The sequence below is a fragment of the Agelaius tricolor genome, unplaced genomic scaffold, assembly GCF_023055355.1.
Source record: "Agelaius tricolor isolate 1412-34295 unplaced genomic scaffold, bAgeTri1.0.p SCAF_33, whole genome shotgun sequence".
In the NCBI taxonomy this organism is placed as follows: Eukaryota; Metazoa; Chordata; class Aves; order Passeriformes; family Icteridae; genus Agelaius; species Agelaius tricolor.
The window spans coordinates 907407-1131716 of NW_027269293.1; the positions used below are offsets into that span (position 1 = coordinate 907407).

The following is a 224310-nucleotide window of genomic DNA, read 5'->3' on the forward strand; positions in this document are numbered from 1 at the left end:
CCGAGGTGCCGCTGGAGCCGAGCTCTCCCCCAGCCCCTCCTCGGAGAATTTTGGCTGGAGGATGCTGGGCTGAGCTACTCCCACCGCCCGGGCCCTCCCCCTGGCCCGGCTGAGGCTGCACCTTTTCTGCTCTGCCCAGGAGGGAGCCTTGCAGTCCTTCTGTCCTGCCCAGACCTCCGCTAAACAAAGGAGCTCTGGGCACATCCCCAGCCCCAGGACCCAAAGGTATTTCTTCACCACTTTCCGGAGCTGCGCAAGCTGATTTCTTTTCTCTCTTTATCGGTTCCTTTCTCTCTTTGATTGTGTCTCGCACATTTTTTATTATTTTTATTTTTTAATTGATTTCATTTCACACTCACAGCCTTGCCTCGGAAACGTTTTCCTGCTTCCTTCCCAAGCGGTTTAAAATCTGATTTTTAGGGCTCGATTCTCTCAGTGTCTTGCTCACAAGTGGGGTTTGCTGGAATTTCTCAGCGCTGCAAAGAACTTTTGGAGGCTTTTATTCCATTGAAGCTGCGACTCTCTGGCGGCTGTAAATGACTTTTCCATGCCTGTGTGAGCTCTCCGGGAATGTCCCGTGTATCGATCATTTGTCAGGCTCCTCATCCCCCCGCGGGGAAATGGATGCAGCTGGAATTCCTTCGCTTTAAATCGCTGGAGTGCGAAACTTTTCGTGCCTTTTTCTTTAATTATTTTATTTTTAAAAATTTTTTAAAAATTTTTTTAAATTTTTTTTTCTACTTTTTCCTCCGTGTGCCCCTTTCCTCGGGAGCTGCGGGACAGGGAAGGAACACTCTGCCTTTTGTGTGGCTGGAGATAAGCGGGGAGCCAGGCTCGGGGAGGGCATTTCTTTGTCTCCTTTCCCCTTCCCACCCTCCTCACTCCCTGCGTTTGAAACCTTAGAGCCTGAAAAATTCCTGCCCTCCAGAGCTGAGACATTCCCAGCTGGGACGCTGGGAGCAGCGAGGGAAATGGAACTTTGAATTATTTTTAATTATTTTCTCATAATTTTTAGGGTTTGGTGGGGGTTTTTTTGGGTGTTTTTTTTTTTTTTTTTTTTTTTTTCTGGTGGGGTTTTTTTGTTGGTTTGTTGGTTTGTTTTTTTTTTTTGTTTTTTTTTGGTTCAGACACATTTTCTGTCCTGTCTGGGCTGATTTTCGAGGCTGGGCTGGCCCGGGAAAGCTGCAGTGGGAGAGCAGGGGGGACAGTCAGGGGTGGCTCGGGGGCCTCTCCTTCCCCACCCGGGGCCTCTCGCAGCTCAGATTGTTCCAGGAGGATTCCTCATTCCTGCGGCACCAAATTCTGGGGGTGCTGAGGTGAGAGCTGCCCCCCGAGCCAGGAGGAGGAGGAAGGATGAGGAAGGATGAGGAAGGATGAGGAAGGATGAGGAAGGAGGAGGAAGGACGAGGAAGGATGAGGAAGGATGAGGAAGGATGGGCTCACCACGGGCAGAGCTGGGGGGTTTGGGAGCCGTGGCCCTGGGGATGGGCTGGGATCCCCTTTAGAGCCTTTCCCTTGGGATTCCTCATCTCCTGCCCCCTGATCCCAGCCTTGCCACCCCTGCCTTCTCCTCAGACCCCCGAAATCACCCACCCCATCCCAGGGGCCACCCCTGGGCGGGTCAGTGCCATGCCAGGGGCTGTCCCCATGCCAGTGTCCCCTCAGTCATGGATGAGCTGGGCTCAGCAGAGCTGTGGGATGATGGCTCACGGGCAGGAGCTGCTCTTCCTTGACGTTCTCCTCTTGCCTTGGAGGACTTTGGCTGCTCTTTGTTTCTCCATCAGGAGAAATCGGCGCCAGGCAGAACCACAGCTCCTGGGCATCTCCTGCCCTCCAGCTCCTGGGGAAAGGAAGATTTGGGAGGGCAGGGGTGGGGCTGGCAGTGGGGACACTGGGTGGGCCTGCCTGACCTCAAGAACAAGAAACTCCCTCCAAAGTCTCTCTCCCCCTCTTCTCCTTCCAGAAAGGGAACTCCAGGACGGGTCCTTGGCACCGGGGCGCTGCTGCCAAAATCCATCCTCCTCCTCCTCCTCCTCCTCCTCCTCCTCCTGCGAGGGCAGCAGGGAGCCTGCAGCTGGACAGAGCTCTCGGGGGACCGCTGGAAGTGGGGCCAGCATGGGGGATTGGTGGCTGGCCAGGCTCCTGCTGGGCTGCTCGGCCGTGCTGGCCGCGGCACAGTACGAGGGGGACTTGCAGACAGACAGATTCACAGCCTACGAGGAGAGGCCCCCGAGCAGAGTGAGGAGAAGGGGCCAGGACTCGCTGCGAGGGTGAGTTGCAGTTGGTGGCTCTTTGGCAAAGCGGGTTTTGGGTGGTTGGCAGAGCTGGGCTGGCAGGGTCGCCGTCCCCTGAGCTCGGGAAGGAGGAGCTGGGTCTGGGAGGATCCCATGGGAGCAGTGCTGGGCACTGGGCTCCTTTTGGGGTAACTGAGCTCCTTTTGGGGTAATTAAGCTCTTTTTGGGGTAACTGAGCTCCTTTTGGGGTCACTGAGCTCCTTTTGGGGTAATTGAGCTCCTTTTGGGGTCACTGAGCTCCTTTTGGGGTAACTGAGCTCTTTTTGGGGGTCACTGAGCTCCTTTTGGAGTCACTGAGCTCCTTTTGGGGTCACTGAGCTCCTTTTGGGGTCACTGAGCTCCTTTTGGGGTAACTGAGCTCTTTTTGGGGGTCACTGAGCTCCTTTTGGAGTCACTGAGCTCCTTTTGGGGTCACTGAGCTCCTTTTGGGGTCGCGGCACTTGGGGCTCACCTGCACCCACCCGGTGGCTGGGTTTGCCTTCCCTGGCAGGGTGGGCACAGAATTCCCAGGCAAACTGGGGACATCCCATCCCTGGAGTGTCCCAGGCCCGGCTGGACGGGGCTGGGAGCACCTGGGACAGGGGGAGGTGACCCTGCCATGGCAGGGCTGGCACTGGGTGGGATTTAGGGTCCCTTCCATGCTGGCCCATGCCATGCCTGGCCGTGGTGGCTGTGCCTGTCCTTCCCATGTCCCTGGGGGATGTTGTCACCTCGGGATTTGCCCCTGGGGTCCCTCTGGCTGTGCTCCAGGCCTGGGGCTGTGCTGGGAGGGTTTTGCCCCTTGGGGCAGCTCCTGCTCCCTGCCCAGTTTGGGGCCATTTCCCACCTGAGGAGGGAGCCCAGGCCCAGCAGGAGAGCCCAGGCTGAGCTCGGCTCTGCTGCTCTAAGATGGTTCCTGCTGATCTGGGGTTATTTTAAGCTCTTTGGAGCCCATCTGGCTGCAGCTCCTGGGCAGAATGCCCGTGGGCAGGAGCAGAGTGGGATCCAGTGTGGGGCTGGGCAGTGCCAGGGGCTGGGGAATGCTGGAATGCTGCTGGAATGGGGGCACTGCCCCAGAAAAGGGCTGGGTTTGGGCTGCAGCTGGAGCCTTTGGAGAGGGAGGGATCTCCTCCTGGAATTCCAGCCTGTGGGGATGGAGGAGTCTCCTGGAATTCCAACCTTTGGAGATGGAGGAATCTCCTCCTGGAATTCCAACCTGTGGGGATGGAGGAATCTCCTCCTGGAATTCCAGCCTTTGGGGATGGAGGAATCTCCTCCTGGAATTCCAACCTGTGGGGATGGAGGCATCTCCTCCTGGAATTCCAACCTGTGGGGATGGAGGCATCTCCTCCTGGAATTCCAACCTTTGGGGATGGAGGCATCTCCTCCTGGAATTCCAACCTTTGGGGATGGAGGAATCTCCTCCTGGAATTCCAACCTTTGGAGATGGAAGCATCTCCTCCTGGAATTCCAGCCTGCATGGAAGGGAATCCTTGAAACAATTCTGGGAAGTTCAGTTATGGATCAATGTTGGGAGGTTGGACTTGGTGATCTCAGAAGTTGTTTCCACGTTTAATCATTCTGGGATCTTCCCTGGCCTGGCTTTTGCTGCTTTGAGGCCTCAGGATCCTTTGCTGCTGTGGGATTTCCCTTTGGGAAAAGCAGATCAGTCCCAGTTCCAGGTTTGCTTCTCTCAGAGAGGCCAAAGGAATGAACCAAGGGGGAAATGTCAATAAAGGCTGGCTCAGCTGTTTAAATCTGGGGTTGTTCCACACCGTGGGCACGTGGGTGACCTTGACAACTGCATTTTGTGGAATTATCTCTTCCCCAAAGCCACCCAGTGAACATTTAATCCCATTTATCCCTGGTGTCCATTTAGCAGCTCATGACACCGTTGCAAATATTTGCTGTGGCTTTGCCTTCCCAGCCCCTCAGCTTTCCCTTTCAGGGAGATAAAAAACCAGCTCCAGGCTGGGCTCAGCCTTCCTTGGCTCCAGGGCTTGCAGGGAGCAATTTGGAATTCCAGAGCTGGGATTAAAGCCCAGCTGAGCTGGAGATTCCCTGGGCACCACCCTGGGCACTGCCCTGGGCCCTGGGGCTGCTCAGAGAGGGTCCAAAAATGTGGATGTTGGGTCTGGGTGGGCATTTTATCCATGTTTTCCTTCCCCAAAAGCCTGGTGAGGGACAGACACATCCAAGGACTCCAGGGACAGTCACCAACCCTGACAAGATTTGGATTTTTCCCTTCCCTTTGGGCATTTTCCCCTTCCCTGCTGGGTTAATGGTTGGGATGATCTCTGAGGTGTTTTCCAGCCCTGATTCTCCTGGGATTTATCTTGGTCTGTGCCTCCTTTTCTCCCTCCATCTCCAAATTCTGTTGTTTTCCCAAATGGGACAAGAAACCCCAAAACCCCACCAGGAGTTCAGAGAGAAAAATGGGAACCCAGGTTCCATTTTCAGGGAGTTTTTTTTTAAAACTCTGGGAGATAAAAATACCCAAACATTGGTTCAGTTTCTCTTAAATATCACCCACAAGTGGCACAAACCACTTCCTGTGGGTTTCGTAGAATCCCAGAGTGGTTTGGCTTGGAAGGACCTCAAAGATCATCCAGAATCCATCAAAACCATGGGATGGGAGGGAGGAGCTGCTCCCAGGGACTCCAGGTGCCCAACACGAGCTGTCCCTGCTGCTGTCCCTGCTCCAGGCCACTTGGAGAGGCTTTGGGAAGAAGCTGCAGCAGTTCAGGCCAGAGACTGGGTCTATTTCTGCTGGAATTATATTTATTTAGAGCTCGTTCCCATCCCAGCCTCCTTCGATAAAGGGAAAAGCATGAAATAAATGCAAAGCGGGGATTAAATGCAAAATAAACAAGCCTCTTATCCAGCCCTGCTTTCCCAAATAACAATTAATAAAGGCATGGGGAGCAATAAATCCCAGCCCAGGCCCGGCTTTAATCCGGCCTTAAACCCATTAAAGGAGAGACAATTTCAAATGAGCCTCTCCTGAAGGGCCCAGCCCTGACAAATCCCGTTCTGAGGCAGGCCTGGGATGGGATTATTGCTTTATTATTGCTTTAATGAACTCTTGGGCAGTTTCCAGGGGTTTGTGTGGAACAAAGGGGAGCAGGACTGGGCTGGCACTGCCATTTCCACTCTGCAAGGAGGGGTAAAGGCCTGGCTTTAACCACAGCTCATTAGGTCGAGCCCATTAATTACCAGCTGGGCCCTGCAAGTGAGAAGATGGGTGGGGAGAGGGGTTGGGAGAGGAGCTTGTGGCACCCCTGCCCTGAGGGCAGCACTCAGAGGGGCCAAATTAATTGTGGGGAAAAGGGAACGGGAGCAGCTTCCAGCTGGTTTCTGACAACTCCTCATTTTCCACTGAGGGGTGGACAGGGAAATGCTGGAGCTGCAGAACAGGAGCACAGGGGTTCTCCAAAATCCCCCTGAGTTTGGATTTTCCACTGGGGGATGGACAAGGAAATGCTGGAGATGCAGAACAGGAGCACAGGGGTTCTCCAAAATCCCCCTGAGTTTGGATTTTCCACTGGGGGATGGACAAGGAAATGCTGGAGATGCAGAACAGGAGCTCAGGGGTTCTCCAAAATCCCCCTGAGTTTGGATGCAAAGCAGAGGGAAATCCAAGGGCTGGGATTTGGGGCCTAGGGGACACAGAGGGGCCTGGAGCTGACTCTGGGGTGATGCTGACGGTCAGGGATGGAGCTCCAGCACCTCTGAGTGTCCTCAGAGAGGGGCACAGGGGATTCCCAGCAGGATTTTCACCCGGGTCCATCCCTGGCCCTGCAGTTCCACCAGAATTTTAGGAATGAGAAGGTTTCAAAGCCACGTGGAGGCGGCGCCTGGGGACGTGCTGGTGACCGTGGTGGTGGCACTGGCTGAGCACCTCAGAGTCTTTTCCAGCCTCAACAATTCTGTGGTTCTCTGAACCGAGGTGCTCCTAAGAGGCACCAGAAGCTGAAATTTCCCAGTTTTTACCTCAGTCCTGGGTTTCAGGCAGCCAGAGCCCCTCGCTGGTGGGGGGAGCTGGGAAAGAGCGGCGATTAAAACCCTTCAAAACCCAAATGAGCAGAAAGAGCCCCAGATTTCCCTCAGGAAAGGTGCAGCTGGAGTTCTGCCCCTGTGATCCAGGCACCTCTGGAGCACATTCCTGCTTCCAGCTCCACGTCCCAGCCTCGCTCCCCGTGCCAGGGCTGGGATACTACGAACAACACCAGGAACGACGTGAAGGCGGCACTTGGAAACCTCTGACTCGAGACTTTTGTTCCTCAGTTTTCCTCTGGGTCCTGATTTATGTTGTGAAATGGTTGATCTTGGCCTCCTGGCCGTGGCTGGGCTCTCTTGTTTTTGGCAGGGATCGTGAGGGAGAATATTGGAATGGCAAAGGAATATCTGGCGGGGGAGCCAGAGGTTGTATGGGTTTTGTCTGGAAGTTTTAAGGGCTGTATTTGAAGTTTTGATTTATTTCAGAATTTAAGGAGGGAGAGAAAAAAAAAAATAAAATGGAAGAGTTGGTAGTGCTGCATTCCAAATGAAAGTGTGAAGTAGTTCCTGGAAATCTGTTGGATTTTTAGTTCTTTTTTCAAAGGAAAAGGTTCCTTGCTGGTCTGTAGGGGTTGAATTAAATGTGCACCAAGAAGGGAGATTTTCCTACCATCACCCAGAGGAGATGTGGGAAGAACCCAATAAAGGGAAAAAATTCTCTTATGGACAAAGCAAAGGTGTTTAACAAAATTTTAATAGATCCCCCTCCCTTGCTGAAAAAACATAAAATAGAAAATGATCAGGATTATTGGGCTTGAACCCAGAGCAGCTGCAACCCAACCCCTGCACAGCCTTTGCAAGACTTTCCTTCTGTTTTCCTTCATTCCTTTGATGAAACCGAATAAGAATAATTAAAAATATTAATTCCATCTCCCAGAGGTGAGGCCCTGGAGCAGAATTCCCAGAGCAGCTGTGGCTGCTCCATCCCTGGAAGGGTCCAAGGCTGGCTTGGAGCAGCCTGGGACAGTGGGAGGTGTCCCTGCCCATGGAAGGGCTGGGTTTGGATGGGCTTTCAGGTCCTTCCAGCCCAAACCAGTCTGGGATTTTATGATCCCGTGTTTCTACATGCTGAGTTTGGAATATTTCTGCGCTGGCAGTGTCACACATCCAAATTTCTGTTGGAAGTTCTGAGCTTTGTGGCTTTTCCTTGTGGTACAGACATTTAGCACCTCTCACCTCTTAACACCAGCTCTTAGGACAAAAAAATAATTGGAATTGTTGGGACTTGAACCCATTCCTAAAAGTCCTCAGGAGCTGCTTTGGAGAAGCAGGGATGGGTTCCAGCTGGGAGGAATTTCAGAACCCCCTTTGCAGCACCTTGTCATGGTCACATTGAACAGGGGCAGGTCTGACTTTCCCAGGGGGAATTCTGGAATTCTTTCATTGCAAATTCCTCATCAAACACAGCCAGGCCTGGGGCAGTGAGCAGAGGACTCCTCAGAGTGGGGATTCTCTGAAATCAGCCCCGTCAGCATTTCCTGGCCAGCGCAGGAGCGGGGACACAAACCCGCCCGGGACCCCAAAGCTTTGTTTGGGATCTGCTCCCACGCCCTGACATAATCCCAGATCCCTCGGGGTGGGAAGGGAGCGGCTTTCCCAAAACCCACCCTGGCATTTGGCAGCAGAGATTGTCCCCCTGCCATCCCAGGGGGGCTCCAGAGCTGTCCCCAGCCATTGTCAGAGCTGATCCCGAGGGCGCAGCAAAAATCCGGGCGCGGAGCAAAACCAGAGCAAAGCCTGAATTGGAGGAAAAGTGTCCAGATTGGAGAGGTGGGATCATTGTCCCCGGAAAACCACAGGCTGAAGTCATCCACATTCATTCTGTTCAAATCCCACAATGAGAAACAGGCTGCAGGGGAGGGGGTCACAAATAATCCCAAAAAGAACCTTCCCCATCTCTTCCTGCTTTTCCATGGATAACAGACATCCCTTCTTTTGGTGCTGAAAATCCTCATTAACCTGGTTATAGGTAAATTTTCACTGCTGAAGCAAAAGGTGGCTCTGGAAGGTTGGGAAAACCTGGAGTCAATGGGAATTTATTAAAAAAGGTGAACAAGTTGGGAATTGGCTGATGGGGCTCCCATCCAGCATTTCCCAGCCCAGGGCTCTGTTCCAGTGGGTTTTTCCTCTTTTTTCCTCTTTTTTTCTTCCCTTTTTTCCCTATTTTTTCCCTCTCCTTTTCCTCTTTTTCCTCCTCTTTTTTCTTCTTTTTTTCCTCTCTCTTTCCTCTTTTTTCCTCTTTTTCCCTATGTTTCTGTTTTCTTCTCCTTTTCCTCCTTTTTCCTCCTTTTTTCTCTTTTTCCTCTTTTTATTTTTTTCCTCCTTTTCCCCCTTTTTCCTCTCTCTTTCCTCTTTTATTCATATATTTTCCTCTTTTTTCCTCTTTTTTCCCCCGTTTTCCCTCTTTTTTGCCTCTTTCCTCCCCCACTGAAATTCCCGCTGCTCCCTCCCTGTTTATCGCTAATCCCAGCGTTTGTTTAAGGGGCACAAAGGCGATGCCGAGTTTGTTTTCCCTCCGTCCTTCCTTCTTTGGGTCACATTCACCTCATTTGCATAATTCTCATTAGCTAATGAGCCCTTTCAGAGGCACAGAAGGTGAGAAGGGACTGATCCAGCCATGGAAAAACGCTCCAGGGCTTCACCAGCTCTGGGAAAAACCCCAAGGAGGCAGAGCTGAGAGGAGGGGGAAAAACCCTCTGGATTAAAAAAAAAATATTTAAAATTTAATTTTAAATTTATTTTAATTTTTTTTAAATTATGCCCTTATCCCTGGAAGTGTCCAAGGCCAGGTTGGACGGGCTTGGAGAGGCCTGGTCCCTGTCCCTGGCAGGGCTGCAATTCCACACCTTTTAAGGTCCTTCCATCCCAAACCATTCTGTAATTCCACGATTTTAAGACGTCCCTTTTATCCTGACCTTTCTGATGGAACTGAGGGATCCCAGCTCGTGTTTCCCTGCACTGAGCAAACTGCTGATAACTCTAATTTCATCCCTGATTTGCTGAAGATGGCGTTTTCTTTTTCCCCTTACGAACCAGCGTTGTCCTTCTGGAGTTTTTGCTTTGGAATCTCATTCCCTTCTCCCCCTGGGTCATTGCTGGGACATCATTGATCCCAGAGTGGATTCTCCCCATGGTTTATTTTGAAACTCTGCTAGTTTTTAGCAGATGCTCAGCAAGGTTCACTTTGGGAGGAACAATTGGCATCTTTGAGTTTCAGCCTCCATCTCCCAGCATCCCTGCATGAAATCCTGGGATGAATCCCTTTGGGAAAGAGGTGGTGTCTGCCCCCTAATTAAAAATACTCCACGTTATCCATCCCATTGAGCTCCCTTCTCTCTCAGTCCCTGGCACTGATGCCTCATTCCTCCTCCTCCACTGATTTTGACCAAAACCTCCCAAAATTACAAACAGGAGGGATTACAAATGGAGTTGGGAGGGAAATGTCCCACAGGGAGCTCTTCCCTGCTGTCCTGCAGAGCCTGGATTTACCCAAAGCCACTGAAACAGAGGGGAAAAACCCCAAACTATGTTTGATTTTCAGCCCGAACGTCTGCGGCTCGAGGTTCCACTCCTACTGCTGTCCTGGCTGGAAAACTCTGCCTGGAGGGAACCAGTGCATTGTCCGTGAGTATCCCCCTGTCCCTGCCTCCCCTGATCCAGCTGATCCAGCTGATTTCCCTGCTCCCAGCTCCTGGGAATCCCCAGCTCTGCCAATCCCAGTTAAACCTGGCTGGTCCCAACTGGTCCCAGTGACTGAACTCAGCCTTTCATCCTCTCAGGTGTCACCGTGTCCCCTGGCAGTGCCTGCTTTGGGACAGGAGGCATTCATTATTAATGGGATTAATGATTCCATTAATTGATGGGGACATTGCAAACCTGGTGCCACCAGAGGTGTTTGTTCCCCAGAGGGAATTTGCATTTTAAGGGGCCACGGGAGGGAGATTGAGATAAATCTCATTTGGATTGGGAGTTGGGAGGATGATTGAGATAAATCTCACCTGGATTGGGAGTTGGGAGGATGATTGAGATAAATCTCACCTGGATTGGGAGTTTTCCTTCCTGTCTGAGCTGGAGAAGCCATGAATTGGATGATGTCCTGCATTTCTGTGGGATAAAGATGGGATGGAATGGGATTGGATTTCATTTCATTTCATTTCCCACTGCTGCTGTGCCCACAGAGGTGCTCCAGCCCCTCCCTGGGTGATTCCTCTCCTGAGGGATGATCCCAGGGGCAGAACCAGCTCTGGGAATTCCCAATGGATGATCCCAGGGGCAGAACCAGCTCTGGGAATTGCCAAGGGATGATCCCAGGGGCAGAACCAGCTCTGGGAATTGCCCAGGGATGATCCCAGGGGCAGAACCAGCTCTGGGAATTGCCCAGGGATGATCCCAGGGGCAGAACCAGCTCTGGGAATTGCCAAGGGATGATCCCAGGGGCAGAACCAGCTCTGGGAATTCAAGGGATGATCCCAGGGGCAGAACCAGCTCTGGGAATTGCTGAGGGATGATCCCAGGGGCAGAACCAGCTCTGGGAATTCCCAAGGGATGATCCCAGGGGCAGAACCAGCTCTGGGAATTGCCAAGAGATGATCCCAGGGGCAGAACCAGCTCTGGGAATTGCCAAGAGATGATCCCAGGGGCAGAACCAGCTCTGGGAATTGCCAAGGGATGATCCCAGTGTCCTTGTGTGCCTCCAGCAATCTGCAGGAATTCCTGTGGGGATGGATTCTGCTCCCGGCCCAACATGTGCACCTGCTCCAATGGACAGCTCTCCCCCAACTGTGGCTCAGCTGGAGGTGAGGGAATTCTGCTGCTGGTCCCGGGGCCTCCCTGCTCTCCCAGAAGGGAAAGGAACCCAATCCCTGCAGCCCCATCCTGAACTGGGCAGAGCCCGCCCGATATTCCATGTGATATTCCATGTGATATTCCATGTTTCACAACCTACTCTGTGCTTTGGGGCGCTTACCCCGGGGGTTTTCCCTGCAGAAATAAATGGGATTTTGGAGCCTTTGGAGGCCTCAGCTGGAGAGAGACATCCCAAGGGTTAATTTTCCACCCGTGCCCAGCTGCAGAGATAAAGAGACCCCTCAAAGCCGCAGCCAGGGGGTGTTTGGGAGAAGGAAATTTCTGGGATCTGCTCTTCCCAAGGGCCACTCTGTGCTCCGGATCCCCGGGAAGGTGGTGCTGGAGCCACCAAACTGCGGGAGCCAGGGTCCATGTGGGAGCAATCAGGGAGGAATCCCAGGAATGCCGAGAGCCCTGCATCCATCTGGGCACGGCCCTGGCATTCCCGGGAGAGGGGGGGGCTCCTCCCATCTGCAATTCGCTGTTGGGGGCTGGATTTCTGCTCAAGAACAGACAAACTGTGCATTCCAGAGGCAAGGAAAGCCACCCTGCCTCCTCTGGAATAACAAAGAGCAGCGTTTCCCGCTTGGTTTCCTACTCCAGGGAGTAAGGATGGTTTAGGAGTGCTCTGAAGGGGTGTTTAGGTGGAGTAGGGAGTGAGTAGAGACAAAAACCCCACAGCTGATCCCTGGCAGAGCCACTGATCCCTTCCAATAATTTGTAGGACTAATCCAGTCCTGGGAAAAGTTAATGAGGATGAGCTGTCATTCCTCCTTTTCCTGTCATTCCTCCTTTTCCTACAATGTTGGCCTCTGCTACCCTGGCAAATCCTGACAAAGCATTGAAATTCCTGGTTGGAAGATGTTCTTCTGCATTCCAGATCCTCAGGGGCTTCCAGCAGAGCCAGGCTTGGAAAATGTGAGGTTGGACAGGGCTTGGGGCAGCCTGGGGCAGTGGAAGGTCCCTGCCTGTGGAATGGGATGAGCTTTAAGGGCCCCTCCAGCCCAAACCTGTCTGGGATTCCCTGCTAAATCAGGAGCTGATGGGACCTCAGGGATTTTGGGATCATGGCAGAAATGGGATCTGGAAGGGTGTTTGCCAATTGGTTGGAAATTCCTGGGTGAGGATCAGGGCTTTTCCTGTGCCCAAGCCCTGAATCCCCAAACTCCTGAGCTCCCTGGGCTGTGGGGCTTGGGATGTGCCAGGAGCAGCCCTGCCATGGGCACAGCTCTGACACCCAGCCCCTCCCCAGGGCTGCCTGGGTGAGCTCAGGGCTGTAGGGAAGAGTTTCCCAGACTGGAGCCTTTTCCCAGTTGGAGCAGCCCTGATCCAGGCAAGGCTTTGAAGCCCGGAGCTCCATTTCCTGCAGGATTAAACTCCCATCTAAATTTGGGCTGATCCCTGGCTGTGGAGCAGGAGGAAGATGAGCAGACATGGGGATGGATCCAGCCCAGCCCCAGATCCCATGTCCAGCCCTTGTGCTGAGCTCCTGGAGCTCTGAGATTGCCCAGCCCAGCCCTCCCTGCTCCCAGCATTCCCAAAAATCAGAATTCTCCCATTTGGACACTCGTGAGTCCTGCTGCTCCTGGGCAGGGGCTTGGCCCCAGCTCTTCCCAGCCTGGAATTGGTGTTGGAGGAGCCTCCATGCCATAAATCCACCCCTGGAGCTGCCAGATCCCAGCCCCTCCTCCCGCTGGCAGCCAGAGCTGTGGGGTTTTTGTGTGAAATCCCCTTTTCAGATGATTTGTGGGGTTTTTGTGTGAAATCCCCTTTTCACGTGATTTGTGGGGTTTTTGTGTGAAATCCCCTTTTCACGTGATTTGCTCCAACCTCAGGCCCTTGCAGTTGGAGTGGTCACACCTTCCAGAGGAGGAATGTGTTGTTCCAGGCATTCCAGAGAGAAAGTTGTGTTTGTAACTCGCTGCTGAGCCCCAAAAATCCCTCTTTGGGCTGCTTGAATCCCAAATTCCTTCTCCAAGCAGTGAGGAAACAGTTAAAGCCAACACTTGGTGTCCACAGCAAGGATAAAACTTCCCAATTTATTTATTGCTATTGTTTTCCTGCAGTGCCTCAGTCACATCCAGTGGGTCATAATCCTGTGGGAAAGCTCAGCTCTCACATGGAAGAATGGAGGATTCGTGCTTTTCTTTCCAAATTCCTTTAAAAAAAAAAACCTCTCCCAGTAACTGGATCTTGTCAAGGAGGCCACGTTCTGTTTGCAAAAGGAGGAGAAATATCTTAAAGTTGACCATTTTCCTCCACCAAGGAGATTCCATCCCCCCCAAACTCCTCAGAAGGCTTTGATAGGGAGGAATTTGGAAGATTAGACAGCCCAAAGTGTGGAAAGGGTTGAAAATGGAGCAATAATGGAAAACAATGATAAAAAAGGGTGGGAAAATATTGGCAAAGTATAAAACCCTGACAGAAGAGGTTGTTGTGAGACAGAGTTGTGTCAAAAACAGGGAATTATCCATGCCCTTGTTTACAGGAAGGACAAAGCTGGAAAGGTTTGGCTGGGGTGGATTCCATAAGGAAGTAAAAGGATGGAGGCCTTGGGTTTGTGGGGAACAAAGGGTGGGATGGAGCTCAGGGAAAGGCTCTGCCCCCGAGGGTCCCCTGGGAATGGGCACATTCCCAACCTGCCAGAGCTCCAGGGGCCTTTGGAAAACCCTCTGGGGTGGGATGGGGTTGTTGGGGTGTCTGGAGTCAGGAGCTGCATCCGTGACCCCGGGGAGCCCCCCCAGCCCCGGGTGGTGTCCCCTGTCCCTGAGGGAATTCTGGGGGTGACCCTGTCCCTGTCCTGTCCCCAGTGCAGAGCTGCAGCGTGCGCTGCATGAACGGGGGCAGCTGCTCCGAGGAGTCCTGCCTGTGCCAGAAGGGATTCACGGGCACCTACTGCGGGCAGCGTGAGTGCGGGAATGGGAATGGGATGGGAATGGGAACGGGATGGGAATGGGAATGGGTCCTGCCTGTGCCAGAAGGGATTCACGGGCACCTACTGCGGGCAGCGTGAGTGCGGGACTGGGATTGGGATTGGGAATGGGAATGGGGATGGAAACGGGAACGGGTCCTGCCTGTGCCAGAAGGGATTCACGGGCACCTACTGCGGGCAGCGTGAGTGTGGGACTGGGATTGGGATTGGGAATGGGAACGGGAATGGGATGGGAACGGGAACGGGTCCTGCCTGTGCCAGAAGGGATTCACGGGCACCTACTGTGGGCAGCGTGAGTGTGGGACTGGGATTGGGAATGGGAACGGAATGGGATGGGAATGGGAACGGGTCCTGCCTGTGCCAGAAGGGATTCACGGGCACCTACTGCAGGCAGCATGAGTGCAGGGATGGGAATGGGGATGGGAATGGGGATGGGATGGGATGGGATGGGATGGGAATGGGAATGGGTCCTGAGGGATTCACGGGCACCTACTGCGGGCAGCGTGAGTGCAGGACTGGGAATGGGAATGGGAATGGGAATGGGAATGGGGATGGGAACGGGAATGGGTCCTGCCTGTGCCAGAAGGGATTCACGGGCACCTACTGCGGGCAGCGTGAGTGCGGGGATGGGAATGGGGATGGGAATGGGATGGGAATGGGAATGGGTCCTGAGGGATTCACAGGCACCTACTGCGGGCAGCATGAGTGTGGGACTGGGATTGGGATTGGGAATGGGAATGGGATGGGAACGGGAATGGGAACGGGTCCTGCCTGTGCCAGAAGGGATTCACGGGCACCTACTGCGGGCAGCGTGAGTGTGGGAATGGGAATGGGAACAGGGATAGGGAAGGGTGCCCAGGACACTCCAACATCAGCACCGTGTTCTCCTTCCCTTGGAATCTCAGCCCTCTCTCATGACCAACACAGCTCTGTATCAAAATAGATATGAGACATAATTAACGGATTCATTGATTTCCCAGTGTAATGTATAATATATTAGTAGAATATAGATTTCTCAATCTATTGTAATGTATAAATAACAGCTATTGATAGTATTGTATATACTATATTACATATACATATATCTGTATGTATATAGTACATATACTATACTATATCTGTATGTAATATATAGATAATATTGAACATATTATAGAGATAATATATTATATATTATATAGATAAGATATGTTATATCTTCTAATATATGACATATTCATAATATAGAATTTAATGTATAGTATATTCATAATATATATCATCTATTATTATATAATATAATATATTATATATAATATATATTAGATAATATTATTATATATGAGATAATATATGCACAATATATTATATATAATATACACCTATGTATTATATATACAGTTACACATCTCTATAATTATATATTCTCTTACTATATTATAATGATATAATTATATTTAGTATGCTACAATTATTATTATATCATTATATAAATTATAGATTATATATATTTATATATTATATACATATTCCACCATGTAATACATTTTAAGAAGCCTTTAGTTAGCAAATAAGCACCATATCTTTGAAAGAATCTCTTCTCAATTAGCTCATTTAGAACTTCCCAAATTCCAAATCCCTGGATCCACGTGGGAATCAGTCCCACTGAGGATTTTTAAAGACAAAATCCCCAATTCTCCCCAAACTCTGCCTCAGCTCTGCCTGATCCCTCGCTGCTGAAACTTCCCCGAAAGTTCAGCCAGAGGCAGAGGCTCCAGATGGGAAATTTCATCCTGAGCAGCAAAAGCTTGGGAAAATTCTCAGGAGCAGCAGCCCGGGGCCGGGCTGGGACGTGCAGCTCTCGCTACGTGCAGCTCCCAGCTCCATCCTGCTCTGCTCCCCTGGCAGGACATCCCAGCAGGCTGGGGAATGCTGCACCCCCTGGGCCCGTCCCAATCCAATCCTGCACCCTGTGGGCCATCCCAATCTAATGCTGCATCTCTCTGGCCCAATCCTGCACCCCCTGGGCCCGTCCTAATCCAATCCTGCACCCCCTGGGCCCGTCCCAATCCAATCCTGCACCCCCTGGGCCCGTCCCAATCCAATCCTGCACCCCCTGGGCCATCCCAATCTAATGCTGCATCTCTCTGGCCCAATCCTGCACCCCCTGGGCCCGTCCCAATCTAATCCTGCACCCCCTGGGCCCATCCCAATCCAATCCTGCACCCCCTGGCCCAATCCTGCATCCCCTGGACCCATCCCAATCCAATCCTGCATCCCCTGGACCCATCCCAGCCCAATCCTGCCCCCCCTGGCCCCATCCCAGCCCAGGCTCAGAGCTGGAGCTGGGCACCGAGGGGGCTCCAGGCAGGGCAGGGTCCTTGGGGGGCCCTTCCTGCTCTGCAGATTCCATCAATCTGTGATTCCAACCAGGAAACTTCCCTTGGCTCCAGCCCTGAGTGCAGGGTTTCAGCTCAGGGTAGCAGGACTGAGTTTAAGTCAGGAATATCTTAAGTCAGGAATATCTTAAGTCAGGAATATTTGAAGTCAGTGACTGTTTTAGGTCAGGGAGCACCCAAGTGCTGCTCAGAGCTCAGTTCCTTGCTGTGGGCCCTGGGGTTAAATCCCTGCCCATCCATCCTCCCCTTCTCCCATTCCAGCTGTGCCATTCCTCACACCATTCCCTGGGTGCATTTTCCTGTTTGTATCCTCTCATCCCACTTCAATCCCAACGCTGAGATTCCAGAGGGCAGGAAATCCTCCCCAGTGCAAGAGGAGTTTATGGCTTCTGCAGAAGGGGGCTCGGGCAGCAACAGGGAACAAATTTTCCAAGGAGGAAAAAAACCCCCAAAAATCTCAGATTTCTCTGCGGATGGGAGAACACAGAGCTGATGCTCCGAACTCTGGCACCCCAACCACCGTGGAGGGGGTTTCTCCAGGAGCAGGGGTGATGGAATTCTCTGTTTTTCCCTCCCAGCTGTGTGTGAGAACGGCTGCCAGAACGGGGGCAGGTGCATCGGGCCCAACCGCTGCGCGTGCGTGTACGGATTCACCGGGCCCCAGTGCGAGAGAGGTGAGCAGGGATGGGATGGGATGGGATGGGATGGGATGGGATGGGATGGGATGGATGGAGACCAGAGGTCTCTGCAGCCAGGGCTTGGAAATCTGGGTTTATTGCAAAGGGCCAAGTGCAGGGCCCTGCTGGGAGCTGCCAGCCACGGCTCAGAGCAGTCAAGATAAGTAAAAAGAGGTGAAGAGTGGTAAAGAGGATGAGCGAGACCGAGGTTCCCATTACAATGCCATAAATCTTCTTCTGGTCATGGAACTTGGGGTTTATTGCAAAGGGCCAAGTGCAGGGCCCTGCTCAGAGCAAGCCCCAGAGAGGGAGAGAGAGGTAAGGAGAGAGAAGGCAAGAGAGTGGTAAAGAGAGAATGAGAGTAAAAGAGAGGCTCAGAGGGTGAGATTCCTGTTACAGCACAATAAATCTTCTTCTGGTCTTGGAACTTGGGGTCTATTGCAAAGGGCCAAGTGCAGGGCCCTGCTGGGAGCTGCCAGGCACAGCTCAGAGCAGAAAAGAGAGGTAAAGAGAGAGGTAAAGAGGATGAGAGAGCCAGGTTCCCATTGCAATACCATAAATCTTCTTCTGGTCATGGAACTTGGGGTCTATTGCAAAGGGCCAAGTGCAGGGCCCGTCTGGGAGCTGCCAGGTTCTGTGTCCCCTGCTCCAGGTGACCCTGGGCTGTTCTGGGCGATGTCCAAGCCCAGAACCCTGGGATTCTGTGAGCCCCATCCCTGGCAGAAAGAACTCACCCACCCCAAATCCATCCAGATTTACTTAAGGGCTTCACTTGAATTTACTTTGCCACCGCTGGTCTCCTTCTTTGTGGCATCAGGGAACTGTGGAGTGGTTTGGGTTGGAAGGGAGCTTAAAACCATCCAGGAGCACCTTCCACTATCCCAGGCTGCTCCAGCCTGGCCTTGGACTCTTCCAGGGATGAACATCCCCAATTTTCTGGACAATTCTGCTGTTCTGCAGCAGTTACAGATTCTTTAAGCCCTCTCCTTGCCTTTGCCCAGCACACAGGAATTGCTTTAGTTATGGAAAATGAGGAGGATTTCTCTCTGGAGGGCTCTACCCTGGGAGATTTCCCCCCTAAACCTGAGCTCCTGGTGGGCTCCTCCTCATTTTTTTCTCCTGAAGCACTGAGATTCCCAAATCCACCCAGACACTGGCTGGGTGTGAGCAGAGAGCTGGAAATTCCTGAAGGAAACTTCTGGAGAAGGCTGGAAAATCCAAATGTCCTGTGCATGGAGAAGAGGGGAAGAGGCAGGGGCTGAGCAAGGGGGGAGACTCTGGGGCCGTTTGTATAAAATTCTTTACATAAAGGAGCATTTTCACAAAGCCTGCAGAGATTTGGCTGAGCCAGACTTGTGTGAGAGACAAAACAAATCCTGCAGCTGTGTCCACACTGCTCCTCCCTGCCAAGACAAACAGAGCTGGGCTGGGAATGGTTCCTGGGGGTTTGCAGCCAGGTGAGTGCCTGGGCTTGGCCTTCCAGGGAAAATCTGGGAGCCAGGGAACAGCTTCTTCACCCTCCTGAGGGAAAACTCCATCCCCAGGGCTGCTGAGAGGAGGCTCTGAGCTGCAGGGTTTGTGTCCTGCGGCTCCAGGGGGTGTTGGTGGATCCTTGGGGGCCTCCAGAAGGGGATTCCAGCACCTCCTGTAGCCCCAGTCCTCATTCCCAAGGGTTTTCCTGGAGCAGGATGAATTCAGAGCAGACCCTGAAGCCCTTTGCTGGCAGGGAGAAAGGAGAAATCTCCTCCCAGGGCCAGGGGATGTCCTGGGCTCTGCCAGATGTGGAATCCTCTGTGCTGGTCACCGGAGTGATGAGTGAGGAGCATAAACGCAAAGAGAACACCAGGAATTCCACCTCAGCAGGAGGGAAAACTCCTTTTCCTGGAGGTGGCAGAGCCCTGGAGCAGCTGCCCAGGGATTCTCCCTGTCTGGAGACTCCAAACCCACCTGGTTCTGTGTCCCCTGCTCCAGGTGACCCTGGGCTGGTTCTGGGTGATGTCCAAGCCCAGAACCCTGGGATTCTGTGAGCCCCATCCCTGGCAGAAAGAACTCACCCACCCCAAATCCATCCAGATTTACTTAAGGGCTTCACTCGAATTTACTTTGCCACCGCCGTAACAAGAAGTAATTTGAATTTTAAATTGGAATAAAGCGAATTTCTGAGTGCTGAGAGCAGCTCCAGTAAGAGGCTGCTTTGTACTGGGAGCAGAACAAGCCCCCCCTCACACCTCATCCAGGAAATTCCCCCCCTCCAGAGGGAAATACCCTCGGAGCAGGCACTCACAGAACCCCAGCATCATTTCCTCCCTCTCCCCGACATCTTTGGGGACGAGTGGCTGGGGGATATTTTGTGGAACCTGAGCTCCCATTACATCAGTGAGGGAGGAAAAGCTGCAGCCCACAAGAGCTGAGGCTGTGGGGCCAGGGGCTGCTCGTGGATTTACAGCAGAGTGAGGGATTTTGATGTCATGGCTCCGATTCCGCCCTCCCTCGAGTCGGAAAAAATGACCGAGTTTGACTCATCAGGTGATGTTTGGGGCTCCTCCCGTGCTCCAGGGATGAGGTTTTGCATTTGGGGTTGTTTTTCCAGCCTAAATTAAATCTTCCCTGTGGAGCTTTTCCCTGGGGGTCCAGGAGATTTTCCCAGGAGCTTTGCCCTGGGATCCAGGAGCTTTTCGGGATTCAGGAGCTTTTCCTTGGGATCCAGGAGATGTTCCCTGGGATCCAGGAGCTTTTTCCAGAAACTTTTCCCTGGGATCCAGGAGCTTTTCCCAGGAACTTTTCCCTGGGAGCGAGGAGCTTGTCCTTGGGATCTGGGAGCTTTTCCCAGGAGCTTTTCTATAGGATCCAGGAGCTTTTCCCAGGAACTTTTCCCTGGGATCCAGGAGATTTTTCCCTGGGATCCAGGAGCTTTTCCTTGGGATCCAAGAGATTTTCCCAGGAGCTTTTCTATAGGATCCAGGAGCTTTTCCCAGGAGCTTTTCCCTGGGATCCAGGAGCTTTTCTATAGGATCCAGGAGCTTTTCCCTGGGATCCAGGAGCTTTTCCTTGGGATCCAGGAGCTTTTCCCTGGAGTTTTTCCCTGGGCTCCAGGAGCTGTGGTCTCTTCCAAGGGGCTCTGGGCACTGCCAGGTTTCCACCTGAGGGCCTGGGGAGAGTCTGGAGCTCTGGAAGTGCCACCCCAGCCCCTCCAGTGACCAACCAGGACAATTCCTGACCCCGAGGGCTCTTCCAGGAGCTCCCAAGGCCTGCTCTGACTTTTCCAGCCGTTCCTCCTGCTCTGGAACCACCAGCTCTGCGTTTCCCCGTGCTCTTCGTGCCTCCCTGAAACTCTCTCAGGTTTCACCAGGCCGAGACTTCATCAGGAAACAGTAAAAATAGGACAGGAAAGCTCAGAAAAAGTCCCCCCCTTTTACAATTTCCTTTGGATGTGTTTTTCCAGCACTTGGAATGTCTGGCCTTAGAGAGTGCCCCCGCCAGCTTTTTCTTTTCTGCAAAAGTCCAAACAGTTAAACTGGAGGAATGTGGCTGTGTTTGGGTGAAGGGAGGAAATGACGAGCTGGAGAAAGTATTCCATGAGAAAGGAGCCCCTCAGGGAGACCCTGGGGCTGCTCCCCTCCCTGCCCTGGAGGGGCTGGGACAGCTCTGGGGCTGGAGAGCCACAGCCAGGCTGGGACACACCTGGAGAACAACAGGGACAACTGGAGAACAACAGGGACAACTGGGAGACACCTGGAGAACAACAGGGACAACTGGGAGACACCTGGAGAACAAGAGGAACAATTGGAAAACACCTGGAGAAGAACAGGGACAACTGATCCAGGCTGGAAAATACCTGGAGAACAAGAGGAACAATTGGAAAACACCTGGAGAAGAACAGGGACAGCTGGGAGACACCTGGAGAACAACAGGGACAATTTGAAAATACCTGGAGAAGAACAGGGACAATTGGAAAATACCTGGAGAAGAACAGGGACAATTGATCCAGGCTGGAAAATACCTGGAGAAGAACAGGGAAAATTGGAAAACACTGAAGAACAACAGGGACAATCCATCCAGGCTGGAAAACACCTGGAGAAGTGTCTCCTCCTGATCCCAATCCCTGTCTTTCCCTGATCTCTCCCTGATCCCAATCCCTGCTCTCTCCCTGATCCCAATCCCTGTCTTTCCCTGCTCTCTCCCTGATCCCAATCCCAGTCCCCCCCAATCCCATTCCCTCCCAGTCCCTGTTGGTGGCTCTGGCTCAGTCCCAGCCGTGGCCTCCTGCCCAATCCCAGGATTTGTGCCCCATCCCATCCCTGGGGATGCTCCACAGGCCCCTTTTGTCCTGCAGGTTTCAAGGCAAAGCCTCCATTGTTCGTTGTGAGAGGGGATTGGAGCTCTGGCAGGGGAAAAAGCTCCTCTTCCTCAGCTCTGTTTGTTTGTTTTGGAGAGGAGGAATTCCAGAGGGTGGGAGGAAAGAAAAGCTCCTCATTCCCTTCCCCTTGCCTTGTGCTGGACCTACTCCCATGATGGATTTGTGTGGCTGGGATTGTCCCTTAGACAGCACAGAAAATCCTGCAGTTATCCCACTTTTCCACCTCCAGGGATCCGAATTCCCACTGGAATTGACTCAGGGACACCCTCCTGGCTCCATGGATGTTGCAGGAGTGGAGGAAACTCGTTTTTTTTTCCTTGTGAATATTCTCAGAAGTGCCTGATCAAACCCTCCCCTCTCCCAGAATCCCCCCAGATCCAGGATTTCTTGCAATCCCTTAATGGGAATTGCCATTGGAATTGCCAGGGATTCAGAGCTCCAGGGGCTCCCCAAATCCCCCCAGATCCAGGATTTCTTGCAATCCCTTAATGGGAATTGCCATTGGAATTGCCAGGGATTCAGAGCTCCGGGGCTTCCCCAAATCCCCCCAGATCCAGGATTTCTTGCAATCCCTTAATGGGATTTACCTGGAGCTGCTCCCCATCCCAAACTGGGCTCGGGTTTTGCGAGGCTGAGGGATCTGGGAAGGGGGGAACAGCAATCCCAGTTTTCCCTCAGCTTTTCCAGGGAGAAAGCCCAGCTCCTGAAGGACAGCTACCTGCAGCAGGATTCCTGGAACACAGATCCCATGCAGGGACTGGGAAAGGCTTCAGACATCTCCTAAGCGTCCCTATTTCCTTCATAAAATTTCATTGGTGCCTCATTAAAAATTTAATCATTTGCCCATTAAAATTAGCACCAGCTGGGGCTGGGAGGCAGCCAGGGCTCTCCAGACTGAGATTTCCTTGGCTCCATTCCCTCCAGAGGAGTCATCTGCATAGGAAAAGTTATTTTGGGCAATTATGGGTTTAAAAGGGGGTGTTCTCCTCACAATCCCGCATTCATTATCCCTCTCCAGGAATTCCTGCAGTGCCTGGGGGAGATGAGGTAGGAGATGAGGTGGGAGGTGCGGGTTTGGCCACTTTTCTCTCTGTTCAGAGCATCACTTTGGGGTTTTTCATTTATTACTCTGAGTTTTTGGGGGTCCCACCCTGCAGTGACATTGGCCACCGCGATGGGAACTTGTAAAATTTGGGTCAAAAAAAAAAAAGAAAGAAAGGATCATTACATGGTGCATGTTTCTGGTCAGATTCCCAAAAAAAAAAGCTTTTTTGGGAGGTGCCATCACCTTCACACTGATGTAACTTCCAAACCATTCCTTTTTTTCCCTCTCAAATCCTTCTCCTCTCAGCCTCCCCCCAGCTTCCTCAGCTTTAATTCCCAGTACAAACTGCTCCAGGACACAAATCAGAGGGAGCATTAAGCTGGAAATGAGGAATTCTTTGCTAATTGATTCTTTCCCAGACAGGAGGATTTCCTGGGTGTTTTCCATGGATTTTGGGCTGTGGTTACCTGGGGCTCCCAGTGCTCTCACCCCCCCAAAAAAAAGATTTTTATTGCTTCAAACACATCAAACCCAAACCTTTCCCTGCAGGGACACCTGGGGGTTAATCCAGGAGCAGGGATTTGGGGTCAGGGCAGTTCCTAATTACTGCTTAATTCCAGCCTGGAAATTCCCTGAGCCCCTCTCAGCCAGGCTCTGCCTGCCTGACCAGCACCTGACTGCTCAGACACTCCATGGGGAATTTTCTGGCCTGACCAGGACGTGCTCCAAGGCTCTCTTGGTTTGTTTTTTTTTTTTTTTTTCCCAGCCACAGATCAAACATTTCTGTGCCACCACCTCTGCCCAGCTGAAGGGAAAATCCCACGGAAGGATTTTGCTTCCTGCTGGATCCCTGCTGTGCCAATGTCCCTCATCGAGGGTCACGGGAGCCCAGGCAGGGGCAAACCCGCATTCCTGAGGGCAAAACCCTGCAAAAATTGGGTTAAAAATCCTTGGGGTTGAAGGGATGGGGGAGGATCCTGACTGGGAATGGGAAAGCTGCTGGTTGTTCCTGCAGTGTCTGGGGTTTAAAGCTGAAATTGCCAGGGGATGTTTGGGAGGTAAAGTGAAGGAATTAATCACGAGACAGGATCCCAGAGTGTGAGAACTCCAGAATCTGGTTTGGGATGGAAGAGAACATAAAAATCATGGAATTCCACTGCCAGCTGCTTCCACTATCCCAGGGTGCTCCAAGTTCCATCCGGCCTGGCCTTGGGCACTGCCAGGGAAGGATCTTTGTAACTAAATTGAGATTTTATTGCTTTTTCTCATCCCTGGAATTCCCAGAGCAGGTGGAATGGCAGCCCTGGAATTGCCTCTTTGCCTGGCTTTTGATTTCCAGCTCCTTTTAGGGCCACCACCACCTCCAACACCGCGCTTCAATTTGGCACCATCACAGTTTTCCCCCCAAATCTCTGTGCTGGCAAGGCAGAAACCCTGGGATTTATTTACACATTGGATTATGGGATTCACAGGGAACCCCCAGTGAGGGGAGAGAATGATTCATCTGACTCCATCTTATCAGAAAGCTAATTATAATTGCTTTATTGTACTATATTATTCTATACTGTATTACAATATTATTACATTACATCTGAACTGAACCTGCCAAGCACTCAAAACCACCCTCACTGTGGGTACACAATCTCCACATTGCATTGTGCTTTGGCACAAACACAGGCACAGCAAATGAGGTAAGAATTGGGTTTTTTCCTTTCTCTGAGGTTCAGAGAATGTGAAACCCAGAAATATTCTTGGGAAAGAAATATTCTTGGGAGGAACTGTGCCTTGCTTTTCTCTGTGAGGAGAAATGTGGGGCTATTTCCTGACAGGCCAAGGAACCAAGGCCTCGCTGTGGGTGAACAATCCCCACATTGCATTCTGCTGTGGCACAAACACAGGCACAGAAAATGATGAGAATTGTGTTTCCTTTCCCTGAGGTTCAGAGAATGTGAAACCCAGAAATATTCTTGGGAAGAATTGTGCCTTGCTTTTCTCTGTGAGGAGAAATGTGGGGCTACACACTTGGCCCTGATAGGCCAAGGAGCCAAACACAGGCCCAGCAGATGAGACAAGAATTGTATTTTTCCTTTCTCTGAGGTTCAGAGAACGTGAAACCCAGAAATATTCTTGGGAAGGAAATATTCTTGGGAAGAACCATGCCTTGCTTTTCTCTGTGAACAGCAACGTGGTGACACCAGATCTGACCCAGGATTTCTCTCATTTCCTGCCCAGATTACCGCACGGGGCCCTGCTTCAGCCAGGTGAACAACCAGATGTGCCAGGGCCAGCTGAGCGGCATCGTGTGCACCAAGACCATGTGCTGTGCCACCATCGGCCGCGCCTGGGGCCACCCCTGCGAGATGTGCCCGGCCCAGCCGCACCCCTGCCGGCGCGGCTTCATCCCCAACATCCGCACCGGGGCCTGCCAGGGTCAGACATGGCGTGGGCAGGGGGTGGGCAGGGCTGGGAAGGGCTGGGAGTGTGAGAGGGATGGGCACAGGGTGGGCAGGGATGGGCACGGGGTGGGCAGGGATGGGAAGGGCTGAGAATGTGAGAGGGATGGGTACAGGGTGGGCACAGGGTGGGGAGAGCAGAGTTCAGAACAGGAGCCTAAAAGAGCCCCAAAATGATGAGAGCAGAGCCCAGAATGGGAGCCTAAAAGAGCCCCAAAATTATGAGAGCAGAGCCCTGAATGGAAGCCTAAAAGAGCCCCAAAATGATGAGAGCAGAGTTCAGAACAGGAGCCTAAAAGAGCCCCAAAATTATGAGAGCAGAGTCCTGAATGGGAGCCTAAAAGAGCCCCAAAATGATGAGAGCAGAGCCCAGAATGGGAGCCTAAAAGAGCCCCAAAATGATGAGATAAGAGTCCTGAATGGGAGCCTAAAAGAGTCCCAAAATGATGAGAGCAGAGCCCAGAATGGGAGGACTCTAAACAGCTCCAAAATGCAGAGGGCAGAGTCTGGAACAGAAGACTGAAACAGCCCCAAAGTGCTCAGAGGAGAGTCTGGAACAGGAGATTGGAACAGCCCCAAATTGCTCAGAGGAGAGTCTGGAACAGGAGACTGAAACAGAGAAAATAGAGAATGGGGAGAGCAGAGCCCAGAACAGGAGATTGAAACAGCCCCAGAGTGCTGAGAACAGAGCCCAGAATGGGAGCCTAAAAGAGCCCCAAAATGCTGAGAGCAGAGTCTGGAACAGGAGACTGAAACAGCCTCAAAATGCAGAGGGCAGAGTCCTGAAACAGGAGCCTAAAGCAGCCCCAAAATGCTGAGAGCAGAGTCTGGAACAGGAGCCTGAAACAGCCCCAAAGCAGAGGGCGCAGAGAGCAGAGCCCCAAAGCACAGAACTCTCTGTGGCATTTTCCAAATCCCCCCTGTGTGCCAGGGAGCACCTCCATGGACCTGGAGCATCCCCTGGGATCTCCCAGCACCGTTTTATCCCAGAGATTCAGGGCACACTGTGGCTCTCAGGTGAGCTCCTCCATCCCACGGGCTGTTCCTCCCAGAGAAGCACAGGATGGGCAGATCCTTGGGGAAGCATTCCCATAGCTTGGAGTCTTTGAGTCTCCCTCTTGCTTGAGGCAGGAATTGACTCCTGTCCATCCCCTGGTGCAGTTTGGGAGGGGGAATTCCTTCTGGAATGTGATCCAGCTCCTGGGAGCACAGGGACACCCAGGGCTCCATGGCTGCTGTTCCCTCACCCTCCTCCTCCTCCTCTTCCTGCTGCAGATGTGGATGAGTGCCAGGCCATCCCTGGGCTCTGCCAAGGTGGGAATTGCATCAACACCGTGGGATCCTACGAGTGCAAGTGCCCTGCAGGGCACAAGCAGAGCGAGACCAGCCACAGGTGTGAAGGTAAGGGATGCTCCTCTTCCCAAGCATTTCACTCCTGCTCCCATTCCAGGCTGGGTCCCACTGCCCAGCCCTGCCAGAGGGGTTTTTGATCTGCTGCCCACAGGCCAAGGGCAGGAAATGAGGAATGGGCTTTGCCTGATCCCCTGATCTTGCCTCAGACCAGAAGGAAGTGGTTTGGTTTGTTCACAGAGGGTTTTTTTTTAAAGGATATTTTAATGGGAACACAGACTGATGGCGCAGGAGGGACCTCTGGAAGGCTTTAGCCAGGCTCAGCTCAGGGGGCTGCCTCCAAAACTCTGCCAGGTTCTGAGTCTGATCAAGCCTTGAAAACTCAACAACTTTTAATCTGGAGGCTCTTCATTAGGGCTGTGAAGATTTAGTCACTGTGAAATGGGACACCAGGCTGGTGCTGGGAGCTCAGGGAGAGCTCTGGCTGCCTCTGGAAGCCCCTGGAATTGGGATGGTAGGAGGTGGGACGAGCTGATCTCCCAGAGATCTCTGATCTCCCCTTCCAGCCCTGACCATTCCAGGATTCTGTGCCCTGGGTTCAGCCCCTCAGGAAATGCTTCCAAAGAGAGCCCAGAGGAGCTGCAAAGGTCAATCCCTGCTGGGGGATGGACATTCCTCCATCCCCAGGAAACATCTGTGTCTGAGCATCTTCCTGGGCAGGGCGCCAGCAGACTTTCTCTAAAATCCTGACAGGATTCCTGCAGAGCTCCACATCCAAGGACTGAAAGCAGGACAATCCAAACCAGCCCCTTCTTTGTGTCGGAGGAAGGACCAGCTCCCCGAATCCAATGATATTCCAGGAATTTGCCTGGCCAAGGTGGGAGCAGGGGCAGCAGAAAGCTGCTCCTGCCCCTCCCTGCCTCTCCCCCAGCAGCTCAGGGGAGCAGAGCACATCTGAAACCGGTTGAGCTGGAATCTCCTCCATCCCCAGATTAAACCAAATTCATTGTCTGGATCTGTCCTCCAGATGTGAGGGGCCTCCCACTCCCCCCAGAGCCTGGAAGAGCAGCCCCATGTGGGCACAAACTGCTCTCCTTCCCTGTGCTGCCCACAGAAAGGGACAACTCCAGCATTCCCAGGAGCTGCTCCATCCCTGGCATCACCACCAAGGACTGGAGGCTCCCTCTGGATCTGGGAATGACACAAACAGCAGGGATGCTCCAGAGGGACGGGGTTTGAGGGCTCCTCTCCCAGCTGTGTCACCTCCAGGTCCCCACAGGGCCACCAGAAAGGGATCTGGAGGATCCCAGGAAAGTGGAATCACCTTTGGGATTCCCTAAAAAGGATGTGGATAGGGGGATGGAGAGGGTTCCTCTCCCACTTCGTGGACACATTGAAGATCTGGGCCCCGAGTTCCCTGCACCCTTTGATCCATCAGGAATTCGGCCCAGCAGATGGAGCATCAAATTCCTGAGCTGCACATTCCTGCTGAAACTGCCAAAATCTCTGCCTTGGTCCTCCCTTGGAGCCAGGGTTTGATCAAAGCACAGCCAGAGGATGGATTTGTCATCCAGGTGTGCCCCAGTCCCAGCTGGGCAGGAGTTCCCTCGTTGACTTTCAGGTTCATTTTACAGTGGGGAAAGGAGGGAATTCTCTGCTTCCCTCTCATTTTCAGCTTCCCCATCCAAGCCTGGCATCCAGGGAATGTCAAACCCCGATTAAACCTCTCTTGGGGGGGTTCTCCACAGCTGCCCAGAGCTGGAGTTTGGTGCTGGGGGATTCCTGGTGGGAAGTCAGCGGCTGGGATTGTGCTGGAGCCGCAGCTCCGAGCCCCGCTCGCTGATTAGCGCTGTCCCCTCATTAACGCTGTCCCCTCATTAACGGGGCCATAATCGGCTGTGAGCTGCTGGGAACGGAGATAACGGCAGTGCCTCCCTTATCTCCTAACCCAAACCTTATCTCCCAACACCTGGAAGTGGGGAGGATAAAGACGCTTTTCCAAGGCAGATATTCCACGCCGATAACGGAGGCTCCGAGCTGCGTGCAGCTGGATATTCCCTGGCTGGATCCTCAGCTCCAGCAGGAAAACCAATCCTTCTGCTCTCAGGGAAACGTCCAGCCCGGATTTGGAGCTGAAGCTCCTCCAAGTCCGGGCTTGCTCCGCTCCAGGCTCATCCCTGGTGGATGGGGCACTTCCAGAGGGTGGCTCGGGTTTGTCCCATTGTCCATTGTATTCCGAGGAGCTCCGGGAGTGATGAGAGTTTCTGGCACTGCTGCCTTGCTGGGGGATCTGAGCCGTCTGGGAAACAGGGAAATGCTGGATTTAGGGAGGGGAAGGCTCAGGCTGCTCCCTAAAAACCTCTGGAGATGAGGTGGGCTTGGGAAGCACCCACATTTGTGTTTATGTTGTGCAAAAAGATGGGCAAAGGGGGCAGGAATTGCCAGGTTAGGGATGAATTAACCCATCTCATGGCTGGATTATGGTGGAAAAAAAGGGAAAAAAAGCAGGATCTGTTGAGGTTTTCAGGGAATGAGAGCCCGGGGAGAGAGGCAGGTTTGGATCCAGCTGAGTTCTCAACGCGGCGGGAGGAAAATTGTTGAGGACACAAGAAAATTCCTGGTGCAAAGTGGAGAGAGGGAACATCAAAGCTGAAGTGGGACACATCCTGCTGCTCCAGAGACCTGGAGCCATAAATCACAGGGAAGGGGAGGCTGGGGCACTTTTAAATTATCCTGGAAGCAACTGGAAAAATGACACCGAAGGGAGCAATTCCGTGGTGTGGAGTTAAGGGGGAATCACTGGCTGGACAAAGCTTTTCCTGCCATAATTCCAGGCTTTCTCTGCCAAGAATTTCACTTTTTAACAGCCCTTCCTGTGCTGCAGGACAAAGGCCAAGCCCTGCTATCAGTGAGGTAATGCCAGTGCCTCTCCAGGATGCTTCCCAAAGGAATGTGTCCTGCAACCAAAATCCATATCAGGGTGATAAGAGACTAAACAAAAATCCATGGAGAGACACCAGGAAAGGGAGTGGAAGGCTCCAGGCAAGCTGTGTGCAACAAGCTCAGCCAGGATTTGCCCATTTTTGGCCTCTCTGGGATATTCTGTCAGAGGGAACAAATCCAGGGGTTCCAGACCTCACCCCTGTTCCTCACCCCTGTAGATGTGAGGTGCTCCTCGTGCCCCCACAGGCCAGGCTTTGGCCACCAGGGCGCAGAATCCCGAATTTCCTGATGTTCCTGCACCAGAGGAGGCTCCCCAGAGTTTTCCACGGGCGGATGGAACCCCACAGCCGCTTTCTTTCCCTTGTTTGGCTCCATCCAGAGCTCGTTTCCCTGCATTTGGGCGGTTTGGAGCTTCCATTTTCCCCTCTGTGGTTCCTTTCTGGGCGGGGAGGGCAGCGAGTCCCTGGTGATCGCAGGGCACGAGCCCTGGGGGTGTTTTCTCCATCAAACCCTGGGTTTTTAGCACAAGGAAAGGTTGGGGTTCCCACAGCCCTGGGGGCACAGTGTGGGATGAGCTCTGCAGCCCCAGCTCTTCCAGAGGCTCTGCAGCCTTTTTGGCTTTTCCAGCCTTAAGGACGAGGCCAATTCCAATCCCAGCCCTGCTCCAAAATCAACGTTTGCCTTGAATCCTGCCATTGTCTGAGCAGCAGAGCTCAGGATCCCGCTTTAATTTCGAACAGAAGGTCGGAAAAGCCGGGCAGGAGCCAGGCTGGAGCTGGCAGGATTCCCTCCCGGCGCTGGGCGTTAATGAGAGCGGTGTTAATGAACCCATCCCGCCGGCTCAGCGCTGCCTGAACGGCTCCAAACCACCACGGGACGCTCACCGGGGGGAAAACCGAGACGGAAAATGGGCTGGGGAAGGGCTGCAAGGACAACAAAGCCCAGGGATCGGGTTCCTGAAGCGCAGGATGTGGAGTCCTGCAGGAACGGGCTCTGTTCCTGCTCCTCAGAGCTGGGATTTTCAAGGGGTTTCGGATAAAAGAGGAGCTGCAGATTGATGGAAGCTCCTGGGTTTCCTGTTTTCTGTAGGAATGGGATTCTCTGCTGCCTTGGGGTGAGGGGGGAATGGCAGAGGCACAGATCTGGCAGCAGCCCCAGGTCTGGGAGCCTCCCCAGTGCCACCCCGAGTTTTGGGCTGGGTTTTTTCAGCTTTGCCTTCCTAAAGCTCTTTATTTCGCAGAGGGATTTAGGAGCTGGAGCCCAGGGCAGGGCTGGGGTTGGATGGCAGGGCAAGGCTGGCTGATAAAATCTGATTTTGGCTGCAGGGGCCCAGGTGGGGGAGGCATTCCTGTGTTCTGCTCTGCTGCCCTGGGAGCTCTCAGGGCTTTTCTGAGCATCAGGGAGCCAGAGCAGCACTGGAGGGCTCAGGGGTGGCCAGGGGCAGAATTTGAGAGTCCTCAAGAGCCAAGCAGGGATTTGTGGTCCCCTCTGGCCTGGGATAGAATCAGAGAATGGAATTGGGGAATGTCCTGGGCTGGGAGGGGCCCACAGGGGTCTGCAAGCCCAACCCATCACCAAGGGCTGGACCTGCAGCCCATGGCCAAGGTCACCTGAGGGACCAGGACTCCAACCCTCCCTGGGAGCCCTTTCCAATGTCCAGTCCCTGTTTCTGGGAGGGATTTCCTCCTGCTGTCGATCCCAAACTTCCTCTGGGAGAGGCTGAGGAGAGAGGCAGAGACTCCGCAAATGGCTGAGTTTTAATGACACCCAGCATCCCCTGAGCCCCAAAACCCAACTCCCATCCTCTGTGCCCTGGATTTGGGTGGTGTTCAGGGACCAGGACTCCATCCCTCCCTGGCAGCCCTTTCCAATCTCCAATCCCTGTTTCTGGGAGGGATTTCTTCCCTGCTGTCCATCCCAAAATTCTCCTGGGAAGGGCTGTGGAGAGAAGGAGAAACTCCACGAACGGGAGAGTTTTGGAGACTCTTCATGGCCCCCAGCATCCCCTGAGCCCCCAAAACCCAACTCCCATCCTCTGTGCCCTGGATTGGGATGGGGTTTGGGGACCAGGACTCCATCCCTCCCTGGCAGCCCTTTCCAATCTCCAATCCCTGTTTCTGGGAATGATTTATTCCCTTCTGTCCATCCTAACCGTCCCCTGGGAAGGGCTGTGGAGAGAAGCAGAAACTCCACGCATGGCAGAGCTTTAATGACCCCCAGCATCCCCTGAGCCCCCAAACCCCACCTGAGCTGGCTTTGGGTGGGGAAGGGGACATTTTCCATGCTGCCCGTGGTGTTTTCTGTGCCTTGCAGACGTGGATGAGTGCGGGGCCATCCCGGGCGTGTGCGATGGAGGCGACTGCACCAACACCGTGGGCAGCTACGTGTGCTCCTGCCCCCGCGGCTTCATCAGCAGCCCCGACGGCTCCCGCTGCCTCGGTGAGGGGGGAAATGCGGGATTTGGGGCGGGATCGGGGCCGGGAATGCCCGCACAGGGCTCGGGGGTGGTGCCGGGACAGGTGGGGAATCCTCCTCCTCCTCCTCCTCCTCCAGGCTGCTCCATCCTGAGCCCGGCCGGGCTCGCTTGGTCTTTGTGCCTCTCCAGGATTTGGGGTGCTTGGGGGGAGTCTCAGTGGTGGAATGGGGTGGGAAGGGTGTGAGGAGGAGGAGGAGGAAGGTTGGGAGGAAGGTGTGGGGCTGGGAATGTGGGGGCAGTGAGGAAGGCATTGGGAGAGGGGCAGTGAGGAAGAGATTGGGATGAAGGACCGAGGCTGGGAATGTGGGGACAGTGAGGGAGGGACTGGGAGAGAGGAGCAGGGCTGGGAATGTGGGGGGATTGAGGAAGGAACTGGGAGAGGAGCAGTGAGGAAGGAATTGGGAGGAAGGAGCAGGGCTGGGAATTTGGGGGGAATGAGAGAGGGATTGGGAGAGGAGCAGTGAGGAAGAGATTGGGAGAAAGGAGCAGGGCTGGGAATTTGGGGGGAGTGAGGCAGGAATTGGGAGAAAGGAGCAGGGCTGGGAATTTGGGGGCAGTGAGGAAGGAACTGGGAGAGGGGCCATGAGGGAGGATCCCCGTGCTCTCCTCTCACAGAATGTCCCATCTGGGTATTCCCCGTTTTCAGGAGGGCCCCAGACTCTCCCCTCCCCATCCTGTGCTGGTGTTTTCCACCAGTGCTCCCAGTGCAGCTGGGCTGGCCGTGGTGTTGGGCTGTGGAAGCCCAAGGGAAAGCTTGGAGCCCTCCCTGGAGCACAGGGGGACACAGGGACAGCCCCAGCTGCACATCCCTGCTCGGCAGAGGGACAGGGAAAGGGCTCCAGGGAAAACAGTCAGGGAATTTTATCACCTCCTGCTGCTGCTTCCTGCTCCCAGCACGGCTCATCAATCCCAGCTGCTCCGGGCTGGTACTCACAGGGCTCAGCTGGCTCCATCCCCCTGGAATCAGCCCTTGGGAGAGAGCTCCTAGCCCTGAGCTGCTTCTCTGGATCCTTCTGGATCCCGGGAGGAGGGGGCACAGACAGATCCCCCATCCCTGTGGGGCTAACAGGGAACCTCCTGCACATTCCCTGGGAGCCTCCTTGCCCCCACAGCATCCGATTCCTGCCCTCCTTCCCCAATTCCTGCCCTCTTGCCCCCACAGCATCCAATTCCTGCCCTCCTTTCCCCATTCCCGCCCTCTTTCCCCCCCAGCTCCCCAGTTCTGGCCCCAAAGCCCTTCCCAGGCTGCTGTGGGAATCCCAAATCCCAATCCCCCTCAGCCCTGGCCCATTTTGGCTCCAGGTGTTCCCATCCCAAAGCCCCAAACTGGCCCCACTCCAGGGCTCTCCCCAGCCTGAGCTCTGCTGCCTCCAACCTCCAGAGCCTGCGGCGAATTGTTTGAATTTTTAACAGATCAAAACTCCTTTCCTGTAAATATTTGATGGTCCATTGGTACCAAACCCCAGTTCCTGGGAGAGAGGGGCAGCTCTGTGGTTATTCACACTCAGCAAATAAATCCCAGGGTTTTTTTGGGGTTTTTTTTTTGGTTTTTTTTTTTTTTTTCCCCTGGTCTGAAAGTCCATTTGCCTTCAGGAAGATGAGGATGAGGAGATTTGGGAAGAGGAATTCTTCCAGCACAGGCAGGGATTGGTGGTGCAGTGCAAAGTGTCAGGCACAGCTTTCTGTGGAAATGAATTCAGCAAAAAAAAAAAGAAAAAAAAAATAATCAGCTCCAAATTCTTTTCTAGCCACGGATCCTGGAGCAGAATTAAATGTTTTAGTTCCAGGAGGGGAAAAAAAATGTTGTGAAGTGTGAGTAAAAAGTAAAGCCCAAGTCTTCTTGTTTGGGAAACTGATAGATTTTAATGGGAATGGAATTTTTTTTCCTGCTGTTTCCCAGCCCTGCCATGAGCCCAGAGGGGTGTGACAGTTCTGGGATGAGTCATGGGGACATTCCCCACTTTCCTTGAAACCAAGAGCTTCGAGAAACGAAAATAAATAGAATTAGAAAGGCCAGATTTAAAAATAGTGCTGAGCTGATTGAGCTGCAGTGGACTCTGACTGCACCTGAGCTGGCTCTGGGTGCTGCAGCTCCTTTTTGGGACAGGCTGGGTTTGTTTTGGCAGAACCCACAGCTCCTGCTGGGCTGGGGCTGCCCTGGCACCCAAACCTCGCCAGTTCTGTCCCAGGGGGGGTTTGTGTGGAGAGTTTGGGGTTCCAGGTTTCCATCCCATGAAATAAAGCCAGGGAGCAGCTGGGAAAGTGGGAATGGATAAATAATGAATAATGTGGGCACTTGTAAAGCATCAGGAGAGGGGACACTGCCAGCCTGGAGGTGACAATGTAAAGGTATTGAGGGGCACCAGCACTTGCTCCGTTCCCCTCCCCTCCCAGCAAAGCAAATACCTTTTTATGGCACTGGAAGAATCTCAAAAAGCAAAGTTTTCACAGTTTTCACAGCTGGCACAGCAACACCCAGAGCTGGAGCTGACCCCCAGTGCCAGGAGCTGCTTTCAGTGCAGTAAAACCCCACCAGGAGAAAAACCCAGAGGAACATTCATGGGAGCATTAAAAAAAAAAAAACAAATACATATATATATATAAAAATTAGCCTTTCAGTGCATTCCCAGACGTGCACATGGTGTTCCTCCCTCCCTCCCTGCCACCCAGCTCTCCTGCTCTGGCCTTTTTTGAGCTCCTTTTTCGCCCTGCAGAGCTCTGGAGGGTTTGGGCTGTGCCTCTCCTGGGGCAGCAGCAGCAGCAGATTCAGCACCTCCAGTTCTGGGCTCAGCCAGGCTGGGGAGGTTTCACTGAGGGCTTTGCCTGCCTGGAGTTCCCCTTTTTTTGATGCACTTTGGTCTAAGAAAGAGGAAAAGGGGAACCTGAGGGGATCCTGGAATGGGAATCCAGGAGGGATCTCAGAGCTCCTCCAGGACATCTCCCACCGGCCCAGCTGGGTGGGATGGGCTGTGCTGGATGATCTCTGCTGCCTCTCCTGGCATCAGGACCCCTCCACGGGATGGGTGCAGGCCCTGCAGACCCCAGAGCCAGCCTGGGATTGCTCCTGTGCCTGAGGATGAGCAGGACCCCCTTCCCCTCCTGCCCCGCCGTCCCTGCTGGACCTGGTCACCCCCTGGGCTCCGTCCCCACCTCTGAGCTCTCTCTAATCCCAGCTGGAATTTCCCCTCCCCTCTCCCCTGCAGCATTTTCTGCTTTTCTGGGGTTTTGTGCAAGCTGGTGCCCTGGGACCCAAACACCCCCAGGGCTTCTCCTCCCCTTCCTGAGGATTAGGGGCTGATCCAGCTTTGCATTCAATCCCTGCTTTTCAAATCCCCTTCTCCAGGTCTGGCTTTGTGTCTGCCGGTGTTTTTGGTGGGTAAAGTTTCCTGAAAGGAGCAATTCTGCCTGAACCCAGCTCTGAGGAAGGAGCTGCTGGTTTGAACTGGGGTCACTGTGCCCTGGGGGTCCCCGAGCTGTGCTGGGAGCAGAATCCAGCCCCAGATCAAACAGCCCCGGGCCATTAATTCCAATTACACTCCCGGGAAGTGGCAGCCACACCCCGGGAGACTTTCCCCCTCATTAACCGACTTGAGAGAAAGCAAGGTGGGAGAGCAGGAGGGGAAGATTCCAGGTTTTCCTGGAGGGCTTGGTGCCAGGTGGACGGAGCCTGCGGGATGTGAGAGACCCTCAGTGCCCTGGGCCTTGGCCAGGAGCCACAAACGCCCCCAGCAGGGCCAGGGTTGGGGTCGGGGGGCCAGGCTGAGACAGGGAGAGATTCCATCGGGAATGGGCCCTCAGGAGCTGCCTGGGAGGGTGGTGGTGCCACATTGTGACCGTGTGTCTTCTTCCTTTCCCTGTCCCTGTTCCTCTCCCTGTCCTTGTCCCTGTTCCTGTCCTTCTCCCTGTCCTTTTCCCTTTCTTTCTCCCAATCCCCATCCCTGTCCCCATCCCTGTCCTTGTCCCCATCCCTGTCCCTCTCCCTTATCCCTCTCCTCATCCCTGTCCCCATCCCTGTCCCTGTTCCTCTCCTTCTCTCTGTCCTTTTCCCTTTCTTTCTCCCTGTCTCTCTCCCTTTCCCTGTCCCCATCCCTGTCCCCATCCTCATCCTTGTCCCTCTCCCCTCTCCCTGTCCCTTTCCCTCTCCCTGTCCTTGTCCCTGTCCCTCTCCTTGTTCCTGTCCTTTTCCCTTTCTCCCTGTCCCCCTCCCTGTCCCTGTCCCTTTCCTTGTCCCCATCCCTGTCCCTCTCCCCTCTCCCCATCCCTCTCCCCATCCCCATCCCTGTCCCTCTCCCCCTCCCCATTCCTCGTCCTCTCCCCACTCCATCCTCACCCCATCCCCGTGCTGTCCCTGTCCCCGTGCTGTCCCCGTGCTGTCCCCACCCTATCCCGGTCCTGTCCCCTCAGACCAGCGCCTGGGCACGTGTTTCTCGGCGCTGCTGGGCGGTCGCTGTGCCGGGGACGTTCCGGGCCAGGCCAGCAGGATGCAGTGCTGCTGCGACTCGGGGCGCTGCTGGGCCATCGGCCAGACCCCCGAGGTGTGCCCGGTGCGGGGCTCGGGTGAGTCACCCCAAAACCGGCACCCCAAAACCGGCACCCCAAAACCGGCTCCCCAAAACCAGCGCCCAAAACCCTGCACCCCAAACCCTGCACCCCAAAACCAGCACCCCAAACCCGGCTCCCCAAAACCGGCACCCCAAAACCGGCACCCCAAAAACGGCACCCCAAACCCTGCACCCCAAAACCAACACCCCAAACCCTGCACCCCCAAACCGGCACCCCAAACCCTGCACCCCAAAACCGACACCACAAAACCGGCACCCCAAACCCTGCACCCCCAAACCCTGCACCCCAAAACCCGCACCCCAAAACCAACACCCCAAACCCTGCACCCCCAAACCGGCACCCCAAACCCAGCACCCCAAACCCTGCACCCCAAAACCAGCACCCCAAAACCGCCACCCCAAAACCAGCACCCCAAACCCGGCACCCTAAAACCAACACCCCAAAACCGGCACCCCAAAAACGGCACCCCAAACCCTGCACCCCAAAACCAACACCCCAAACCCTGCACCCCAAACCGGCACCCCAAACCGGCACCCCAAAACCGGCACCCCAAAACCGGCACCGCAAAACCGGCACCCCAAACCCTGCACCCCAAAACCAGCACCCCAAACCCGGCACCCTAAAACCAACACCCCAAAACCGGCACCCCAAAAACGGCACCCCAAACCCTGCACCCCAAAACCAACACCCCAAACTCAGCACCCCAAAACCGGCACCCCAAACCGGCACCCCAAAACCGGCACCCCAAACCCGGCACCTCAAACCGGCACCCCAAAACCGGCACCCCAAACCCTGCACCCCAAACCCTGCACCTCAAAACCGGCACCCCAAAACTAACACCCCAAAACCATGCCTGTTGGAAAATGAGGCTGGAAAAGCTTTCCAGGTGCCACCAAACCCAGTCCCCAGGTGCCACCAAACCCAGTCCCCAGGTGCCACCAAACCCAGTCCCCAAGGTGCACCAGGTATTTAGGAGCACCAGCACTGGGTCCATTCCCCTCCCCTCTCAGCAAAGCAAACTGTGCATCCCCTCCTTCAGCCCCAGCTCTGAGCAGGGCAGAGCTTCTCCATGCCCATCCTTCCCTGCCTGGAGGGACCCCAAATGTCCCAAAAATCCTCTGCCAGCCCCCTTGGCCCCCATGGCACCATGGGGTCGGGGTGTTCAATCCCTCTTGGTCCTTCTGCCCCATTCCCATAATTTCCTACCCCCGTTCCCACCAGGACCCACCCTTTGCTCCCCTCAGGGGATGCAGGCACTGCAGCCAAAGCCCTCTTTTGTTTCAGACGAGTACCGCAGGCTCTGCATCGAGGGGCTCCCGGTCATGCCAGGCTTCCCCGGGAACTTCCCAGGAATTCCCGGATTCGGGCCCAACGGGGTCGGGCCGGGACTCAACGGGCCCGGGGGCATCGGCCCCAACGGGGCCAACGGGCAGGGCGGGATCCCGGGGCTGCCCGGGATGGGCCCCGGGAGCTCCAGCATCGGTAATTCCGCCTTTGTCCCGGGTTTGTCCCGGGTTTGTCCTGGCTGCCCAGCCCCAGGGCAGCCTCCCCAGGGCTGGAATGCCACTCACGGGATGTCCTGGCTGGGGAAGAGCTGGGATGTGGCGCTGATGCTGAGCCCCCACCAGGATCCAGCGAGGCTGGGTCTGGTCTGGAATCACTCCCTGGTTCCCAAATAGGCTCCCAAAAGCTCCAGATAGGAACGGAGCTTTCCCATCACCGTCACAGTGTTGTCCTCCCCACCTTGCACCTCTCTGACATCCCCCCACGGAGCTCCTGGGACATCCAAAGGGTCCCCAACCTTCCCTGTGTCCCCCCAGGAACTGCTACCCCATCCTGAATCCTGGGGACATCCCAGGGCTCCCCAACCTTCCCTGTGTCCCCCAGGAGCTGCCACCTCCTCCTGAATCCTGGGGACATCCCAGGGCTCTCCAACCCCTCCCAATGCTTCACCCAAGGGCTCCCCAACCCTCTGTGTGCCCCCCAGGAACGGCCACTCTGAACCAGACCATCGACATCTGCAAACACTTCACCAACCTGTGCCTGAACGGGCGCTGCATCCCCACCCCGTCCAGCTACCGCTGCGAGTGCAACATGGGCTACAAGCAGGACGTCCGGGGCGAGTGCATCGGTGAGAGGGGCTGTCCCAAAGCTCCCAGGGCTCCTCCAGGCCGCTCCTGCTGCTCCTGGGCTCTGCTGTGCCTCAGGGTCCCTCACGGGTGGGGCTTTCCCCCCTTGCAGATGTGGACGAGTGCTCGAGCAGCCCCTGCGTCCACGGGGACTGCGTCAACACCCCGGGCTCCTACCACTGCAAGTGCCACGAGGGCTTCCAGAGCACCCCCACCAAGCAGGCCTGCATTGGTAAGGGCTGTCTCCCCCTTTTTGGGAGGTGGCAGAGGGGTCAGCAGAGCACCTGGCACCAAGAAAGGGTGGTAGGGGTGAAATGCAGTGTGGGGTCCCCAGCAGGGCCAGGCGTGGGATGGGGTCTCTCCAGAAGTTTCCTCTGCCTTGGCTTTCCTTAAAATTTTCTGGTGGTAGTCAAGGGAGCTGCAGAGTCCTCCCCAAGAGCAGAATCCTGTTGGGAGAGCTTCATTTGACAAAAGGGGGTGTTCTGGGCCGTGTTGGTGTGGATGCAGCATTTCCAGCAAGGCTGTTCTGCCAAGAGGCTGCTGCAGGTGAGGGACTGCCAAAAAAACAGGGATGGGAAGGGACTGTTCCACCACGGGAACAACGAGCGAAGGCAGATTCCCATGGCAGTGCCCAAGCTTTGAAATGTTCATTTTCTCCCTTCCTGACAAAGCGGCTTCCAAAGGCTCCCCTTTGGAAGGGGAGAAGGTTCCGATTTCCCGAGTGGTGTTTTTGAAGATGAATTCCCATGTCTGAGGGCACTGCCTGGGTTTCTCACAGGGGATATTGAGCTGGCACCGCTCCTGTCCCTCCCTGCTGCCACTTTTTGGTGCTTTCCCCGCAGACATTGATGAGTGCATCATGAACGGGGTCATGTGCAGGAACGGGCGCTGCGTCAACACCGACGGCAGCTTCCAGTGCATCTGCAACGCCGGCTTTGAGATCACCCCCGACGGCAAGAACTGCGTGGGTGAGGCTCCCCTGGCCTCCAGCAGCTCAGGGCTGGGCTGGGACCACCTCCTCCCTGGGCTGTTAATGTGGGCTGTCCCCCGAGGAGAGGGCTGGGGAGGGGTTTCTGTGAGGGGGTTTGGGGTGCAAGGGATCAGCAGGGCTGGAGCAGGACAGCTCTGACCAGGAAAGGTGACCCTGGGCTTGCAGCTGATGCTCTTGGAGGTTCCCCTCCATCTCCCCCTCTGCTTTGAGGCCCAGCACCCACAGTTTGGCCATGGGATGGGGCACAGGGGGGTTTGGGGCACAGGAGGGTCCTGCTGCAGCTCTGGGGTGCTGTCTGTGCCCCCAGACCACGACGAGTGTGCCACCACCAACATGTGTCTCAACGGGATGTGCATCAACGAGGACGGGAGCTTCAAGTGCATCTGCAAACCCGGCTTTGTCCTGGCTCCCAACGGGCGCTACTGCGTGGGTGAGTGAGCCCCAGCTGGGCTCTTCCCAACCCCAGACCCTGCCCACATTCGTCAGGGCACCTGTGAGCTCCTCAGGGCAAGGAGAGATGAGAAATCCAAGGGTGTCTCCAGGCAGCTCCTGCTGTGCCGCCAGAAATTGTCCTTTTGTGGGAGAATGGGCAAAAGGGGAAAGGTTCTCATGTCCTGAGCCCCTGTCTGTCCTGAGACCCTGTCTGTGTGTCCTGAGCCTCTCTCAGTGTCTTTGACCCTCTGTTTTAGTGTTCTGAGCCTCTTTCAGCGTGACTTGAGCCTTGTCTGTGTCCTGATCCCCTCTCTGTGTGTCCCCAGCCTCTCTCTTCACGTTCTAACTGCTGTCCGTGTGTCCTGATGCCCTGGCCATGTGTCCTGAGCCTCTCTCTGCATGTCCTGAGCTCCAGTCCATGTGTTCTGCCCCCATTCATGTGTCCCAGCCCTCTCTCTGTGTGTCCCAGCCTTCTCCTCATATCCCAACCCTCTCTCCCTGTGTCCCAGTTTGATTTCCTCATGTCCCAGTCCCCTTTCCTCATGTCCCAGCACTCTCTCCCTGTCTCCTAGCCCTTTCCCTGTGTCCCAGCCCTCCCTCCATATCCCCCACCCCTCTCTCCCTGTGTCCCAGACCTCTCCCTGTGTCCCAGTTCGATTTCCTCACGTCCCAGTCCCCTTTCCTCACGTCCCATCCCTCTCTCTGCGTGTCCCACCCCTCTCTCCCTGTCCCCCATCCCTGTCCCTGTCTCCCACCCCTCTCCCTGCCCGATCTCACCCCTCTCCCCTCCCCACCCTGCCCAGACATCGACGAGTGCGAGACGCCGGGGATCTGCATGAACGGCTGGTGCATCAACACCGAGGGCTCGTTCCGCTGCGAGTGCCTGGGGGGCCTGGCCATCGGCGTGGACGGCCGTGTCTGCGTGGACACCCACATGCGCAGCACCTGCTACGGGGGCATCAAGAAGGGCACCTGCGCCCGCCCCTTCCCCGGCGCCGTCACCAAATCCGAGTGCTGCTGCGCCAACCCCGACCACGGCTTCGGGGAGCCCTGCCAGCCCTGCCCGGCCAAGAACTCGGGTGAGGCCACCACGCCTGGCTGGGCCATGGTGTTGGTTGGGACGTAATCCATAATCCACAATCCATAATCCACAATCCACGATCCACAATCCGCGATCCATAATCCACAATCCATAATCCGTAATCCATGATCCATGATCCACAACCCATAATCTATAATCTACAATCCACGATCCGTAATCCATGATCCATAATCTATAATCCATGATCCATAATCTACAATCCACAATCCACAATCCACGATCCATAATCCACAATCCACGATCCACGATCCATAATCTATAATCCACGATCCATAATCCACAATCCACGATCCACAATCCATAATCCACGATCCATAATCCACAATCCATAATCCACAATCCATATCCATAATTTATGGATAAATTATAAACGGGGTGGAAGTTGGAAGTGGGAGTATCGGCATTGAAATGTATAAGGTCGCAGCAGCAAGGCTGGGAGAGCTCAAGGGGAGCTTGGACAGCGCTCCCAGGCACAGGGTGGGATTGTTGGGGTGTCTGGGCAGGGCCAGGGGCTGGGCTGGATGATCCTTGGGGTCCCTCCCAACTCACCTCGTTCTGTGATTGTGTTGTATGAGCGTAAACAGGCCTAGAGCTGCCCCTGTGACAAACACAGAATTCAATCTTGGTGGATTGAGGCCCTCAGCTCAGTGAAGCTCCCTGAGGGGAGTGTCCTGCCATGCTGATGGCTCTGTTGTGCTCTGTCCCCAGCGGAATTCCAGGCTCTCTGCAGCAGCGGCATCGGGATCACGGCTGATGGCAGAGGTGGGTGCAGGATTCCAGAGGGATGTGCAGGATTCCAGAGGGATGTGCAGGATTCCAGAGGGGTATGCAGGATTCCAGAGGGATGTGCAGGATTCCTCAGGGGCGTGCAGGATTCCACAGGCACATCCCACAGCACCCTCAGCTGCTTTTCCTGTGGGAGCTGTGCCAGGAGAGGCTGGGGCTCCCATCCCTGCTGTGATGGGAATGAGCAGTGGGACCCTTCTGGTTGTTTCCCTCCTCTGCTCTCCAGCTCCTCCTTGGGGTGTCCCAGGCAGAGGGAGGTGACAAACTGTGCTGCCAAGGGGCTGCTTTGAGTTCCAAGAGGTGCCAGTGCCAGCCCTGGGCAGTGCTTGGAGCAGCCAGGCAGCCCTGCCAAGCCTTCCACAGGGAAGGAGCCAGAGGCAAAGCCCCGGTGGCTCCTTGGGCTCCCATCCAGGGCTCCTTGTCCTGGCCAGAGGCAGCCCCATGGGAATGATGAGACTCTTTCTAGCAAGGCCACACTCTGGTCATTCCACCCCTGCCTGGAGCCAGGGCTGCACTCGGAGCTCTCCAGGCTGGGTTTCCCTGGATGGAAGTGAGCTCCAAGAGTGTGGGGACAAAGGCCAGCAGTGCCTGGGCAGCCGTGGCCATCTGGCACTGTGGGGACCCTGTGGTGCCAGCACAGCCTGCCTGGGCTGGAATCTCTGCCCTGGCACCGGGGCTTGGCTCCAAAAGGGCAGAGGAGGGGATGCTGCTGCAGGGAAGGGACGGTGCCCACCTGGCTGCCACCCTTCTGGGTTACTCAGTGCTGAACCCAGGGGTAATTCAAGGGCCTGAGCTCGGTGCTGGGATAAAGAACTGGGATGTCACACAGGGACCTGAGAGCCCTGGCCATAAAACTGGGCTTATCCCAGCCCCTTATCCAGCTCTCTCCTCCTGAGCTCAGAGCCCCGGGCTGGCTCAGGACAGGGAGAAGCTGTGGCTGCCCCATCCTTGGGCTGTCCAAGGCCAGGCTGGACAGGGCTTGGTGCAGCCTGGAATGGTGGAAGTGGAACAAGATGGGCTTTAAGGTCCCTCCCAACCCAAACTACTCTGGGACTCCACGGTTCCTGCAGCGAAGAGCCAAGGGGTGAAATGTTTCTGTCTTTGCATTTGCTGTGCTCCACCTCACGTGCCTCTTTTTGCCTGTCAGACATCAACGAGTGTGCCCTGAACCCCGACATCTGCCCCAACGGGATGTGTGAGAACCTGCGGGGCAGCTACCGCTGCATCTGCAACCTGGGCTATGAGTCTGACCCCACGGGCAAGAACTGCGTGGGTGAGTCAGGGCTGGGGCTCAGGGGGGGCTCAGGGGGTGCCAGCACCTCCAGGAGCTGCTGCAGCGCCTGGTCCCCTCCAGCACCACCCAAATTCCCCCACAGAAGTTGGGCTGGGAGGAGAATGGGAAGGGTGGAAGCTGGAGAGCTCATGGGTTGGGATAAGGGTTTCAGTGGGGAAAGGAAAATGAGAAATTTGTGCCCTGCTCCCCGTGGGCTGGTGTTCAGCACCTCGAGAAGAGCAGGGGCAGCTCTGATTTCTGCTCTGGGAGCAGGGACAGGACCCAGGGAATGGCTGGAGCTGTGCCAGGGGGGTGGGATGGACAGCAGAGAAAGGTTCAGGGATTTGGGATGGAGATCAGGGAAAGGTTCAGGGATTTGGGATGGAGATCAGGGAAAGGCTCAGGGGTTTGGGATGGAGATCAGGAAAAGGTTCTGGGGTTTGGGATGGAGATCAGGGAAGGGTTCTTCCCCCTGAGGGTGCTGGGCACTGAATTCCCCAGGGAATGGTCCCTTCCCAGCCCTGCCAGAGCTCCAGGAGCCCTTGGGCCCCACTCTGGGACAGGCTGGGGTTGTTGGGGTGCCTGTGCAGGGCCAGGGGTTGGATCAGATCCCATGGGTCCCTCCCGTGACTGCGTGGGGGAAATTAACCCTTCCCAGCCCAAAGCAGCTCACGGATGCCACGTCTGTCCCCAGATGTGGACGAGTGCAGCGTCAACCGGCTGCTGTGTGACAACGGGCTGTGCAGGAACACCCCTGGCAGCTACACCTGCACCTGCCCCAAGGGCTTCGTGTTCCGCACCGAGACCGACACCTGCGAAGGTAACGGGGCCAGGCAGCCCCAGCACCTGCAGAAACCACGGCCTGAGCTCCTGCCTGGAGCTGCACATCCCTGCTTCCCTCCCCTCTGCGTGCTCTGGGCTGCAGCAGCTGCACCTTTGGGGTTCAGGGGGTTTTGCCTCATTTTTAGGGTTTTTTTTTTCTGGGGGTTTTAGTGATATTTCACACTGGGTTCAAAGCAGAATGGACACCTGACCCAAAGACATCTGAGCCTGGAAACCAGAGCAATTTCCTGCAGGGCCACAAAATTTGAGCTTGAGGCCTGACCAAAATTGCAAGGTTTGGGGAATTTGATTGAAAGGCTGTGATGTGGAGGAGGAAAAATGGTTTCCTGTGCGCAGAGGCCTCAAATATTTGCAAACTGGCACTTTGCACACAAGTGCTCCAACCACCCTCAACCCAAATAATTTTTTTTAAATCTTGTCTTTTTTGATATTGTTATTAGGGCTATTTATATTACATGTTTATATCTATAATTTATATATCTGTATGGAATATATATAATTTGTAATTTATTATTAATTCTATAATATATTATATATTACATATTATCTTATATATTATATATACACAATATAGTAAATATATAATAGATATTATATAATAGGTATTATATAATAGATTATAATATATATTGTAGATTATATTATATATTATAGGTTTTATTATATATAATAGATTATAATATATATTATATATTTAATAAATATTATATAATAGATATTATATAATATATATAACATACCATATATTATATATATTTATGATGTACTATATGAGTATATTATATAATATTTTATGTTCTTTATATTTTATGGTTTTGTATTTTATGTTTATCTTATGTAATTTCTATATTACATACTTTATATATTTATATATAATATATTTTAACACAGTTTGAATTTTATTTTTCTATTTAAAACCACGTAAAAAACAATTTAAACCCACCATTCTTCACTCTCTGTGCTCTCACCTCCTCCAGTTTGTGTCCCCCCAGGGCTGTGTCCCTGTCACTGCCCCCAGTGACCTTTGTCCCCTTGTCCCTTTGTCCCCGCAGACATCAACGAGTGCACGTCCAACCCGTGTGTGAACGGGCTGTGCAGGAACAACGCCGGCTCCTTCGCCTGCGAGTGCTCCCCGGGCAGCAAACTGGACCCCAGTGGCACCATCTGTGTGGGTGAGCAGGGCCAGCTCCTGCCAGCCTGGGTGGCACTGCCAGTGTCACCTGGACTGGCACGGGGACAGGAATCCCACAGGGCAGGGATGGATGGGATGATGAGGGGGAATTCCTGGCTGGGAGGGTGTTGGGGGCCTGGGACGGATTTCCCAGAGCAGCTGTGGGTCCCTGGCAGCGTCCAAGGCCAGGCTGGAGCACCTTGGGACCAGGGAAGGTGTCCCCATGGCAGGGGTGGCACTGGAAGGGTTTTAGGGCTCTGGGTTGTGCTTGTAGCCACATCCTAAGGGATCAGTGACTCCCAGGAGCAGTGGGGAGGGACAGCCCTGCCCAGCTGCCTCTCAGGGCTGCCAGCCCCGGGCTGGAGGCACGGGGCAGCCCCTGAGCCCCCGGTGTGTCCCTGCAGACAGCATGAAGGGCACCTGCTGGCTCAACATCCAGGACGGGCGCTGCGAGGTCAACATCAACGGGGCCACGCTGAAATCCGAGTGCTGTGCCACCCTGGGGGCAGCCTGGGGCAGCCCCTGCGAGCGCTGCGAGATTGGTGAGGCTCTGCCAGGCCCGGGCGTTCCCGAGGAAACGCTGGAGCGGGGATGGAGAGCAGGAACAGGGAGAAATCCCCACAGGGTGCTTGGGCACTGCCAGCGCTCTCAGGGGCACGGTGGGGTGCTGTGGAGGGTCAGGAGTTGGGCTGGGTGATCCTGTGGGTCCCTCCCAGCTCTGGGTATTCCATGGTTCTGTGGGAGAGCTGGAAGGGTTTCCTTGCTGACGTCCTTGTCCCTTGCAGACACCGCCTGTCCCCGGGGGTACGCCCGCATGAAGGGGGTCACCTGTGAAGGTAATGTGCTGCAGCGAGGGAAAACTGCTTTTCTTGGGAATGTGGTCACTGTTCTCCTGCCTCTCCGGGTCTTGGTGGGGGGATCTCCACTCTGTGGCCCCGTGTCTGTGTGTCTGTCTGTCTGTCCGTGTGTCTGTGCCCAGATCCTGGCTCTGTTTCTGCCCGGTTTTCATGGGTAAGTTGCCGCCTGGAGCCCGGTGGGCAGCTCTGGGCTCCTCCCAGCTCCTCCAGGAGCCCCTTGAGGCCCCGCTGGCCGCGTCCCCGTGCCACCCCTCACCATCCCTGATATTTTTGATATTGTTATTAGGACTATTTATATTACATGTTTATATCTATAATTTATATATTTAGATTTATATATTTAGATGGAATATATATATATATATATATATATATATATATATATATATATATATAAAAATATTATATATTATATATTATATATAATATATTATATATTATATATAATATATAATATATTATATATTATATATTATATTATATTTATCATATATATTATATAATATATAGTATATAATATTTTTATATATAAAATATTGTTATTTATTATTAATATATATTATATATAATTAATATATATTATATAATATACAATATACAATATATGTATTATATATTATATATTATATATATTATATATTATATATTATATATTATATATTATATATTATATATTATATATTATATATATATACACACACATATATATATATACACATACATATATACATATATACATATATATATATATATATATATCTGTGCCACCCCACAGATGTGAACGAGTGCGAGGTGTTCCCGGGCGTGTGCCCCAACGGGCGCTGCGTGAACTCGGCCGGCTCCTTCCGCTGCGAGTGCCCCGAGGGGCTGACCCTGGATGGCACTGCCAGGACCTGTGTGGGTAAGGACACCCCCTCCTCTGCCCGGATCCTGCCCTCCCGCTTGCCACCTCCCCACCAGGAATTCTTGGGAATTCAGTCATACCTGAAAGACCCCAAGAAAACCTCCCAGCCGAACCAGAGTTTCAGCTTTTATAGTTGCTTTCATAGTTTTTCAAGGTATTTACATTTACTTAACGGACACATTCACTGCCCATTAGTGATAAAAAAGAAACAAAGTTCTCAATGGGTGAACAAGGAGCCACGTCATTCTGTGAGCCAGCTAGAGTCCCTGTTTTTTAACTTTCTCTCTTCCATCCCGTTGTCATGGGGGTAGCCTTGGTGTGGTGGTGTTGGCAGGGGTCTCAGAACGAGGGAAGAGATGAGAATCTTGACTCCATGTTTCAGAAGGTTGATTTATTATTTTATTATAAATATTATATTAAAAGAAGTCCAGGCCTGCAGGAGCTCTGGTGGTGCTGGGATGGAGCTTCTCCCCATAACAGGGGCTGCTCCTCGGGTTTCCCTCTGTGGAGAAGCTTTAAGGCGATGGTGAAGGAAAGGAGTCGGTTCTGATGGAGGGTTTGGATCCAGAGCTTTATTCTGGCCAATCACTCAACACCTTCTGGAATTCCAGGACTGACAGACAGCGCTGGGAGGGGACAGAGAGGGGAAGGGAGAGGTGGCTGACCCACCTGGGAGGGAATGACCGCGGGAGGGACCGGATTTCTGAGGCAAACGCTGCCATCACAGCGCGCCGGGCAAGCCCGCGGTGGGCAGCAAACCCACGCGCGTGCTGTGTCCCCAGACGTGCGGGTGGAGCAGTGCTACATGCGCTGGGACGAGGACGAGTGCACGGAGCCGCTGCCCGGCAAGTTCCGCATGGACATGTGCTGCTGCTCCGTGGGCTCGGCCTGGGGCTCCGACTGCGAGGAGTGTCCCCGCGCCGGCTCTGCCGAGTTCAAGGCGCTGTGTCCCCGCGGGCCCGGCTTCGCCAACCGCGGCGATGTGCTCTCGGGACGGCCCTTCTACAAAGGTGAGTGCTGGAGTCACCAGTGTCACAACTGGGACCTGCCTCGGCTTGCCTGGCCCCTGCTGCTGAACCAAACAGTGGCAACTGTGGCGTTTCACCCCACAGACACTTCTGGCTGGCTGGGTGGTGTTTCACCCCAGGGACATTTTAGGCTGGCTGGGTGTGTGGTGTTTCACCCCACAAACACTTCTGGCTATCTGGGTGTGTGGTGTTTCACCCCAGAGACACTTTTGACCAACTAAAGCATTTCCTAGTCCCATTATAGGCGATAGAAAAGACACCATTGGTGCGATAGAGACTACGTACCGTAAGGGAAAGATGAAATAATAATGAAAACTAAGCTATAAACTGCAAAGATCAAGCCTTGCACCTTTTTCATCATGGTCTAGCAAGAAAAACCAAGCAAAATGAATTTAAGTTTGCCATCCCAAAACCCAAGCGAGCTACTTATGAGCAGCTATAATTGAGTGAACCTGTCTCTGTGGCAAAAGAGTGGGATGACTTGTTAGTAGATGGATGTGTGGTGTTTCATCCCAGAGGCACTTTTGGCTGGCTGGGTGCTGCAGCTGGGCACTGCAGACAAATCCAGGCCTGCAGGAGCTCTGGTGGTGCTGGGATGGAGCTTCCCCCCATAACAGGGGCTGCTCCTCAGGTTTCCCTCTGCCAGAGAAGCTTTAAGGCAACGGTGAAGGAAAGGAGTTGGTTCTGATGGAGGGTTTGGATCCAGAGCTTTATTCTGGCCCTCAGGCCTCTGAATGCAGCACCAGCTCCAACAGAACTCCCTGAGCCCGTGGCTGCTGCTCCTTTGAACCCCGGGGAGAGGGGCAGGGAAGGGGCAGGGAGCCACCAAGCAGGTACAGGAGGGGAGGGACAAAGGGACAAAGGACACCTGGATGGCCCAATGCCCCCCAGGGGTAGAGGGCATCCTTTGGATCTGCCAATCACTCAATGCCCTTCTGGAATGCCAGGACTGACAGACAGTGCTGGGAGGGGTCAGGGTGGGGAAAGGAGAGGTGACACTGACACACCTGGGAGGGAATCTGCAGGACCCAGGTTCTGAGGTAAACCCTGAAATCACACTGCAGCCGGTGAGGAAGGGCGGTCAGGGCTGGTGCTTGAGCTGAGGGGGTTCTCAGGTGGAGCTGGGGGGGTTCATGGAGAGCCCCCCGGCTGGATGTGTCTGATGCCCCCAGATGTGAACGAGTGCAAGGTGTTCTCCGGGCTCTGCACCCACGGCACCTGCAGGAACACCATCGGCAGCTTCAGGTGCATCTGCGGCAACGGCTTCGCTCTGGATGCTGAGGAGAGGAACTGCACAGGTGAGGGACCCCCCCTCCCCTCCCCGGGCTGTTGCTGCTGCCTTTGGGGGGCTCAGAGGGATGGGGGTGCCCAGAGGGGTCCCTGCCGTGGGGAGGAGCCAAGGGCAGGACCATGAGCAGGAGTGTCAGGGCCAGGGGGGACGGGGTTTGGAGCAGCCTGGGACAGTGGAAGGTGTCCCTGCCCATGGCAGGGCTGGCACTGGGGAGGATTTAAGGTCCCTCCAACCCAAACCATCCTGGAACTCCGTGATTCCACAAGGCTCCTCCTGCCTGTGGGGTGAAGGCTCAGCCCTGCCCCGGGGAGCAGCAGAACTGCAGCCTCTCCAAGGATGGGGGATTCCTTTGCCTGCTGGTCCCTGGTGAGCCTGCAGGCAGCCCAGCCCTGGCTCTGGCCCTGCTGGTGGCCTGTCCTGCCCCATTGCCTGTCCTTGTCCCCATGTTAGCGTTCAGGAACACATAATCACAGAATGATTACATGCAGATGCTTTTATTGAAGAGCTCTGGGTGTCAGGGCTGCACAGACCCAAATCTGACCCAACATGGTTTCGAGCTGAACGTGTTTTATATTCTATTATTATATAGCTTACATATTAATTATTAAACTTACACAGTTCTATTGTATACATTGATTTCACCCAAGCATGGATTTCTCGTGATCCCCCTCAAACCCCTAACGTAGTTTCTCATGATTCTTTAAACAATAATTATATCTAATCACATCTAACAATTACATCATTTATCACATACTGACAACACACGTGCAGCTTCACACGATCCAGCAAACACAAGGCCTAACATTTCCCAGGGCCTGCCTTTAACATTTTCCCTACTGAGCCTGACTTTCTTTCTAACTCCCTGACTTTCCTATGATTTTAAAATCCTCTCCTGTCACCCAGACATCGACGAGTGCCGCATCTCCCCGGACCTGTGTGGCCACGGCTCGTGCGTGAACACCCCGGGCAGCTTCGAGTGCGAGTGCTTCGAGGGCTACGAGAGCGGCTTCATGATGATGAAGAACTGCATGGGTGAGCAAGGCTGAGCCCCTGAGGGCAACCTCCTGACCCTCCTGGGACAGGGCAGGGCCCTGGGGCAGGGCAGGGCACAGCCAGAGCTGCCCAGCTCCCCAAACAGTGCACGGATCAATTCTCATTTCCATGAGGAGCTCTGGGATTCCCTGTGCCCCCTTCCACCTCTGGCACTCCCTGTGCCCCCTTCCACCCTCTCAGTTATAGGGGCTCTGGGACTCCCTGTGTCCCTTTCCACCTCTGGGACTCCCTGTGCCCCCTTCCACCCTCTCAGTTATAGGGGCTCCCTTCACCTGCCCTTTTAATCTCCCTTTATCCTCACACAGTTCCTTACAGCTCCTCCCGCCTGCCCAAGGCTTGTTTTTATTCTGTCAGAGTCTCATCTGTTTTCAATTGAATAATTTCTTGTTTGGAGCTTAAAAAAAAATCCCATCAGTGACCTCAGTACCTCAGTTTGTCTCCAACAGCTCAGCCAGACTCCTGCTGTCCTCTAATTCCTGGCATTCCATGTTCCTGTCCTCTGTCCAGCCAGACTCACTTGTCTCACTGACCTGCTCTTAATATTCTGCTTTGGCTTGGACTTTCAAACCACTTCAAGCCATGATTCAACACCATTTATTTATTTTTCATGTTTTATTCTCTGTGCTCTTTAAAATAAATCACTGTCCCTGGCAGGGGCTTTGTCTTTTCCGCACAATTTGCAGCGTGGGTTTCCACAGCTCCCACTGATCCCCCTCCTCCTCCTGCTCCATTTCTGGGACCCTGGGAATGTCACAGTCCTCACCCATGACCTGCTGCCTTCTTGCAGTAGTCTGATTTCTAATCTTTATAGAAGGGTATAAATTTCATTGTTCTTTTTTGAAATTTAATGCTCACTCTTACTTGTCCAATTCCACTTTATCCTTTTTCTTCTGGGTGACAGGGAGCTGAGTCATCTCACCCCAAAGGGGGTGGTGACGTTTTGTCATTGCCTGTGGTCAAGGATTAACTTCTTCCCACCTGTGTTCGGCCAAAGAATTTGGCTTCAGCCTCCTGAGGGAGGAATTCTTTGCAACCTGGGGCAGGGGACAGCACCAGCAGTGAAAATGCAGCCTGGGATTCACCAGGAGCAGGCTCCCACTGATCTGGGGGTGTTTGGTAGGGACCTGTCACCCCCATTTTCTGGTGTATCCCAGCCCTCTTTACCTGAAAATCTCATCAGTGTTTTTGTCAAGTCAGGGAAAATAACCTGTTCTTAATTTCAATGCTGGAGTCAGGAAAATAAACATGAGAGGAAAATGAGGGTTTTTTAAATATATCCAGCCTCAGTCCCTTTCTCTGCTGTCACTGAGGGGCTCTTGGGTTCTGCTGAGGTCGAGGCACGAGCTGAGATTTCCCAACATTCAGACTCCAACCAGGAGACCACTGGAACCAAGCCCAGCTTTCCCTGTCCTGTTACCTGTGTGATATTCCCTGTCCTGAGATCCAAGCCCAGCTTTCCCTGCCCTGTTACCTGTGTGATATTCCTTGTCCTGGGATCCAAGCCCTGCACTCCCTGCCCTGTTAACCCTGTGTTATTCCCCGTTCTGGGATGCTCCCCCAGTGGAGAAGCCTCTGGAAGGGACCAATCCCATTTTCCCGTGCAGACATCAACGAGTGCGAGCGGGACCCGCTGCTGTGCCGGGGCGGGATCTGCATGAACACCGACGGCAGCTTCGAGTGCATCTGCCCCCCTGGGCACGAGCTGACAGCAGAGGGCAACACCTGCATTGGTGAGGGGCGCAGCAGGGAAACCCCACAGGCAGAGCTCCTGCAGGGCTGGGGGTGTCTCCTTCCCATCCCGCACATCCCTGGAGGTGGCCAAGGGCTTGGAGCAGCCTGGGCTGGGGGAAGGTGTCCCTGCCCGTGTCCCTGCCCGTGTCCCTGCCCATGGATGATCCTTAAGGTCCCTCCCACCCAAATCCTTCTGTGCTTCCATGATGAGTGTGTCCAGCTCATCCCAGAGGAGCTCATTCCAAGACCAAGAGCTCATCCAGACCAAGCTCATTCCCAGCGCTTTGTTGCATTGGTGTTGTTCATTTTGCTGCTCCCTTTGACCAGTGGGAAAAAATTCAGTTTGGGCACCAGATGATGGCCTGGGCATGGCCTGAGCAGGGCTGGCTGCTCCAAGTAGTGCTCTTGTCCCCTCAGACATCAACGAGTGCTCCCTCAGTGACAACCTCTGTCGCAACGGGCGCTGCGTCAACGTCATCGGCACCTACCAGTGCTCCTGCGACTCGGGCTTCCAGGCCACCCCGGACAGGCAGGGCTGTGTGGGTGAGTGCTCCTCCAAAGGGTCCTTCCAGAGCCCTGGCATGAGCCCAGAACCCTCCCAGGCTCGTGGGCGTTGTGTTCAGAGGGTAAAGCAAATGTCCTGGATGAGTGGCAGCCAAATCTGTGCTGCTGGCACTGGGCTGTGAGGGCACTGCCAGGGGCTGGGCAGAAGGAATGAGGTGTTCTCTTGTGGCTGGGGGAGATTTGTGTCCTCTTCTCCCACCCAAACTGCTGCTTGGGCCCTCGTCTGTGCAGGGCTGGGTCCCTGTGGGTCCCTCCCGGCTCAGGGTGCTGTGGTTGTCCCCAGACATCGACGAGTGCACCATCACCAACGGGGGCTGTGACACCCACTGCTCCAACTCCGAGGGCAGCTACGAGTGCAGCTGCAGCGAAGGCTACGCCCTGATGCCAGACAAGAGGTCCTGTGCAGGTCAGTGCCCACCTTGGCTCTTGCAGGTGCTGCCCCGGGGACCTTCTGTGTCCCCCACAGCTGGCTCCAGGATGAGGGGTCTCATTTTTAAGTCCCTTCCAGAGATGGATGGTTTTTCTTTGCACTGCCACATCCAGCTGCTCACAATTTGGGATTTCCTCCTTCCCCCTGGTGCTCCAGCACTCCCTGTGTTCACCTTGGCATGGTCTCCTCTCTGCAGATATTGATGAGTGTGAGGACAACCCCGAGATCTGCGACGGGGGGCAGTGCACCAACATCCCCGGCGAGTACCGCTGCCTCTGCTTCGACGGCTTCATGGCATCCCTGGACATGAAGACCTGCATTGGTGAGGCCCTGGCTGCGCCCTGGCCGTGTCCCAGCTCTGCCTCCTGTCCCCAGAGCCACACTGGGGGGTCCTCGGGGTGTCCCATGGGTGCTTTTGTCCTGCAGATGTGAACGAGTGCGACCTCAACCCCAACATCTGCCTGCACGGCGAGTGTGAGAACACCAAGGGCTCCTTCATCTGCCACTGCCAGCTGGGCTACTTCGTCAAGAAGGGAACCACAGGGTGCACAGGTGGGAGCTCAGCACGCCTGGAGCTGGGGCTGCCAGTGAGAAAAAACAAGAAACCCCTCCCAGAGCTGCCCTGGAGAGAGCCCCAGCCCGGGGTGCTGTGTGGGGGATGCTGTGGGATGTGCTGGGCAGGCACAGAGCGCCAGGACCCACCTGTTCCCAGGTGATGGCCAAGCCAGGAGCCTGCCCTTCCTCCTGCACGTTTGCCAGGGCTGAGCTCCTCAGCTGCAGGGTCCAAGCCCAGGCAGCCTCTCCCCCAAAGCCCTGGGAGCTGCGGGAGTGGGATCAGCCCAGGCTCAGTCCTGCTGTGCTGGGGGAGCTGAGCTGGGCCAGCCCTGGTGTCCTTGCTCTGCAGACATCGACGAGTGTGAGATTGGGGCCCACAACTGTGACATGCACGCCTCCTGCATCAACGTCCCCGGCAGCTTCAAGTGCAAGTGTCGCTCAGGCTGGCTCGGGGACGGGCTCAAGTGCAACGGTGAGTGCTCAGCAGGGCAGGGCCAGCCCTCTGCAGGTGCTCTGCAGGCACCTGGGGAGGCTGGGCTGGGATGGAGGGGTTCAGCCTGCAGAAAAGGAGGCTCAGAGGGGACCTGCACAGCTCCCCAACAGGAGGGGCAGCTGGGGGGTCAGGCTCTGCTCCCAGGGGACAACAGGACAAGTGGGAATGGCCTCAGGCTGGGCCAGGGGGGGTTTAGGTGGGATACTGGGAAAATGCCTTCATGCAATGTCCAGCCCTGGCCCAGTCTCCATCCCTGAGGGATTTAAAGCCATGCAGATGTGGTGGTTGGTGACATGGTCAGTGGCTTGGCAGTGTCCTGGTGATGGCCGTAGAGGCTCTCAGGGATGTGCTGAAGCCTCCAGACAATCTCCTGGGCCATTTGTGTGCCCCTGTAGCTGCTCAGGCTCAGGGCAAAGCCACGAAAATGCCAGGCTGGACAGGGCTTGGTGGAAGGTGTCCCTGGGGGTGGAACTGGATGATCCTTAAGGTCCTTCCCACCCAAACCACTCTGTGCTTCCATAAGAGAGTCCAGCTCATCCAGGAGCCCAAGCTCATTCCAGATTAGCCAGGCCAGGCACTGACAGGCTGTTATCCATGCCCAGACCTGGATGAGTGTGCAACCGAGGAGCACAAGTGCAACCTGAACGCCAACTGTGTGAACACACCCGGCTCCTACCGCTGCGCCTGCCGCGACGGCTTCAACGGCGACGGCTTCTCCTGCTCAGGTGAGCCCGGGGCTGGCACAGCAGCAGGGCTGGGACAGACCCCAGCCCCTGTCCGGGTTTGAACAGACAGGTTCTGTCTGCTGAGGAAGGCAGCAGCCTCCCCTGAAATGGGAAATGTAAACCCCCTCCCTCCAAATTGTTGTAATTCTGAAATTAAGGGGCGCTCGGGTAAAGATGTGGGAATGGGAATGACAGTTCTGCACTAGGGAAATTAAAAATACAAATGCAATAGTACAAACAAACCACTGACAGTGTCAGAATAGGAGCTGCCCCCCTGTGTGTCAGGGAGGTGGCACAGCCCCATCCCATGCAGTGCCAGCTGTGGTTCTGCTGGAGCAGGGATCCTGCACAAGGGGGGAGTTTTCCTCTGCAGCTCCAGGGCTGCTGGGGATGGGCCTGGGCTCCCTCTGGCAATGCAGGGCAGCAGAAGCTGCTCCTCTGGGAAGGCACTGGGCAAAGGCTGCTGTGCTGTTCCCAAACCTCAGATTGGATCCAGGTAGGAATGCTTGGCTCCTCCCCTGGGCGGAGCTTCTCCCCATGGGATGATGGGATTTTATTTGTATTTAGCACTCAATGGCCCATTAACAGAAGATAATTAATAATTAATGGCCCATTAACTGAAGATATCTCCTGGAGGGAGGATTGGTTGTGGAAGAGATAAAGGAAACTGCCCAATGAACAGAAGATAACTGCCCCAGCTCTGACAGAGGTCAATAGAATACACACATTACCTTCCAATCCAGGACAGTCCCTCTGAGCCACCAGCCTTGCTGGGTTCTGCCTTGGCTGGGGTCCCCCAGAGCACAGCCTGGTCTGTGCCTTGGCTGGGGTCCCCCAGAGCACAGCCTGGTCTGTGCCACCTGCAGCAGGATCCAGCACCTCCTCACAGGTGTCAGGGGAGGCTCAGGGCCATGGCAGGAGCTGCAGCCTCCCAGCCGTGGGTGGGCACACTGCTGGGGTCCCTGGGCTGGCTGAGGGCAGCCCCCAGCCCCGTGTCCCTCCCTGCAGACGTGGATGAGTGTGCCGACAACGTGAACCTGTGTGAGAACGGGCAGTGCCTCAACGCCCCCGGCGGGTACCGCTGCGAGTGCGAGATGGGCTTCAACCCCACCGAGGACAGCAAGGCCTGCCAGGGTGAGTGCCCGGGCCCTGACCCCCTCCTGGCCCTCTCTGGCTCCTCCTGGTCCATGAGCCAGCCCCCAGCACCTGCTGGTGCCAGGCTCCTGAGGTGCCACCTCTGCCACTGGCGGCGGTTGGTCCCCAGCCTTCAGAGAGCTTGGGCTGAGCCTGGATTCCTGCAAAATGGAAAACCAGGAGAAAAGGGGTGAGGGGAGAGAGTGGGAGAGGGTGGGGGGTTCCAGCTCCCCCAGGAATTTGTCCCAAATGGCACCAGGGCCATCCCGGGGTGGGTTGGTTGGCCCAGCTCCCCCAGGAGTTTGTCCCAAATGGCACCAGGGCCATCCTGGGGTGGGTTGGTCACAGCTGGGCAGGAGGTGGGAGCAGGAGCAGCCTGTCCTGGTCCTCAGCCTGTCACAGCCTGTCCCCAGCTGTCCCTGTTTTGCAGACATTGATGAATGCACCTTCCAGAACATCTGTGTCTTTGGCACCTGCCAGAACCTGCCCGGGATGTTCCGCTGTGCCTGCGACGATGGATATGAGCTGGACAGGAGTGGGGGCAACTGCACAGGTCAGGGCTCCTGGCTCCCTGCTCTGGGCTCTGCTGGCCCCATCCATGGCAGCCTGAAACCAGCCCACAGTCCCTGTGGTGCCTTTGCTGCTGGGGTGGTCAGGGGGGACAGCTGAGTGTGGCTCTGCTCCTCCTCTGGGCAGGGAGCTGAGGGTGGCACAGGGCAAGGGGTGCTCTGGAGGGAGCACCCTGGGGTGGGGACACACCTGGGCACAGAGCTGGGGCTGGGCTGGGCTTTCCTGGCAGCGCTCACCTTCATCTTCAGTGTCCATCTGTCCGTCCTTTCAGACATCAACGAGTGTGCAGACCCTGTGAACTGCATCAACGGGCTCTGTGTCAACACCCCGGGCAGCTACCTGTGCAACTGCCCCCAGGACTTCGAGCTGAACCCCACGGGGGTGGGCTGTGTGGGTGAGTGGGACCCCCACCCAGACCCACCCTGGGGGTCCTTCTTGGTGGTCCTGTGTGGCTGGAACTGGACACAACGAGGGTGGCTGTCCCTGCCTGGCTGTCCCCCAGGGGTTTAACCCTGCAGCAGCAGCAGAACCCACGCCCTGTTGGGTGTGTCCCACCTGGGGTCACTGTCACTGCACTCTTGTTGCTGCCACGTTGCTCCAGGGCAGCTCTGGAGCTGTTTTATTCCCTGGCAGTGCCCAAGGCCAGGCTGGATGGTGCTCGGAGCAGCCTGGCACAGTGGAAGGTGTCCCTGCCCATGGCCAGGATGATCCTTCAGGTCCTTCCAGCCCAAACCATTTTGGATTCCATGATCCCACACAGCTCCCAGCCCCAGTAACCCCCAGTTTTTCCTTATCCCTGGAAGATTTCCCATTCCTTTGCAAGGTGTGGAGCAGGGTCACCTTTAAGGTCCCCTCCATCCCAAACCATTCCACAACTCCACGATTCCATCCCTCCTGCACCCCCAAACTCTCCAGGAGAGGTTTCTTTGCTCAGCAGCCCTGTGTTTGTGCAGATACCCGGGTTGGGAATTGCTTCCTGGACACGCAGGACCGAGGGGATGGGGGCATCTCCTGCAGCGCTGAGATCGGCGTGGGGGTCACCAGGGCCTCCTGCTGCTGCTCCCTGGGCCGTGCCTGGGGCAACCCCTGCGAGCTCTGCCCTCCAGCCAACACCAGTGAGTGGGGAACAGCTCGGGATGGACACGGGGAGGAAGGAGGGAAGAAGAGGGGCAGGGTTGCTCCCTGATGGATCCTCAGCCCCAGACTGGAGGTGCTGAGTTTGGGATTTGCTGCTCCCTCCGGGGCAGGGCAGAGGTGAAGTGGGGTGGGACAGGCCAGGCTGTTGTGTCTGGGGGTGCAGGTTGGGATCTTTCCTTCCCAGTGGGCTGGGGAGGGAATGTGGAATCCGCCCCTGGAAGGGAGGGCAGGCTGTGGGATGGCTCAGCAGGCGATGGGGATGGAGCTGCTCCATCCAGCCCTGGCCACAGCCCCGTGGCTGTTCCTGCTGGGCTTCTCCTGGCTCTCCCCACCCTCCTGCTTCAGGGGAGCCCCTCAGCCCCCTCAGCTCCCCCTGCCTGCCTTTCTCCACAGCTGAGTACAAGACCTTGTGCCCTGGGGGAGAAGGGTTCCGGCCCAACCCCATCACTGTCATCCTGGAGGGTGAGTTATCCCTGTTCCCACAGCCCTTCCTGAGGGATGGGGTGCTGGGGGACCCCGGGGCTGTGGGGACACTCTGTGCCATGGCACTGGGCACCCACTGACCCCCAGGTGATGGACACAAAGTGTGGCTCTCCTTGGCCAGGCAGAGCAGGGCTGGGTGTGGTGGGCTGAGCCCTCTGCAGCTGGGGGGTGGCACAGGCAGTGAAAATGTCCCACTGCTGTCCCTCCTCAGACATTGACGAGTGCCAGGAGCTGCCAGGGCTGTGCCAGGGCGGGAATTGTGTCAACACCTTCGGCAGCTTCCAGTGCGAGTGTCCCCTGGGCTACTACCTCAACGAGGACACCCGGATCTGCGAGGGTACCGGGGACAGGGGCTGGGGACAGGGGTGGCACCTGCTCCAGGGGCTGGGGACACAGGGGTGGCACCTGCTCCAGGGGCTGGGGACACAGGGGTGGCACCTGCTCCAGGGGCTGGGGACACAGGGGTGGCACCCTGTGTGTATGCCCAGGTGCTGACCGTGTGTGCCAGCTGCCCCAGGAATGGGTGGGAGCGTCCCTTCCCCTTTCCTTTCCAGATTCCCTCATCACCAACCTGTCCCCAGCCTGGTCCCTGTGCCAAACCCACCCATCCCTCGTGCCAAGCCTACCCCCACCCCACCTGTGCCCTTCTCCACCCGTGCCCAGTGCTCTGAGTCCTTCCTCCCACAGACATTGACGAGTGCTCTGCCCACATCGGGATCTGTGGCCCTGGCACCTGCTACAACACCCTGGGCAACTACACCTGCGTGTGCCCACCTGAGTACATGCAGGTCAACGGGGGAAACAACTGCATGGGTACGGCTCCGGGTCCTCTGGATTCCTGGGGAGGGCTCAAATCCATGGGGAATGGTCCAGATCTCTGGGGAGGGGGCTGGCACTGCCATCCCAGAGGGGGCTGTGCCAAGGGGATGGAGCAGAAGTGCTGGAAACAGGGGCTGGGATTGAGAGCTGGATGTGGCACTCGGAGCTCTGCTCTGGGTGATGGCTTGGGCTCCATTTGGAGGTCTCTCCTGCCATTCCTGGGGCTGGCAGTGCCACTCCCAGGGCTGTCCCAAGCCTGGCACTGCCACTGCAGACATGAGGAAGAGCGTTTGCTACCGCAACTACAACGACACCTGCGAGAACGAGCTGTCCTTCAACATGACCAAGAAGATGTGCTGCTGCTCCTACAACATTGGCAAGGCCTGGAACAAACCCTGCGAGCCCTGTCCCACCCCTGCCAGCCGTAAGTGCCCTCACAGGGTCCCTGTCCCACCCCTAAGTGCCCCCACAGGGTCCCTGTCCCACCCCTGCCCACCACAACCCTTCCCATGTGACCCCTGTCCCATCAATTTTCCCACTTTCCCGTTAAATTTGGGGCATGGGCACCAACAAGTGAATGGGGAGGAAGGAGAGTGCTCTGGGGGTGACTCCCAGCACAGTGGGGAGCCCCTGGTGCCTCTCAGAGCCCAATTCCAGCACTCTTGCCCCTCCCTGGGCACTGCCATGACCTCGGCGTTCCCTTTCCAGCTGAGTACCAGATCCTGTGTGGGAACCAAGCCCCTGGGTTCATCATTGACATCCACACAGGGAAGCCCATTGGTGAGTAAATCCTGCATCCCACGGGGCCAGGGCTGCTCCTGTCCCATGGGAGCTTCTTAGGGAATGAAAGGCTGGGGCAAGGAGAAGAGGGTTGGCAATGCCAGGGACTGAAGAGCTGGGAGATGAGTTAAGGAAGTGCAACAGAGGGAGTTGGTGGTGGGTTGTGCTGGGACCCCAGAGCCATCCCAATATTCCGGTGACCCCCTGGGCTCCCCATTTCCAGCCTGGTCCCAGAGCTGAGCTGTTACTGCAGGGACACACTCAGAGCAAGCAGGGGCCGTGTCCTGGGTGGAGCTTTCCCAAAATGCTGATGGTGTCGAGCATTCCTGGGATGCAGGGATGGGATGTTGATATTGTGGATCATTCCTGGGGTGCAGAGGGGGAGATGCTGACGCTGTGGAGGATTCCCAGGATTCAGGGATGGGATGCTGATGTTGAGGAGCATTCCCAGGATGCAGGGGTGGGATGCTGATGCTGTGGAGCATTCCTGGGATGCAGGGTTGGGAGATGCTGATGCTGTGGAGCATTCCTGGGATGCCAGGGTGGGATGCTGATGTTGCACTGATGCAGATATCGATGAGTGCAGTGAGATCCCGGCCATCTGCACCAACGGCGTCTGCATCAACCAGATCGGGAGCTTCCGCTGTGAGTGCCCCATCGGCTTCAGCTACAACAACATCCTGCTCATCTGCGAAGGTACTGCGGGAATTCCGGGGCATTCTGGCTCTTCCTGCCCCGGGGGCAGCTCATCCCCGCAGGAATTCCGGCTCCTCCCTCCCTGGGACGCTGCCACGGGGCTATGGCAGCTCCAGGGGGGGATTTTTGGGATGTCCTGCCCAGCACTGGGAGTTGCACTCCCTGATCCCCGTGCTCCTTCCCGAGCTGTCCCGCCGGGATCAGCGATCCCAGCCCCGCTCAGCCATTCCTGGGATGCCCCCTGGGATGTTCCCAGTGCCACGGCGGTGTCCCCGTGCCCTCTGTCCCCACAGACATCGACGAGTGCAGCAGTGGGGAGACGCTGTGCCAGCGGCACGCCGAGTGCGTCAACATCCCCGGCAGCTTCCGCTGCGAGTGCGCCACGGGGTACCGGCTGTCCCCGGGGGGAGCCTGCGTGGGTAAGGACACAGCTGGGCACACACCTGGGAAACACTGGGGATACACCTGGGATACACCTGGAAACATCTGGGAAACACCAGGGATACACCTGGGAAACACCTGGGAAACACCTGGGATACACCGGGGATACACCTGGGAAACATCTGGGAAACACCTGGGATACAGCGGGGATACACCTGGGAAACATCTGGGAAACACCTGGGATACAGCGGGGAAACACCTGGGATACACCTGGGAAACACCTGGGAAACACACCGGGGATACACCTGGGAAACACCTGGGATACACCGGGGATACACCTGGGAAACACCTGGGAAACACCGGGGATACACCTGGGAAACACACCGGGGATACACCTGGGAAACACCTGGGAAACACCTGGGAAACACCGGGGATACACCTGGGAAACACACCTGGGAAACACATCTGGGCCACACCTGGGACACCCCTGGGATACACCTGGGATACACTTTGTCATACCTGAGCCACTCACACATGACAAACACACCTGGGACACACCTGAGCACACACCTGAGTACACCCCCCTTTTTCGGGGATGACAGCACAGAAATCTCATTGTCTCTCAAGTCACCTGTTCCAGAACCGTGGGCGGGGCTCTGCTCTCCCCACCTGTTCCCTCCCTGCCCCTCACCTGCACCCCCTGGGCTCCGTTCCAGGTCGCAACGAGTGCCAGGAGATCCCCAACGTGTGCAGCCACGGGGACTGCGTGGACACCGAGGGCAGCTACGTCTGCATCTGCCACAACGGCTTCAAGGCCACCGGGGAGCAGACCATGTGCATGGGTCAGTGTCACACCCCCCAGTCAGTGTCACATCCCCTGGGTCAGTGTCACCCACCCCAGGTCAGTGTCACCCATCCTGGGTGAGTGTCATTCCCCTGGTCAGTGTCGCATCCCCTGGGTCAGTGTCATTCCCCTGGTCAGTGCCACCCCAGGGGGACACAAGTCCCTGACACTCCAGGGTTCTGCCAGGGACAGCTGAGTGTCCTGCCAGGCTGTCCCTGTGCCCTGCAGCCCTGCAGCTTGTCCCCAGTCAGTCTGTCCCTGTGTCCTGTAGCCTGTCCCCAGCCTGTCCCCAGGCTGTCCCTGTGCCCTGCAGCCCCCTGGCCTCTCAGGTGTGTCCCTGTCCCTGCAGACATTGACGAGTGTGACCGGCAGCCCTGCGGCAACGGCACCTGCAAGAACACCGTGGGCTCCTACAACTGCCTGTGCTTCCCTGGCTTCGAGCTCACCCACAACAACGACTGCATGGGTGAGTGCCCGAGCCCTGGGGACACCCCTTGGGCCAGCCCTGCTGGCTGTGTGTGCCACAGGTGACACCTGGCGCTCTCGCTGTGGCTCTGCAGACGTGGACGAGTGCTCGTCGCTGGTGGGGCAGGTGTGCAGGAACGGGCAGTGCATCAACAGCGTGGGCTCCTTCCAGTGCCTGTGCCAGGAGGGCTACGACCGCACCCCTGACGGCAAGAACTGTGTGGGTGAGTGCCCACCCCAGTGTCCAGGGTCCTCTGGCCTGCCTGGTGCTGCCCATGTGGTCCCCGAGCTGGTCCCAGCACTTCCATTCTCCAGAAGCACCCAAAAGTCCCCTGGAAGCAAAGTCTGCTCATTGAGATGCCCATGGAGAGCTGGACTGGTCCCTCCCTGCCTCCATCTCCCTCCAGGCCTGTCCGTCTGCGTGCAGGCAGCGGGAGGAACATCCTGGCCATGCCCCAGAGTCCTACCAGAGATGCCCTGGGATCCATCCTGGAAATATTTCCCCCGTTCCCTGTCACCTTTGGGGCAAAGCAGGGCCTGGTGCAGCCTGAGGTGCTCAGAGCAGAGCCCAGACCCCACCCCTGGCTGTTTTCCCCTCTCCAGACATCAACGAGTGTGTGAGCCTGCCCGGGACCTGCTCCCCAGGCACCTGCCAGAACCTGGAGGGCTCCTTCCGCTGCATCTGCCCCCCTGGCTACGAGGTGCAGAACGACAACTGCATTGGTAAGGCCAGCCCTGTGCCCCATCACAGCCCCTGCACACCCCAGCCTGTCCTTCCCGAGGGTCAGCACCCCCAGATTCCTGCTGGGAGCCAGCAAGCCCAGCCCTGGTGGCACAGGAGGCTCGGGGGTGTTGCTGTGCCCATTCTCCCTGCAGGAGGGCTGTGGGGTGGGGCAGGGGTGGTGTCCACCCCCCTCACCTGCTCTAACGAGCCCTGGCTGTGTCCCTGCTGCTCCCAGACATCAACGAGTGCGAGGAGGAGCCCAACATCTGCCTCTTTGGGACGTGCACCAACACCCCCGGCAGCTTCCAGTGCGTGTGTCCGCCGGGCTTCGTGCTGTCCGACAACGGCCGCCGCTGCTTCGGTCAGTGCCCAGCTCCTGGAATCCCTGCAGAGTTCCCGGGAATCTCCCTGACCTTGGCATGTCCCCATCCTCCCCCAGACACTCGCCAGAGCTTCTGCTTCACGCGCTTCGACAACGGGAAGTGCTCGGTGCCCAAGGCCTTCAACACCACCAAGGCTCGGTGCTGCTGCAGCAAAATGCCCGGGGAGGGCTGGGGAGACCCCTGCGAGCTGTGCCCACAGGAGGGCAACGGTAGGGAGGGGACAGGGACAGGGGTGTCCCCATGGGAGAGGGATGGGTGTGTCCCCATGGGAGAGGGATGGGTGTGTCCCCATGGGAGAGGAATGGGTGTGTCCCCATGGGAGAGGGATGGGTGTGTCCCCATGAAGAAATGGGTGTGTCCCCATGGGAGAGGAATGGGTGTGTCCCCATGGAGAGATGGGTGTGTCCCCATGGGAGCAGTGGTGGCTGTGTCTCCATGCTACTTCCAGAAACCTTCCAAGCCCGTTTCAGCTGCTGGGAGCAGAATCCCATCAGCACATCCACTTTCCTTTCTCTTTCCACTCCCACTTTCCTGCTCTCTTCCAGTTGCCTTCCAGGAGCTGTGTCCCTATGGCCACGGGGCCATCCCAGGCCCAGGTGACACCCGGGAAGGTGAGGCTGTGTGGAGGGACGAGCAAAAGTTTGGGCTGGAGGTTGTAGCCTGGAATTGATGAGTCCTGGGCTGCTGGAGAGCAGGGTGGGATCCTGGGGGGACACACAGGACTGGGCACCCCCAAACCCCCCAAACTCCTCACCAAGGCTTCATCCCTCAGCTCTGGAGAGGGAACACCTAAATGCTGAGGGGACAGGGCTGTTTGTGGCCGTGTGAAGCTGCAATTGTTCCATTCCCAGATGTGAACGAGTGCTCGGAGAACCTGGGGGTGTGCATCAACGGCGCCTGCATCAACACCGACGGCTCCTTCCGCTGCGAGTGCCCCTTCGGCTACAACCTGGACTACACAGGGGTCAACTGCGTGGGTGAGGCTCTGGGGGGCTCTGGGGGGGTGCCCTGCTCCCTCCTGCTCCCTCCTGCTCCATTCCCATCACTCCAGAGGGGATGGATCGCTGTGTGCATGTGCAGGGAGGGAATTGCTGCTTCCCAGCCCCTTCCCTTCCATCCCAGCTCTGCTGGGACACTTGGAGTGCTCTGCCTGCAAGAGCCCAGCCCTTCCCCATCCTCCTCCTCCTCCTCCTCACGCTGCTGTGCTCCCCAGACACGGACGAGTGCTCCATTGGCAATCCCTGTGGCAATGGCACCTGCACCAACGTTGTGGGAGGCTTCGAGTGCGCCTGCGACGAGGGCTTTGAGCCGGGGCCCATGATGACCTGTGAAGGTAATGACCTGGGGACAGCCCCTTCATTTCCCACCACCCTGGGCTCTGTGGGACCCCCTGCTCCCTGCCTGGCCCAGCCCCTTCATTTCCCACCACCCTGGGCTTCCAGGGACCCCCACTCCCTGCCTGGGCCAGCCCCCCATGGATGGTGTGGGAAGCTGGGTGAGGCTCCTCTCCACACTGGGCTCCTTCAGCTCTCTCTGGAGCTCTGGATGAGCACAGGAGCTGCCTCCCCAAGGCCCAGCAGCCCATTCCCACCAAAGCTGCTGGGACACCAGGGGTCTGTCCCTCTGCAAGGGCAGAGCACGGCAGGAGGCTTTGGTGGAGCAAAGCTCTGGCGTGGGATGGATGCCCAGGGAGGGTGGATGTGCCCTGGGGAGCTCCTCCCCCTGCTGAGGGCACCCAGGTGAGTCCTGGCCTCTCCTCCCTGCAGACATCAACGAGTGCTCCCTGAACCCCCTGCTCTGCGCTTTCCGCTGCATCAACACCTTCGGCTCCTACGAGTGCACCTGCCCCTCTGGGTACGCCCTGCGGGAGGACAGGAGGATGTGCAGAGGTAAAACCCCTTCTGCAGCCACCAGGGCACGGCCCAAACTGCCCCCAGCCCCTGCACTTGGCTAGCTGTGCACAGGGGAGGTGGGAATTCTGCGCTGGCTTTTCTCACCATCACCCACCTCGGTGCTGTGCTAGGAAGGAATTCTTCCCTGGGAGGGTGGGGAGGTTTCCCAGAGAAGCTGCCCCTGGATCCTTGGAAGTGTCCAAGGCTTGGAGCAGCCTGGGACAGTGGAAGGTGTCCCTGCCATGGCAGGGGTGGCACTGGATGAGTTTCAAAGTCCCAACTCATTCCATGACATTTTTTAACCCGTGTGCCGGCCAGCCTGGCCCGAGGCTGCAGGGATGGAAGGGAGCAGTGCAGGGGTGGCAGAGCTGGGCTGGCAGGGCTGGCAGGGGCTCTGATGGGTTTCATTGCAGATCTGGACGAGTGTGCAGAGGGGCTGCACGACTGTGAGTCCCGAGGGATGCTCTGCAAGAACCTCATCGGCACCTTCATGTGCATCTGCCCTCCTGGCATGCAGCGCAGGCCCGATGGCGAGGGCTGCACAGGTACCAGGGGCATTCCTGGGGCATTCCTGGGGCATTCTTGGGGCACAGACAGGAATCTTCCTCTCTGAGGGATCATCCACAGACCTGTGGTTCACATCCTTCTCTGCTTTCCATCCTTCTTTATTTTACATCCTTCTCTGTTTTACATCCTCGGGCTCCTCCCTGGGCTTTCCCACGTGTCACAACTTCCTGAGTGTCCCAGTAGGACACACAAAACCTTTGTCCATCCTTGGAGCCGTGGGTGACACAGCCCCGGGCCAGGTGTCCTTGCCTTTGAGTTTTACTGAGTGTTCCAAGCTACTTTTGGGATGGGGAGGAATGAACAGCCCAGAGCTGTATGACAGAGACAGCTCAAATCCAATCCAGTCCAATTCAGTCCAGTCCAATCCAGTCCAATCCAATCCTGTCCAATCCAGTCCAATTCAGGCCAGTCCAATTCAGTCCAGTCCAACCCAACCCAATCCAACCCAACCCAAGCCAACCCAGTCCAGTCCAACCCAACCCAACCCAACCCAACCCAACCCTACCCAATCCCAGCAGCAGCTGGAGCATGGCCAAGCCAGGGAAGCTGAGTTCTGGCCACCCTGCCCTGGGAGAGCTCTGGGATGGGTGGATGTTTCCCCCAGGGCAGGTGGAGGTGGATGTTTTCCCCCGGGGCAGGTGGACGTTCCTCCCATCTGCCCAAAGACACAGAAGGGACCCTCAGGGGCTCAGTGAGGGCTCTCGGGGCAGGTTTGTGCCTGGCCTCAGCAGGGCTCTGTGTGTGTGTGTGCCTCCCTGGCAGATGAGAACGAGTGCCGGAGCAAGCCCGGGATCTGCCCCAATGGGCGCTGCGTGAACACGGCCGGCAGTTACCGCTGCGACTGCAACGAGGGCTTTGAAGTCAGTGCCTCGGGCACCGAGTGCATCGGTAATGCCCTGCTGGGCTGCTGCAGCGCCCCCCCGGCAGCACAGGCAGATTCTTGGGTGTTTAGAGGGGCTCAGAGAGCGGGAAGGGACTGGGGACAGGGACACAGGGGATGGCTTCCTGCTGGCAGGTGGGATACTGGGCAGGAATTGTTCCCTGGAGGGTGGGGAGGGCCTGGCACAGGGCTGCCCCTGGAACTGTTCAAGGCCAGGCTGGATGGGACTTGGGGCACCCTGGGACAGTGGGAGGTGTCCCTGCCATGGCAAGGGTGGCACTGGGCGGGTTTAAGGTCCCTCCTACCCAAACCTCTCTGGGATTCTTTGCTCCTGAGCAGGAAAGCTGTTGGAGCATCCCCTTTATCCAAACCCCCCAGGCTCCTCAGCACCACCTGCTCCATTCCCCCTGGTGCTGGCACGGCCTCAGAGCCTGGGTTTGTGTCCCCTTTCTGTGCCCAGACACCCGCCAGGGCTTCTGCTTCACGGAGGTGCTGCAGACCATGTGCCAGATGTCCTCCACCAACCGCAACCTGGTCACCAAGTCCGAGTGCTGCTGCAACAGCGGGCGCAGCTGGGGCCCCCAGTGCGAGCTCTGCCCCCTGCCTGGCACTGCCCACTACAAGAAGATGTGTCCCCATGGCCCTGGGTACTCCACGGATGGCAGAGGTCAGTGGGGGCACTGTGGTGTTTGCTGGGTCCCCAGGACAAAGGAGGAAATGGTGAATCTGACTCCATGTTCTTGGAAGGATATTATGTTATATTATGTTATATTATATTATATTATATTATATTATATTATATTATATATTGCATTATATATTGCATTATATATTGCATTATATTGCATTACATTATATTATATCATACTACATTACATTACATTATAATATTATACTACATTATATTACATTACATTATATTGTATTACATTACATTATATTATACTAAAACTATACTAAAAAATAGAGAAACGATACAGACAGAAGGCTACAAAGAATGAGAATGAAAACCCCTGACTCCTTCCAGAGTCCCGACACAGCCTGAGCATGATTGGTGATTAAGTAAAAACAATTCACACGTTGGATAAACAATCTCCAACCACATTCCAAAGCAGCAAAACACAGGAGAAGCAAATGAGATAATTGTTGTTTTCCTTTTTCTCTGAGGCTTCTCAGCTTCCCAGGAGAAGAATCCAGGGCAAAGGGATTTTTCCAGAAAATATGACTGTGACAGGGCAGGGGTGGGCACAGGAATGATCCCCCTGAGCAGACCAGGAGCCTCTGCAGGGTTCCCTGGCTCTCTGGGAGATTCCAGCCTGGCATGGGGTGAGGGGGAGCTTCAGACCTGCCCTGCCTTAGCCTTGGATTTTTGGCTTAATTGTAAGGAATCCCTCTGGCCTTTGAGGTTTAAGGATGGCAGATCAGGTCTATTATAGAATGAGTTATTTATTAACAAAGGAGATAAAAGATCTTAATCAGAATTACTTATTACACAGTGTAAAATGAAAAGAACCGCTGGTAGATTAGAGCAGAATATAAACTGTGCAGATATCGTGGAGCTAAAGCTGGCAAAAGAAATAGGATTGATCAGGAGCCAAATGTAACTTAGCTTGGAAATAATGATAAATTAACAGAGTCCTTCACTCAGCCTTCATCCCTGCTCTGGGGACAAGCCCCACACACCTCCAGGGAATGTGCAGAAGATTTCTGCTTTGTGACAGCTCAGCCACAAATCCAGTTTATCTTCCCAGCTCCCACTTTAGCAGGGGGATGTTTATTGGCACTTGGGAGCTGCCCAAATAACCCCGAGACATTTGTGCTGTGTGAATTATCTGATAACAAACACCAGATAAGCTTTTTGTGGGGGGCCAGCTGCCCTGGCATGTGGCACTGACACCTCCTGCTGTCCCTGTCTCCCTCCACAGACATCGACGAGTGCAAGGTGCTGCCCAACCTGTGCAGGAACGGGCAGTGCATCAACAGCATCGGCTCCTTCCGCTGCCACTGCCGCCTGGGCTACACCCCGGACATCACGGGCACCGCCTGCCAGGGTGAGCCGGGCACCGGGCACGGCCCCACCGGCGCTGGGCTGCCCTCCCTGGGCATCAGCATGGACCCACCAACCCCAGGCTGCCCTCCCTGGGCACCAGCACAGCCCCACTGCCCCCAGCACGGCCCCACCAACCCGGGCACAGCCCCACTAATGCTGGGCTGCCCTCCCTGGGCACCAGGCACAGCCCCACCAATGCCAGGTGGCCCTCCCCAGGCACTGGGCATGGCCCCACCAACCCCGGGCTGCCCTCCCTGGGCACCGGGCACGGCCCCACCAGCGCTGGGCTGCCCTCCCTGGGCACCAGCACAGCGCCACCATCACCAGCATGGCCCCACCAACCCCAGGTGATAGGACCCAGATATTGGGCTTATCCCCGAGCGATGCAGGCCAATCCAGATAGCTCAGTCCCTCTGGGAGAGCTGACAGAGTGCTGAATACCCAGTCAGCTCGCAGCCGCTGGCCACCCTCAGCAAGCTCGGTGATTTTCAGCTCTTTAGTGATTCTCAGCTCTCTCAGGATTTCAGCTCCTTGCTGGCTCGCTAGGGTGCCTTTGGCTGGGGCAGAAGCAGATGGGAGAGAGGAGAAGGAGAGGTCCTGGTGGATGGTTTGTTGAGGGGTCTGTGAAGGGTTCTAGTGACGGCTCTTCTTCTGTCAGATGGGCTAAACCAGCCCCTTTTATAGGGTATAGGGGGATCCAAACTTGTCCAGTAGTCAGGGTTAGGGAAAAAGTGACCTATGGGGTTAGAGATAAGCTATGGGGCGAGACAGAAGACAGGAGCTTATTTTGCTGTCTCATCATGACTCAGCGGTTCCTACTGTTAAGTCTCAATCCTCCATGGAGCTCTCACAAGCTCTCACAAGCTCCATGGATTCTGCCACACCCGGGCTGCCCTCCCCGGTCCTTAACCCCGCCCGGGCTCCCCGGAGCTGTGGGTCTGGATCTCAGCCCTGCTCACCTCCGAGTCCTCCTTTCACTCCTTCAAAATGAGCTCAGTCTTCCCCGAGCCCAGGACTGGGATCTGAGCTGAAATTCGGGAGCTGCCAGCCCCTCCCAGGCTGCACAGCTGGTTCCAGGCAGGCTGAGCGCCCTGCTGGGATCCAGATGTTGGCATAAACATCTGGAATCACAGCACTCTCTCTGCGGGACTTGTCCCAGATTTGCTGTGCTGGCTCCAACTGAGCTGCTCCCCCAAAGCCCCCGGCTCTGCTCAGCTGCTTCCTGGACAGTGAAAATGGGGTGTTCATCCAGGAATGCCAGAATCCACGGGGATATCTCAGCCCTGAGCACAAAACCTTCTGTTCAGGGTCCCCTGAGTGGGCTGGGATGTCCGAGGGGTGGAGGGGACCCTGCCCAGCAGCACAAGCTGATGTGTTTTGTCCCTGGAGTGCAGATCTGGACGAGTGTAACCAGTCCCCAAAGCCCTGCAACTTCATCTGCAAGAACACCGAGGGCAGCTACCAGTGCTCCTGCCCCCGGGGCTACATCCTGCAGGAGGATGGCAAGATCTGCAAAGGTACAGGAGCAGGGAGCTGGGGGACAGGGGACAGGGCAGCCAGACATGGAAAAATGTCAGCAGGAAGATGTGGGGAAAGGTGCCGTGCATGAGGGTTTGACCCTTCCATGCTCCAGGTGTGGCTCATCAGGGGAAAAAAAGCTCCTGGTTCTTTCCTGGAGACTGCACAGCACATCCTGAGCTCCAGGGAGCTCAGAGGGGTGTCCCCTGCACGTGGCATTGTCACCAGCCAGGCTGGGGCTGTGCCCACCCCTCCAGTGTGGGGAGCCTGGCCTCAGGATCTGGGAGAACCTGGGATTTGTGACCTGCAGGAGAGGCAGGGGAACATCCCTGCATCTTGCAGATGTGTCTGTGTGGGGTAGGAAAATAATGGGGGAATTGGGGGAAATTAATCAGGAAAGTTTTGGGAAAATAATGGGGGAAAACGGGGGAAAAATAATTGGGAAAAATGGGGGGGGGAATGGGAAAAATAATGGGGAAAATTGGGAGAAAATAATGGGCAAAACTGGGGGAAATAATTGGGAAAACCAAGGAAAATAATGGATATGAGGTCCCCACGTCATCAGGGTATGAGATGGGGACAGGTTTGTCCTTCCCCCGGGAGAACTTCAGGGCATTTGTTCCCGGGGCTGCTGCTGTGCACCCACAGGGACCCTGAGGTGTCACAGCCTCAGGGGGACAGGCTGAGACCTTCTCCTTGTCCCTCCAGACCTGGATGAGTGCTCCACCAAGCAGCACAACTGCCAGTTCCTCTGTGTCAACGTCATCGGGGGCTTCAACTGCAAGTGCCCCCCTGGCTTCACCCAGCACCACTCGTCCTGCATTGGTGAGTGCACAATTCCTGAGTGAGTGCACAATTCCTGAGTGAGTGCACAATTCCTGCCCTGCCCGTTCCCACCGAGCAGCTCTGGCTCAGCAGAGGCTTCCCAGCCCCCAAATCCCCCAAACTGAGCCCTGTCCCTCACCCTGGCAGTGGCTGCTTTGTCCTTCTGCTGCTCAGCCTGGGCTCTGCCCCAGCATCTGAGATGGCCACAGGGCCAGGGGTGGACTTTCAGGTGGTCAGGGGTGGATTTCCAGGTGGATTTCCAGGAGGCCAGGGGTGGATTTCTAGATCACCGGGGATGAACTTTCAAATGGTCAGGGATGGATTTCCAGGTGGCCAGAGATGGATTTCCAGGTGGCCACAAAGCCCTCCTGGTGGTGTTTTGCAGACAACAACGAGTGCACAGCTCAGCCCTCCCTGTGTGGAGCCAAGGGGCAGTGCCTGAACACCCCAGGCAGCTACAACTGCGAGTGCCAGAAGGGATTTTCCCTGGACAGCTCCGGGGTCAACTGTGAAGGTGGGGCTGGGCCTCCAGGGAGCTTCCATGGGGAGGAACTCTGGGGTTCTCTGAGGAGCCTCAGTGCTGGTGGGAACTTCCAGGAGTGTTTGGACAACGCTCCCAGAGATGGGGTGGGGTTACTGGGGGGTCTGGGCAGGGCTGGGGGCTGGACTGGATGATCCCTGGGGACGGGAATGGTGCCATATTCCAGCAGGAGAGATCTCAGAGCAGAGCTGGGGGCTGGACTGATGATCCCTGGGGAAGGGAATGGTGCCATATTCCAGCAGGAGAGATCTCAGAGCAGAGCTGGGGACAGCCCAGGCCTCAGCTGGGATCAAGGACTACCCCAGCAGGGCTGTCTGGGAGCCAAGGGTGTCCCTGCAGGGCCAGAATGGGGCACAGGAGCAGCATGGAGGGTGCCAGGCAGGTCCCTGAGCCCCCACAGGGCCAGGGGACGGTGTGTGAGCTGCCTGTGTGTCCCTTGGGTGCAGATGTGGACGAGTGTGACGGGAACCACCGGTGCCAGCACGGCTGCCAGAACGTGCTGGGCGGGTACCGCTGCGGCTGCCCCCAGGGCTACGTGCAGCACTACCAGTGGAACCAGTGCGTGGGTGAGTGGGGCACCCTGGGGAGGGCTGGCACACCTGGGGAGGCCTGCCCTGCCTGGGGGAGGTGTCCCATACCTGTGGGGTGCATTCTGTGGGGCGTGTCACGTACCTGTGGGAGGGATTCCGTACCTGTGGGGTGCATCCTGTACCCATTGGATGGGTTCTGTACCTGTGGGGTGCATCCTGTACCCATTGGATGGGTTCTGTACCTGTGGGGTGTATCCTCTACCCATGGGAGTTACCCTGTACCTGTGGGGTGCATCCTGTACCCCTGGGAGTCACCCTTTACCTGGGAGATGTATCTTGTACCCATGAGGTGTATCCTGTACCCATGGGAGTTACCTGTGGGGTGTATCCTGTACCCATGGGATGTATTCTATACCTGCGGGGTGCATTCTTTACCCATGGAAGTTACCCTGTACCCATGGCATGCACCCTGTACCCATGGGATGTATCCTGTACCCATGGGATGCACCCTGTACCCATGGGAGGCACTCTTTATCTGTGGGGTGTATCCTGTACCTGTGGGCTGTATCCTGTACCTGTGGGGTGTATCCTGTACCCATGGGATGCACCCTGTACCCATGGGCTGCACCCTGTACTTGTGGGTGACACCCCACGCCTCTGTGACTCCATGACTCCCCCATTCCACCCCTCCACGGCTCCGTGCAGATGAGAACGAGTGCTCCAGCCCCTCTGCCTGTGGCTCTGCCTCCTGCTACAACACCCTGGGCAGCTTCAAGTGCGTTTGTCCCTCGGGCTTCGACTTCGACCAGGCCTTCGGGGGCTGCCAGGACGTGGACGAGTGCTCGGCCGGGGGCAGCCCCTGCAGCTACGGCTGCTCCAACACGGACGGGGGGTACCTGTGCGGCTGCCCCGGGGGGTACTTCCGAGCAGGACAGGGGTAAGGAGGGCCCGGAGGGGCTGGCCCGGCTGGGAACTGCGGGGGGATGTGGGATAAGGAGCGCTCAGCTTCTCCTCGCCGGTCCCAAGAGCCTCAATGTGCCCCCTGTTGAGTGATAGAAGTGACAAAGTTATCCTTTGTCCCCGTAAAAAGGGAAGAAGCACAGGAGTTTCTCTCCTGGATTAGGTGAAAAAGGCATCTTATAGGCCTGGGGGGCTTCATCTCAAACTTAAGGAAAGCAAATTGGACAGGAGCTGTGTGACCGTGTTCACAGGGGTCCAAGGATGAGGGAAGGGACGAGGATCTGACTCCATGGTTCAGAAGGCTTGATTTGTTATTTTATGATATATATTACATTAAAACTATACTAAAAGAATAGAAGAAAGGATTTCATCAGAAGGCTGGCTAAGACTAGAAAAAGAAGGAATGATAACAAAGGCTTGTGGCTCGTACAGAGAGTCTGAGCCAGCTGGGCTGTGATTGGCCATTGATTAGAAACAACCACATGAGGCCAATCACAGATGCACCTGTTGCATTCCACAGCAGCAGATAACCATGGTTTGCATTTTGTTCCTGAGGCCTCTCAGCTTCTCAGGAGGAAAAAAATCCTAAGGAAAGGATTTTTCATAAAAGATGTCTGTGACAGAGCCAAAAGGTCCCACCTGGGCAATTTACTAAAAAAAAAGAAGAGAACAAAGGAACTAATCACTTTTGTGAGGTGTTTTACCAGGAGCAAGGACTTCCTGCACCTGGATCAGTTTTTCTCTGTAGTGAGTTTGTTGTTTTGCCTTTTATTAAACCTTTTTGTTTCCAACACTGCCACCGAAGCCATCCTGCTGATTTTATGCCTCCAGAGGTAGCTGAGCTACCTTGGGTGAGGAATGGAGCTCCAAGAGCTTAGGAGACCTGGCTGGAGGAGGCTCCTGTAACTCACATCTCCTGCCCCATGTGCCCGATCCCAGGGCTGCCAGCAGGCGCTCTGTGCATACACCCAATGCATTAATTAATCTGTTAATTAATTAAACCACCTTGTTGCGGTGTCTCTTGGGCACGTCACACCCATGCGTGACCCTCTGGGTGTTTCCCACGCGGAGAACCGGGGAGTGCTGGCATTTCCATTGGATTCATGGATTCCCTCTGCTCTTCTGCCACCAGCCACTGCATTTCTGGCTTGGGATTTGGGAAGGGTCCCTACCTGCCTGCGCCCCAGGAGGAGGATGAGGACAACCTGCTGTCCCCCGAGACCTGCTACGAGTGCAAGATCAACGGGTACCCCAAGAGGGGCCGGCAGCGGCGCAGCGTCAACGGCACAGAGAGGCACCAGGTGAGGAAGCCAGGGCATCCTGGAGGGGCTGGAGCAAGGCAGGGGCTGGATCCCTTCAGGAATAGGGGCCTGGAGTGGATCCCGTTCCCTCAGTCTAGGCAGAGCCAGCAGCTCATCCCTATCTGCCCAGGTTTGGCATTCCCAAACCGTCCTTGTGAAACCAAGGAATCGAGCCCACATTTCCCATCCCTGGAAGTGTCCAAGGCCTGGCTGGACAGGGCTTGGAGCAACTTGGGATAGTGGGAGGTGTCCCAAGGGGCTGCGACAAGACTTTTTGAGGTCCCTTTCAACCTAAAGCATTCCATGGTGCTGTTCCTCAGAGGGAGTTCACAAACCTCTGCTGTTGGTGGGTTAATTCCGCTGTTCCCGGGCAGGATCATGCGGTGAACCTGGCCAGCATGGTTCTCCCTTTATCCGAATAAAGTCAGAAGGACTCCTCTGTCTCCTTTTTGGGCACAAACCTCTGCGGTTGGTGTGTTAATTCCGCTGTTCCTGGGCAGGATCACGCGGTGAACCTGGCCAGCATGGACGTGGAGGCGCCGCTGTCCATGGCGCTGAACCTGTCGGAGCTGGCGCACAAGGAGCACATCCTGGAGCTGCTGCCGGCGCTGGAGCCGCTGGAGAACCGCGTGCGCTACGCCATTGCCCAGGGCAACGAGGAGGGGCTGTTCCGCATCCACCACAGGGAAGGGCTCAGCTTCCTGCACCTGGGCCGCAAGAAAATCCTGCCGGGCACCTACGTGCTGGAGATCGTCAGCGTGGGCCTGCCCCGCCGGCGGGAACTGCACAAACTCGAGGCCGACAACCACCTCGACTACTTGGCGGGGGAGCTGGGCCAGGCACTGAGGATGAAGCTGCAGCTCCAGCTCTACTAAAGCCACCAGAGACCCCCACCCCAGCCCTGCCCCTCGCCACCCGCCCCGGGAACAACGGGATCCTCTCCTGCCACCGCCGCCGCCACCGCTGGGACAACGTGGGGAATGTCCCTGTGGGATCAGCCATGGGAAATGTCCCTGTGGGATCAGCACCTGCTGGGACAGCCGTGGGGAATGTCCCTGTGGGATCAGCCACCACCAGGACATCCATGGGGAATGTCCCTGTGGGATCAGCACCTGCTGGGACAGCCATGGGGAAATGTCCCTGTGGGATCAGCACCTGCTGGGACAGCCATGGGGAATGTCCCTGTGGGATCAGCCATGGGGAAATGTCCCTGTGGGATCAGCACCTGCTGGGACAGCCATGGAGGATGTCCTGCTAAGATCAGCCACCACAGGAACTGTCCTTGTAGGATCAGCCACTATGGGAACTGTCCCTGTGGGATCAACAGCCAACCATGGGGAATGTCCCTGTGGGATCAGCACCTCTGGGGGTGCCTGCAGCCCCTTCAGCCCCTGTGGGCTTCCCCTCCTGCCTCTCCCAGTCGATCCCTGCAGGGCCATTCCCTGGGTTTGTGGGAACCCTTTGCAGTTCTCCACCAGCCCTGCGCTCATTCCCGGGATAAAAGGTGCTGATTCCCAGGATAAAAGATGCTGATTCTCGAGACAAAAGGTGCTCATTCCCAGGATAAAAGATGCTCATTCCTGGGATAAAGGTGCTGATTCCCAGGATAAAAGGTGCTCATTCCCAGGATAAAAGAAGCTCATTCCCGGGATAAAGGTGCTCATTCCCAGGATAAAGGTGCTCATTCCCGTGATTAAGGTGCTGATTCCCGGGATAAAGATGCTCATTCCCGTGATTAAGGTGCTGATTCCCGGGATAAAGGTGCTCATTCCCGGGAACTGCCTCATCCCCAGGCCCGAGGTGCTCCTGGGTGCTGGTTCCTGGCCAGCGTTCTGCACTGTATCCATCCATCCACCCTCCCATATTTATGGAAAACCACCAAAGGAATGCTGGCTCGGTGCTGTCAGGAGTGCATTTTCCTGTAGCTTTACATTTTTTTGGAGGGGTGGGAATTTCTCTGGGGTGGGGGATGTGTGTGTTTACTGTATCGGGGCTCCAGGCAAACTTGAAAACTCTTCAAAGCAGCAGCTCCAGACTCTGGATTTTACAAGAGTCCCAGAGCTTGTGACAGGATGGGTGGCCTGATGTTTGGGATTGTTTTTTTTGGTTTTTTTTTTTTTTAATTATTATTTTTGGGTTTTTTTTTTTCCAACAGGTGCTTTTTTTTAAAAAAAAAAAAAAAAGAAAAACCAAAATCCAAAAAGTATTAATAATAATAATAATAATAAATTAGCAGAGCTGGGTTTGTGTGCGTGTGTTGAGCCAAAGTCTCAAAGCTCAAGGTTTCCTCTCCTCCTCTCTGGTGTGGTGTTTTGGTTTGTTTTTTGGGGTTTTTTTTTTAGTTTTTGTTTTGTTTTTTTTTTTTTAATTTGTTTTATATTGACATTTCTTGCTGGTTGGTTTTTTTGGGGGGAAGTGTTGAACCCCCAAACCTGTGCCCCTTGTCCCGCACAGAGAGGTGGCTCTTTGTGGAATTCCTTTTTTGTATCAGAAGCAACGGCAACAATAAAATTATTTTGGGTTAATTGGAGCTGTGTCTTTGTGTGGGCACGGACTGGGCCCATCCACCTCCAACCTGGAGCTTTCTTGGAGATGGAATTGGGATTCTCCAACCTGGAGAAGGCCCCGGGGAGAGCTCAGAGCCCCTTCCAGAGCCTAAAGGGGCTCCAGGAGAGGGAATGGGGACAAGGATGGACGGACAGGACACAGGGAACAGCTTCAAACTGGACCAGGGGAACTTGGGTGGGTATTGGGAAGGAATTCCTGGCTGGGAAGGGCTGGGATGGGATTCCCAGAGCAGCTGTGGATCCCTGGCAGTGCCCAGGCCAGGCTGGAGCTGCCTGGGACAGTGGGAGGTGTCCCTGCCATGGCACGGGTGGCACTGGGTGGGCTTGGCCACGGTGGGGCCGATGGAGCCCAGCCCAGACGCTCCTTCCAGGCCGATATTCCCGGTTTTTGGAAGCCCTTCCCGGCTGCCAGCGCAGACGGAGCCCGGTGCCAGCAGAGGGCGGGCGGGACTGCGGCACCCGGGGCCGGGAGGGAGCGGGGACAGCACCGGGGAGCGGGGACAGCACCGGGCAGGGAGCGGGGACAGCACCGGGAGGGAACGGGGACAGCACCGGGCAGGGAACGGGGACAGCACCGGGCAGGGAACGGGGACAGCACCGGGCAGGGGGGACAGCACCGGGCAGGAACGGGGACAGCACCGGGAGGGAACGGGGACAGCACCGGGCGGGGGCAAACAGGAGCTGGGACAGCCAGAAAATGTCCTGGAACAGCTCCGTGCGTGAGAGGGGATTTGTGCCGGACCGTGCTGGGACAGGAGGCGGCCGGGCTGGGTCCCCGTGTCCTGGTGGTCACACCTGGCAGTGACCCCTCGCCTCCTCCTCCTCCTCCTCCTCCTCCTCCTCCTGCTGCCCCCAGGATTTTTGGGGGGGTCCCGTTCCCCTCCCGGGACGCGGCACAGAGCGGAGCGGGAGCCGGCTGGGGTCGGCACGGTGCTGCTTTATTTCCAAATCCCTTTATTTCCATGGAGGGGGGCCAGGTTCTCCCTCCCCCCAGGCCCAAATCCCTTGGCGGGACCCTCCCGCTGCCCACCACGGCCCTTGGCAGCCCCTCGGCCCCTTCCAGAGCCCCGGGAGAGCCCGGGAAGGGCCGGACAGCCCGGCAGGGATGCCCCAGGAGCCTCTCCCGGGTGTTTTGGGGACCCCTGGCCCGTCCTGGTGTCCCCAGGCCAGGACTGCCCCTCGCTCAGCCCAGTGTCACCAGCTGGGCAGGGACAGGGAGAGGGGACAGGGCTGGAGCCAAGGGGGGGCTGCACGGGGGGGGTCCCCACCCTCCCCTCCCTTTTGGGGGGGCTCGGGAGTGGCACAGAGGAGGAACAAAGCCAGCACTGGGGGCCGGTGCCGAGAAACCCCTGACGGACACAGCTCAGCTACAGGACACACGGACACGCACTGGACCACGGGGGCACTGCCGGGGGGCACGGGGGGCAGCGGGGGCACGGGGGTCGAAGCTCGGGCCTGGCACCGGGCAGAGCCCAGCCCAGGGGCCCCGCAGGCCGAGGGCAGGTCCCGCCATGCCCCGTCCGCGGTGCCCGGGGGCACGAGGGGCAGCGGGGTCCCCGTCCAGCCCCCCCGTCCAACCCCCAGCGTCCCGCGGGCTGCCGAGAGAACCGAAAAGTGCTTAGAAAAGAGAGAAAGCCCTAGAAAACCTCCCCGGGGCCGGACCCCCTGCTCGCCCCCCTGCCCGGAGCATCCCTGCGGAGGGAGGGAGGGAAGGAGGGATGGGTGGGTGGGTGGGTGGGTGGAGGGGGAGCGGGGCCGGGGGCGGCACCGGAGCTCGGCCCGGGCTCCCCTCACACCAGGGCGTAGTCGAACTGGCCCCGCTCCAAGCCCTCCTTGTGGTCCGTCCAGGAGGAGGCGGGCATGCGGCTGTAGGGGTCCAGCAGGATGCGGAAGCAGCGCACCATCAGCATCACCAAGAACACCAGGAGGAAGATGACGAAGGCAAAGACAGTTTTCTGCTCGGCATCCATGCCCGCGGCGCCGGCGGGGTGCTCCACCAGGGACGGGGAGAGCAGTTCATAATCCATGGTGGATGCATCATTCATGGCAGAGGCCGGGGGCTCCAGGGCAGGGCGGGTTTGGGTGCCCCGGGGCGATCAACTTCAGCCTCTCGCGTGCCCAGGCACCTGGGAAAGCGCCTATTCCATGGGCAACCCCTCGGGATCGGCTCCTGGGCGAGCCCAGAGCTCCTGGAGGGAAAAGCAGAACCGGTGAGGGAGCAGGGATTGGGTACGGGCATGGAGAGATGGTGAGGGAGGAGGAATTGGCCACGAGGAAAGCAGAGATGGTGAGGGAGGGAGAATTGGCCACGAGGAAAGCAGAGATGGTGAGGGAGGAGGAATTGGCTACAGGAAAGCAGAGATGGTGAGGGAGGAGGAATTGAGTGTGGGGGAAGCAGGGATGGTGAGGGAGGAGGGATTGGATGTGGAAAAACAGATGGTGAAGGAGAAGGAATGGGATGTGGGGAAAGCAGAGATGGCTGGGGAGGAGGAACCAGCCACGGGATACAGCAACAGGCCCAGGAAGGTGCTCAGGAGGTTTTCAGGGAATTCTGGATTTCCTGGCAAGCTCAGGAAGCCACTGGTGAGGGCACAAGGCGCGGGTGGGCAGCCCCAGGCACTGGTGCAGAGGCTGCTCCTCTGGCCATGAATGCCCAGCAATCCCTGGAGAGGCCCAGGCTGGTGCTGAGGGACCCTTTGGAAGCCCAAATCCCAGGTGATCCCCACAAAAAGGAGCTGTGGGGACCCAGGGGCTGCTCAGGGAGGCCTGGAGCTGCCCCAGGATGGACTCAACAAGGATGGAGGGGCAGGTTCCTGCTGGGGACTCGTGTCCAGCTGCTGCTTCCCCCAGGGTTTGGAGCAGGGGGAAAGGAACAGGGGCACCCACCTGGCTGCAGCTGCGTGGGGACAGGAGCAGGGCCAGGCTGTGCCCACACAGCCCCGTCACCGAGCTGGGCTCCGGCTCTCCAGGGCTTTGGGAGGCGAGGGAGAGGGACAGAGAGAACAGGGACAGGGTTAACAACAGGGGCTCTGGCCACTGCAGGGAGCACAACAGCACATCCCGGGACTGCTCTGGAATTCCCAGCACTGGGAGAGCTCACCCAGGAGAAATTCACACCAAAATCCCCGGAATATCCACACCAAAATCCCCGGAATATCCACACCAATATCCCTGCAATATCCACACCAAAGTCCCTGCAATATCCACATCAACCTCCCAGGAATGTCCACACCAAAGTCCCTGCAATATCCACATCAACCTCCCAGGAATGTCCACACCAATATCCCTGCAATATCCACACCAATATCCCTGCAATATCCACACCAAAATCCCCGGAATATCCACATCAATATTCCTGCAATATCCACATCAATATCCATGGAATATCCACACCAGCCTCCCAGGAATATCCACACCAAAGTCCCTGCAATATCCACACCAATATCCATGGAATATCCACAACAACCTGCCAGGATTATCCACACCAAAGTCCCTGCAATATCCACACCAATATCCCTGCTATATCCACACCAAAGTCCCTGTAATATCCACATCAATATTCCTGCAATATCCACACCAACATTCCTGGGAGAACATCCATGACAACCTCCCTGGGAAAACATCCACGTCATCCTCCCTGGGAGAACATTGACACCACCCCCTCAGGAGAACATCCACACCATCCCCCCTGCAACATCCACACCATAATCTCTGGAATATCCACATCAATATCCCTGCAACATCCACACCATCATCCCTGGAACATCCACACCATAATCCCTGGAATATCCACATCAATATTCCTGCAACATCCACACCATAATCTCTGGAATATCCACATCAATATCCCTGCAACATTCACACCATCATCCCTGGAACATTCACACCGTCCCCCCTGCAACATCCACACCATAATCTCTAGAATATCCACATCAATATCCCTACAACACCCACACCATAATCTCTAGAATATCCCTGAAATATCCATACCATCCTCCCTGGAACACCCACCCCAATATCCCCTTGCAGCATCCTGGAGCCTGAATTCAGGCTCCAGGAAAAAAAAGCCCAAAATCTCCCTGAGAGAGCTCAAGAACATCCTCTGCCCTCCCTGGCAGCGATATCCAACATCCAACATCCAATATCCAATATTCAATATCCCATATCCAATATCCAACATCCAATATTCAATACCCGATATCCAATAACCAACCTCCAATATCCAACATCCAATATTCAATATCCGATATCCAACCTCCAATATCCAATATTTAATATCCAATATTCAATATCCAATGTCCAATATTCAATATCCAATATTTAATATCCAATATCCATGGGGAAGGGCAAGGCAGAGCAATCCCAAGGCCGCCACTGACCCTCTCCCCAGATGCCACATCCATAAGATTTTAAATCCCCCCAGGAATGGGGATTCCACCCCTTTCCATGGAGGAATTCCCCCAGTATCCTAAACCTAGCCTAAACCTCTCTGTGTGCTTCCCATGGATATATTTGGTTTAAAAATTCCCCTTTGTGGTGCTCAGGACAGCAATAAATCCTGGATCTGGAGATGCCAAATGGCTCAGGGCCCAAATCCAGGGAGGATCAGGCACAGTCAGGACAAAATCGAATAATTCCTGCTAATTGGTAACCCTGGTATGATTTATATATTATTAACACATTGATATTAATATATTTATTTATATTTAATATATGTATTTTATTTTATAGATATATTTATATTTTATTTAGATGTTATTAATACAAAACATATATTTCTATAATTTATATATTATTTATATTAAGTGCTATTTCTCCTGAAAATAAAGGATTTATTCCCCTTTGAGATTTGTTGCCTTTTCATCCCTTGGGGCTCCCAGAGCAGCTGTGGCTGGGAGTGTCCAAGGCCAGGCTGGAGCACCCTGGGGTGGTGGAATTGGGTGCAATTGGGTGCAATTGGACGAGCTTTGGGCCCTTCCAGCTTAACCCATCCCCGACTCTGTGCTCTGGATTTCCTGGGAATTTGGAGCAGAGCCCCATCCCTGCGCTCAGGCCCCTCCAAGGAGCTGCTGTTATTTCAGGAACAGTTGATGGAGTTTTATTAAGATTTTATTCCTGTTCCCTTAGTAACTCAAAAGACACAGGCGAGGAAATTGCTTAATAGGGACAGAGCTCACAAAGGAACAGGATCACTGTCAACAATTCCAGGAGGCTGTGCCCAGGTTTTTTCTGGGAACGAGGCACGAATTAAATGTTAATTTGGGAACAGGGAATATCTAATGAGATGCTTATTACGAACAAAGGAGGGAGTCAGCACGGAGCCAGGCAGGATCTGGGTGTGATCCAGGTGGGATGGAGGGCAGGATGCAGGTTTGGGCTGGAAGGACCTCAAAGCCCATCCAGAGCCAGCCCTGGCACCTTCCAGTGCCCCAGGCAGCTCCAAACCCCCGGCCTTGGGCACCCCCAGGGATGGAGCTCTGGGAATTCCATCCCAGCCCCTCCCCACCCTCATCCTAACAAATTCCTCCCTCATTCCGCCCCGAATCTCCCCTCTTTTCCCTTAAAACCACTTCCCCACCCTCATCTTCACCCTCATAAGTGAAGCACTGGAAAATCTCCCCGGAATGTTTTTTCCAGGATTTTTTGGTGCCTGAACTCCTCAAAGGTGGGGAAAGGCTTCAGTGGCAGGGCCATGGGGGTCCCTCCCTCCTTCCCTTCACCTCCTCAGCAGCGGGTCCTGGTGTCTGAGCCGTGTCTGAGCCGTGTCCCAGCCGTGTCTGAGCCGTGTCCCAGCCGTGTCTGAGCCGTGTACAGCAGGACAGAGGGACAGAGGCAGCTCCGTGCCCCTCTGGACACCCTGGTGCCCCCCCAGGAGCAGCTGCAATCCCTGCATTGCCTTTTTCAGTAAATGCTGCTGCTGGGACGGGGCCTGGCAGCCTCTGGAGCACATCCAGGGGCTGTGCCAGGGAATCCTGAACTTCCAGCGGGATCCAAGCCCTGGGCACGGAGCTGGCCCCGGTCAAAGCAGGGTGTGAGGCTCCTGCAGAGCACGGAGCTGTTCCCCTGCTTTGTGGGGCTGGGAAAATCCTGATTTTCCTGTCTCCCTGTGCTGTGAGTCCCAGAGCTCTGTTACCCCTGGAATCTGCTCCTGCCCCAGCTCAGGGCTGCCCCAGGGGCTGCTCCTCTGCCCTGTGCCAGGCCCAGCAGGAGTAAAAGTGTTCCCCGTGCCAGGAATCCCATCCATGGGATCCACTGGGATCCACTGGGACCCACTAGGATCCACCTCCCCTTCCCAGCTTCCCCCTTAGGGTCAGACCCTTCTTCCCACCCTGTCCGTGCCTGGGGGATGCTGAGCCCCCCCTGCACCTCCAGCCTCGCTGTCCCCAACCCTCCAGTGGATCCATCCCACCCTGGAGAAGCAGGCACAGCCAGCACCGGGCAGTGCCAGCCCTTCCCAAGGATCCAGCAGGACCCAGGGGCTCCCTCCCGGCCCCTCTCCATCCCCCAGCCCTGTGGGATGGACAAAGGGATGCAGGAGGGTCCGGACAATGCCCAGGGAGGATCCTGAGCCCCATCAGGATTCCTCGGGTGTCTGGTGTCCCCTCACATCCCAAACCTGCTCTCAGGACCTCTCCAGCTGGGGCAGTTCCCTGCTGGAGCAGCCTGTGGGTGGTGGGAGGGCTCCAGCCCCTCTCCCGAGCCGGAATCCTGCCTGGATCCAGCAGCGTGGGGCAGATGGACCCTGGATCCAGGGAGATCCCAGTGGATCAGCCCCATGGAGCGTCTGGGATGTCCCATCCCATCCAGGAGCAGCCCAGGGGAAGGCTCAGCCCAGCCCCAGCCACGCAGGGACGATTTCCCCAAATCCCAAGCTCTGAGACCCCGACCCTGCCAAGGACCCTTCTCCCAGACCAATCCAACCCCAGGAAAGGCTGTGCCCACCCCAAATCCCGGCTGCTCTGCCCTCTCCACCCACCCTGGAACATTTCCTGGCTGCCCCCCCCGGCAGAGCGGGGCTGGGGGTCCCTGTCCCCTCGGGATCGGTACCTGGCCGCTGCCCCGGGCTCCCGGCTCCATCCCCGGCCATCCCCCGGCTCCCGGGGAGCGGCGGCGCTCGCTGCCGCCCGAGCGGGTTCCTATGGCGATGCGGAATCCATTAGAATAAAAGGTGGAGCGCAGCAGTCGGAGCCGGAGAAGTTTCCTGAGGCGCCTGCCTGGGAAAGCCAGACCGTGGGAGTGCTCGGGCTCTGGGGCTGAGCTGCGCCCCCGCCCCGGCTCCGCAGCCCTGCGATCCCAAAAAATACCCCCGATCCCATGGGGGGCTCCTGCATCCCAAAAAATACCCCCTGATCCCACGGGGGGCTCCTGCATCCCAAAAAAAAAAACCCCAGGGAGCTCCTGCATCCCAAAAATTCTGCTCTGCCCCCTAAGAAGCACCTGCATCCTAAAAACCTCCCTGCTGATCCCACAGGGAGCTCCTGCATCCCCAAAAATTCTGCTCTGACCCCCTGGGAAGCTACTGCATCCTAAAAACCTCCCTGCTGACCCCTGGGAAGATCTGGCATCCCTGTGATCCCAAAAAAACCTCTCTGATGGAGTTTGGGTTCCTGGGAGGTGCCCACGGGGACTTCTCCACACTCCAGCAGCGCAGGGAACGCTCGGTACCCGGGGCACAGGGCAGCTCAGCAGGGGCAAATTAAAATTGCTTTGCTCGTATGGATGGACAATTCCTGAAGGTCTCCTTCCCACCTGCTCCTGGAAGAGCCACAGGGCCTGGTGTGGCTGTCCTGGCAGCTCCCAGAGTTCCTCTGGAAAAATCCATCCCCTGTGCCATCTCCAAATCCCAAATGTGGCCAAGGGTGCTCAGAGCCTCCCTCTCCATCCATCCATCCATCCATGGATCCATCATCCATCCATCATCATCCATCATCCATCCATCATCATCCATCATCCATCCATCCATCATCCATCATCCATCCTCCATCCATCCATCCATCATCCATCCATCCATCCATCCATCATCCATCCATCCATCCATCATCCATCCATCATCCATCCATCATCCATCCATCCATCCATCCATCCATCCATCCATCATCCATCCATCCATCCATCATCCATCCATCCATTCATCCATCCATCCATCATCCATCCATCCATCCATCCATCCATCATCCATCATCCATCCATCATCCATCCATCCATCCATCCATCATCCATCCATCATCATCCATCATCCATCATCCATCCATCCATCCATCCATCCATCCATCCATCCATCCATCATCCATCCATCATCCATCCATCCATCATCCATCCATCCATCATCCATCCATCATCCATCCATCCATCCATCATCCATCCATCATCCATCCATCCATCATCCATCCATCATCCATCCATCCATCCATCCATCATCCATCCATCCATCATCCATCCATCCATCCATCCATCCATCCATCCATCCATCATCCATCCATCCATCATCCATCCATCCATCATCCATCCATCATCCATCCATCATCCATCATCCATCCATCATCCATCCATCCATCATCCATCCATCCATCCATCCATCCATCCATCCATCCATCATCCATCCATCCATCCATCCATCCATCCATCATCCATCATCCATCCATCCATCCATCCATCCGTTATCCACGGATCCATGGATCCATCCATCATCCATCCATCCATCCATCAATCATCCATCATCAATCCATCATCCATCCATCCATCATCCATCATCCATCCATCCATCCATCATCCATCATCCATCATCCATCCATCATCCATCATCCATCCATCCATCCATCCATCCATCATCCATCCATCATCCATGGATCCATGGATCCCTCCATCCATCCAAGGCCAGGCTGGACAGGGCTTGGAGCACCCTGGGACAGGGATGGGACCAGAAGAGCTTTCAGGTCCCTCCCAGCTGAAGCCATTCTGGGATTCGTGGCTTTAATTCAACTTTAATTTCAAGACTTTTGTCCCAAAATTCCTCTGCCTCTCCTGAGGTCCTTGATAAAGAGCCCCTGGCTGTGGGAATTGCTGTGTGGAGCTTCCCACTCTGCCCTCTCTCCTTGGAAGGCTCTCAGAGCTGGAAGAGATCCCTGTGCTGAGGAATTGTTCCTCCTACAGCACAAAAAGCTGGATGGTCTCAGGGGGAGCTGGGGACAGAAGCGCCCTGAGGCACAGGGATTCAGGAATATTCAGAAATTCTGGCACTCAGGAATATTCAGAAATTCTGGCACTCAGGAATATCAGTCCCAGCCCTGCCTCAGAGCCAGGCTTGGAGCTGCAGCCTCAGGGGGATCTGGGGTTTGGGGGATGCTGAAGAAATTCCAGGTGGAGGCAGGAAGGATCAGGTTCCTGCTGGATAACGAAATGAGGCTCAGCCTTTGCCTTGTCCCACGCTCAGCCCTGCGGTCTGGGGACAGGAAAATCCCAGTGTTTCTCTAATCTGAGCTCCCTTCCCTACAAAATGCCAGAAACCTCCAGCAGGATCTGAGCCCTTTTTAGTGCTGACAAAGGGATCTGTGGAACCTGCAGTGGCTGCTCCGGGTACAGCCCTGTGGCACCGAGTGACTGTTCCTGCTTGGAGGACAATCCCACACTTGGCTGCTCCAGTTCCAGGCAAAAAAAAAAACCAAAAAAAAACATTGCCCGTGGCTGGGGGAAAACCATTTGTGCTCCCTGCAGCTTCCAGCCACGGCAGGTTGGATTTCAGCTGCCAATGGAAATGAAAGAAAATCACCTTGGGCTTATTGGGAGCCTGGGTGGCTGCAGGAGAGAAATTCCTCCATGGAAAGGGTGGGCAGGCCTTGGAACGGGCTGGATCCCCATTCCTGCAGGGGCTGAAAGCCACGGGGATGTGGCACTTGGGGACAGGGGTGGCCTTGGCAGTGCTGGGCTCGATGGCCTTGGAGGCTTTATCCAGTTCCACAATATTCAATTATATCCACCAGAACCCCTGGCCCTGGTGGGGCTCCCCTCCCACCCAAAGCCCCTTCCCGAGGGCTGAGGCCTCACTCCCAACATTTCCTGGTGACACTGAGGGATTGTCCTGTCCTGTCCTGTCCTGTCCTGTCCTCTCCAGGCTCCCCTGCTCAAGCAGAGAATTCCAAATTCCAGCTCGCTGCCCCTTCCCGAGCCAAGCCCAGCCCTGCAGAGCTCTCCTGGACAGGTGAGGGATGTTTCACACCTGAGCTGCTCCCTGCTTGCTGCAGGAGCTCTCCCTGCACAGAATCCCATCCCTGCAGCTTCCCTGAAGCACCGAGGAGAGGCCACGAGGGCAATCCTGCTCCTTTGGATGCTCCAAAGGGGAAAAGAGCAAAAGGAAACTCCTGGAGCAGGAATTTCCAGGGTCAGGCAAACGCAGGGAGGAAACCCCAATTTCCAGGGAGCCCTGAGGTGTCCCCAGGCAGGAACTGGGGGCTGCAGCCAGGGCAATCCACGGCTCTGGACAACCCCAACCAAATTCCTGCAGTTTTCCTTCAAAACCAGCCTTTCCTGGTCGAGGTTTGTGACACCAAAAATGGGAGTGACAGAGGGGTCAGGGAGCTCTGGGGACACCAGCAGGGTCCAGGTCCCTGCAGCCACCCCAGGAGAGGCTTCAGCAGCTCCAGAGCCACAGCATTCCCTGATCCCTCTTTCCTTGCCATGCACCAACCACAGAAATTCCCAGTGCCCGTCCCCTCCTCCTGCTCCGCTCCTGCCACCCCAGCCCCGCTCCAGGGCCTGGGGAGGAGCATCCCAGGCTCCCAAAATGGATTTTGATGCCAGCCCAGGTGACCCAGAGGCCACAAATTGTGTTGCCACTTGCGGTGGGACACATCAATCTGCTCCATAACTCCTCAGAGAACCTCTGGATAACCGGGAGCATCCCATGGGATTCTTTCTTCCTGAAAGAATTTGTCACATCCATAAATTGCTGGGAGATTTATTCCTGCCAGCCCTAAAACTGCACACAAAGTAATGGGATTTGTCCAAAGCCTTTAACAGGCTGTTCCCCTTGATTTAAAGGCTGTTGAAGTGTCTTTATTTTCTTAGCACATTATTAATTCACATTCTGGCTCCGAGGTGCCTCCAGAGCCGGCGATTTGGGAATCAGAGCAGGAAAGGGCAGCTGGAAGGGCTTAGGCAGCAAAAACCCAGCCCAGGGTAACTCCAGGCTGGGAATAAGCAAAGGTTATCCGTGCCTGGATTGTGCATGGAACAGGCACGCTCAGCTCCGGTGCTCTGCACAAAAAATGAAATCATTCCCTGTCCCCAGCTCTGGGAATTGCAATCCCAGTTCCAGGCTGGGGCAGTGCTCCCTGAGGCTCTGGGAATGTCAGCTCCAGCCCCTCCAGGGGCTCCCAGCTCCCCCAGGGCCCTGCCCTGACCCTGCCCCGTTCAGGGGATGTTTCCCTTGGGGTCGGGGTCTCTGAGCCCCAGGGGGAGGAAATTCGGGATTTCATCAGTGCCAAAAGTGTGGGGACACCTCCTGAACACTCCAGGATCCGTCCCTGGGGATCAAAACCTGGGGAAGGCTCCTGGAGGGTCCTAAAAGTCACTCCCATCCCATCCCAGTGCCACTCCCATCCCATCCCATCCCATCCCAGTGCCAGCTCCCGACCCCTCATCCTGACCATCCTTTCCGTGAAGGACTTTTCCCAATATCCAAATTAAACCCCCCCTGGCACAGCTCGAGGCTGTTCCCTCTTGTCCTGTTGTTGTTCCCCGGGAGCAGATCCCGATTTCCCCTGTCAGGAATTGTGGGATATTTATAAACACAGCCCCACACTCCCTCATCCAAAGGCCCAAACCCAGCTCCAAAAGCACCTGGACATTCCAAATTCCCCCCAAATCCACCCATCCAAGGCCATGTGCAGTGGGAGAGCCCGGAAGGGGATCAAACCCAGGAGTTTCCCACGGGCAGCCTGCGCCGCCTCATTTTGCGTTAATTTGCATTTTTCCTGTTCTTTATGAGCCATTGAAAGAGGATGGGGCAGCTCGAGGCCTCCCCCAGCACCAATCCAGGGATAAGTTTACAGGAATTCAGCCTGGAAAACAGGGAGGGCGTTTCTGCTGTGTGCAAACAACCCCAGAAATGCTGAGTAATTCCTGGAGCATGGGAAGCAATCATTACTTTTAATTACCAATTAAATGACTCGGTAATTTCTTGCATTCAAGCAGCAATGGAACTGCAAACAATGCCAGGCAAATCGGGTCTTTAGCATTTAATTACCGGGCTCTGCCATGAATTATTGAGCAAATGGGCAAAGACTCAGCTCCGAAGAACTCCGGCGCTGCAATTAAAGGATTTTTAATCATTCCTGGGTCGGAGGCGCTGTTCGGAGCCGCCCTCCACGTGCACCAGGACCCGGAGCAGCAGCCGAGGCTCTGCGAGGACCACGGAGCTGAATTCCCCGAAATAAACGGGGATGGGAGCGCACGAGAGTGGGGTCATCGATCCCAGCCTGGGCAGCTTCGCTCCTGCCACAGAATTCCAGACCGGGCTGGCTTGGAGGGACCTTGAAGCGCAGGCAGTGCCACCCCTGGGCACCTCCCGCTGTCCCAGGGCGCTCCCAGCCCCTAAAACCCGACTGGGAAGGCAGCAGAGGCCGAACAGAGCGAACACCCCCAAATCCACGGCGGATGCCGAGTGCTCCCCAGCCCAGCACCCCCGCACGGCCGTGAATCCGAGGGGAAATGGGCTTTGCCAGGGCCAGCACGGGCTGATTGCTGCCCTCCAGGGATTCCAGAGGCGGCCCCTCCCCGCCTGGGGAATTCTCTGGAATTGTTCAGCCCCTCCAGCCCCTCCAGCTCAGAGGGAGCAGGAGAGGGAGGCGAGGAGGGAAAGCGAAGCCTCGCTGGATTTGCTCCATGTCCTTCCCAAAAGCACGAAAAAAGTGTCCCAGCCTCTCTGCCTGGGGAGTGTTTTAACCTGGAGAGCATCCCTGCATCCCTGATTCCTTCCATCCCTCATTCCTTCCATCCCTCACCATCCTTCCATCCCTCATTCCTTCAATCCCTGCATCCCTCATTCCTTCCATCTTTCCATCCCTGCATCCCTCATTCCTTCCATCCCTCATTCCTTCCATCCCTGCATCCCTCATTCCTTCAATCCCTGCATCCCTCATTCCTTCAATCCCTGCATCCCTCATTCCTTCTGTCCCTGATTCCTTCCATCCTCCCATCCCTGTATCCCTGATTCCTTCCATCCCTGATTCCTTCCATCCCTCCTTCCTTCCTTCCATCCCTGATTCCTTCCATCCCTGCATCCCTGATTCCTTCCATCCTTCCATCCTCCCATCCCTCAATTCCCACATCCCTCCTTCCTTCCATCCCTGATTCCTCCCATCCCTCCATCCTCCTTCCATCCCTCCAGGCTTTTCAGGACATGTGGGGCCCTGCAGGACCGAGCAGGAGCCCCGAGGAGCTGAGGGACCCCCGGCAGCACCCCCAGAGCTGAGCTGCTCCTCCTCCTCCTCTCTCCCTCCTTCTCCTCCTCCTCCTCCTCCCCCGCAGTGCCAAAGCCTCTCAGTCACCGAGATGAGCTGATAAAAATGCAGATCGATGGCAGGGCCAGGGCTCAGCTCCGGGAAATCGATGCCGTTCCCATGCCGAGAACTCCCCGGGATTTTATCCAGGCTTAGGGGCTGCAGGGAGCGGGGGGATCCCGTTCCTGCCTCCCTCAGGGGAGGTCCTGATCAAATCTGGCCACAGTCCCCAGCATTTGGGGCAAAGCAGGCAGGGGAAGGATCTGGGAGCTGCTGGTGGATCACAGGGGCTGCCCTGAGCTCCTTGAGGCTCCCCAGATCCAGACTCTGCTCCAGGGATGTGCTGTGGGATGGACAGGATTAGGGAAGGCAGGGATGGCCATGGACCCAAAAAATCCCCCCAAAATATTCCCAAAATCACCAAAAATCTCTATCAAAACCAGGGGGATCCAGCAGGGTCCTGGATCCCAGCAGGGTCCGGATCCCAGCAGGGTCCTGGATCCCAGCAGGGTCCAAATCCCAGCAGGGTCCTGGATCCCAGCAGGGTCCAGATCCCATCAGGGTCCTGATCCCAGCAGGGTCCAAATCCCAGCAGGGTCCTGGATCCCAGCAGGGTCCAAATCCCATCAGGTCCCTCTGGCCCATCCCCATCTCTCCCCTCCTCCATGGCTCCCCCAGGGCCAGGGATGCCTGGCCTGGGTTGGGGTGAGTGACACCCACGGGACGGAGCAGGAGGGGAGGAGCATCCCCAGCACCCAAATCCTCTCATCCCAGTGCTGGAACCCTTCCCCTTCCCCCTTCCAGAGGGGGACAGCGCTGTCCCCCTGCAGGGGGGACCCCCATCCTGCCCAGGGGATCCCTGTGTCCCCCACCCTGCTCTGGGCTGCAGCTCCAGCCCTGTTCCAGCATCCCAGGCTGCTCCTGCCCTGCCAGGACACTCTGTGCCAGGCTGGTGCCAAGCTCTCTCCATCACTGCCTGGTCCAAGCTCTCTCTCTCCATCACTGCCTGGTCCAAGCTCTCTCTCTCCATCACTGCCTGCTTTGTCTCCCCGCCGTGCCCTGGTGGACAGAGGCGTTCCTGGAAGCACCTTGGCAGCCAGGCTGGGCTGGGATCCTGCTCCAGGACCAGCAGGGCTGTGTCTGCCCCGGGCCTGGCAGGACACCAGGCGCCCTGGGGACGAGGTTCCCTCCCTGCTGCTCTCAGGGAATGTTCCTGACGTCCCTGTCCTGCACAGCTCTGCAGAATCCGTGTGTGTTTGCTCCATCCCCTGGCAGCAGCTCTGGTTCCAGCCCCCTCCTCTCCTGGAGGAGCCTTGGGGGCATCCCTGACCTGGAGAGGAGAGGATCCCATGGATGGAGCAGCTCCAGCAGGGAGCAGGAGACAAAGCATCCCCGAGCTCTGCCCTGCCCTGAGCCCATCCCCATCCCTCTGGAACACCCCCAGCACCCTCAGGGAGTGCCCAGCTCCATCCAGGGAGTGCCCAGCTCCACCCAGGGAGTGCCCAGCTCCATCCAGGAGTTCCCTCATCCCTCAGTCCTTGGGAAGGCTCAGCAGCTGCTGGGGACTCATGGCCCAGCCCCAGCAGTGGCTCAGATCTGGATCCCAGTGTGGGATGCTCCAGGCAGGGATGAAGGAATGAAAGGAGAGCGTTACAAAACAGCCCTTGGAGCAGGGAAGGGAATTTGGAAGGGAATTTGGCCGGCACCCGCTCGCCCTCCCAGGCCTTAATCCCTTCGTTAGCACAGCCCGGCACAATTAAAGACAAACTCCCAGCCCTGCAATGCAGAGGGGCTGCGGGAGATCCCGGGAATTCAGGGAATTCAGGCACCGGAGTCTCCGGCCTGAGGAGCCCCGAGGAGCCCTGAGGAGCCCAGGCAGCTCCACGGGGCCGATCCAGGCATTTTCCAGCTGAATTCCCCCAGCCAAGAGCTCTCCCAGGCCAGAGGATCCCTCATCCCCCTGGGCTGGGCCAGCCCCAAGGGCAGCGGGAAGGTGGGGACGGCGAGGCTGGGATGGCAAAGCCACAACACGGGGACACCTCCAAGGGAGCTGTGGGATCATGGAATGGGCTCAGGGACAGCTCCCACTGCCCCAGGCTGCTCCAAGCCCCAGCCAGCCCGGCCTCCAGAGCCATTCCAGGCTGGAGGAGCATCCAGGAGCTCCTGCCCGGCCTCCAGAGCCTTTCCAGGCTGGAGGAGCATCCAGGAGCTCCTGCCCAGCCTCCAGAGCCTTTCCAGGCTGGAGGAGGATCCAGGAGCTCCTGTCTGGCCTGCAGAGCCATTCCAGGCTGGAAGAGCATCCAGGAGCTCCTGCCCGGCCTCTTTGGGAACTCCCAGGATTCTGCTCCTCTCCATGACCCCAAAGCTGTGGCTCTCCTGTGGGTTCAGGGCTCTCTGCTCCAAACCATTCCCAAGGACTGGGGAATGCCAGCAGAAGCTTCCAAAGAAACGTTTGGATTCCAAAAATCCTCCCTGAAGGAGGTTCTGCCTGGGCGGTTGGGATGTAGAGACCTGGTGGGCACCAAGGAAGGGAAAGCCACGCAAGGGCTTGGGGAGATGTGAAAATCCATGGATTCAGCTGTGCTGCCCAGTGCTGGGAGCTTCCCAGGCTGCAGCTCTGCACCTCAGGCACATCCCAGCTCCCCAGCAGCACCCTGCCCTGCCCACACCACAGAATCCTTCAGCAGGTGCCCTGGAAGGGTCTGGTGGGTCCCTCCCTCGGGATCCCGGGTGGTTTCCAGACAGATTCAACTCCAGGCACGGCTGGGATGGGAAAGGGAATGGGAACGGGCAGGTCCTGTCCCACCAGCCAGGCACGACTGGGATCAACAATTCCAGACCCACTCCAGATCCCTCTTTTGGGTCCCCAGAGCTCTTCCCCGCAGGTTCCAGCAGGGAACAGCCTCCAGCTCCCCTTTAATCCCCGTTTTCCATCCCTGCCCCCACGCCCTGGAGCTCTCCCATCCCGCCATTCCCTCTCCATCCTCGGTCATTCCTTTAATCCCGGGTTTAGCGCCCCGCCCCGGGCTGCAGCTCAGCCTGATGGCCCTGGGCTCCCTCCGGGGAGCTCCGATCCATCAATTCCACTTTGTGGGGAGCGCTCGGAGGCAGCGCAGCTCCAGCCGGGCAGCGCTTCCTTGGGATCAGCCGCTCCCAGAGCTCGGCTCGGCATTTACCGGCGGCACTCGGCGCTTGCAGGGAGCTCAGAGCCGCCAGCCCGAGGTGTCACCGCTGCTGTCACCCGCTGCTGTCACCCGCTGCTGTCACCCGCTGCTGTCACCGTGTCAGGCGCCGGGGGAGGCGCGGAGCTCACGAACCGCGGCTGCCGCTCCCAGCTCCGGCTTTTCCGGCATCCACCCACGGCCCTGCTGCTGCTCCAGCCCCAGCCCGGCCTGCCCGGGCTGCCCACGGCCCGCTCCGTCCCGCTGAGCCCCGGGAACGCTGCCCCGGCCCCGGGAGCAGCGAGCAGATGCCGCCGGCAGCGGGAGCGCCCGGCCGGGGCCAGCGGCAACAGGTGGATGGAGCCTTGGGGACAGCAGGCGCTGCTGGGTGGCCCTGGAGCTGTCCCAGGTGATGGAATCAGGGAATTGTTTACGCTGGAAAAGTCCCCCGAGGTCGCTGAGCCCGTTGCCGGCATTGCCCAGGCCAGCGCTGGTCCCCGTCCCCAAGTGCCACATCCACGGTTTGAAATGGCCACGGGGATGGGGACGCCCCCAGTGCCGCCGTGCCGGTGCTTGAGCAGCTTCTCCGTGGAGAAATTGCCCCAATCTCCACCCTAAACCCTGCGTGGCACAGCCTGAGGCCCTGTCCTCGTCCTTCCCGGGGGCATTTGCAGCCCGGGGGTTCCACCCGCGCCGCTCTCAGGGACGATCCCACCTCCTTCCCTTCCCCTCCTGGCACAGGAACCGTGGGGAGAGACCCCGAACAGATCCCAGGATCCTCCCAGGGCTGCTCAGGGAAAAAACAGAGCATCACCCAAGGACCTGGGCACTGCCAGCAGCGCTGGGGCTGCGCTGCCACAGCAACCGGGCAGATCCTGCTCCCACCGCCTCCCTCGGCCGGGAAAACCATCCCCGGCTCCTGTCCCACGCACGGCCCAGCCCGGGCACCGCCGGAGCCACCGCGAGCATCGCCCTGTCCCCAGCCGAGCCGGGAGGAGGCAGAGCCCCGGCAACGGCAGAAAGGAGGGGACGGCAGCCGGGTCCCGGGAGCCCCCAAAGCGCCTCAATGCCACAGCTGGCCCTGCTGGAGCCTCAGCTCATGTTCAACACGAGGCTCTGCACCAAAAGCTGCCCCCAGCCGGCCCAGACTTCCCCAGTTCCCCCCGCCACTCCCCGGCACTCCCGGAGAGCTCCCGCAGCTCTTCCCGAGGGGCTGGGAGTGGAACGGCCCCGGCTCCTGCGGGGCTCTGCCCCTTGTCCCGGGGTTCTGCGGGACCCCCCCGGCTCCCGCACCGACCCCCGGCTCCAGCAGGGACCCAGCGGCTCCGGTTCATCCCAAACTTTCCCGGAGCCGCCTCCCCCACCGTCTCCCAGGCCGGGGTGGGGACCTCAAATCCCCTCAGCCCTCGGGGGCTTCGGCAGCCGCCCCTTGGCTCCCCGACAGCAGAACCCCAAAATCAGCGGCTTTGCAGCAGCTGCGGGAATTCCTTGTTTTCCACTTCTTCTTCCCCGAAACGCCCATCCCAGATTTTATCGAACAGCGATATTCCTTCCAATATTCCCCTTTTTTCCCCCTCTCCCCCACCCCAGGCTGTCACAGACCCCCGACCCCCGGGGATACCGCACCTCTCGGGACCCCCCATGCCCACAGGGAGCCCACCCGGGCACCGGGAGCGGCACCGGGAGCGGCACCGGGAGCGGCACCGGGAGCGGCACCGGGAGCGGATCCCCCCGCATCCCGCACCGCCCCTGCGGAGCCGCGGCCGGGCGGTGCCCGGTGCAGCCGCGGGGCTCCGCCACCAAACTTTGCCGGTTCCCCCCGGTTCCCCCCGGTTCCTCCCCGCTCACCTGCGCTCCGGGCGGCGGGCGGGGGCCGCGCCCGCCCCGCCGCTCCCCGAGCCCATCCGGACCGGCCCCGCCGCCGCTCCACGGCGCAGCCTGCCCGGCCCGGGAGCGGAGCCGCCGCCGGCGCTTGCGGGGCCGGGGTTTGAATTCCTCCGAGCGGCCCTGATTGGGCTGCGGAACGGGGGGGGGGGGGAGCTGCGATCGGGGGGGGCGGAGTGAGGATACGGGGTGGGGAGGGATGCGTGGGGTGCGGGGATGCGGAGGGTGGGGAGGGATGCGGGGGATGCGAGGAGGGATGGAGGATGCGGGAGATGGAGGATGCGGGGGTGTGGTACCCGGCGCTGGGGGGGATGCAGCGGCTGCGAGGAGGCGGGAGGGGGTGGGAAGCGTGCGGGGCTGCGGGGGGGATGCGGAAAGGGGTGCGGGATGTGGGGCAGGGGGAGGTTGGAGGGGGATACAGGTGGAGCGGGGGGATGCAGGGATGTGGCTCCTGGGGGGACTTTAGGGGTGCAGGGATGTGGTACCTTGGAGGCATTTTAGGGATGCAGGGATGTGGTATCCTGGGGGAATTTCAGGGATGTGATACCTTGGAGGCATTTTAGGGATGTAGGGATGTGGTATCCTGGGGGGATTTCAGGGATGTGGTACCTTGGAGGCATTTTAGGGATGCAGGGATGTGGTATCCTGGGGGGATTTTAGGGATGTGGTAACCTGGGGGATTTAGGGTTGCAGGGATGTGGTATCCAGGGGAAATTTCGGGGATGTGATACCTTGAGGGGATTTTAGGGATGCGGTCCCTGGGGGATTTCAGGGATGTGGTCCATGGAGGCATTTTAGGGATGCAGGGATGTGGTTCCTGGGGGATTTCAGGGATGTGGCTCCTGGAGGATTTCAGGGATATGGTTCCTGGGGGGATTTTAGGTATGTGATACCTTGGGGGGATTTCAGGGATGTTGTTCCTGGTGGGGTTTCAGGGATGTGGTACCTTGGGGGATTTCAGGGATGTGGTACCTTGGGGGGATTTTAGGGATGTGGTTCCTGCGGGGATTTTAGGGATGTGGTTCCTGGAGGATTTCAGGGATGTTGTTCCTGGTGGGGTTTCAGGGATGTGGTACCTTGGGGGGGTTTCAGGGATGTGGTTCCTGGGGGATTTCAGGGATGTGGTACCTTGGGGGGATTTTAGGGATGTTGTTCCTGGGGGATTTTAGGGATGTGATACCTTGGGGGGGTTTCAGGGATGTGGTTCTTGGGATTTTAGGGATATGGTTCCTGAGGGGATTTTAGGTATGTGATACCTTGGGGGGATTTTAGGGATGTGGTTCCTGGGGGATTTCAGGGATGTGATACCTTGGGGGGGTTTCAGGGATGTGGTTCTTGGGATTTTAGGGATATGGTTCCTGAGGGGATTTTAGGTATGTGATACCTTGGGGGGATTTTAGGGATGTGGTTCCTGGGGGATTTCAGGGATGTGATACCTTGGGGGGGTTTCAGGGATGTGATACCTTGGGGGGGTTTCAGGGATGTGGTACCTTGGGGGGTTTCAGGGATGTGGTACCTTGGGGGGGTTTCAGGGGTGTCCCTGGGGGTGCAGGGGTTGTGCCACGTGTGGGGCAATGCCAGGAATGTGCTGGACACGCCCGGGGAGGTGCCAGCACCGGGCCCTGGGAGCAGGGACAGGGGCTGCAGTGGGTGTGGTCCTGCAGGAGGACCCTGGGGATGCAGGGAGGAGCAGAGCCATGGGAAGGCTGTGAAAATACGGGACTGGGGGGCCAAGGTGGCTGCAGGGGCATCCATGGGCATGTGGGGGTGGCAGGAAGCCTTGGAGCAGCCCCGTGCTGGGACAGGCAGGAGGCATCCAGGCCCCACGGGGTTTTTTTGGCCACGATCCCTTCCAAATGCCAGCTTGGAATTCCAGGATTGCTGCTGCTGGTGCTCATCCCATCCTGCCGAGGGTCCCTGGGATGCTCCCGTGGGACAGGACCCTGACAATGGAGCTGCTGCTCCTCCCCAGCCAGGAGCTCCCCTCAGAGCATCCCTGCAGCCGAGCCCATCCCTGCTGCTGCACCATTCCTGGCTGGATCCGGCCAGAGCAGGGGGTGACTCTGTTTTCCCTCCAGGCCTTGTCCCCAGTCCCTCCCCAGCTCTCCTGGAGCCCCTTCAGGCCCTGCAAGGGGCTCTGAGCTCTCCCTGGACCCTTCCTTTCCCCAGCTGAGCGCCCCCAGCTCTCCCAGAGCAGAGATGCCCCATCCCACATGGAATCCCTTAGGCTGGAGATGGAAGAGGCGCCCGCTGGGGTGGCACAGACCTTGGGAGCAGCTGGGAGCAAGGCTGAGCTCTGCCAGGGCTCCCACATCTGGGCATTCCACAGAAAATTCCACTCATTCCCTTAAAATTATCAGCCCTTGCTGTGGGCACAACGGAGTCACACAGACCCGAGGAGGCTGGCAGGAGGGGAGAAAAAAAAAAAAATAAAAAAAGGAAAAAAAAAAACGCCTGGAAAAGTGTTTCTGTGCACGGCTTCGGTGTCTCCATGGCTACGGGAGCTCCTGGCAGACGTTCCCGGGGAACTCAGACGTGGCGGTGCCAATGGAGACCGCGGGGCTCATCCTCGCCAGGGCAGGTCCCGCTCACATCCCCTGGATCCAAACGAACGCCAGAAGGAGACAGCGAGAGAGAGCCCGGCCCAGGCCGGGAGGGATGGAGGGAGCCGTGGGTGCAGCGCCCGGCACCTCCCGAAGGAAAAATGAGGCTGTGACACCGGGAAAAATGAGGCTGTGACACCGGGAAATGTGAGGCTGTGACACCGGGAAATGTGAGGCTGTGACACCGGGAAAACTGAGGCTGTGATCCTGGGAAAACGGAGCCTGTGTTCCTGGGAAAAATGAGGCTGTGATCCTGGGAAAGCTGAGGCTGTATCCTGGGAAAAATGAAGATGTGACACCGGGGAAAATGAGGCTGTGACACCGGGAAAACTGAGGCTGTGATCTCGGGAAAACTGAGCCTGTGATCCCAGGAAAACGGAGCCTGTATTCCCGGCAAAATGAGCCTGTGTTCCTGGGAAATCTGAGGCTGTGATCCCGGGAAAACTCAGCCGTTGTTCCCGGGAAATCTGACCCTCAATTCCCAGGGAAAGCCGAACCTCTCTCAGACCCAGGGAATGCTGAGCCTCTCTCAATTCCAGGGAATCCTGAGCCTCTCCCAATCCCATGGAATCCTGAGCCTCTCTCAATTCCCATGGAATCCTGAGCCTCTCTCAATTCCCAGGGAATGCTGAAGCTCTCTCATTTCCCAGGGAATGCTGAGCCTCTCTCAATTCCCAGGGAATCCTGAGCCTCTCTCAATTCCCATGGAATCCTGAGCCTCTCTCAGTTCCATGGAATCCTGAGCCTCTCTCATTTCCCATGGAATCCTGAGCCTCTCTCAGTCCCAGGGAAGCCCCGGGCAGGGCTCACAGACCCCGCTGCCATCAGAGCCTGCCTGGGATGTTTGGATCCCTCCTTTCCCAGAGCAAACCTCGCTGGCAGCAAGGATCCATCAAAATCACCGTGGATTTTCAGGGTATTTTAAGAAAATGGTTTCGTGAAGTTTCTGCTGCCTTTGCGTTTAAAAAGGGAGGTATTTTTGGAAGTTTCTCCTTTCCCGTTTCAAAATCTATGTAAATCCTGTCAGATAGTCCCAGTTCCCAATTAGCAGCACTGCAGCAGCCAAGGGAAAATGAATTAAAGCTGGTTTAAAAAGCACCTCAGCTGAAAACATCCCAGGGAAAGGCGAGATGGAGATCAAGGACAGGATAAAATCAATGGATCCATCCCTCAGCCCGTGCTCATCTCCCCTCCCGAGGGCTGCTTTGAAATCCAGCCCTTCCAAACCACCCTGGAACCGGGATGGCTGTTAAGGGATGGCACAGAGGGGTTGGATCCCATCCCCCTGGGTCATTCCCGGGGTTTTCCAGCCCGCAGGGACATTCCCAGAGCTCTGTGTGCCCCTTTGGTGACAGCCACCCTTGGTTGTTCAGTGCCAGCTGCCCCATCCCCTCTGGAGCAGGGATGCTGTGCCAGGATCCTGCTCCTGTTGGGTGTCCAGCTGCTCCCAGGGGATCTTTGGAAGCTTTTTCCTGCAGCCCCAGCCCAGCCCTCGGCGCTGGCGTTCGGGATTTTCCTGCTGCTGTTCCCGGCTCCTGAGCCAGGGAATCGGGACTGGCTCAGGAGGACCTGAAACGCCTCCAGTCCCACCCCCTTCCCACCTTCCCCGGCTGCTCCAGCCCCATCCAACACTTGGACACCTCCAGGGATGGGGCAGCCACGGGCAGAACCTTCCCAAGTGGAATTTCCTCCCCGTGGGGAGAAAATTAGGCTTAGAAACTCTCTAAGCCTTTGCCTTAATCCAGCTTTATTTATTTCTTTGAATTGGCAGGAAGAGTCAGAGGCAGAAGGATCCCTCAGTAACTCATCCCTCCACCCAGGCTGACAAAGCCCCCGCTCCTTCCAGCAGCTCCAGGGACAACTCACAGCTCTTGGAGCTGATCAGAGACAGGAGAAGAATCATTTTGGAATCATTCACCACAAAAAAAAAACCCAAAAAAAAAAAAAAAATCAAACCAAAACCATCTCCGAGGCTTTGGCAGAGGAGCTGAGCTCTGGAGAGGCAGCACAGGCGGCTGCTGCTCCATGGATCTGTCCCAGCTGCCTTCCCAGATGAAAAACACCTCATTCAAAAAATCCTCCCCCCTCTAATGAATTGTTCCTAAACGAGCTTGGTGCTCGGGGCTTGGCTCAGAGCTGTCATTTGGCAGGGATGCTTTGTGTGCTCAAGGCTGGAAAGAAGAGCCCCAGTGCCAGAAAGGCCCAGGGAGGACAATTTCACCTGGCAGCAGGGGCTGCATCCCTAAAAAATGCATTGGAGGGAGGAGGAGAGGAGCAAAGAGCACTGAGGGACCACTGGGGACACCCTGACCGTCCCATCCCATCAAATCCAGCACTGAAGTGGGAAAATCCTGAACAAACCCCTCAGGGCAGGGCTGGGTGTGCAAACTCCAGCACTGCAGGATCTGGGAAAAGCCCCAGATATCCCGGGGTGACAGTGAGGGATGGCCCAGGGGCAGCTGTGGGACCACAGAGCCCTGGAATGGCTGGGAATCACCTCATCCCAGCCCTTCCCTGAGGGTGGGCAGGCCCTGGGGTGCCCCTGGATCCCTGGCAGTGCCCAAGGCCAGGCTGGAGCTCGGGAGCAGCCTGGGAAGGGCTGGGGGCTGTGGGGGCTCAGAGCCCCCCACGGTGGGATGGGAACAGCCCACGGGATGCAGGAGCAGCTCTGAGTCACCATCCCAGCATCCCCATCCCCATGGCAACCCTGCAGCATCCGGGGCATGGAGCCAGGGGCAGGGCTGGCAGTGCCCTGGGTCCATGGAACCCCCCAGAACCCCCCAGCCCTGTGCACCAGGGCTGGAAACGCCTCCAAGGCCACCAGCACCAACCCAGCACTGCCAGACCACCACTGGCCCTGTCCCCAAGTGCCACCACTGGCCCCGTCCCCAAGTGCCACCACTGGCCCTGTCCCCAAGTGCCACCACTGGCCCTGTCCCCAAGGCCAGCACTGGCCCCGTCCCCAAGTGCCAGCACTGGCCCTGTCCCCAAGAGCCAGCACTGGCCCTGTCCCCAAGGCCAGCACTGGCCCTGTCCCCAAGTGCCACCACTGGCCCCGTCCCCAAGTGCCACCACTGGCCCTCTCCCCAAGGCCAGCACTGGCCCTGTCCCCAAGAGCCAGCACTGGCCCCGTCCCCAAGTGCCACATCCCCATGGAGTTTAAATCCCTCCAGGGCTGGGGACTCCAGCTGTGCCCAGGGCAGCTGTGCCAGGGCTTTACAACCCTTTCCATGAAGGAATTTTCTCAATATCCAACCCAAACCCCCCTGGCACAGCTTGAGGCTGTTCCCTCTTGTCCTGGTGTCCCCTGGCTGTCCCCTCCTGTCAGGAGCTGTGCAGGTCCCCTCTGAGCCTCCTCTGCTCCAGGCTGAGCCCCTTCCCAGCTCCCTCAGCCTCCCCTGGGGCTCCAAACCCTTCCCTGGACTTGCTCCATCCCAGCCTGGAGCATTCCCTGGGCTGGCTGGGAGCCAAATGTGACCCCCAGCCTGCCCTGGGGGTGACCCAAACAGGGAATGTGGGATCCCCAAACCCTGGGGATGCTCCAAGGCCTTGGGCAGCCTCTGCTGCTGGAGCTGTCCCATCCCAGGGAAAAGGGCTCTGGAAGCTCCCAGGGATGTTGAAAGCTGCAGACATTCACAAAAGAGGAACTGGAATTATTCTCTTTAATCACTCTGGCAGGGCAGAGCCGTCCTGCCTCACCCCCAGCACCACAGCAATCCTTGGATTTCCTCTCCAAACCTTTTCCCAAGCTCCCTTTCCATGGGCAGGGGATGCCTCAGCCCTGGCTCAGCTCCCAAACCCCTCCAGAAGCCCAAACCCCACAATTTCTGCTCCCCCTCAGCCATTCCCCCTGCTCTTCCTCCCAGCAGAAAGAAGCTCAAGGAGAGAGTCCCAAACCCCACTGAATGCTGCCACTGGAATCTGAATTTGGGGAATTTTTTTTTCCATGATTTGGGATCTTCAAGCCCCGTTTTTTAGACTGGGGTGAAATGCTGCTGCTCCAGCAGCAAACTGGGGAAGTTTCTGCTCCTGGACCTGGGCTCTGTGCAGGGATGAGGAGCAGACAAGGCCAGGGAGGTGAACAAGGAGCACAGCTTTCCTCCTGGCAACGAGACACAGGATGGGACAGAAAAATCCAGCGTTGCCAAAGCTGCCCCTGCCCTTCCCCTCCTGTCCCACAAGGGATGCAGCTGTGGCTCTCTGTGACAAGAACCAACCACATTCCCCCTTCCAAGCTGTGGATAAACAAATCTCCCCCCTGGATATTCAGATCTCAGCCCCACCCCAGCACCAACCTGAGGATCCAACACCTCCATGTGCAAAGTCCTGGTTGTATTTGGTTTGGGAAAGTGCAAGACACGGCAGGGACACGAGGCTGGGGCCTGGCCAGGAGATTGGCAGCCAGGAGCCCCTCCAAGGCCCTTCCAGGGATCTCCAAGGGTGCCAGCAGGTGGGAATGACAGCTCTGGGGGTTCCCAGCTGCCCAGGAGCCTCTGAGGCACGAGGATGAAGCAGCAGCTGCTCGTCCCAGATGTCCCCGAGCAGGAATTCCCATTCCTCAGGGATTGGGAGCTCTCCCAAATCCCCCAGCTCCCTGTGGGGTTTCCAGGCTGGAGCAGCTTCCAGAGGGTGGGAAGGGCCCAGCCCTGAGCCCAGCCCTGCTCAGAGCACCTGCTCCGTGCTGGAGGAGGAAATGTCCAGCAGCCTCCAGGCCATGTAGGGGTTCAGCTCGTCCTGGTCCCGGCACAGGGCCCACACGTAGAGCATCCTCAGCACCTTGTCCTGGAGACAGAGCTGCTCTCAGGGGCAGGCCAGGCTGCCAGCAGGAACCTGCAGGCTCCTGCCAGCCCCACAACTCAAATCCTCCCAGCTCCTGCCAGCCCCACAACTCAAACTCAGCTCAAATCCTGCCAGCTCCTGCCAGCCCCACAACTCAAACTCAGCTCAAATCCTCCCAGCCCCGCAACTCAAACTCAGCTCAAATCCCCCCAGCTCCTGCCAGCCCCACAACTCAAACTCAGCTCAAATCCTCCCAGCCCCACAACTCAAACTCAGCTCAAATCCTTCCAACCCCACAACTCAAACTCAGCTCAAATCCTCCCAGCCCCACAACTCAAACTCAGCTCAAATCCTTCCAGCCCCGCAACTCAAACTCAGCTCAAATCCCCCCAGTTCCTCCCAGCCCCACAACTCAAACTCAGCTCAAATCCCCCCAGTTCCTTCCAGCCCCACAACTCAAATCCTCCCAGCTCCTTCCAGCCCCACAACTCAAACTCAAATCCTCCCAGCTCCTTCCAGCCCCAAAATTCAAACTCAACTCACATTCTTCCAGCCCCAAAACTCCAATCCTTCCAGCTCCTTCCAGCCCCACAACTCAAACTCAAATCCTCCCAGCTCCTTCCATCCCGAAAACTCACATCCTTCCAGCACCACAACTCAACTCAAATCTTTCCAGCTCCTTCCAGCCCCAAAACTCCAATCCTTCCAGCTCCTTCCACCCTCAAAACTCAAACTCAAATCTTTCCAGCTCCTTCCAACCCCAAAATTCAAACTCCAATCCTCCCAGCTCCTTCCACCCCCAGACTCTGGGGATTTGAGGTTCCCCTCTCCCCAAACCTCCCTGTGTTCAATATTCCAGCAGCCCCACCCAAGCCCAGGCTCCTGATTAAAGCCGAGCTTTGGGCTCCACTGGAGAATTTCAATTCCTCTCCCTGATTTATAGCAGCCCTGGAGGGATCTGACAGCAAACAGACTTTGATATCCTGTTCAATAATTATCCCATCAATATTTATCTCCCAGGAATGCAGGAGTTTAATGCAGGGAATCACTGGATCAGCTGTTTCTGCCCTGCTTGTGAATCAGCCCACATGGGCCCCAGCATTCAAATGAATCCCATTTCTCCAGCCTGGACCAAAGGCCAGGGTTGCAAAAGCCAATATTTGTTAAATGCCTATATTAATTACAAGGAAAATGAGCTGCCTGGAGAGAGAAATATAATAATAGTAATGGTAAATATAATATAATATAAATCATATAAGATACTATATTTATATATATTTATCAATAATAATAAAATTATTCTATTATATACAATAGAATAGAATAGAAATTCTAGATACTAGAGAATAATTATATATGGTATTTATTATATATTACCATATATTACATTATTATTATTATTATTATTATTATTATTATTATTATTATTATTATTATTATTATTATTATTATTATTATTATTATTATTATTATTATTATCATCCCTGACCCCAAACATATCTCAAACTCCAAACAAATCCCAAACCCCCAAACCTGTCCCAGACCCCAAACCTGTCCCAGACCCCAAACCTGTCCCCACTCACCGGGTCCCCTTCCACCACCTCTCCCAGGTGGTTCTTGATCACCATCACCACCTGGGCCTGGAAGGTGATGATCAGCACAGGCCCCTGCTCCATCATCTTCCCCATGGCCAGCTGTAGGGACAGAACCCCATGGACATCAGCCCAGAACCCCATGGACATCAGTCCATGGACATCACCCCATAACCCAATGAACACCACCCCAGAACCCCATGGACATCACCCCACAACTCCAAGGACATCACCTCACAATCCCACAGAGATCACCCCAAAACCCCATGGACATCACCTCACAAGCCCATGGACATTACCCCACAATCCCACAGAGATCATCCCATAACCCCATGGACATCACCCCACAGCCCCACAGACATCTGCCCACAGCCCCATGGACATCACCCCATAACCCCATGGACATCACCCCATGGACATCACCCCATAACCCCATGGACATCAGCCCACAACCCCATGGACATCACCCCACAATCCCACAGAGATCACCCCAAAACCCAGTGGACATCACCCCACAAGCCCATAGACATCACCCCATAACCCCATGGACATGACCCCACAACCCCACAGAGATCATCCCATAACCCAATGGACATCACCCCATGGACATCACCTCACAATCCCACAGAGATCACCCCACAACCCCATGGACATCACCCCATGCACATCACCCCATAACCCAATGGACACCACCCCACAACCCCACAGAGATCACCCCATAACCCCATGGACATCACCCCAAAACCCCACGGACATCATCCCATAACCCCATGGACATCACCCCATGGACATCACCCCACAACCCCACAGAGATCACCCCACAAGCCCATGGACATCATCCCATGGACATCACCCCACAACCCCATGGACATCACCCCATAACCCAATGGACACCACCCCATCACCCCATGGAGATCACCCCATCACCCCATAACCCATGACCCCACTCCTGCAGGCCCAGGGAGCAGCTCCCACACCCCCAGCTCCCCCTGGCTGCTCAATCAATTCCAGGATTCTGGGGTGATGGAAAAGCTGCTTCCGAAAAAAAAAAACAACCCCAAGTAAAACCTTGGGAACCCAAAGCTTTCCCCAAACTGTTGTGGATTTTTTCATTATTTTCCCAAGCCCATAAATCTGGGAAATGGGAACGAGCTCTGCTCCGTTAGCTCCAATCAGAAAGCAAAATCAAAGACACCCTGCTCTCCAAAAAAACGGAATTTTCTGAAGGAAATGTTTGGAACCAGAACATCCTGAGCTGGAAGGGACCCACAAGGATCAAACAGAGCCTTTTCTGCTGCTTTTAAATCCGTTTTTGCCAGGAAGTTGTTCTGAACCAGACAAAAACTGTACCAGAAACGCTTCAAGGTGGGAACCTTTTTGTTTGCCAGGATTTTTCCCCCCTCTATTCCCAGGCTGTTCCATTAAATATTTAAACACTTTATTCACTGGAATGTGAGAGGAGTGAAAATTCAGCTTTTTTTCCTTTTACATTCTCTTTCTGCCCATTCTCTTTGCATCCCTATTTCTGTGGGAATGCAGGATGCCATGGAATGCTCTGCTGCTCTTCAGCTCAGGGATTCCTGCCTGTGCTGCCCCAAAAGGAGCCACAGGGACTGAGGACAGCAGGATTTTCCTCTTTTGAAATGTTCCCAAACTTTCTGTTTCATCCCTAATAAAGGAAGCAGCGCCAGGACAGGGCTGGGCTGTGTCACAAAGGAATAAATTTATTTTTAGGGTGATTTTCCTGTTCCCTGAGGGAATCTCAACAGCTCTGCCACGTTCCCATGCCTGAGCCCAGGGAATGAGATCCCTGGAGCTGCCCCATCCCAATCCACCCAAATAAAAACCAAATTTCCACCCAAACCCAAGCCTAACTCAATTTCCAAGATATTTTAGATATCTTGGATACCTGGGATTTTCCCTTCCAGCACTGGGATTTCCCTTTCAGCACTGGGATTTCCCTTTCAGCAATAGGATTTTCCCTTCCAGCACTGGGATTTCTCTTCCACACTGGGATTTCCTTTCCAGCACTGGGATTTCCCTTCCAGCACTGGGATTTCCCTTCCAGCACTGGGATTTCTCTTCCACACTGGGATTTTCCCTTCCAGCACTGGGATTTCTCTTCCAGCACTGGGATTTTCCCTTCCAGCAATGGGATTTTCCCTTTCAGCAATGGGATTTTCCCTTCCAGCAATGGGATTTCTCTTCCACACTGGGATTTCCCTTCCAGCACTGGGATTTTCCCTTCCAGCACTGGGATTTCTCTTCCACACTGGGATTTCCCTTCCAGCAATGGGATTTTCCCTTCCAGCACTGGGATTTTCCCTTCCAGCACTGGGATTTCCCTTCCACACTGGGATTTCCCTTCCAGCACTGGGATTTCTCTTCCACACTGGGATTTTCCCTTTCATCAATGGGATTTCTCTTCCAGCACTGGGATTTCCCCTCTGGGAGCAGAAATCCCAAACCCCAGAGTTCAATCCCAGTATTCAGAGCAAAGAAGGTTGGACTGGATGATCCTGCAGGATTTTTTTTCCCAATCCTCCTGATCCTAAAAAGCCCCTCCTGAGCCCAGGACTTGGATTTTTCCCCCATAGGAAGAGCTGGGCAGGGAACTCACGTCGATGTTGTCGATGTCCAGGATCCTGGAGTGAAACTGGAGCCCCAGGGCCTTGGCCTGCTGGATGGGATGGGCCAGCTGGCTGTAGGTCTGAGGGATGAACAAACTTGGGTTGGGAATTGTTTGGGATTGTTCCGTCACCATCAAAGAAAACAAAAAATAAAGGGAATTTTCGCTTGGAGAGGAAAAAAAAAAAAACCCCACGAGAAAAAGTCACTTTTTTTTTTTGTAAATGTGCTGAAGGAAAGGGTTAAAGAACTGCAGGAAATGCTTTGGGATTCAGAAAAATCCCACTGAAAAATCCCAGTTTTACTGGGCAGGATGTGAGGACCTGAGAGCAGCTGAGGGACTCACAGCTGGAGTGAAGAGCAGGAACAGGGAAAAGCAGGGAAAAACTGGGAAATAATGGAAAAGCAGGGGGGAAACACAGGGGGAAAAAACAGGGGGAAAGCACGGAAAAACTGGGAAAATAAAGGAAAAGCAGGGGGGAAAAACAGGGGGGAAAGCAGGGAAAAACTGGGGAAAAACAGGGAAAAACTGGGGGAAAACAGGGAAAAACTGGGAAAATAAAGGAAAAGCAGGGGGGAAAAACAGGGAAAATAAAGGAAAAGCAGGGGGAAAAGCAGGGGAAAACTGGGAAAAACTGGGAAAAACAGGGGAAAAGCAGGAGGAAAACAGGGGGAAAAGCAGGGGGAAAAGCAGGGAAAAACTGGGAAAACTGGGAAAAGCAGGGGAAAAACTGGGGAAAAACTGGGGAAAAACTGAGAAAAACTGGGAAAAACTGGGAAAAACTGAGAAAAACTGGGAAAAGCAGGGAAAATGAAGGAGTTCAGTGACCAGTTCAGGAGCTCAGCACCCGTGGGATCCATTAAGAGGTTTTATCCCCCAGGTTCTCAGGGATCAGATTCCCATTTCCTCCCCTGGTTTATGTGACTGATTGCTCTGGACTTTGGAGCTTCATCTCCAATTCCAGCTGCCTTGGGAATGTTTGATTTTGGCTTCACAAAGTGCAGTGAAGCTGCTGCTTCCCTCCAGAGCAATCCAAGGTGTCATTCCCAAGGTTGCTGGAAGCAGGGAAGGTTCTTTGCTTTCAAACTGGATTATTGTTACATAGGAAAAAAATAAAAATAAAAAAAAGCTGATCAGGATTTATTAAATTGAAAAACTTGGCTCTCCCAGCCCTCTGGTGGTGGGTGGGGAACAGCACTTGGAGAAATTCAGCTCTTGAATTATCTTGGATTGAGAAGAGCAGAATTATTTTGGATTTTACAGCACGATAATTCTGGAGGGATGAGGACCCAAATAAAAGCCCAGCAACACTGTCAGGAATTCCAGGAACTCCCTGAATTCCAAGCCCTCCAAAGAATCCCATTTTCAAGGGAGAATCCCAGGTTTTGGGGAGGTTTTTGGGAGATTCACTCACGGCCTCATAGCACCAGTCCTTGAGGATGTCGAGCTCCCCCGAGATCAGAGCCTGAGGAGAAAACCAGAACATTTTAAAGAAAGAAACATTTTAAAGCTCCTCCTATATCAAAGGAAATCAAACAGAACATTTTAAAGCTCCTCCTATATCAAAGTGGGACCAATCAGCCCTTCCAGCCTTAAATCCCACACTTTGTGGGACTCTGGGGGGAAATTGGAGCTGCAAAAGGGGAAGAGCAAAAAGGATTTCTATAAAAACGCAGGAGCTGAGGCCAAGGGACATAAACCTTGGGATAATTAAACTCTCTTAAAGCTTCCAGCTGAACCTTCCCATTAAATCTTCCTGTTCAAGCTGCCAGGGAGCCAGCAGAGCTCCCAGTGCTCACAAATCCTGGGATCAAACAGGAGCAGAGCTGCAGTTTCCCACACTGCAGAATTCTGGGCACAGAAGGAACAGAACAATCCCCACGTTTGGCTGCTCAAGCCCCAGTTTTCCAGTCTCTCCTGAATCTCTCTGAACAATTCCTGCTCAATTCCAAATCCCAAATTCCCTCTGTCTTTCCTGCTGCAGTGACAGGGACCCACATCCATGTAGAGTCACATCCCCCATCACTGTGAGTCCCTAAAAACCTCAAATTCCAGACATTTCCATGACCACTGAACTGCTGGTCACAACCTGCTGCTCTTCCCAAACCCCAATCAGAACCCAGGAGCACATCCCAAATTCCTTCCCTTCTCCCTCTGCTATCACCATCTGCTCACCCACTTCCCTCTGATCCCACCTCATTTGCTGTTTTTCAGGCCAGAAAAATAATTATTTAAAATTTTTTAAATTTATATATCTATATTAAAATATACCTAAATTATATCTATCTGTAACTATATTACAAATTATAAATTATATATAAATTATATATATCTGTAACTATAACTCAATTACATATATTAAATATATAATATAGATTATTATGCATAATCAATAATATATCATAATATATAACAATATAAAATATAAATTATTAGATATAATTTTATATAATATATTGTTATATATTATGATATATTATTGTTCTATAATATATTATATTATTTATAAAATATTATATTATCAATAGATAAATACATTAATATATTCATATAATTTATAATTTTATAATGTTATATTTATGCTTATTTAATTTATTGAATTATATTTATTATATTTATATTAATTATATTTATAAATTTATAATATAAATAATACAAATTATATTTATATTAATTATATTTATAAATTATATTTATATTAATTTAATAAATTATAATTAATTATATAAATTATATAATTTATAATTTTATAATATGTTATATTTATGCATATTTAATTTAAAGGTTTATAATATATTATAATATATATTTATTTTATACATATATATCTATTTAATTTTTTATATATTTATATATTTATTATCCTATGGTTTCAACCTAAAAGCGGGATCTGATTCCTTTCCCAAGGTCTGTGCAAAGACCTTTCCTGTGCAAAGCTGGAGAAGCAAATCCTGAGCCAACTTTTGATTTTAGCAATGCAAAAGTAAAGAAAAAAACCCATTTTCCATGGGGTAATGAAGGGGGAAATGAAGGGAGCAGCGGCTGCTGGGCACCTCCAGGACGTTGGGGATGATGTCCCGCTCACACTGCTTCAGGAAACGATCCTTGTCAAAGGAGGGATCCACCCTCAGGATCTCTGTCAGCACCTCGGACATCTCGGTCTTGGAGAACAATCCCCCTGCAAAAACAGCCCAGTGGGTGCTGGCACTGCCACCAGCACCTGGACACAGGGACAGACAGAGGGAGGAAAAGGCACCTGGACACAGGGACATGGCTCTGGGGACACACAGAGGGAGGAAAAGGCACCTGGACACAGGGACACGGCTCTGGGGACACACAGAGGGAGGAAAAGGCATCTGGACACAGGGACACGGCTCTGGGGACAGACAGAGGGAGGAAAAGGCACCTGGACACAGGGACATGGCTCTGGGGACAGACAGAGGGAGGAAAAGGCACCTGGACACACGGACACGGCTCTGGGGACAGACAGAGGGAGGAAAAGGCACCTGGACACAGGGACACGGCTCTGGGGACAGACAGAGGGAGGAAAAGGCACCCTGGGAATGACTCCAGCCTTGAAGCTGAAGCTGAGGTTGATCCCAAGGTTTGTCCTCCCATCCCTCTCCCAGACAGTGACCCTGGGTGTCCCTGTCCCTGTCCCCATGAGCAGTCCCAGGGGGGTGTCCCTGTCCCAGTCCCCATGAACAGACCCAGAGGTGTCCCTGTCCCTGTCCCCATGAGCAGCTCAGGGAGGTGTCCCTGTCCCTGTACCCATGAGCAGCTCAGGGGTGTCCCTGGGGTGTCCCTGTACCCATGAACAGCTTAGGGGGGTGTCCCTGTCCCTGTACCCATAATCAGTCCCAGGGGGATGTCCCTGTCCCTGTCCCCATGAGCAGCTCAGGGCTGTCCCAGGGGTGTCCCTGTCCCCATGAGCAGCCCCAGGGGGGTGTCCCTGTCCCTGTACCCTATGAGCAGCTCAGGGGTGTCACTATGAGCAGCTCCAGGGCTGTCCCAGGGGTGTCCCTGTCCCTGTCCCTGTACCTATGAGGTCGGTGACGCGGTCGGTGACGGCGCGCGACGCTCGGATGAAGGCGTTGTCGCTCTCGTCGTACTTCATCTTCATCTCAAAGAACCCTGCAGGGAACAGAGAGCTCAGAGCCCTCCCAGCAGGGCCCAGCCTCTCCTCCATGCCTCTGTTCAGCACCAGGCACCACCTGGGAGTTTGGTTTGCTCCCCATTTTATTCCCCATTTTTCTCTCCATTTTGTTCCCCATTTTTCTCCCCATTTTCCTGCAATGTTCTGATCTCTCAGCAACTCCTCCTCTGCTAGCACTCAGATTTAGCCCCTCTGGGAATGGTATTTCTCCAATGCAATGAGCAGATTCAGGATCAGTCTCACTTTGAGTAGTGCTGTTTCCATCCCTGGAGGTGGCACTGGGGACCCTGGGGGTGACAAGGTGGGGATCAGGGACAGGTTGGACTCAAAAGGTCCTGGAGGGCTTTTCCAACCTAAATGCTGGAATTGTTTTCAGGACATTTGCACTAGAAACAGCCTCAGATGCTATCAAAGCTTTACATGACAGAAAGATCACAGGATTTTTTTTTGTTTCTTTTAAAGCTTTTCACCAATTTGGAAGTTGTGTGAAACTCCCTCAATTTTTCAGGGTTTTCCTTGGTTTAGGCTCCAAGCCCACAGAGAAAAGTGGGAATTTGGGATTTGCTGGGGCTGGAGGCCCAGATGGGAGCAGGGCTGGGAAGGGAACGTGCTCAACTCACTGTTGAAAACCACGTTGTTGTCCTTGAAATCTTTCCACTGCTGGTACCACTTGGAGTCTTTATGCAGCACCATGCCCATGGCTTCCCTAGAGAGGGCAGAAAACAGGGATAAAATGTGGATATTTGGGAAAAATTAACTTGTAACAAATACAGACAACACCCTGAGGAATATCCCTGCAGCAGTTGGCATCACTGAGGCTGAGACAGCACAGAAATGATGAGCTCAATTACAAGATAAATGATGGCTCCATCAATTATAAAATAAATTGCAGCCCCATAAATGATAGCCCCATAAATGATCCATCAGATAAATGAAACACCAGACAAATAAAAGCCTGGATAAATAAAACATTAGATAAACAAAACTCCAGATAAATAAAGCAGCAGACAAATAAAACTCAGCTCAGAGGAGCAAAGCAGCCCAAAAAAAAAAGAGCTCAGCCTCAGTCCTGCCAGCATCACCCAGCTGCAAGTTAAAACTGAACACAAAGCAATGCTCAGCTCAGGATTTCACCTCAGAACATCAAATTTCACCTTTAGAATTTGAAATTTCCAGTTTTGCCCCAGGAAGATCCGGGATCACCCACTCCTGCTGGGAACGTGCTGGAGACCCAGCTGCCCCCACCCCACAGCTCCTGGATTTTAATCCCTGACCTGTTTTTTTTTGGTTTTTTTTACCTTTTCCATCAAATCACACACAGGAACATCCCCCCCAGAGGATTCCCCACGTACTCATTGGCTTCAAACACTCTCTGCTCCTTGCTCCTCTCTCCGGAATATTCCGTGCGCTTCCGCAGCCGCTCCGGGCGCCTGTAGGGACCCGTCTGTCCCAGAACACTCTCATCTATTTCCTTCTTAACAGTTTCCACTCCCTGCAAGGAAAACAGCCCCATTTCAGCTCCCAGAAGCTGAAAATCCCCATCCTGTGATGCTCTGGGAGAGGCAAAAGGCGCTGGGTGGGGCAGGGACGGGGCAGCCACAGCTTGGCAATAAAACATTGGATATTTTCTGTGCTTCCTGCAAAAAGAGGGATTTGAGGAAGTCAAAATCCCTCTGGAGAGGGACATTTTCCAGCCCTGCACTCAGGGAGCTCAGCCCTGCCAGCAGAGGTAGGTGTGATTTCAGACCTGCAGGATTTCAGATTTCACCCCAAACCTCCCCAAAAAGGCCCTCCCGAGGTTCTGGGTGCCCCGGGAGCTCAGGGAGCAGCAGGACCTGGGAGATGGCTTTGAAGGCTGCAGTCCTGCCCAGCTTCTCCCCTCCCCTGGTCACAGACTCTGCAGATTGTTTGGCTGTTTTGGCAGCTTCCTCCACCCCCTCCTTGATCTTCCTGCCCAGGTCACTCTTGCTGACCTCGTCCAAACTCTGCAAAGGAAAATGGAAAAGGGAGAGGTCATTGCAGCTCCAGGCTCAGCCCCTGCCCCTCTCCAGCTTCTCCTGGAGCTCCTTTAGGCTCTGGGCTCTTCCTGGAGCCTTCTGCTCTCCAGGTGAGCACCCCCAGCTCTCCCCAGAGGGGCTCCAGCCCTGGGAGCAGCTCCAGGGCCTCCTCTGGATTCTCTCCATCCTTATTTTGGCTCCCAAGGTGCAGGTGGGGTCTCCCTCTTCTCCATGCCCCCAAATCCCAGAGGAATCCCTGGCTGGGTCTCCTCTGACCACACCCAATCCATTATTTTATGAATGCCTCTGGTTTTAAAAGCTCCAGAAGCAGCAGCACCTGCCCCCAGCAATGGCAATTCCAGCCCTCCAAAAACCCAACTTCAGCAGAGCTGCCCTGAAGAAAAATCCTTTCACCTCTTTAACCGTCCCTGTTATTTCTTCAAGTTTCTTTTTAATCACTTCTGAGGTCTTCACTGTTTCAGATTCAATGGTTTTCTGGGGGAAGAGAACATTAATCAAGAGACAGAAACTCCTCAAACCCAGCTTGGATGGAGCACAATCCATTAAGGCTGGAATTGAGGGCAGAAAAAGCAACATTTCAGGAGTTCACGGCCTGAGTCAGCAGCAGCTTTGCAAATGATGATGTTCAGAGCTCTCTGAACAATGCAAAAGAAACATCTGATGCTCAATTTAATGCCTCATTATTTGATCTGCTCAGAAATGCAGCCAAGCGTCTCTGCTGGAAAGACTTTCCAGGAGAATCACAAACCCCAAAACATTCCAACAAATAAACACTGGGAGGCACCCATTTAGCACTGAGTGCTCCCAGCCAAGCAGAACTCCTCCTGAACAGTTCAGCTCTGGATTTAATGTTCACCCAGAGCAGTAAAAGCTCAATAAACCAGGGAATAACCCAGGGAACAAAGCAGGGAAACCCCAACCACTCACATATTTCCTCCTGGCTTCCCGCAGAGCATCCGACTCCTCCAGCTTTTTTGCTTCATCTCGGAATTTTTTGATGCTTTCCTTCATCTCTTTGTTTTTGGCTAACTCCTGTTTGATGTTCTCCACAAAACCTGAGATGAATCCCTTCCTTCCTCCCGAGGAGGAGCATCTGGACTGGAGAAAACCATTCCATGTTGGAGAATCCCAAGGAATTCCAGCACACAGGACCCAAAAAAATCACAAGTTTTGGGCTTGAGGATCACTGGATCACTTTTAGAACGTGTGGAAAACATGGAGCTGCTTGGAAAAGCAGCAGCTGATCCTTCAAAGAGTACGTGTCCAGTGGATTTCATGGAATCTCAGGATAGTTGGGGTTGAAAGGACTTTAAATCCCACCCAGCTCCACGCCCTGCCATGGGCAGGGACACCTCCCACAACCCCAGGGTGCTCCAAGCCCTGTCCAACCTCAGCTGCCCCAAAAATTCCTTGAGCTCCATTTAAAAAAGTGGAGATTCCCAGCCTGGAAGTGGCCCCAAAAATTCCTTGAGTTCCATTTAAAACGTGGAAATTCCCAGCCTGGAACTGGCACTTCCCAGAGCCACATCCCCACCCAGCTCAGGACTCTGCTGGGAACACAGCCCAGGATGGAAATGGAATAAATTCAGGTGGGACCAACCTGAGGGGTGCCCAGGGCAGGGCTGCAGATCCTGAACAGGGCACTCCTGGGGAAGGCAGGGATGGGATAACGCCGGGAGAGCAGCCAGGGGCCGCTGAGGAGACATTTCTGCAAGGAAAACAGCACAGCAGGAGCTCAGGGGAGCACCCAGGAGCTCCCAGCACCCGGATCTGGGACAGCAGCCATGCACGAATCCACCTGGAGCTGAGACGTGAGAAGCACGAGGGGTTTTTTCTGGGAAAACTCCTCCCAACCCAGCCTTTCCCAGCTCTGGAGGGTCCCAGAACAAGCCCAGGACGGTTCTGCTGCCCTTGCCGAGGTCAAACCCGCAGATTCTGCTCTGGCAGGGGTCAGGGCTGAGCTCAGGGCAGAATCAGGGAAATCCACATGAAAACCTGAGCTCGCTCACGAGCAGCACCGGGGCAGGAGCCACGGACCGGGGGAGCGGCCGAGCCAAGGCACGAACGGAGCAGAGATCCCGGGGCTCCGGGCACACGGGGCTCATCCCAGCCCCTCCTGCTCAGGGAGCTCCGGGGGCAAAGCTGCCCCCATGGAGCCCCGGGAGAGCCCCGGGAGCGGCCCCGGGAGCGGCCCCGGGAGCCCGGAATGGTTGGGCTGGAGGAGCCTCGACCCCTCCAAACCCCGGGGTCACGGCCCCGCTGGAGGCTCCATCCCGCCGGGCCGGGCGGCAGCACCGTGCGCGGAACCGGGGCCCCTCCGGCCCGGGTGTCCCCACCGGGAGCGGCCGGCACCGGGGCCCTGCGGGCGGGGAGGCATCGGCGGCTCCGGGCCGGTCCCGCCGCGCCGCTCGCTGTCCCCGCCGGGCCGAGCAGGCCCCGGGGGCCCCGTCCCGCCCGCTCCCGGCCGGTGCCCCCGCGCTCACCCGGCACCCTCCGGCCGCCGCCATCGCCCCGCGCGCCCCGTGACCTCCGCGCGCCGCCGCCGCGCCGTGACGTCACTGCCGCGCGCCGCCCGCGACACGTGGCCGTGAACGGCGGGAGCGGGCGGGAGCCCCGGGGCTGTGAACGGCCCCACCGGGGCTGGCCCGGACCCGGCCCGGCCCCACCATGGCAGCTCCGGCCCCACCGGGGCTGTCCCCGACCCTCCCCGGCCCCACCGGGGCTCTCCCGGACCCGGCCCGGTCCCACCGGGGCCGACCCCGATCCTCCCCGGCCCCATTCGAGGCTGTCCCCGACTCTCCCCTGCCCTACCGGGACCCCCTCCATGCCCCACACCTGATCCATTTGTGTTTAAAGCGTTTCCTGCAGCAATAGGGGAATTCTACCCCCCCCTCGCACCTGCAGCAGGTGTTTGCCCCTTACCTGCCTCTGCCCCAAGAAAGAAGAACGAGGTTTTTAACCCCGTTTTCAGTTCAAACCTTTCCACTGGCACCAACACGACCCAGGGGAGATTATTTTTAAACCAACATTGCCACTAGAGAAAAACCTTGACCTGGGGGTGCCCATGGATTAGGTGGGACAGAGGAGAGGGAAGATCCTGCACCCTTGGACACATCTTAAAGAGATTCTGACAGAAATCAAGAGGAACACTGGATTGTTTTGGCAAAGTGGAGTTTACCTAGCTGAGCTGGCAGGGATTTTAAGCAGAGTAAAGGATGCTGCAACTGAAATACTGAACTGGCATTTATTATCAAAGTCAGACTGTTTACATCTGTCAGGTCAACGAAATGCCACAACTACAAAAAAAGATTGTGCACATGGCAGTTCCAATGCAAAAAACCAGTAAAACGGGGCTCCCTCGGTTAAAAAAAGGACTTAAAATTACTCCAGAAAGCAACCGGGTCAGGCTGAACAGCTTTACATCCAGTCAGAGGAGGAGGTGCGGGGCAGCGGCGCAGGGCAAAGGTGCAGCCCCGCAGAGGTGCAGCGCAGCCCTGCAGAGGTGTGGGGCAGCCCTGCAGTGGCGCGGTGGTGCAGCGATGCAGGGCAGAGGTGCGGCCCTGCAGCAATGCAGCCCTGCAGCGGTGCAGCCCTGCAGCTGCACAGCCCTGCAGCATTGCAGCCCTGCAGCATTGCAGCCCTGCAGCGGGGCCTAGGCGTTGCGGTCGATCCGCACGTCGATCTCACGGCCGCGCAGCTGCAGCCCGTTCATCATGCGGCACGCGCGCTCCGCCACCTCGGGCGACTCGAAGCGCACCACGCCGCAGCCCTTGGACTTGCCGTTCTCCATCTTGATGTCAGCATAGAGCACGTGGCCTGTGGGCACAGCAGGGTCAGCCATGCTGCATCCAGTCCCCCTTGCCCACCCCAAGGACTGCTCCCTGTCCTGGCTTTGGCACTCTCCATCCAATCCCAATTCCCTCAAGGACTGCTCCCCGTCCTGGCTTTGGCATCCTCCATCCACTCTCCATCCCATCCCAATTCCCTACCCAAAGGACTGCTCCCCATCTTGGCTTTGGCACTCTCCATCTAATCCCGAGTCCCTCAAGGACTGCTCCCCATCTTTGGCTTTGGCACTCTCCATCCAGTCCCCATTCTCCACCCCAAGGACTGCTCCCCACCTTGGCTTTGACACTCTCCATCCAGTCCCCATTCTCCACCCCAAGGATTGTTCCCTGTCCTGGCTTTGGCACTCTCCATCCAATCCCAATTCTCCACCTCCCCATCGTGGCTTTGGCACTCTCCATCCAGTCCCCGTTCCCCACACCAAGGACTGTTTCCCACCCTGCCTTTGGCACTCAGAGCTCTGGGAGGTTATTTATATTAACTCCTCAGAGTGAGGAAAATAACTCACCACATTCATTGAATTTATCTTTCAGCATTTTCCATGTAAAATCAAAAGGTAGCTGTGGGAAGAGAGAATTAAACCATTACTGATGCTCTATTGAATGACCTCCAGGCACCCCCAGCTCCCCAAAAACAGAATCTATCCCAGAACAGCCACTGCCATAAAACCATGGATCACGGTCAGCCAGGAGCTCTCCTGGTAAGGAAATGGCTCCAGCTGTCCCCAGAGAGTGGCAGCATCCAGTATCAGACATTGGGACATCAACACATCAGTGACAATGATTGCCAGGGGTGGGAAACAGGCAGGAGTGGGAGAAGGGGTCAGCACAAAAAGGAGAAGGAAGAAGGGGCACTCACATTTCTCACAAATATCTGACAGGCTTTCCGGGCCACGCCGGGCGCGGGGCCTCCGGCTCCTCCCAGGGACCCTGCAAAATTCCCTGCGAAGTTGCCCCGCTCCATGTCCATGGGCCGCTCGAAGTTGCTGCCCATGGGCAGCCCCATGCGCTCCATGCCTGCCCCCATGCCCTGCCCCATGGGCGGCCCCATCCTCTCCATGTTGGTGGCCCCGATGCGCTCCAGGCCCATCCTGTCCATGGGGGCGGCTCCCATCCTCTCTATCCCGATCCTGTCCATGGGCGGGCCCCCGATGCGCTCCAGCCCCGCGGGCATCCTCTCTATCACCTGCCCCATGCCCGTGCCCATGCCGGCGGGCACCATGCGCTCCAGGCCGATGCCCATCCTATCCATGCCCGCCCCCATGCGCTCCACGCCCGAGCCCATCCTGTCCATGGCGCCGCCCACGCGCTCGATGGCGGCGCCCATGCGCTCGATGCCGAAGCCGATGCCGGAGCCCATGCGCTCCATGCCCGGCCCCATGCGCTCCATGCCCGGCCCCATGCGCTCCAGGTTGGGCGCCAGGTGGTCGATGCCCAGCGGCGCCATGCGCTCCATGCCCGAGCCCATGCGCTCCACGTTGGAGCCCATGCGGTCCAGCACCAGCCCCATCCTGTCTATGTCCGAGCCCACCCGCTCCATGCCGTGCCCCATCCCGGCCGGGAGCCGCTCGATGCCCGAGCCCATGCGCTCGATGCCGGGGGCCATCCTCTCGATGCCGGGAATGCTGGCGTTGCCACCACCTGCAACACAGCACAGACAGCATCAGCAGGGCGGGCACACACAGACCTGAGGGCTCCTCGCTCTGCTGGCATCAACTCCCATCGCTCAGAGCTCCCCCAGGCCAGGGCTCTGCGCCTGCAGGGGGAGGCAAACTCGGAGGCTCAGCTCAGACCGCCCTGCGGAGCTGCCCCAGCCCTGGGACCCCAAAATAAGGACATGGAGCTGCTGGAGAGAACCCAGCCCTGGGACCCCAAAATAAGGACATGGAGCTGCTGGAGAGAGCCCAGAGGAGACCCCAGAGCTGCTCCCAGGGCTGGAGCCCCTCTGGAGCTCTGGGAGTGCTCACATGGAGAGGAAAAGGCTCCAGGGAGAGCTCAGAGCCCTGTCCAGGGCTTGAAGGTGCTCCAGGAGAGCTGGAGAGGGACTGGGGTCAAGGCATGGACGGATAGGACATAGGGAATGGTTGCCTTGATTCTGAAATGTTGTGATTTGGTCATTAAACCAAATTAAATCTGGAAGTTGATGGAGGAGCTCTGCCTGCTCAGAGATGTTTGGGTTCAGCTTTGCTCCAGAAATTCTGCAGTTTCATTACTGAGACTGTTCAGTATTTCCAGGGAACATGTTTGGAAGTTAAATGTGACACAGGCAGCAGAAGTAGGATTTTGTTTTCACTGACAAAAATTAACAACTTCCCTGCAGCACTTAAAAACCAGACAGCAAATTCCTACAGCAAATCTAAAATCTGCTTTTTTTTTTTTATCTGTAACACCCCCATAATTTTTGTGAGCATTTCAGGGATGAAAAACAGGCAGGAAATGGATTTCACACACTGCACTCACCTATTCCCCTCTCCAGGGTCTCTCCAAAACTCCGGGACATTCCCATCTCATTTCTTCCAAACTCCCTCTCAAATCCCCCTCCCATGGCTCGATCCATCTCTGCAAAGAGGAAGCGCAGAAGTTTGCAGGGGGTTTTATGGCCCCAAGAGAACATTTTACCAAAGGAATCATCTTGAAGATTCACAGCACAGCAAGGTTTTTATGATTTTGTCCTGATCATTCTGTCATGGCTTCAGGAGCCCAAAGCCCCAAGGAAAAGCAGGATTTACCCCAAACACACGAGAGGCTCTGGAGAGAGCCAGAATATTTCTGAATAAACCTTGCAAGGTCCCATCAATAAATCACTGGCTTTGTGCAGCTCAGAAACCACGAGGGACTTGGGGACACAACTGGAAAAAGCCCAAGTTATTCCCATAAAACTGAGAAGAGGTTTTTGGCAAGAGGGAGCCTTCCCAGGGAAGGCAGCAGGACACACCGAGGCCGCGCCTACCGCTCATCCTGCCCATGTTCATCCCGCCGGGGAAGCGGCCGATGTTCTCCATGCCACCAAAGGGACCTTCCATGCCTGAAAAACACATTTGGGGCTTCTTCAGCAGGGCATTCCACACTGCACAGCCAGCAGCTGCTGCCACACAACGTTCCCACACAACTCCCAAAAAAGGGTCAGGATTTGGGCACAGCGTTATAAAAACCATGGAATCACAGAGAGGTTTGGGTCGGGATATTGGGGATCCAGTTCCAAACCCCAGGGATGACACTTGCAGATCTCCTGAGCTAAGGAAGCACAGGCCATGTTTTATGGGATGGACCCACCCTCCCCACACACCTGCAGCAGTTTGGATACCCAAAAAGGAGCAAATTCTCGCTGAATTGGGGATGATTGCCCAGCACACCAATTCCTGCCACACACACACACAGCTCAGTCTGCAGGACTTGCACAAAGGCCAAGCTATGAACAGATCAAGAACCACAGCTTACCTCCCATTTTATTCATTCCAAAGCCCATGCCTTCCATTCCCATTCCTCAAAATAAAAGAGAAAGCTTTATATAGCAGGTGTCACCCAAGAAATTCCAGCCAAAGGCTGCAGAACTCAAACCACACAACACATCCATGGCTTGGGCTGAAGAGCTTACATGGGATAAGTCTGAGGAGATTTCAACATTCCTGCTCAGAAAATCAAGCAGCAAAGGGGAAAAACCCACTGGCATTTCGACATGGAAAGCTGAGTGTGTGCTACTTTTTAGGTGGCTCTTTGAAACTTGTGCTATTTCAAGAGATCCTCACCAAAGATTTGCAAGCCCACTAGAGGTGTTAAAAGTGAGAGATGGTTTGGAGTTTCATGGATCTTTGCAGTGTCTGCTGCTCATGCTCAAGAGTCAGAAAATGAGAGCTGTGTCTTGACCACAGTGAAAAAAATAAAAAATAAAAATGGAGCAGTTGGTTAAATTCAAGTTTCCATTATCAAGCTGAACAAAAAAAAAAAAAACTCATTTGGCTTTAACATTCCTAAGAAACTACCAACTTTTTGGGGAGGCAAACAAAGCTATCTACCTTCTACACAGCTCAAAGCTCTCATGAAACAAAAGCATAGGAGTAATCTTCTTACCTCCAGGTCCCATGTTGCCCATTCCCATGCCTTTGTTTAAATGATTTGCATCAATAGGTTGACCTCCAGGTCCTAATCCCATGCCAATACCACCAAGACCATCTGAAGGAAATATTCAGATATCAAAAAAGCCTTCTTTCCATAGTTTGACAAAACAGCAAGTTTTATTTCTTAAGTAATTGACTTTCATTCTCCAAAAAAAGCTTGCTGTGTCCCCCCTGTGGGGTGTGTACTGAAAGCAGGGAAGTGTGGAATAAATCAAGAGTAGATGTGTCTTGAAATAGGCTAAAAACTATCTCCAATTATTTGGTTTTATATTTAAATTTCCATCTTACTGCTGAGAAAACTTGGTTTGGAGCTGACTCCTGAAAAATAACTGGCTAGAACACTGCTTCATTTGGGCAAAGCCCTCATCTGAGGAGGGTGGAGTGGGCAATTTGGGAGAAGATCCCTAAAGCTGGGCACAGTTCTCAGGCCCCTTGCAGGGGAGAACTGAAGCACCCATGGGTCACTGACAGCCACCGATGGAATTGGAGCACACAGCCAGCCTCTCTCTGAGCAAACACAACAGGCACTCCCAGGCATGGAGCTCAACCTGCCTTAAGGATTCCCCAGCCCAAAGAAAGAAGAAAAAGTCCTTTTTTTTTTTTTTTTTGTTTTTTTTCCTGAAGCAGGAAGAAAGTTCTCTGCTTGGCACAAACACCAGCTCATGGCATCCTCTGCCTGCAGGATTCCCTCGTTTCCAGCTCAGCACTGAACACAGGAGTGTTGAATCTTGTTTTAAAACAGCACAAGGTCTCCCCCTTCCCCGCCCCAGTAAAGGCCAAAATCCAGGCTTCCAGAGGGATTTAGGGAGTTTCACACCAAGGTAATGCAACTGGAACCCAATGACCTTGTCCTGAAGAGAGGAACATCCTTACAGTGACACTGCTGCTGAGGAGGGCCTTGACAGGCACTGAGAGCTGCACTAGGGAGGGACTAATTAATGATCATTAATAATGGGCAATTTAGCAGCACAAAACGGGTCTGGTTGCCAGGAAGAAAACAGCATCTGTGTGAATTCAGAGAGAGAATCCCAGAATGCCAGACTGGTTTGGGTTGGAAGGGACCTTAAGGCTCATCCACTGCCAGCCCCTGCCCTTCCACAGCCCAGGCTGCTCAGGACAATTCAAATTCCACCAACAGCCCCAATTTAGCTGCATTTGAACCAACTCAGCCTCCAGCTCTTCCAGTCCCAACTCTTCTCTTCAGTGTTCCAGTATCTGATCCCAGCATGGCCGAGGTTGGGAGGGGCCTCTGGAGGGCCTCAGCTCAGCCCAGGTCACATCCACAGCTTTGGGTATTCCCAGGGATGGAGACTCCTCAGGAGCTCTGAGCAACCCAGTCACCCTCCCAGGAATGTTTCCTTACATCCACGTGGAGCCTGTGGATTTCCACTGCTGGTTTGGACTTGATCTTTTAGTTCATTCAAATTCCAAGTTGGAAGGAGCAGCTTGGGGCAGCCAATTATTCTGAATTTTCATCTCCTGGGTTTTGGTCGATGCTTTCTGCATCCCGCAGCTCCAAGAAGAGCCTGGTTCCCTCTTCTTTCCATATTTAATACATTGATAAGATCTCCTTTGGAAATGTGAAGGCCTGGAAGGCTCCCAGGTCCTGAATTCAGCCCTTCCAATTTAAGGGAGAACATTCCATTCCCAGAGCACCATCCCACAGAAGGAGGTGCTGATTCACTGTATTTCCATTAAATCCCACTATTAATGGAAGGCACTGGGATCTTGGAATTGCAATGGAGAGCTCTGGAAGCCTTGAGAAGGTGAATGTTTTAAGACAAGCTTCTGGCCATGAGCTGAAAGAAGTATCCAAAAAATCACTGAGCAGCTCTTCTTCACTATTCCCCTTTCTGAAATTATTCAGGAATTTGGATCCCAGTTTTCCAGTCTGAACCAGAGTTTTACTGGGGCTGGGACTGGTTCCCAGGTGCTGAACAGCCAAATAAAAAGCAGAAGATGTTGAATCATGCAGGGGACACTTACGAGGGAGTTGTTGGGGTCGCTCTGGAGGGAAGAAATCTCCCTTGGGGAAGGCTCGTTCATCCTAAAAGGAATTCAACACGTTAAAGCTGGCAAGGAAAGCAGGAAATTATCTCCTGATTCTTCAAACTTCGAATTAAAATACAGAAATTTCCAGTTAAAGCAGTCTTGACCGTAGTTTTGATTTGTCTTTTAGCAAAATAATCTGAATTAACCTTCCCTGATTGCATCAATCCAGTAGGCAACAGGCAAATCACACATTTCCCCCCTCTGGATTTTGATCTATCCTGGGAACCACAAACTCCCCCCAGAGCAGGAGGGCATTGCCAGGTCAGTGGGAATGGGGCTGTCCTCACCATTTTGACGTGCATGGGTCTGTCAAAGAGCAGCTGCCCATTGAACATGGCTGGGGGTTGTTAAGGATCATTGTTCACACCCTGAGGGCTCTGACAGGGAGCACAAAAACCCCTCAGAACATCTCATCTCCTCAGTTATCATTCACAGATTATCTCAAATCCTTCTGCCTTCTCCAAAACTAAAAAGCCTTGAAATCCAAATACACTGAACATTCCAAAAAAAGGCTTTTTGAAATTAGAAAAATTATAAAACCACATTTCTGGGTAAGATTAAGTTCACAAAGAGATACAAAACATAACTCTAAGCCAGCTCAAGTGTTTAAGTGTTTTCTCAGTCACTTTATCCATTGAAAACAGGGAGAAGTTCCAGAGCAACACCACATCCTGAAGTGTGCCATGCCAGCAAATCCTCTGCCCAAGTCTGGCTCACACAAGGTTTAATGGGTGCAGTGCAGAAGGGAATTCACACTTACACAGAACTTTGGGAAAGGAAAGAGGGAGTATTTTCTTCCTATCCATATCATAACCAGGAGCTGACAGAGTAATATTTGGAATTTTATTGCTGTTTGGTTTCTAGGTGGCAAATCATTGCTTGGCCAGTGAAAGGGAACAGGAAAACACCAGCTCCATGTGCCTTGGCACAGGGACCTTTTCCCTTTCCAGACTATTGCATTTTAATGCTAATTACAACCTAGAGACAGAAACTCATCTGAGATAGAAGTACATTTATCCACGTAGGAAAGGGAATTTCCTTTGCTGAAGATCCTGAGCAAACCGCAACAACTCCTTCAAGAAGGAAAAGCAAAAGAGCGACAAAACTCCATTTTCCATCCCCTACAACTTGACCTTCCCTGCCATGGCAACATCCCCCTTTGGAATACAACTCCCCCTGTGCCCTGCTGTGTCCCCAGGTTCCCTGGCCCATTCCCAGGCTGCTGCCAAGGATACAGATGGCCTGCACGGCCTCGATGGCCTGCTCGAAGGTGACGGTGCCGATGCCGCGGCTCTTGCCGTCCTTGTCCTCCAGGATGTCTGCCCTCACCACCACCCCAGCCATGCTGAACACCTCCTTCAGCTTCTTCCAGCCCACCTTGTAGTCCAGCTGGAAAACAGGGCAGCGTTGGAAATGCAAGAGAGAAAACAGCTTTAGTGGGCTCCTGTCCTTGCCTGCTGTTGGCATTGAAGCTGTCAGAGAGCTGAGATAAAATTCAATTAAAGTACACAGGTTTGTTCAAAAAATCCCAATTAACAGACACCGTGCTACACCTTAACTGAGAACCTCCTTTGCACAGAGAATCAACAGGACACAGAGGAGCTTTTCCTGGCATTGCCAAGGCTTTTCCTGCCTCAATTGGCCCCAGCTGAGAGGCTCCCATGCAGGACCTGCAGCAGGGGGTGCCCAGCACTCACGTTGGCCACGAAGACGGTGCTGCCGAGGCGGCCGGCCTGCAGGGCGTGGATGATCTCGTTGGGGATGTTGGGGTTGTTCAGGATGCTGGGGGGGATGTTGATCATGCCAGGGCCGCCAGGGCCGGGCCCGATGCCCATCCCTCCTGCTGCCATCACCTTCTGCATGGCCCTCCTGGCGTGCTCCCCGTCGGGGTCCTGGGGGACACAAACACAAACACTCAGATCAGATCCCCATCACCACTGTCAGTGCCAGGGCTCCAGCAGGCACACACAGGAGTTTCCCTTTATCCCAGGATATCTGCTCCCTAAGCATTCCCAGCCAACTGCCTCCCTTTCATTGTCAAATTATTTTATTTTAGCCAACACCCAGCACCCTTTTATCATTTAAATGATACCTTTATGTCACAGACGTATTTTATGAAAAATCTTTTCATTAGGATCTTTTCTCCTGAGAAGCTGGGAAGTTTCAGCTTCTCCATGTTTTGGAATGTGATTTGGAGAATTGTTTACCCAGCATGTGAAATTGTTTTTACTTGATGACCAGTGACAGCCACCCGAGTCAAGGCTGTGAGCAGTCACAAGATTTTATTCTCTATTCCTTTCTTGCCTTCTGATGAAATCCTTTCTTCTACCCTTTTAGTATAGTTTTAATATACCATTTTAATATAATATGTATCATAAAATAATAAATCAGCCTTCTGAAACATGGAGTCAAGATTGGCATCTCTTCCCTTGTCAGGGTTGCCTGCAAACACCTTTATTATTGGAGTTATTCCTCTCCAGGCATTTCCCTGGTTCTCAAGGTGTTTATCCATCATTAACACCAAGAGCAAACCTCTGTTACACCTGTTCCAAACCCTGATAAAGCCCCAGTGCCACTGGAGAGGGTTTGCAATGAACTCCCAGGGCTGGCTGTCAGTAGCAAAGCCATTAAAATGGAAACACATCTTTGAGGTATTCCAGGAAAAAGCTGATTCTATGGAATTGTTGGTGGAATCCATTCACTCTGATGCAGAATTCAAAGGGAAGCTTGTAAAGAACAAACATGGAGGTTTCTTTGTCAAATCATTAACAAAGGAACTGCAATTAAAGCCAAACTCCTGCTTTGTCCTCACATCAAATTTAGTCTTGATAATCACAAGTTCAGCAGTGGTTAAAACCATTAGAAAAAGGCTGACTGGGGTTTTTTATCCTATTCAAGTCCTGCTTTCTGTCCATGATCCTCTGAGTCAGCCCTAAACCCTTAACAAGAACTCCCCCTTCCCCTTCTCCCTCTGCCAGAACAGATCCCCTCCTTACTTCTTTCACTTTCAGGGGTCTCCCACCAAGACTGTGTTTGTTCAGAACTTCAGCAGCCTTCTTCATGCTCTCCTCCATCTTGAACTCAACCACCCTGTGGGGACACAACACAGCTCAGGTTTTGTTTGAAGAAGCCTCCCTGGATTTCTGGTAAAAATTTCAGAGTGAACTTACGCGCATCCCTGGCGAGGCGATTCCCCAGGGCAGTCACAGGGAGGAAGGAAGAGAGAAGAAATAAAGTCAGTGAAAGCCCAAATCACACACAACTATTTTATTATTAAAGCCAAATCACATCAGTTAAGCCCTACCAGCGAAAATAAATGTAACCTTACACAGGCAAGCCTCCAATAGTGGGAATTCCATAACTTCTCATGCCTTAACAGGATTAACCTGGGGTCTCTGAGCTTGTAACAAACACTAAATCCCGACTCTCCAAGAAATGCCACACGCTTCCTGTGACCTGCTCTTCCCTGGCATACAGCAAAACCCTCCACACTCTCACCCTACACATCCACATCCTTCAGGACACTCAGGAGTGCTCCTCTTGTCTTCCCTGACCCTGGGCTCAAGGCCCATGAAGGCACTGAACGATTACATTTAGGAATTTCCCTCTCTCTCTACTGGCCCAGGAAGTGGAGTTTGCAGCACCTGCTGTTGCACCCTGGCCCTTCCAAACTCAGCCAACCACTCAAGTGACTCTTCCAAAGCACAGGAACATTCCAGAGCCCTGTCCTGCCTGCTGGGCTCCAGGGTCACACGGCCAACGCCACCGGCACGCGGGGAACAGCTCCTGCCTGCAGAGCCCACCCCACCTCCTCCCATCCCACGGCACTCCTGCCCTAGAGCCACTGCACATCCACACACTCGGAGCCTCCCTGGCCTCCTGTCCAGCACACAGAAACATTTCAGGTAGAAAATCCACAAAGAAACTCTCAAACACTTACCCTTGACTTTCCTTCAGCGTCCATTAAGAGCTCCACGTATGTTACCTCACCAACTACAAATCAGATTCCAGACGACACAGATACCAAGGGAGAAAAGCCAAGAAAACAATGGGAATTTAGAACAATCAACAACCGTGTATGGAGCCTCTGCCTTATAAGAAAGCCCAGAAACACTCCATGTTCTCTAGACCACAAAACTGGACAATTACAGGTATGCAGTAAAGGCTTCAAGCACTTCAATATGTTCTTGGTTTTCCTCCACCTCAAAAGACAAATTTCCACAGTTCCCTGGATCTTTAGTGCCCACTCGTTACCTGAGGCAATCCAAACCCATGGGAAAGGCTGCAGGAACAAGTTTCCTTCACTTCCCACAGGATGCAGTCCTGGCTCCATAATCCAGAATTTCAAGTGACTTGTTTTTGTCAGGATTTCAAAACTAAAAAAGGAGTCACACTGAACCAACAGATCAAGAGATCACTGCCTGCCTGCTGTTCATTTTAACAGGTTTTTCTTAAGCCACAATAAATTCTATTTTAGCATTCAAATCTGCCATATTTGCTCTCAAGACAAAACTGTCAACAGCAAAAGGCAGTTCATGGAAAACTCCACCTTTCCTCACAGCATTGGGATTGCCTCTCTAGGACCAAATAACCCTGGCAGGGACCTCCAGAATGCAACTACCCAAATGGCTGCTGCCTTTGAAGGGACTGGCATACAGAAGAATGGAATAAACACTTTTCAAAAAATGTTTTTTCATTTCTGGTTTTAGAAGTCCTAGGGTTTAAATTTAAAGCAGGAGGAAGGACTCCAAGCTGCATCATCAGGACAGTGGAATGTTTAATTTGTGGGAAACCACGAGCCAGTTGAGTATGAACAGTTGAACTGGAGCAAGGAGCTGGGGTTTCACAGGACTCTGCCAGGCACAGAGGGAGGTGCTCAGCCTGACCTCCCCAAGGCCAGCAATTTACAGGACACTGTGAAAAACTGACAGCCTGGAAGGGCTCTCTTGAAGCTGGAAATAAAAAAAAAGAGGAATGCTTAATGAAACCACTGATTTGTAATCTCCATTTCTTATTTTAAACAATAATTTAGCAGTAAGAGCATTCCAGGCAGAGAACAGCATGAACAGCTCTGATCCACTCCTGCTTTTGGGAAGACAATGTCTGAGGCTGGAAAAGGCTGGCAAGTCCCTCTGAAAGGGACTCCAGGAGTGTCCATTACCCCCACAGCTCCAGCAGCTGGATCCACGTTGGGATCAAGCCTAAGAAGGAATTCCAGCTGTAATCCCTCTGAGCTCCCACCAGAGGGATGCTCCCAGGGAGTCCTGGGGGCTCAGCACTGCCCGAGGTTCTGTCGCCGTCCAGCTCAACAGCAGCAGCCAGGGTCCAACCTCACCTGGGGCAGGAGTCACCAGCTCTGCCCAGCTGAGCTCCACTCCAAAGCCTCTCTGAGCCACAGCTTCCAGGGCTGGCACTCCCCAGAGCAAGGGCTCTCCTCTCCCACCTACAGCTCCTCACAAACAGCTCCCAAAGGAGTTTGCCAAGCTTGAGGATATCCAATACCGTTGAACATCTGCTCGTGTGACCAATCCCTGACTCTGAAGCACAAGATCTCCAGGAATCCCTTGGAAAGTGGAGTCTGTGCCAATTTTGCTCAGAGCTTCCTGTTGGAGCCTTACAGATACATGAAAATCCAAATATCCAGCCTGAAGTAGCTGCTTTGCTCTGAAGGACACCTGAACTTCCTAAAGAGCCCAATTTCAGAACAGCAGGAGGGGGGAATGACACCCCCACTGCAACAGCTCTGAGCCAAGACAGAGCCCACAACCACTGCCACAAAAATGCTTTGATTTCACCTTAAAATGTGTGAGAGGAGCCAACCCAACCCCTCTGCCAGGAGAACATTGCCTGCAGCTGGCAAAGGAAACCTTTTTTTAAGAAGCTAGGCTGGGTCACATTTTAATTGGAGTTTTGGGGTGTTTTTCTAGATGCCAAAGCACAGGATGCCACGGAAAGGTACCAGGAGCAGATATCCATGTGCTAGACCAGGATAAATGCCCAGTGACCCTGGCAGGGTTCCCTTGTGCCAGAGCACAGCTGGATTCTGACAGGGAACATCCCAGTGCCACAAGTGGAGAAACTTCATCCAAGCACAAGAACTGTTACTTCAGGAGCTTCTCAAGGGAGGGAACTTCCCAAAGACACTGGCTCCAAGGCACTGCAGGTTCAATTAAGGAACATGTTCCCCATGGTGTCTTTAAGACTTAATGTAGAGGAGACTGATTTATGGATTTATTTGAACCTCACAGCTAAAGTTTGGAAATGCAGCTTTTTCCCAAACCAAGAGACTGGAGCAGAATTTACTGCAATAAGCAGAAATCCAAACTGAAGGAAGCTTCAGTGCTATTTGTCACAGCCACTATTTTTAATCCTCTTTAAAACTTGGCATCACTTTGATCAGTAAGGAAAATGCCAATGTTCAAGGTGGGCTGCTCCAGCAGAACTCCAATACTCTGCAGGGCCTGTCCAGGAAGCTCAGGTCAGGATTCTCAGGGTGACCTGAGGCCCTCAAGACATATCTGGGAACTCCCCAGAACAAGCTCAGACAGAAATAACAACTTTAGCCTGGGCAATTTGATTTTAACAGTTTGTGGCAAGCCAAAGAGCTCTGAGAGGTGTGAAAGTTGCAGAGGGAACTGGGAGCAAGCACAGAACTGGGACAGGGGAAATGCTTTGTAGCAGTTATTCCTCGGCCTCCAGGGCCTAAAGTAAATACTAAATATGGAAGGAAAACCCCAAACTGGCTGGATGTCTCCTCATCTTCTGAAGAACCAGTGATCCAAGAGGATCAGGAAGCTTCACATTTGCAACATGAGGCAAAGCAGAGCTGGCCACAGCTCCTCCCTCATTTACAGGTAAAAGCTTGGGACAGACAACCCCTGAAAAGTTACAGGGGAGAGAAGAGGAGCAAGTTTTACATAGGCAAAGCTTTGGCTGAAAAAGGGAGAAGGGAAACCTTCCCAAAGCAGAGACAGCAGTCAGCAGTTCTGTCACAGATGGGGAAGGGAAACTTCCCTTTTGTGAGAAATAACCAGACAAAGTGATTTAGGCTCTTGAAGAGCTCGGGCAGCAGAGGGAGTGTAAAACTCCCTGCAGCCAGGAAGGGCTGAGATTCCTTGGAAAGATGGTGAAAGCCCAAGGGAAACAGAGCAACTCATCAGAGACTTCAGCAAATGGAAGGGGGAACAGGCCAAGGGCAGAGCAGCACAATCCTTCCCCATCCCTCCCTCCATGGCCCCCCAGAACTCCACACTGGGACCAAATCCTGGGGACTCTGCACTAAGGTAACACCTCGTGTCTGCCAGCAAAAGCAGGGAGTTCCAAACAAGAACATCTCTTCATTGCATTACCAAGGTTCCCACTGCATACCTGTAATTGAGTTTCTGCCACCAATCCACTGCGATGCCCGAGCCACGGCGTGGGGAGAGACACAGAGGTGGCACCTGGAGCAGCCTGGCCACTCCCAGGCTGCAGGAACAGCCCCGAGCTGAGCTCCTGCTGCTACAGCAGCCCTGCAGAGCCCTCACACACCCAGGGTTTCCCCTTGGGCACAGAATTCCACCTGCTCCCAGAGCCTGGGACGTTTGGCCTGGCGTTCTTACGCTTCCGAAGCAAGAATTCCAAGGGGTCGGAGTTCCTGGGGCTTGGAACTGCTCTGCCTCGGGCCAAGGACTGAGCACAGCTCAGAGCAGCAGCTTGGGAGAAGTCCAGAACATCTCCACAGCAAATCCAAACTGTTGGATTCACCAGCAGTGCCAAACCCCGGGAATGATCCCAGTTTTAGCAGGACAAGCCCTGCAGCCAGAAGGAAAAGGCTCCAATGTTCCCTCAGGAGCATCTGCTGGAATGAGCAGCTGAACAGCCCGGCAGGAAACAATCCCAGCCCGGCCTCTGCCATCCACGGGAACTGGAGAGAAACCAGCAGACACTGGGAACAGGATCCAGCACAGCACAGAGACTTGGACACCTCCACACCCGGAACACCAGCGGCTCTGGGGCAGCCCCGGGGCACTGAGGGCTCCATCCATAACCAGGCTCTGCTCAAGCAGCCCTTGAGGCTGACACTGCTGCCATGGCACAAAACCACTGCTGCCTCTCAAAGAGCCCCTCATTAGGGGAGCTCCCAGTCCCCACGGCTGCTCCACAGACTCTGTTCCCTTCTGCCACCGAAGACAAACAATTGAAACCCTCTGGAACTTTGTTTTCCCCTTCTTGAGGCCACACCTCAAACACCTGAGCTGTCAGTCCTTGCCCAGCTCCAGCACAATGACCACTGCCCATGACCCTGGCTCCAGAAGTGCCCCACAGAAATGTTGTGCTGTTACTCTGAACTCAGTTTAGACATTTTAAGGCTGGAGAAGCCAAGGATTTTCTTTCGACTCCACTGCACTTCCAAGGTGACTTGAAAACTAGAAAGCTGGGCACCAGCCTGAAGAAATGACACTACTTTAGACTTGTCACTACCTGAGTACTCAGCTCAATCCCTTCATCTTCCTCAAGAGATGAAGGCATTAGGTCAGCCAAGGCAGCTCCCATCCACATGGGAATTAAAGGGAATTGTGGAAGGGGGAGCACCACAAACCTGATTTCCAAAGCCCTGATTCCGCTGCAGCACATGCCAAAGCACCAACCTGAGTTTGCAGGTCACCCTTCAACACATTGAACTGCAACCAATGGCAGAATGGCTCTTGAAGCCAGCCCAAAGCCCTGCGAGTCTGGGGACACCACTAGATATCCACACACCAGAATGCCCAAAAAACATTAAAATGCTTCAGAAAGTTCTGCTGCACTTCAAAGCTAAAATCTGCTGCAATCCTGGGGTTGGGTCCCTAAGGAAAACACTGCTAATCCTGGGATGAGGCTCTATCAGCTGCATGCCACAGGAAGCATCCCCTGGAAGGCTGCCAGGGAAGAGGTTGTGCAACACCCAGGAGGCTTCGGGAAGAGCCTTCCCAAAGTGGTGTGGCCACGAGCACCCAGAGGTGAGTGCTGAGCTGCAGAGAGAGCCAGGCAGGGCTGGAGCACAGCACAGCCTCTCCACCTGAGCTGCACTTTACCTTTCTCTTTGACCAGGTCCTTCAGGGACTGCCACTTGACGTCGAAGGGGATGTTGGTGATGAAGGCTCGGTACCTCTTGGCGGGGTTGGCGTAGGGCTCGAAGCGATTCCCTCCCCTCTTCATCCCCTTCTCCTTCTTCTTCTCATTGGGGGTCGGGCGCTCGCCTTCGCTGCAAGGAGAGACCCCTGTGAGCTGCTGGGGATGGAGCAGGGGCAGCAACACAGAGGGAACAAAACCAGAGACCCCTGGGAGCTGCTGGGGATGGAGCAGGGGCAGCAACCCCAGAGAGAAACCAGAGACCCCTGGGAGCTGCTGGGGATGGAGCAGGGGCAGCAACACAGAGGGAACAAAACCAGAGACCCCTGGGAGCTGCTGGGGATGGAGCAGGGGCAGCAACCCCAGAGCTGCAGCACTGAACCCCTGAGCAGTCTGGGTGATAAAGAACACAGAGGGAACAAAACCAGAGGAGTTTGGATGGGAAAGGACACAGAGGGAACAAAACCAGAGGAGTTTGGATGGGACAGGACACAGAGGGAACAAAACCAGAGGAGTTTGGATGGGAAAGGACACAGAGGGAACAAGACCAGAGCTGCAGCACTGGACCCTGAGCAGTCTGGGTGGGAAGGGACCTTAGCACAGCCCATCTTGAAAGGAAAAAAATCAAACCAAGGGAACAAGAAGTTTCAGCCTCAGCCTTACATAATTCCCTTCACTAATCCAATTAATCTCCTTGCTCACTCAGTGCTGCTGGAGAAGATGTAGCAACATATCCTGAGAGGAATTCAGAACACATCAGATAAGAAAGCTGAAGTTTCTACAATCTCTCTGCTCTGAGCTTTTCCCAACCTAGCACCTGTGCAGCCCTGCAAATTCCAGGTCAGAAATCCCAGGAAACCCCTTCAGGACCATTTCAATCCCTGAACACACACAACAGCCTGCAGGGAAAAAGGAAATTAAGAATGTCGAGGCCTCTGAAGGTTTCTTTTGATAATATTTCTATTCTCCCTGCTTCTATCATCCAGCAGCCAAAGCTTCTCCAAACACAACAATGGAAATTTTCCAGTCTTTCTCTCACTGAACTTTTTTAAAGCTTATTAATGAAATAATTAGAACTCCAAAATTAAGACTTGAAATAGGACAATTCTTTTTCCACCTTCCTTTCTGTTTGGTTGATGAAATCACACAAAATGTAGCTGTGTTAAAAGCTGCACTCAGATTTTAGTTGTTATTTCTTAAACTGGATTTCCCCAAGGCCAGGGGAGTGTTGGTGTTATCCCTGTGGAAATGAGAGCTCTGCCACGTGGAGCTGGACATTCCAAACAGAACTGCACCTGCAGACACAAACAAATTCCCTGGAGGCATCCCAAATGTAACAGGGTGAGGAAAACCAAAAATCACAGCAGAGAGATATCTTTATTTATACTCCCAGGAATTAACTGGCTGCTCATGCAGACAAACTGCAGATTCCACGTTCCCAGGAGTGGTGGGAACAGAATCCAGGGTGGGAACACCCTTCCCTGTCCCTGTCTCTGCCCCTGCCTGGCACAAGCTGCACAGTCAATGAAATCGTGTCTGTCAGTATTTTATTGCCCAAAGCACAGTCTGACTGTTCTCCAATGGAAAAAAAAATAAATATGGATCTTTTTCCCCTAAAGGGACACTTGGAAAGCTGTTCCTGCTCCCGGGAAACACAAATCCAAGCTCGAGTCTGCAGCAGGAATCACAGCACACCAGGTTCAACCTGATTTTTATCACCCTGCCATGAAACCGAGCACAAAAACGCCCTGAGGGAGAGAAGTCCTTTCTATTCAGTGCATTTGGTACCAAAACCGGCTTTGCCAACTGTGGAATTTCCATCGAGCATCAACACGAGGAAGTGAGAAGCAGCAGAGGCTTTTTGTGCTCTTAATCCCCACGTTTACAGAGCCGGAACTGCAGCGCTGCTGATTCTGGTTTGAATTTCTCTAACGTTTTACCGAGGGATTGTGCAACACCTCCCCAGCACCACCTTAAACTCTCACCCTCGAGGTGTTTGCGCTCCTAAATCCCCTCACACGTAAATTACCTCCAAAAAGAAACACAAAAGGGAGCAGCAGGATGAGGAGGGTGCTGAGAGCAACAGAGTTCTTCCAACTTACTGAGAGCACAGAAAGTAATGAACTTAAACATCCCCACGCTGGCACAGCCTGCTCCGCCCAGGGAGGCCCAAACTCCGCCAGAACTCAGCAGCAGCTTTTCCTGAGGGGATGGGGTGACCCCAGGGGATGAGGGAGATCCCAGGGGATGAGGGGTGACCCCAGGGGATGAGGGGGGATCCCAGGGGATGAGGGGGGACCCCAAGGGATGAGGGGTGACCCCAGAGCTCGCTGCCCGCCGGGACCGGGCCCAGAGCGCTGCGGGAGCCCCGGAGGCGCCTTCGGGACGGCCCCGCCCGGGATCCCAAGGCGTGCCCGGAGGGAGCAGCGGCCGCAGAGCCAGGAGCGGCCCCGCACCGGTATCGACCTCTCCGGGACCCCTCGTGAGCCCCGGTCCGTCCCGCTGCCCGCAGGCCGGGCCCAGGAGCGGGGAGGCCGCACGCGGCCCCTCGGCCCCACCGGCAGCGCGGCCCCTCACGGCCCTCCTACCTCTTAGGGGGCGGCCCCCCCGCGCCGGCCGCCCCGTTGGGCGCTGGCGGAGCCGCCGCTGCCGCCGCGGCCGCCGCCGGGGGCGGCTCCATTTTCCCGGGGGCGTTTTGCGAGGCCGCGGCCGCCGCCATTTCCCAGCGCGTCCTTTGTGTGGGGAGCGCGGGGCACGACGGGACGGCGGCGCAGGCCGGGCCGCCAGGGGGCGCCGCTCCCCGCATGCGCGCGAGGGGGAACGGGCGGTGCGCGAGGTGGCGGGAAACGGCGCGTGAGGCGCTGCGCATGCGGAATGAGGCGGCGCCGCCGGCGGTAATGGCGGATCTGCGCGGGAGCAGGGTGGCGACGCCGTGCAGGAGGCGCGGGCAGCACCGGCGAATTAGGATCTGAGAGTGCGCTGGGCTGCAGTCATGCGGTGCGGGCGGGGCTGGCGGCAGCGGCACCTGGGACTGCCCGCGCTGTACGGAATGGCGGCAATGGCAACGCCGCATGCGCAGTGCGGAGGTGCCGTACAGCATGGCTGCCACGGCTGTGCATGCTCAGTGGAGTGAGCGAAAAAACAGCTGAAAACTCAACGGGACTCAGAGTCCTCGGTTTCTAGAAAGAAAGTGACATTTTAAACACAAAACAGACTGTTTGGGGACTGTTAGCTACATGATAAGTATGCGTCAGGGGGGACCGGGGCCCACATGCCATGTTTCTGTGAGGAAGCCGAGTTTCCTCAGCCCAAGATCGCAGCCCCGGGATTCCCCTGCCCCAGATCGCAGCTCTGGGGTTCTCCAGCCCCAACCGGAGGACAGCCTCCCGCCAGGACCCAAAAATCTGCGGAACTGCTTGTGAGGCCGCGGCTTTCCGCGGACTCTTGGCTGGGTTGCACAACAGCCGTGGGCGGATCCTTTGACAGACAGATGGATCAGCCAATAAAAGGCGAGGATCGGGGAGGCCGCGGCTCGCTAGACCAATGAGCAGCGGAGTGGGCTGGGCCACTCCCGGAAGCGGTGAGGGGCGAGGGGGCAACACCGGCAGCACCGGGGATCGGGAGAAACCGCAGCGATGTCGGAACGGAAAGTGCTGAACGTGAGTTGGGGAGGAATCCCCGCCGAGAGGACCGGGGGAGCGTCCCGGGCCGGGCTGGGCCAAGGGAGGGTTCCCCGAGGGCGCTGGGGGGGTCCCGGTTGGTTCGGGAGTCGCTCGGGATCCCGGGATCATTCCTTTTTCATCCCTGGAAAAGGCCCGGGATCGAGTCCTAGCTGTGCCCGGTGCCCGCCCTGTCCCCAGCCCCGAGCACCGCGTGCTGCCGGTGCCCGTCCATGCCGTCCTTGGGCACCTCCAGGGATGGAGACTCCAGACCCCCCCGGGCAGCTCATTCAGAGTTTATCAACCCTTCCCATGAAGGAATTCCCGGTATCCGGTTTAAATCCCCGCTGGGGCCGCTTCCACTCATCCTGTCGCTGTTCCCTGGCAGCAGAGCCCGAGCCCCACCTGGCTGCAGCCTCCTGGCCGAGCTGTGAGGAGTGAGAAGAAGTGCTCCAGCATTCCCAAATCTGCTCTGTGTCCATAGAAACATTCCCGGAATTCCCAAATATAGAAACATTCCAAGAATTCCCAGATCTGCTCTCTCCACAGAAATATTACCCCCCGGACTTCGATCCGGCCAAGATCCCGAAGCTGAAGCTGCCCAAGGACCGGCAGTATGTGGTGAGGCTCATGGCCCCCTTCAACATGAGGTGAGAGCAGCCCTGGAGCCGTGGGGTCACTCCTGGAACCATGGGATCACTCCTGGGATGGGTTTGGATGGCCTCAAAGCCCACCCAGTGCCACTCCACCATCCTAGGGTGCTCCAAGCCCCATCCAGCATGGGCTGGAACAGCTGGAGGAAGGAGGAATCTCCTCCTAAGGAGGTCCAGATGTTGTTGGGTCCAGGCTCCACATGTGGCCTCTGGTGACCCTGGGCAGGGAAGGGGGTGAAGGAGGGCAAGAGGTGCCACATCCAGGCTTTGTTAAACACACCCAGGGATGGTGACTCCACCACGTCCCCGGGCAGAACATCCCAGAACTTTATCACCCTTCCTGTAAAACACTTTTTCCCAATATCCAACCTGTATTTCCCTTGGTGCAGCTTGAGGCTGTGTCCTCTGGTTCTGTCTGGAGAAAGAGCCCAGCCCCAGCTGAGCACAGGCACCTTTCAGGAGCTGTTCAGAGCGATGAGGGCACCCCTGAGTCTCCTTTTCTCCAGGCTGAGCCCTCCCCTCCCAGCTCCTTCCCAAGGCCTGTGTTCCCAGCCCCTCACCAGCTCTGTTGCCTTCTCTGACGCTTCCCTGCCCCTGGCCAGGTGCAAGACGTGTGGGGAGTACATCTACAAGGGCAAGAAGTTCAACGCCCGCAAGGAGACGGTGCAGAACGAGTCCTACCTGGGGCTGCCCATCTTCCGCTTCTACATCAAGTGCACTCGCTGCCTGGCTGAGATCACCTTCAAGGTGAGCCCCCCTGAGCCCCAGCCTCTCCCTGCCTGGCTGAGATCACCTTCAAGGTCAGCCCCCTCTCAGCCCCAGCCTCTCCCTGCCTGGGCTGGATGTCCTGGTTTGGAAAGCCAGGAGGCTGCTAAGGAAGGCAGGAGCCTCCCCTGAAATGGAGAATGTGAACCCTCCCCACCCCTCTGAATTGCTGTAAATTTTAAATTAAGGGGCTCTCAGGCAAAAATATGGGAGCAGGAAATAATAGTTCTTTAATGGGAAAGGAAATGGGGAAGGGGTGTGGGATGGAGATCAGGGGAAGATTTTTCTCGCCTCAGGGCAGTGGGATGGAGATCAGGGGAAGGTTTTTCCCTCAGGGTGGTGGGATGGCGATCAGGGGAAAGCTTTTCCCCCCTCAGGGCAGTGGGATGGAGATCAGGGAAAGATTTTTCCCCCCAGGGGTGTGGGATGGAGATCAGGGGAAGGTTTTTCCCTCAGGGCAGTGGGATGGAGATCAGGGGAAGGTTTTTCCCTCAGGGTGGTGGGATGGAGATCAGGGGAAGGTTTTTCCCCCTGGTTGGTGGGATGGAGATCAGGGAAAGGTTTTTCCCTCAGGGCGGTGGGATGGAGATCAGGGGAAGGTTTTTCCCCCCAGGATGGTGGGTGCTGAATTCCCCCAGGGAATGGGTGCTGCCAGGAGCCTTTGGACAATGGGGTTGGTGAGGTTGCCCCATTCAGAGGCAGGAGCTGCTGTCCCTTCCAGCTCAGGGTGTTCCATGGTTCCCTGACTCTCCTGCCCAGCAAAGGCTGATGGAGTGGGGTTTTTTTTTTTTGGTTCACTAATTTGAGATTTTCTGGTTAATGTATTAAAGAGTGTGGTGGGTTTGGGAAACCACAAAAAACACAACAGCTGAGTCTTGGGGGGGGGTTTGGCTGGATCAGCCCTTCCCCAGTTCATGGAGCTGGGGGATGTGTGGCTGTGGGCTGCCTGGAGCAGGATCCCCACCCTCAGTGGTTTTCCTGCTGTTCCCCCTCAGACAGACCCTGAGAACACAGATTACACCATGGAGCACGGGGCCACCAGGAACTTCCAGGCAGAGAAACTCCTGGAGGAGGAGGAGAAGAGGATGCAGAAGGAGAGGGAAGAGGAGGAGCTCAACAATCCCATGAAGGTACAAGGACTGCAGGAGAACCTCTGCCACTCTGCCTGACAACTTTCCTGTCCTACCCAAAAATGAGGATGAGGAGGATCCTCTTGTGCTTCATCCAGCACAAGGTGTTGGAGGTTCCTATCAGGCTCTGCTGCCTCAAGTATCCCAACTTATCCCACCCAGGTCCTGGAGAACCGAACCAAGGACTCCAAGCTGGAGATGGAGGTCCTGGAGAACCTGCAGGAGCTGAAGGAGCTCAACCAGCGCCAGGCCAACGTGGACTTTGAGGCCATGCTGAAGCAGTACAAGGAGCTGGAGGAGGAGCAGAGGCGCAAGGAGCAGGAGGAGGACGAGCAGGAGATGAAGTGAGGGGGCTGGGAGGGCTGGCAGTGCCATGGGCCAGGCTGGGCTGGGAGAGGGGGGCTGAGTGACCAGGATTTGGGGGCTGGGAGGAGATCCCAGCCTGTCCTGGCAAAGTGTTCAGGCAGAAGGAGTGGGAGGTCCTTCCCACCCAGCCAGGCTGGCATTCTGTGGGATCTGGGCTGCTGGAGGGGCTCCAATCCCCTGGGAAGTGCCCTCCCATGGGCACAGCCCCTGCTCTGGGCTGGAGCTCCAGATCCCAGGGCTGCTACCCCTCAGGCTTGAACCTGATCCCATAGAACCCCCTGGGCAGGGGGATCCCGAGGCTCCTCGGCCGTTCCCAGCTCCCCTGGAGCGAGCAGGGCCTGGCAGTGGGGTGGACCCAGCTCCAGCACTCCTCTGTGCCAGCAGGGCCATGCTGGAACAGGCCCAGAACCGGCGGCTCCTGGTGGATTCCGACTCTGACGAGGAAGCGGCCAAACCCCGCCCCAACCCCACGGCCCAGACAAAACCCACGGACATCCTGCAGGAGGTGAGAGGGGCACAGCCTGCCCTGCCCTTCCCCAGCCCCGCTGCTCTGTCCTGCAGCTCTGTGTGCCCATTGTGTCCCTCTCCGGGTGACACCGGGCTCGTGTCACGCCTGAGCGGCTCCCAAAGGCCGAGTCCCTGTGCACTGGGCTGAGAGGAGCCGGGGATCTTTGGGGATTCCAGGCTGGGCTGGTGACAAAGGCAGGCATGGAGCTGCTGTCCCCATCCTGTCCCCACCCTCCCTTCCTCGGGAAGAGCAGCTCTGCTGGGCCCTGCTGCTGCTTCAGGCAGGATTTCAGTGTTGGGGCTGGGCTTTGGATTCAGGCAGAACAAAAGAGCTGCCAGCCCCGGCCTGGAGGGAGGGATTATCCCAACAAACAGCCCTGCCCTCCCCCTGCTGTCATCCCTGCCCCAGGGCCCGCTGGGCTGGATCAAAGCTGCCGTGCCTGGGGTTAATCCCAGCCGTGGTCCCTGGCCTGGCACTAATCCCTGTGCCCAGGGCATCAGACTCACTGGGTCCATGGCTGGACCACCTGCAGGCACCCAGGGCTGCTCAGTGGCCTTGAAATGAGCTGATAAAACAGAGAGAAAACAACTTTTACCCTGCAGGGAGGGATAGGACACGGGGGAATGGTCTGGAACTGAGGCAGGGGAGGGTTGGATTGGGTTTAAGGAGACTTTGAAGCAGTTTGCCCAGAGAAGCTGTGGCTGGAAGTGTCCAAGGTCAGGTTGGACAGGGCTTGGAGCCACCTGGGATAGCGAAAGGTGGGATTGGATGGACTTTATGGTCCTTTAAGATTCTTTTCTCTGCCTCCTCAGCATTCCCAGGGCCATCCCAAGGCTGGGTTTAGCTCTCAGGCAGTGGGACATGGATCTCCAGGGGCAGCTTTGCAGATCCACATCCCCGTTTGTCCGGCCTGTGCCGTCCCTGCAGGGCAGAATTCCCCCTCAGGCCCCTCTCCTCATGTCTCTGCTGCTTTTATCCCCAATCCCCTCCAAGCTGGAGCCCCCTGACCCTGGCTGTGCCCACAGGACCCCCAGCCCCAGAGCAAGAAGCCCAGGATGGAGAGCTGGGAGCGCAGCGTGGGCAAGCTCAGCACCAAGGCCCAGCTGGCAGGGCTGGTGGCCCGCAGGAAGGAGAAGGAGAAGGCAGATCCTGCCCTGGAAAATGGGATGGAAACCAAAGGCACCACGGCCAGCACTGGTACCTGCCCTGGCTGGGCCCTTGGGGGCTCTGACACCTCCTGGATGGGGTTGGCTCCGTGCTCAGAGCCTGGGCTGGGGTCTCTGGTGGGGTGGTGTGAGAGCAGGGGGTTGTCCCCATTTCCAGGAGCTTCCTGTGAGAACAGGGGGTTGTCCCCGTTTCCAGGAGCTTTCTTTGAGAACAGGGGGTTGTCCCCATTTCCAGGAGCTTCCTGTGAGAACAGGGGGTTGTCCCCATTTCCAGGAGCTTCCTGTGAGAACAGGGGGTTGTCCCCATTTCCAGGAGCTTCCTGGTGAAGCTGAGGCTCCCTCCTGGCTCTTGGCTCCCAGCCACGGCCTTGGGGACAGATTGCCAGGGCCAGGAGCTTCAAAACACCAGATACAGCCCTGGGGACGTCACAACAGCGAGATAGGGGTGGAACAGCAGGAGAACTGCTTTGGTTTGGGGCCTGGTGATAAATCCAGCCTCACTGCTGGAGCTGGGAAGCTTTAAGGACCACAAAACAAGCTGGAAGGTTTTCCAGCACCTCAGTGAGCTGCCCAGCAAGCCAGGGGAGCTGTGGGTTTGGGGAAGGACATTTGGGGGATGGATTTGTTCTGGCCTGGTTGATCCTGAGCCTTTGGCTTAGTGAGTCCCCCCTGGGAAGGGGCAGCTCTTGGAGGTGTCCCTGTGCTCCCCCAGCCTCCTGCTCCTGCCTGCTGGCCCCTGGGGTGCTGGGAGCCCAGAGCTGGCTCCTCTCTCCCCTTTCCAGGGTCTGGAGTCTCCCAGGGGGCTGTGGAGGGAGAAGAGGGGGTCCCAGACCTCGGTGCTTCCCACAGGGTGGAGGAGGGAGCTCAGCCAAGGGCTGCAGGAGCTTTTAATCCACCTGAATTTATCCTCCCTGAGCTCAGCGTCCATCCAGGGATGAGGCTCCTCTGGGGATCTCCCCAGGCTGCTGTTCCCACACCGGGAACTGCCCTGGGGAGGCTGGACCTGACCGGATCCTCTCCCTCCCTCCCCTTGCAGGCTCCCTTCCAGCAGCAGCAGCAGCAGCAGCCACGTCCTCGCTGGGTTTGTTGGGAGCCTACTCGGACAGCGAGGACAGCGCCAGCGACTGAGGAGCCAGCGGGGCGGGGACAGCGGGGACGGGGCAGGGACGGGGCTGTCCCCGCTCCCGGCTGCTCCCGGAGCCCCACCCGGGGCTGGAAGCGCCGCCAGGGGCCCGGGGGGTCCCGGCCACCGCTGTTGTCACCTCCGGCCATGCAGCAGCAGCAGCAGCAGTGCAGGGAAGGTGTTCACCCTGCAGCAGAGCCTGGTGGGTCCCAGCCCTGCTCCCAGGATGTGTTTGGAAGTGCCAGGGCTGGACAGGACTCTGGTGTGTCCATCCTGGGGGTGCCACTGCCCTCACTCCCCCCAGTGACCATGCCCAGGTCGGGTTTGGGGTGTCCTGACTGCCCTCCAGCAGCGAGGGGACCATGGGGCTGTGCTTCCACAGGGGTGCAGGGGCAGGTGGGCGCTCAGCCCCCCTCCTTCACTTCCCAGGGCGTGTCAGATGCCACCTTTGCACACAGCCGGGGCTCCTGCAGCCCCTCAGTGCGGGGACAGGGCTGCCCTGCCACCAGCAGCCCCCCCAGCTGTCCCCAGGAGCTCGGGGACAAAGCCCTCCCCACCATTCAGCAGCCACCACTCCAGAATAAATGGGATCAGGCAGAGCCAGATCCGAGCTGCATCCCAGAGCTTCATCTTCATCAGAGACTGATTTGTAACGTGGGCACTGTGGGACCCTGCCTCAGGGACCCCCACCCACCCCAACTGGGGCCTCCTCACCCCTGGCCGTCAACTTCCCTCTCATCAAGGCACCCACCTCTAATTGCTGAGCAGCCTCTGGGTAATTAACGCCCTCACACAGGGGTTGGGGGGCCCGGGGGGGGCTCTGGGGCGTCAGAGAGAGCTGGACAGAAACCCAGCCCCCCCCCATCCCAATTAGCATTCTGTGCACATGCCTTAATTAACCTCTTCAAATATTAATGCTGGCCACTGGGCTCAGCCCGGGGCTGGGGGGGCACCAGGGGGGTCTCAGGCCGTGTCCTCCCAGATGTGTCCCCCACTGCCCAGCTGTCACCACCACCCCCAGCACCAGCTGGGACCCCGAGAGGGACCCCAAGGAGAGGGGAGGGACCTTTGTTCCGGGCACAGACAATGCCAGGAGGGGACTCAGGGCAGGACTGGGGGGGTCCCCACCTCCTGCCCCCCGTGTGGTGCCTGAGCCCCCCCAAACCCGGCGGCAGGGGGGGAGCAGAGCCCCCCGTGCCCCCCAGGATGAGCTCCCCGGGCGGGGTGATGGCGATGGGGGGGTCGTTGTTCCCCCCAAAGCCTTGCACGCCCCCAGCCCCATTGAGGGGGGGGGGATCCCATCGCCGGGGTCTGGGGGTCCCGGTGACCCCCCCCATGTCCCGCTGTGAGCGGGGAGGGACCGCCCGGTGTCGCTCGGGGGTCCCGGTGCCCCCCGCCCCTCGGGGGTCCCTCCGTGTCGCCCTCGCTGTCCCTGCCGCTGTCCCCTCGGTGGTCTCACCCCCCCCGTGCCGGTGCCCCCGGCGAGGCGGGCGCGGGGGGGTTTCGGGGGCTCCGGTCCGCGCCGCGCGCGGCGGCGACACAAAGCGGCTCCGGCGGCGGCGGCGGCGGCGGCGGCGGCGGGGGGGTCCCGGCGGGTCCCGGTGCCGCTGGGTCCCGGCCGTCCCGGCGCTGCCGGTGCCGCTCCCCGCCATGGCCAAGTGGCTCCGGGAGTACCTGGGCCGGGGGGCCCGGCGCTCCCCCCCGCGCCCGCCCCAGCCCGACTACAGCGGTCCCGGGGGCCCCCCCGCCGCCGCCCCCGCCGCCGCCGCGCTCCGCGGCCCCGCCGCCTCCCCGCGCCACCGCCTCGTGCGGGTGGGGGGCGGCCCCCGCCGCCTGCAGCAGGTACGGGCGGGGGGCACCGGGGGGGCACCGGGGGCACCGGGCGGGAGCCGCAGCCGAGCGCCGGGAGCGGGGAGGGCGGCGGGGCAGAGGGTGGGGGGCCGGGGAAGGGGAACGGGGGGCACCGGGAGAGCGGGGGGGGGGTCGGGCAGGTGTGAGCGGACAGCGGCGAACGGCGGGGGCTGGGGACCGGAGGGGATGGGGGAGATGGGGAACGGGGATGGGGACCGAGAGCGGCCGGGAATAAGGACCGGGAGAGCGGGAACCGCGAAGCGGGGAGAGCCGGGGGGTCGGGGGGGCAGCCAGGGGGGAGCTGGGGTCACTGGAGAGGGAACTGGGGGGCGGCTGGGGATGGTGGAGGCACTGGGAGAGGGGGAAGGGGAGAGGGGGAGAGGGGCTGGGGGACAAAGGGACCGGGTGGGCGGGAGTGGGGACGGGGCCGGGGACACCCGTGTCGGGGTGTGGGAGCCCCAAGAGCCCCGTGAGGGCACCCGGGGACCGGGGGGGCACGGGGGGGGCAGTGGGGGTCCCGTCCCACCCGGAGCCCCCCCCAGGGCCCAGGTGAGAGCGAGTACTCGGAGCCCTTCGAGGGTGAGCAGGACCCGGCGCCCGAGGGCGGCTGCGACGAGGAGGCCACAGGTGGGTGGTGGCACCCCGGGCACCCCCAGCACCCGCGCGGGGGTCCCGGGCGCCTCCCACCGCCCCGTTCCCCATGCCCAGGGTGCCCGCGGCAGGGCGAGGGCCGGCGGGTGCGGCCGCGCCGGGGTCCCCAGCTGTACGACACCCCCTCCGAGGAGTGGGACACGGCCGGGGACAGCCCGGGGGCACCCCCGGCCCGCGAGAGCCGCCTCCCCCGCGACGACGAGCGCCCGGCCGACGAGTACGACCAGCCCTGGGAGTGGAAGAAGGATCACATCTCACGGGCGTTCGCAGGTGACAGAGCCCCCGGGTGCCACCTCGGGCTGGGTGCCACTCCTGGCTCCCTCCTCCTTGTGGGGACACCCCCAGGGTCCCCCAACCCTACATCCCGCAGCTTCCATGGGTATCAGTCCTGGACCTCAGCATCCCCCAGCATCCTGGGGTCCCCCCCATGTACCTGTGCCACCCCAACACCCCGTGCCCCCCATGGGTACCCCCCAGAGCACTCCTGGCCCCAGCAATGGGACCAGCAATGGGAAACCACGGTAGGGCAGAGCCACCTCTGGGCCGTTCCTTTGTGGCACTGCGAGGAGCTGGGTGACGCCCCTTTGTCCCCGCAGTGCAGTTTGAGAGCCCCGAGCGCTCCCCCAGCCTGTCCCGGCCGCTGCCGCGCTCCCCCCGCGCCCCCGGCGGCCCCCGGCCCGCCTGCCCCCCCAGCCCCCGGCACGTGGACACCTCGCTGCCCCTGGAGAAGCAGGCGTGAGTCTGGGGGGGTTCTCATGGGGTGGCACCTGCGGTGTCCCGGTCACACAGCGTGGCACGGGGCAAACCCACGGGGGGAAGGTCCCCAAGGGTGGCTCCTTGTGGGGTCAAGGGTGTCCCTTGGTGTGGTTGGGCCCTTTGGCATGGATGGGTTCCCAGGGGGTGTGGAGGGCCCAGTGTCCTGGGTGAATCCCCATGGGCTTGGGTGCCCCACAGGATGTTTGGGTGCCCCATGGTGTGGTTGGGTGGCCCATACCATGGTTGGGTGTCCCATAGGATGCTTGGGTGGCCCATTGGATAGTTGGGTGGCCCACGGCATGGTTGGGTGCCCCATGGCATGGTTGGGTGGCCCATAGGATGCTTGGGTGGCCCATGGGATAGTTGGGTGGCCCACGGCATGGTGGGGTAGCCCATGGTGTGGTTGGGTGCCCCATAGGATGCTTGGGTGCCCCATGGCCCAGGGGGTTCCCCGTGGCCCGGGGGGTGCCCCATGGTGTGGTTGGGTCCCCCATGGGCCGGGGGGTGCCCCTGACCCCTCTGTGCCCAGCTGGTACCACGGCCCCATCGGGCGGGCGGGCGCAGAGACGCTGCTGGCGCTGTGCCGCGAGGGCAGCTTCCTGGTGCGGGACTGCGAGACCAGCCCCGAGGACTACTCGCTGTCCCTCAGGTGAGCAGGGACACGGGCACAGCCTGCCAGGGGCCGTGCCGGGCTGGCAGTGGGGCTTGGAGCCGTGTTTGGCTGTGCCAGCCCCCGCGGGGATGTGCTGGCGTGTCCCCATGTGTGGCACAGCCTGGAGGTGACCCGGGATCCCTCGCCTGGAGTGGTGCCACCCCTGCTCTGGGTGTGGTCCCCATCCCTGTCCTCATCCCCACTGCTGTCCCCATCTGTGCCCCAATCTCCATGCCAGTCCTCACCCTTATTCCCATTCCCCCATCACCATCCCTATCCTTGTCCCCCTCCCTGTCCCAGCCTCCACCCCGCACCTCATCCCTGTCCAGATCCCTACCTTATCCCAATCCCCATCCTACACCATCCCACTATGCCATCCCATTATCCCATCCCATCCCATTATCCCGTTATCCCGTTCCTGTTCCCGTTCCTGTTCCAGTTATCCCATTATCCCATTCCCGTTCCTGTTCCTGTTCCCGTTCTCCCGTTCCCGTGCCTCATTTCCCGTTATCCCGCAGGAGCAGCCAGGGTTTCGTGCACGTGAAGCTGACGCGGACCCGGGAGCAGCACTTCACGCTGGGCCGGGCCGGGGCCGCCTTCCCGTCGGTGCCGGCGGCCGTGGGGCACTACACGGCGCGGGCGCTGCCGGTGCGCGGTGCCCGCCACCTGTCCCTGCTCTACCCCGTGGCCGTGCAGCCCCTGTGAGCCCGGGACCCCCCCCGCCCGCCCGCGCCCCCCGCCCCATTAAACCGCCGTGTCACACCGGGCCGGGGACGCTGTGGTGCCTCCGAGCGGGATTTGGGGATGAGGATTTGGGGAGGAGTTTTTGGGGCAGAGATGGGGATGTGGGCGGGGGGGATCAGGGACAGGGAGGAGAAAGGGATGGGGACAGGGACAGGAATGGGTGCTGCTGGTGCGCCTGGGCACCCACCTCTGTGGGATCCCTGGGGAAGGCAGGACAAGGTGGTGGCACTGCCACCCCGGGGCGGGGTCCTTGCTTCCCACCCCCCAGCACATCCCTCAGGCGCCGGGTGACACTAAGCAGGAGCCCAGGGGACAGCAGAGCGGCTTCCCCTGAACGAGGGGTCCCTGTCACCCCTGTGGCTCAGGGGGCACCGCGCAGTGGCCGGCGAGGCACCGGATGGCAGCGGATGGCACCGGATGGCCCGGGGGCGGGGGGACACAGAGGACGCCGAGCCGGCTGACAGGATGCTGCCATACACCTTTTTTTGGGGGGTTTCCTGAGGAAGGCAGAGCCGGGGGAGGCTGTGAGGCACCCTCAGGGCCGGGGGGGGCCCCGTGCCCGCCGCGGCTCCCGCTGGTATGGGCTGAGCTCCGGCTCGGGGGGCGGCGACTTTGGGGGGCCCCGCGCCGAGGAGGACCCCACGTTCAGGTAGATGGGCGAGTCGGGGTGCACAGCGCCTGTTGGGGGTCACTGCTGTCAGCCAGGACCCTCGGGGGACACGCGGGGTGTCCAGAGTGGGGCATGGCCGGGGGGGGGGGGACGAGCAGGGGGGGTTTGGGGTCAGGGGGACGTGGGGCAGGTGGGCACGGGGGGGTTTGGGTGTTGGGGAGGGGAATTCGGGGACAGGGGTACCTGGGCTCCTGTGACAGCAGCGCTGGACGAGCAGGGCCATCCCCAGGAGAAGGGCGGTGCCCCCCAGGCCCGCCAGGAGCGCCCAGAGCAGCGCTGCAAGCACAGCCCAGGGTCACCCCCGGCCCGGGGACACGGACACGGTGGGACCGGGCTGGAGGGCACAGCAGGGACAGGGGGACACAGTTACCTGGCTGATGTCCTCCGAGAGCTGCTGCGGTGAGGGGAAAGCAGTCAGAGATGTCCCAGTCCCCGTCCCCGTCCCTGTCCCAGTCCCTGTTTTGTCCCCATCCCTTGTCCCTCCTCACTGTGGCCACCCAAAACCCCCCGGAATCTCCCCCAAGGGACCTCACCCACCCTGCTGGTGACCCCCCCAAGCCCCTCGGCGGTGCCACCCCCGCGGTCCCCCCTGCCCCCCGCGGTACCGGGCGGTCCCGGGCGGTCCCGGGTGGTACCGGGGGTGGTACCGGGGGTGACGCGGAGCTCGGTGCCGTTGCCGGTGGCGGTGTCGAGCCGCGGGATCTCCAGGGTCACCCGGCACAGGTAGCGCCCGCTGTCGTTGCTCTGCACCTGCGGGAGGCTGAGGGTGGCCCGGGGGGGGTGCCAGGCCAGCCATGCCCCCCCCGGGGCACAGCAGGGACAGGGGGACGGGGCCAGGGAGGTGCCAAGGTGCAGGCGGGTGGCACAGAGCACCCCGAGCCCCCCGTCCCGCAGCCACTCCATCCGCAGCTGGACCCCGCCCTCGGCCACCTCCACCTGGCACTGCAGGGCCACCGTGTCACCCGCGGTCACCTGCAGCTCGTCCGGCTCCTGGGTCACCCGCAGGGCGCCCGCTGTGGGGACAGCCCCGGGGTCATGGGGGGACGGGTGGCACCCCCAAACCCCACCCGCGGGGGATGGGGGACGGTGACGCTCCAGGCTCGCTGCCCACACATCCCCTGTCACCTCTGACCACACACCCCATCCTGTCCCCCACCACTGTCACCTTCCTGTTCCCACTGACGCTGTGTGCCCCCCACCCTGTCCCCCCCATCCAGCCCCACCGTCTCCATCCTGTCCGTCCATCCCTGCCACAGCCATGTCACCCACTCTGTCCCCATGTCTGTCCCTCCCTCTGTGTCCCCAGCCCCTCTCTGGTCTCCCCCCCAGGACAGATGTCCCCCCTCACCCCGGCTGTCACACAGGGGCCAGCCTGAGCCCCGTGCCCCCACAGTGTCCCCTGGGTGGCCTGTCCCCAACCCCACAGCATCGCCACAGGGCCCCAGGCGCTGTCCCCACTGTCCCCACTGTCCCCCAGCCAGCCTTGCCCCCACTCACCTCCAAGAAGGGGAATGAGGACCCCGAGCTGCCACATCCCCCCTCCGGGGCCGGCCCAGCCACCCCCTCCGAGGGGCTGCATCCCCAAGGGGTCCCAGCCCCACGCTGTCCCTGTCCCCAAAGCCTCCTGGCCCAGTGTCACCCGGGCCAGCTCACTGTGACACTGCGGCTTCCGGCCCTGTGAGCAGGGGAGGTGACAGGGACAGACAGTGGCACCAGAGGGGGGGAGAGATGGGGACATGGGCGGGGGGTTGGGGATGAGGATTTGGCAGGGATGGGGACAGGAATGGGACAGGAATGGGACAGTGATGGGGACTGTGATAGGGACAGGGATGGGGACAGGGATGCGATTGCGGACAGGGATTTGGACAGGGATGGGAACAGGAATAGGGACAGTGATGGGGACAGGAATGGGACAGTGATGGGGACAGGAATGGGGGACAGTGATGGCACGTGAATGGGGACAGTGATGCGATTGGAGACAGGGATTTGGACAGGGATGGGGACAGGGATTTGGACAGAGATGGGGACAAGGATATGGGACACCATCCAGAGCGAGGACAGGTGACAGCACCTCCTCAGGCTCCACCTTGATCCTGGCTCCACTCCAGCCTGGGGAGGAGCCCCGTGGGGACTTCCTCTGATCCCCCGGAGCAGGGGAGCCCCTCCTGCCCCCCGAGGGGGCTGTGGGGGGGGTCAGGCTTCCTGATCTGGGACCCCCCCGCACTGTGACAGTGTCCCCACCGCCGCCCCTGCGGGGTGACAATGTCCCCCCTTCCCCTCGCCCCCAGCCCCGGCCCGGCGCTCCCCACCCGCGGGGGTCGCAGCCTCCCCTCCCGGACTACAACTCCCAGCATGCCCCGGGGCGCGGGGCCGGGGCGGGGCGGGGCCGGGGCGGGGCGGGGGCGCCGCTCCCCCTTTGTTGGTGTCGGCGGGGCCGAGCGCGGCGGGGCCGGCCCGGAATGGGCGACCAGGTACGGCCCGCACCCCCCGGCACCGGCGGGAGGAACGGGGCACGGAGCAGGAACCGGGAGCGGCAGGAGGAGGGGATGGAGCGGGGGGGGCGGGCAGGATGGAGGATGGAGGATGGAGGGAGGGATAGAGGGAGAGGGGATGGACGGGTGGAGGGAGGGAGGGAGGAGGGAGGGATGGAGAGGGAGAGATGAAGGAGGAAGGGCTGGAGGGATGGAGGAAGTGGGGATGGAGGGATGGGGCTGGAGGGATGGGAGGAAGAGGAAGGAAGGGAGGAAGGAGGGATGGAGGAAGTGGGGATGGAGGGATGGGAAGGAGGGATGGGAGGAAGAGGAAGGAGGAGGGATGGAGGAGGAAGAGGGGATGGAGAAGGAGGGATGAGGAGCGCAGGTGTGGAGCATGGATGGAGAGCTGAGGGGTTCGGGGTGGCACCGGAGGGAGGGAGGGGTGCGGGAGGGCTGGGGGGGCACGGAGGGGAGAAGGGGGCTCGGGGCTGGCACGCTCACACTCACACTCACACTCACACTCACACACTGCCAAGTCATGGCCCCGCCATGCCGGGCAGCCCGGCCGGGTCCCCGCGGCGCCTGGCACGGCCCGGCACAGCCTGGCACGGCTGGCACAGCCCGGCACGGCTGGCACGGCCCGGCACGGCTGCCACGGCTGGCACGGCGGGCCCGGGCCCCGGGGGCAGCGCGGGGCCCGCGGGCACTGACGGCCGCTGCAGGGCGCCGGGCAGGAGTCTCTGCGCAAGATCATCACCACCCTTGCCGTGAAGAATGAGGAGATCCAGAACTTCATCTACTCCCTCAAGCAGATGCTCCAGAACGTGGAGGTAGCCCCGGCCGGCCCCCCGCGCTCCCCGGGGCCCCGCGGGGCCGCCCCCGCTCAGGCCCCGCCGTTGTGCCCAGGCCAACTCGGCGCGGGCGCAGCAGGACCTGGAGGCCGAGTTCCAGTCGCTCTACGCGCTGCTGGACGAGCTCAAGGAGGACATGGTGATGAAGATCAAGCAGGAGCGAGCCAGCCGCACCTACGAGCTGCAGGTGAGCCCCGGCACGGAGCCCCTCTGGCCCTGGAGGCCCTCTCAGCCCAGAGCCCACCCAGCCTGGGATCAGCGTGGCCCAGAGCTGCCCCCTGGCCCGGAGCCCCCTCAGCCCAGAGCCCCTCCTGTCCCGGGATCCACCCTGCCCGGAGCCTCCCCAGCCCAGAGCCCCCTGGCCCGGGAACCCCCCCCATTCTGGAGCCCCCCAGCTCTGCCCTCTGCCCTCCCTCCCGGGCAGGCCCAGCTCGTGGCGTGCTCCAAGGCCCTGGAGAGCTCCGAAGAGCTGCTGGAGGCGGCCAACCAGGCCCTGGGCACGGCCAACCACCAAGACTTCTCCCAGGTGGGTCCCAGGGGTGGCCCTGCCCTGCTGTCCCCATGCTGGGGGTGTCCTGACCCCCCCTTGCCACCCGCTCGATGCCACCCTGGGCTGGGCACCCCTTTTCTCTCTGTGCTGGGGCCGTGCTGGGCTGGCTGTGCCTGGGGGGCTGGGTGGGAGCGGGGACACCCAGGGTGACCCCAGGGTGACACAGGGCCCCATGGCAGGGCCACAGGGCACAAAGGATGCTGTGCCAGGGGGTGCCGGAGTGCTGTGCCAGGGGAACCACTGCGGGGTGCAGGGATGCTCTGGGATTTGGGGATGCTCAGGCATGCTGTGGGATGCTCTGGGATGCTGTGAGATGCTCTGGGATTCAGGGATGCTGTGGGATGCTGTGGGATGCAGGGATACTCTGGGATGCAGGGATGCTGTGGGATACTCTGGGATGCTCTGGGATGCTGTGGGATGCCCTGGCATGCTGTGGGATGCTGTGGGATGCTGTGGGATGCTGTGGGATGCCCTGGCACGCTCTGGGATGCTGTGGGATGCTGTGGGATGCAGGGATGCTGTCCCGCTGGGTGCCAGAGCTGGTACAGGTCCCGCACGTGCCCCCCTGTGCCCGGCTCTGCTGCCTCACTGCTGCTTTTCTCCTCCTCTTTCCCTCTGCGCTCACAAGGCGGCCAAACAGATCAAGGATAGGTACGGCCCCCTGAGCCCCCACCCACTAACCTCTCCTCCTCCTCCTCCTCGTCCTCCTCCTGCTCCTCCCCACAGCCAGGGCCCCACAGGGGTGGTCCCGAGGGTGCTGGGGTGGCCCTGTGGCTGCTGGGGTGGCCCTGTGGCTGCTGGGGTGGCTGTGCCCACCCTCCCCAGGGCCCAGCAGGGCAGGGGGGTGCCCGGCCCTGCTGAGCCCTGTCCCTGTCCTGGCACAGTGTGACGATGGCCCCGGCCTTCCGGCTGTCGCTCAAGGCCAAGGTCAGTGACAACATGAGCCACCTGATGGTGGATTTCGCCCAGGAGCGGCGCCTGCTGCAGGCCCTGGCCTTCCTGCCAGGTACTGCCAGGGCAGGGGGACACGGGGGGACAGGGCAGGGCACGGCCAGCCTGGCACCGGGGAGGGTGGCATGGCGTGGGGCAGTGCCAGGCCTGGGGTGCCTTCCCGGAGGGGCAGGAAGGTGCCAGGGATGGGGGCAGGATGAGGGGCTTGGGTGTTGTGCTCAGGGGGGGCAGTGGGGGTCTCTGGGTGCCAGGGGTGCCACGCCTGAGGTCTGTGAGCTCAGTGGGGTCTGGGGGTGCCTGGGAGTGCTGGGGAACCCCTGTGTGGCAGGGAGGGGGGACACTGGCACGGCTGCTCCTGCGGGCAGTGCCCAGCGCCCCCGAGATCGACCTGGCCGAGTCGCTGGTGGCCGATAACTGTGTGACCCTGGCCTGGAGGATGCCCGACGACGACAGCAAGATCGACCACTACGTGCTGGAGTACCGCAGGACCAACTTCGAGGGGCCCCCCCGTGCCAAGGAGGACCAGCCCTGGATGGTCATCGAGGGCATCAAGGGCACTGAGTACACCCTCACTGGTGAGGGCACCGGGTGCCACCGGCCCCAGGCGGGCGCTGGCGCTGCCCCAGGCTCTGCAGGGGACACGGGGGTGGCAGTGCCCTCCTGGTGGCCCAGCCTGTGACCCCGCTGTGCCCACAGGGCTGAAGTTTGACATGAAGTACATGAATTTTCGGGTGCGGGCGTGTAACAAGGCGGTGGCGGGCGAGTTTTCCGAGCCGGTCACTCTGGAGACCAGAGGTGGGTCTGGGGGGTGCCAGGTGCCCGTGTACCCCCTGTGCCAGCCCTGTGGGGTGCTGGGGGCCCAGGCACCGCTGACAGGGGCTGTCCCCAGCGTTCATGTTCCGGCTGGACGCCAGCACGTGCCACCAGAACCTGCGGGTGGAGGAGCTGAGCGTGGAGTGGGACGCCACGGGCGGGAAGCTGCAGGACGTCAAGGCCCGTGAGAAGGATGGCAAGGGCAGGACGGCCTCCCCTGCCAACTCCCCTGCCAGGTAACGCCACCCCCGGGCCCCCCTGCACGGCCCCTGGGCCTGGCAGTGCCAACCCTGCCCTGTCCCTGTGTGCCAGGGTGGTGCAGTCGCCCAAGAGGATGTCCCTGGGCCGCGGGGGCCGCGATCGCTTCACTGCAGAGTCCTACACGGTGCTGGGTGAGAGGGGCACCTGGCCTGGGGGGTTTGGGCACCTAGGATTGGTTTGGGCACCTGGCCTGGGGGGTTTGGGCACCCAGGGGTGTGACTGAGGAGGGGGCACTCAGGGGTGTGAGGGTTTGGGCACCCAGAGGTGACTGAGGAGGGAGCACCCAGGGGTGCAGGTGAGGAGGGGGCACGGAGGGATCAGAGGCACAGGAGGGGGTGCCAGGGAAGCAGGGGTCACCCCTGGCAGGGTGGGCACAGGGCGGGGCAGCCGCGGGTGGCCCGGGCAGAGCCGTGGCTGTGCCCAGGGGACCCCCTGATCCCGGGGGACACCTGATGGCAGGGGACACCCTGATCGACGGTGACGAGCACTACTGGGAGGTGCGCTACGACCGCGACAGCAAAGCCTTCGGCGTGGGCGTGGCCTACCGCAGCCTGGGCAAGTTCGACCAGCTGGGCAAGACCCCGGCGTCCTGGTGCCTGCACCTCAACAACTGGCTGCAGGTCAGCTTCAGCGCCAAGCACAACAACAAGGCCAAGGCGCTCGACGTGCCCGTGCCCGACTGCATCGGCGTCTACTGCAACTTCCACGAAGGTGGGGCTGGGCTGGGGACAGGGCTGGGCTGGGCATTGGCACCTCAGTGTGGGCACTGGCACCTCCATGGGCATTGTCACCACCAAGGCAATTGTCACTGCCATGGGTATCAGTGTGGGCATCGTCACCACCATGAGCACCATCATGGGCATTGTCACCTCACAGGCACCAGCATGTCCATACTCCAGCATGGACACAAATGTCCACCATGGGCATTGCCACCACCATTGTCACCACCGTGGCCACTGTCACCACCCCGGGCGCTGTGCCGGGGCTGTGCCCACCCCGTGCCCACCTGTGCCCCCATCCCCACAGGTTTCCTGTCCTTCTACAATGCCCGCACCAAGCAGCTGCTCCACACCTTCAAGGCCAAGTTCTCACAGCCAGTGCTTCCAGCCTTCATGGTAAGGGGGGGGGCAGGCCTGGGGGTCCCGGGGGGCTGCCAGCACTGCCTGCAGCCCCCTGAGCCCCCTCTGTGTCCCCAGGTGTGGTGTGGCAGCTTCCAGGTGACCTCAGGCCTGCAGGTGCCCAGCGCCGTGCGGTGCCTGCAGAAGCGCAACAGCACCGCCAGCAGCTCCAGCCTGCCCTGAGGCGGGCACAGCACTGAATGTACCCCCCCTGCCACCCCCAGCGCTGCCCAGGGGGCTCTGCCAGCCCCGGGGCTGCCCACGGCCCCCCCACTCCGTGCCCCCCGTGTCGCCGGGGCTCGTTGCCCCCCCAGCACCGAGAGCTGCTTCTGGCCTGGAGAATAAATTGGGATGTAGGTGTGAGCTGGCCGTGGATGGGGCACGGGGGGGATTTGGGGTCCCTGTGACACCCCCACGGTGCCAGGAGCAGGATGGGGCTGGGTGGGCACAGGGTTCTTTATTTACAAACATTTTGGGGGGGTTCCTGCCCTCTGCAGTGTCACCCCAGGCCCGGGGACACTGGGGACACTGGGGACACTGGGGGCACTGGGGACAGCTTTCCCTGAGGGTGAGGGTGGGCCCTGCTGGCTGCAGGCACAGAGGGGGTGTCCCCAGAGTGTCCCCATCACTGAGCCTGGCGCTGCTGCAGCTTCCCGTGCAGCTCCCTGAGCAGCTCCTGGCTCCTCCCTGTGCCATGGAAGGGGGGGCTGTGAGTGCCTGGCAGAGAACCCCTCTGCCCCCCCATTGCCCCCCAAGGCGGTGACAGGGCCTGGTGTCCCCATGCTGGCACCCCCGTGGTGCCCATCGTGTCCCCTCCACCCCCCCATTGGGCTCACCGGGGTCGTTCATGTAGAGCAGCTCCTCGGGCACCAGCCCCAGACTGGGGGGGCTCCTGCCCCTCCTCGGGGCCGGCCTGGGCGCGGCTGCAGCCGGAGGGGGCCCCCCCTTCATGGGCACGAACTCTGGAGCAGAGCACGGGGGGAGTCAGGGACCCTCCGTCTGCACCCGACACCCCCAGACCCCTCTGAGCCCCCCCAGGCTGAGACACCCCAGCAGCTCTGCTCCCCAACTCTCCCGACCCCCCAGTACCCCAGGTACCCCCCAGCCTCCCACGGCTGCTCCCGACACCCCAATACTGTCCCAGACACCCCAATAGTGTTCCCTGACACCCCAATAGTGTCCCCGACACCCCAATAGTGTCCCCCGACCCCAATACTGTCCCGGACACCCCAGTAGTATCCCCGACACCCCAGCAGTGTCCCCGACACCTCAATACTGTCCCCGACACCCCAATAGTGTCCCTGACACCCCAACAGTGTCCCCGACACCCCAATACTGTCCCCGACACCCCAATAGTGTCCCCCGACACCCCAATATTGTTCCCAACACCCCAATATTGTCCCCGACACCCCAATGGTGTCCCCGGCACCCCAGCAGTGTTCCCGACACCCCAGCAGTGTCCCTGACACCCCAATACTGTCCCGGACACCCCAGCAGTGTCCCCCGACACCCCAATATTGTCCCCGGCACCCCAGCAGTGTCCCCCAGCCCCCCGAGCCCGCAGCCCCGTGCCCACCCAGCTGGGAGCTGTACTCGGGCTCCAGGGGCCTCAGGCTGCCCTCGCTCCTCCGCACGAAGAACTGCGCCACCTCTGCCAGCGACGAGCAGCGGTGCTGGGGACACGCGGCCGTCACTCGGGGACCCCCCGCGCCCCCCATCCCCTGCCCTGCGCCCCAGACCCGCGGTTGGGGGGTCCCACCCCCTTGGCTGCAGCCCTTTGGGGTATCCCAGTTCCCAGGGATCCCAAACCTGAGGGGCTCCCTGTCCCTTCTTTTGGGGGTCCCAAACTTGTCCTTCTTTTGGGGGTTGTCCCTTCTTTTGGGGGTTGCAGTTCCCGGGGATCCCAAACCTGAGGGGCTCCCTGTCCCTTCTCTTGGGGGTCCCAGTTCCTGGAGCCCCAGCCCTCGGGGGACCCCAGCCCCTCGATGCCACCCTCGGGTGATTCCCTGGGGGTGCCCAGCCCTGGGGTGGCACGGCCCACACGGTGCCAGTCCCTCGGGTGACCCCAAGGGTCCCACCCCGGCGGCTCAGGGGGGTGCCCGGGGTTGGGGTCCCTGTCCCCAGCGCCAGCCCCGCCCTGTCCCGTGTCACTCACCGGGGTCTCCAGGTCGATGAGGTAACCCTGGGGCTCTCTCTTCACCCTGTAGTGCTTCAGCACCGCTGTCCTGCGGGGGGGCGGCCTCAGGGGCTGGGCACCCCCTTTGTGGGGCACTCACAGCCCTCGGGACACCCCTCAAACGGGGACCTTCCCCTGGGGCCACCCCTCAAACGGGGACCTTCCCCTGCGGCCACCCCTCAAACGGGGACCCACCCAAGGGGACCCCGCTCACCTGGGGACCCCGCTCACCCTGGGACCCCGCACCCCATGGGGACCCTCACCCTGAGCCACCCCCGTTCCCCTTGGGGACCCCCCTCCCCCGGTGTCCCCAGCACGGACCCGTCCAGCTCCTGGCGCGTGGTGACCGAGACGCCCTGGCCGTGTCCCCCGGGCCGCAGCAGGAGATTCCCCCTGTCCGCGCTCCGCTCCAGCAGCAGCTCAGCCTCGGCTCGAGTCACCTGGAAAAAGCAGCTGGGGACCCTGGGGACCCCCCCGCTGTCACTCCCAGCCCTGCCCGGCCACACTGGGCCACCCCCGGCTGGGCCATGCTGGTCCCCAGGGAGGATGGGGACCCCCCCCAGCCCCCAACACTCCCAACTCACGGCTCAGAGGGGCTGGGGGACACGAGGGTCACCGGGGACACGGGTGTGACCAGGGACACAGCGGTGGCCGGACACGCGGGGGTGGCCGGTGACACGGGGGTGGCCGGTGACACGGAGGTGGTCGATGACACGGGGGTCGCCGGTGACACGGAGGTGGCCGCGGTCACAGAGGTGTCCCTGCACTCCCGCTCCTCCCGCAGAGCCTGCAGCAGCTGGAAGGTGTGTCCGGGCAACAGCGCCAGGTCCGGGGGCATCTTCATCTGCGGGGGACACGGGCTGGTGGCACTGAGGGGTCCCTGTCACCCCGGGACCCCCGGGCAGCCCCGTGCTCACCTTGGCCATGGTCAGGATGAATCCCCGCCACATCTCCTGCGTCTCCCAGCTCTCCATCTGCCGGGGGACACAGGGACATGAGGGTGGCCTGTCCCCTGTCCCTTGTGCCCCCCACAGGTCTCCACAGGTCCCTAAACCTGGCCCCAAATCCCAAAACCCGCCATCCTTGTGCATTCCCTGTACCCCCCACGTCCTTCCCCGTGCTCTCCAATCTCCACAATCCCAAAATCCTCCGTGTCCCTAAATCCTCCCCTTATGCTCCTCAGTGTCCCCCTGCAGTCCCTGTCCCAAAACCCAGTCCCCTCATCCCCCCAGTCCTGAAATCCTGTCCCTTCTGTACCCCCAGATCCCCCCCCCCAGGTACCCCCATTCCCCCATTGCCTCCCCGGCTGCCCCTCACCTTCATTGTCACCTCTTGTCCCCTCAGCCTGAGGATGAGCACCCCATCCTCGGCCTGCACGGTCACCAGCTCGCCCAGGTCCAGCAGCTCCAGGGGCTGGGGGCACCCACGGGTGGGACCCCCGGCCCAGGGACGCCCCCACCCTCAGCAGGGTCCCCCCAGTGTCACCTGAAGGTCCCATCCTCGGGGGGCCCCTGCCCCGGGGGGTTTATGGGGACGGGTCCCCAATCCTGGGGGTTTCACCAAACAGTCTCAGCTTGGGGAGGGGGGCACAGGGGTCCCACCCTGGGGGGATCCTGCCCCAGGGGCGTCTCCAGGGCCCGGGCAGGAGGGGGGGTCCCAATCTTGGGGGTCCCAGCCCCAGCAGATCCCAGAGGTCCCAGCCTGGGGGAGCCCCCCCAGTCCCACCCAAAGGTTCTTGTCCTGGGGGTCCCACCCTGAGGGGTCCCGGCCCGGGGATCCCGCCCGGAAGAGCCCGGGTACCTCGTGGTCCTGGGCCCGCCTGTAGAAGGCGAGTTTGAGCCCCCGCAGCCCGGCCCAGACCCTCCGGTAGCCCTGAGGGGAGAGACGGGCTCAGCTCCGCACCGACACCGGCACCGGGAACCGGGAACCAGCACCGGGAACTGGGAAACGGCACCGGGAACAGGGAAACAGCACTGGGAACAGGGAAACGGCACTGGGAACTGGGAAACGGCACCGGGAACAGGGAAACAGCACCGGGAACAAGGAAACGGCACCGGGAACAGGGAAACAGCACCGGGAACAGGGAAACGGCACCAGTAACAGAGAAACACCACCAGGAACCGGGAAAAGGCATCAGGAACAGGGAAACGGCACCGGGAGCCGGCACCAGCACCAGGAATCGGGAACCAGGCAGCGGGAACCGGGAGCTGAGAAGCGGCACCCGGAGCCGGCAGCAGGAGCAGGGAACCGGCCCCGGGCTCGGCAGGGAACACGGCCGGTGGCCCCGGGCGGCTGAGGGGACACGGGGAGTCGGTCCGGGGGGGGGGGGGGCAGTGCCCGGGAGTGCCGGGAGCCGTCCCGGGGTCCCTGGGTACCCCCGAGGGTCGCTCTCGGCGCTCGGTCCCGGGGTATCCCGGGTGTCGGTGCTGGGGCGTGCCGGGATCGGTCCCGGGGTGCCGGGGTCGGTCCCGGCCGTGTCGCCCACCTGATCACCTGGCCCCCGCTTGTCCACGAAGCCCTCGTAGTAGTGCCGGGCCCGGGGCCGGGTCCCTCGGGACAGCGGCACCGGCCGCTCCATCCCCGCCACCCGCAGGAGCCGCCGCAGTTCCCGGTACCGGCCCCGCCCGGCCCGGGGCGAAGGGCGGCGGGCGGGAGTCCCGGCCGGCCCGGGGCATCCCCGGAGCGGGGCTGAGCCCCTGTGTCCCTCCCTTCGCACGCAGCAGGTGCGGGGCTGCGCCCCCCGACAGGCTCCCGTTCCCACTCCCGGTGCCGGTGCCCCTGTGCCCCTCCCGGGGGTCCCGGCCGGGCCGGGGGCTCCGTGACCGGCGCGGGGCTGAGCCCCCCCCGTCCCCCGCCCGGTGCGGCAGGTGCGGGGCCGAACCCAGCAGGTTCCTGCCCGTCCCCCCGCCCGGTTCCGGTGCCGGTGTCCCTCCGTTCCCGTTCCCGGGGCCGGGGCGGCGGGCGAGGGTCCCGCCGGGAGGGGGGGTCCGTGTCTCAGTGCGGGGCTGAGTCCCCGCGTCCCCCCCGCCGGTGCTGCAGGTGCGGGGCTGCCCCCCCCCCCGCCCCCGGTGCCGGTGTCCCCTCACCCCCCCGGGCGGGGCGGGGCGCCCGGGGCCGCCCCATCACGTGTCGCCGCCGCCGCCGCCGCGCGCACCGGGGGGAGGCGGGAGCGGCGGGAGCGGCGGGAGCGGAGCATGGCAGGTACCGGGGGGCGGGGGCGCACCGGGAACCGGGAACCGGGAACTGGGAACGGGGAATCGGACACGCACCGGGCACGCACCGGGCACCGGACACGTACGGAGCACGCGCACACCGGGCACGCAGCGGGCACCCGGTACCGGACACGCACCGGGAACCGGACACGCGCGCACGGACACGCGCCCCGGCCGGGGACACGCAGCGGTCACCGCCCCCCACCCCGTACACCCGGGGCACGCGCGTGCACCTGCCCGAGCGCGCTCCCGCGGGACCTCGGTGGGGACATCCCGCCCCCACAGCCCTCAGGCCGCTCCTGTGCCCACCAGCCCCGGCCCCGTGCCCGCAGTCCTTCATTGCCACCCTCCTGTGCCCTCACCCCCCTGTCCCCACGTCAGTGTCCCCCTCTCCCATCCCCGAGTCCTCCGGCCCCTGTGTCCTGCCCCTCCACGTCCTTGTGTCCCCTCCGTGCTTGTGTCCCCGTGTCCCTGTGTGTCCCTGTCCCCGTGTCCCCATCCGCAGGCAGAAACCAAGGGGGGCACCCAAGGGAGCTCTGGGGGGACACCCGGGGGTGCTGTCTCACGGTGTCCCCCCCGCAGCGCTGGCGGCCGCCTCCCCCGGCGGGGACGAGTGTCTGGAGGAGGATGAGGATGAGCTGGAGCCGGGGCTGGACGAGGCCGAGGCCGAGCCGGAGGTGGCGAAGGCGGCGGGGGCGGCCCGGGGGGCGGTGCTGACCCGCAGGGGCATCACCCTGAGGGTGCTGCTCCGAGACGGGCTCCTGGAGCCGGGCAGAGGCGTCCTGTCCATCTACTACCTGGTGAGCCTGGGGACAAGGGGACAGGGGACAGGATGGGGACAGGGAGAGGGATGGGGACGGGGAATAAGGAGGGGGTCAAGAAACCGAGATGGGACAGGAGACAGAGAAGTGGCAGGAGACATGGGCCAGGGAAAAGGATGGGAAACGGAACACAGGCTGAGGACAGGGGATGTGGGATGAGGACAAGGGACAGTGATGGGGCTGAGGGAGAAGTGATGGGCACAAGGGGACGTGACTCCCGCCATTGTCCCCAGGGCAAGAAGTTTGTGGGGGACCTGGGCTCGGACGGGACGATCACCTGGCAGGAGACGGGGCAGGTCTTCAACTCACCCAGCGCCTGGGCCACGCACTGCAAGCGCCTGGTGAACCCCGCCAAGAAGTCGGGCTGCGGCTGGGCCTCCGTGCGCTACAAGGGCCAGAAGCTGGACCAGTACAAGGCGGCCTGGCTGCGCAAGCACCAGCCCAACGTGGCGCCCCCCGAGGAGGTGGGACCGGGCTCGCCTCCCCCTGGCACCCCCAGGCTGCGGGGCGAGCTGGGTGCCAGCCCCGTGTGCCCGCAGAGCTTGGCCAGCGAGGGCGAGGAGGAGGAGCTGCCCGAGGATGAGGAGGAGGAGGCGGCCAGGGAGGGTCGGGTGGCGGTGCCGGAGCCGGCGGCTCCCAAGAAGCCGGAGGAGAGGAGCAAGAAGCAGCAGGGCAAGGGCCTGGCGGAGCCGGCGGGGACGGGTGAGCTGCCGTGGGGGGGCCGGGGGTCCCGGGCAGCGCGGCCGCGGTGACGGGACCGTGTCCTTGGCAGACGGCGGCGGCGCAGGGAAAAGGCTGGAGGTGAAACCCCGGGTGCCCGTCCGCTACTGCACCCTGGGCACCCGCGACTCGGCCAGGTAGGGGACACCGAGGGGACCCCGGGGCGCGGCAGGGACAGCGGGGACAGCGGGGCCGTGTCTCTTCCAGGAACCCCCAGACCCTGGTGGAGGTGACGTCCTTTGCTGCCATCAACAAATTCCAGCCCTTCAACGTGGCCATCTCCAGCAACGTCCTCCTGCTCCTGGTGCGTCCCCTCCCCAGGCTGGGCCATCGCTGATGGCACTGGGGACACCTGCAGCCAGCGGGGTGTCCCTTGTGTCATTATTTTCGTGCTAAACCGCCGATTTTAACCTTTTCCTTTAGGATTTCCACAGCCACCTGACACGGAGCGAAGTGGTGGGGTACCTGGGGGGGCGCTGGGACACCAACACCCAGCGTAGGTGGCGTTTGGGGGGTGGGGGTGGCTCTGCCGTGGGCCGGGGCTGTCACCCAGCCCCGTGTCCCCGCAGTGCTGACCGTGCTTCGAGCCTTCCCCTGCCGGACCCGCCTGGGTGACGCCGAAGCCGCGGGCGCTGTGGAGGAGGAGGTGAGGGGCAGATCCAGCCCGGGGGGCGGGCGGGGGGCTCTGGAGGCTCCGGACCCACGGTTTGTGTCCCCCCAGATCTGCCAGAGCCTGTTCCTGCGGGGGCTGTCGCTGGTGGGGTGGTACCACAGCCACCCCTTCGGGCCCGCGCTGCCGTCGCTGCACGACATCGACGCGCAGATGGATTACCAGCTCAAGCTGCAGGGCAGCGGCAACGGCTTCCAGCCCTGCCTGGGGCTCATCTGCGGTACGTGAGCCCCCCGGGGCTGCCAGGGGGCTGGGGCTGCTGCCACCCCCCTGTGCCAGCCCCCTCTGTCCCCACAGGGCCCTTCTACCACGGCAACCCCGGCGTGGAGTCCAAAATCGCGCCCTTCTGGGTGATGCCACCACCAGAGGTAAAGTGAGGGAGAATTTGGGGTGGGGTCCCCCCACCCGGGGTGGTGTCAGGTGCCAGGGCTGTGGAGTGACCCCTGCCTGGCTCCCCCGTCCCCCAGCAACGGCCCAACGACTACGGGATCCCCATGGATGTGGAGGTCACCTACATCCAGGACGGATTCCTCACCAACGACGTCGTGCAGGAGATGGTGAGAGAGGGGTGGGGGCCCCCAAGGCCCCCCGAACCCACTGGGGGCAGGCTGGGACCCCACCACTTGTCCCCATCCTGCCCTTAGCCCTGGTGATGGTGGCAGTCCCTTCTCCAGCCCCCACCGAGGCCTCGGTGCCGCTGGTTTGGGGTCCCCCTGCCTGGCTCTGGGGCACCCCCAGGGCTGCAGCCCCTCTGTCCCCCCCCAGACGCTGCTGGTGGAGTTCTATAAGGGAGCCCCCGACCTGGTGAAGTTCCAGGAGCTGTGGAGTCAGGATCAGACCTACCTGGACAAGCTGAAGGTGGGAAGGGCTGGCAGGGGACGGGGGCTTTGCTGGGGCACCCATTCCCTGTGCTGGAACAAAGTGGGGTTCCCCCCCTCCCCTCAGGGCTCCCTGGCCTCCCGCACCCCCAAAGACCAGAGCTTCAGCCACGTCCTGGAGCAGATCTTCAGCCTGCTGAAGCTCAGCGGGTGAGGGCCCGGGGCCCCTCGATCGGACCAGGCGCCTCCCGCAGCCCGGGCGGGGCTCGCAGCCCCGGGGCTCTCCCGGGCCCGGCGCGGGGCAGCTCCCGGAGCTCCCCGGAGCCCGCCGGGCCCGCCCTGCCCCGGGGGCGGCCGTGCCGGTGGGGACTCTGTGGGTCAGTGGTTTGTGGAAGTGGTAGTTTGATTAAAGAGCAGTTCCTGAGAGGTGGCTCCGGTGGCTGGGGACATCCTGCCATGGCCTGGACTAAGGGGATGTGCGAGGGAATTCCTCCCTGGGAGCGGGAGGGTGGGCAGGCCCTGGCACAGCTGTGCCTGCCCCTGGATCCCAAGGCCAGGTTGGATGGGGATTGGAGCAGCCTGGGGCAGTGGGAGGTGTCCCTGCCCATGACCTTCCAGGTGCCATCCAATCCCAGCCATTCCCTGACTCCACAAGGCAGCCCTTAGAAAGAAGAAAACATTTAATACTTTCATTCAGAGATACAAGTCAAGAATTGTGGGTCATCATTTCTTTCCCCTAAAAACCAGGAGAAACCATTAAAAAAAAAAAAAACAAAAAAAACCAAAATAACCCAAAACAAACAAAACCCAAAAAAAGATCTAGCAAGGTGTCCCAGCTGAGAGAACGCATTTCAATCCACCTGAGCGGGAGCCAGTGTCCCCCACCGGGGAGGGGACAGAGGGAAGGGCCCCCAGGACTCCGGTCCCCTGGGCTCCCTGCCCTGCTGGGAGCAGGGGGGGCTGCCCTGTGCCCCCCCCCGGGGCCGGGGTCACTGCTGGGGGGGTCAGACACACGTGGACATGCACGGACCAAATCCTTACAGAGAACGGGAGCAGGAGCAGCAGGGACAGGGACAGGGACAGGGACAGGGGTGCTGCAGCACAGCCCTGCACAGCTGGGGCTCACAGAGCAGCAGGGACACAGGTGCTGCAGGGACAGGGACAGGGACAGGGACAGGGACAGGGGTGCTGCAGCACATCCCTGCACAGCTGGGGCTCACAGAGCAGCAGGACAGGGGAGCTGCAGGGACAGGGACAGGGGTGCTGCAGCACAGCCCTGCACAGCTGGGGCTCACCCAGCAGGGCCCATCCCAGCCCCACGAGAGGCAGAATCCGCTTTTGCAGCGAGGGACACCACAGAGCCCAGCAAATGCTGCCCTGCAGCCCCACCCCAAGCCCGTGCCCACCTCGTGGCCAGGGAAAGCACAGCTGAGGGAGAAGGGCTAGCAGAAGAGCCACCGAGATGAACCATCCCTTCTCCCAGCAGTGCAGGGGCAGAGGGGGCCTGGGCCCCAGGGAGGGTGCCTGGGGCAGGCTGGGGGTGCAGGGAAGGCACCTGAGGGCCAGGTGAGCTCCAGCCACAGGAGGGATTCCCAGGAAGGGCAGAGGAGCTGTGACCTCTGCCCCACCACAGAGACAGCCTGGGCTATGGCCCAGCTCCTCCCCTTGCAGGTGATCCTCCAGGTGGGACTGACTTGGGAGAGTTTGGAGCAGGAAAAGCCTGAGGTTCAGGAAAAAACCACGGGTAGAAGGAGCAGCCCCCCCTCCTGGGGTTGAGCTCTGTGGGGAGGGGGCCAGGTGGGCAGGGGACATCCCTGCTGTCCCTCCAGGGTGGGCAGGGATGGCTCTGAGCGCCAGGGATGGCTCTGAGCCCCAGGCAGGGCTCAGCTCCTGCCCTGCAGGGCTGTGTTAGTGTTCTCTGGGTGTTTTAGTGTTGCTGTGCCCCAGCTCCCCTCCCCTGATCCCTCTGGGATCCCTCTGGGATCCATGGGGACAGGGGCAGCCTTGGCTGGGGCGGGAAGGTGGGGCTGGGGCTGCCCTGCCCTGGGGCCATCCCTGTGCCCAGGACACATCCTGGCTGTGCCCCCTTTGCCCAGGACACATCCTGGCTGTGCCACTGGGGTCACCCCTGAACCCAGGACACATCCTGGCTGTGTCACCTGTGCCCAGGACACATCCTGGCTGTGCCCCCTGAACCCAGGACATATCCTGGCTGTGCCACTGGGGTCACCCCTGAACCCAGGACACATCCTGGCTGTGCCCCCTGAACCCAGGACACATCCTGGCTGTGCCACCCATCCTGGGACACATCCTGGCTCTCCCACCTGCCTCATCCACGCGCTGGACCCACAGGAAAGACGGGAAGTGGGGAGGGACAGGGACAAGGACAGGGACAGGGCAGTGCCAGTGGCACGGCCGGGGCTGGGGGCGCACAAAGTACCGAAGTTCAAGCACCAGAAGGACAAAAAAAAAGGAAAAAAAAAAAAAAGAAAAGAACCAAATTCACGTGGGGAAGGGGCCGTGGGACCCTTCTGGTTTGTTCCCTGGTAGCGCCTGGCCCCGAGGGGAGGCGGGGAGGGCGGGGCTGGAGCTGGAATGGAGCTCGGGACACTCGGGGCGGAGCGGCGCCGTTTCACTGAGGTAGCGGGACCAGCACTTCCACGTAGTTGAGCGGGAAGAAGCCGGACTGGCCGTGGATCATCCCCTCGTACCAGTTCTCGTCGATCTGGTTCGTCAGGGTGATGATGTCGCCCTCCTTGAAGCCCAGCTCGCCGTCGTTCTCGGGCTCGAAGTCGTAGAGGGCTTTGCAGCAGGGCTGGTCCAGGGGGGCTGCGGGGACAGTGGGGACACATCAGCGGGACCCCACAGTGCCCTGGCACCGGGCACTCCTGCCACAGGCGCTGCACCCTGCCAGGACCGGGGGGCTGGCGCCGCTGCCCCTCGCTGCTCCCTGCAGGTCCCGATTGCTGCTCCTGCCTGCTCCTCCTGCGTCCCAGCCTCAGAGGGGTCACAGACAAGCTGAGAACCTGCCCCGGAGCTCGGTGGTGGGGTTGGACATGGAGGGGGACTCTGGAGGGGTCACCCCACACCTGAGGCACAGGACAGCAGCTGCCTGCCTGGCCACGGGTCTCCAAATCTATGAGCAGCCCCTCAAAACTCAGAAGAAGCCCAAAATCTCATTCCCCCAGCTCAGCTCCAGGATTTAAGCATCACCTTTTGGCTGCAAAGGGATTTTCTGTGGGATTTCCTGCTGCTCACTCCGTGCACTGACATTTTGGGACTCAGCTTTGGAGCTGGGAGGATCCCAGTGGGAAGGGACAGAGCTAAGAGAGACCTCCAGGGCCTGCAGGACCCCCCAGCCCTCCCCACTGTGCTGGGGCTGTCCCAGCCAGGGCAAGGGTCCCAGGCCAGGCTGGACAGGGCTTGGGGCAGCCTGGGACAGTGGAAGGTGTCCCTACCCATGGCAGGGGTGGAATGAGATGGTCTTGAAGGTCCCTCCCAACCCAAAGCATTCCATGATTTCAGGCCCCACAGCAAGGGAGGGCCCAGCATGGGAAGAGCACTCAGAAATCACCACAAGCAGCAGCCAGACATCAATGGGCTTGAGAGAACTCCCCAAACCACCAGGCTGGCCCCACCAGCACAGCCCTGCTCCAGGCTCCTTCCCAGCACAACAGCTCCAAGCCCCAGCCCCAGGATCCCAAGGTCCTGAAGGAAGAACCACAGACCCCACATCACCCTACACCCCATAAACTCCATGAGCTGAGGCTCTGCCTCCTCCCTCCAGCCTTCCACAGGGACATGGGGAGCAGGAGGGGGAGAGATCCAGGCTGGGTGCTTGTAAGAACAGGGAAATCCTTGAGGTGCCTGATGTCTGGTGGGAAAACACCTGATCCCTGGGGATCAGGACATGCCTGGGTGCTGGGAGCTGCTGCAGCTCCTCCGGGCGAGCCAGGCCCCACTTTTGGGGGTGCAAAAAATCCCCCAAAAAATCCCACAGGAGCGTGGCTGGGTTAATTCAGGACTCAGCTCAGGCTCAGCACGGAGGGATGAGCAGCTCCAAGGAGCAGCAGCAGCAGGGAGGAGCAGGCAGGAGGGACACACAGGGAGCAGTGCAGAGGGAGGAAACTCACGGATACTCCTGACGGAGGCCCGGGACGGCTTGTCCGACCGGAAAGAGGCGGAAGCTGCTTCCAAACAAAAGAGAGACATGCTTAAACCAACGGGAGACAGGGGCAGGCAGGGCCCCCAGGGGTCTGTCAGCAGGAACAGCAGGGCCCCCATGCTGTTAGGAACCCGCCAGGATCAGGGAGGGAGGGAGGGATGCAGCGGGAGGGAAGACGAGGAGGGAGGGAGGAATGGAGGCTTCAGTTTTCCTGTCTGGCACTGACAGCGAGAGGCCCAGGCTGGAGACCCCTCTGGCACATCCCCAAAGCCAACACAGCAAAGGCTCCTGGGTCCCAGGAGAAAAGAGCCCGATCTAGAGGCATTCCTGATGTTTTCCAGAGCCACAGGCTCGTGCAGGAGCATCCAGCACAGCAGGGACATCCCGTGCAGGCAGAGCAGATGCCCTCCTTCCCTGGGAGGCTGCTCCAGAGGCAGCAGTGAGCACCTGGGACAAGGTTACCTGAGGCTTTGGGGGTGGGGTTGCAGGAGAAGCCCCCGTTGGACTGGTCAGGCTCCCTGAAGTCGTAGGTCTCCCTGGGCTTGGGTTTGTATTCCCGCTTGGGACGTGAGGAGGCCTCCCTCATCCTGGCACAGGGAAAAGCAACGTGGCTCAGTGCATGAGGAGTGCAACAGGAGGGGATCAACACCCTGCTTATCCTCCTGGGGGGCTGCACAGGGCAGGAAGGGGTTTGGAGACAGGGATGTGCACAAGTGCCTGTGCTGGAGCCTTTGCAAGGTGGGACTTCCCCAGGGTTTGGGATCTGCCCTTCGACAGGGCCCACATATCCCAGGTTTTGCTGTGGAGTGCTCAGGAATTCAGGCCAGCAGAGGACACTCGTGCTGTAGTTTGAAAGCTCAGACTTGGCAGGGTCCTCCCAGCTCCTCCCAACTGAGAGCAGGCACAGGATCCACTCTGCAGTTTCTCCCAGGAGGGAAGAGCAGCAGGGCAGCACTGCCAGATCCTCCCCAGAGTGGGGAGGCTGAGGAAGGAGAGGTGGGACGAGCCTTCTTCCTCAGGCAGGATTTGGGCTGGATCAGACACCCAACTAAATCCAAATCCCACCTGGAACAGCCAAAGGAATTGGCTTTACCAAGGCCAGGTTGGACAGGGCTCAGAGCAAGCTGGGGTAGTGAAGGTGTCCCTGCTCTGTGAGCCCCAAGGTCCCTTCCCACCCCATCCCTTGTGGGACTCTGTGATTCCAAGGGGGACTCAGGGGTTTCCAGAGGAACCACAGGGACTCACCTGCGCTTGAGCTTCTCGGCCAGCTCGTCCAGGATCTGCACGGCCTGCCTGTGGTAATCCAGCTGGGCATCCACCAGGGCTGACAGCTGGCTCACCTGCTCGATCTGGGCAACACCAGGCTGCCATCAGCACCTGCTCACAGCTGCACACTCCTGCACAGCCCTGGGGCAGCCCAGGAGGAGCTCTGGGATTCGGCTGAGACTGCCAGGACAGAGCCCATTCCTGCCACTCTGGGTTTGCCAGCTGGGAAATCCTTCCCAAACCCTTCCCAGCTGGGTTACCCCCCAAACTGATCCCCCACCACCCCGAGAGGAGCCTGTTTGGTGCCAGGCACGGGTTCTGCTCTGGCCAAGAGCTGGCCCAGGGGCTAAGCAAAGGGCTGTCATGTCAGATTTGGGCTTTCCCAGAGCAGAACCACACTTGGGAGGAGTGGGAACTGGTGTGTATTCAGTGCCTCCCTCAGGAGATGCCAGCCCAGGGACACAGAAGGCCCCAGCTCTGCCCTCCCACACTCACATCTGTCTCCAGGAGGTTGTGCATGCTGGTCTCTGCCACTTCCTTGGACTCCTCAAACTTCTCCATGGCCTGTCGCAGCTCCTCGTCGGGGATCTTGCCCTGCCGCTTCTTCTTGTAGTCGAAGTCCAGGCGCCTCCCTTCCAGCTTCTTGAGGTGGTGCTGGGGGAGGATGGAGAGAGCAGGGAAGAGGGAGAAGCCAGAGGCTTGGGAGGGCAGCTCCAGTTACAGGCTGAGTTCACTGGTGTCAGAAACCCGATCTCCTGTGGCTCCCACCTTTGCTCCAGGTGGGAGAGAGGCCCCGGGGTGTGATGGGGGAACAATTCCAGACCCTTTCCACTGAGGAAAAGGCTGCAGAGCAGCCCAGATCTGCTCCCCACAGAAGCTTTTTGGGAAGGTGAAGAGCTGTGCTGCTCCTTTCAGCTCCCCAGGAGCTGCAGGGATCTCTGGACAGCAGCAAGGCGGGTTCTGGGCACTGCACTCCTGGATCTTAGGGCAGGGATGTTTAAAGCAGCCCCATGGAACTGGGTACAGACAGGCACTGAGGTAACTTGGTGGTTATTTCATGCAGGACAGCAGTGACAGTGAAAACTCCCTCAGGAGACTGGCCTGGGGAACTGGAGGTTGGGATGGATCCTGTTACAGGGCCTGCACTTGTCTGAGCTGCTGAGCTCCCTGTTCTCCCAGTGAGACCCCAGAGAGCTCCTTGGGATGCTGAGTAGAGACCTGAGGGGAGCTTGCTCAGAGCTTGGAGCCCAAATTGATCCCATCTGGAAGCTCCCAGCACTGAGAACCCAATTGAGCAAGCCCAGAAGGGGTGTTGGGATGTATTCCCATGGCACCCTACACCAAACACGGCAAATGGAGAACCATTCCAACCTGCATGCAGCCTTTTGGGCTGCTCAGGAGCAGCAGGAGCAGTGCTGAGCAGGGAGGAAATACCAGAGAGTCTGGAGGGATAAAACACACACAGAGTGCAGGCAATTCCTGCCAGCCCCTGGTTCCCAGCACTGCAGCTCCGTGCCCCAACAGCCAAAGAGCCCAGAGAGCAGGGAGATGAGGGGAGAGCAAAGCACAGGGGCATTTACCTGGATCTCTTTCAGGTCCTTGTCACACAGGTTCTGCAGGGGATCAATGAAGTTTTGTTTGACCTCGATGTCCAGCGAGTCCTTCACCTCCGCCAGGCGCTTCATGGATTCGCCGGCGTCGAGGAGCGCGTCCCCTGCAGGGACAGGGACAGGGAATCAAACACAGCCTGAGCCAGGGACCTGCCTCACATCCCTCCCTTCTTCCTCCTCACCAGGAAGCCCTTGTGTGTCCCACAGTCCTGCAGTGGTGTGGGTTGGAAGGACCCTAAAGCCCATCCTGTGCCACCTTCCGCCGTCCCAGGTTGCTCCAAGCTGGCCTTGGGCAGTCCCAGAGCTCAGGGTCACTCACTGAAACCTGCTCAGTTCCATCCTTTTCTAAGGCTCTGGCCACTCTGGCACTTAAGCCAGGCAGAGTTGCAGCAAAGCATATTCAGTGCTGGCTTTTTAGTGCAGAGGAAACATTTAGAGATGAAATTATTCCTGTGCAGCTTTGGCAAAACAACAATTTCAGCAGAGCATGAACACAGGAAAATACATGAGTGAGAGAGAGGGTCAAGGGAAAACATCTCTCCACTGTCCAGCTGGAAAAATCAATAGACCAGAAGTGTTATTTCAATTGTAATAACTCTGAATAACCTGGAAGGGAGGGATGGAGTCCTCAATGCTGCTTTAAGGAGGCCATTAAGGAAATAGAGTTTGCTGTGCACTCCTAAAAGCTTCCTTCCCTTGCTCTCCTCAGTCCCTGTGAGCCAGGACTGATGCAGAGCTCTGAGCTGGCCAGGGAGGAGGATTTCCAAAATCCTCTGTCAGTTCCAAAAGCAGCCAGAGGTTTTTAATTTTCCTGAGGCAAGGCAGCTCCTCCCTGGCCTGGCAGGGGCCATCACGTGCCTGGCTGAGGTTCCAGGGGATTAAAACTGATGTCACCAAAAGGCTTCACCCCCTCCTCCCTGCCAGTCACACGTGGCTCCAAGGAAGAGCCAAGAAGATTTCTTGGCTTCAGCCTCCCCATGGAATCACAGCAAGGTTTGGGTTGGAAGGGATCCTTCAGAGCTGTGTGAAACTCCCAGTCTTGCTCTGTCCCGTTCCTGCTTCGCTGCTCAGTTTGGAGGGAAGTTTTTATTTTATGTGCAAATTTATCTCAGGGTTTAATAAGAAAGTGGATTGAGATCCAGCATACCTGGGATCACAGAATAACAGAATGGTATGGGATGGAATGGAAGGAGCTTAAAGCCCATCCAGTCCCACCTTCCACTATCCCAGACTGCTCCAGCCTGGCCTTGGACACTTCCAGGGATCCAGGGGCAGCTGCAGCTGCTCTGGGCACCCTGTGCCAGGGCCTGACCCTCCTCACAGGCAGGAATTTTTTCCAATATCCCATCTAAACCTCCTCTCTTTCCCTAGAAATCTGCTCACTCTGGAAGCTTCTGAACCCCTTTTAAGCCCCACGCGCTGCTCAGTGCCACAAAATTCCCCCCAACCCTTCCAGAATTCAGAGTGCCAGCTCAGAAGTGAAGCAGGAGCCTGCCCCACTCCCCTCCCCAGGCCCAGGGGGCACTCACCAAAGTTGGAATCCTCTCCCAGCTCCTTCCCATAGCGGATCATGCACTCCCCCAGCAGCCCCTCGGACTGGGGGTAGCCGGGGTTCTTCACCTGCCCGCGGATCTTGGACATCGTGTTGAGCATGGTGAGCTTGGCTCTGGAAGCTGCCACACACAAACACCTCAGCCTCTGCCCCCTCTGCATGCCCTGCAGCCCTCAGCAGGTTTGTTCCCCCCCCTTTCTACACCCAAAGCCAAGAGGCTCCATTGTCTCCATCCCCCAGGAATATCCCTCGGTTCTTTTCCAAGACACAAAGCAAAAATAGTTCCCCACTGCTTGGTCAGGGAAGGCCAAAGGAGTTTCCCCAGCCCTCCCAGGGTCCCTGGAGTGCTCTCTGGAGCAGCTGGCTGGAAGGATGCAGGCCTGACAGAGCCAGCCACCCCTTCCCAGCCCAGAAACACCACTTTTCCTGGACATTCTGAGAAAAACGGGTCCCCTTAGGGCCTCTCTGAGTCTGAGGCAAAAGCTGCACCTGGATTCAGGGCAAGAGGGGTAACCCAGATCTCCCCCTGCTCCGGACCTGGAGCAAAAGGGATCTCCCTGATCTCCCTGGGAAGGGGACAGGCCAGGTGCAGGCCCTCACCTGGGTTGGGCTGGAGGTACTCTATGGTTCTGGTCAGCACTTCTGTGACAGCCTTGCTGGTCACGTCCACTTTCTGCAGGAGAGACAGGAGCCCAGGGAGGATCAGCTCAGGGATTCAGCCAATCCCACAGGAGCCATGGGGTGATTCTGGGGATTCCTCTGGTTCCTCACTCACCTTTTCCATCTCCTTGAAGTCATCATCTAACTTGGTCCCTTCGGCCCCTCCGACCTTCTCGCTGACCAGCTGCGGAGAAAGGGAAGGGAGGAGGATCAGGCACTGATTGAACCTTCCCACCTCAAGGAGGAATTCCCAGAATGGGAACAGGGAGGGTCCACACAGCACCTGCAAGAGAAAGGAGGCAGCAGGAACACCCCAAGCCCCTCAAAAAAACCCCACCAAACCCCCAAACGTCTCTGAGCACCCAAAGCTTGGCTCAGTCAGGATGTTCCTCACCCACCAGGAGCTCCACAGCTCCCAAAATCCCAGCCCACGGCTCCAACTCCAACGCCTGCTGGAAAAAACAAGCAGCACAAACGTCTCTCAGCTCCATTTGGAGCCAAGGACTCGGTTTCACACACAGCAAAATCCAAGTAAACAGGGAATGAACACACTCAGCTCCCAGCAGGCAGCACAGAGGAGCCTGGGGGGAGAGCACAGCCACCACTCTGGGACTGCTGGAGCAGCTGGGGATCTGGGACAAGGGGCTGGAATTCTTTGTCAGAGGAGATGTTTGACAAGCTGGGGAGTCAGGGCTCATTTCATGGGAAGGCTCAGCAGCCTCTTGAGGGGATCCCTCTGTCCAAGAGCAGCCCCAGCCCCTGACCGGCAGCATTCCCTGCCCAGGGCTGACCAATGCCCCCAGTAACCCCCCCCAAGTGTCCTTCTGTCCATCCTCCTGCAGCCCAGGCAGGAAAATGTTCCCTTCCCAGCCCCTGCACTGCCTGGGGATGCAGGACACGGGAATTGGCCAAAACTGGAACCATGGAATGGCTGAGGTTGGAAAAGACCTCCAAGATCACGGAGTCTGACCATGTCCACCTGTAACCCATGTCCCCAGGTGCCACATCTGTGTGATTTTTGGGCACCTCCAGGGATGGGGACTCCAGCAGTGCTCTGGGCAGCTGTGCCAATGCCTGGCCACTCTTTCCATGAACAATTTTCCCCTGATTCCCAACCTAAACCTTCCTGGTGCAATGTGAGGCTGTTTCCTCTTGTCCTGCTGCTCTCTGGGAGCAGAGCCCGACCCCCACCTGGCTCCACCCTCCTGTCAGGGAGCTGTGGGGAGCAATTAGAGATTATTTTGCTCCAAACAACAGCAAATTCCCCATCCAGACATCCAAAGTGGTCTGGGAAACCTGGCACTGGCTCCCAGGGCTCCAGGCCTGCCCCAGGGCATTGCCAGGATTCCTCCTGTTTGTGCTGAAAACTCCAGATCTGAAGGAACAATTGGGTTTGTTTACTCCAACATCAAATATTTGATTTTTATCGAGGCTTTCTTCCTCTGGAACACTCCTGCTCCCATGAGGATACAAAATGGGGCTGGATGTTTTCTGAGGAAGAGGGGGAGGCATCCCTTTAGGGAAGTATCCAGGTTCAGAAGCACCTGGAGACCCCAAACCAGCCACAGGGAAGGGAAGAAAGAGACAGGCAAGGAAAAAGAGAAAGGAAGGGAAGGAAATCCCTCTTGGTTCACCCAGCTCTGGATTTCACTCTCCTACTTTAACCCTCTGATAAGGGACAGAGGACACAGCCAGAGTGGACCAGGCTGGGCAATCTTTGCTCCGTGCTCCCCATTCCTTGCTCCCCAATCCCTGCTCTCCATCCTTGCTCCCAATCCCTGCTCCATGCTCCCCATTCCCTGCTCTCAATCCCTGCTCCCCAATCCCTGCTCCCCATTCCCTGCTCCCCAATCCCTGCTCTCCATCCTTGCTCCCAATCCCTGCTCCCCATTCCCTGCTCCCCATTCCCTGCTCTCAATCCCTGCTCCCCATTCCCTGCTTCCAATCCCTGCTCTGTGCTCCCCATTCCCTGCTCCCCAATCCCTGCTCTCAATCTCTGCTCCCCAATCCCTGCTCTCAATCCCTGCTCCCCATTGCCTGCTCCCCATTCCCTGCTTCCAATCCCTGCTCTGTGCTCCCCATTCCCTGCTCCCCAATCCCTGCTCTCAATCTCTGCTCCCCAATCCCTGCTCTCAATCCCTGCTCCCCATTGCCTGCTCCCATATCCCTGCTTTCAGTCCCTGCTCTCAATCCCTGCTCCCCAATCCCTGCTCTCAATCCCTGCTCTCAATCCCTGCTCCCCAATCCCTGCTCTCAATCCCTGCTCTCAATCTCTGCTCCCCAATCCCTGCTCTCAATCCCTGCTCTCAATCCCTGCTCCCCAATCCCTGCTCTCAATCCCTGCTCTGTGCTCCCCATTCCCTGCTCCCATATCCCTGCTCTCAATCCCTGCTCTCAATCCCTGCTCCCCAATCCCTGCTCCCATTCCCTGCTCCCTGCCATGCCATGCCCAGCCCTCAGAAGCAGCTCCAGGGGATCCCATCACCCCAGGTGCCCCAGAACCCATCTGAGTGTGATTTCCTGCTTTCCTTGGCCGCCTGCTCCACACCCCAGCCCCGAGCTGGGCAGGCACGCTTCTCTCTCGAGCCTGGAAAACGGCCCAGGAGCAGCTGCCAGGCCTGCCAGGACAAGCTCAGCAGGGCACAGCAGCTCTGCCCCAGCTGCCACCCCTGTCCCCTGCCAAGAACCCCACAGCCAGGACGGGATCCCTTCCACCGAGGTGGCAGCCCTGGCAGCCTGCACTGCTCCCTAACACACCTGGGAAGGCTGCAGCCATCCCAAGCACTTCCAATCCCACTTTCCTCCCTGGATTTGTGGCCTGGGAAGCTGTAAATAACCCCTGGCAGGACTCTGCTCTGAGGGGCCTGCGTGCCAGGCTGGCAGAATCCATCACCACAGTGATTCTGGAGGCTCCACACCCTCTGGAGAGCCCAGAGAAGTGAAGGAAGCAAAACCCCCTCATTTCCAGACTAATTTAATCCTTCTTTTGACGTCCAAGAAATGCTGCTGCTGCCCTGCTGGGAGGGAATAATAAGATTGAGGTTCTCTCCCTGCTGGCTCTAATTAAACTGGGAGGCGTCAGCACGGGAGGAAAGGAGGAGGGACCCCCATCCCCACACCCCCAGACCCATCAGGAAGGGAGACAAAGCCACACAGATCCCCCAGACACGAGCCTGGAGGAGCTGCCACTGGTTCCTTGTTTGACCTGGAGCCTCAGCACACTCAGGGAGCTGAATTCCCAAAGTGCCCATTGTGAATGCCATGGTGCTGCCCCCAAAGGGCCTGGGAAGGATGGGAAGGGGGTGCCTGCCTTCCCCTGGGCAGCACTGACCTCTCCAGGATCCATGGAAGGAAGGAAGGAAGGGAGGAAGGAAGGAAGGGTTTATCCATCCATTGCTTGGCCTAAGGAAGGCAGCTGGAGGAATGCTGGTGCTGCAGATTCCAGCAGCCCCTTCCCCCAGGAAGCAGCTATGGGGCTTTTTGGAGGATGTGCTGGCAGTTTTTCTGCATTTTGATTTCCTGAGGAGCCAGGAGAAGGCTTGGGATACATCCCTGCTCCCCAGCTGGGATCTCACCTCTCCTGAAGCCAGACTGGGAAGGGATGAGGGCAGATATGGAAATGGTTAAAAACCAAACCAAACCAAACCAAACCAAACCAAACCAAACCAAACCAAACATTCCCCGGGAGTGGAAGAGCAGAACAAGTCTGGCCTCCCTGGTCTGTGGATAGGAAACATCCAAGGGGTTCACCCTGGGAGCACTGAGAGCCTGAGCTTTTGGCCAAACACCTCCCAGAGCAAATATTGGCCCAGGGCGCTGCAGCTGGCACTGGGCAGATACAATCTGCTCCCACTTGGCTGCTCCTGGCAGGTATTTCACCTGGAATTCCACCCACAGGTCCTGCAAGGGAGGTGAGGGCTGAGCTGAGGGCCAGGAGCTCTCAGCCCTCACTTCCAGCTGTGCTCCAGTAAAATGTCACAGCTCCAGTGGGCCCCATACAGCTCCAGCCCGAGATGGGAGCACTGCCTCAGCCTGCTGGGGTGCAGGGAGCATTCCTGGGAGCTCAGCATCCAGCCAGGCTCATCCTCAGGAGAGCTCATCCACAGGGACTGGGCACGGCCCCTGTCCAGCCAAGGCTGCTCCAGCCTCGCTCCACAGCTTCATTCTGGAGCTCAGGGGGGATTCCTGCAGATTCCTTGGCAGATTCCTTGGCAGGGCTCATCCACAGGGACTGGACACAGCCCCTCTCCTCTCAAAGCTGCTCCAGCCTCGCTCCACAGCTTCATTCTGGAGCTCAGGGGGGATTCCTTGGTAGATTCCTTGGCAGATTCCTGCAGGTTCCTTGGCAGGGCTCATCCAGAGGGATTGGATACAGCCCCTCTCCACTCAAAGCTGCTCTAGCATTGCTTCACAGCTTCATTCTGGAGCTCACAGGGGATTCCTGCAGATTCCTTCAGATTCCTTGGCAGAGTTCATCCAGAGGGATTGGACAGGGCCCCTCTCCACTCAAAGCTGCTCCAGCCTCACTCTACAGCTTTGTTTTGGAGCTCAGGGGGGATTCCTGCAGATTCCTTCAGATTCCTTGGCAGATTCCTTGGCAGGGCCCATCCAGAGGGATTGGACATGGCTCCTCTCCACTCAAGGCTGCTCCAGCCTCACTCCACAGCTTCATTCTGGAGCTCAGGGGGGATTCCTACAGATTCCTTCAGATTCCTTGGCAGAGTTCATCCAGAGGGATTGGACAGGGCCCCTCTCCACTCAAGGCTGCTCCAGCCTCGCTCCACAGCTTTGTTTTGGAGCTCACAGGGGATTCCTGCAGATTCCTTGGCAGGGGCGTGGGAATGGGAACAATCCCGAGCTCCCCTTGTGGGGGAAGATCTCAGGAATGAAAGAACCATTGTTGGAAAGAGCCAGGGTGGCCAGGGGAGAGGCAGGAACGGTGTGTGTGCATGGAAAAGGGCAAGGAGGGATGCACAGGGATTCTCCTGGCAGCTGGGCTGGGGAAGGAACACGAGAATGCTGCTCCCAGCTCCCAGGCTGGCTGGGATGTGCCTGGGTAAATTCAGGAGCAGGGAGGATTAGGAGAGATTGTGGGAGCAGAGCTGGGCGGTCCCAGCTGGGGAATTCCTGCATCATTCCAGGTGGAGAGGTGGGAAAGATGTGGAGAATCAAAGGTGATTTTTGGGCTGCACCATCAGCAAAATCCCTGATAAACCTGGGAAGATGCCAGCAGCCAAAGTTCCCCAGCTGAGGGCAGATTCCAGCACATCCACCCTGAAGGTCTCATCTGCCCAGCTCATGGATGAGGGAGCCCAAGTCTGTGTTATTCTCTGCTAATCACCAGCTCCCCCATGGGATTTCACAGATTTTGATATTTTGCTCTCCAGCCTTTAAATATTTTAAAACGGAAAATTATCCCTAATTCCCTCAGCCTCAAACAAGCAAAACACACCAAGAGAAACCCAAAAATCAGGGGTTTTTTTTCTTTTTAAACTCGCTTTCTTTTTTCCATCGCAGTCAGCCCTATTTATAACACATCAAACATTTGCCATCCTTGCAATCAAAACAGTTCCCTACAGTCGACTGAAAACCTTATTCCTGCAGACTCTGGGGTATCAAAGCCTTCCTCTTCCTCCCCTCCACCCTCCCAACAGCAAGTTCCCCTCAAGAAATACAAAAACAAACCCACAGATGAGCAAACAGAGAAGCAGCTCTAGCCTGGCTACCTTCATCCCAGCTCAGGGCAAAAAGCCAGCCCACAAACCCAGGGAAAAAGGGGTGGGAATGTTTTGAGCCCCCAAAGTTTGGCACAGGAGAAGGAGTGAAGGAAACCCAGGGTTAACTGGGATTGCTGGTGCCCAGTTGAATTTGTGGGATGCTCCATGAAGCCTAAAGAGAGGCACCAGCACCTCCCCAGCTCAGCAGGGTGTGACTCCCTGGCTTTCAGCTTCACTTTGGGTCATCCCCACCATCCCTCAGAGCCAACGTGACCCTGCCCAGCTCCGTGTGTGTGTGGGAGCTTGGGAACACAGCAAAGGCCTTCAGCCACTCAGCCAGTGGGGCTTGGCACTGGCAGGGCTGGAAAGGTCCCAAAACCTCCTGGAAAAACACAACCAGCCCAGCTGCAGCCTGGAAAAGCCTGGGGGTTCTCCTGGAATGCCCCACACGGCTCCATGGAGCTCCCTGCAGAACCAGCTGGTCCTGGGAGGGTTCCTGGGCCATCCTGGGATCCCAGCCCTGGTGGGATCAGCTCATCCTGGGATCAAAGCTCTGCTGGGCTCAGCCCATCCCAGGATCCCATCCCAGGATCCCAGCCCTGCTGGGCTCAGCCTATCCCAGGATCCCAGCCCTGCTGGGCTCAGCCTATCCCAGGATCCCATCCCAGGATCCCAGCCTTGCTGGGCTCAGCCTATCCCAGGATCCCAGCCCTGCTGGGCTCAGCCTATCCCAGGATCCCATTCCAGGATCCCAGCCTTGCTGGGCTCAGCCCATCCCAGGATCCCATCCCAGGATCCCAGCCCTGCTGGGCTCAGCCCATCCCAGGATCCCATCCCAGGATCCCAGCCTTGCTGGGCTCAGCCCATCCCAGGATCCCATCCCAGGATCCCAGCCCTGTGCCTGCCCCAGAGCAGCAGGCAGCCCGGGTTGGGGTGAGCTGGGCACACCCACAGCACAGCTCACACTGATCTGAGCAACTCCTGACCTACTTTGAGCAGAAAACAGATCCCAGTGTTTGTTGTGCAGAGGAGGGAGGAACAATTACCTCCAGCCTTGCAAGAGGGAGGCACACTCCCGAGCTCCCACAGCTGCCCCATCCCTGGCACTGCCCAAGGCCGGGGCTTGCAGCAGCCTGGGACAGTCCAGGGTGTCCCTGCCATGGCAGGGGGGGACTCTGTGACCTTCAAGGTCCCCTCCAACCCAAACCACTCTGGGATTTTTCACATCCCCTCATGGCAAAGCAGAGGAGGAGGAGGAGCAGCAGCTGCTCTCAGGCTCCAGCCCCTCTGAGCACACCCTGCTGCTGGCTCCAAATGCCATCCCCAGGATCTGACCTGCCTGGGGGCACCTGGACACTCCAGCAGCCCCTCTACTGTCAGATCTTCCAGACAAACAGCTCCCAGGGACCTTTCCACCCCATTACCCAACTCTCAGCCCTCTCCTGCAGTTCCTTCCCTGCCATTTTCCCATTCCCATCTTCCACGAGAGGCCAGTCCTGGCTGAGCCTTGCACCCAAGTGCTGGGGACGAGCCCCATGATGGATCCAGGGAGTCTCTGCCTTGGAACAGACTCGTGCCAAGGCACTGGAGGTGCTTGGCTGCCTCCAGACACGTGCTCAGGGAAAAACGTGGCTCGGAACACCCCGAGCTTCCCACCCCCTCAGCAGCTGAGGCTGGGATCTCTCCCCTCCCTGCAGCACCACAGGAATTCCTTGATCTGGAGCAGGAAGGTCAGGCTGGAACAATGAGCAGCTCCTTCCCTTCCCTCTGCAGAGGAGGAGAGGCTTCCCAGTGACCTCGGGTCGTAATCTTATCCTATGGAAAGGGCAGGGAAGAGCTGCACAGGCGGCTTTCCAGGAGCCACCTGCCAGCCCTCCTCCTCCTCCTCCTCCTCCTCCTCCTCGGGCTCGGGTGACTCATCTCCATCCAGCAGATGGGCTGCAGGAACGAGGACAGCGGGAATTAAAGGCAAACCCGGGATTGCAGCAGCAGCCCCGGGGCTGGGCCAGCCAAGGGCACCGGGAGGATGCTCTGCAATGCAGCTGCTCCCTCCTCCCGGCTTTGGGAATTCCTGCTCTCCTGGGCTGCAGGGCAGAGCCCAAACCCTGCTCACCACCAGGCTCCCTGCTCACTGGGGTGATCTCCCAGCTCCTTTTTCCAGCAGGAGACAGAGAAGGGCACAACCCAAGGTTTCCATAGGGGTCTTGGAATGCTCGTGCTGGAGGGATGGATGGGGGCACCTCCCAGCAGCCATTTGCATCCTGTTTTCTCCTGTTGTTATTTCTCACACGCTCTGAACCAAACCAGACACAATTTCTACTCAGCTGGGGAAAAAAAAATAAATAATAGAATTGGGTCAAATTCCAGGGAAAACACAAACACACCAGGAGCAGCAGCAGCAGCTCCTCTCTCCCAGCAGTGATCTCCCCTCACAGGCTTCCAGTGACTTCAGCAACTGAGAGGAAGTTCAGTAAACTGAGGGGAAACATGGAATAGTGGCCTTGCATCCAGACTTCCTGCACAGCCTGCCCGTGTCCTGCCCCAGTGAATCACGGCCTGGCTTTTCCAAAGCTGCTGAGCCATCACTCCTGGGCAGCTCCACCCGGCCCCAGGAGCCAGGGCAGCAGAGGCTCCTCGCCCTGGAGCCTTGGAGCTGCTCTGGAGTTGCTCCTGAGATGGGATAGAAAAGTGCAAAGCACTGAAAGTGCCTCCTAGGAATTGCAATCCTTGGTTTTTTTCCCAGCTGCAAAGCTTCAGGAGGAGCACAGAGCAGCCTTGTCCTGCAGTCAGCATTTGGAGGGTCAGCTCTGAGGGATTTCCCAAAAAACAAGGGGCAAAAGAGGGAAAGGAGGGTGCAAGACACCTGTAAATCCCTGGAGAGAACACCAAGCTGTGAAAACCAGGAGAAACACCTCCCTGAGGTGCTGGGATCACCCAAAGCTGGGATACAGCAGGAGGCAAGTCAGGAGCTGGGAAGGAGCCAGAAAACCTCTGGATTTGCAGGATGAGGGGAGCAAGCCAGGCTGGTGGGACACACAGAGCTGGTGACACAAAGAGCTGCTGGGACACGGCTCTACAGCCATCAGGGAGATCAAAAAAGACCCAAATCCCCCCAGAGGAAGGCAAAGTCCTGCTCCTGGCGTGGGCTGGCTGGGAGAGCCCCACGCACAGCACGTTTCACACGGGGAGCAGGGCTCACACATCAAAGGGGACAGAAGTGGCTGAGGACACTGTAAACACTTGTTTTCCTTGTTCCTTTGAATTCTAGGAAAAGCTCTGTGGCTATCAGAGCAGAGCACAGCATCCTAAGGAAAGGGAGAGCGGGAAGGAGCGACCCCAGCACCCCTAAGGCTGCCAGGGTTGGGTTAAACTCCTGCATCAGCTCCTCCAGAGCTGCACCAGGGCCCTCCCCACATCCCAGGGCTTCTGGCAGCTTCCAGCCCATCCAAGGTGCTGCTGAATCTGTTTTTCCCCCTCGCTGCACACTGAGACTCATTTTGGGATGGTTTAATTGGGATAAAATCCCCCCCCCAGCACTTGGCATCACTGTGGCATCACTGTGGCATCACTGTGGCCCTTCCTGCCCTGCAGGCAGAGCCAGAGGTGGCCCAGAAACGCTGGGAGATGACATTTGGATGATGTTTTATCCCAGGCAGGCACAAAAGGCCAGAGCCTTTGCCCTTTCTAACTCCCCCAGTACAATCAGGAGGAGCTTTACTGGGACAGGAGCTGCTCCAGCATCTGGCACTCTGCATTTGTGCTGCCCCTGCTCCCTCAGACACACGGCAGCAGCAAAAGGTGGTTCCTAATCCAAGGAAGAAAATCAGGAAAACAAAACCCCCAAAACAACCCAGCACCTTCTCCTGCAGTGGGTTTGCTTTGGGTGTGGATAATTTTTGTTTACCCTTCTTCTGCCTTTTCCATCATGAAAGTGGGAAAATTAAGTTTAAATGCAGCTGATCCTGGGATGCCAAACCAGATTTGGTCAGGAAAGTGGTTAATAAATTATCACTGCAGAATAAAGTCTGGCCCAGCAAGGGGGTGCAGCCGGGGTTTCAGGCTCTAGGATGAATTATGAAGCATTTTCTCAATTAGGAAAAGCCCTTTAAAGCTTTAATCATGCAAATTTAACCTTCTGTCTCAAAGACAGAATTTCATTATGGAGATGTTTAACTCATCTTTTTTTTTCTCCTATGGAGCAGAAAAGCAATTTAATTAGTGACAGTACCATGAACTTTATTAATAGCCAGGCATTAGGAGATCCTAAAATTCCCAATGGCTTTAAAAGGACTGGTTCTATTAATTAGCTATTGGTGGCAATGCTGGGAGGGGGGGTTAAGGCTTTTCTTGGAGTAATCCAGAGTCTCCTGATGGATTCTCCAGGACCTTGGGCACCTCCAGGCACTGCCAGCCCCAAAAGCAGGAGAGGAAGCCCCAGCTCTGAGTCTGGGCCAGGCCCTTTGCTGAAAGCCACGGGATCACTGCATGCAGGGATGGGGCTGTGAGGGGAACAGGAAAAGGAAATCTGGAAAATAATATTAATTATCACTTTTATAATGCCAGGGAGAGGCCAGGATGGGCTGGATCCTGCACCAGGTCCTGTCATGGAGCAGCTTAGGAAAAGGGAAGCTCTGGGATGCTGTGGGGCTCTCCCAGGGCCATGAGCTGGATCTTTCCCCATCTGACCCAGGGATGAAGGCTGGGACATGGTCAGGGCACAGCTCAGAGGGAGCAGATCCACAGGAAAAGACAGCATCAGCCTCCTGCCTGCTGCCACTCCAGGCACCACATCCCAGGCTGGGTGAATCTGTGCAGTTAAGGATGGGAAGGAGCAGGGACAGCAACCTCAGAGTCTTATGAAACACCCAGGGCTGGGATGAGTTTCCATGTGAATGAGTTCAGCTGGAATTACACAGCCAAAACCACGTGGATTAGGGATTTCTTACATTTCTGGGCTTCTCAGGAGCTCTCCATCCTGCCTGGGAGGGCCAGCAGCAGGGATCCAGCAGGATCAGCCCCTCACATCCCTGCAGGCACCAGCTGGATCTTGGCACTGGGGTTTGTGCAGTGTCAGGCAGGAGGAGCTGCCCTGCTCCCTGCCCAGCCCTGCAATTCCCACAGGGATGGGGCTGGGAGCCCTGCAAAAGGCACTGGCATGAGCAGGGATGGGGGAGAGGAGGAAGAAGGAGGGAAAAAAAAAAAAAAAAACAACAAAGTGCTAAAGAAATGAATCAGCTTTGACAAGGCAGGGCTGCCTGAGCTCATCCCCATTTTGCTCTTTCCCAGGAGGAAAGCAGTGGCAGGGAAAAGGGGGAGGAAGGATTTCCTTTAGCTCAGGCAGGAAGCATCCCCCGTGCAAGCAGCTGGATAAATCCAGGGTTTCATGACGTGGATTCAGCATCCCAGCACCACATGACCCCCCCTGAGTCACAGCTCCTGCCCTGAGCCCAGATTCCCCCAGCTGCAGGCACAGGATAACACTTTCCCTGCTCTGACATCAGCCACGGGAAGGGGAGCAAACAGAGCAGGATATGGAGAGCTGGACTTTCCCAGCTCTGCTTTTTGTCTCTGCCTTCCAGGAATCAGAGCTCCCGTTGCTGTCTGCAAAAACAACCCTAAAATGGAGGGGGGGGGAAAAGCCAATTTATAGGAAACTCTGCAGAGAAACAATCCTGGAAAAAATGAAACCTGTTTGGTTGTGGGGCTGCTGAGCTCCAGCAATGATTGACCAGCCAGTGCAGGGACAGGGTTTTGATGGAAATCACCCAGGTAAGGAGAGGGAATCCACAGGAAAACATCCTGGCTGCAGCTTTTCCCCTGGATGTGGCCCAGGCACCTCTGTGAGTGTCCAGGCAGCCCTGAAGGGGTGCCCTGGCGCCTCATCCCTGTCCCCACGAGCTCTGGGGACACTCAGCCTCTGCTTTCCACCTGCCACAGGTGGAATCATGGAATGGGCAAGGCTGGAAAGGAGCTTCAGGAGCCCTGAGTCCAGCCCAGCACCAGGCTCAGCACTGTGAGCTGCCACATCCAACGTGGCTTTTGAACACTTCAGGATGGGGCTCCACCACTGCCCTGGGCAGCCTGCTCCAATGCCTCACAGCCTTTTCCATGGAAAAATTTGCATCAATATCAAATTTCAGCCTTGCTGAGGCCATTTCCTCCCTCCTGTCACTCGTCCCCTGGCAGGCTGAGCCCTGTCCCCCTCCAGGGAGCTGTGCAGAGGGGTGAGGTCTGCCCTGAGCCCCCCTTTCCCTGTGGATCTGCAAACACAGCACCAGGAGAGCCCTCCCCAGGGCCAGCACAGCTGCAGCAGCCAGGGGAGGATGCTCTGGGATGTCACCCCAGCAAATCCAGCTTTGCCCCAGCCTCAGGAGCAGATTCATGTGGAAAGATAAAGCCAGGAGCTGCAGGGGAATCCAGCCCAGGTTAATGTTAATACAGAAACATCAGTGCTGAGGGACAGAGGTTGGCAGGAGGCTCCAGGCTGGCAGGAATCAGCAAAATCCCTCGACTTGCCAGTCCAAATTCCCATGTACAGATAAGGAGCTCAGAGGCTGATGCTGCCAAACCCCTCCCACAGCAACTCCCTGCTCCCCTCTTTGCTCACAGGGCGCTGAGGCCCTGGCACAGCTTCCCAAAGATGCTGTGCCTGCCCCATCCCTGCAGCCCCCCCTGGGACAGGGGGTTACAAGGCTTTTCTTGGAGGCAGGAGCAATCCAGACTCTCCTGGTGGATTCTCCAGGACCTTGGGCACCTCCAGGCACTGCCAGCCCCCTCATCCCTGCGAGTGCCCAAGGCTTGGAGCAGCCTGGGGCAGTGCAAGGTGTCCCTGCCCATGGGGTAGGACGAGCTTGAAGGTCCCTTCCAACCCAAACCACCCCAAAGAGAAAGCCTGCAGAGGCCAATGGGAGCAGGGCTGAGTTAATATCAAAAAAAAAGCCAAAATGAACAAAAAAATAAAAGGAGCTTTCGGAAGGTTCACCTGGGAAAGGGAAGAAAAATCCCACGTGTGAAAGCAGAGCACAAAATCAGCACAGCTGAGGGGGGAAGAAAGGAAACCCAAGGAGAAGTGAAGGAAATCCCAGTTCAGCAGCACCAAGAGCAATGAATGACCACAAAGGCCAAAAGAAAGAGGAAATGCCCTCCCTGGCAGGTGCACCCTGTCCCTCAGTGTCACCCATGAGCACATCCTCAGCTCACAGCAGCACCTGGAGCAAGCTCCCAGGGCAGGCAAAGCTTTCCCTGCTGGCCCAGGGAGCTGGGGAAGGAAGGGCTGAGCTGCCTGTCCCAGGCTCTGGAGCACATCCCAGGCCAGGCAGGCAGCAAGGGGCTCTTTATGGCCAAAAATACCCCTGGAAGCCCTGGGAGCTGTCATCAAACACAGGGAAATGTGTGTGTGTGTGTCAAGGGCTGCTGAGATTTAATTAGCAGTTGCCTTTTCCCCTTCTGGAAAATGGCTCTGGATGAGGAGGAGGAGGAGGCTGGGCTGTGGCTTGGGCCAGCACGAGCTCCTGAGCCCAGGCAGGCCTGGCAGGGTTTAGGCTCAGCTCACACAGGCCTCGGGAGCACGTTAATCCAGTTTGGAATGGCAGGGCTGAGCCCCAGCCTGGCTGGGCTTGGAAGGGACCTCAATCCCATCCTGTCCCAGCCCCAGATGGCCTTGGGCACTGCCAGGAGAGGAGCTCTGAGCTCTCCTCCATCCCAAACCCTGCTGTGCTCCAGGGGCAGCACCCCCAGCAGCTGGGCTGGGAATCCCAGAGCTCCCACCCACAGCTGGGCTCTGGGAGGGGCAGCACAGACCCAGCCCTGGATTCCCTGTTCCCAAAGAGCTCCTCCTGCTCCAGGTGAGCAGCACAGACCCAGCCCTGCATCCCCAGAGTTCCTCCTGTTCCAAGTGAGCAGCACAGACCCAGCCCTGCATCCCAGAGAGCTCCTGCTGCTCCAGGTGAACAGCACAGACCCAGCCCTGCATCCCCAGAGTTCCTCCTGTTCCAGGTGAGCAGCACAGACCCTTCCCTGCATCCCCTGTTCCCAAAGAGCTCCTCCTGTTCCAAGTGAGCAGCACAGACCCAGCCCTGCATCCCAGCACAGGCCTAGCCCTGGATTCCCCTGACCTCCTCCTGTTCCAGGTGAGCAGCACAGACCCATCCCTGCATTCCCTGTTCCCAAAGAGCTGCTCCTGTGCCAGGTGAGCAGCACAGACTCAGCCCTGCATCCCCCTGACTCCAGAGAGCTGCTCCTGCTCCAGATGAACAGCACAGACTCAGCCCTGCATCCCAGAGAACTGCTCCTGTGCCAGGTGAACAGCACAGACCCATCCCTGGATTCCCCTGACCTCCTGCTCCAGGTGAACAGCACAGACCCAACCCTGCATCCCCCTGACCTCCTCCTGCTCCAGGTGAGCAGCACAGACCCAGCCCTGCATTCCCTGTTCCCAAAGAGCTGCTCCTGTTCCAGGTGAGCAGCACAGACCCAGCCTTGCATCCCAGCACAGACCCAGCCCTGCATCCCAGAGAGCTCCTCCTGCGCCAGGTGAGCAGCACAGACCCAGCCCTGGATTCTCCTGACCTCCTCCTGCTCCAGGTGAGCAGCACAGACCCAGCCCTGCATCCCAGCACAGACCCAGCCCTGGATTCCCCTGTTCCCAAAGAGCTGCTCCTGCTCCAGGTGAGGCAGGAATCCCAGGTTCCCTGCAGCCCTGGTGCTGCTCCCTACCCCTTGTGACAGCCCTCAGGATTCCCCAGGAGCAGCAGCCTGTCCTGCCCACCGCCTGGGAAGATCTGCAGGATTTGAGGATTCCCAGCAGTTTGTACAAAACCCAAAGGGTGCAAGGGAAGCTGTTTCCACACCAGAAGGTCCCTGTGAATCCCAGGCTGGATGAAACCTTGGACCAGGCAGGGATTTCCCACCCTGTTCCCAGCTCCAAGCTGCTGCTGCTGTTTCTTTCTCCCCCTTCCTCAGGATGTTTTCTCCAGCTTGCTTTATTTTTTTTTTAGAGAACAGTTTGCTGTGAACAGGCAGAACCTGTTCTGGACACACTCAGAGCTGCTCCCCATCTGCAGCATTTGCCAGCACGACTCAGATTTATTTCATTTTATTTATTTTTTTTTTCCAGGATACTCCAGGCTCTCTCCTGCGTGTGGGCGCCCGGCTGCCTCACCCAGGGGAGACGTGGGCTTGCAGGATTCACATGGATGAGCCCCAGGAGCCAAGCCCTGCTCCCCCTGGATCCTGGACAGGGATCCCAAACCCTTTGGGGTCCCTGCAGACCCCGCTCCTGGCTCTGTTTGCCCTCAATTAAGGCCAGACGTGGAACAAAACGTAACGTTTTAGGGAAAAGATCTTCCACATGTTGGGCTTTGGCAGCTTCTGATGGTTTGAAGGGAGCCAAAAAATAACTAATCCTCCTCTCCTTCAGCCAAGGGCTGAGTGGGACCAGAGGGGAGAAAGGGGAGAAAGGGGGGAAAGGGAAGGAAGGGAGGAGGAGACAAGAAAATGGCCAAAGTGGAACCAGTGAGTCCCAGTTTCCAGTCAGAGCATCTCCAAGTCCTGGACACCTCTGTCCCTGTCCCTGGAGCGTTGCAAGGGGTGGCAATTTGCAATTCCTCCAAAAAACGGCTTCATCTGGGGTTTCAAATGATATTTTTGGGCTTAGGAACACGTTAGTCCTGAGTCACCCAGGGGTTTCCACCTCCTGACACCAGCACAGCACATCCAGGCCAGCAAAATCCTCCCACACCGAGCCCCCAGCACGACCTTTCCCCATGGAAGTTGTGAAAAAACCACCCTAAAACACCACCCCACGATGGGTTTGGTGGGAAAGGCGGTGGAGGATGACTTCAGGAATTTGTTCTTTTGCTTTGCTGGGTAAATGAAATGGATTTGGGGAAACAGCCGAGGAGGAAGGCGACACACGTTGCACGCAGGGGTGGGATGAGCTGAAAGGGTTTAAACTCAGGGATGGAAAACACCACCCGTGCCAAATTTATCTGGAATTCAAAGCAGGGGCAGGAAAGCAGCAGCAGAGGGGGATTTGTGATTCCTGAACCGTTCCCAAAATGCATTAACAAAAGCTCACAACTGTTAACAGGAAGCGCTGGGAAGGGGAATTCTGCTCGGGGGGATTGGGGATGGACTCCCCTCGTTTGAGGGAGAGGGAGAGGTGTTTGTGAGCCCTGTTTGGGGCCCATTCCCACAGGGAATCGTGGAAATTCCTTTGGAATTCATGGAATATTCCTTCGCATGGAATATCCCCTCGCACCGTGCCAGGCTGCTCCCGGCCGGGCCTTGGGCACCTCCAGGGCGGGGAACTCGGGGGAAGAATTCCAAGGATGAACGAACTCCTCCATCCTGGGGGCAATTCCCGAACCTCTGGAACTCTGCCCAGCCCGGGGCTCCCCAACCCCGCACGAACCGGGAGCTTCCCGAGGTTACCGGGGCCGCTGCTCCCGGGGCTCCCTCCGGCTCCAGGCTGGATCCGTCCCGGTTTAGGGAAAGGGAAGCACCCCCGGGACCCCCGTGGTGTCACCGGCCCCGCAGCCGCCGCTTCCCCCGGAGGAGTTTCCGTGCCCGGGTCCCCTCCCCGGTCCCACCGGAGAACGGCTCTGCCAAACCGGGCCTCCCTCCCCGGCTGCTGAGCTCCGCTCACGACCCGCACCGAACTCCGGGAGCGACACTGAGAACCGGGAGATACCCTGGACACCGGGGGGTACCGGGGGATGCCCGGCGGGCCCAGCGCCGGGATGCCGGGACGGGATAACGGCGGGGAGCGGGCACTGCCGGGGCAGCAGCGGCCGGGACGGCTTCTCCGAACCGCCAAGGGAAGAGCGGCCTCCCTGGAGCCCAACGGCGGCGGGAACGGGCGCGGGGTGCCGGTGTCTCACCTGGGTCGCTTTGTAGAACTGCTTCTTCAGCCCCGCCACCGACATGGTGCCGGTGCCGCTGCCTGGCCCGGTGGCGGCGGGGAGCCGGTGTGCGGGCGGCAGGACCTGGAGCGGGGGCGGCGGGAGCCTCGGGAGCCTCAGGACGCTCCGCCCGTCCCTGCCCGGCCCGTCCCCGCCGCCGCTTCCGCCGCCGCCCGGCCCCGCCCCCGGCCGCCACCACCGAGCGGCCCGGCCGGAGCGCCGCCAGCGCGCCCCCTGCCGGCCGGGCGGAACCGCTGAGGGCGCGACTGAGCGGCGAATGGAATCGTTCTGTCGCGACACGCGGGCCGGGCGGTCATGTTGGGAGATGACTGTGGCACAGCTGTGTATTTCTCCTGAAGGATTCGGCACTGCCCGCGGGGAGCGGACCGCGTGTGCGACACGGGGACAACCGGGCAAGGACCCCCGCCATAGGTCTGGGGGAAAAATGGGGCGACAAACACTCCAAATTGAAAACTACGACTCCCAGCATGCTTTGTGACAACCATTGCGCCTGCGCCTCGCAGCGGCGGGCACTGATTGGCCGCCGGCGCCGCCGCCATTTCGCGCGTTGGCTCAATGCCCGTAGCAGCGCGGCGGGCGGCAGTGCTGACTCCGCCCCCTCCGCCCGCTGCTCCGGACAGGCCGCTCCGGCCCGCCGCGGCATCGGTCCCGCCCGGTGAGCCGGTAGGCCTCGGGCCCAAACACAGGGACCCAGTGGCCTCCCGCCGGCCCTTTATAAAGCCACCCAATCAGCGCCTGCAGCGCGCCAGACCGACATCCCCCTCCGCCAATCAGCGGCGCTCCCGGCGGCGGCCAATCCAAAGGCGAGACGCAGCGGGGAGTGTGGCTGGGCGGATCACGTGGGGCGCGCTCGGCCAATCAGTGGCGCGGTACGCGGGGTCGCCCCGGCTCCCGCCAAGTACGAGCGGGACGGGCCGGGCGGGACCGGGCCCGGAGCGGCGGGGGCTGTGCGGGCCGGGCCGCCTCAGGGTCGGCCGCCGCCCCCCGGCACCGCCGCGAGCCGCGCCCGCCGCCGGCGCCACAGGTAGGACCGGGCTGGGGGTGCCGCGCGGCCGGGGCGCGAGGTGTTTCCGGCGGCGGTTGGGCCACGGGGTGCGCGGGGCCTGCCCGGGGTAACAAAGGAGGTGCCGGAGCTGCCGCCGCGCCCCGGGGCTGGGCGCGGGCCCGCCCTGCAGCCGCACTCGTGCAGTCACAGACCGGTTTGGGTGGGGAGCGATCTGAAAGCCCGTCCCGTCCCACCCGTGCCATGGGCAGGGACACCTCGCACTGTCCCCGGGTGCTGCAGCCGGGCCTGGGCACTGCCAGGGATCCAGGGGCAGCCAGAGCTGCTCTGGGCACCTGTACCAGGCCTGCCCGCCCTCACAGCCAGGAATTCCCTCCTCACATCTCCTTGGGTGCAGGCACAGGCTCCTGGGGATGTTCCTGCCCCAGGACAGTGTGAGGGGGACAGTGTGGCTGCCGGGACCCGCTGGGTCGGGGGTTCCTTTGGCTTGGGGGTGACACTGGGACCCCTTTGTCCTCCCTCAGCGGCCCTGAGAGAGCTGTTGCGCTCTGTCTCAGCCGTCCCCGGGAGGCAACAGCTCACTGGGAGCTGCCACAAGTGTTGATTTGTTGTTTTCTCCCGTAGCCATGGAGTGCAGAGACAAAGCTGCTGTTCCTCCACGGAAGCTCGTCCAAGGTAAGGGAGTGTCTCTCATCCAGCGCAGTTTTAACACATTAAGAACATCTCAGACCTGATTTTATGAAACACATTGCTTGGGGATGATTAAATAATCTCTAAGTAGCTCATCTCAATTCTCAATGCGCTCCAGAATGAATGAAAGCCTTTGGTGTTTCCTGTGTCTAATGTGGTGTTGTTGTTGCAGCTCGGCTGCCCTTCAAGCGCCTCAATCCTGTGCCAAAGGAGAATCTCGATGTCAGTTCAGAAGTCAAAAAAGTCAAGAGCTCCCCGAGTGCTTTTGCTGCCAGCAAGGATCCCTCCCTGGATGCCTCAGGTGCCTCCCTGGACAATGTGGAGAACGACTGCCAGCTGGGCTCCGACGGGAATTTGACTCCAAAACTCGTGAACGGGAAGGGTCCTTTGGACCATTTTATCCAGAAAACCCCAGGCGGTGACACCAGTGACCCTGGGGGTGTTCCTGACCCCTCCAGGGGCTCTGCCCGCGGACTCGGGGACGGCGCAGAGCGCGGGGCTGTGGATTCTACAGCTGCTGTGAGCAATGGCACCATAGGAAAGGAGCTGGGCTGCCTGAGCCCCTCGCAGAGCAGCCCAGCAGGTGACTCCGTGGGGACTGAGGGGCCCTGTGCAGCTGCAGCTGGGCCGGGGCAGGCTGCAGGAGCCGGGAGCCCCCCACGCTGCAGCCCCACGGCCTGCCAGGATGGGGCGGGCAGGAAGGGCGCTCAGGGAGAACTGAAGGATGTGCTCTTTGAGGGGAAGGTGCCCGTGGTGCTGCTGGAGGACATCATGACCCTGAAATGCCCCCAGGTGGCCTCTCTGGACGCGTCGGAGAGCGAGGCCCTGGAGTCGTCCCACGAGGGGGACTCGGGACTGACCAACTCCTCACTGAGCTCTGGGGGCTCCCCCGAGCTCCTGGCACAGAGCAAGGGCAGCAGCAGCAGCCCCCTGGCTGCCTCCACGCCTGCCAGGAAGGTTGGTCTGCTCTGCTTTGGGGTGCACTTGCTGTGCTGGAGTGCTTGGGTGCCTGGGGGTCTGGGGAAGAGGGTGAGTGGGGCAGTGAGGAGTGTAGGAAAGGTGGTGGGGGTTAATTAATGAATTGTTGGCCTTTGGGGGGTCTCTAAATCCTGCAGCTCAAGGGTTTGATCCTCCCTGGTTCTGGCTGCTGCTGTATTTACGTTTCTTTAGTGAAATCCCCACTTGGGGCTTGGTGTTTTAGGAACAGCAGTTCTGTGTTTAGGTGGTTTTTCCCAAGCTGTGTTTTCATCCTCCCCAGAGCTGCTGGGGTTCCTGTGAGGCTGTTCCCCCAGTACAGCCAGTGCAGATGCTTTCCCAGCTCTGAATTTCTGCAGCTGCCATGGAAAAGCTCTGGCACAGGGTGCCCAGGGCAGCTCTCCTGCCTCATCCCTGGCAGTGCCCAAGGCTGGGTAGGGATTGGAGCAGCCTGGCACAGTGGAATGTGCCCCATGGCAAGGGTGGCACTGGATGGGCTCTAAGGTCCCTCCCAACCCAAATCATTCTGGGATTCCATGAAAAAGCTCGGGATGAGGGGGTTTTTGATCACCTGAGTTTCAGCCACTCTGATTTTTGGGGCAGTTTGGACAGAGAAGCTTCCAAGGGTGGCAGCACCTGCTCAGGTGGCTCAAACACCACGGGATGGTTCTCCCAGTCCTTTTGTTGTGTTTATCAAGTCCAGTGATCAATTAATTCCTCCTCTGTGAAAACTCCCAGCCTTCCCTCTCTAAAATAAACAGACACACTCAAGCAGGCATGAAGTATTTCCAGTGTAGCAGAAGAGCAGAAAGCACTCCTGGTGTAATCCAACACTGCCAGTGGGGCTGGATTTGCTCACGTGCTGCTCCCCAAAATGGGAGTTTGTAGCCCAAAGCTGGCAGCTGGGAGTCCTGGCAGCTTTGTTTTCCTGGAGGGAAATAGCTCTGAGGAGCTGAAGCCCCCACTTGACAGAACTCCTGTTTTATATCAGATAAATATAGAAAATAAAGCAGTTGGGCTGTGTTAGCCTGTTAATCACAATTTAAATGGGATGCTGTGAATGGCAGCAGGAGGAGGAGGCATCCAGTAAATCAAGTCCCAGTGTGCTGAAATATTGACAAATTAGGCCTTTAACCAGTCTATGAACAATGCTCTTATGCATAAAACACCTTTTTCTTCCCCCCATAAATAAAAGATAAATGAGAAAGGTGCCCTGTTTGCAATTGAGGGTCAGTGAGCTGCTACTGGTGGAAGGTCAAGTGGACTGTGAGGACAAGAAGAAAGTGTTAAAACATGGAAAACAGTCCTTGTGTTCATAAAGTTACAGCTAAATAGCACAGCAAGATAGGTGGATGCAAAAAAAAAACCCAACCCAAAAGCAAACAAACAGAAGTTTAGCTGGAAGGAAGTGAGTTTGCCACGTTGAAATGTCCCCTGTGGTTCAGAGCAGCTCCCCTGGTGTGGTGTCCCCCCTTGCAAGGGATCCTGTAGGGCTGAGGGCACCAGAGGGGTTTGTTCAGGGGGACAAGAGGTGGATCCAGGCTGGGGTGGGAGTGGGGAGGTTGGATGTCCCTTTGTGTGTCCCCATTCCCTGATTTGGGGACATTGGATGTCCCTTTGTGTGTCCCCATTCCCTGCTCTGGGGACATTGGATGTCCCTTTGTGTGTCCTCATTCCCTGATTTGGGGACATTGGATGTCCCTTTGTGTGTCCTCATTCCCTGATTTGGGGACATTGGATGTCCCTTTGTGTGTCCTCATTCCCTGATTTGGGGACATTGGATGTCCCCTTGTGTGTCCTCATTCCCTGATTTGGGGACATTGGATGTCCCTTTGTGTGTCCTCATTCCCTGATTTGGGGACATTGGATGTCCCTTTGTGTGTCCTCATCCCCTGCTCTGGGGACATTGGATGTTCCCTTGTGTGTCATCATTCCCTGCTCTGGGGACATTGGATGTCCCTTTGTGTGTCCTCATTCCCTGATTTGGGGACATTGGATGTCCCTTTGTGTGTCCTCATTCCCTGATTTGGGGACATTGGATGTCCCTTTGTGTGTCCTCATTCCCTGCTCTGGGGACATTGGATGTCCCTTTGTGTGTCCTCATTCCCTGCTCTGGGGACATTGGATGTCCCTTTGTGTGTCCTCATTCCCTGCTCTGGGGACATTGGATGTTCCCTTGTGTGTCCTCATTCCCTGCTCTGGGGGATTTGGGAGTGACTGGATGGGATCTGCAGGAGCAACCCTGGTGCCACTCAGGCTGGAAAGGGGGGACCAGGATCTCCTCTAAAACTTGCATTTTGTAATTGCAGGTACCTCAGAAATTCCACAGAAGTTCAGCAGAGAAGGAGAAGCTGAGATTGCAAAGAGTAAGGCATTTCCCTGACACCCAGACCTCCCCTGAGGAGCCAGCAAAGGCTTTGCCTTTTATCTCAGCCCAGCTGGAACATCTCTTTTGCCATTTTTCCTCACCCTGAGGAGCATGGAAGAACCTTTCATGCAGGCAGTTCAAGTGTTTGGCTCTTTCCAAAGCTCCTGAATGGAGCCCTGGGTGCATTTGGGGCTCTTTGGGAAGAGATTGAAGCCCCAAGATTTAGGTTCTGTTTTTATTAATCCATGAGGCAAATGGGGCACTGTGTCTGTGACTTCCCAGAGGATGTCACCACTGGATGCCACCACTGGGAATGCTCAAGCTCCAGGTTCTGTTTGCTTGGCTGCAGCTCCTCAGCAAACTCTGCTCCCTCATTCTGCTGCCACTCCTGGAGGCTGAGGGGTCACTGCTGCAGGAATGGGGCTTTTTTGGGCTTGTTTTTGTCTGCACCTGGGAAGGTTTGTGCTCAGGAATTCTGTGTCTCTCAGTGGCTTGTTTATAAACTTGTGTGTTTTATGTAAGTTGTAGCTGCAGAGCTTTTCAGCTTTTCCCAGTGCCCCATATAGAATTCCAATCTGTTGTTTTCTTCCCTTCTTATAGCTGTGTTAAAAATAGCAGGGATGGGAGGGAGAGAGGAGAATGGAAGCTAAAAATGATGCTGGGAATGAACCAAAGCCACCAGTGAGCTGTCAGCTTCACACCAGCACCCTGCACATTCCATGACTCAGGCTGACAGTGTTGTTTCCTTGCCATTGGCACCATTTGGCTGTTGGTGGCTTTCTGCAGTTATTTGTGTTGTGACACTGCTCAAGGAAGCCTTGATGTTGACAAGGGAAGATGTGAAATCAATAAAAGAAAACTGAAAATACTCAGGGAGGAGTTGGAGTGTCTGGGCACAGGCAGATCCTCCTTTCCTGGTGACATCACCAGTGCCTGCAGCACAGAAAAGCTTTTTCTCTTTAATTTGACATCTTCCCCCTTTGTGTCAGCAGAGCCACGGTGGGAATTGCAGTTGTTTTGGGAGGAAACACCATAAAAGGCAACACTTCCAATAAAATCTGTTCCCAGAGTGCCCCTTGAACAATCTCAGGGCACTGGTGATGTCTGATGATGTAGAATGGAAGAAAACAAGGGATAAGCTCCACAGTCTGGGGTTTGGAGGCTGACTTTACTCCCTGAGATCATGGAATAGCCCAGCTTGGGGGGACCCACAAGGATCATCAAAGTGATTTCTGTGCTTGTGGAAACAATCAGAAAATCCTTGTGGGTTTGTGATGTCAAATCAGCTCTAATTCACTTGTGGAAGTGACACCACTGTAGCCCTGTGATGACACCAAAGCATGAAAAGCTTTGCTCAGGAGGAAATATTTTGGAAAGAATCTGAAATCTCCTATTGAATAAGGGAATCATTATGATTTTTTAATTCCCATCTAATTTTCCATAATGCCACAGTGGTAATGAAGATGACTCAATACAAAGCTTTCTTTGATGCTTAGAGAAATGAAAATACCTTTTTTAAGAATAATTAAAGCTTTCAGAGAGGCAGCCCAGGGAAGCTCAGCTGCCTGAGGCAGGGGGGCTGTGGATGTGCTCCCACCTGCACTCCTGGAGAGGAGCATGAGGGGCCCTCCCAGTCCAGGATATTTTTGTGGTGCTGCAGGTCAAGCACTGGGTGGGTCCAGCTTCCTTTTTGAGCAATAAATGCAAAAATGCTGATTTTCCCTGGGGCTTTGGGGAGCACAGAGCTGCAGTTCTGAGTGTCCCCTTTGTGCCCCAGGACCAGGAGCGCGCGGACAAGCTCCAGAAGCTGCAGGCAGAGAGGGAGGAGAAGGGGAGGCTGAAGGAAGAGGCAAAAGCTGCGAAGGAACGAGCCAAGGAGGAGGCAAAGAAGAGGAAAGAGGAAGAGAAAGAGTTGAAGGAGAGAGAAAGGAGGGAAAAGAAAGAAAAGGAAGAGAAGGAGAAAGCTGAGAAGCTGCGAGTGAAGGAGGAGAAGCGCAAGGAGAGGCAGGAGGCTCTGGAGTGAGTGCCTGGGCTCGTGCACATCCTGGGGGTGCCTGTGCTGATTTCCATGCCCACTTTCCCTGCCCTCCTGCTCCAGCAGCACAGGCCTGGGGTCAGGGGGTGGCTCTGAAATGCTTGAGGGACTCTGTGCCCCCATCCCAGCGGTGCCTCTGCTGCCCTGAGCAGGACCTGGCTCTCCTGTGCTGTTTGTGGAGGAAGTGACCTGGGACTTGGTAACCCCTGAAACTCCCTGGGACTGAGAGAAACTTGAGGCAGCCCATTAACCTGAAATGGGTCAATATTTGCTCTAGAAGGAATGAACAAAGTGTCCTCTGCACTTAACCAAGTGGGGTTCTTGGCTGGGTTGACAGATGATCCTCGTGGTGGGGTCTGGGGCTTCCCACCTCTTCCTCAGTGCAAATAAACCCTTCCTGGAGGGTGACAGTTCACATGATCTTTGTTTTCAAGGGCAAAACTTGAGGAGAAGAGAAAGAAAGAAGAGGAGAAACGGTTAAAGGAGGAAGAAAAGGTAAAAATGTTTTTTCTGGCTTGTCTCTAAATTCTTTCTGGGGTGAAATGGTGCAGCAGGTTCCTTTGAGTGCAGCCTGTCCCCCTGACCTGCTGGGGCTGCTTCATGCAGATTTTACCTGTTACTTTCACACCTGTTGGTTCCTTTGCTTCTCCCCTCGTGGGTGTTTTCTGTGTGTGTTTCTGAATGGGCACAAGTGACCTCTCCCCTGGCAGTGACACTGGAGCCCTGCTTGTGCCAGGGAGGACAATCAGTGTTTCTGTTGAGTCACAGGAGCTGCTGACTGCCTGAACTTTGCTTTGTGCCTCATTTGAAGTTGAGTCATGCATGAGCTCACCTGGCATTCCAAAGCTTTGTCCCATCTCACGTTTGCATTTGGGTTCTCATTTCAGCGCATCAATGCACAGAAAGCAGAGATCACCAGGTTCTTCCAGAAACCAAAGACTCCACAAGCCCCCAAGGTGAGGGACTGCTGTGCCTCTGTGTGTGTGTGTTGGTCTCTCACAGTTGTTCCTAACAAAAATACCCTGATTTCCTTCTCAGCTGCCCCTTACAGCTTCTTAGGTGGTCAAAACATTGTTTTTTCTTAATTTCCTGGTCCCAAAAGTGCAAAGGATTTTAAGAAAAAGGCCAGAGCAGAGACTACAGAAGACATTTGTGGTTGGTTCAGTGAACCTCAGCTCTGTCTTCTGCATTGCCTGGAAGATCTGGAGTCTTGGACAGGAAGGGCTTAACCTAAATCTTCACTTAACCTAAATCTTCACCTCAGACAACACCTCAACAGCAGGTGTTTCTTGCACGTGTTGGTGCTGCAGCTTCTCAGTGTCCAAACCCTGACATTCCTCACTTGATGTTTCAGACCCTTGCTGGCTCCTGTGGGAAGTTTGCTCCTTTTGAAATTAAGGAGAACATGGTCTTAGCCCCCCTCAGCCGTGTTGCCCTGGATCCAGAGGACCTGGAGCAGCTGGATAAGCTCCTGCACGCCCAGAATGGTGAAGATTCTTTCTTGAAGGATCTAAAATGTCGTAAACCACGAAAAACTGGGCCCACTTTGGTCAGTGACAGCAGTGACAGTGTCAACAGGTCAGTCTGCACCTGGGGGCTTCTTTTGCTTCTGGTTTATGAAATGAACTGCAGAGAGGGATTGAGGATTGGAGAGGAGGGAAGAAGGCTGGAGCTGCTCTGTGGGGCTCAGCCACCTTCCCCTGTGTTCCCAGTGACGTGGTGGTGGTGGACAGCTGCCAGGCAGATGCTGTTCCTGAGAGGGAGAAGTTTGGCAGGATGAAGCTCCTGCAGTTCAGTGAGAATCACCGCCCTGCCTACTGGGGCACCTGGAACAAGAGAACCTCCCTGATCCGTGCCAGGAATCCATGGTCCAAGGACACTGTAAGCACCTCAGCCTGCTGCATCCTTTATGCTCTAAAAGTGAATGTGCTTGGCCAAGGCCTTCTGCTTCCCTGGCATTTCTGAGCCATTTTGTTCCCTTTGAAAGCCCAGCCTGGGTTTGGGGCTGTGCTCTCTCCAGTGATGGACAGAAATGTTGGCATTTCTTGCAGAAATTGCTGGACTATGAAGTAGACAGTGATGAAGAGTGGGAAGAGGAGGAGCCAGGGGAAAGTCTCTCCCATAGTGAAGAGGTGAGGATCCTGCATGCTGAATAAAACCAGGAACCACTTGCCCTTGGCAGTGTAACTTTAACCCATTTATTTGTAGGATGACGAAGAGGAGGGAGAGGATGAAGATGAGGACGATGGGTTTTTTGTACCCCATGGGTACCTATCTGAAGATGAAGGTGTGACAGAGGTAAGGGAGCTGGGTGTCCCTGGGTTTCCATCTCTGTTTCCAGTGAACTGTGCCCTGTCAATATTGGCAGGGGAGGAGAGCACGTGCTCTGTGCCTGCAGGGTTCAGGAGCCCTGTGTGCCTCAGGGAACACGAGGCAAAGCTGCCTTCAAAAAGCTCTTTTTTTTTCTCCTGGTCTGGCTGTAACAAGCCTTTTGTCCCCTGTGGCTGCAGGAGTGTGACCCAGAGAACCAGAAGGTTCGTCAGAAACTGAAAGCAAAGGAGTGGGATGAGCTGATAGCCAAGGGGAAGAGGTTCCATGTCCTACAGCCTGTGAAGATTGGCTGTGTCTGGGACAGGGCAGCAAAGGACAACGGCACCAACCCGGACCTGAAGGTGCTCCAGCAGTTCACAGCCTGTGTCCTGGATCCACCTGTGCCAGAGGAGGAGCAGCAGACACAGAAATGTAGCAAAAAAAGAGCAAAAGATCAGCAAAGTAAGACCTGAAGGGCTAAACAGTGCTTCCACAGTGTTGTGCTCTGCTTTGGAGGGAGCAGGGGGATTAGTGAGTGCTGCATTCAGAATGACCTGTTTCTGACAGGGCTGGAATCCAAGGAATCTCTGAGAGCTCTTGGAAAGGAGTTTTCTGGCAGTGCCTCTCCAAAAAGTCTTGCTCTGGGCAATCTAGGAACTAAAGCCAACCAGACTTGAGCAAGCTCAGATTTAGGATGGGCCTGAGCCTGTTTATTGTTTGGGGGAAATGGTTTGGTTTCTGTGTTTGGTTCCAGTCCTGAGCTTTTCCTGCACCTGATTAACACAGGGCTGTGAATAACTCACAAAAGGCCAAGCAGGGGCTGGAGATTTCACTCCAGGCTGTTGTTATTATTGGGGGTGAGTTTTCTACATCAGATCTAGAAGCTGTTACAACCATGGACTCCCAGAGTGGGTTGTGTTGGGTTGGGTTGGGGGACACCTTAAAGACCACCCAGTTCCTGCCATGGGCAGGGGCACCTTCCCCTTGCTCCAAAGGCCATCAAACCTCACCTTGGAGCCTTCCAGGCATGGGGCACCCCCGGCTTCTCTGGGCAATCCATCTCTAAAACCAATCCTGCAGTGCCCATGCTGCTTTCTCTCCCACCTTTAACCCATTCTGTGCCACTTTTCCCCTGCAGTGCTGGGCCAGCTCTGGAGTACCTGTGCTGAATTCTTTCCCACCTTTAACCCATTCTGTGCCACCTTTCCCCCACAGTCCTGGCCCAGCTCTGGAGTACCTGTGCTGAATTCTTTCCCACCTTTAACCCATTCTGTGCCCCTTTCCCCCGCAGTCCTGGCCCAGCTGCTGCCGCTGCTGCACGGGAACGTGCACGGGAGCAGGGTGATCATCCAGGAGTTCCAGGAGTGCTGCCGCCAGGGACGCTTCAGCCACGGCTCCAGGAGCCCCCCAGAGCCCGCGGGCGGCGAGGACAGCGGGGTGCCCTCCAAGGCCAGGCTCAAGAGGATCATCTCAGAGAGCTCAGTGTACGAGAAGAGGCCCGAGTTCAGGATGTGCTGGTACGTGCACGCCGAGGTGCTGCGCAGCTTCGGCCAGGAGCAGCTGCCCGTGCCCTGCCAGTGGAGCTACGTCACCCAGGTGCCCTGCACGGGCAAGGAGGAGGGGGCCAGCGTGCCAGGAGTGGCCGTGCCCCAGCTCACCCCCCTGGCAGCCAAGAGGAAGGCTGTGGGAAGCATGTCCATCACCAAGTTCATGAAGAGGCCTCGGGGTGCTGAGCAGGTGAGTTCCTTGTGGCCCAGGATGAGGGCTGGGGGTGTTTGTACCCCCCAGGTCAGCCTGTTAGCTCTAGCCACTGTCCTGCACGCCAGAAGACCCTTTTTATGGGGAAAGGAGTGAAATGATGGGACTAAAGAGATGGGTTTCTTTTGTGTGTCTGCAGCTTGGACTCTCTGTTCCATTTGAAACGTTGCTCTCCTGCTGTTCTTCCATTCTCTGCTATTTGGCAGCGATTGCATCCAAGCTGTGAATAGTTTGAGAGTCTGCTTGGCCCTGGTTTTACAGCTGTGTGTAATTTGTGTGCAGGTTTTATGTGTGCCTGTGGCTGCCAGATGTACAGCCCGAGCTGATGACTTACAGCAGTTGCATGTGAACGGATTAAATGTGATTCCCAAGTGCTGCAACTCAGCCCAGAGCAGTCTGTAAAGGCTCCAGCTCATCCTGACACACATAAAGCTGAATTTCAAGAGCTGGTTTAAAATCATAATAATTCATAGGGACAAAATGAGATGGAATTGCAGTGGTTGCTGCCTGGGAGCTGTGTTGTGGTTTTCCTGTTGTTGCTTCTGCTTTTCAGGGCAACCACAGGTAGTGCTGGAGCCTAATCATGACTGAAAAATGGGATCATGGAATTCCAGAATGCTTTGGCTTGGAAGGGACCTTCAATCCCACCCAGTGCCACCCCTGCCATGGCAGGGACACCTCCCACCATCCCAGGGGGCTCCAGCCTGGCCTTGGGCACTGCCAGGGATCCAGAATCCCATCCCAGCCCCTCCCCACCATCACAGGGAGGAATTCCTTCCCAACATCCATCCAGCCCTGCCACCTGACAATGGGAGCCATTCCCTGTGTCCTGATCCTTCCATCCCTTGCCCAGATTCTCTCTCTGCGTTTCCTCTTGGCCCCTTCAGGCCCTGGAGGAGCCACAAAGCTTGGGAGGAGCTGAGTCCCCACAAAGCCTGGGATGCTCTGTGGAGGCTTTAGGTGCTGGAATTTGGGGTTATCAACCTTTGGCTTCCAATCCCCCAGGCAGGGCAGGGTTTGAAGTCCCTGCCAGTGGATTTATTCCTCCCTCCCTGTGCACCAGCTTAGGAAAGAGCCCCAGAATGGTTTGGGTTGGGAGGGACCTTAAAGCTGATCTCGTTCCACCCCCCTCCCATGGACCACAGATGAGGCTTTTGATGCTTTTTATGCTTTGCCTTCCCAATTTATTCTTGGCTTTTTTGGCTTTTCTACTGAAAAAGCTCAGCATTCAGGTATTGATAGAGATCAGAGACTTGTGAGAAGCTGTTCAGCCCCCAAACTCCATCTGCTTGGGTTTTTTCTTGTACACTAAATAAAGGCAGAGATAAAAGTCTCTGCTTGGCACCCACTGGAAATTCAGCTTATAAGGGAGCAGAAATAGCAAAACAAAGGCTTTTAGGAGAATTACATCACCAGCCTGAATGCTTCAAAGCTTCTCAGAGCTGTGCTGGGGAGGTGCAGCTCCGAGCAGAGGTGTCACAGCCCCAGAAGCTTTTCATTCCTGATGTCTCAATCAGCCCTGCTCAGGTGTGAAGATCCCACCCCACCTGTGGAGCCAGGCTGGGCTGTGGAGAGAGCCTGGAGCTGCCAGATTCCCACTCTGGCACGTGTTTCTCTGCTGGGAAGCTCACACCAGGGCTTGTGTGAGTCAAGGTGCTCTTACATAAGCTGTGGAGAGAAAAATGTGGTGCTGAAGTGGGCAGTACCTGCCCACGTGTAGGAGGGATTTAATTTGAGAACTGGGACTTTTATTGAAAGATGGAAATTGAAAATTTTCTTGGCTTGGAAGAGTTTTTAGGGGATGGGGATCAGGATTTTTATTCCAGTTCTATCTGAAGGAGAAAAAACAAAAAACAACCCAACTCAACAGAACCTCACAGCTGGGCAGCTTTGGTTTGTGTCACTCCTTGGGTTCTGTGTTCTCCATTCAAAATGGGGAATTTGGGCTTTTCCCATGGCAGCAAGGGAAGAACTGGGCACCACTCCCTGAAGAAAAGCTGATTGGCAAAGAGGAGGAGGAGTCAGGAGAGAACAAGGCCCAGACTTGACCAGCAGCAGTAATTCTCCATCTTCAGAAGAGAGAGGACCTCCAAAGGGGCTCAGCCTGGAGCCAAGGAGGCTCAGGGGGGCCCATGTGGCTCTGCACAGCTCCTGGCAGGAGGGGACAGCCAGGGGACAACAGGACAAGAGGGAACAGCCTCAAGCTGTGCCAGGGGGGTTTAGGTGGGATATTGGGAAAATTCCTTCATGGAAAGGGTTGTAAAGCCCTGGCACAGCTGCCCTGGGCACAGCTGGAGTCCCCAGCCCTGGAGGGATTTAAACTCCATGGGGATGTGGCACTTGGGGACAGGGCCAGTGCTGGCCTTGGCAGTGCTGGGGAGCAGTTGGACTCGCTGACCTTTATGAGTCTGTGATTCTATGGGAATAATAAACAGAGGGGGGAGAGATTTCCCTTCCAAAAATGCAGCAGGAGTCAGATTCCCATGGAGCCTGAGCTGCCTGTGCTGCGGGGGCTGCTCTGCACGTTGTGTAACAGGGGAGGATCCTGGAGCAGAGCTTGGCCTCTTTCCCACTGTGTGTGCCCTGCACAGGAGCCCTTTTGTCACAGGTCCCAGCTCGTGGAGCTGGCAATTGCAGATTTCCTTGCTTCCAGATGTGCCCACCTGCCCAGAGGGTGCCCAGCGCTGCCTGTGCCAGCTCTGGCACCTCCTGGCTCACAGCTGGGACCTGCTCTTTCCCTGCAGGCTGCAGAGATGGATGGATTTCAGGCAGACACTGAGGAAGATGAGGAAGATGATGACTGCATGATTGTGGATGTACAGCCAGGAAAAGGTGGGAAGGGAGACCAAGGGAGCAGCACCTGTGTGAGCTAAACTTGGGCTTTTCTGCCCTTTTCACCACTCCTTGAGCTTTTCTCTCTATAGAGATCTTATTCCAGATACTGCTGCTTTTTATCCTTTTTTGAAAAGATGCTTCTTTGCTATTTATGGCCTTCTCTAAGCTGCTCTTGCCTTTGCTGCCCTCCTCCTCCCCTTTTGCCTCAGTGGCACAAAGCCCCTGTGAGCAGCCCTTGGCTGCCAGGGTCACCTGCCTGTTCCTGGGGGCACAGGTGAGCACAGGGGCAGTGCCAGCACATCCACGGGCACATTCTGGCAAATATTGCTGCCCTCTGGGGATGCAGAGCCTGGCAGGGGCTGGGTTATCACCCCTCTGGTGCCTCCTCAGGAGGTGCAAATTGTCTGATGGAAGTCACATCAGGGAGCAGCCTGGCTGCTGCTCTGCTCCACAATCCAAGCACTTGCTTGTGTTTGTGTCCCAGTTATCCCTTGGAAAATGGCTTCAAAGCCCCTCTGCTGCAGCCTCTCCTTTCAGGCCACGCTGGGATGAGGCTGTGGAGCAGCTCCTTTCATCTCCAGGAGCTTTTGGACGTGATCACACAGATCAATGAGCTGACTCCAAGCACGTGCTGTGCTTTCCAAAGCTCTGGGCTCTTTCTTGCTGCTCACAATGGAGCTCTCCCAGCCTGCTCTGAGGGAAGTGGTTTGTGTTGGGCAGCTCCTCTGACAGATAAGGACTCGTGCACAGAAATTCTGGAGTGTTTGACCCATTCCAGGCATTATCTGGGCTCTCCTTCCTCTCTGAGCTCCTCTCACCTCCCCAAAACAGACATTGGGACTGCTTGACAAGGAGCCTGGCTTTAATCTTAAGCTGCTTTTGCTTATTACCAGGCTCTGAGATGAAAACCTCGCCTCAGGTTCGTCCCCTCTTGTTCTGAGGATGCCACTGAGCAGCTTCCCTCCCTCAGGCTCTGCTGACATGCAAGCAGCTCGATTTGTTTGGCTCTGCCTGACTCTAAAGCACTGAAAAGATTATGAAAATCCTTTTTATGGTTGAAGTGATTTTTTTTATTCTGGATTGGTGATATTGAATACGAAGCCAGTATTAAAACCAGTTTTTAAATAGTGTTGAAAAGGAGACTCACAACAGATGCAGGAAGCTAAGACAGATAAAACATAAAGTAGTCAAATTTTACTGGATTAATGAGGATATTCATAAAAACAAACCAAACACATTCTCTCCTTTGCAGGTTCCACAGCTTCAGAATCCAGTGGCACAAGAGCTGCTCACCAGGACAGCAGCATGGTCAGCCCATCTAATACAGTTTGAGACTTAAATGCTACTAACTCCTGTATGTATGTAGAATGAGTTAGAAAGTTTTAAACCTTGTGTATCTTTGACCAAGATACTTGAAAGTATTCCACATTTCTTGTAAAGAGAAGACAGCACTTTGTTCTGCTTCAGACCAGATGGAAGCTTAAATTTTTAGCTTTAGCTTTTTAGCTTTTTTTTTTTTAAATACTGCATATTAATCTGTCCTTAATAAAGCATTATTGAAATTTTGATACTTCTTTGTAATGGAAGGTATCTAAGTTATCTCTAAAAGTAGCTTGAGGGATTTTGGAATAAGCTTATTGTGATGCCACTGGGGAATGACTGTTCATAATGTTGTACAGCGTGGCCTTGGGTATAAATGATGTACAATTATATATGAATTTATGCTCTTGTACCATCCTGTTTGTGGTCTTACTTGCTCCAGAGAACAGCAGCAGGGCTTTACCTTTGGAAGAGGAAAAATGCTTTGTTTCTCTTATTTTAGGACAGGCTGGACAGGTCAGGGCTAGATTCTCAGTCTCTTGTCTACATCAGAGCTGGGCTCTGTCTCACAGAAAAACTCTGCTTGAGGTATTGAAGGACTGAGCTGGCATCAAACTTGGGGACACACAGGACAAACTTGCTGGGGCTTTCAGCTTTATACAACTGGTGAGTTATCAATTACTTCTTTAAAGGATTGTCTGTAATTTCAGGTTTGTTATCTCCCCCTGGGCAGCAGCAGTAGCTGTTCCCTGCTGTCACTCTGAAGGGACAAGGGGGTGATGCTGCCCCAGTAACACCAGTGCCAGCCCCAGCACAGACTGGTTTGGCATCTCAAACCTACAACAACAACAACGCAACTCAAGCAACTGGGATCAGAACTGAGTCTTTAAATTTAAATTCCATTTAATCAGACTAAGTGTAACTTTATCCAAATAGCTTCTCTCCAGTAGGAGTTACAGTGCACACAGAAGCAGAACGGGAAGCTGAGCTCTGAACCCAGCCCCCTCCCCAGGCTCAGGCTGGTAATCCAGCTTTACCAGCCCCTAATCCCTGCTCCACCACTGCCTTGGGAACACCTCGGGCAGTCCCTGCTCCAGTTCGGTGTTGGAAGCCCCAGGGAGGAGCCACTGGCGAGGCCACCTGTGAGTCTGGAGCTGGGAGGGGACAGCGGGGCCCAGCCCCTGCGCAGAGCTGAACCAAAGCCACCTCCAGCAGTCTCGGCAAAAGGAGGGACGAGTCCAAAGCCAGCAGCACTGGAGGCTCTGCCCTTTATTTCAGGACAGGGGCTGGGCCCTGGCCAGCAGCTCGGGCCTGAGGGGGCTGCGCTGCTCCTCCGCCGCCGCCGCCTCCACGTCCGCCATGACCGCGGCGTCCCAGGCCAGGCTCAGCAGGGCCGAGGGCACCTGGGCAGGACAGCAGCACTGAGCACAGCCAGGGAAGGGTGTGGGGAGGCCTGACTGCCATCCAGTGCCACCCCTGCCTGGGCCAGGGCCACCTCCCACTGCCCCAGCTGGCTGCATCCCGGCCTCGGGCACTCCCACGGCTGCTGTGGAACACCCTGGGAGCGTTCACAGAGCTGGGACTGCTCAGACTGAGAAGGACAAGGCTGGATTCTGCAAGCAGCTCCTTTTAGGGGATGTTACCGTGGGCTTTCTGTTCATACCCTCCCTCACCATCGCTGCCTTCCCTCTTTCCCAGCCCCTGAGAGCTCTGTGCTCCAGGAGGACCCTGCATTTCCCTCCACACCTCCAAGCCCCCAAGCAGTTACTGCTTTGTTTGTGCTTAAAATGAGAGGACAGAGCACAGCTTGGGGCTCTTAAAGAACACAAACTTCTCCCCCACCTCTGAGCAGCAGAAGTCTCTGACAGCCTCAAGATGCTCCGGAAGGTACCAACAATAATATTTTTCACTCACCAACCCACATTCATTGAAGGCCAAGTTCTCATCAGTCAGTTTGAGACCTCCAGGTCCCAGGAGCTCAAAGGGCAGCCAGTCATCTCTGAGTGCTTCTCTCACAAAGTTGTAGAGCACAGACACTGATTCTCGGGCATAAAAAGTCCCTGCCATGAGAAAACAAGGTGAGACAGTCTGGCATTTACCAAAATCTAACCTTTTGTGGTCGGTTCTGTGGGGCTTCACCTACTGATGCTGACTTGATCAACGACTTCCCTGCCACACAGCCAGCCTGATTTAACTGAAAACTTTAAAAGCAGAATCCCCAAAGAAAAATAGTCAATTGTTGGGAGCCCCTGCCAGCCTGTAACAAAGAGCTGGGGAAGCCTGAAATGATTTCCAGAGTTCTACAGGAAAATTTGAAGAGGATTTATGCTGTTGTACAATCTGACATCACACAGGCAGCCTCACGCTGGCTGCTGTCACACACTGATCTAATGAGTCCAGCTTGTTTCCAGAGGCCTGGGAAGAGCAGACTTTAATTAATGATGCCTTGAGATTCTTCCCTCTCTGTCCAATCCTGGCTTAAAACCCCAACCCTGAGCAGGGGGAGAGGGTTTGGAGATGGGAAGAGTTCATGGAGAAATGTTACCCTTGCTGTGGTTTTGGAGTGGTTTATCCCACCAGCTGAACTCAGCACCTCCTCCTTACACTCCAAGGACCCTCAGCAGCTTCTGGAGGTGCCCAAAGGAAGGGTGAGGGGTCCCCCTTACCCTGGAGGATGTATCCATCGGGGAAGCGCACCCTCAGCAGCGTGTAGTTGTACTTCCTCATCTCCCTCTGCTCGTCCTTCTCGCGCATGGCTCTGGTCCTCAGCATCGACGCCTTCTCCACCGCCTCTGTCCTGCGGGGACAGACCCTTGTAGGCCCTGAGGAGAGCCACCAGCTGCTGGCTTGGCTGCTGTCCCCTGGCCCTGCTGCTGCAGCCCCTCACCGGAGCCTCTGCTCCCTGCGCAGCTCCTCCGCAGTGAGGCTGAAGAAGTCGTGGGGCAGCTCGAAGTGCGCGGCCGCGGGCGAGGGCTGGAACACGGCGAGCTGCCGGTGCAGCTGCGCCCGCACGGGCTCCGAGCTCAGCAGCTGCTCCTTGTGCTCCTTCAGGTCTTCCAGCCTGCTCAGCACCTCCTCCTTCAGCACGTAGAACTCCTCCGTGGTCTCTGCAAAGGCAAAGATGGCATCAGGCTCTTGGTCTTTAGAGCAGTGACATGGGGACAAGGAAATGTCATATGGGGACAAGGAACGTGCAGGCTCAGAGCGTGTTTGAGCGTGTTTTTGTTCCAGCCTTGGAGGAATGACCTCTGTGGAGCTGTCAGCAACCAGAGCTGCCCCCAGCATCCCAGCACCCCACAAAGCCCTGACTCCACGTTAACACCATGAGTTCTTGCCTTGTCCTGGAACAGGAAGTGTTTTTGTCTCAAACCCAACAGCCTGGAAAAATTTGTGTGTCCCTTCCAAGCAGCTTATCCTTTCCTGGAAAAAAAAGGACAGAATTTAAATGGAGTTTGCTCCAAGCAAGGGCTTTCCAAGGCTGAGCAGCTGTGGAGCCTGAGCTCACCTGAAACACCTTGTTCTGCAGTTTGATTTTCCGGTATTTCTCCTCTTCTGGATGGAGATAGATGTTATCCAGGTACCTGCAGGAAGAGGAATGCACTGCCTGGGTCAAAGCAGGACACTCCGAGGTCAGAGAGAAAACAGAGACCTCACAGAGAAAAAAAGCTGAGAAATCCAGGAAAAAAAAATATACATCAATGTTTTGTTCATCAAACTGAACAACCAGCAGCTCCCAAACCTCTTGGATTAGTGGGACCAACTCCTCCAGGATGCTGACATCAGGTCAACTGACAAACTGGGTGGTTCAAGAGTTCCATTTTCTTCCGAAAAAAAGTCTTGGCTAGAAGCTGAGCAAGAAAACCCAGCAGGGAAGGGATGAGCTGCCCGTGCCCTCAGTGACACTCACTTGGCCATGGTCTCCACGCACAGCCGGACCTTCTCCCGGTCCTTGTTGAAGGTGTGGATCTCCATGATGGAAGCAGCCACTGGGTCCACGGAGAAATACTGGGGGAGAGGGAGAGAAGCTGCTCAGGGAGGAGCTGACCCCAGCTCATCTCAATCGTTCACCATTTGCTGGGCTAGAGATGATTGAACAGGTAAAGTGAAATTGTCCTGGGGGAGATTTTACACCAAGGAGGTGGAGGGTTGGTGAGGTCACTGCTGGCACAAAAGGAGTTTGAAGAGGAAAGGGGAGGAGTTTGAAGGGAAGCACTCACTGCCTGGATGGCTTCTCGGAGCTGCTTTTCCTTCTGGTCTTTCCTCACAACAGTACCAGTCAAGGGGCAGATGAAATAAACCCCTGAGACAGAGGGAGCAGCTGCCCCTTCCTCCTCTTGCTCCTGAAGGAGATAAAACCAAACTGAGCACGGGGAGGTTTTGGGGAGAGCTCTGTTTACAAATATCCTCAGGATAAGGAGAGCAGCCCCAAGGGGTGCTGAGCAGGGCATGGCAGCATCTCCCTCACCTTTTCCTCCATGGAGAGCCGCTTCTCGCTGGCAGCTGCCTCGGCCATTAGCTCTTTCCTCACTACAACACACAAACCCGGGTTGGAGTGGAGGCTCAGCACATTCCAGAGCCTTCTGGACAGCTCAGCGCTGCCCTGGGAAGCAAACACCTGCTCAGGTGTGGCGTCCCAGCCCAGGGCTACACATGACCCCATTTCCAGGACAGCTGCCCCAAAACAGGCTGGCCAGAGAGCCGTCCCCGGGCGCTTTTCGAGCCGTGATTCCCCCGGCCGCTCCTACCCTGGTTCCTGATGGCCTCCTGGGATGCGGACGGAGCCTTTCCTCCCTTGGGCTTCACCTCCAGCCGGGCCAGCGCCGCGGCCGCCGCTCTCTGCGCCTCATCCGTCGGGGCCTGCCGGGGCTTCGGGGCCACCTCGGCTTTCGGCTTCTCCTTGGGGGCCCTGGCACGGAGGACACGGCTCGGGGACCGCCCGTGCGCGCCCACCCGCCGGTGACAGCGCGGGGACGCGGGAAGGGGCGCTCGGGCCCGGCGCTGTCACCGCTGCCGGCCCCGTGTCCCCCTCGTGCCCCGGGCAGGTACCGGGCCCGGGGCGGGGGGTACCGGCCGCGGAGGGTGCCCGGGGGTGGCGTTACCCGTGGTGACGTTACCGGAGGGTCCCCCCAGCCCGTACCGGGATGGCTCCGAGAGCTTCTGCCCGGGCCCTGCCGTCTTGAACTTCAGGTCGGCCTTGATCTCCTGGAAGAACTTGCGCATGGTGGTGCCGGGCTGGGACCGGGCCGGGACGGGAGCAGCACCGGGACGGGAGCAGCACCGGGACGGGAGCGGGGCTGCCGCGCCCCCCCCGCGCTTCCGGCCCGCCCGCGCCGTCACCGGAACGGGGCGGGACCGGCCCCGCTCGGGCGGCGGGGATGGGGCGGCAGGGGGGCGAGGGATACCGGCACCGGCATCACGGGGGCTGCGGCACCCGCGGAGCCGTGAGCGGGACCCGCGGACCTCGGAGCAGGACCCACGGACCCCAGAACGGGACCTACGGACCACAGAGCAGGACTCACGGACCCCAGAACGGGACCTACGGACCCATGAGCGGGACTCACGGACCCCGGAGCGGGACCCACGGACCTCCACAGAGCCCCGGTTGCATCCCTGGAGCCCCGGCGGCACCCACGGAGCCTCACGGAGCCCAGAGCGCCCCAGACCCCCCCAAAGCTGCACCCGCAGCCCCACGGAACAGCCTCGGCTCGCGGTACCCCGGGAGCAGCCCGGTACCGTGAGCAAAGCAGGCTGAACGGAGCCCTGGGCAGCTCCGGAGCTGGGACACAGCCGGGGCTGCGGCGTCTAAAGCTCACGGACACGGAGCCTCGTGTCTCCCGTCTCTGGCAGATCGGCCCAGGGCTCCAAACCTGAGGATGCACACAGTAAACATCCCCGCGTGTGCTGCGGGTTCACGGGGTTATTTCCACGGTACAGCTCCTGCTCCCCTCCTCTGGGACACGGGACACTCGCAGCCGAGAAAGGGGCTGCGGCTCTCGGCATCGGGCAGACCCCACCCCGAACGGGGCTGTCGGCACCTGGCACTGCCCCTCCGGTGGCACAGGGATCGACCCCGGCGGCACCGAAGGCCAGGAACACCTGGATGAAGGCTGGACACGCACCGTCACCGGCATCGCCAGTGGGAGTCACGGGTTGAGACACGGACCTGCCCTCCAGGGACACCGCCATGGCACAGGACAGGCTGAGGGGAATGTACAGAGCCCTGACGTTGTTGGGATGTGGCAGAGCTGGGATACAGCACGGCCAGGATGTGGCACAGCCCAAAATATTGCACAGCTGGGACATGGCACAGCCTGGGACACGGCAAGGCCAGAATATGGCACAGACTGGATGTGGCACGGTCAGGATGCAGCATGGATGGGATATGGCAAGGCCAGGACGAGGCACAACAGGGACGTGGCACAGCAGGGACATGGCACAGCCCAGCAGGAGCGAGGCCTCACTCACAGTGTGACAGGGAGCACTCCCAACACCCCGACACCACCTTCACGAATTCCCCTCCTCACACACCTCCCCCAAACCCCTGGGAATGAGGAGTTTCTCCCCAGAATCAGGGTTGTGGTTTGGGTTTTGCAGCCTGGTGTGGGCAGGGACTGTTTTCCTTTCCATGACCTTGCAGAGAATCCAGTTTGGGTTAAAAGCAGGTTAAACCCCAGGGCAGTTGCCAGGCCAGCTGCACAGTGTTTGCTCCAGCTTAGCCAGGCTCAGCCCAAGTTTGGAACCTGGTGGGTCAGATTCCCCCCAAGTGGCCCTAAGTGACTCTCCCGGTGGCCCTGTCCTGGGCCAGAGACGTGGCCACTCACCACCCTCCCCAGCCCAGAAGGAGTTTGAAGCCCCGGGATGGCCCCAGGGAAGGAATTCAGCCAGGAACTGCATCCCCAGGCTGGGGGGCTGAGCTGGGGGCAGTGGATGGGGCAGGATCGGCGTCTGTCCCACCCATAGCCCTGACCCTGTCCCCACACCCTTGTTCCGCCCAGCCCCCCCCATAGCCCTGTCCCCTCTTAGGTTCCAATTCCAATCCTGTCCCTATCCCTGTTCCCTCTCAGGTCCCAATTCCCAATCCCAGTCCCCCCTCAGTCCCAGTCCCCCAGGCCTTGTCCCCATCCCCGTCCCCCCCGCCCCTCAGGCCCCGCCCCCCAGCGCCCCCCGCTTCGGCGCCTCCGGGGCGCGGCCCAATCCCGTTATCCCGCCGCGCCACCGCCTCGCTCCTATTGGTCGGATAGGCTGAGCGACCTGCGGCGAAGCCAATGGACGGCGCGGTCGCGACCGGGGGTGGGACATCCTGCGTGCCGTGCGGTGCGGGCCGCCCCCGCCGCCTGCCCGGTGCTGCCGCGGCCTGGGCTGGGCCTGCCCGCGCCCGGTGCCCCCCGCGCCCGCCGCGCCCCCCGGTGCCGCCATGCCACACAGCTTCAAACCCGGGGACCTCGTCTTCGCCAAGATGAAGGGCTACCCGCACTGGCCGGCCCGGGTGAGACCGCGGGGCCGCGCCGCGGGGTGACGGAGCGGGAGGGGGGCGGGGGTCCCGGACCGGGATGGGGGCAGGATCGGGACGGGGGACTCGAGACGGGATGGGGACGCGTACCGACCCTTGTCCCCGGAGCGGAGGCCCCTTCCGGGATGGAGATGCCATAACGGTACCTGTACCGGGATGGGGATCCCGGACCGGGATGGGGACACGCTACCGATGTGGGAACACGTACCGGGATGGAGGTGCCATAACGGGACCCGCACCGGGACGGGACGCCCTGTACCGGCACGAGGAGCCGGTACCGGGGTGGACATGCTGTAACGGTACCTGTACCGGGATAGGAGGGTCTGTACCGAGTGGGGACCCGGTACGGATGGGTGTCCCGTTCGGGATGGGGGACCCAGGTCGGTATCTGTCATGGAGTGTGAGCCGGTGGCGGCAAGAGAGACCTGTCCCAGCTCACAGACTGGGATGTGGGGTCACCCCCCAGCACCTGTACCGGATTGCAATGTCCTGTACTGGGATGGGGCCCAGTACCAGTGCGGGGTGTCCCATTCTGGGATGGGAGCTCCCATTCCAGCCCCTCTACTGGGATGGGGGCCCAGTACTGGAATGGGGTGTCCTGTACCGGAATGGGGGACCCCATATGAGCAGCTGTACTGGGATGAGGGTCCAGCACTGGCTCAGAGATCCCCTATGGGAACTCATGTTGGGATGGGAGCTCAGTACTGCACTGTGAGGCCTGGGCTTCTCTCCCTTGTTGGGGACAGCGAGGGGACACTGTGGGTGTGACATGGGCGGGGGGCTGCTGTGAGCGCTCACGGTGCGGGACGAGCGGGTGCTGCTGCGCTTTGGGGAGGTTATTTGGGATGCTGGAGCGTTTGGGGAGGGGGACAGCTGGTGCCACTGGCCGGGTGACAGCGTCGTGCCGCGGTGCTTCTGGAGAGCAGGAGCTGCTTTGGGATGTGCTCAGCTGGGGGGTGCTTGGGGGCTCTGCGGGGAGCAGCCGAGGGCGCGGCAGGTTCACACACGGCCCTCGGATGGGAAGAGACTGGCAGGTGGAACCGTGCGGGCTCGGGGAGCTCAGGGGGCCGGAGCTGACACCGCTTGGCTGCACCTCGCCGTGAGACCCGGGACTGCCGCTCCCGCCAGGACAGCCCCTCTGCTTTAGCTCGCTTGCTTTCTGGGGAAGGGTCCCCCCGCCCCGAAGACCTCCCCAGCACCCCCTGCTCACCCCGAGGCTCTCCCTGCCCACGGCCCAGACGCCCGGAGCACAGAAGACGGGGGTGTCCGGCCGGCAGCGGGGCCTCCAGCCAGGACGGACCCTGCGGCCGCTCGTCCATCGCCCCCGCCCGCGCTGCCGGGCCCCGGCCACCGACCCCGGGGGAGTAGCGCAAGGCCCACGTTGCCCACAAGACCTCGGTGCCGGATCCTTCCCGTTTCTCTGGTAGAAATCCCGCAGGGACTCGGATCCGTAGCCAGGGCCCCGTCCGGGTGCTTTCCTGCCGCGCTTGGCTCCAAGCGGGTGCCGGACCCGACGCCGCTTGCCGGGGCTGAGGACGCTGTCTCTGACCTCCTCGTGCTTTGGGTTTCCTTTCAGATCGATGACATCGCGGACGGCGCCGTGAAACCCCCCCCGAACAAGTACCCCATCTTCTTCTTCGGCACCCACGAGACGTAAGCGCTGCCTCGCTCCCCCCGCCGGGCTCTGCCTCCGCTCCGGCCTCACCTCTGCTTTGTCTCTCTCCAGCGCCTTCTTGGGCCCTAAAGATCTGTTCCCTTATGAAAAATATAAAGACAAATATGGGAAACCAAACAAGAGAAAAGGCTTCAACGAGGGCTTGTGGGAAATCCAGAACAACCCCCACGCCAGTTACAGTGCCCCTGCGGTGAGTGTGGGCTGGGCAGGGGATGGGGCTGCGGCCCCTCCGTCCCCCCGAGTCACTCCTCCTGTCTCTGCTTCTCCTCGCTGCTGTGCCGATTGCTTCCAGCTTCCAGCTTGGCTTCCTTGGGGTGGAATTAGCTCCCCTCTGCTTCCCTGCCCTCTCCCTTCCTCAGGGAGTTTGCTCTGCTCATCTTCCTCCATGGAGGGGTTTCCCTCAGGCTTCCAGGAGCACTGGAAGTTCCCACTTGCTCTGGAGGAAGGCGCTTCTGCCCCATTGTCATGGTGGAACCGGGGTCGTGCTTTGTGCTGCTTGCCCAAAATCATGGAGGTTTTGTTGTCAGAGCAAGAACTTGAGGCTTGCTCGTCCCTGGCTCTTGGATCTGCTTGTGGACTGTTGGGAAGTCCCCTCCTCCATCCATTCCCGAGGTTCCTGAGCCCTCCAGCAGGATTTGGAGTGGGCCAGGCCAGGGAACAGCTCTTTGTCAACTTCTTGTGGGGGCATCTCATGGCCATAATTGAGATCCAATTTATCCTGTAAAGATCATCACAGGAGGCGTCGGCTTTGTAGGCAGTAGGGCTGAAGAGGCAGAGGAAGGTTGGTAGGGTGGGCAGCAAGGTCGAGGTGGTCCCTGGAGGTCAGCAGGTGCAGGGAATGAGCCCCCCGGGCCGTGCCATGGCCGGGCAGGAGTGAGGATGTCATGTGAGGGGCAGGGGTTGGGAAATGCTCCACCCAAAACTGGATGTAGGGTAAGGCGAGGCTGTGGAGGTGCTTGAAAACCTGGAGATTCTTGATGGTGAGGGAGGTACCAACTGCTATGGCCAGGAATCTGCTGGGAGCTCCCATCAGGGACCCAGCAAGGCTGAGGGTTCACCAACTCCCACTGCGTCCTGTGGGCAAAAGGAGGAGGAGAAGACACTGAAGTTTCCTTGGCTTTGAGACCTGAGTGAAGCAAGGTGCCAGGAACAGCCAAGGGTGAGGAGAGGCTTTCCAGCAGCTGGAAGAACTCGGCTCTAGGAATGTCAGTGCTGCCACACACAGAGGAGCAGCCCAGAAGATGAAGTTGGGGTGTGATATCCTGTGCGAGGAACCTGGAGAAACAAGGAGAACCTTCAGAGAGCAGGACACAGGAGATCCCATCTGGGAAGAGCACCTGGACTCCTTGTGTGGACCTTTCCCATGGGGAAAGTGTGCGAAGAGGACAGGAAGAGGCCTGATCCAAGTGGAGGCAGAAGGAGAGGCTGAACCCGGCCACCCCGGCCTGTCTGGCGCCGTCAGGGCAGAGGAGGGCTGGGCTCTGCTCCCAGCTCCAGGCTGCTCCAGGGATTTTGGCAGGGCGTGAGGATGGGGGGCAGAGGGCAGGGGGGCAGCAGCATCCCAGGAATCTGTCACTGGTGCTCTCAGAGGGGCGTGTGGGGCTGTGGGAACGGGGACCGCGCTCCCCAGGGCCGGTGCCCTTGTCCGGGGCTGCTCCGGAGGGATCCGTGCTGGGGGGAGAGGCTGCCCTGCACTGCTCTGCACACCCAGCTCTGCCTTCCTTCACTCCCCACCCTTGGTGCCCCCTCTCTGTCCTCTCTTGGCCCCACAAATGCCTCACAGCCCCCCTAACCCCGCTGTCCTCCCGCTGCCTTTAGCCTGCGAGCTCCTCCGACAGCGATGTCCCCGAGAACGACCCCATGGCGGGCAGCGACGCCGGGGACGACGAGGACGACTCTGCCATGGCCACGGGCCCCACGGAGAAGGTGGACAGCGACGAGGACTCGGATCGAGGCAGCGACCACAGCGGGCTCAAGAGGAAATCCTTGGCCATGAAAGTGAGTGTGGGCTGGGGGCAGGAGGGTGGCCCAGCCAGGGGACACTGGGGCTCCATCACGGAGTTTTCCTTGAGCCCACCGCGGCAGAAGGTGGTGGTGAAACCAGCTCCCTCTGGATTCTCCAGTGGGAAATGGGGCTCAGCGTGGTTTGGGGGTCTCACGGCTGTCTCGTGATGCCTGTGGGGTGGTGGGATGGCCTGTCCTGGCTGGGTTTGCAGCCTGGAGCAGGATCCAGAGCTGCAGATCTGAGTGCAGCTCTTGCAGGGCCTGTTGGGAAGAGTTGGAGAAAGCCCTTCCCAGGAAGCGTTTGCTTTTCACGGTGGATGGAGGAGGAATGGGCTTCTCTCATCTTGTCACCTCTCCTTTGCCAGATGCCTGTGATAAAACGGCCTCGGAAATCCTCCAGTGACTTGGATCAGGGCAGCCCCTCTGTCACAGAAGAGGAGAACTCAGAAACATCTTCTGAGTCGGAAAAAAACAGTGACCAGGTGAGAGGATTTTGGGATACACTTACAGGGTTGTGGGGAGAACGTCCCTGTGGGAGTGGGGCAGAGGCTGAAGGGAACCTGACCAGCTTGATTCCATGGTGACGCTGTTCCACATTTCCTCATATTCCTGTTTTCCTCCAGGATTTCACTCCTGAAAAGAAGCCAGTGGCCCGGGCTCCACGCAGGATGCCGGCAGCGGGGAGGAAGAAGAAGGTAAAGGACCTCAAATCTGAGGAAGGCTGGAGAGGAGCCAGGGTCTGCACTGTGGGGAGGGGGGAGCTGAGGGTGACAGGGCTGTGCCCTGGGCTGGAGCACCTGGATGGACCTCGCTGATCTCTTGGTGACCTGTGGGGGCTCTGGGTGCTGGCATCCAGGACACTGCTGGGTTTGGGGGCATTGCTGAGACTGTGACAGTGCCACCCCACAGCCACCCTCCATCCCAGCCCTGCTCTCTGCCTGCAGAAAGTGGAGTCTGGCTCTGACTCCGACTCCAAAGTGGACTCGGATCTGGAGATGGGCAATGCCACCGTGGACATGACCAAGTCGGACTCGGACTCGGACTCAGATGTGTCGGTGAAAAAGGCACCACGGGGCCGCAAGCCAGGTACCCCGGGGCTGCTCCTGCTCCTGCCACCACCTCGGGATGGGACTGTGGCAGCTCAGGCATTCCCAAGGCTCTGGGCTTCCATCCCAAATTCTGGCACATTCTAGAGCCCCTCTGCCTCTGGAGCTTGGGGCTGTTTTAACAGAGGGACCTGCAGGGCTCCTGCTGAACGTGTCCCTGTTGCCTTGCAGCTGAGAAACCCCCTCCCAAGCCCCGGGGCAGGAAACCGAAGCCAGAGCGTGTCCCCAGCAGCTCCAGCAGTGACAGGTGAGCTCAGCTGGGACAGTGCCACCCTTGGGCTGGGCTGGGGGTCACGCAGGGGTCCGAGCCTGCCCTGTCCCGGCAGTGACAGCGACAGCGACGTGGATCGCATCAGCGAGTGGAAGAGGCGGGACGAGGAGCGGCGGCGGGAGCTGGAGGAGAAGAGGAAGAGGGAGCAGGAGGAGGAGATCCGCCGGCTCCGGGAGCAGGAGAAGGAGGAGAAGGAGAAAAGGAAGGAGAAGGCAGAGAAGGGAGAGGAGGTGCACTCGGACTCGGACAGCAGCGCCGAGGATGAAACGGCCAAAAAGGGCCGGAGAGGCCGGGCCAAGGCTCCGTCCTCCTCGGACTCTGAGCTGGAGCAGGAGAAGGAGGTGAGTGCAGAGCCGTGGGACCTGGGGGTGGATAGACAATCTGTCAGGCCATCAGGGACTTCCAGGAGGGGCAGGGACCTGCCCTCGTGGTCTTGGGTTAGCCTACAGCTGCCCACATGGTGTTGGGAAGGGTTGTATCCATGCCTTGGAGTGGGAGCTCTTCCCCTGGCCCAGGATGCCTCATCCAGCTGTGGGCCTCACATCTGGCACAGAGTGCCCAGAGCAGCTGTGGCTGCTCCATCCCTGGAAGTGTCCAAGACCAGGTTGGATGGGGCTTGGAGCACCTTGGGACAGTGGAAGGTGTCCCTGCCCATGGCAGGGGTGGGACGGGGTGAGCTTTATGTTCCCTCCCAACCCAAACCATTCCGTGATCTCCAAGATGCTCTTCCACCACAGTCAGGGGATTTGCTCCACTGTCCCCCTGGAGCTTTTGGGAGCATGTAGGGTGACCATGCCCCATGGGGTGATGCTGTGCCAGGGCAGTGGGGTGACTGTGGGGTGGCCATGGGTGCTGTTGTGGCGTGGCCGTGGCTCCGTGTGTGCCGCAGCAGGGAGGGCTCTGCTGCTCTCCCTGCATTGTTCTATCCTCCAAGGTAAAGAAGCCAGTGAAGAAACAGCCCTCAGAGTTGTCAAGGAAACCAAACCAGAAGGAGAAGAGGGGCCGAGCAGAGGAGAAGCCACGGAACAAGTCAGCAGCTCCACATCTCCCTCCCTCCCCTTTCCCCCTGGCAATGGGGCTGTTCCTGCACAGCTCCAGCCCTGGCACCCCGGGGTGGGCATGGGGCTCCTGGGGCTGCAGCACCAGCAGAGGGGCTGGGCCTGTTCCTCCCCTCCTCCTGAGCTGAAGGGGCTGGAGGAGCTGTTGGGGGTAACCAGGCTGAAATTCGTGGGGTTTTCTTTCTTGTGGGGCTTTTCCTGTCTGCGTTTCTGGGAAGTTGGGGCATAAGGGAGCTGTGACCAGGGTGGAGGGGTCTTGGATGCTCCAGCCAGTGCCACCCCCCTTGTTAGCCCAGTGCTGAGCAGAGGGTTCACCACCACCATCTTCCCTTTTTCCTTCCCTTCACACAGACCTCTGAAAGTGGAACGAGGCCGGAAGAAATCCGACCCAATCCCTGAAAGGAGGGTGGAGAAGAAAAAGGGTGAGAGACCCAGTGCTTCCCATCACAGAGGGGAGGAGAGAGAGGAGAGGGCTCCAGGGTTGGTTCCCCCATCCCTGGGACAGGGAGGGATCAGTGAGGTTGTGCCAGGGTTTTTCCCAGCACTGCTTTGATCACTTCCCTGGCATCCCCTCCCTATCTTGGCACAGCCCAACCCATCCTCTCCAGAGACATTCCTGGGGCTGTGCTCAACTTTGGACGTGCAGGAGGACACAAACCCCTGCCTGGGAGTGATTCCAGGCCCCAGAGCAGACCGTGGGCTCTGGGCAGGGCCGTGGGCTCTGCTGGTGCCCTGACATCTCGGGCTGTGTCTCTCTGTCTGCTCCAGAGCCCACAGTGGAAGAGAAACTCCAGAAACTTCACAGTGAGATCAAGTTTGCGCTGAAGGTGGATAACCCGGTGAGTGCCTGGCCTGGGACATCCCTGCTCATCCTTGCCCTGCTGTGATACCCAGGAATGCTCCTCCTCCTCCCTTTGGGGGTGCTGGGAGGCCCCAGGTGCCCCCAGGGCAGCTCCTGATCCCGCTGCCACCCCTGCAGGACATCAAGCGGTGCCTGAACGCGCTCGAGGAGCTGGGCACGCTCCAGGTCACTTCCCACATCCTCCAGAAGCACACGGATGTGGTGGCTACACTCAAGAAGGTAGAGCAGAGGGCTGAGCCCTCCCTGGGGCGAGCAGGGAGCCTGCCTGGCCCCAGCCCTAAGGGGGTCCCTCCTCCTGCTCCCGGGGCAGATCCGGCGCTACAAGGCCAACAAGGACGTGATGGAAAAAGCGGCCGAAGTCTACACCCGGTTGAAGTCGCGTGTGCTGGGACCAAAGATGGAATCCATCCAGAAAGCCAACAAAGCTGGGCCTGAGAAGGACAAGGGGGAGGCAGAGAAGGGCCAGGAGAAGCTGTCGGGAGCAGAGACACGGAATGAGAAGGGGGAAGAGGAGACAAATGCTGGTAACGTTCCTGAACATCCCTGAACATCCCGGGACTACTCCCTGCCCTGTCTGGGCAGGTCACAGTCCCCTCCTTGGGGCATGCCCTGTCCTGCTGGGGACACAGGACATGGGGAGGTGGCTGTTGGCCTCGTGGTGGAGGGATCAGCACCTCCAGGCCCTGCTTTGCTGGAGTGCCAGGAGAGGGAAAGGGCTGGATGGGGAATGCAGTGAGAGCAGAGGGCAAACCTCAAGCCCCACGCCCAGGCTCTGGAGGCCTCCCCTGCTGCCTTTTGGCTCAGGACAGCTCCTCCCTGCCAGCCTGAGCTCTGGTCCAGGCATGAAGGAATGTGGAGATGTCCTTGGACACTGGCTCAGGCTCTTGCACAGGGAGTGGTGACTGGGATCTTCCACCCTCAGAGCCAGGTCTCCCTTTGGGGCTGTCCTGGTGATGCTGCAAGAGCCTTCCCAGAGGAACTGACAGGGAAAATCCACCCTTATGGTGTTTGTGGGCTGGGGATGGAGGTTTTGGGGCTCTTCTTGCAGCTGTGGGGGGTCAGGGCAGTACTGGGGTCCCCTCAGGCTTGGCTGCATGTCTGTGGCCATGGATCCTCAGTCCACGAGGGTCAGGATGGATGAGGGGGTCCAAGAGCCTGAGCCTCTCTCTCTTCCCTTCAGACCTGTCAGGTCCTGTGAATGGTGAATCCCTGTCCCAAAAGTCAGAGGGCACAGAGGAGAAGGACAAGAGCCAAGGGCCAGGAGCTGGGGAGCTGGAGGCATCCACAGAGGAGCCCCACAACAAGTGAGTGTGGGGGACTGGGGGCTGCAGGGATCATTTGGGGACATTGTGTGGGTTGTGAAAGGGTTCTCCCAGCTTGGGAAGGAGCTGGGATGGGGGAGAGGGGCCAGGGGAGGCAGAGGGGCAGGGGGCTGAGCTCTCCCTGGCCCTGCTCTCCCCCAGCAGTGTCCAGGACTGTCCCAAGGCCGGGCCGGAGCGAGCTCGCGGGGAGTCGGAGGCTGCGGATGAGGAGGAGGAGGAGGAGAGCTGAGGAAGCAGCTCCCACGTGGAGGAGGAGGAGGAGAGGCTGTGAAGGAAGAGCAGCCTCTGCCTCATCTCCTGCCTGAGTCACTTCACTCTGTCCCACCGTAGCCGATGTCCTTGGTCTTGTCCCGTGTCCCGTCCCTGCGGAGGCAGCACCCGCGGGGGGGCTGTGCTGGTGTCTGTATTTGTCCCCCCCCATCCCGTTTTTAATTTTTGTTTTGGTTTTTTTTTTTTTCCCCTCCTACCTAATTTCTTGTGATTTCAACCGACATGAAATGAATATAAAGGGTTTTCTAATGAAAAACAGAAGGAACCCCAGTGTCTCTTTCTTGAGTTGTCAAGTTGTCCTCGTCTCAGGCTGGGACGAGGGGAGAACCTTAACCAGGGTCAGGGCTGGAGAACATCCCCTGGGTCCCCAAATTCCCTCTGACCAGGATCAGGCAATCAGGGGCTGCTCCAAGCCCCTTTCCCCACCATCACAATCCTCTCTCCATCCAGAGGCAGCTGCTGGGGCCGGATCCCTCTGCCCCATGGGGGAGCAGCAGGGCTGGGCACCAACTTCTTGGGGTAAAATAAGGGTAAAAAGGGTGTGTGGCAGGGAGGGACTGACCCTGGCACCATCCTGCCCGTGCTGGGCAGCAGCTCAGTGGTTTTGCTGTGTTGCAAGGCTCCGGAGCTTTTGTCCGTGTCCAATAAAGAGCTCCCGGCCCCACCCGGCGCCGCCTGCTCTTTGTGCCCGAGCCCCGGGGGAGGATGCCCCGATCCCCCCTCCCCTCGCAGGCTGCAGTAACTCTGCCCTGGGGACTCTCAGCGTTTGCTTTTTCCAGGACTGATTTCACACTCGCTCCGTAAACAAGACCTAAATAAAGCCCAAACCCTCCCGAGTGCCTCTTGCCCAACTGCTGGGAACTCCAGGACCCCACTCCTGATCCACTGCCAGCTCCTCTCCTGCCACCCCTGGGCTGGGGGGGCTGGCTGGGGAATGGGGGCTCAGGCCATGGGGGTCCCCAGGTCTTGGAGGGGGGTTGTTCCTCCAGAGCCCAATTCCTCCCTCCCACACCCCCAAAGAAATCTCAGTCCAGTGCAAAACTAACCAGAGTTTATTGCTTCTTGTGCTGTTCTGACCCTACAAGGGTGGGAGTCTGAAGGCACCAAGCACATGGGGGATCCTCAACAGGCACTTGGGGCAGCCAAGGCACATAACTGCAGGTCCCCAGCAAGGGGACAAGTGACAGAGCTGGGGCAGGCAGGAGGGTCCCCACAGAGACAGGCACAAGGTGAGGGGGACTGGGGGGGGTGTAGCAAAGACTCCTAACGAGGCTTTTTGGGGAGGGAAGCAGCCCAGAATCGCTACTCCGCCTCCAGCTCCACCGGGCGCTTGCCCGAGGGGGCGAAGGGTCCCACCAGCCACGTCAGGGGGGTGTTGAAGGCCACGTGTTCCACCAGCTCGTCCATCAGCTGCCGGGCTTTGGTGGCGTGGCCGCGGGCCCGGGCCAGCACGGGGCCCGTCACGTCCTGCAGGGAGGTGACAGAGGCCAGCGATGCCCGCAGCTCCTCCACGTTCTGCCGGACCTGGCCCGCCTTGTCCTGCACGGTGGCGGGGAGGCCCTGCAGGCTGCACACCAGGGGCTGGCAGGAGCTCTGCAGCTGCTGGCTCAAGCCCTGCAGCATGGTCACCGTGCCCGACTCCACCGCCTGCGGGGGGACACGGGCGGTGAGGCCTGGGGGGCACCCCGGTCACCCTGGGGACCCCTCCTGCCCTGCTCCTACCTCCGGTGGCACCTGGTCCTTGCCACCATCTGGCTGCTTCTTGCTCCACTCCAGCCACAGCTGCTGCAGCTTCTCCTGCCCTCCCTGCAGCCTCTGGTCCACGCCCTGCTTCAGGGTCTCCACCTAGAGAGGGGCAGAGCCCGGCTGGGTGAGGGGGCTGAGGGGGGACACCCTGGGGTGGCACAGGGGGCGCGGGGCTGGGTCCTACCAGGTCAAGGGTGCGCTGGAGCTGGGCCAGCAGGTCCTGGCTGCTCTGGCGGGCGCTCTGCAGTTTGCTCAGGGAGTGCTGGAGCGCTCGGTGCCGCACCTTGGTGGAGAGGGAGCCCAGGCGCACGAAGTAGCTCTGCTGCTGCCTCTGCTGCTCCGGCTCGAAGCCCTCCACGGCCGTGGCCAGCTTGGCTGTGGGACAGGAGCTGCTCAGGGGGTCCCAGCACCACCATCACCACCCCACAGAGCCCCCCCTGCTCTGCCCAGGCTCTGCCCACCCTGTCTGGAGGGTGGGGATCAGCTGCTCACCCAGCTCCTCATCTGTCATGGGCAGGTAATGGTCCACCAGCTCCTCTGACTTGCCCAGCACGGAGTCCACCCCGCTGGCCACCATCTGACCCATGGTGCTGACACCGCTGCTGACCGCTGACCTGGTCATCTCCACACCACCCTGCACGGCCCCTTTGGTCATGTCCATCACACCGGTCACTCTGCTGGTCACCGCATCCTTGGCCCCGGTCACGGTGCAGGACACTGCATCCTTGGCTCCGGCCACTGCATCCTTGGCTCCGGTCACGGTGCTGGACACTGCATCCTTGGCTCCAGCCATGGTGCTGGACACTGCATCCCTGGCCCCACACACCGTGTTGGACACTGCATCCCTGGCCCCACACACCGTGTTGGACACTGCATCCCTGGCCCCGGCCACGGTGCTGGACACTGCATCCTTGGCCCCAGCCACGGTGCTGGACACTGCATCCTTAGCCCCGGCCATCCTGCTGGACACTGCATCCCTGGCCCCGGCCATGGTGCTGGTCAGCACATCCCTGGCCCCCGTCACCGTGGAGGTCACCAGCAGTTTGGTGTCTGAGATGATCTGGGCAGACACACAAACCTCTGTTAAGCGCTGTGGGGCCCCGAGTGTGCTGCCCACCCCAGCCCAGCCAACCCTGGTACCTTCTGGGGGGGCTGCTGCAGGATGGGCAGCTTCTCCTCCAGCTTGTCCAGCCCTTTGCAGGCAAATTCATTGGCAGAAGAAACTGGAGATGGAAGAAGAGGTGAGTTTAGCACCCTGCTGCCTTGCAGGAGCTCTGCCAGGCCCAATTTTCCATCACCCCAAAATTCAGGGGGTGCTGCCCGCACATCTTTTCATCCAGCTTCTCCAGCCACTTACTCCTCCACCATACAAACCAGAGACACAAAACCAGGTCCTCCCTCTCCTGGTTCCTCACGAGAGCTCGGGGAGAGCCGGTTTTGGGGGGTTCCCCATCCCTGTAGGGTGCTGTCCCCCCCCTGCACTCACTCTGGGGCTCCAGCCGGGTGAGGAGGGGCTGGGCCCCGCTCACTGCTGCCGCCGTCAGCGTCTTCACGCCCTTCTCGGCCACATCGCAGACGGAGCGCACGTAGGGGTGGCTCTCCTTGGTGCAGGTGTAGGCGGAGGACACCATGTCGTAAGCAGAGCTCACCAGGGGCAGGTTGGCCACGCGTGTCCCGATGTTCTGGGGGCCAGAAGGGCTCAGCGTAAGCGTGGGACTGAGGGACCCCCAAATCTCACAGGGAATGGAGCGTGGTGTGTGTTCCCAACACCCCGGGGATGGTTTTGGGGCGCTCCCGTGGCCCTCCAAGCCCATCGGAGGGTGGGAGAACCCCGATCCCCGTCTCCAAGCAGGGACCCCGTGGGTTGCCCCCAGATTCCCCGCCTCGCCCGCACTGACCTGCTGCTCCTCTGCCTTGGGCTGCGCCGGCGTGGGCTCGCTGGTGGCCATGGTGGGGCTGGGGGGCACAGACGGGACCGTGAGCGGGGTCAGGCCCCCCCAGCGCCCCCCTCCTGCCTCTCGAAGGGAGGGCCCCAAGTTACCGCTCCCCGGAACGGGGCAGCTCCCACGCGATTGGAAAATCCCGGGACAGGGGGGTCCCGGGGACCGGGACCGGGATCACGATCGGGATCACAGGCGGGATCGGGACCGGGATCGCGATCGGGACCAGGATTGAGACCGGGACCGGGACAGGGACCGCCATCGGGAACAGGACGGGGATCGCGATAGGGAACAGGACCGAGATCGCGATCGGAACCGGGATCGCGATCGGAACCAGGATCGCGATCGCGATCGGAACCAGGATCGCGGGCCGGCCCCGGATCGTGCTCACCGCTGGTGCCTGGGGTCGGTTCTGCTCCGCTCGGTTCGGCTCCGGGCTCGCCCCGCTCCTCCCCGCCGCCCTTTATACCCCGGAGCCCGCCCCGAGCGCATGTGACCGGGGCCGCCCAGCGGGGCCGGCCCGGGGCGGACCGGGAGCAGCGACCGGCGGGGAGCGCGGGGCCGCGAACCCCGGGAACGGGAGGGCAGCGAACCCCCGGGACCCGCCTGCCCCGAGTCCCCGGCCCAGCACCGGATCCGCCGGGACTGGGCTGCGCTGAGCCCCCCCGGACCCCCCCATTCCTCGGCCGGTGCTGCACTGACCCCCCCTCCCTCCCCGGTACCGGATCCCCCGGACTGGGCTGCACTGACACTCCCTGGGGACCGGACACCCCCGGGACGGCTCTGCAGGGACACCCCGAGCCCGGAACTAGAGAACCCCCGCCCCCGCCGCTCCGTGGCACCGATCCCCCGGGACAGACCGCGCCCCGACCCTCCCGAGCGTCCCCTCCCCTCGTGCGGCTCCCGAGCCCGGGGGTCCCGGTGCCCCCGCACACCTGGCCCAGTGGAGCTGGTCAGGCTGGCCCCGGTGGGTGCCGGCGGCGGGACGATGGGCGGTCCTGGGGCTCCCGGTGTCGCCCCACCGGGTGTTGTGACCGCGCTGTGCTTGT

General features: G+C 57.5%; 16 protein-coding genes across 37 annotated transcripts; 7 read left to right on the forward strand and 9 right to left on the reverse strand.

Moving 5' to 3' along the window:
- Nucleotides 1-2115: 2115 nt before the first annotated feature.
- LOC139602070 (fibrillin-2-like) lies at nt 2116-75160 on the forward strand. Its single transcript, XM_071451577.1, has 64 exons — nt 2116-2270; nt 9874-9956; nt 11030-11128; nt 13988-14083; nt 17066-17161; nt 24799-24996; nt 26295-26420; nt 31626-31751; nt 36193-36345; nt 37636-37833; nt 38339-38482; nt 38593-38712; nt 39323-39448; nt 39779-39901; nt 40707-40982; nt 41714-41767; nt 42939-43064; nt 43759-43884; nt 44960-45079; nt 45483-45620; nt 45864-45914; nt 46711-46836; nt 47622-47849; nt 49040-49165; nt 50062-50190; nt 51816-51941; nt 52360-52485; nt 52790-52912; nt 53133-53258; nt 53363-53488; nt 53841-53963; nt 54587-54709; nt 55718-55843; nt 56274-56396; nt 56685-56807; nt 57367-57528; nt 57944-58012; nt 58245-58370; nt 58721-58846; nt 59127-59276; nt 59561-59632; nt 60203-60328; nt 60622-60747; nt 61426-61551; nt 61903-62019; nt 62114-62242; nt 62622-62741; nt 62978-63103; nt 63182-63334; nt 63671-63736; nt 63977-64102; nt 64339-64458; nt 64892-65014; nt 65431-65562; nt 66347-66472; nt 66925-67131; nt 68390-68515; nt 69909-70031; nt 70741-70857; nt 71243-71371; nt 71845-71964; nt 72634-72865; nt 74021-74189; nt 74690-75160. Exons 1-64 carry the CDS (start codon nt 2116-2118, stop codon nt 75062-75064), a joined length of 8607 nt encoding a protein of 2868 aa, XP_071307678.1. The 3' UTR covers nt 75065-75160.
- Nucleotides 75161-77673: 2513 nt separating this feature from the next.
- CTXN1 (cortexin 1) lies at nt 77674-95454 on the reverse strand. The gene is made up of 3 exons (XM_071451568.1): nt 95262-95454; nt 79643-79727; nt 77674-78945 (listed from the first exon to the last, which is right to left on the reverse strand). Exon 3 carries the CDS (start codon nt 78799-78801, stop codon nt 78547-78549), a length of 255 nt encoding a protein of 84 aa, XP_071307669.1. The 5' UTR covers nt 78802-78945; nt 79643-79727; nt 95262-95454; the 3' UTR covers nt 77674-78546.
- Nucleotides 95455-101544: 6090 nt separating this feature from the next.
- On the reverse strand, nt 101545-115661 carry TIMM44 (translocase of inner mitochondrial membrane 44). Its single transcript, XM_071451778.1, has 13 exons — nt 115558-115661; nt 114675-114782; nt 114002-114172; nt 113468-113548; nt 112892-113041; nt 112409-112548; nt 111677-111762; nt 110942-111034; nt 109954-110078; nt 108315-108365; nt 106892-106981; nt 104263-104373; nt 101545-102682 (listed from the first exon to the last, which is right to left on the reverse strand). The coding sequence occupies exons 1-13, from the start codon at nt 115579-115581 to the stop codon at nt 102563-102565; spliced, it is 1350 nt and encodes a 449-aa protein (XP_071307879.1). The 5' UTR covers nt 115582-115661; the 3' UTR covers nt 101545-102562.
- Nucleotides 115662-116299: 638 nt separating this feature from the next.
- On the reverse strand, nt 116300-126392 carry LOC139602231 (heterogeneous nuclear ribonucleoprotein M-like). Of its 4 annotated transcripts, none has more exons than XM_071451880.1 (13): nt 126257-126392; nt 126083-126176; nt 124784-124978; nt 124322-124475; nt 123374-123423; nt 123021-123081; nt 120988-121089; nt 120358-120402; nt 119870-119944; nt 119380-119478; nt 117779-118560; nt 117429-117480; nt 116300-116890 (listed from the first exon to the last, which is right to left on the reverse strand). In XM_071451880.1, the coding sequence occupies exons 2-13, from the start codon at nt 126158-126160 to the stop codon at nt 116727-116729; spliced, it is 1857 nt and encodes a 618-aa protein (XP_071307981.1). In that variant the 5' UTR covers nt 126161-126176; nt 126257-126392; the 3' UTR covers nt 116300-116726. The 4 variants fall into 4 exon arrangements, with proteins under 4 accessions (XP_071307981.1, XP_071307980.1, XP_071307984.1 ...); XM_071451879.1 differs by having other exon boundaries at nt 119855-119944; XM_071451883.1 differs by lacking the exon at nt 120988-121089.
- Nucleotides 126393-126863: 471 nt separating this feature from the next.
- LOC139602240 (heterogeneous nuclear ribonucleoprotein M-like) lies at nt 126864-135063 on the reverse strand. The gene is made up of 3 exons (XM_071451896.1): nt 134768-135063; nt 132143-132312; nt 126864-127079 (listed from the first exon to the last, which is right to left on the reverse strand). Exons 1-3 carry the CDS (start codon nt 135046-135048, stop codon nt 127015-127017), a joined length of 516 nt encoding a protein of 171 aa, XP_071307997.1. The 5' UTR covers nt 135049-135063; the 3' UTR covers nt 126864-127014.
- Nucleotides 135064-135715: 652 nt separating this feature from the next.
- Nucleotides 135716-142165, forward strand: YJU2 (YJU2 splicing factor homolog). Its single transcript, XM_071451892.1, has 8 exons — nt 135716-135838; nt 136388-136488; nt 137094-137238; nt 138252-138386; nt 138549-138730; nt 139137-139257; nt 140286-140457; nt 141463-142165. The coding sequence occupies exons 1-8, from the start codon at nt 135815-135817 to the stop codon at nt 141552-141554; spliced, it is 972 nt and encodes a 323-aa protein (XP_071307993.1). The 5' UTR covers nt 135716-135814; the 3' UTR covers nt 141555-142165.
- A 1034-nt stretch (nt 142166-143199) lies between these two features.
- SHD (Src homology 2 domain containing transforming protein D) lies at nt 143200-146225 on the forward strand. The gene is made up of 6 exons (XM_071451893.1): nt 143200-143391; nt 143943-144027; nt 144109-144321; nt 144648-144786; nt 145337-145456; nt 145978-146225. Exons 1-6 carry the CDS (start codon nt 143200-143202, stop codon nt 146162-146164), a joined length of 936 nt encoding a protein of 311 aa, XP_071307994.1. The 3' UTR covers nt 146165-146225.
- Nucleotides 146226-146679: 454 nt separating this feature from the next.
- On the reverse strand, nt 146680-149635 carry TMIGD2 (transmembrane and immunoglobulin domain containing 2). 2 transcript variants are annotated; one of them, XM_071451895.1, is made up of 6 exons: nt 148945-149635; nt 148371-148548; nt 147479-147886; nt 147244-147267; nt 147057-147149; nt 146680-146881 (listed from the first exon to the last, which is right to left on the reverse strand). In XM_071451895.1, the coding sequence occupies exons 2-6, from the start codon at nt 148450-148452 to the stop codon at nt 146739-146741; spliced, it is 750 nt and encodes a 249-aa protein (XP_071307996.1). In that variant the 5' UTR covers nt 148453-148548; nt 148945-149635; the 3' UTR covers nt 146680-146738. The 2 variants fall into 2 exon arrangements, with proteins under 2 accessions (XP_071307996.1, XP_071307995.1); XM_071451894.1 differs by having other exon boundaries at nt 148371-149635.
- Nucleotides 149261-154254, forward strand: FSD1 (fibronectin type III and SPRY domain containing 1). 2 transcript variants are annotated; one of them, XM_071451885.1, is made up of 13 exons: nt 149261-149344; nt 150070-150177; nt 150254-150385; nt 150623-150724; nt 151377-151399; nt 151633-151754; nt 152065-152274; nt 152396-152494; nt 152589-152748; nt 152825-152904; nt 153233-153484; nt 153800-153888; nt 153970-154254. In XM_071451885.1, exons 1-13 carry the CDS (start codon nt 149333-149335, stop codon nt 154072-154074), a joined length of 1494 nt encoding a protein of 497 aa, XP_071307986.1. In that variant the 5' UTR covers nt 149261-149332; the 3' UTR covers nt 154075-154254. The 2 variants fall into 2 exon arrangements, with proteins under 2 accessions (XP_071307986.1, XP_071307987.1); XM_071451886.1 differs by lacking the exon at nt 149261-149344 and adding an exon at nt 149704-149732.
- Nucleotide 154255: 1 nt separating this feature from the next.
- Nucleotides 154256-159566, reverse strand: STAP2 (signal transducing adaptor family member 2). The gene is made up of 10 exons (XM_071451891.1): nt 158553-159566; nt 157868-157939; nt 157385-157480; nt 156985-157041; nt 156652-156911; nt 156389-156529; nt 156047-156116; nt 155468-155564; nt 154728-154853; nt 154256-154578 (listed from the first exon to the last, which is right to left on the reverse strand). The coding sequence occupies exons 1-10, from the start codon at nt 158643-158645 to the stop codon at nt 154517-154519; spliced, it is 1074 nt and encodes a 357-aa protein (XP_071307992.1). The 5' UTR covers nt 158646-159566; the 3' UTR covers nt 154256-154516.
- Nucleotides 159190-162732, forward strand: MPND (MPN domain containing). Its single transcript, XM_071451884.1, has 12 exons — nt 159190-159268; nt 159862-160079; nt 160334-160802; nt 160873-160957; nt 161028-161124; nt 161244-161316; nt 161390-161466; nt 161542-161710; nt 161788-161858; nt 161958-162047; nt 162256-162348; nt 162436-162732. Exons 1-12 carry the CDS (start codon nt 159262-159264, stop codon nt 162520-162522), a joined length of 1536 nt encoding a protein of 511 aa, XP_071307985.1. The 5' UTR covers nt 159190-159261; the 3' UTR covers nt 162523-162732.
- A 238-nt stretch (nt 162733-162970) lies between these two features.
- SH3GL1 (SH3 domain containing GRB2 like 1, endophilin A2) lies at nt 162971-188365 on the reverse strand. Of its 13 annotated transcripts, none has more exons than XR_011683141.1 (12): nt 188162-188365; nt 171677-171745; nt 171502-171574; nt 170879-171022; nt 169320-169453; nt 168235-168393; nt 167719-167822; nt 166936-167060; nt 166442-166498; nt 164603-165137; nt 164468-164498; nt 162971-164394 (listed from the first exon to the last, which is right to left on the reverse strand). XR_011683141.1 is itself a non-coding variant. In XM_071451887.1 (10 exons), the coding sequence occupies exons 1-10, from the start codon at nt 188204-188206 to the stop codon at nt 164941-164943; spliced, it is 1107 nt and encodes a 368-aa protein (XP_071307988.1). In that variant the 5' UTR covers nt 188207-188365; the 3' UTR covers nt 162971-164940. The 13 variants fall into 13 exon arrangements, 3 of the variants coding, with proteins under 3 accessions (XP_071307988.1, XP_071307990.1, XP_071307991.1); XR_011683139.1 differs by having other exon boundaries at nt 164530-165137; XR_011683137.1 differs by having other exon boundaries at nt 162971-164436; nt 164530-165137.
- Nucleotides 188366-189018: 653 nt separating this feature from the next.
- Nucleotides 189019-203909, forward strand: CHAF1A (chromatin assembly factor 1 subunit A). The gene is made up of 15 exons (XM_071452226.1): nt 189019-189227; nt 189831-189881; nt 190069-190853; nt 193181-193237; nt 195017-195258; nt 195709-195769; nt 196162-196230; nt 196629-196852; nt 196987-197155; nt 197326-197406; nt 197483-197572; nt 197785-198046; nt 198876-199321; nt 202087-202174; nt 203430-203909. The coding sequence occupies exons 2-15, from the start codon at nt 189833-189835 to the stop codon at nt 203507-203509; spliced, it is 2703 nt and encodes a 900-aa protein (XP_071308327.1). The 5' UTR covers nt 189019-189227; nt 189831-189832; the 3' UTR covers nt 203510-203909.
- Nucleotides 203350-208841, reverse strand: UBXN6 (UBX domain protein 6). Its single transcript, XM_071452245.1, has 12 exons — nt 208635-208841; nt 208243-208403; nt 207963-208024; nt 207715-207837; nt 207405-207502; nt 207003-207078; nt 206833-206917; nt 206385-206604; nt 206164-206294; nt 205412-205557; nt 204795-204900; nt 203350-204671 (listed from the first exon to the last, which is right to left on the reverse strand). The coding sequence occupies exons 1-12, from the start codon at nt 208715-208717 to the stop codon at nt 204541-204543; spliced, it is 1422 nt and encodes a 473-aa protein (XP_071308346.1). The 5' UTR covers nt 208718-208841; the 3' UTR covers nt 203350-204540.
- A 1950-nt stretch (nt 208842-210791) lies between these two features.
- Nucleotides 210792-219836, forward strand: HDGFL2 (HDGF like 2). Of its 5 annotated transcripts, none has more exons than XM_071452236.1 (16): nt 210792-210983; nt 212584-212660; nt 212734-212872; nt 214501-214680; nt 215052-215168; nt 215310-215381; nt 215631-215772; nt 215964-216039; nt 216119-216404; nt 217004-217092; nt 217473-217543; nt 217890-217960; nt 218101-218202; nt 218294-218507; nt 219164-219287; nt 219447-219836. In XM_071452236.1, exons 1-16 carry the CDS (start codon nt 210912-210914, stop codon nt 219532-219534), a joined length of 1920 nt encoding a protein of 639 aa, XP_071308337.1. In that variant the 5' UTR covers nt 210792-210911; the 3' UTR covers nt 219535-219836. The 5 variants fall into 5 exon arrangements, with proteins under 5 accessions (XP_071308337.1, XP_071308335.1, XP_071308336.1 ...); XM_071452234.1 differs by having other exon boundaries at nt 210794-210983; nt 216998-217092; XM_071452235.1 differs by having other exon boundaries at nt 210794-210983; nt 216998-217092; nt 219450-219836.
- Nucleotides 219837-220611: 775 nt separating this feature from the next.
- On the reverse strand, nt 220612-223753 carry LOC139602402 (perilipin-3-like). The gene is made up of 8 exons (XM_071452239.1): nt 223653-223753; nt 223220-223277; nt 222808-223003; nt 222462-222544; nt 221814-222381; nt 221506-221696; nt 221298-221420; nt 220612-221222 (listed from the first exon to the last, which is right to left on the reverse strand). The coding sequence occupies exons 1-8, from the start codon at nt 223751-223753 to the stop codon at nt 220878-220880; spliced, it is 1665 nt and encodes a 554-aa protein (XP_071308340.1). The 3' UTR covers nt 220612-220877.
- Nucleotides 223754-224310: the final 557 nt, after the last annotated feature.

Bases quoted from the DNA above. Each gene is read 5' to 3' on its own strand.
- LOC139602402 (XM_071452239.1), bottom strand. From the start codon at position 223,753: ATGCGCTCGGGGCGGGCTCCGGGGTATAAAGGGCGGCGGGGAGGAGCG. The intron at 222,382-222,461 runs GTACCAGGGTTG...GTGTCTGCCCAG, and splicing joins TGCAGCAGCCCCCCCAGAAG to ATCATCTCAGACACCAAACT. The intron at 221,223-221,297 runs GTAGGAGCAGGG...GTCCCCCCGCAG, and splicing joins AGGACCAGGTGCCACCGGAG to GCGGTGGAGTCGGGCACGGT.
- CTXN1 (XM_071451568.1), bottom strand. From the start codon at position 78,801: ATGAATGATGCATCCACCATGGATTATGAACTGCTCTCCCCGTCCCTG.
- CHAF1A (XM_071452226.1), top strand. From the start codon at position 189,833: ATGGAGTGCAGAGACAAAGCTGCTGTTCCTCCACGGAAGCTCGTCCAA. The intron at 196,231-196,628 runs GTGAGGGACTGC...TTGATGTTTCAG, and splicing joins AGACTCCACAAGCCCCCAAG to ACCCTTGCTGGCTCCTGTGG. The intron at 197,407-197,482 runs GTGAGGATCCTG...ATTTATTTGTAG, and splicing joins GTCTCTCCCATAGTGAAGAG to GATGACGAAGAGGAGGGAGA.
- STAP2 (XM_071451891.1), bottom strand. From the start codon at position 158,645: ATGGAGCGGCCGGTGCCGCTGTCCCGAGGGACCCGGCCCCGGGCCCGG. The intron at 156,117-156,388 runs GTCCGTGCTGGG...GCCCCCCCGCAG, and splicing joins ACGCGCCAGGAGCTGGACGG to GACAGCGGTGCTGAAGCACT. The intron at 154,854-155,467 runs GTGGGCACGGGG...GCTCTGCTCCAG, and splicing joins CGAGTACAGCTCCCAGCTGG to AGTTCGTGCCCATGAAGGGG.
- LOC139602231 (XM_071451879.1), bottom strand. From the start codon at position 126,160: ATGGAGGAGAGCATGAAGAAGGCTGCTGAAGTTCTGAACAAACACAGT. The intron at 123,082-123,373 runs GTGAGGACAGCC...AATTCCTTTTAG, and splicing joins GACCCATGCACGTCAAAATG to GATGAACGAGCCTTCCCCAA. The intron at 119,945-120,357 runs GTAAGCTGTGGT...TGTGTTTTTCAG, and splicing joins TGGAATGAATAAAATGGGAG to GCATGGAAGGTCCCTTTGGT.
- UBXN6 (XM_071452245.1), bottom strand. From the start codon at position 208,717: ATGCGCAAGTTCTTCCAGGAGATCAAGGCCGACCTGAAGTTCAAGACG. The intron at 207,079-207,404 runs GTGAGTGTCACT...CTCTTCCTGCAG, and splicing joins TGCGTGGAGACCATGGCCAA to GTACCTGGATAACATCTATC. The intron at 204,901-205,411 runs GTGAGTGAAAAA...TGTCCTGCCCAG, and splicing joins CCTTCAATGAATGTGGGTTG to GTGCCCTCGGCCCTGCTGAG.
- TMIGD2 (XM_071451894.1), bottom strand. From the start codon at position 148,611: ATGTCCCCATCTCTCCCCCCCTCTGGTGCCACTGTCTGTCCCTGTCAC. The intron at 147,887-148,370 runs GTGAGTGGGGGC...CTGTCCCCACAG, and splicing joins CCTCATTCCCCTTCTTGGAG to CGGGCGCCCTGCGGGTGACC. The intron at 147,150-147,243 runs GTAACTGTGTCC...CTGTGCTTGCAG, and splicing joins TCTCGGAGGACATCAGCCAG to CGCTGCTCTGGGCGCTCCTG.
- HDGFL2 (XM_071452234.1), top strand. From the start codon at position 210,912: ATGCCACACAGCTTCAAACCCGGGGACCTCGTCTTCGCCAAGATGAAG. The intron at 212,661-212,733 runs GTAAGCGCTGCC...GTCTCTCTCCAG, and splicing joins TTCTTCGGCACCCACGAGAC to CGCCTTCTTGGGCCCTAAAG. The intron at 218,508-219,163 runs GTAACGTTCCTG...TCTTCCCTTCAG, and splicing joins GGAAGAGGAGACAAATGCTG to ACCTGTCAGGTCCTGTGAAT.
- LOC139602240 (XM_071451896.1), bottom strand. From the start codon at position 135,048: ATGCGCAGCGCCTCACGCGCCGTTTCCCGCCACCTCGCGCACCGCCCG. The intron at 132,313-134,767 runs GTAGGAGGGCCG...CTCTCCTTGCAG, and splicing joins GGGGGGCCGCCCCCTAAGAG to CGAAGGCGAGCGCCCGACCC. The intron at 127,080-132,142 runs GTAAAGTGCAGC...TCTGATTTGTAG, and splicing joins GGACCTGGTCAAAGAGAAAG to TTGGTGAGGTAACATACGTG.
- LOC139602070 (XM_071451577.1), top strand. From the start codon at position 2,116: ATGGGGGATTGGTGGCTGGCCAGGCTCCTGCTGGGCTGCTCGGCCGTG. The intron at 41,768-42,938 runs GTGGGTGCAGGA...TTTGCCTGTCAG, and splicing joins GATCACGGCTGATGGCAGAG to ACATCAACGAGTGTGCCCTG. The intron at 56,397-56,684 runs GTCAGGGCTCCT...CCGTCCTTTCAG, and splicing joins GAGTGGGGGCAACTGCACAG to ACATCAACGAGTGTGCAGAC.
- FSD1 (XM_071451885.1), top strand. The intron at 150,725-151,376 runs GTGGGTCCCAGG...TGCGCTCACAAG, and splicing joins ACCACCAAGACTTCTCCCAG to GCGGCCAAACAGATCAAGGA. The intron at 151,755-152,064 runs GTACTGCCAGGG...TCCTGCGGGCAG, and splicing joins GGCCCTGGCCTTCCTGCCAG to TGCCCAGCGCCCCCGAGATC.
- YJU2 (XM_071451892.1), top strand. From the start codon at position 135,815: ATGTCGGAACGGAAAGTGCTGAAC. The intron at 136,489-137,093 runs GTGAGAGCAGCC...GCCCCTGGCCAG, and splicing joins ATGGCCCCCTTCAACATGAG to GTGCAAGACGTGTGGGGAGT. The intron at 138,731-139,136 runs GTGAGGGGGCTG...CTGTGCCAGCAG, and splicing joins GAGGACGAGCAGGAGATGAA to GGCCATGCTGGAACAGGCCC.
- MPND (XM_071451884.1), top strand. The intron at 160,958-161,027 runs GTAGGGGACACC...TGTCTCTTCCAG, and splicing joins GGCACCCGCGACTCGGCCAG to GAACCCCCAGACCCTGGTGG. The intron at 161,859-161,957 runs GTAAAGTGAGGG...CCCGTCCCCCAG, and splicing joins GGGTGATGCCACCACCAGAG to CAACGGCCCAACGACTACGG.
- SH3GL1 (XM_071451887.1), bottom strand. From the start codon at position 188,206: ATGTCGGTGGCGGGGCTGAAGAAGCAGTTCTACAAAGCGACCCAG. The intron at 171,746-188,161 runs GTGAGACACCGG...CTTTCTCCGCAG, and splicing joins AGTTCTACAAAGCGACCCAG to CTGGTCAGCGAGAAGGTCGG. The intron at 169,454-170,878 runs GTGAGTGCCCCC...CTGTCCCTGCAG, and splicing joins GGGAGAGGATTCCAACTTTG to GGGACGCGCTCCTCGACGCC.
- SHD (XM_071451893.1), top strand. From the start codon at position 143,200: ATGGCCAAGTGGCTCCGGGAGTACCTGGGCCGGGGGGCCCGGCGCTCC. The intron at 144,322-144,647 runs GTGACAGAGCCC...TTGTCCCCGCAG, and splicing joins CATCTCACGGGCGTTCGCAG to TGCAGTTTGAGAGCCCCGAG. The intron at 144,787-145,336 runs GTGAGTCTGGGG...CTCTGTGCCCAG, and splicing joins CTGCCCCTGGAGAAGCAGGC to CTGGTACCACGGCCCCATCG.
- TIMM44 (XM_071451778.1), bottom strand. From the start codon at position 115,581: ATGGCGGCGGCCGGAGGGTGCCGG. The intron at 114,783-115,557 runs GTGAGCGCGGGG...TTTTCCTTGCAG, and splicing joins CGGCGGCCGGAGGGTGCCGG to AAATGTCTCCTCAGCGGCCC. The intron at 111,035-111,676 runs GTGAGTTGAGCA...TGTTCCCTGCAG, and splicing joins CAACAACGTGGTTTTCAACA to GGTTCTTTGAGATGAAGATG.